The following is a 288,358-nucleotide window of genomic DNA, read 5'->3' as shown; positions in this document are numbered from 1 at the left end:
TATCATAATACTCACAAAATATTCCCAGCCAATATAGTAGGCCTGGTAAGCTATTAGCGCACCCATGGGAATCTCAATCTGGAGATGATATTGAATTCCAGTACAACTGGCAATGTTTATTATCGTTGAATATCGTTCCTCCACTTGACGATCTAGTAGTTCAAATATATTGGCCAAGGCGCGTTTCTGCCTCAAGCGCACATGGGCGTGGTCTTGATGCTATGGAGAAATATGTCATGTCACTTGTATCAAGCACGTCCTTGTCTTTCAAGACTGGCATAAATTGTCGCTTGATTTCGTGAGCTGGAGACTTTGTACTGGAAAGTGTTTTTCAATGGTTAATAACGTGTTTATAAATAAACTTTGTTTAAGCTAGATTAATTTTTCTTTTGATTGATTTTGTGTTTTTATTGTTGTTTGTGCTTTGTATACAACAGCAGCGTAAGTTCGTCATGGGATGTTTCATTCCAAGTTCTGCAAATATGAGAGAACTCTCAAGCAGGACCTCAGGTTTCCATTTTCTTCATGAAGTTTCATTATTCTGTCAAGCCGTTCGTCACAATTGACATATTTCTTCTTTCTCCCTGAAATTTCAATGGCTCAGTTCGTACTTTATAACGGCACAATTGGTCGTTATCCTCTCTCTCCTTTTAACCGTGCTGTTCTATTTACTTTTACTTGATAAATATACTGTTCGGTTCAATATGGCCTGATCACAAAGAATCTCCCATTTTTAGGAACAGTGTTCTTGATGCAATAGTCTCTAACCAGTGACTTTCAAAGTTCCTCCAAGAATATTCTTCTTCTAGTCAAATCTTTTGCATTACAATTATACAATTAGAGTCTATCCAAGTCTACAAAGAGGTTTGCATTATAAGCAGAAACATCAAGAATATGGTAGAAAGATATCATTGGCCACCTATTGGTTTTTCGTTTACATACGTATGTACCTGATAGCTGATCAACGTGTCTACAGCGCATTTGGTCGAATTATAGTCCAAAACTTATTTTTGACTTCTTATCAGCCCTGTCACTGATTTTCCCATCACGGTGGAGAGTGGTCATAACTTCAACATTCTTATTTCTGTTAAGAATACAATTGAACACTGTAATGTCATTCATGAAGTAAAATGATTTTGCATAGGCTGTGGACTGCCGTAACTGTCGTCAGATCACTCGCTTTCAGATGCATTACTGGCATGATATTCAAACTCCAAAAGTGATTCTTCTTCCAACTCATCAGTCAATGCTTTAATCACCATGATGTTACAATTCAAACTGAGCACAAACAAAAAAGCATTGAAATTGTTTAGAACTGCTACGTACAATTCCCTTTTAAGAAATAAGCAAGAAACAAGCCCATTATTGTAAAAAAAAATAGAGCTTTAGATGACTGTCGAGAGTAAGTTGGAATGACCGAAATAGTTATTCACACAGAATACAACAAAGTACAGTTCAGTATCTGCATAAGAAGGTAAATATCCGACATTACAGTAATCATACCTGTGTCGGGTCATAATCCGAACGTTACATCTATAACTATTACAGTTTAAGGCCAAACTACTTAAACTATTTTAAAACATGTTTAAACATATGTTGCTCTAGTATTTTTAGACAAAGTCACCGAGTTTCATAGACATATCTTGGTATTTAAAAATTAAGAAATGAAATTATATTCATTCCGGGTCATATAAACCCGAACATCACCACGTCCTTTATTCTAGTCTTTGGTCTTCCTAAGAGCGTGTTCAAACTGTTGTTCAGCCCTTGACAGAATCGTTAGCTGTATGGTGCCTCTTGTGACAGTTCCATATTTATTTTGCAAAGTCCGGGTTCTCCAGAATCTCCATTACCTCGCTTTCACGGTACTCCGTTGAGTGCCCTATTTTTTGTAATTTACACCAAAGTAAAAAAACAGTATCCATTTACTTGTGTTGAAGATAGTATTTTTTTAAACTACAGCCATGGTCACCATTTCATAATCCACGTTCATCGTTTCTGAATTCCAACAGCTTGACGTATTAACTGAAACATTCTAATGTACGTTTTTTCTTCTTGTTGAGCAATAGGGAAAAAACAATGGAGCTGACGTTAGTTTCATCATTCGCATGAATGCTGCGTATGTGTAAAGTATTTACTAGAGCACTTAAGGTATCATCCATGAAAACGTTTTTTTTTTCTAATTGCTTTACGTCGCACCGACACAGATAGGCCTTATGGCGACGACGGGACAGGAAAGGGCTAGGAGTGTGAAGGAAGCGGCCGTGGCCTTAATTAAGGTATAGCCCCAGTATTTGCCTGGTGTGAAAATGGGAAACCACGGAAACCATTTTCAGGGCTGCCGACAGTGGGGTTCGAACCTACTATCTCCCGAATACTGAAAAAGTTTTAAAAGGAAGGATTTTAAACTCTCTTTGCCCTTGTCACCACTGAAAACTATAACACGATCTTCTTCTCCTTCGACGCCGAGCACAAAAGAAGTTCCGGCAACCATCTTCAGCGTTTCTTCATCGAACACAACTTCTTTGCAATTGTTCAGCTCTCTGAGGTCCCATGGAGCATTTCATCTATGCCATCGTAAGGTTCTTGTAATAGACTGTTCACTCGCCATTTTATCAACGTACCCTGTAAAATATGACAATAATAATACAGTTTTAAAGGAATAGAAAATAACTTATAAACACTACTGTGAAAAACTGATGGTTCAAAAACACAGAGTTGAAACTGAATTATTTTTTCTAATATTGAAACGAAAAGACAACTAATTTTAAAACTTCTTATCGCTATGTATACTCATCCAGTTATTAGCTTATATCGAATAATCTTCTTCTTTTTCTGCCGCTTTTCCCATATCTGTGGGATCGCGGGTGCAAATTGTGTCGCACATGTGGATTTGTCCCTATCATACGGCCGTATGCCCTTCCTGACACCAACCCCATATGGAGGAATGTAATTACTATTGTGTGCTTCGGTGGTGGTTGGTAGTGTAGTATGTTGTGTGAATATGAAGAGGAAAGTGTTGAGAAAACACAAACACCCAATCCCCGGGCCAGAATAATTAATCAGAAGTGATTTTAAAATCCCCAACCCGGCCGGGAATCGAAGCCGGGACCCTGTGATCCGAAGGCCTCAACGCTGACCATTCAGTCAATGTGCCGGACAGCGTATAACGAATAATAACCAACTATAAATCTATATTTCTATACTAATATATAAACAGAGATTGTAAGTTTGTTTATATGTTACGGGTAATCTCAGAAACTACTGGTCTGAGTTTGAAATTTCTTTCACCATTTGGAAGATAATATCATTCCGGGTAACACAGGGTATGCATCATCCTAGAATATCAAAGAATTCCAGCCAGAAATGTGATTCAAGGAAAAATGGTGGCAATAATACATATCAAAGTTTGTATGTTTCCCTGTCTGTGGTTATTTTTCACGTGAAAACTATATACTTGATTAATGGAGCTCAAAATGGCAAACTTACAGCTGATACTTTCTGTTAACACACAGGATACTTACTATCCCTATAGGCCTATAGCAAAAGAAACTGTGAAGCAAGTCATAGGAAAACGTACGCTTGAGACCCTTAAAATTGATTACGTTCCCTAGGTCCTTTTGAACAATGGACCGCACCATATGTACCTGAAATTCCATTTCCCATTAAAAAATTGTATGAAGTTTCTTCGTATCTCTAATAGTTTTCGTGACAAAAATGTTTTTCTATGTTTTGGCGCATTCTTTATCCTTAGTCTCTTTGTCTCGATTTCTTTCACGTAAAACCTGCTTAGCAAGCATACAACTGGAATATTTACATATAGACTACTTACAATTATAGTGTATCTTAAGGAGACCCTGAAGGGAAATAAATAGTGAAGTGATAGGGGCAATGTACGCTTGAGACCAGTAAAAGGGAATAATCGAGTCATCGAGTGTATATGAAATTATATTTCCAAGAAAAATGTTTCTAAGTATTTCCTTCACAATTCTGTAACAGTGTTCCAGAAAAAGATACTTTTCTATGTTTTACTATCACACTACGTCTTAAGCGAGCCAAGTAGAGAAAAAACTTAAACATGAATAAGCTGCCAGAACAGTTAGTCCTATTAAACATTGGAGTAGAGAAGGTGTACTTAAAATTCGATTTGCCAGAGAAAGTTTATGTGAATTTTCTTCGTACCAGTAACTAATAATTTCCGAGAAAATAATGTTTCCGTTTTAGCGCATACTTTTGAGGGTTGGAGTATGATGTCCTTACTTTGAGCGAATAAAATAAGCAACAAACTGTCGGAGGTTGTACCATATAATTCGAGAACTGCTTCACATATTCGTATGTGATTCACGGTGCCCACTCGTCCTCGTTGCATTTTCTTTAATTTTCGCAGTAAACAAGCGGAAACCATCACACTGCCTGCGCCTCAATTTGAGGCTTATTCTGAATGCCTTTAATTGGCAGGGAACTTGAATAGATTAAACAAATGACGAAACAAAAGCAGAAACCTACTCGGTCAGCTATCACGGCATGGAGGTTCACTGCAAGATACTGATTAAATATAATATAATATAATATAATATAATATAATATAATATAATATAATATAATATAATATAATATAATATAATATAATATAATATAATATAATATAATATAATATAATATAATATTTGTTATTTAGTTGTGCATTGGAGAAGGTTATGCGTGAATGGAACAAGAAATGCCAACCAACTATCAAGATCGGTAGAAATATTAAACTCAACTGCCTTGCTTTTGCGGACGATTTAGCATTACTTGCAAATACAATAGAAGAGGCTAAATTTCAAATTGAACAAATTGAAATTATAGCTAAAAAATGGGATTAAAATTTCATTTGAAAAAACAGAAATGATGCCAACTTTTAAAGTTGATTTACCAGTTATTCAACTGAACAGTAATAAAGAGATTAAAATTGTTCAGAAATTCAAATATCTTGGGGAAATAATAGCATGGAACACAAATGAAAAAGAAGCAATAGAACACAGAACAACTAAATTTAAACAAGCACAAAGACTTACCTGGACAACCTATAAAAAAATCTATTTCGATAAACGCTAAGCTGAAACACTATAATTCCATAGTTAAACCAGAGGCAACATATGCTAGTGAAACTTTATTCAAATTAAATGTAAAATCTACAACATACAAATTACAGAAAACTGAGAGAAAAATTCTTAGAACAATTACTAATAAAAAACACCAAGTTGATGGACAGTGGAGATTGTTGCCTAACAACATTGTCTATCGTGAATGTGAATCAATAATATCTACAATGCGTAAAAGAAGAATTTCCTTTTTCTGTCACATATCAAGATTACCAGACACTAGGATATTGAAACAACTATTCGATTACTTTTTGAAGAATAAAATCAATAATAATTGGTTCAAAGATGTTCAGGATGATTTGGAAAAATTGGGTATAACTCGGCAACAAATCAAAGACAGAACAGAGAAGAAGATTTTGAAGAACAAAAGCATAAGTCTCAAACTAAAAACAGTTGAACGGAAACAATATACTATATCGGACACACAAAGGGCTTCCAGGTCGGAGAGGATGAGAAAGTTCTGGGAGAAGAAAAAGAAGAAATTAACTCAAATGTATTGATTTCAGTGCTCCAATGTGGGCGTAAAATATGTAATAATATAATATAATATAATATAATATAATATAATATAATATAATATAATATAATATAATATAATATAATATAATATAATATAATATAATATAATATAATATAAGAGAGACTGTTTTAACTCTCGCTCAGGCGCAAACTTCCTGATTCTTAACATTCTCCAATTTTAATGACATGTCTTGCAAACGTGCTGTCCTTTAAGGAGCCGTTTTACACGATATCTGTATGCAGGCCAATTATCCCATATATATTTCAATAACAAAACATCAATATTAATCATTAATAAGTTTTCCTTTGAATTTAAACTTATGAAGACACGTATTAAAAACCGTTTTATTGTGCTAATATTGGTTTTCTGTCCATTGGCGGACCATGTAGGACTTTGGAAAATCCACAGTCTATCTGAGAATGTGAAAAGGCAGGTGAAGAGAGAGTGTCTGCCATTATAATGAAAACCGCGGAACTCGATTGTGACTGGCAGTAGGCAAGGGGGCCTGTCATTATAATAGAAATTCCCTAACTCGATTGTGACTGGCAGTACTCGGTCTTCACATGAGAATCGACGTATGGCGATTTTCCCGTCCTGTTTCTGCGGTAACACTAAGAGCTATGCAACTTAATAAAATCTTACCCACAACGTGTATAGTACTTCATCTAGAATTTTGTATACAATGTAGAATTTCATAGTAAAGCACGGATACATCAGCTAGTTATTCAATAATTCCGTTTATATACAGTGCGCTTCACTAGTCCAGTTTAGGTCTCTTAGGCTTAGTCTAGTTATTCGGTAAATTTCTGTATAAATACGTGATCTAATTTTTACTTATTTTTAAGAAGTATTGTTTGATGAGTCTTATAGAATGTTAAATAAGGTAAGGTAAGGGTGTATTCTGCCTGAAGGCAGGTCCGAACCTCCGCAGAGGTGTCCTGAGCCGGAGTTTACGTGCGGTACCGGTCCCGTGGTGTAGCGGTAGCGTGCCTGTCTCTCACCCGGAGGCCCCGGGTTCGATTCCCGGCCAGGTCAGGGATTTTTACCTGGACCTGAGGGCTGGTTCGAGGTCCAGTCAGCCTACGTGATTAGAATTGAGGAGCTATCTGACGGTGAGATAGCGGCCCCGGTCTAGAAAGCCAAGAATAACGGCCGAGAGGATCCGTCGTGTTCACCACACGACCCCTCGTAATCTGCAGGCCTTAGGGCTGAGCAGCGGTCGCTTGGTAGGCCAAGGTCCTTCAAAGGCTGTAGTGCCATGGGGTTTGGTTTGGTTTGGTTTTAGGGTGGCCAGTTCCTTTCCGCTCCTCCTTTCCCTTAACCCCCACCAACAGCGCGTGGCAACCCATCCAAATCTTTACCACGCCCAATGTTGCTTAACTTCGGAGATCTCACGGGATCCGGTGTTTCAACACGGCTACGGCCGTTGGCAATGTTAAATAAGTCTGCTAATTATTTTGTCATTTTATAATTATTATTTTACTTATATGTAATATTTCCCTATAACATATATTTAAAATTACAAATGTTATTAACTGTAGTACGATACCTACTCGTAGGGTTGCATTGTGTTGTAAAATAAAATAGAATGGTGAAATCTATTGATCATTTCTGAAATCAGCTACAGAGTGAGAAATTATACTAACCTTTGCTGTGAAGATCACCCGGACCTGGGTGCGAAATAGGTTTTTCTTCTTCCCGCGCCCGGCGTCCGTTTGCGTACTTCAAGCTGCGCATCGTTCGGAACTCCACACACGTGACTGCTCCAAGGGCCACTAATAACTTTATGGCTTCTTTATTTTATAAACATACAACACTTGTACCATTGTTGCTTTATACAAATCCAAGAAATAATATTGTCCTTCGCCAGACCTTCTTTCTATATGCATGTCTCTCGAAGTGCGGACACAGTAGTACATAGCTCCATGTTTCAAATCCATTTTTTTTTTAACTCGCACAGTATGATCACTACAATCACTAGATTGTGACTGGCAGTAGGCAAAGGAGTTTACCATTATTGTCTTCACATGAGAATCTATTATGGTAACATGGTAATGAGGTCAATCTCAGACAGGTAACGTCCCCCTTTTGGAATATGCAACCGTTATATGACGCGAATACGTGACGCATACAGTTGAACGACTCGAGGAGGAATTCTTATCTTACGTTTTATATTAATTATCTGACGTGAGGTGGTATGGATTATCCTGGTGTAAATATTTGGGCATTACGGGAAAACGTTTCGCAGGTAGTTAGCAATCTAGGTGGTATGAGATGTTCAGAAAACTCAGATGGTACCGAATGTCTCTGGTATGAAATGCCCGATCAATCAGGTCATTCTATGCCATTATCAGCTGAGTGTTCCGAGTGTCCAGCTATTTTTCAGTAGTTATTTTTATAGTAGCAAAATAATTATTACCATCAAATCTAGGCTAAGTCAATTGATCATTAACCCAAGCTTCATAGAAAGCCGTTTCAACCCAAAAAGTTCCATTGTTAGAAGATCTGAAGCTCTGGGGGGTGATTTCAAGTGACGCGTCTTAAATGAATCCTAAGTATTCCACTAAGTGGAAGATGCAGGAGGTCGAGAGTATGTGAGTGATTTTTTTTCTAGGACGGGCGAGTGAAGGAAGATGTAATCTGGCCCCATTACCTGGCTGTTGTTTTCTTTTGGCACGAGCCAGAAGCCGGGTGGGAGCAAGCGTCACTTCGCGGTACGGGACGTCTATTTCAGTCGCTCCTCTCGACTGCCGGGAGTAGGTCGAACGCGTTTGTGATGACCAGCATATTGGACTCTCCTCTGCGACAGCTACTAGTCGGACCGCGAAGATAACAGCGTGCCTCCCACAAGCAGAGCATGTCAGTGAACTTCAGCATAACGTACATGTCTCTGCTGGTCGATTCACATACAATGAAAGAATCTTTGAGCCTCGAAAACATTTTATCATTGAGGTCAAAGGAGAACAATGGGAATGTGAGAAACGAGACTTCACATGTAAAGAGACACAAGACTCTGGAGTAACTTTTCAGTCTTCAACAGAAATGAGGAGCAAATTAATTCCTGGGCTCAAAGAAGGCCAGACATTCTATCTGACTGAGGTAACGATTACTGATGCCTTTACATTTCACTAATCTATGGACCCTATTGTAACTGGAATGAACCACTGGCATATGATATTTCGTTTCAAAGTTCCTACATACATTAGGCGAAAATCAAATAGTGACCACGTTAGTGAGAAATAGCGATGATATTTTGGTATCATACCCTTTGAATTTTACGGTAGATAGCTAAGAGAATAAAACATTTTTGTCCTAGATAGGAAAGTACGCAGAAATTATGATGACGTCTATTAGATAAGTATTTATTCATTGCAGGTTGTTAGTTTGTGTATTATCATCATGGACTGGTTAACTACCAAGGACCACATTTGTTGCAGGTTACCGTTCTTTACAATATTCCTAGATGGCTAGAACGCTCGTGTTATGTATTTGAGTTCTCACAGTTAACAATCACATTGCCTTCAACATGTGTCCGTCCAACAAAATTGTTTTCAATAAGATTGTATAGTTGTTTTGTATGGAAGCTGCAATAACTTCTATCCTACCATTATTTCGTAAACAATATCCATTTAATATGGAATACTGAAAGAGTCGATTATGAGAGGAAAGCTAGATCCAGAAAAAGTTTAAAATATTAAAAAAATGATGACTTAACCTTCACTAAACAATTTTCCACCCAAAATATCTGGAGATATGGAAAGAACGATTGTATTTAAACTAGTTACTAAGCTCTAAATTCTGAAAATGAAAATATCGATATTTATGTTCCTCTAATCTCTGGCAGATGACATCTTTGAGCAGACGCAGTCCTTGTGGAAAACTTTGCAATAAACTAGTATTATAATTCTCCCTTGAAAGTTAGATCAAATAAATATTTTAGTTTCTTTCACTTCTGGAATACTAGTCATGATAATTTTTATTTAATAGTAATAATAATAATAATAATAATAATAATAATAATAATAATAATAATAATAATAATAATAATAATAATAATAATAATAATAATAAACTGTTGAAATTGGAAAGCAAGAAACGAAAATTTTTTAGGAAAATATATGGTCCCACTCATGTAAATGACATATGGATTAAAAGAAGAACTACAGACATGTACACAGCAACAGATAAGTTTACCGATGCCGCACGTAGGAGACGCCTGAAAGTATATGGACAACAATAGAGTTATTAAAAATCTATTAACTATAATTAATTCAAAGAACGTCAAGGTCAACTGGTTGGAAGAAATTAAGCAGGATTTGCAAGAAATAACCGCTACAGACGACACCATAAAAAATCGTCAAGTGTTTGGAATTCTTGGTTGCAAATCACACATTCGTGGAAAAAGCTAAAAATACCACTGTAGAACAGTGAATAGAAGTACGGAAAATACACCACAGCGAATTCATGAACAGATTTTGAGAGGAGAAGAATAAGAAGGAGAGGCCGTCAAATCAAGCTAACAATTTCTCTTTAATTAGGCATAACGAAGAAAGAAAGAAAGAAAGAAAGAAAGAAAGAAAGAAAGACTAATTTATTCCGTTTCCATTTTGCATTCTTCGGATCGATCGAGTAGCCAAGCCACAATATTTGTTCCTAAAAAATGGTGTCTGTGAAAATGAGCCAACATCTCCACCAACACTAAGCTTCCCCTTTTTCGCATCTGATCCTTCCTATTCTACTCTACGGTTCGGAAACATGTACCATACTTAAATCTGGCCTGGTAAAACTCGAGTTCTTCCAAATAAGATGGCTGCACCAAATTATGCGAATCTCACTTGGGACTATGGCAGAAATGATGTCATTCGTAGTAGAACTGAACAGCAATTAATAATGGGCGAACTGATCTACACATGACAACTTCCTGGTTCGGGCATATAGGGTAAAGTAGGGTAATTTGGTGATAATTTTCGATTATAGCAACATAAAGGGGGAAAATACATGATTTATTTCCTTTAAATTCAATGTATCATACAGAACAGAACATTAGCTAAAGATTTTGATCATGAATGTATTCTTGCAATTACTTCATCTTGAACTCTTTATGATTTTATGCAACTCAATTGAGTTAGGTTATTTGGTGATACATATAGGTAATTTGGTGATAGTAGCAAGGTAATTTGGCGATAGTTATTTTAGAACAGTTTTTACTTTCAGGAGTTGTATAACTACATTTCACAGGAGTTTTCGTCTTATGATGAGTCTTCACAACACACGTGACACATTCACACGATTGTGTCATCAGTATCCTGTGATTAGCTATCTTCATGCATAGCATGTGTACAAAAGCTGCACTGAATCCACTTTTCCAAAGTTTTGCGTTTTGAATCATTAGAGTACGATTTTTTTTTTTTTTTTTTTTTTTTTTTTTTTTTTTTTTTTTTTTTTTTTTTCATATGACACATATTCAATCATCATCTAACTTTACACCTGAAGGTCCATGAATCAGTAAGTCAACATGAGCGTTGTTAGGTCATCTTTCCTACATTGTCTCTGCTCGAGAGGAGTGTGACACCTCTCGGAAGTCTCTTCTGTTTTTGTGATCACGTCCTGGTTCTCTGGGAAGCCGAAGGAAGTGCTCAACATTGGAATTTAAGTCTGCAGATTCACTTATTTCTGAGAAAGATCTCTCAGTTATGAATGATGAGGTAACAGCTACAGAAGAGCTCACATTTTGGTTAGAAGGCACTATTTCTAAATCCACCTGTTATGTTGGCATGGGAGAAATTTGAAAGAAATGCAGGATTGAACAATGAATGGAAATTAAACTGGTTTGGTTTATCGTTGGGGTGATTTCGCAGGTAATCCAAGTTTGGGTAAGATACCTTCTGCGATATCTCTTTCTTCACTGTTTTGGAGCCATCATTTGAGAGACGACCATGGAAAACCTTTGAATTTTGAGGCTCGGTGCACTGTCATTTTACCTTCAGTCACTAACCTAGCCACCTCCACTAAGTCTGCATTGTTGTACTGCTTGTACACTTAAGGATTATCATCTTGTCAGCGCTTTCATTTCTGCATTGTTGTACTGCTTGTACACTTAAGGATTATCATCATCTTGTCGGCGCTTTCGTTTCATGTTGGGTTTATTCTTCTTTTTTTTTGACATTTTACCGTAAGCTAATTTGGTGACGGTCTATTTTCTGAATATGATGGTGAAATTTGTTAATTTACACTATCTAAAACGGAAATATGTATAAAATTCTCATTCCTTCAGACATTTAATGAACCAAGCTGGAAATAGAAAATAACATTATTGTGGGTTACCATCAGCTGAGTAGAAACTGCTTAAATATTTCGGTATTTTCTTAAGGTTTGTCCCTAAAATTGTTACGGCATTAAACTTTTCTCTCAATGCAAAAAAAACCTCACTTTCTTAGGAACAGTTCGACACCAATACTAACTAAAACAAACGGTTTATTGCCACAGTTTATTTCACTTGAATAGCACACCGCATTTAATAAGTCTGCACTTGCCAAATCACTATAGCTGAGTGTTACAAAATCTCATACCTCAGTAAGTGAAAGAATCCAAGGATTATACCTGAGCGCGGGACAAAGGAAAAACCCAGGACACCCAGCTGACAATAGACAAGCACAAAAACAGAACAGGTTTTGTGGTGGCATTCGTTTAAAACATTATCACCAAATTACCTGTATCACCAAATAACCTTGCCGAATGGAGGTTACCGGACTACCTTACAGGATTCTGTGGGCAAACTGAATTACTCAGTAGGCAGTCTGGCGAACGACGTCGAAGGAAACCTGGACCAAATATTATAGATTACTTCAGAAACCACAGTTTGAACCTAAAATTTACGTATAATAATGAAGATACTTATAAAAAGATATAAAAGTTGAAAGCTAGGAAAACAGCTGGAATTGGTAAGATTTCTAGGGATATGTTAAAGATATTTGATTGGAATATAGTACGATATCTGAAGTCATTTTATTACAGTTTACAGTACATGAAGGAGCTATACCAAAAATGAATGGAAAGTTATAGCACTATAGTAGCCCCAGTGTACAAAGGAAAGGGAGATAAACATAAAGCCGAAACTTGCAGGCCAGTCAGCTTCATATGTGTCGCTTGTAAGCTCTAGGAAATCATTATTTCTGATTGTAGTAGAAAAGATTGTAAAATTACCAACTGGTTTGATAGAAGACAGTTTGGGTTTAGGAAAGGTTATCCCACTGAGGCTCAACTTGCAGGATTCCAGAAAGAGATAGCAGCCATTTTATATTCGAGCCAAATGTACCGTATCGCTATTAACCTGTCCAGTGCTTTTGATAGGGTAGACTACATTTCTATAAAAATATAACTCAGAGAATTAGAGCAGGTTTATTTATTTATCGTATTGCTTTCAGATGGCTGCACTTTGGATTTATAATAACATATATTGCTAGACGAGAAGAAGATACACAATTTTATTTTGAACTGAAGTCTAAAATTTTATTTGTATTATTAAACACTAATTTTGTAAAAGGGATTAACTTAATATGCTTTAATTATGATGGGAAGATATATATGTATTCATAATGCAGCGTATAGCATAAGAAATACAAAACTAGAACTAGTGGATCACTTCAAATATTTAGGATGTGTACTCTCCCAGGATGGTAGTACTGTTGTTTAGAAAATTAATTTTAGTTCCGGAAATAGGATTAATTTATGTTTATGAGACATAAAATCCGAATTTTTAACTACTCACCAAAAATTTCCACCGCAACCACTCAACATTTTGAAAAATCCTGAAAATATGTTTTTAATGGCTTTTCGTGTGTGTGTTTTGGGAAATAATACCAAGAAATGTGGAAAGTAGACAAATTTTCATGACATTTTGACGTAGAACGAACAGGGTGGAGTGGGGTTGGGTGGGGGAGGTCGTGCGCGCCTCGGCGCTGTGGGACTGCATGCGCTAAGTTATACAACTCCGCTTAACCACTCACGTCCTATACGTTCGCTCTCCCATCACCACCCTCCACCTTTTACTTCAAAACTCTCCCTTCCCCTTATTCCTCGTGTTTTTCAGCATCTGGAAGTCTCCGACATCCCACCTCCACCCAAAAATGACACAGGAGGATGAAGAGCACCCTCCGCGACAATGGGTATGATAACCGTGTTTTCGAAATAATAATAATAATAATAGTAATAATAATAATAATAATAATAATAATAATAATAATAATAATAATTTGATATTTTAAAGGATTTTAGACTTGATAATAAAACAATTCAAACAATTAAAGCAACATTAACAAACACAACATCCAAAGTAAATTTTTTGGGAGAACTCTCAAAACCATTTGAAATAAGATCACCGCCTGTGGGTGGGGGACGCAGACGAAGAATACACGCACGGTATCCTCTGCCTGTCGTAAGAGGCGACTAAAAGGGTCGACCAAGGGATGATCAAATTATAACCATGAGATAATTAGTACCATCACGCAGGAAACACCATGGGTCACTTTTACTTGCGCGTAGTACCACTGTGTTAGATACAAAATTGGTTTGTGATTAGTAGCGACAGAGTATGGCTCAGGATGCATTTTACATTACCTGTGATTCGTACCACTATATGAGCAACACCATGGTTCTGCCTTGCCTATGCTTAGAACACCACGGGATAGTGCGAGTCCATGTGCATAGTCCACTTATGTGAGGAACGCCATAGGTTTGCGTTGCCTGTATAGGTTTGCGTTGCCTGTAAATGGCGCCGCAATGTGCGAAACACCACACGTCTGTGTTACATGTGCACATTACATTACCTGTAAATAGTACCACAATGTCTGGAATACCGCAAGTCTACGCTACTTTTGATTAGTACCGCAAATAGCACGGTTCTTCTTTCCTAGCGATAAGTACCATTTTGAGGGGCCGATAACCTGTATTTTGGACCCGTTTCAACTACAAGCATCATAGATTCAGTATTGTGCTGTAGAAGCAGTCCCTTCGTCAGTAATACTATTGTTTAACGCTAGTTTCTGGGAATGTGGGGCATTGCGGGTCGGATCCACTGATTGTTTTAACTTCATATCCATCCATTCATTCTTCGTCCTCAAGTTTTCGAATTCTGGTCAATGGAGGATTATAGATTTTTAAATTTTCATAACATTTCGTACCACTAGGGGCCTATGACTTAGATGTTAGGCCCCTTCTAACAACAAGCATTATCATCATCGAAATAAGGTCAGGTGTACGACAGGGAGATGGTTTGTCACCTCTACTCTTCAATTGTGCATTAGAGAAGGTAGTTCGAGAATGGAGGAAAGCCATCAATACTAAAGGTATTCAACTAGAAAGAAATCCAAATAAAATCACTATAGATTGTTTAGCTTTCGCAGATGACATGGCTTTAATTACAGACTCATTAGACAATACTCAAGAACAAATACGAGAATTACAGAAACAAGCGGCCAAAATAGGGTTGCAAATATCATTTGAAAAAACAAAAGTTCATTACAAACATCATTATTACCCTTCAAAATATCACAATTAACAAGTGCATATCACAGAGAGATTGGTATGAAAGTAAACAAAATGAAAAGGATGTTTCATATGGCAAGAAATGCAATAAGAAATGTCTATCCTGGAACTTGAAATTAAGACATTATCAAAAACCTATAAGAAACAACAATGCCGATTTTAGACTACGATCAACGAGAGAGCTATTTTTAAAAGTTGAAAAACTGACAACTATAATGAGGAAAAGAAGATTCCAGTTTTTGGACACATTTATAGAATGAATAACAATAGACTATCTAAACATATCCTCAACTTATTGAACAGTTACAAATCCTAGCCAACTTGGTTTATTCAAATTGAAAAGAGTATGAAAAAACGCTGGAATTAAAATAGGATAGAAAGAAGAACACGTTTCACAGAAGTAACACGAAAAGCAGGATTTCAGGAGAGAAATAAATTAACAACTGGAAGGAAATGGACTCAAGAGGAAAAGGAACATCACTGTCAGAAAATGACGGAAGTTCGGAAACGAAGAAAGTTAAATGCAAAGAAAAGTAACCAAAGTTGGTTTATCGTACCCTAAAAAGGGTAATTCTAAGAAGAAGGAGAAGAAAATAATAATAATAATAATAATAATAATAATAATAATAATAATAATAATAATAATAACCCATATTACAGCAGAAGCTACTTCTCCTTCTTCGTGTCAGACTGTGATTCTCAATATAATTTCATAGATGTAGATAAATTTGAACTATTCAATGTGAACCTTGTAAATCACATTTGTCAATTATTCTAAGTGAGACAAAATCCACAAGGGATAGATGGCCTAGAGAAAGGGGTACCATACGGAAACAGCATCAAAGTGGATAATGTATTATAATGCCCTTCGAATTTGCATATAGTAGTTATAGGATAAAATTATCTTATATATTTTTAATTCTGACATTCCCCTGTTGTACAGTTTTCCCCGACGAGAATATAGTATTGACAGTGAACTACCTAAAATATATTGTTAAAATAATTGTTTAATAATAATAATAGTTCATGGTGTGGGTTACTGTAGTCACGTCCTTGTTCGTGAACCACGGGTAATGGCTGAGTGGCCTAGTACGTGGTCCTGAGAGTCGGGATACCATTTGGAACGAAATGCGAGTGGGCATCTCGGACATATTCTGAGTCATGACCCCCCTTGTACTCAGGCAGCTAGGACTATACAATTCACCGCTGGTCCCTAGCCCGTTAGAGGAGAGATCCTCACTTGAACTATGTGTAAGTAGCGTAGAATCCCGCTTCATGAATTTACAGAGCTTAGAACACTGTAAGCAAGCCTCGGACCTATGGGAGTAACGGAGTCCCACTCTCATTTGACAGGCGAGGGACTCCTTGGAAACAACTTGGCGAACATAAATTATCTTTATTGTATTTTTATGTAATATTAGTTATATTTCATGCTATTTTTATCTTTCTTGTGTGTCAATGAAAAGGAATGTAAAGAATGTATTTGTATGTATGTGTGTTTAACAATTGCCATGAATGTTGTAATTGGGATTCATGACCTTTTATGCTCACAATAAGCAAATAAATAAATAAATAAATAAATAAATAAATAAATAAATAAATAAATAAATAAATAAATAAATTCAAGCCAAATTAAAGCATTAGTGTACGGTAGTCAGAATGGAGTATCACTAGGCTGCGGAATCCCTAACAACGGTGACGGATCTATTCACTGATAAAAGAGAAAGAAGTTCCAATGAAGTCACTAAAGAAGCAATTTTGCCCTTCGTTTGACACCAAATCAGGAGATTTATGAAAGAATCGAGAAAATAACAAACACTGTGAGAAAAAGGAGACCAGCTTTCTATGAATACATCAAGAGGATGAACCCGGGGAGGTTGACCCGCGAGTTATTGACCCTGCAAAAAAAATGGAAAACCTAACCTCTGCGGCTGAGTGAGGTCCACAAAGATGTTCTTCTGTTTATAACGGCACGCCAACACATATAAGGTTTTTGGTGAGGCAAGGACAGAAAATAACTAGGAATGGGAATGTAGCGGCCATGGTCTTAATTGAAGTACAGCCCCTGGTGTGGAAATGGAAACCCAGGGAATACAATTTTCAAGGCTGCCGAGGGGAGGGTTCGAAACCCGCCATCTCCCTAATGTAAGTTCACAACTACATTATTCGAAGCACGCAGCTAACTACTTGGTGACTCGGAAGAAATGGGCCTTGCCTACAGTAGTCACGAAGTATTTCTGCGGAAGAATGAGAAAAAAGAAAAAGAAGAAATAGAAACTCATAAATCTGAGGGAGAGAAGGACAGCAAGCTTGTGTAAACTTGGACCATATATGGCCATAGCGACGAATAATAATAATAATAATAATACCGAGAGAGTTTGCCGTGCAGATAGGGTCGCGCAACTTTGAGCTTTCATTCGGGAGATAGGTGGTTCGAACCCCGCCGTGGGCAGCCATGAAGATGGTTTTCTGTGGTTTCCCATTTTCATACCAGGCAAATGCTGGGTCTGTACCTTAATTAAGGGCACGGCCGCTTCCTTCCCACCCCTAGCCCTTTTCTTTCCCATAAGACTTACCTGTGTTGGTGCAACACAAAGCAAAATTGTAAATTAATAATAATAATAATAATAATAATAATAATAATAATAATAATACAAGAATAATTTCAAAGGAAAATAATACCCTTGGCACCAAGGACGGAGATGGGGAATGTTGAAGATGAATGGAAAAGATTTAAGGAAGCACTGGATGTGCAGAAAAGGTATGTGGTAGAACATCAGGAAATGTGAAAGACAAAGAGACACACTGGTGGAATGAAAGGGAAAGAGTAAAGTGAAAGAAAAGAAAATGGCATGGAAAACGTCTAAGACTGAAGGAAGTAGAAGAAAATATGTGGAGGCAAAGAATTTGGCCAAGAAAGTAGTGGAGGAAGAAAAGAGGAAAAGCTGCGCCTTATTCACACAGAAATTGAGAGATGATATGCAGGGCAGCAAGAAATTACTGTATGGTATCTGAAGAAACAAAAACAGAGATCAAGTAAACACCAGATTTGTGAAGGATGAAGACGGCATAATATTAACAAAGCCATAAGAAGTAAGAAATATATGGAGAGAGTATTTTCAGAAGTTGCTGAACATGAGAAATAATGACAGTCATTCAATGGATCACCAGGAATGGCTATCAGTTGATGAAGAAATGGACAAAGAAATTACAATGAATGAAATTGAAATGGCAGTAAGAAAGATGAAGAATGGAAAAACTGCTGGAATAGATGAAATTTCAGTGGAGATGATAAAGGCATCTGGAGCTGTAGGCCTGCAGTGGACATATCGAGTTCTCAGGTTTGTCTGGGAGAATAAGGAGGTCCCTGAGGATTGGCAAAAAGGAATAATTATCCCAGTTTTCAAGAAAGGCGATAAGAAAGTATTGAATAACTACAGGAGAACTACTCTGATATCCCATGTTGCTAAGACAATGGAGAGGATACTGAAAGTAGGGTAACGTAAAGGGTTGAAAATCGGACACGGAAAATCAGTTTGGTTTCAGAAGTGGAAGGTCAGCAATAGAGTTCATTTTCATTATGAGCCAACTAATGGAAAAGCGATGGAAAAGCGATGGGAGTATGGGAATGATATGGTGATGACATTCATTGACATCGAAAAGGCATATGATAGTATCCCCAGGACCAAAGTTTGAGGCAGTCTGATGCAAAAAAAGGAATTGGACAGGGATTAATAAAAATGATTATGGCAATGTACAAGGAATGTTGCAGTTGCGTGCAAACACAAGTTGGCAGGACAAGTTGGTTCAAAATAACTAGTGGGCTGAGATAAGGAAGTGTTCTATCACAAATCCTGTGTCCAATAGTAATGGATGACATCATGAAAACAGCAAACGCAGCATATCGATGGCTTTCTTTTAAAACCTCGTATGTCCAAATGTTCTTCCTACCTATTATATCCCTTAAGACTGGCCACGCCTCCCGGTCATATATTTGTATGCAGTCCATCAGAATAATTTTCGCTGTGTCCATTTCCCTTTGCTAATGTCTAAAGGAAAATGGACCTTAACGTACCGTATTGTAGGGATGTTGATTGCATGGCAAATTTACACACACCTACAGTATAATGTATTTAAGGTACATTTTCCTTTACAAATTGGCAGAGGAAAATGACCATAACGAAAATTATTCTTTTGGCCTGCATATAAATATGGGACAGGGAGGCGTGACCAGTCTTAAGGAATATAATGGATAGGAAGAGTATTCGGACTTACGAGGTTTTTAAGGAAAGCCATCGATATGGAGGAAGAGAAATGTACATGTTGTTATTTGCAGATGATATTGTGATTTGGGGAGAAGACGACATGAAGGTTCAAGAACAGTTGGATGTGGTGAATAGGAAGATCGAAGAATGTGGTTTGAAAATAAGTGTAGAAAAAATTAAAACTCTTGTTATGACTAGAGGGGAGAAGGAAGGGAAAGGTCAGATTAGACTTGCAGACAAGCCCTTGGAAGTAGTGGAGACGTTCAAATACTTGGGGAGTGAATAAATGGAGAATGCTCGACTGGATGCCGAGTTTAGTAAGAGGATTCAAGCTGCAAGCTGTTTCTATCATAGTGTAACAAACATGTTATGGGACAAAGATGTGCCAATGAAAGCAAAGGAAACTAGGTACAAGATGTATTACGTACCCATAACAACTTACGGAGCAGAAACTTAAACAATGACAAAGAAGGATGAGAGTCGAATACAGGCAGCCGAAATGAAGTTCTTGAGGAGTATGATACAGAAGAGTAGAAGAGACAAAATAAGGAATCAGAAAATCCGGGAAGAAATTGGAGTGGAAGAAAATGAATGATAGAACAGAGAAGAGCCGATTAAAATGGTTTGGGCACATAAAGCGAATGAGTGATGAAAGAATGCCAAGAAATGTGATAGAAATGCAAATGCAAGGAAGGCAATGCCGCGGAAGACCACGATTGAGATGGAAGGACACAATCCAACGCATTATTAGAGAAAGAAACCTGGACTGGGACACAGTGTTGGAGGAGGAGTGGTGGAAAGACCGAAGAAAGTGGAGAGGAGCGATATTTGCCCCTATCCGACTACAGCTGTATAATGGGAAATAATAATAATAATAATAATAATAATAATAATAATAATAATAATAATAATAATAATAATAATTTCGTGTGGCTATTCGTAGCTTAGTGCAGCCGTTGTAAGGCAAACCCGCCAATGATGGTGGGCGACATCTCCCGTGTATGAGAACTACGTCTTTTTATAGTCGAGGATAGTGTTGTGTGTAGTGTGAGAGTTGCTAGAATGTTGGTGACACTACAAACACCCAGGGCCAGAACCAGGGGAAATAAACATTTAAGATTAAAATCTTCGACCCGGCAGGGGATATAACCCGGGTCTCTCTGAACCAAACGCGACTATGCTGATCAATCAGCCCAGGAGCCGGGCAGCAGTAATAATAACAACAACAATTATTATTATTATTATTATTATTATTATTATTATTATTATTATTATTATTATTATTATTATTATTATTATTATTATTAATAATATTATTATTTAATCATACCTCACCAGACGTAAAAGTAAAAGCATTTCACAAGATCTTTTGGAAAGAAATGGAAGCAATAGTTAGAAGCAGCACACTAAATTATTGTGTTAAAAGTATTTATTTAATGGTCAATATTGCGCAAGATGCTGCACACATGCACCGCTGCCCCCTATAGTACAATTACATGTCTGTTACAGTTCTCATTGGAAAGTGCTCCTCTTCGAATAATGAATCGCAGAAGAAGGAAATTATTTTAATACTAAAGAAGGAAACTGTTATTAAACGAAAGCTAGGAAGTACAAGTAGAATTGAATAAAAATTGAAGTTCGTAGTAATGAAAACCTTGTTAAATGTACGTAGTAGTACGTTTATCGTGGGTCCACCATTGCCCTCTTCTGTGCCATGTTTTCGCCGGCTGGTAAACTTCGGCGGAAATGTAATTTAACTTGAAGGTGAAATGCAAGTTATTGATTTCCTAAAATGCGGGTTTCTAAGAATAGAATGCAATGTATACAATGGAGAAACGGTAGAATAACTGACGGTGCTGAGAAAATCGATTCTTTCCTTTTCACACTGTACAAGTAGTGTCGTCGAAAATATTTTACAGTATACGCAAAATCAAATGCCAAATATATTAATCCAGTAAGTTATATATTTAGTTATTTATCTTTAGTAGTGGTGAAGTTAGGAAGCATAGTCCTCTCTTACACTAAATAATAATAATAATAATAATAATAATAATAATAATAATAATAATAATAATAATAATAATAATAATAATAATAATAATAATGAGAATTCAAAGTCCCAGATTGTAACCCAAACGAGAACACTCAACTCCCTTGGAAATCTTGTGATATGGTGTCTGACATCTCAGCAGGCATTTATTTGACCCAAATCCTTTAGTACTGGGGACAAGTGTTTAAGTAATTGTGCAAATACATTAATTAATTAAAACATTATATCTATTAATTAATAATAATTAAATAAAACTACAAACGTATTATTGATGAAATAAATACCTTAATTATTTATCTTATTAATTTATCAAATAAATAAATCGATGTATGTATGTTGAGTGCTCAGGCCGGAGGCTGGTTTGAAAATTAACAGCTCCACCCTCAGCCATCATAGGTGGCCCAGGCGTCACTGAAGAGGAGTGTACTAGGGAAGTGAGGAGAGAGGTAGTTTCCCGTTGCTTTCCTCACTGAGCCAGAAGTTGCTATTGCATTTCTCTCCACCAATCCCACTGAAATGCACGCACCAACCGACTCTATGAGCGACATTTTCACACCATACATAACAGGAACTGGCTGACTGTTGACTGTTGTTCAAAGGGGCCTAACATCTAGGTCGTCGACCCTGACAGGGACTGGCTTCATAAAGAATGGCATTATTAGCATCACTTATATCTCGGTCACTTTCATGTTATCAAATCCAAGGATGAGAGTGAGACAGGACAAGGAAAGTAAGAAATTTGTTCTAGCCAACACCAGAATACATAGTGCACTGTAAACACTTGGTCTTGCCAGCAATGGCATAAAAAATAAATTAATTAATGAAATAAATGAATAAAATCTTCTGAAACTAAGGCATCTGGACCGAAATAAAGTCATCACTTCTCAGTTGTAAAGTGTTGCGGAACACTCAGCTGAAAACCTCGGCTCTAAACAATTTACATGTTCTCTCCTGTCCTAGGATCGATTACATTGTAGTAGAGAGCAACGCCCTTCTACTCCTGGCTAAATACGTCATTAAGACTACGATCATCTCTTTGCTAACAGCACATAACTTCATAAATCAATTCAGAAAACTCCATCTCCATTGAAACTTTGCCAGCTTTATAGTCTACTTTCGTTTGGTGCATGTTAAAGCGTTGTGTAATATCTTACTGCGTCAAGTAACGTCATATAAACAAGAAAAGCCTTTTGCGAAAATAATTCAAATTATGGGAAGTCTTCAGCACGTGTTAAATATAACGCAAAAGATTAATCTTCTCTCACATGGCTGCGAAGTCATAACACAAGCCTCAAGCTTGTAAACTGGACAACTAATTAAGGGCAGGGCTGTCCAAAGTGCCTTGGAGACTGGGCTCTGTCAAAAAATATGCAATATTTAAAGTATGTAAGGATCCGAAAGTTCAGACTTGGAGTCAATTACCCTGCCGTGAATACTTTAAAACACATTGAATCGATGCGAAAAATTCACCATCACCACCATTCTGAATAATACAGTCTATTTTCGCAGTAATTCATATAACGACAAATTATCATCACTGTCATCGACATCATCTTCAGATTCGGTGGCATTTTTTCCTGAGTTGATAAAATTCCCTCATGTCGGAAATCCCAGTTGTAACTGATATTTGAAATGGCTTTAAGATGAGATAGACGCATGTACGTTTGTCGTATTAAGCAAGGCTAAAAAAACACTGTATTTATGAGGAATGTGTTGGTACACACCTGACGTTATAGAAAAGGTGTCGCAGGAGCCGATGTAGCAATAACAAAGTTTATTTATTTATTTATTTATTTATTTATTTATTTATTTATTTATTTATTTATTTATTTATTTATTTATTTATTTATTTATTTATTTATTTATTTATTTATTTATTATTCTTGACTTAAATTTGTGGCGAAGGTAGGGCTCACGGTCCTCTTCTACACTTAACCACTTTCAATAATAATCCTGGATTATATCAAAATTTAAAATTTTAAAAATAAAATTAAGACAGAGTAATTCAACAAAAACTAAATACTAGAGACAGATACGCAATACTGTTTATACAATGCAAATAAAATTAAAATGAAATAATACAGATAATATTATCTAAATACCTGCACCAAATGGTCAAATGAAATGAATTTATAATATTGTTGTAATAGATAGCAGGAAATGTAAACTACTAAACTATGGCGACAAACTCAGGAATTAGAGGGCATGGATTTTATCACAGAATATGTGACTAGAGAGGATATCAGTACGCCTCAGCTCAATGTGCCTATACACTCTGCGGATAACACTAGCAACGTATCATATTCTGGAGATAATGGGTTCGAATCCCACCGTCAACAGCCTTGAAGATGATTTTCCGTGGTTTCCCATTTTCACTTCAAGCAAACGCAGGAGCTGTAGATTACGTTAAGGCCAAGACCGCTATCTTCCAAATCATAGTCCTTTCCCATCCTACCGTCACCGAGAAACCTTTGATATGTTAAACAAGTAGCGAACAAAAAAGGATATTCTTAGCTGTCAAAGTATTACAAATTCCTTAACTACTTACACAGATAATAAAAACTTCGTATGACACGCCGTGAAAATTATCTGTACTGGTACATGTACACTGTGTGTTTAAAAATCCCTATATATATAAGATAATTAGCCCGCCTGGTAGCCATGATCGTTAAGGCGTCAAGGCTATATGACCTGACACCATGGTTAGTCGGTTCGAGTCCCGTTGGCATCAAATCTTTCACCATCACAATGTTGGCCGGCAGGGTAGGAGAGGGGGTGGAATATAATTTCTAACCACTAGATTGCTTCCCAAAATCCTGGATTAAATTCCAAACCTCTCCGCAATGTTCATATGGAATGAGGACATATGACGCTGTGGACGGTGATCCATCTGTCGGATGGCGACGTTAAGCGTTGAGCAAACCCCTTGATGATATTCGACGGTAGTAGGCCATATGCCGGCACCGAGTTTTACCCTCTCCCTTCCTAGTATCGCATATCGTGTAATTTCTTTCATCTCATTAACTGCTCCAGTCTTAAAAACTCGCTGCGAAGATCATCTCACTTCATACCCCACCCGACAGAGAAACGGGGCAAGGGTTGGATATTCCACGTAAGAAAATGTGGTGCTGAGTTATGATTAGGGCCAGAATTTTTATGTAACACCAAAGTACGAAATATGTACAGTACATTAAAAATGTGGTAAATATCGGTGAAATATGTAATATTCACAAATTTATCTCATTAAATATGTGATATTCCTAAATACGTAATAGTGTGTATGCACTAAATTTACAAAAACCGGGCGAGTTGGCCGTGTGGTTAGGTCTGTGAGCTTGCATCCGGGAGATAGTGGGTTCGAACCCCACTGTCGGCAGCCCTGAAAATTATTTTCCGCGGTTTCCCATTTTCACACCAGGAAAATGCTGGGGCTGTACCGTAATTAAAACCACGGCCGCTTCCTTCCCACTCCTAGACCTTTCCTATTCCATCGTCGCCATAAGACCTATCTGTGTCGATGTGACGAGAAACAGATTCTAAAAATAAAATTGACAAGAAGTTCGTATATTCCTTTTGTTATGACGTATGGTTATGATATGAGGCATTCAAATTATTATAAGTACCTGCATATTTTATGACAAAGGCATCGTTGTTGCTTTAGATAACTTGCATAGTCTGCTGTTTTCTAATTTTGACAGTATTAAGTAATCAAATAAAAGGCATAATCAAAATACTTCAAATATTTAAACCGGGCGAGTTGGCCGTGCAGTTAGGGCCGCGCAGCTGTGAGCTTGCATCCGGGAGATAGTGGGTTCGATCCCACTGTCGGCAGCCCTGAAGATGGTTTTTCGTGGTTTCCCATTTTCAGACCACGCAAATGCTGGGGTTCTACCTTAATTAAAGCCACGGCAGCCTCCTTTCAACTCCCAGGCCTTTCCTCTCCCATCGTCGCCATAAGACCAATCTGTGTCAGAGCAATCTAAAGGCAATTGTAAAAAAAAAAAAAACGTCAAATATTAAAAAATAATAATATGCACTGTAAATCATAGAGTATTAAAAACACAATCTATTTTTATCGCTGATTTTCTGTTGCCTGCATGCCCTGAAAGTGAAACAAATAAATGTTACTAAATACAGTTAATATAGAATCTGTCTTTACACACCTTTCAAGCAGTAGCGGCGCTAAGAAGTTTCTTCCCCCCCCCCCCCCCCCGCAATAATTAAAGAAGAGCCCCTCGTTTTTTGATAAGGAAAGTTACAAGTTTATTTCGTAATAATAATAATTGTTACGGAGATATTGTGATTTATAGAGGTGAAAGAAGGTGCGGTCATGAATGGGTTGATAGAGAAGAGTCAGAAGATTAATTTAAAATTTGAGCTATATTTCTTCCTGATATCTTCTGTTTTTCTTTTCAAATTTTGAACTTTACTCTTGGCTAAGCAAATAGCACATCAGGTACGAAATAATGTTAGGACAATCAGAATAATCAATTAATATCCAATTAACAACCTGAGCTTGAATCTCCCTAGTTACAAATTTTACATGAGCACTCTTGCTCCATTTAACCAATAGTCAAGGAGACGGATCTCCCAAATTTCACATCAGTGGAGGAGCGTCTTTACTCTACAAGTCTACACTTCAGAAGGTTATTCTCGAAATTTACAAGTTCCAGGCCTATCAAAGGCACAACCTACATTTACCAAAACAAACAGTATTGACTGTCTTAACAGCTCAACAGTCTAATTGCCTAAAAATGAAATGAATGATGTTAACTGTAACAGGGTTAACGAGTACCAAATCTACCTGGTCTTTGGTAAAAACAAAATGATAAAATTACTGGCCGAAAATCAAAATGGTGAGGAGGCGAACATTTGCGTTCCATGAAATACATAAAACCCTATTTGGGCTTATGGCCCGACGTTACAGAGGCTAAGCCTATACTACGGAGGTGACTAGATGGAGAAAATGTTTAAGTTACAGAATTTACAAGATAGATTTTAAAGGTTACAAAATCATAGTCACGTGAAGATCAAGTTGAGAAGGAATACAAGAGGGTACCTCACTCTCTATTCCCTGATTTCGTTTAAATTCTTTCGACTTGTTTGACATTTACATTTAAAGTTTGAAATTTACATTTGAGAAAATAAAAGTTACATTACTAAAGATGTGAAACCTTCCCCTCGAGCTAGCTTTTAATGACTATCACGTAGTAAAGCCGAAACTGCCATTACCTTGAGCTGGTGGACCTCCCGAAGATGGACGAGGGAGCCTTTCCCCCTAGCTCCGTTACGCACACACTTTATACTGGAGCGATCACTAAGACAATATGGCTCGCCAGCCCTCGGCTTTCATAGCGGAGAGTAAAGTTCCAGAAAACTTTGGGCCAAAGCCCTGACACACCCCCAATTCTTACTGGTTAATTTAATAAATTTCAGACAATTTTTGATTGGTACATAAATCAATTGGCCCACGCCTTAAGTTGGCGGGAAGACATAGAAGTGTTGATAACTTTTGAACATCATAAACAAACACTAAGCATTCCAGTGTTTAGGAGACTTAACACACAAAATTTATCTTGAATTTTAATAGTTCATCTTCACCCCAGAGGGCACAACATAAGTTGACAGTAGCTACATCTGTTGAGAAATGTTCACACTATTTCCGAAATGAGTTTCAGATATCCTGACCTAGAGGGCCCTCTACAAGGCGCTAGTTTTAAATGCACGGGGTGGGTATACCTCCGGTACAATAACAATAACTTACACAATTTAGTTTTCAAATCCAAAGGGAATAAAAATAATACACGTGTATGGTACTAACACACACACACACACACACACACACACACACACACACACACACACACACACACACACACACACACACACACACACACACACACACACACACACAAGAAATGTTTATTCCAATTATAGTAACCAAAACACACTCACCGCCATAAAACTAAGAAATAATCTCGTTTCTAGGACCAAATAATTTGCTGCTATTTACAACAACAACTCAATCGTGCATCGTAGGCCTACTTAGCTACACTGCACTGACTTCCGAAAGTTAAAAATAGGCTCGAAACTAGTATTTAGAATTTAGATAAGGAGGCTGTCCTTGTTATCGCATATTCGCTGACTACTGGGTTCGCAGAACTAGCTAATTACTTCAGAAGCCTTGTTGATTGTTGCGAGTGGCAGCAAGGGATGGTTATTATTGGTGACACTGCGCATCACGATAAAATTATAAATAAATAGATAAATAAATAAATAAATAAATAAATAAATAAATAAATAAAATTATTGGAACAGATCGGGAAACCCACATTCTTCCACAAATAACTACCGTACTCCTATTGACGAAAGACGCTCTGCACTACGACGGCCTATGTTCGGAATAACCTTCTGAAATAAAATAATACTGTGTTGTGTGTTGTAGCTTTATCAATATGTAAAATCACTCTTCAGCTACTGAATTAAGAAACAGTCATGGGCCCTCACAAGCCATTCCCCCCACCCCACCCCACCCCCCCATCCACCCGTCCCGCGAGGTCTGCGGGGTCCTTATCGCCACCACTCCTATCAAGTTAACACAAATAGTACGGTAACATTTTTATCGTAATGCGCATTGTGTCACCAAATACTTCTCCATGTTTTCCATTGTGATGTTTCGGCGCTGATCCGATAAAATTTTCTTGTAGGCTAAAAAGGACCGTTCAACATCGCACGAAGTCACCGGTACATATTTTCAAAGATAAAACTAGCTGGGTGAAATATCCTCCAGAGGCTCTTCTTGCTTGCCAGTAATGATCTTGCAAACAGACAGAAAGCTTGAATAACCTAGATTTCGTTTCAAGACTGAAAAGAGTTTGTTAAAACTCTGGCCAGTGAAAGGCACCTAGCTATCCCAGATTCTAAGAAAGGATTATTTCGAACATTTTGAGTTTCTCTACTTGTAGAACCAAACCGCTAATTATTATCTTTATTACTTCTCAACATATTTTTTTTAATATACACTCAAGCTACTCAATTTACCGAGCTCGATAGCTGCAGTCGCTTAAGTGCGGCCAGTATCCAGTATTCGGGAGATAGTAGGTTCGAACCCCACTGTCGGCAACCCTGAAAATGGTTTCCCATTTTCACACCAGGCAAATGCTGGGGCTGTACCTTAATTAAAGCCACGGCCGCTTCCTTCCCACTTTTAGGCCTTTCCCGTCCCATCGTCTCCATAAGACCTATCTGTGTCGGTGCGACGTAAAGCATCTAGCAAAAAAAGGCCACTCAATTTAATATGCAAAAATCTGCAATATTACTAAGAATATGTAAAAATAAATAAAAAGAAACACAGGTATAAGCATATCAGAACCACAATTCGCCGATATTTGTCATTTACAGTTGTCCACAAGTGAAGGAATGGAATATGTAATTACATAAGAATTCGGGCCCTAATTATGAAACTCAGGTCATATCGAATGACTCAATGTCTTAAAAGGTGCCACTCATAGCCGTGGTTCAATAACATTACTGTCTGGTCGTCGAGGTCCAAAATGTGTTTTAAAAATTGACCAGTTTCCTGGTTGAGGAAAGAGAAGAAACTAGCACGGATAAAAGAGATCAATGCCAGACCTGGGCAGGGGCGCCGTTGTCACACATCTCACTCTCTCAACTCCCGAGAGCCCATTGTAGCTGCCTTTTATGATGACAGGCAGCGGACAACGTGAATGTATCTATTTCACACCCGTTAGTGGTTATATGACTTCACCTAATCGGACGACATTGTACAGAAGAAGTACAGGGAGAGACGGCGAAAAGTTACCGCAGTATGAAGGGGACGACAGGGGAACAGACTGCCCACAATCCATTGCTACACTCACCCGTAAACTGTAGCAGCGTGGACGGACGTTCATTTTCCTTCTGGTAGGCCTAAATTTAGTGAAGAGTTAAAATGAACGCAAAGTGGGAGGTTCGTGAGGAAGTACACTGCCTTTCAGAAGATGGATCGCCATCAATCATAAGGAAAATAAATGCCTCCTATTGGACCGCATCATACGCTTTTGCGGTCAAACATGGAGCAGGCATTGGTGGTGAAATGAAATGAAATGAAATGGCGTATGGCTTTTAGTGCCGGGAGTGTCCGAGGACAAGTTCGGCTCGCCAGATGCAGGTCTTTTGATTTGACTCCCGTAGGCGACCTGCGCGTCGTGATGAGGATGAAATGATGAAGACGACACATACACCTGTGCCAGCGAAATTAACCAATTAAGGTTAACATTCCCGACCCTGCCGCGAATCGAACCAGGGATCCCTGTGACCAAAGGCCAGCATGCCAACCATTTAGCCATGGAGCCGGACATTGGTGGTGAAAAGAGAGCCATATACTGCCCATGCGTCCCTCACTTAAGTGAGAGCTATAACACAGTTGGTTACGCGTGGGAAATAAGGGGACTTCTCTTTGGACCAGAAGAACTTCGTTTCCTATCTAAAGAAACTGGGCCTTGCGTTGACAGACGTACGCCATCTTTCATTAAATATATTGATGGATTCGTCAACAATACTAAACCATCATTTATATTCTTGTCATTACATAATAATGATCCATTATATTAAATTTCAATTATACACTTAAAAAGTTGCATTGTTTTTCGGATTCTTGCGGTCACCCGAAATTGCGGCCGGATGTCTCTTATGTTTAGAATAAATCTAGCATGCTCGGGCAAAAGAGTATAAGTCAAAATATGTAACTTTTCAGTAGAAGCATTTTTTTCTTTATTCAAGTACTATACCTACTACAAATCATGTAAATGTTTAAAAATGTTAGTTTCTTAGTCTAAATGCTGTAAAATAAATGAAAATTAATTTCAATTAAATATTTTAGAAAACTGTTGACTTATACTAGTTTTACTACCTACAGTTTTGCACTTATACTATTTGGACCATTCATGTTTTCAGGTTCAGAATAGCTAAAAGTACATAGAATTTTATATGTAAACATAATAAAATTGCACTATTTCAAGCAAGAGATATAAAAAGTGTCACGAAATTAAAAGCACTAAAATGATGCCCTAAAATGCTGTCAGTAATCGTTCTGAGGCATTCGGTGAACTCGATGTATAAATTGGCTTTCCTTCATCAGCTATCACTGTATTACTGCATAAAGTTTGTTTCTAGCTCAGTCTTCATCCTCGTTTCCTTCTCCATCTGGATACATGTCTGCAATATTGGATGTTTGCATATCTTTATAGAACTGATGGAAAGTACTTGGAATAAGAGGAAGCAAGTCTAAAATGTCCTTTTTCTTCTCCTTAGAAATGGGAAGTTTACCGTTGTAGCAACTGCTTGGCCTAAGCACTTCTTCTATGTGGCCTCTTCTTTTAAGGTCCAAGGTTCTAAACGAGTCCTCTTTTTCCAGTGTAGTTTTGAAGTACATTACACCCCAATCCCTGGTATAACGTATCCACTTTACATTACGCCAGCTGAAAGGGTTACCATCAGTATCCTTTTTACGGTGCATAAAGAAAGTTCTGTACAGGCCTCCAAAATCCAGAAAGTCTTTGTGGGAAAGTTCGTTGACCTGAAACTTCTTTTTCTTTCCCACAGAACGTATCAGCTGGTTCCAGTCATGGGGATGATAGATAGGAAATTGCAGTCCCTTCTTCCGCTTCTCTATGAGCCCGTGGTCAACATCACAATCTAAGTGGCTATGGCCGCTAACCATGAATTTATGATCTATCAATTCTAAGTTTTTGTTATCGTTCAGTGCACAGAAAAACATAGCGGAAACATGGGAGTTCTTATTTTGCCCCCCGCATGTGTCCGAGTACATGGTAATCTTCTTAACTTCTGGTGGAAGGCCTGTGAATTGTTTATAAATGCAGGTTGCGACCTGATTTGCCCCACGTCCTCCCTCAGTCTCATTCCACAAGTAGCATGTTACATCTTTCTTGCTTGTTTCATGCATAGTGAGATTAAAGGTCCACAACTGTCGTTTGTAAAAAGGAACAGATGTCTGAAGGAATGGTGTTGGTAAACACTGTTGCATATCGAACGAGTAGCACCGGGCTGTAAGGTCCTCTTTGCACAGCTGTTTGTCTTCGTCCTTTGCTAAATAAGCTGCATCTGCTTCTTTATGATAAAGTGCATCTTCCAGTTTTAACTTCTCTTCTTGATCTTCCTCAAGTCTTTTTCTTGTGTGTAAAACATCACATTGTGACATATGTCTACTTTGGGTTTCTTAAAAGAAATGTTCATTTTATGGAACTCTTTTTCGTATATTGGACGGGATACAGGGTCGCATGTGTTCTCACAATACAACTTGTACATTATTTGCAAATTTAGGTGGGGTGGTAGATACAGACTGCTGCTTTTCCGCCTCGTGTAGTGCGATTCGTACGCTGGGAAAGATGAGATGTGCTGCCTAACTTCTTGTAATTTGCTGTCACTGTGTTTGTTAACTGATGGATGTCGCCCCCTCCGATCTGGTTGGATTGCACCGGACACATTAGCACTTTGATTTGCGATAACAACACTAATGAACATTTGTGACCCATCAAGTTGCCGCATGAAACAGTCTCTACAAACCCTAAATCTCTCACCATCAACTCTGAAATGAAACAGGTGAGTCGCTTTCCTAGTTTTTTGTCTATCTGGATCAGTTGTGCGTTTCCGCGATGTAGCTGGCTGTTTCGTTTCTACGAGTTGAGCAATGTAATTAGCTCTTTTGTTTCTGTCACCCAAAGACCAAAATTCATCAAACAACTCTTCCCTGATCAGTTTCTCCCTGTGGATTGCCTCTAGAATCCTCTTACACTTCATCCGACAGTCCTTAAGTGGCTTTGACCTCTTAGCTCTTATAGCATTACCCTTTGCGGTTACATATTCCTTTCCTGTATTTCCACTCAATTTCCGCTCAGCTCTAAGTTTTCTGGAAAACACTGCAACACGATTTCTCACTTTTCTTGTATGAATTTGCGAGCTGGAGGTGCCTTCGTTTTGCGGACTGCCTGAATCACTGCTTTCGGGTATATAGGTCTTGTCACGATCAGAATCGTCGAAGTCGGATATTTCACTGTGGTTTTCATTAGAATTTTTAACCTGTTCTGTACAAATGTTGCTGGCATTTTTAGGAGTGGTCGAAGTCAGTGAACTGAATTCTGTAGCACACTCTTCGTCACTGTCACTGTTCAGGAGCTTCTCAACTTCTGCTATTTCCATCTGTTCATCGTTAAGTTCCGAGGAAGACCATGAACTGTCTTCTCTGTGTTCAGGTGTGAAAACTCCACTGGATTCATGCTGATCTGAAATGACATGAACAACCACCATCCTGTCACTAAAAATATTATAATGTAAGGGGAAGAATTTGTAAAATTAAAAAGAAAGGAACAGATCATTATACCTTCTGTATCGGAGATGTCCTCTTCCTGAGCCAGAACTAACTCTATTATCTTCTTAGCCCTTGATATCATGTTGCATCACAAAACATTCACTCATACAGCAGGAAAAACTATTTTATTAGCAGCAGCAAGTCGCAGCTGAACTAATCCTTCTGATATTATTATACACTGTAATGAACAACAATAACCGAAATTGTTATTTGGTATTGTTAATGCATCAATCTGTGCACAGAATTGTATCCAACAATCGTAATCAAGGAGAGAAATGACTTGTACTCTTTTACTCAGTATGTCTTGTAGGAAGGTGCAGTGGTATAAACAGTACATGTTGACATATACTGTTCTGACCAAGCAAATAAATTCCTTTCTCAGTTATACTATTTCTACCATGTGCTCTTACAGCTCATTGCTTCTCTTCAGACTTATATCATTTTTACCATAGTTGTGTGATGACTCTACCTCACAGAATCTGGACTTAACTCATTTTGGCCATTTTTTGACTTATACTCTTTTGCCCGAGAATGCTAGAAATGTTTTTTTTTAATCAAAGCAGCTGTTGAAAATGCCTTCCATCGTTCTCGATATGAACGTTGCATCGGCGTAAAAATAAGTCTGAAAAACTCGTATCTTCGCCTCTGAAATTTCACGAATCAGCCATCCGATTTCATTCACCAGGGTTTATAGAGTGCACCCCGTGCATGGATTGTTCTTGTAAAGTTTCTGTTTTAAATTCTCCAAAAATAAAATTCGCAGACACTCAATTCTGGGAAGGTGGTGGTGGTTTACACTCGTAAATACGTATAATTACCGTAATACTCAACTAAAATGAGTACCATAAACATTGTTTACAGATTAGTTTTCCGTCTTACTCAATACACTTTCCTATAAAACGATTGAGTTGGCTGTGCGATAGAAATTGTAAGCTTGCATTCAGAAGTTAGAGTACCGTCGTTAGTGCCCCTGTAAACAATTTCCCGCGGGTTTTTCATTTCACTTCGGGCAAATACTGAGGCTGCATTCTAAGTTGATGGCCGCTGGCTTGCCAATCCTAACTTTTACCTATCCCATCGTCGCTAAAATCCTGAAAACTTGAGTACATCAGTGCAACGTTTAGTGGTTAAAGGAAAGAATATACCAAATACCTGACTGACACTTCGCGAACGTTCCTCGTTGGAGACTAAAATAATCTGTGTTTTGAATAATCTGCTGCACAAGGACTGAATTACTGGAATTGGACGTCGATGAGCGAGTCCGTGATCGTAGTAATAACTTCTCCTGACGCATTATATTCTCCACAAGGAGTCGGTTTACACATCCGTCTAGTAAGTGGGAACTAGATTTAGAATGTTCTTACAGGTCTCCGGTTTAAGGCAAGAACCGGTGGCCTGATCACCTGAATTAAGACGTGGAACTCCTCAGAGTTGTAACCAGTGACGTTCCTGTTCATTAGAAGTGGAAATTGGCCAGCAGGAAAGCAGACCTCCACGCCTAAGTGGGCAAACTCTAAGGGGAAGAAAATGAGGAGACGGCTGCTTTGAAAAAATGTTACCCTCTAAATCCGTTTCTAAGATGCAGTTTCATAGGTTCAAATTTCCAGCTCCTTGGCAGAATTGTTAGCACGCTGGCTTTCGGTCCAAGGAGTCGCGGGTTCGATTCCCGGTCCAGTCGGGGGTTTTTAATTTTCATTAGTCAATTCCTATGACTCTGGGGCTGGGTGTTTGTGACGTTTCCAGCATTAGATTTCGTCATAGTTAGGGCTCCATCCACATTGACGCGAAGGTCACTTATACGGCATCAACACGAAGGACTTGCACCAGGCGTCTTCGGAGGCCACTCGCCATTATAATAATAATAATAATTATTATTATTATTATTATTATTATTATTATTATTATTATTATTATTATTATTATTATTATTATTTTATGATAGTTACAAATATGTTGAATATTTTCAAACAATATTGGTGCATGACATATTCTTACACATTCAGTATTTAAATATGATGTTAATGTAATGTTTGCTGAGACAAAATTCCCCTAAAGACAATTGTTATAACCTATTAATTTGTCATCATCAAATATTCGTTTTTATTTTAAGTATAACCTTGCAAATTTCAAGTCTACATCTACAAGAAGCTAGGTAGATATATAGCAATGGCACACTCATAAACAACTGGACTTGCACTTTGTGACCGGCTATGTATAGTCTATCAAAGCATCCCAATGCATGCCCCAGCGGTTATTATCGTCCCGCTGTCTGGAGCTATTGTGACAGGAGTTCGAGTTGTTTGTTTGTCAGCCCACTTTAAGCACCCACCTCTTTGATGAGAAAGAAATGTTTACGAAATATGAAGAGCGAATGATAAATTATCCTAGAACTTATAATAGACTGGCTCCTCAGAAAGAAATCCAAGGCTGACAAGCTGCACAGCATAGTTATTCTCAATCTGATGGTGGATATCGCTGTGTTAAGTGGAAAACAACAGGATTATCAGCCTCTATAAACACAAGTGTTAATTCCGTCATTTTGAAGAGTGAATGTATGGGTTAAATAAATGGAAGAGCTTTCGACAGCATCTTCAGTGGTTTTTTTTTGTTTTTTGTTTTTTTGCTAGTTGCTTTACATCGCACCGACACAGATAGGTCTTATGGCGACGATGGCACAGGGAAGGGCTAGGAGTTGGAAGGAAGCGGCCGTGGCCTTAATTAAGGTACAGCCCCAGCATTTGCCTGGTGTGAAAATGGGAAACCACGGAAAACCATTTTCAGGGCTGCCGACAGTGGGGTTCGAACCTACTATCTCCAGTGTTGAAAGATAAGTAAAGACGCATAGGAAACACAGTAGAAAGGAAGCTGGTATAAGTAAATGGAAGCAGTGTCAGAATCAGAAGGTTGAAAATGTGATTTTTTTTTTTTTTTGCTAGTTGTTTAACGTCGCACCGACACAGATAGGTCTTACGGCGACGATGGGACAGGAAAGGGCTAGGAGTGGGAAGGAAGCGGCCGTGGCCTTAATTAAGGTTCAGCCCTAGCATTTGCCTGGTGTGAAAATGGGAAACCACGGAAAACCATTTTCAGGGCTGCCGACAGTGGGGTTCGAACCTACTATCTCCAGTGTTGAAAGATAAGTAAAGACGCATAGGAAACACAGTAGAAAGGAAGCAGTGTCAGAATCAGAAGGTTGAAAATGGGATTTTAACTCACTGAAATGTCTAACTCCATGGCTGAGTGGTCAGCAAATATTTTAGAAAAAATATGATGAATGACGTCATCTCGAATTTATATAAGATCATAGCCAGACCGATCCTAAGATATAGCAATGGGATTGGACGGAATAAATCAAAGTGGTAGAAATGAAGTGAAATTCAGCCATTTGTCCAAATAAGACACCATTCTCCGGTCCCATCTTTCGAAAATAGCAGTATAGGTCAGCAGCTAGAAATCACATAACCGGGAGAGTAGACCGTGTGGTCAGAGTCACGCAGCTGTGAACTTGCATCCGGGAGATAGTGGGTTCGAATCCCACCGTCGGCAGCCCTGAAGATGGTTTTCCGTGGTTTCCCATTTTCACATCAGGCAAATGCTGGGCCTGACCTTAATTAAGGCCACGGCCGCTTCCTTCCCAGTCCTAGGCCTTCCGTACCCTATCGTCGCTATAAGACCTATCTGTGTCGGTGCGACGTAAAGCAAATAGCAAAAAAAAAAAAAAAATCACGTAGACAATTCGCTACTGACACTATAGTCAAACGGTCCAGTGCTGCGTTGCGCTAGTACGTGTAGCATTGTGCTCAATCTCTCTATGTATGTTTATCGTTGATTCCTTTATCACTTGTTAAGTGTAGCGGATAACTTTCAGTATGCGTTCCTTACGATTAACTCATCCCGAACCGAACTCGATAGCTGCAGTCGCTTAAGTGCGGCCAGTATCCAGTATTCGGGAGATAGTAGGTTCGAACCCCACTGTCGGCAGCCCTGAAGATGGTTTTCCGTGGTTTCCCATTTTCACACCAGGCAAATGCTGGGGCTGTACCTTAATTAAGGCCACGGCCGCTTCCTTCCCACTGCTAGCCCTACCCATCCCATCGTCGCCATAAGACTTACCTGTGTCGGTGCGACGTAAAGCAACTAGCAAAAAAAGAACTCATTCCGGAGGAAACCAGATAAGTCAATTTTTTTCGTAACCTACTAAGGTTGATGGTGTCTATCCTTTGACAATAACAAGATAAGACATTTCGTCATAATACTGAAGTAATAACATTTACTTCCAGATTATTCAAGAATACAAAACATTCCCCGATAAGAACCTGGTAGGTTCAGTTCAAACAGATAAGTCAGTTTGTCTTATTTGCAATACATTTTTATTGGTTATTGTGGACGTGGACATCTTGTAAATGAATCATTGAAAGTGTATTTCCACAGTTGCTTCTGTTGAAGAGAACTATTAAATCGTACTAGTTAAAAATGCACAAATGTAGTTTAAACACTTTGGTTTTTACTTTTCCTTCTTCTTCTTCTTCTTCTTTATCTGTTTACCCTCCAGGTTCGGTTTTTCCCTCGGACTCAGCGAGGGATCCCACCTCTACCGCCTCAAGGGCAGTGTCCTGGAGCTTCACACTCTGGGTCGGAGGATACAACTTGGGAGGATGACCAGTACCTCGCCCAGGCGGTCTCACCTGCTATGCTGAGCAGGGGCTTTGCGGGGAGATGGGAAGATTGGAGGGGATAGACAAGGAAGAGGGAAGGAAGTGGCCGTTGCCTTAAGTTAGGTACCATCCCGGCATTTGCCTGGAGGAGAAGTAGAAAACTACGGAAAACCACTTCGAGGATAGCTGAGGTGGGAATCGAACCCACCTCTACTCAGTTGACCTCCCGGGGCTAAGTTGACCCCGTTCCAGACCACGTACCACTTTTCAAATTTCGTGGCAGAGCCGGGAATCGAACCCGGTCCTCCGGGGGTAGCAGCTAATCACACTAACCACTTCACGACAGAGACGGACTTTTACTGGTCCACATAAGAAAATAATGTCTGGTCAATATAGGACAAGTCAGTTTCATTCATTTTTTGAATTAAACAAAATCTAACAAAAACATTAATTAAAAGGCTGTCTCACATAAAGCAGAATAATTTGACAACATTTGGTGAATCGCTGATTTCGTGTTGTTTAAAAACAAAAATTGATTGCCTGAGAACTTCATTTTTTTTACTTATCTTGTTATTCCCTGAGATGAGTTAATTAGTGAACAGTATATTAAGTGCCTGAAATGGTCCACCTGGTCCAGTTTCCCCACTTAGCATTAATCCTGGCATTACCAAGGCTGGGCAAAAAGTTGTCCAGTTTTCCATACAAAAATGTATACAGGGTGAAGCGAAATTCGCGCACTCGGGCGTCGCAGTGCGACTCTTCACATGCCAGCAATAAAAAAATGTATCTCACGAAAGTTCGTCCTCCGAGTATATCAGGCAGAAAAAGGACGTTGAAGAGTGGCAATCTGGCAACACTGTAACCACATGTCCGGTAAGTACCTCTGTCAGCAAGTATCATGCCTGCTGGACAGTTTGTGCAGTGGGTAGAGTTTTGGGTTGGCATGCAGGAGGTCGAGGGTTCGATCCTGGGTTGAGACGCATTCTTTTATTTGCCAACTAGCTGATGTACCCGTGCTTCGCTACGGAATTCTACATTGTATACAAAATTCTAGGTTGGGTAGTGTACACGTTGTGAGCAAGACTGTATTAAATTGCATAGCTCTTAACATTACCCTGGAAACACGACGGAGAAATCACCAAACGTCTTTTTTCTCATAAATGAAGACTGCGTTAGGGAATGTTCATTGTAATGGTAGGCCCGCTTGCCTACCATCTGTCACAATCAGGTTGGAAATTGCATTATAATGGCAGAAAGTCACTCTCAACCTGCCTTTTTACATCCTCAGAAAGACTGTCTTAGTGGTTTTCCCAACTGAAATGAACATAGGTCATTACAATGACGTCAGTAGGAATGGCGCGAGTAAAAGCAATGATTTCACATGAAATAATCAAATGAAAAACCACACAGTTTCTCACTTTTAATGAACAGTACTACGCTGCCGATCTAACAGTCCAAAGTTCCAGAGCTGGAATGACCAGGCTGCAGACAGCCGTGATCCGTGAACACTATTAGTCTTTTTCCGGAAAGGGTGGGGTCGAATAGTGGCGAGTCCCAAGGCAACAACTATGCCCTTTTGCCAATCAGTTTCCTAGGAGTACCCGATATGTCGGAAAATCTCAATTCACTACACTGGCGGCGGAAGAATCTATCTGACTTGGAGGCAATTTTTCCCTCCAAGCCAGAGGAGAAACCTCTTCTTCACTGCTAATTTTGAATAAAATGAATGTAAAATTTAATAAAAGTGAAGAGGAAGAAGCTCTTTTTAAGAAACGGCTCCTTTCAGGGTTGAATTTTAAGTTATTTAGTGAATTGTGGTGCTATAATTTGGAATATGCTTAAATTGTAATTCTAGACCAGGTCATACTACCACTACTACTACTACTTTTTTTGCTATGGGCTTTACGTCGCACCGACACAGATAGGTCTTATGGCGACGATGGGATGGGAAAGGCCTAGGAGTTGGAAGGAGCGGCCGTGGCCTTAATTAAGGTACATCCCCAGCATTTGCCTGGTGTGAAAATGGGAAACCACGGAAAACCATCTTCAGGGCTGCCGATAGTGGGATTCGAACCTACTATCTACCGGATGCAAGCTCACAGCCGCGCGCCTCTACGCGCACGGCCAACTCGCCCGGTACTACTACTACTACTACTACTACTACTACTACTACTTCTACTACTACTACCGAGCCTCTGCCTTGAGTGCACACTGCTCATTCAAAACAGCGCGTCGGAGTAAGGATCGAATAGCTGGAATACTATGATTAACCAGTGAGTTACGTACCAGCAGTACGGTATCAGAAAATGTATGAACCAGAGGAATTGCATGCTAAAGAAGGAAGTTTTCTAACTCCCCAGCTATTTCCCGCCAATATTCAGTCAGGCTGTTATACTCGATACGCAGCAGTAATCCCATCTATCGGAGTTGAGCGGCAGCATAAGAGACAAAGAACATCACCACAAACAATGGTCAATGTAATGTTATTGTTGATCGATGTTAAGCGCTTTCAATATTGTAGGCCTTCATATTTAGTATTCTTCCGACTCTAAAATACCACTCTTATCATAGTCGGTACGGTAAAATTGAATAAAAGATAAATGGTCGAAAATTGTATTCTCTATAACTTTTGTTATGTAGTACTTTTCGATAGGACCAATAACATAGGTATTTAAAATTAGGCGCCTTCCCCTAAACTACAATTTTATACAGGGCGAATAAAATTGTTTATAACTTAGACTGTAGTTTCTTATTCCCAGACTCTATATACTGACTTTCATTAAATTCTGTTAACCCATTTTCTCGTGGCTCGACGTTGATATGGACTTGGCAACAAAAATACAAATTCATGAATATCTGTGTTATCAAATCCGGTACAGTAACAATGTATGAAGTAAGTGATCGGAAATTTAATTCTGTATAACTTGTTATGTAATATTTATCGATACGACTGCTAATAATATAAATATCTCAGAATTCCATTTTAGGCCTTCCCCTAAACTACCATTTCACTGAGCGTGATTAAAATAATTTATAGCCTAGATTGTAGCGGTTCATCACCCAACTTTACATTCCGATTTTCATTAAATTCTCTTCAGCTGTTTTCTATTGATGCGTGTACATACATACAGACAGTCAGACAGACAGACAGACAGACAGACAGACAGAAATTACGGAAAAGTAAAAAAAATGCATTTTCTTGTTACTGTGGACATGACCGATACAGAAATACCATTCTTTTCGAATTCTGAGCAATGTACAGACAAAACTCTTATTTTATATATATAGATTTCCATCGGACATTACATACTGTAATGCAGTAAGACACCGTACCTTAGGTCACATGTATCCTACGTCTATAACATTTTGTAACACTGAACACAACAAATACTTTGCTAGGCCTACTGGTAACGTAAGGCCCTAACGAAATGTAATGGACCTGAACGAGGCAAGAATAATAGTTGGTACTAATCTATGAGGTCCGCCTCTGTGGTGTAGTGGTTAGCGTGATTAGCTGCCACCCCCGGAGGTTCGGGTTCGATTCCCGGCTCTGCCACGAAATTTGAAAAGTGGTACGAGGGCTGGAACGGGGTACACTCAGCCTCGGGAGGTCAAGTGAGTAGAGGTGGGTTCGATTCCCATCTCAGCCATCCTAGAAGTGGTTTTCCGTGGTTTCCCACTTCCCCTCCAGGTAAATGCCGGGATGGTACCTAACTTAAGGCCACGGCCGCTTCCTTCCCTCTTCCTTGTCTGTCCCATCCAATCTTCCCATCCCTCCACAAGGCCCCTCTTCAGCATAGCAGGTGAGGCCGCCTGGGCGAGGTACTGGTCATTCTCCCCAGTTGTATCCCCCGACCAAGAGTCTGAAGCTCCAGGACACTGCCCTTGAGGCGGTAGAGGTGGGATCCCTCGCTGAGTTCGAGGGAAAAGCCGAACCTGGAGGGTAAACAGATGATGATGATGATGATGATGATGATGATGATATGAAGTGGTGCGAATAAATTCACGCCCACGACGTGGAAAGGGTGTCTTTCAAAGCTGACCAATGAAAACGATTGTTCGTCCATTTCTAGGATCGTAGTATGTAAGTGCAAATGGTTTCCAGAGAACCCGCTTAAGATGCCAGTGATTGTATACATGTGCTAGGGAAGGTAAACCGAAATTCACGCACTCGGGCGGCGTAGCGCGATACCAGATACCATACCACCTGGACTACATTTACGAAATAAAAAAACATACGCTTCTACCCAGGATCGACCCCTCGATCTCCTGCATGCTAACCCACAACTCTATCCACTGCACCAACTGTACAGCAGGAAAAACATGTGCTGAAAGAGGTAGTTACCCTACACGTGGTTCCAGTGTTGCCAGATTGCCACTCTTCAACGTCCTTTTTCTGCCGGATAGTCTATACTCGAAGGACGAACTTCTGTGAGATATTTTTTTTTTTTATATAGCTGCCATGTGAGGAGTCGCGCTACGCCGCCCGAGTGCGTGAATTTCGCTTCACCCTGTATATTATAGTGGAAGTGGACGGTTTACCTTCCCTAGTACATGTATACAATCACTGAAATGATCAGTGAAAGCTTACCATGAAATGAATAAAACACATCCCCTAGTGAAGGTGTACTATCACTGGCTCCGGTTAGTGGATGTGTACAGTAGCAGATTATTAATGAACGAGACCGCCTGTTAGCGTCCAACAATGGTACCAGGCATCGTCATGAATGTAATTGTCGTCACTTGGTTATTGTTATGTTATTCAGCAGTGCAGCTCTGGTCGAATCAGTAAGTTCGACGAACATCTTAGAGTGGAACGGGGAAACCCCAATTATAATTGTCTTCACGTGCAGAGAAAAGTACTAAGCACTTATCAGGAAGGCTAAATCACTCAAATCTGGACGAAAGAGGGACGGCAACGACTGCACAATTTTGAAGAGATATGAAGTGCTCGAGGTGAATGGAATAACGAAATTAATACAACCTGTTACTGAAAAAGGCAAGATTAATTGCTGTAATAAATGAATGTTCAATTTTGTTCTATTCTTTTCATAAACTAAAATGCACAATCCAGTACAACAAATTAGTTTTTTCTGTTCATATTTTATACTATTCATGCTGTGTTATATAATATGACTCTGTTTTCAAATTTGTGTGTATGTTCAGTCCTTAGCTCTAAGGCTGGTTGGATCCGCGATAGCTTCTGCCATCAGCTGTAATAGACGGCCTAGGCATCACTGAGGAGGTGTACTAGGGAAATGAGGAGTGATTTAGTTTCCCGCTGCTTTCCTCACCGAGCCAGAAGTTGCTATTACATATCAGTCTGCCACGCCCACTGTAATGCATACACCAACCGACCCTATGAGCAACATTTTTACACCATTCATAGCAGGGACTGGCTGCATAAGGAATGGCATTAGTAGCATCGCTCATACCTCAGTCACTTTCACATTGTCAAAGCCAAGGATAAGACTGAGAAAGATCAATGAAAGTAACAAAATTGCTCTAGCCTATACCAGAAGACATAGTGCACCGTAAACACCAGGTCTCGCCAGCAAAATTGCAGCTCATAAAACGCAACTTTCGAAATATGACTGCGTTTGGTTATTGAAGAGCCATGGTTCACATTCCTTACCTCTTGGGAGTGCAGGTAGCCGATGGTGCACTATCCCTAGTGAATGTGTATTGTTTTTATCATTCCTTCCATTTGTTAACTTTGTAATAAGGTGTATATCAGCTCTATTCTTGTCTATTTTCATTATTACATTAAAAACTTACTGTTGGGCACATTTTGTCCACCTTGGAAATATCTGTTCCCTAAAGTTTAAAATGTTCTGGTGTTTGAATTTTGTAATTTGTGTCCATTGTTGCCCTAGATTGTTGTCAGAGTCGTTGTATATCTTCAAATAGGTTTTCTGCTATTACGTAGGTCGTGTCGAGTAGATTTGGGGCCTATTACGTACCAAGTAGATGATAACCAAAGAGCAAAAATAGCCAACCACACGTCACTTCACATGCTCTACTTATTGAATTATGGTAGCCGTTTCAATTTTTCTCGGCCTATATTGCGATGTGGAACAATCTTACCAACTCTGGTTCACTTAATGTTCGCTTCCTTCACTCGTTTTCAGTCTGTATCTTGTTCCTTCCCTTGAGATTCTCCGCTTTTTCCCTTATAAATATCTTATGTGGAGATAAGTGGAATAATGAGCACGTATCAATCGAATGTATAGGATTTTAAGTATTAAAGTTGTGTGTGCTTGCAAATTTTATTTCCAAAGTGGCGACGAATAAATCTCACGTACAAAATGTACGAGCATTTCATAAGTTACTGCATCCATTCCTATTGTAAAAATGTAGTTGAAAACGATGTCAGAAACATAATAAATAACTGTTCAGTTCTACAAAATTATTTTTGGTAAATTAAGAGTTTGTTTTAGAAATGTAATTAGTTTGGCATTTCTTGTCCAGTCTTGTCACAAGAAATATATTGGTACATCTAGGGTAAATTTTAAATTTCACTACCGTCAGTCAACACTTTAGTTTAGAAATGCTAGTTATACATATCACGTTCACTGCATTCCTTTTCATACTCCAAGTAATTAAATCATAAGTTTCGCAGTCTGCTTCACAGACCAAGTCGATGGATCAACCAAACTACTTATACATTTTCACCTATCTGAATCCCACCTCACTATTTTATAGCTTTCGCAAATAACTTTGGTAATCTTTACCTGGAATGTTCTTCCTAAAAAGAGTAGGCTACAGCTAAAGAATTCTCATAACATTAAGAATTAAAGGATCTTTTGATGAGAAGAAAATCATTTGAAGAGACCACATGTTAGCAGAAGAAAAGTTTTGTGAGACTGATGCTGATGCTTGGGTAATACAATCGCCTCACTTAGCGATAATATTCTACTAATTTAGGTCTCTTAGTTTAGGCCTACTGCTGTTACCTATATCACATATTTTTTATTCTTGTTTCCCTTGCTCTTTCAATCCATCAATCAATACTGATCTGCATTTAGGGCAGTCGCCTAGGTGGCAGATTCCCTATCTGTTGTTTTCCTAGCCTTTTCCTAAATGATTTCAAAGAAACTGGATATTTATTGAACATCTCCCTTGGTAAGTTATTCCAATCCCTAACTCCCCTTCCTATAAATGAATATTTGCCCCAGTTTGTCCTCTTGAATTCCAAATTTATCTTCATACTGTGATCTTTCCTACTTTTATAAACGCCACAAACTTATTCGTCTACTAATATCATTCCACGCCATCTCTCCGCTGACAGCTCGGAACATACCACTTAGTCGAGCAGCTCTTTTTCTTTCTCCCAAGTCTTAACAGCCCAAACTTTGCAACATTCTTTTTACGCTACACTTTTGTCGGAAATCACCCAGAACAAATCGAGCTGCTTTTCTTTGGATTTTTTCCAGTTCTTGAATCAGGTAATCCTGGTGAGGGTCCCTTACCTTCATTTGTTGTACTTGATATTTTCTGGTTGTTTTATTTTGGTTCTTGTTAAATACATTTTATTTATGTTTAGAAAATCAGAGTGTGGTCTTCGACGCGAAATTGTAAAATCTGTGCGTTGGGGGTGGATTGGGAGAGCGTCAGAAGCAAATGATAGTACTGTACTCAGAGATGCAATCCAATTCCTTTCAATACAAAGAATAAAAGGGAGTTGTCTCTTCTGCCAGACCACACTGGCTCTTAATATAAATAACTGAAGCAGGGGCTAATTGGCAGGAAGATGGATATACGAATGTGTTCCGTTGATAATTCCCCACAGATTACTTCCAGTATTCATCATCCCTCTCCTTCTTCCGTACCTTACAGCCAACATGGCGCAGATATTAGTCAACAGGAATGTGTTGTGACAGACTGGCATCTTAACGAGACACGAAGAGGAACAAAACGATCCACTATATGTAAGAATACAGTGACAGTATTTATTATGTCAATTCAAGGGAACTCTTGTGTATAACACTGAATAAAAAAACAGCGCGGAAAAATAACAATGCTAACTCGAGACAGAAGTTTAAAATACAGACGGCCTTGTATAATCTGGACCCAGACCAAAACAGCTCACTATTTACTTTCCTGAGTATGCATAGATGTTGGCCTCGTATTTCGCCTGCTGACCACGTATTCGCTAACACTTCAAACTCTACAAATTACAATATTACAGTCAGGGTGACTCCAGGTTCACCTTTTCATACAATCTTCTCTTGCCCTTTAGGCATTTGAGAATATGTCGAAATGTACGGAATTTTATAATACATAATACTGAATGCCGAACTTATTTCTTGATCTTCACAGGGGTAAAGTCACTTTATATATTTAAGTGGGTACTCTTGCAGATGGTGTTATTCTGTACAGAGTAATAAATAAGTTACAACATTGTGAGCAACTGCAAAATGACCTCGATAATGTTGGGAGATGGACAGTAGGCAATGGTATGATGATGATGGGTTATCAGGTTGTGAGTTTCATAAATAGGAAAAGTCCTCTCAGTTTTAATTACTGCGCTCTTGGGTTAAAGTTCACTTTGGGGATCATTGTAAGTACCTAGGTCTTAATATAAGGAAAGATCTTCATTGGAGTAATCACATAAATATGATTGTAAATAAAGGGTACAGATCTCTGCACATAGTTATGAGAGTATTTATGGGTTGTAGTAAGGATGTAAAGGAGAGGGTGTATAAGTCTCTGGTAAGACCCCAGGGTTACCAGGATTACTTGATTCAAGAACTGGAAAAAATCCAAAGAAAAGCAGCCCGATTTGTTCTGGGCGATTTCCGACAAAAAAAAAAGTAGGGCTATAGAAATGTTGCGATTTTGGGCTGGGAAGACTTGGGAGAAAGGAGACGAGCTGCTCGAATAAGTGGTATGTTCTGAGCTGTCAGTGGAGAGATGGCGTGGAATGACATCAGTAGACGAATAAGTTTGAGTGGTGTCTTTAAAAGTAGGAAAGATCACAATATATAAAGTTAGAATTCAAGAGGACAAATTGGAGCAAATATTCGTTTAAAGGAAGGGGAGTTAGGGATTGGAATAATTTACCAAGGGAGATGTTCAATAAATTTCCAATTTCTTTGCAATCATTTAAGAAAAGGCTAGGAAAACTACAGATAGGGAATCTGCCACCTGGGCTACTGCCCTAAATGCAGATCAGTAGTGACTGATGATGACTGATAACCCGACATAGGCTTTTATTTGTCCTGTCCGGTATAGAACGAAGTATTGGGTTAATATTTTTTTAAATACAGGCAGAAAGGCGATTTTATGTACTATACAGGATGTATCAGAACTATAACTTTAAAAATCAGGGATGCCCTTAGCATTATGTTAAGAATGTTGGTGCAATCGGATTGGCAAAGAACATTTTTCTTTTCGAGAAAATAAGGTTACTATGTCACTTCCGGGAGCGCATTCAAATGGACGAACTCGCAGTGTTTGCTATGCCAGAGCACAAGCCTCTGCCATGCTTCGGGGAAGAAAAGGGGAGGGAGGGGAAGTGGGGGTGTATGATGGAGACAGAGTTAATGCTCCGCGCGTATATACAAGTGTCCTCGTTCGACTCGCACACAATTGTCCTTGTCTCTTACAGGCAATATCCACAGTTCGTTTATTAAACAGCCGTAAGTGCACACACAGTACAAGAACACACTGTAATTACGACACACTTGGCAGTCAAGGAATGCACCAGATTATTTCCCCTCTCGTCTGTTGGTCGCAGTAACGTTCTTTATTATTTAACATACTCGAAAATGCAATGCTGTCGCCCCACGATTGTGTCTCCCTTCACTCACACCATTACAAATGGAATGAAATGCTGAACGAAGGAAACAACACGCCCAATTGTTTGATTACAGTAGATGTTCATTCCCTCCTAATTCGATCCACAGTTCATAACGGTGCAGTAGTGACCTTTGGATTGTTCACGATGTGTAGTGTGTCGCGAACGACTTGGAAAGCTGTCTGTATTCTTCGTACAAGTTCATCTTCTCTTTCTACGGGGTTCGCACATAGTAGTCAATTTGTGCAGAATAAACTGTACAGTACCTACTGGAGCTGGGAAGCGACTATGCGAAACGAACGATAAATTTGTACATTCGCACCGAGTATTACTTCTGTCCCCACTTTCCCTCCCTTCCCATCACTCCTCTGACGCACAGCCAGGCAGCGGCTGGCTCTCTGGCATAGCACTTTCTTCGCCAATCGGAGAGCATCCCTGATTTGTTGTCAGTATAGTTCTGATACACTCTGTATCTATCATATTAGTGTATACGAATAGATATTTAATGTATGTTGTGTATATGAACTTATTTCATCGGATCAGCATCACCGGAAAACAGTAATATATTGGCGTATGGCCTCCGGAGAGGCGCAGTGCAGGTCTTTTCCTAGTAGACAGCCTATAAGCAATCTGTATATCTGTAAACATAGGGCCTTACCTAAGATGATTTCTAATTATGAAAACGGCACACACACACACACACACTCAGCCCCCCCCCCCCCTCCCCAGAGCAATCCGAATTAACCAATGAAGGTTTAAATTCCCCACCCGACCGGGAATCGAATCCGGGATCTCTTGGACCAAGGGCCACGCTAAACTCTTAAACCATGAAGCCGGATACCGAAAAAACATTCATAGACTTCGAAGCAATATTTTCGAGCACCAAGCAGTGTTGTTACATGTAGAGGTTGTGGAATTAACCGCAGTCCTCTTTTTTTTTTTTTTTTTTTTTTTTTTTTTTTTTTTTTTTTTTTTTTTTTGTAAAATGTCCTCCTTTCTTCATCATTTTGCCCTCGAAAGGCTTTTTTATCCTCTAGTCACCGTTATTTTAACTGTTATATTTAAATTTATTTTACTAGAATTCTATGTCTATTAAGTCTAAAATTAAAAAAAGAAATATGTTTGGAATAACTAACTGAATTATCTGCATATCTATCCAATAATTTAGTAACTCTCCCGACCTAATTCATTAGTGTAATTTACAAATGAAAAGTGAAAATAATAATGAATGTATGAATTATCTTCTCTGTTACTGTTTTAATGTTTGTTACCAATACAAAGTATCAGAGTTACAGGTTGCCTCTCTACAGTGTATTTTGAAGCTCCTTGAAACAACAAGCATGATCATCATAGCGTATTTTAGTATCTGAAAACTTCAACCTCAACTGGATATCGTACTTGTCTTGGACAGGTCAGCATCACAGGTGGTTCAGGCCAATGGAGAAAAGCAATCTGATTCGCTGCTGGAGCGTAAATCTGAAAGTAGCGCTCTCTCTGTAAAACTATTAAGAGTAGTGTAGGTGGTGTGAAATACGAACGTTGTGGGTGCTACAGTAGAAGTCCGATAGTCCGGCACGTTCGTGACCGGCCCGGTGCCGGATTACCGAAAATGCCGGACTATCGGGCGGTACCTCTTACTACGATATAGGTTAAGGCGTACAGCGAAGACAGCTGTAACACGACGTTTTGAAGTAAAATGCTGATCAGCAGAATCATTAGTTTAATAACTTTAGCTCAAAATTAGGGCAGCACCAAATTTTCATTAACACATTCAGTTTACATACATGTACTGTACAATATTTTTGTGTGACTTAAAAATTCTCGAATATCTTTTTGTTTGCGAGATTGTTGTCGCTTGGCATAAAAGTTATTTCTGATGATATGTAAGACAATAATTTCAGTGGCATTATAATTAGTACTACACTCGGCAAATGTGATGAATTTATTTAGGGACTCTGCGGCTTCTGGCCATATGATTCTCTCCTTTCCTTCCCGCACTTTGATTCGTATGTTCACGACACTACTGCACTACTGTAATACGGATCTTACATCGCAAGAAAAAATACTATAGCTAAATGTGCTCGCAATCAAAACAATGAACTGAACCTATGTGTGGTGATTGTGTCTAACAATAGCAGACGCGTAGTGGACACTTCCGGGTGGTTTCGAAACGCACCGTGCGCTTTAACTGCCACAAACGTAAAAAAATAACATTAAAAGATCCTAGTAATGTGCCGGACCATCGGGCGTTCCGAGCTGTTGGATGCCGGACTAATGGAATTCTACTGTACTACTACGGTCGACTTGATGCGCCGCTATAGTTAGCTTCTTTACCAGCAGTGGCAAACGGATCCGCGCTCTGCAATTAGATTAGCTTCATATCTCGACATGTGGCGCTGTCCGCCTAGGATTGTGCGATGAAAAAGAATACTTCCCTGTGGAAGTGGTGTTGACTTTGATGGCTGATTTATTTTAGTTTAGAGTTATGGAGATTATTATAAAGGTTAATCTTTTTAAAATTATTAATCCTAGTTGGTATTTGCCAAAATAATCTCATGTCAAATTGCTAATAGAACGGAACTAAGCAGACTAGCTGACATTCCTAAACTGTAAGTAATAACAATAATTACTTTATTTATTTTATTTACAAGACTCCCCCAAATACTGAGGCTGCCCTGATGGACAGAGTATATTTACAGAATAGCGGTACATATAATGAAATACAGTTTTAAAATCAATTAAACCTACAGACGTATCACAAAAATCGCCCTTATTAATATATATCAAAATGGTTGTATGATAACTGAATTATTCATGAACACTTGTCCAAATCAATTAATTTATTTATAGCAGTTACTTATTTATATAAATAGTAGAACTTAACCACAAACATATTTAATTTTTAATATCATTTGCTGGATGCTACAGGATGTTTTCCCAGTTACAGCAGCAGTCATTCTGATACAGAGTGAAATTAAAAATTATTTTTTAATCTTACCCAGCAATGCAGTTTAATCTAAATTAATCTAATCTAACATGTATCTATGGGCTTGGGCTTACAATAAATTGTCCCAAAATAGTCTGTTTTTAAACACGGTGTTGCGTCATAAATTGTATCTTTCAATGATAGCCGCGAATTCCTTTTAGAATAATCACATGTTTGATGCACTGTTATGGATACTGCATTGTCTGTTAAGCGATGGATTTTGATGGGCAGCTGTTTTGACTTTTTAATCTATAAATGTTGAGTTGAGTTTTGGATTTGGATGTGGAACATGGAAAATTAGGAGGGACAGAAACTCAGGATTATCAATTATTGAATTTATTAGTTTGTAAATGAACTTTACGTATTGTTCAATACGTTTGCCTTCTGAGGTTTGGAAAGTCTTGATCCTGAAATTAAATATTATGGTTCTATCAGAGTTTTAAAATTCGTGAAGTGCTCCAGTTAATTAAAAGTTTCCAGATTATTTTCTTTTAATTCGGTCCAAAAAACCTGGATAAGTACTGTAGGCCTACACGCACAATGACACACCGCTTTAGGACTATAGTTAGTTATAACAACTCGTCTTTGGATCAGTGGTAGAGTGCAGAACCCTGGATTTCAAGATCGAGAGATAATACCGGGCAGTAGTAGTCTGGTTTTGTACGACGGGAAAAAGTCTCTTCGATACTCCATAACTTACGATGTCGGCATGTTAAAAATATTTGGTGAAGCATTTGATGTTCACCCGACTAAATTAACGTCGAAATTGACGAGCAGGCAGCCTATTTGGCGTCATATCAAATTACCTGCACACGTAGATGAGGTCATAGATTATTATTATTATTATTATTATTATTATTATTATTATTATTATTATTATTATTATTATTATTATTATTATTATTATTATTATTATTATTCCGGGGTATTTGTGGAACGCAGAGATGGTGAAAGAAGCTATGGGCTTGAATGGGTCTAACTACAACATCAAGAATTGAATTTAAACTTTAACAAAGGTTATATTTCTTTAGAATTTCAAAAATTAACAAGAAACAACATAACAGGTACAATCAGCGATCTTGAAACAAGACTTGGAAAAATCCAAGATTCAGAACTTTAACAATTTTGGGCTTCAAGCCCCTAGTTTTACACTTTCTGAGCTACGAGCGCAACTTTCAGTTCAAAATGAGGAACAATTTAGTCAAGGGCAGAAATCCCCCTAATTCAAGAGCGCTTGCTCCCTAAGTTACAATATCTAGCCTTCCAGAGGCACTCTTTACTGTTACAAAACTTTGAAAAGAGCTTACAGGCTCTCAGTTTCTTCCAGCCTACTCAAGGCAACATTACATGAAAATCTGATAATCTCTGGCCTCTCAAGGCACTATTTACGAACTGAAGAATGTTTCTTTACACAGGGATATCTAGTACCCAACCTACTGGGCCCGAGCACAAATGAATGGAGGCGAACACTGCGCTCCAGATAATGAAATATTAAAACCTATAGGGCTCTGGGCCGATGAAACTGGGGCTATTTCCAAACTACTGAGGTGGCTCGCATGGAATTACTTTAACACATTACAGGAGGAAAACAGTTTCAAAAAAGTAGTCACCTCAAACCAAGATGAATGGGAGCTCGAGAGGGTAACTCACTCTCTATCCCCGATTTACAATTAAAGATTTTATGGATTTTTTTTACATTAGCCGAAGGAAGATTTACATTTTAGAAAAGTTTGTTACATAATAAAGACTCGGACCTTCCCTTCGGATTAATTGGCGGATACAGCGAGAAAGATAGACTTTATGTGGCCATTGCCTTGTAGATGTTCTGCTGGCCTCCTGCCTTAACTCACACACTAAGAAAGACGGTGATCAATTGACAAGGAATTATGAAAAGCCGCAGTTTATATACCCTCAGGGAAGGTTCGAGAGGATTCTGGGCTAATCCGTACACACCCTCTCAATTTTATTGATCAATCTCGAAAGTGACACTCAATTCGAACAAGAAGCCTGTGATAGGTTGAAAATTAATTACAGAAATTCCTGATTGGCTAGATTCTAAACTGGCGGAAGGAAAAAGAAGTGTTGAAAACCCAAAAATAAATTAACATTGAGTGATTTATAGACAACCTAGAAATACAAAACTTCTTTAAGTTATACGTTCTTTCACCCTGCACCAGAGTGCATGATCAGAGTTTTTGGTAGTGTCATCTGTGGAAAAAATGTCCAAACTTCTTGATGTGTAGCAAAACAAAACAAGGAGAAATTCAATCATTTTAGGAAACTTCACAATAAAAAAAATTACTTAATATTTCAGTAATGACATCTTCTGATTAAAGTTCCAACTTCATATAGTATCAGTTTCACCTTTTGATCCATAGAGGAGTTTATTAAGGCGCTGATTTTGAATGAGCGGAGTTGAGGTGTACCTCCCGGTACAATTATTAGAAGAAGAAAGACACGATTGGTCAAAAATTAATTACAGAAATAATTGATTGGCTAACTTCAAAACTGGCGGAAAGAAAGATTAATATTGCCAGACCACAAATGAAAAAATGAAATTTAGTAAAGAGAAAACTTATGAATCCAAAATTTCTTCAAAAAAGTTCCTTCACTTCGCACCAGGGTGCATGATCATAGTGTGTTAGTAGAGACATCTATGAGACAATGTCCAAACTTCTTGATAAATAGTAAACAAAAACACGACGAAATTAACACAGTGACATCTTCAGAGCAAAAGTTTAAGTAGATCCAGTTTTAAGTTCACAGGTTCTCCTGTAGAGGAGTACTTTAAGGCGGAAAATTCAAATGTGCGGCGTAGAGGTGTACCAGCCGGTACAATTATTATTATTATTATTATTATTATTATTATTATTATTATTATTATTATTATTATTATTTATGCCTGTGTTGTGTAGTTTGCTACCATCCCCGGAAGCCCGGGTTCGATTCCCGGCTCTACAACGAAATTTGAAAAATTGGTATAAGGGCTGGAACGAGGTCCACTCAGTCTCTGATGATCAACTGAGTAGAGGAGGTTCGATTCCCACCTCAGCCATCCTCGAAGTGGTTTTCCGTGGTTTCTCACTTCACCACCAGGTGAATGGCAGGATGGTACCTAACTTAAGGTCACGGCCACTTCATTCCCTCTTCCTCGTCTATCCCCTCGAATCTCCCATACCCCTCCCCATGGCAAGGCCCCTGCTCAGCATAGCAGGTGAGGTCGCCTGGGCGAGGTACTGGTCCTCCTTACCAGTTTTGTCCCCCGACCCAAAGTCTCGCGCTCTAGGACACTACCCTGCAGGCGGTAGAGGTAGGATCCCTCACTGATTCCGAGGGATAAGCCAACCCTGGAGGATAAATGGACTGAGAAAGAAAGATTATTATTGTCATTATTATTATTACTATTATTACGGGCGAGTTGGCCGTGCGATCAGGGGCGCACAGCTGTGAGCTTGCATCCGGAAGATAGTGGGTTTGAACCCCACTGTTGGCAGCCCTGAAGATGGTTTACCGTGGTTTCCCATTTTCACACCAGGAAAATGCTGGGGCTGTACCTCAATTAAGGCCATGGCCGCTTCCTTTCCGTTCCTAGCTCTTTCCTGTCCCATCATCCGCCACAAGACCTATCTGTGTCGGTGCGACGTAGAGCAAATTGTAAAATTATTATTATTAATGAAAGAATTTTTCTCCGCAAAACACGAGTTTTCCTCCCAAGTGTTTTCAACGAAATATATGTTGGTTCAACTAACTTTTCGGTCACAGTTTCTGCCATATTGTTAAATAGCGGTCTGACAGGTTTCTGAGCAATAATACTAGTAAGACGCTCCTATCTGAATTTGCTACAAATTGGGCACTGCTGAAGTGGGCATTTACTGTTACAAATGTAAGTCCGGGATAACACAGACTTCCTGCGCAAGTAACATACAAATGGTCCTGCGAAAATCATCCTGAATTCCCAAGCTTCTCTAGCGGAAATAAGTCGCAAGGCCAAAGGTTCACAAAAATTAGTGAACATTTGTCCTTGTGGCTTATTCATAGACATGGCAAAGCAGCCACTTATGAGGAAATGAAGTCGCTTAAATTAGGGGGAATAAGTGGTAAAAATACAGTTTCACCCCTTCCAGTACGTGTCAATATATTGGCATCAATGATATTCCTGTGTAACGTCCTTGCTTCCTGGGTGAGTAAAGTTGCACAATTCGGTGTGTTAGTTACATATAACAGCGAAGACTGCTCTGCTGTGTTCACTCAGTGTGAAAACTTACCATTCCTACCAGCAACTCCATAGCTCGGATCGGAGAGATTGAATGGACTAGTGTGTCCAAGTGCCTGCAGTTATCATAATATGTATGATCCGGTGGAACGACAAGATTTAAAATGTTACAGTATCTAACTCGCCAGCTCTTCTGCGCTGTTTCACAGAGTGGGGTGGTAATAATGGCGTATGGCCTCCAGAGAGGCCGTGTGCAGGTTTTAAAACTGACGGCTACAGGCGTCATAACATAAATTTGAAATAATTGATTATAAAATTTAACACGATAAACCGACTCTCTAGCTGTAATCATTAGTGCACAAATTCAAAATCTTAATAAAATTAGTCCATAAGATAAAAAATAAATAAAAAGAAAATATACTTATGCTTCTAAAAGTACAGTATAATAACTTGGTTTTAATTTTGGCACACACAGAATTCTAATGTTGAAGATAGCATACATGCCCAGTCCCCAAGCATGAGTAATAAACCAATGAATGTTAAAATCCACGATCCGGCCGGAAGCCGTACCTGCGTCCCGTACACCAAAGGCCAGCACGCTAAACACTTAGCCATGAAGTCGGACACTCAGCGATGTAACACCCCTCACGTCCGCTCACGGCCCGCATTGGGACAAACAATATATTCAAGTATCAGACCCGGTAACCAGCTTTCTACGATAAAAAGTGTGTGAGGCGTGGAATATCAGAATTTACTATTCCTCCTCTCTTTGCTGCAAAGGATTCTTCGGTAAGATAAATATTAACAATGGTAGGACGCAGAAAACAAATAAAGAGAAAAAAATATTTAAATTTTCATTGTTATTCGCCGAAGAATCACTTTCTACTTCGCACAAGACCTGAAGTTTAATTTTCGGTAGTTTTGTTATGTAGCACATACATACAGACTGACTAATATACATAGCAGAAATTTCTTATTCTCGACATGACTGACACAAAAATTCACAACTTCAAAAGTCCTGACCAAAATACAGGCCAGATTCTTATTTTATGAAGTAGATATTAGACTACCTCTATTTCATATTATCGGGGTTAGAGGGTTATTGAAGAGAACATCTCACCGAGCGCGTTAGCCGTGCGGTTAGGGGCGCGCAGCTATGAGCTTGCATTCGGGAGATAGTGGGTTAGAACAATGTCGACACCCCTGAAGATGGTTTTCCATGGTTTCCCATTTTCACACCAGGTAAATGAGGCTGAACCTTAATCAAGGCTACTGCCGCTTCCTTCCCTTTTCCTGTCCCTTCGTCGCCATAAGACCTATCTGTGCCGGTGCGACGTAAAGCAACTTGTAAAAAATAAATCCCACTGTCAGCAGCCCTGAATATGGCTTTTTCATGGTTTCCCATTTTCACACCAGGCAAATGCTGAGGCTGAACCTTAATCAAGGCCACGGCCGCTTCCTTCCCTTTTCTTGCCCCATCGTCGCCATAAGACCTATCCGTGTCGGTGCGACGTAAAGCTCCTTGTAAAAATGAAGAGAGCATCTCAATTGTATATTACCACTCCCATGATGTAGATTTTGTCTCTGGCTCTTGCCCGAAGACCTGTTTTCGATTCCCTGCGCGTGCAAGAAGGTCAACTGAGGAGCTTTGGATATGAGAGGCACCAAATCCGTCGAAGATATCTACCAGTGGGTCTGAGGAAGCAGTCTTATCGACCACGTGACACTCCAATATCTTTAGTCCATATTGGGCAGTAGTCAACCCCATTCTCACCCTCATTGGATATGGTAGAAATTGTATTACAGTGAATAGCTGAGGTTTGATCTAAATCGTATCTTTGTCAGCTATGATATTTCGTCATGAATCTAGAGAGTAATAATTTATAACTGGTATATGAAGTACATTGAAAAACACTAGAGTAGAAGCTCGTATACTCTTGACAAGCTATTAAAGACCAGTAGCATGTGAGTGTTCCACTTTATTGACTCAAATCGTTGAGAGATTACAGTGTCGGAAATGAAATCCATGTTCATTTCCGCGTTGCCAGGTTATGACTAACATCTCGACAGATGAATTCATCATGTAAAATGTCAGCGAGCAATTAGTTCACATCCATCATGATAATTAATGCGTACCTGATTTGACAGAATGTCTACAATGATAATTTATCTTGTAATCGAGCAATGTTCAAATTCAATGTCTAGTTTGTGACAATCAGTACTCGCAGTTGAAATAATGCAGTTTGTAGCAAACACAGGGCTCTAGGTGTGTCTGACATTGCTTTCCCTTTCTCAAAGAGTCTCCTTGCCTTCACCGTTCCTAGCTGCCCTCATTTGATCAACTCTTGCTTTTACCAATATAAATTATATTGGATTTTAATAGTGCGGAAATATTTCACGTTCCTACCTTTTATGGTTCTCGGATTTCTATAGCCGATATCCCCATTCTTTGAATATGAATTTAATTAACTAGTGAGTGTGTTGTATACAAGGAACTTGGTATACAAGGCACAACATAAAAGTTTATTGCTTCAATACATTTATACAATATGTACATGAAATAGAATGAAACTTTCCTTGAAGCTTGTTGAGTTGCACACGTTTACTGTTAATATAAGGTAGTAGGCTGAGGGCCTGAATAATATTTACATACGTAAGAATTGAGATTCCTATATACATTCAATCTTGTCTTGATGAGACAGTCTGTTCAAATGAGTGAATGTTCTTGATAGTCGAAAACTATCGGTCATATATAATAACAAGCGGAACTTGTAGAGAGAGTTCGTATTAGCAGAATGCTAACAGGAGGAGTATAACTTGCAAGGAACTTGCGTCTAGTGTTCATATATAGCAGAATGCGATGATTGGAGTCGGAGCACTGTAGGGGACTTGAGTGAGTAGCAGAATGCTTGAATGGGTGCTCGACGTGGCTACGGGATGCAGGATGAATGAGGCAATGTCCAGAGGTGAAACCTCACGGCCAGGAATCAGTCCACCTATTCAGAACACATTTTTAAGAGAGTACCTCCGTGTCTGCCTTGCGGTGTAGTCTGATCGTTGGACATTGTAGGAGTCCTGGAGAGGCGAGAAACGTTGCTCTTTTTATAGAGCTCGCTGACGTCGCCGACGATCACGTCAGCGCACTGCAGTCTACCTCGTGGTCTCTGGAAACATCCATGTGTCGGGCGGGCTGCGGAGATTGTACGCGCGGAGGACACACACATCAGAGTGAATGTTCTGAATTAATTAATGAGTTCATGAATAATGTTCTGATCTTTCAAGAACATAAATATAGAGGCGGATACTTTTGTTATTGAAAACGATGTTTTAAAAATAGACCGAGCGAAGTGGCTATAGAGCCAAGCTCTGCATTCGGGAAAGGAGTGGGTTCGAACCCCACCGTCGGCAGTCCTGAGAATGATTTCTATGGTTTTGCATTTTTGACTTCCAGGCAAATACCAGGGCATTTCCTACACTTAAGCCACAGATTATTGCCTCCACCTGCTTATTCAATTCCATACACCATCATTTATTTCATCTTCATTAGCTCCTCGGTCGAGGTTGGCGACAGGAAGGACATCCAGCCGTAAAAGTATGCCATGTAATCTCATTTCACCTCATCCCCGACCCCGTATCAGGACATTCGACTAAAGGCGTAGACATAAATACATGTACATACAAACATAGGTTAGATCTAGCTGTGAAACTTATAGGTGTGCAGTGATATTTAACCCTAATAAGCCTGTAACTTTATTTCCGCGGAATATTTTACATTCAACAATAGAGTTGCCAAAATAGGATTCTGGAAGTCCTTGTAGTGAAATAATGTTCTACACATTGGACGGTAGATTTTACGAGTAAACATTTTAACACAATATATGAGATGCCTTGGCCTACCAAGCGACCGCTGCTCATCCCGAAGGCCTGCAGATTACGAAGTATTGTGTGGTCAGCACAACGAATCCTCTCGGCCGTTATTCTTGGCTTTCTAGACCGGGGCCGCTATCTCATCGTCAGATACCTCCTCAATTCTAATCACGTAGGCTGAGTGGACATCGAACAAGCTCTCAGGTCCAGGTAAAAATTCCTGACCTGGCCGGGAATCGAGCCCGGGGCCTCAGTGTAAGAGGCAGGCACGCTACCCCTATACCACGGATATAAGATGCCAGGAACTACGAAATATCCATCGTGCTCCATTTATAACAATAAAACGTGCATTAATACAAGTTGAAATTCTATTTATTGGCAAACTATTAACATTTACAAGAGAAATAAGTGTTATCGAGCACTGTACCTATTTCTTTGTAAGATACTCTATAACTGGTATGCAAATAAATTTTGCATTTCCTACACCATATAGTCACCATCTGGTGACATATCATCATCTTATTCGAGATTATTGAAGGGAAACCAAATGGCCTAGCCCACCATACCTTCGTAGAATCACTGTGTTCCATTCACGATGATATTTCTGGTCCCCACTTAGATGTCCACTTATTTGTTTATATTAACAACACGTCATCTGAATCCCAGATAGTCAAACCTCCCACCACATTGCCTGCGAAGAAGCCACGCATTCTGCTCTGCCACATCGATGCAGAAAAAAATAAGTTGTGAGCAACTGCAAAAGGACCTCGAAGATGATGTAAGATGGACAGCAGGCACTGGTATGATGACAAACGGGGTTAAATGTCAGGTTGTGAGTTTCATTAATAGCTTAAGTCCTCGGGGTTTTTATTACTGCGTTGATGGGATGAAAGTTTCGTATGGGGATCACTAGAAGTTCCTGGGTGTTACGAAGTAATATAACGAAAGATCTTCATTGGGATAATCACATAAACGGGATTGTAAATAAAGGGTACAGATCTCTGCACATGGTTTTGGGTGTAAGTAGGAGTTGTAATAAGTATGTAAAGGAAAGGGCATATAAGTCTCTGGTAAGACCCCAACTAGAGTATGAGGCCTTCACCAGGACTGCTAGATTCGAACTGGGAAAAATCCAAAGAAAAGCATCTCGATTTGTTCTGGGTGATTTCCGACAAAACAGTTCATTACAAAAATGTTGCAAAGTTTGGGCTGGGAAGACGTGGGAGAAAGGAGACGAGCTGCTCGACTATGTGGTATGTTCCGAGCTGTCACTGGTGATATGGCATGAAATGACATTAGTAGACGAATAAGTCTGAGTGGTGTTTTCAAAAGTACGAAAACCGGGCGAGTTCGCCGTGCGCATAGAGGCGCGCGGCTGTGAGCTTGCATCCGGGAGAGAGTAGGTTCGAATCCCACTATCGGCAGCCCTGAAGATGGTTTTCCGTGGTTTCCCATTTTCACACCAGGCAAATGCTGGGGCTGTACCTTAATTAAGGCCACGGCCGCTTCCTTCCAACTCCTAGGCCTTTCCTATCCCATCGTCGCCATAAGACCTATCTGTGTCGGTGCGACGTAAAGCCCCTAGCAAAAAAAAAGTATGAAAGGTAGAAGATGAAATTCAAGAGGACAAATCAGGGCAAAGATTCGTTTATAGGAAGAGGAGTTAGGGTTTGGAATAATTTGCCAAGAGAGACGTTCAATAAATTTCTAAATTCTTTGCAATTATTTAAGAAAAGACTAGGTAAACAACAGATAGGGAATCTGCCACCTGGGCGACTGCCCTAAATGCAGATGATTGATTGATTGATTGATTGATTGATTGATTGATTGATTGATTGATTGATTGATTGATTGATTGATTGATTGATTGATTGATTGATTGATTGATTGATTGATTGATTGATTGATTGATTGATTGATTGATTGATTGATTGATTGATTGATTGATTGATTGATTGATTGATTGATTGATTCTCTTAAGTTCGCGAGGCAAAAGGGGGTATGGAATGTACCACTATTGCTTTATTTTCAGTAAGCCATAAGGGGTAAAGTGTTAGAAAATTTATCGCCACTGGTTTATTTTTTAGCCTATATGTCGAGCGAAGCGAGGCGTTAACAGAAATCCTCAACGCTCCACCATCAGTTGTCATAGTTGACCTGGGCGTCGCTAAAGAGAAATGTGGAGTGGGTACTTCTCCGCTGCTTTCCTCACCGAGCCAGGAGAAGATATTACACATCATTCTTCCAAGCACACTGAAATGTACGCACTAGCCGACCCTGCGAGTGACATTTCACACCATTTATAACAGGGACTGGCTGCATAAGGAATGGCATTACTAGCATAAGTCATACCTCGGTTACTTTCATGTATTTTTTTTACGTCGCACCGACACAGATAGGTCTTATGGTTTTCATGTTGTTAAAACCAAGGATTAGAATGAGACAGGTCAATGAAAGTAACATTTGTTCTAGCTCATGCCAGAAGACATAGTGCACTGTAAACATTAGGTCTCGCCAGCAAAGACGCTCCAGGCTCGTAAACCATAATAAAGGTTATTAAAATAACAGCAAGAAAATTATCACCTGGCAGAGAATTGCTCAACTAGATTAGTATGACTACCGTTTACCCTGTTTGTTGATTTAATTTTATGAGGGAACCATGGGTATATTTAGCCAGGTATTTAGTATTTCCATATAAAATATACCGTTTGACTTGTATGAAAGGACGTTTCTTATTTTTAGTTAGCTTTACGCCGCAACGACACAGATAGGTCGTATGGCGACAAAATGAAATTAATGGCGTATGGCTTTTAGTGCCGGGAGTGTCCGAGGACATGTTCGGGTCGCCAGGTGCAGGTCTTTTGATTTGACTCCCGTAGGCGACCTGCGCGTCAGGGTGAGGATGAAATGATGATGAAGACGACACATACACCCACCCCCGTGTCAGCGAAATAAACCAATGATGGTTAAAATTCCCGACCCTGCCGGGAATCGAACCCGGGACCCCTGTGACCAAAGGCCAGCACGCTAACCATTTAGCCATGAAGCCGGACCGTATGGCGACGATGGGATACGAAAGGGCCAAGAGTACAGCCTGGGATGAAAATTAGAAACCACTGAAAACCATCATCAGGGCTGCCGACAGTGGAGTTCGAACCCACTATATCCCGAATGCAAGTTGACAGTTATGTGACCCAAAGCACGCAGCCACTGCTCAGTGGAAAGAAAATCGATTCACTTGTGAGTTATAACGTGTGAACATGTACTTTGTCAGATAGTAACTCGAGAGTTTTATGGAACAGGCCCCTGGTCAGGAGAACGATGAGTCAAGATCAAAGTTTCCCTTCTTCCCACACTAACACAGCAGACGCTACGGAAATAACCGTGTAGAAAAGAGTTTTAGAACTTAACGTCAATAGTTTACCGACACGTCCCTCATTAACAAGGCAGTGTTTATCATGACTCTAAACATGTAAAAGGGTTTTAAGGAGAATTACATTTAACTTGTCATCCTTTTATTCAGGTTAATGTAATCATGAGATGATTTTTAAATCTTTATCCAAGTCCGAAACACTATAGCGAAAACACAATTCTTACAAAAAGTCCCCCCTCCGGGTCAGTGTTAGAGTGCCGGATCCCAAGATCATAGGTTTAAGCCCAGCATATGTTGTCGGATGTCTGAAGGGTGAAGAAAAGTCGATTCTATACACCATGTCTTTCGATGTCGGCAAATAAATGATCTCTGGGGATCCACTTGGTGTCTAACCGAAAAAATAATTAAAAATTCAGCTATAGATTGCCCAAAAGGGATCCGTTCCTTTGCTACTCGATAGAGAAAAATGGAACGCAGAAATTGGCATGCAGGCAGCCTATATGGCATCCAATCAAAATGCCTGTAACAGGTCATTATTATTATTAGCTCGCCTGGTGGTCATGATCGTTAAGGCATTGAAGTCTAAACGGTCTGACACCGAGGTTAGCCGGTTCGAGTCCCGTTGATCGAAAAAAATTCATCATCAGAATGTTGGTCGGCAGGGTGGTAGTAAACAATTTGTAATCACTAGATTGTATGCCAAACATCTGGATTAAATTCCAAACCTCTCCATAGTGCTCATATGGAGGGAGGGCATACGACGCTGTTGATGGTGATTCGTCCGTCGGATCGGGACGTTAAGCCTTGAGCAGACCCCTTGGTGCTATTCGACAGGAGTAGGCTATGTGCCGGCACCGCGTTTCACCCTCTCCCTTCTTACTATCATATATCATGTCATTCATTTCATCTCATTAATTCCTCTGATGAGGTTGACGTCAGGAAGGGCATCCGGTCATAGAAACCTGCCACTACAGATTCATCTCCCCTCATGCCCGTAGAGAAAAGGGACAAGTGTTGGACACAACAATTATTATTATTATTATTATTATTATTATTATTATTATTATTATTATTATTATTATTATTATTACTAGCAAATGTACCCGTGCTTCGCTACGGTATTCTACACAGTATACGGATATCGAAGTAAATTACTGTGGCATGTCTCTTAGCGTTGTCCAGAAATAGCAGGGGTAGTTTCCCATGCGTTGTTTCCAATGTAAAGTGCGAGTTGTGGAGTTGTGTTGATGACGGCAGGCTCATTTGCCTACTGCCATTCACAATCAAGTAGGTAAGTTTTCATTATAATTGGGAAGCCCCATTACCTACTGCGCGGTCACAATCGATCTGGGGAGTTTTCGTTAAAATGGCATGCGCCCTTTCCTACTTCCATACAGATTACAGTTGAGGAGTTTTTATTATAATAGCTGCCATCTTCCCTACTGCCAGTCAAAATTGAGTTGTGCTGTTATCCTTATAATGACAGGCCCCTTTTCTTAATGACCACATCGAGTTGGTAAGTTTCCGTTATAATAGCAAGGCCACTATGCCTAATGTGAGTCACATTTTAGATGGGTAAATTTGTTTATAATGGCGGGCAGACTTGCTTGCTCCCAAACACAATCGGTTAGGGGGGTTTTGAACAAAATTGCATGCTCCCTTGACTTCTGGCAGTCAAATCGAGAAGGAAACTATTAATTACAATGGTAGTCCCTCTTTACTAATGCTAGTTACAAAGGAGTTGGAGATGAATCCCATTCCTACTGCCAGTCAAAGTCGATGTGGAGAGTAATGATTACAATAGCAGACGACCTCCTGCTGAGAGTCATTATCGATGTAAAATATTAATTATAATGGCAAACACAACCTTACATCGCTACAAATCGACTTCAATAAATATATATAGATCAACATACGAAGTATATGCATGTTTACAATATTGCAAACCTTCATTTACAGATTAACTGCTGCTAAACGATACATCATATCGACAAAGGGATTGTACCATAAGACGCCTCATTTAGCGATCTAAATGGCTGGTCTTAAGATATGTTCTCCTGTCTCATCTATTTATGGGTAAAATTGAGTTAGAAACGTTGAATTGGGTGAAATTTGAGTAAGGTTTCCTCACAGAGCATTATTTTGGGTACTAATATGACAGCTACAATCATAGAATTTGGCTCACGTATCGATACTGAGTGGGCCAATGTTCGTATAGAATTAGATGATTTTACCTTTCGTATAAGTGATTCGAACTACGAATAATACGTCCATAAAGAACAAAATGTAGGTATAATCGAGAAATGGAAACAAATCTAACATATAAGGAACACAGATATGAAGAAACGTCATAGGACTAAAGCTGTAGATCACTCCAAATTGAACTGGGATTGTTCCATCCGTTTAGTGATACGACTTACCACTTAGCCACGAAGTACCTCGAAACTAAGAGTTCCACGGACATTAAAATTGGCTCAATATTCCGAAATTGTTGAGGGTAAAAAAAAATGAAATATTTAAAGATCTTGGAAGCTTTCCGTCGATTACAGGCTAAGACATATAATTTTGCCAAAATCCAATTTTCTAGCTCGTCTGGCAGACTGTGCCTCAATGTTGCTTTAGGGGAGGGGTTAAAAATGAGGACTTTCTGGAAAATAAAGCTAACAAATATGCAGATGGTCATTATTACACTTGAAACGGGTAACTGTACGAAAATTTCGCCAAAAATAGTCAATGTACAGACACAAGATCGTTACGATTTTATTTATATATATAAAAATCTGCTCTACGTACAACACCTTTTGGGCTATGTCCGTTGTACATAGCCTGAAAAACCAACCGTTCATGATATCTCCATTATTAATCCTCCTATCGAAGAAATGCTCATGAGAAAAGAGTTTTAGAAATAGATATCCATCAAGGTTGGTCGATTTCCAGTCAGGTTAGTCTTGTATATATTGTGGGAGAGTAAAATCACTTCTTCTGTCCCAATAAACCCCCAGTTCATTTTGAGAATTTGAAATGGTATGGACCTTAAAAACTATCTTTGGACAGGTGGATGCCAAATATGAAATTTGGTTGACATATCTCCAGTAGTTTTCAAGTTATAAGAAATGCGCTTTACACGCACCCGCCCTTGAGTTAAGTCCAGTGGGACTTGTACCGAAAACCGGTCCGTTAATGATATCTCCCTCATTAATCCTCGTATCGAAATGATGCATACGAGAAAAAGATCTAGAAATTGATTTTCATTAAGGCAGGTAGATTTCCATTAAGTTTGGTTGTGTATATTTTTTGGGAGTGCAAAATCACGGTTTCTTTTTCGTATAAATCTCCAGTTAATTCAGTGATTTAGAAATAATATTGGCCCTAAAACCTACCCAAGGACAGGTGGATACTACATATCAAGTTTGGTAAAAATATATCCAGTAGTGTTCAAGTTATAGACAAACAGACAAACAGACACACACCAAAGCAAAAAATATGCAGATGGTCATTATTACACTTGAAACGGATAACTGTGCGGAAATTTACCCAAAATAGTCAATGTACAGATACACGGTCGTTACGATTTTAATTATATAGATTATTATTTTTATTATTATTATTATTTATTTATTTATTTATTTATTTATTTATTTATTTATTTATTTATTTATTTATTTATTTATTTATTTATTTATTTATTATAGACAATTAAAGAGCGCGTTTGAACTTGTTAGCTTGGTCTGACGGCTTTCCTTTCTTATTCTTATCTTTATTACATTTTTCTTCTTCTTCCTCACCTCTTCCAAAAATGTCTTCATGAATTCGTTGTGGTGGGGGTGTTTTTGTTCTGTGCACTGTTTTTCAGTGGTATTTTTAGCTTTTTCCACGAATGTGTGATTTTCAGCCAGAATTCCAAAGACTTGACTCGTTTGTAGCGTTTATTTCTGGTAAATATTGCTTAATTTCTTCCAACGAGTTGGGCTTTACGTTCTTTGAATTGATTATAGTTAATAGATTATTATTAGTAGTGGTGTTGTTATTATTATTACTAGCGAAGTGACCACTTATTTTTCTTTGTGTGGAGTTTCCTGTGTCCAATACTACTTCATGCGTTCGCTAGCCTACTTCCGTTGATTTCCTGTTCGGGCTTTTCCTATCTTGATTCTTCCTTCGCCTTGAAACACTTATGAAGTTTTTACTGTATTACTGAATAAATTTCTGTCTAACATTTCAACCTCTAAGATGTTTAACCTTTCCTTATCTTTACACATTTCCTTAATCCATGTCGTGGTGGTCTTTCTTTTTTTTTTTTCAAAAATAATCAAACATCTGTTTGGTAAGTCTATTTGCGTTCATTCAGTACAAAAAGTCTGATAGATCTTTACTACAATCTCTCTATAGGGGGACTCAATATATTGGCCTAATTTTGTAATAATTAAAAGTTTAGTATCTAAATAAATAAAATAAAAGTCGCTTCTGAGTGAGCATTCAGATGATTAAACAAAAACCTGACGTGACTTCACTAGTGACAATGCCACCTCTGAGGCTCGTAGGTGGTCCATAATCGTGGTGAAACTTCTCGAATGTCTACAGAATTGCGTCACACGCACCAATACGGAGGCCGGTTACACTTATATCTCACTTCCCAGATGGTACTTCTCGTAAATGGGTGGGGATATTTTGGGGCATGCCTTCTTTACATCGTTGATACCGCCGCTTGTTCAGTGTGTTTTTCAAGCCTGATTGTAGGATCGATTATTAGCTCACACCTGAGAGTTCGTCTATATGTTTAAAAATCTGCGCTCCACTTTTCTGTTGTTCAGCTGTCTGACTAGCCTTGTGATTTGTTTGAAAGGAATCTTTCATATTTTGAGGCTCCAGAAAGTTTTTACAGTCAACAGGCGCTGTGCCTGCGTCTCTTTCTGCGGTCACATTCTTCGTCGTCACTTCTTTCAGTTCGTTTTGCGCCAGTTTTCTTCAGTTCACAAACTATTGAGAGATTTATATGCCCTAAATTGAAAATTGTAACCTTCTGTTAGCTTTTCCTTTGTCATCCTGTACACTTCAGGCGATATACTTCTTCATGGTTCACTGTGTCGAACTTTACTAGTATGCGAGAAGCTCTTCCTTGATGGTAACGAATGAAGTCCAAATATCGGATGCCATGGATCTATTTCTCACCTGTTTTTCTCAAGCTCTACTTCCACCTTTCTTCTCACATATGAGGGTGCTATGGCCATAAAAGGGAAGTTTGTATTGGCAGCTGTCGGTCATAGATATCCAGTAACAATGCATCCTGTCTCGTTAAGGACTACAGCGAATTGGCTAACATGGACTAGTTCCTCCAGACTGATGAAGCATACTCAGCTGCAGAGAAGTATAGAGCAAGAGGAAGTTGTACAGAGGACGTTTGACTGAGCTCATCTAGGATGTTTGTATCCATATAATATTATTTCTGGTGTCCACGATATTAAACATATCATGAAATAATGCTCAGCAGAGATGTATGTGAAACGTAATCTGATAAAGGTAATCTTAATTTCCAGCCAGTTCCGAGATATTTTGTTAGCTCTCATTTTGTATTATCATTTAATGTAAAATTGGTTAAATTCTCAGAAGCCTCCCAGGGACAGAAATAAACCACAAGGTCTCAGCTGAGTTTGGTACTTTCGATTTATCTCATAGCCGTTTTATTTTTTATCCTCGCTCGTCAAGGGATAAGAACTCTTTTTCTTGCTTGTTGCTTTACGTCGCACCGACACAGATAGGTCTTATGGCGACGATGGGACAAGGAAGGGCTAGGAGTGGGAAGGAAGCGGCCGTGGCCTTGATTAAGGTACAGCCCCAGCATTTGCCTGGTGTGAAAATGGGAAACCACGGAAAACCATTTTCAGGGCTGCCGACAGTGGGGTTCGAACCTACTATCTCCCGAATACTGGATACTGGCCGCACTTAAGCGACTGCAGCTATCGAGCTCGGTGCACATAGGTCTTACGGCGACGATGGGATAGGAAAGGCCTAGGAGTTGGAAAGGAAGCGACCGTGGCCTTAATTAAGGTACAGCCCCAGTGTTTACCTGGTGTGAAAATGTGAAATCACGGAAAACCATCTTCAGGGCTCCGACAGTGAGATTCGAACCCACTATCTCCCGAATGCAAGCTCACAGCTGTGCACCCCAAACCGCACGGCCGATTCACCCGGTGTATAAGAACTCCTCCTCCTTTTTAATAATATTACGAGTACCTTACAATCCCATTCTCTTTTTCTTAAAACATTAGCATCACTACCTCCATCATCAGTATGTCATATATGCGAGTTCGAAACCTAGAGATCCCAATTGATTTGTAGAATGGGCATGTTTTATTTTGTTCCCAGTCAGTTTGGGGTGGGTCATTTCTGAGTTTATTGCCATTTATTATTACTGTGTATAAATATAGTTATTCAATCTAAGCCCTATTCAGTTTAGTGTAATTAATTTCCTTGTGGGCTTCCTAGCCCTCTTCATACTCAATTTCCTTCCATTCTTCTTTTCCGTATGAATATGTTTCGAACCTCTTGACCTCTCTGTTCTTATATTCGGTCTATTTTCGTCTGCCTCCCTAGGCCCTAAATCTTTTTCAGATCTAGTCTGATTATATTAAAAGAGATGGTTATTCCATTGTGTTTCACTTTAAAACATAATGAGCACGAGCAACACTTTAATATTTACTGTCCAGCACTCGTCAATGCGCTTATGTGCCATAGCCTTTTCTTTGTATCAGTCAGGTGCCCCCTCCCCCATGCTGATACAGCCCTGATGGACATCCGTCTACCGGGCGAGTTGGCCGTGCGCGTAGAGGCGCGCGGCTGTGAGCTTGCATCCGGGAGATAGTAGGTTCGAATCCCACTATCGGCAGCCCTGAAGATGGTTTTCCGTGGTTTCCCATGTTCACACCAGGCAAATGCTGGGGCTGTACCTTAATTAAGGCCACGGCCGCTTCCTTCCAACTCCTAGGCCTTTCCCATCCCATCGTCGCCATAAGACCTATCTGTGTCGGTGCGACGTAAAGCCCCTAGCAGAGAGAGGACATCCGTCTACCAAGCGTCCAACACTCATCTTGCAGGATTCAGATGAAAATCCCTGACGTGGCCTGGAATCGAGCAGGAGGCCTTCGGATAGGAGGCAGGCTCACTATCCCTAGACCACGCGGCCGTAAAAAGTGTCCCTTAATACAATATTTAGATGATAGCTTAATACATTCTCAAACAGTCTAAGTTATTATGAGCCATAGAATTTTCTGCTATTCACACGACATCTGAATTTATTCCATTGCCATCATGTCCAGTATTTGACGACTAATATATGTACAACCGGGATGAGTAGCTCGGAAGGTAGAGCGCTAGTCTTCTGTGCCCAATGTGGGAGGTTCGATCCTGGTTCAGTCCAATGGTATTTGAGGGTGCTCGAATACGTCAGCCTCGTGTCGGTGAAATGAAATGGCGTATGGCTTTCAGTGCCGGGAATGTCCGAGGACATGTTCGGCTCTCCAGGTGCAGGTCTTTTGATTTGACACCCGTAGGTGACCTGCAAGTCGTGATGAAGATGAAATGATGATGAAGGCGACACATACACCCAGCCCCCGTGCCAGCGAACCCGGGACCCCAGTAACCAAAGGCCAACACGCTAACCATTTAGCCATGGAGCCGGACAGCCTCGTATCGTTAGACTTACCGGTATGTAAAAGACTGACAGGTTTTGTTTCATTTGGCAACTTCGCCATTATTTATTTGTTACCTGGTTTTGTCGTTCATTCCTTATAATTTAGAGTCAAAAGGGAGTAAACTCTGAAATAATAAAATGAATAAATAAATAAAAAATAAGAAATAAATAAATAAATAAATAAATAAATAAATAAATAAATAAATAAATAAATAAATGCAAAAGACCTCCTGCAGCACAAAATTCCGGCACCTTGAAGTTTCCAAAAACCATTAAAATGTAGTTAGTGGGACGTAAAACAAGGATTATTATTATTATTATTATTATTATTATTATTATTATTATTATTATTATTATTATTATTATTATTATTATTATACCGGGCGAGTTGGCCGTGCGCGTAGAGGCGCACGGCTGTGAGCTTGCATCCGGGGGATAGTAGGTTCGAATCCCACTATCGACAGCCCTGAAGATGGTTTTCCGTGGTTTCCCATTTTCACACCAGGCAAATGCTGGGGCTGTACCTTAATTAAGGCCACGGCCGCTTCCTTCCAACTCCTAGGCCTTTCCTATCCCATCGTCGCCATAAGACCTATCTGTGTCGGTGCGACGTAAAGTTCCTAACAAAAAATATTATTATTATTATTATTATTATTATTATTATTATTATTATTATTATTATTATTATTATTATTATTATTATTGATTGTACATTCCACTATCCACTTTTACGCTTTTCGGAGACGCCGAGATGCCAGAATTTTGTTCCGTGGGAGTTCTTTTGCGTCAGAATGAATGGGATCAAGCGACAAAGTGCTCACTAACAAAATAAGGCCTTTAGAATGGTGGAAGATAAAGGTTTCCACTAACCGTAACCTTGGCGCTTGATGGTATAGAGTGGTTAGCTCTAGGCCCGGCCACCTTTGCTCCCAGAAATTAATCTGGTACTCATTTTTGGTGTAGGCTCAGCGAACCTCAGGACCATATGCACGTCCGGAAGTAGAAATCACGTTTCTTAAATTATTCGACTTCCTGAAAGGGGATCGAAGCCACGTCCTTCCACGACTTTCCCGCCTCGACCAGGCAGCCCCTAAGTTCTCATCTCTCAATTTTTTAATGAAAAAAATTTTTCGGAATGTTGATACAACATTCACTAATTTCACTACCTATGTATATATGTATGTATGTATGAAGTCGTGCGCGTGGACATAGGGACAGTGCGACCTTCCTCTATTGTTGCTGTGCTCTGTGCCAGGAGGAGGCGTGCGCCAGACGCTCACTCCACTCTTCTCCCCTCCCTCACGGACGTCGAAATGGACGCTCTCCGTCCTCCGCGAGAATCTGTTTACAGTCCCGGTGTCCACGACGAACGGTTCTTGCTTAGCTTTGCTTTGCTAGCTTCTCATTTTCAAACATGTCATTTCTGTTCCAGTGTTGCCCTTACTATCACAACGGGGTGATTAAGTCGACGGAAGATACTGAGAGAGGAAGAGATTCGCAGATAGACTGACAGAAAGAGGGCATGAAGAAGAATAAATAAAAAGAGAGAAAAAGTATTGTAATGTTTTGGCAGTGGTTCGTACGGCTTTGAACTTGAGCTCTGGACGTGTGCCCAGTAGCAATAGAATTCCTACACCCAGCTAACTGAAAGCAAGCGTGATGGGAGCAAAAGGGGAGGTGACTTTGTCCCAGCCTGTGGACAGAACAACAATAGCCAATAGCAGAAGGCTAGTCAAATAGCTGTCCCGGCCAGCCGGATGTCTAGCTGACCACAGTGCCTACAATGTTGGAATGAAACAGGTGGCAGACTTCTTCCTTCCTATTGAACCAATCAGCCGTTAATTTCAGTGCTACACTTCCTAAAATCTCTATGACTTAGTGATATTTATCAGTGAAAATTGTTCAAAATTTCTATGGATAGTATCTTGTTTCTTTTAATCACTCAAGGAGTTTTAGTGAAGTGAGTTGGTGATCTTGGGATATCGTCTCGACAACGTGTGTGTCGTGTGTATCAATAGGGAAAACCTTTGAGTACTTTCCTTGCTCACTAACAATCGTGTGTTGATTTAAAAGTGAGAACTTTTAGTGATCTTTAAAAGCGTTTATGTGAACATTGTTAGTACTGATCCTCTAGGAAGAGAATTTTTTTTCATGGTTTTGTTCAATATCGAAATTCCTGTTCATTGCTATTTTTAATTCATTCGTTATCCGTTGAGTCCAAAAGGTATACAAAAATCAGCTCTCTCTTAAGAAATGAACTATGCATTCATTAATTTAATAGTGGCATAGCTTTGTTTCTGACACAACATGAGCAAAAATATTGTTTAGCATAACTATGTTTGTGAGAATTTCATCGGAGACCTTCAACTTCTGTTTCACTTTTAAAAATATTTTTAGACTCATAGAAAAGCAACCATTTAATTTTTTATCCCAGTGAAATTTAACTATTTTTAAGCATCTGTCACATACTTATCTAAGTTGTATCCGAGTAATTTAGACTCAATGCGATGGAAAGAAACATAATTTTACGACACATTATTCATTTTTGAAAATATTCTGTTGATTCTTAAATTTTAAGCAAAAATCTTTCCTCAATAGCTTGTATGTTATAGCATCTGCACCATACTTCCGACGATCGAAATCTCTAGTGCAGTCTATACAATTGTGAACACAAACTCAACACGATGGGTAATCGAATTCAAGAGTTATACAACCAGGTGATGTTCGAGAGAAGGATTTTGTTTGGTTGCACTGTGTTGGTGGGATTATCAGTGATCCTGTGGATTATCGCTATCTCTACAGATCATTGGTTCTACGTCAGTGGAGGACCTAATGGGATTTACGTCAACGAGACGAAACGATTCTTCATGCACAGTAATTCTGGACTCTGGCGAATCTGTCGAACGTCAGTAGGAAACGCTACTGGAGCTCAAGCGGCTGCAGCCAGTGATCCCAACATGAATGTGACAGTCAGCGGGAGAATGGCACTCTTCCGTGAGTATTGTTACTTTTCTTATTCCTGCACTTTCTATAAGTTACTAATGTTTGTACTTCAAATATTCTTCTTCTTCTTCTTCATCATCATCCTAGACTTTCCACAATTACTCAGAGTCTGCATTAATGTGGCTCAAGCCAACTTTTACGGCTGAAGCCAATCCTAAGAGGTGGTGGTAGTGGTGATTATTGGTTCTTTTTTTGTTATTTGCTTTACGTCGCACCGACACAGACAGGTCTTATGGAGACGATGGGATAGGGAAGGCCTAGGAGTGGGAAGGAAGCGTTCGTGGCCTCAATTAAGGTACAGCCCCAGGATTTGCCTAGTGTGAAAATGGGAAACCACGGAAAACCATCTTCAGGGCTGCCGACAGTGGAATTCGAACCCACTATCTCACAGCAAGCACGCTACGGTGGTATTGGCTGAAACACTGGGTGTGTTAGTGTTTGATGCTCATTTCTCGACATGGCTCTCAAGCCCAACTAAGCCACGTGCAGATTTAGCAACACCGCCTCGCAAAGCCCACCTGAAATCGCCCGCGGAGCGATCTGGTTGGCTAATTTTAGCAGCTGATAAAATGACAGCGGCGTGAGATATCGAGATATTGTTTTCAAATTACGTATCAGTATGGCCAACGCTCTAACACTGGTATACCCGGTTCACGTTATTTTCGATCACCCTGTACATGAGGAGGTGTATGGACATCGTCCATGCAACATATTTTCTTCTTTTGCGTGTGAGGGATGTGTCCTGAAATTTGGGCGTACCTTACTGTATTGTTACACCCTGTATTGAGACCATCACAAACACCTTCCATCCTCGGAGACAAATACAGGTCGTACCAAAAGTTTAAGGTCACGTGCATATTTCATGAACATGATTCCTATTCTTAAACTTTTGGTCAGAGGCATCCGATTTTCTACAGGGAACTAGTACATATTTAGAGGAACATTTGCTGAAATTTTCGTTAAAATATTACTCTTTGTTTTGTAGTTATTAATTTGATTGTTTGTGATAGTTCGAAAGAAAATAGCTATTTTTTTAGTACTTGAGGAGATCTGGACAGTACAATATCGGGATTACATTAATAAGTTTTGTTATGGAGAAAGACGAATACTTATAGAATATTTATAATTGTAATAGAGAAACAGAATATGTTTCCGTTAAAAGAATTCCCCCGTTTTATAGCTCGAAATAGAACAACAGTGACCACGAAGATCAACATAGATATTGAAATGCAAATCAATTGAGTTAGAATTATTCTCACAATATACTTTCCGCACATCTCAATTATCACTTGTAAAATGAGTGATACCATTAATATTCCTTGAAATATAGGCCTACTTCACAATATTTCTACACTTCGGTCACTGTTTGGGCCATCATCAAGAACTACGATTAAATTTCACGTACCAAATAATTAGTGCCTCGTGAATGTATCATTATGAATCATTGTGATAGTATTTAAAAAAAAAGAATACTATAATGTAATGCTTAGATTCGCAGCATTCAGTGGATTGACATTGAAGGTGAAAAGTAATTACAGTTTAAAAAGTGGAAATAGAATGATAATGAGGTAATTGCCAGTGTAACTGGCCATTTTGCCATCCGACCAAGGGTCCGGTCCCGAACAGGCCGGCTAAGAGAGCGCCCCGGTACTTCCCCTTCTTTGGTCAATACCGCCATTATTCTAAAAGGCGAATCTCTTTCCACTTCTTTTATACAGTAGTTAGCTGCCGATAATTATCTTATCTTTCCTCAAAACAATAAGTTACTTAAGAAAGGTAAAGCTATCTCCACACAGGCCATGAAGGCGCTTAGAGGAGTGGAAGTTCAAGGCATCCACTGCCCGTAATCTTAGAAGTGGAACAGAGTGCTTAGTTCTACGCCCAACTGTCTTTGCCCCCAAGAATTAATCCGCTTCTCATTTTTGAAGCAAGCTGAGTGAGTCTTAGGCCATGTGCCCAACAGAAATGAAAATTTCGTTTCTGAATTCTTTGACTTAAAGGGTGACTTGTATTGACACCGGTATGTTGTTCTTTATTATTATTATTATTATTATTATTATTATTATTATCATCATCATCATCTGTTTACCCTCCAGGTTCGGTTTTTCCCTCGGACTTAGCGAGGGATCCCACATCTACCGCCTCAAGGGCAGTGTCCTGGAGATTCAGACTCTCGGTCGGGGGATACAACTGGGGAGTAGGACCAGTACCTCGCCCAGGCGGCCTCACCTGCTATTCTAAACAGGGGCCTTGTGGAGGGATGGGAAGATTGGAAGGGATAGGCAAGGAAGAGGGAAGGAAGCGGCCGTGGCCTTAAGTTAAGTACCATCCCGGCATTCGCCTGGAGGAGAATTGGGAAACCACGGAAAACCACCTCCAGGATGGCTGAGGTGGGAATCGAACCCACCTCTACTCAGTTGACCTCCCGAGGCTGAGTGGACCCCGTTCCAGCCCTCGTACCACTTTTCAAATTTCGTGGCAGAGCCGGGAATCGAACCCGGGCCTCCGGGGGTGGCAGCTAATCACGCTAACCACTACACCACAGAGGCGGTCATTATTATTATTATTATTATTATTTGCTTTACGTTGCACCGACACAGATAGGTCTTACGGCGACGATGAGATAGGAAAGCCCTAGGATTGGGAAGAAAGCGGACGTGGCCTTAATTAAGGTACAGTCGCAGCATTTGCCTGATGTGAAAATGGGGAAACAACGGAAAACCATTTTTAGGGCACCGATATGTCATACTCATTGAATCGGAGTGGTAGGAAAGTTGTCTGTTCGGCACATTAAAACTTGGAGGTGATTGAAAAATTCAACTGATTAGAAGAGTGGAGCAAATCTACTCCATTGTTGAGTCATAGAGCAGGAAACGACATCTGAACGTATTGTTCATACAGAAGTAGATACTTGGACAAATCTATTTAGTGACCGCTGACAGTTATGTAACGATGCTACAAAGGCATCGCGTCACAAAGGAGGACGACCAAAACGAGAAAGAAGCAATAAATAACGAGAAGTCAAGATTAGACTTTTATTTGAACAGTCGTCTCTCCGAATCAACAAACAATCAAATAAACACTGGGTTCCACTCAAAGTGAACAGTACCAACGGTGGCCGGAAGGATTTTTTTTTTTGCTAGGGGCTTTACGTCGCACCGACACAGATAGGTCTTATGGCGACGGTGGGATAGGAAAGGCCTAGGAATTGGATGGAAGCGGCCGTGGCCTTAATTAAGGTACAGCCCCAGCATTTGCTTGGTGTGAAAATGGGAAACCACGGAAAACCATTTTCAGGGCTGCCGACAGTGGGATTCGAACCCACTATCTCCCGGATGCAAGCTCACAGCCGCGCGCCTCTACGCGCACGGCCAACTCGCCCGGTGGAAGGATTTTTATGAAGTGTGTTTATTGTTCGGAAAGTACGATAAACTAAATATATGAAATGATCATACTTATTTTCTTATCCATATGGAGATATGAACATGATTGATCTGGAAAAGGCATTCGATAATGTTGATTGGACCAAGTACGAAGTTTGGAACTTAAATAGTGGCAACTCTTTATTTTCAACAGATACAAAAGAGTTACATGTTAGCAACCTTTACTGTCCTTCAATGTAGTCACCAGCGTTGTGTATAACCTGTTGCCAGCGATGCGGAAGTCGTAGTATACCTTTAGCAGAGTCTGTTCTGTCGATAGTGCGAATGGAGCGGTCTACTGCCTGTCAAATCTCTGCAATAGTTCTGAAGCGAATGCTCACGAATCGTCTGGTTTCGTTCACTGTCCAGTAACGCGGCAAGAGCATGCACTTCCTCTTCACTCGTAGGACGACCTGCCCGACGAATGTCCGCCACAGTTTGCCGACCATCGTTGAGGCTTTTACCCAACGTGCCACTGTTCTGTAAGGCAATGCAGATTCCCCGCAAGCCTCTTGAAGACCTTGATGACACTGTCGTGCTGTACGACCTCTGGCACATTCAATCTTGATCCAACTCCGTTGTTCCTGTTTGGAAAACATAGTGACAACGTTACGTTAGACCGCTAGTTCACACGTGGCTGTGTTTCTCTCGCTTGTGCGCACGCAGGTGATGTGGGAAGAAAGAGTCCATTTGCTCTGAGGTAAGGTAGGTACGTAACCAACGTGTGCTACCAGCGGCAATATAGGTTCCGTTGCATAGAGTCTCCAACAGCAGTGTTGCCACTATTTAAGTTCCAACCCTCATATTTGAGATTCTGAAGGTGTTCGCGATCAAATACTGAGAAATAAGAATTATCTACAGTCTATACAAAAATCACCCTGCAGTGATAAGAATCGAAGGCTATGAAAAAGAGGCAGGAATTTGGAAAGAAGTGAGGCAAGGCTGAAGTTGGTTCCCATTTATTGTTATAAAGAACGGGTGGTAAAGGAAATCAAAGAGGAATTTGGAAACAGAATCGCAATCCAAAGTGAGGAAGTCAAAATTCTGAGATTTGCCCATGATATTGTTATTTTATCTGAGTCTGCAGAAGATCTGCGGAAATTGCTGAATGGTATGGAGACAGTGTTTCAAATATCAGTCATCAATCATCAGTCATCAATGATCTGCATTTAGAGCGATTGCCCAGGTGGCAGATTCCTTAACAATTGTTTACATCGTATTTACAGTTATTTATAATTATTTACCTAGCTTTTCCTTTTTCAACGAAGTTGGAAATTTATCGAACATTTCCCTTGATAATTTATTTCAGTCCCTTACTCCTCGTCCTATAAAAGGTCTTCCGTACAGGCCATGAAGCCCTTGGGGGAGTGGAAGGTAAAGACTTCCACCATTGTTAATCTCGGCACGTGATGGGGTAGAGTGGTTAGCTCTACGCCCGACCGCCTTTGCCCCCAGGAATTAACCTGGTACACATTTTTGGTGTAGTTTGAGTGAACCTCAGGGCCATATGCACCTCCGGAAGTAGAAATCTCGTTTCTTAACGGGGATTCGAACACACGTCCTTCCGGGCGAACCGAGCACGCTTTTACCGCCTCGGCCAGGCAGCCCTTAAAATAATATTTGAATAAATGATATCCGAGAGAACGAGAAAAGTCTTCGAGAAGGAGTACAAAAGGAACAAAAGTGGAGTGCAGTCGAACGAAGTCAGGTGATGCAGGAAATATTAGATTAGGAAATGAAGTCTTCAGGGAAGTAGATGAATATTGTTGCTTGGGTAACAGATTAACTAATGATGGCAGAAGTAAGAAGGACATAAAATGCGGACTAGCACAAGCAAGGGAGGCCTTTCTTAAGTAATTTGCTCACTTCGGACATTTACGCCTCCGTAGCGTAACGGTTAGTGTTATTAGCTGCCGTTCTTGGGGGCCCGGGTTCGATTCCGATACTGCCAAAAATGTAAGAATGGCAGGAGGGCTGGTATGTGGTTGAAATGGTACATGCAGCTCACCTCCAATAGGGGTGTGCCTGAAAAGAGCTGCACCACATCGGGATGAGGACACGAGTTCACGTTTTTACTTCGAACATATGATTATAGGAATTAGAAAGACGTTTTTGAAGACTTTCGTCTGGAGCGTGCCATTGTATGTAAGTATGGACGATAACTAACTCAGAAAGAAAGAGTTTAGGAGCTTTTGAAATGTGGTGTTACAGAAGAATGCAGAAGGTGAGATGGATGGTTCGAATTTCGAATGAAGAGTTACTAAATCGAATTGGTGAGAGGAGATCGATTTGGCAAAATTTGACCAGTAGAACATACAGAATGATAGGACACATCTTAGGACAAACAGGTCTTGTTCAGTTTGCTTTTGAGGGAAGTGTCGGCGGCAAAAACGGTCGAGGTAGACCAAGGTATGAATATTACAAACAGAGTAGAGTAGATGTAGGGTGCAGTAGTTACGTAGAAATGAAAAGGCTAGCACAAGATAGGGTGGCATGGAGAGCTGGATCAGTCTATGAACTGTTCACCCAAACAACAACATGGAGATATCCGATGTTGTACCTAAAGTTGTTTTAAATTTGTTAGCAGTTGACTAATTTGCAACAGTTGCTCAAGCATGGAGAAATTCGCCTTTCTTAGAATTTACTTGCCCCTGGGTATTACTTTTTAGTAACTGTGCTAACTTAAAAGGCTCAATCGTAAAGTTCACGACTCTGTACATTTATTTTTTGTCAGCGAAACTTCTTGATTATTTTTCGTTTCGTACGCAATACTGGTCATCTCATGATTTTCTACTTTTGATGTCTGTCTATTGTGTGTCTGTCTGTTTCTATGTGCTCCTAAAATAGGAAAAAGGCTGAACAAAATTATGTCAGTGGTTACGACACACATTACTGTTTGTAAAATTCTGTGCTTATCTGTGTCTTAAGCAGAAGACCACAATGGTTTAAGGTAAAAGAGGAGCCATTTCGATGAGCCATTTGTGAATATATACATCGAACCAAAACTAAACCACATGGAGCAACAGCCCCTAATAGCCATGGCCTACCAACTGACCGCTGCTCAGCCAGAAGGCCTGCAGATTATGAGGTGTCGTGTGGTCAGCATGATGAGTCCTCTCGACAGTCCTTCTTGGCTTCCTAGACCGGGGTCGTCAGATAGCTCCTCCATTCTAATCACGCTTGCACAGTGGAACTCGAACCAGCCCTCAGATCCAGGAAATTATCCCTCGCCTGGCCGGGAATCGAACCCGTGGCCTCGGGCACGGTACCTCTACACCGCGGGGCCGGCTGAATATGTAGCGCCTACATCGCCAAGCCATATTTTGTTTATTACTCGTACAAATGGTCCACGGTATTTTTAATTATAGTTAAATGTTTTTGCAGCTTTTAATTTAAATTTTTAGTTGTTTTTCAGAATTGTTTAAATTTGTAGATCTAACTTCACACCAGGCAAATGGTGTACCTTAATTAAGACCACAGCCGCTTCGTTTCCACTTCTAGCCCTTTCCTGTCCCATCGTCGCCACAGGACCTGCCTGTGTCGGTGCGACGTAAAGCAACTTGTAAAACCGAAAAAACTCTAACTTCATAATATTTTTAATTTTTTATTTCTTTATAAAACTATTTCATGTTTAATCCATATGCACTGTATTGTGTATTCTTTGTCTTCGGACAGTATCTAGGTGGAGGTAGAATTTATAATTTTAAAATGTGCGGTATTTAAACACCTGTGTTACTTACGATATCTCTCTGAAATCCGAATCACTAAGCTTTCGAAGGCGTTTTACATTGTTTTACAAACAATTCGAGCCACGTGAATTGGTCGATGTGTTCAGGGAGAAATTTCGAGAATTGATAGCACATTACTCCCATCCTCCTCGCATAGTGTTTAAACCTTGACCAGTGGCCGTCCTCTTGGTTGGTGCAGGCATTAGTAATCGGATCGATGAAACGTCTGCTGTGGCTTACGGTTTTATATGTGAATGGTGAAACTCCCACCCAAAGTAGACAGATTTTTATAACCCCGCCAACCGTTGGGGTTATATAACACTAGAAGATCATAAAAGTTTGAAGCTAAAGCAATAGTAACTGGACAAAGGTATTCAGAATTCACAGACATAATACAGTACTCCACATTCGTATGTGTTAGCCCTGAACTTCTACAGGTAACAGAAAACGACACATTAAAGCGCAGTGCCAGTTCAGAAATCCATGGGTATGTACATACATATTTTAAAGGGTTAATAATATTTACAAATTGTTCCCCAAATTACTCTTGTTTTAGCTTAAAACCATTATGATCTATTTAAGACGCAAATAAGCATGATATTTTGCCAAAGCTAGTGTGTGCCGTAACTACGAAAACTTCTATATAACAAAATTTGTAGGAATTGTAATTTCCAAGCATGAATGCAATATATATATATCGTACGAATAATAACGGAAATATTTCAGAAAGTTTGATTTTTAGTCGAAGTCCCATGTGACGACAGTTTGTAACTGAGAAGCATTAGACAAATACGCACAAGTTTGGACAAGAAACTGTACCGTGGTATACATTCGGAAATCGTCCTCATACAGTGTCGATTTAGTTCAGTTTTACCATACTCCCTACTGCCACAAGTAAGGTTGTTATATTAAGACGGTCAAAATCTGGGACATTAAAAATATTTTTGTTTAAATCTGTAAAACGATGCGTAAATGAATTTGCTATATCGCGTCCAACAGGGTATTTTTTTTCAATTTGCTTTACTTAGCACCGACACACATAGGTCTTACGGCGACGATGTGATAGGAATGGGAAGAAAGCGGCCGCTGCCTAAATTTAGGTACAGTCCCATAATTTGCCTGGTGTGAAATTGGGAAACCACGGAACTTTATATTCAGGGCTGCCGACATTGGGGTTCGAACCCACTATCTCCCGAATACAAGCTACGTGACCCTAACCGCACGGCCTAAACGCCCGGTGATCGTTCTTTTAAAGGGAATTACATGGAGAAAACAACATCATCATCTCCAATCAGCAGAAATAAAGGAACTGGTTCGATCCTTCCAAGAATAGAGGAAACAAAATGAACGTCAACATGAAAATCCTCGCGAACGTAACACTGTCAGCGATCAGAAGAAGACATGAATAACCTAAGGGAGGTCAAATAGGAAATATATAAGTGAGGAGCATGCTACATGTCAGTTTTTTTCTTTTTTTTTTCTTTTTCTTTGCAAGAGGCTTTACGTCGCACCGACACAGATAGGTCTCATGCGACGATGGGAGAGGAAAGGGCTAGGAGTGGAAAGGAAGAGGCCGTAGCCTTAATTAAGGTACAGCCCCAGCATTCGCTTGGTGTGAAAATGGGAAACCACGGAAAATCATCTTCAGGGCTGCCGACAGTGGGGTTCGAACCCACTATCTCCCGAATACTGGATACTGACCGCACTTAAGCGACTGCAGCTATCGATCTCGGTATGCATGTCAGTGGAAGCAATTTCCCGTGGTCACAAATTCATCCACCCCAAGGAGACATCCCTTTTAGTTTAAAACAGGAAAGGATACCTTGGATGTTATCTCACAGGAATCCTTCGTATTTCTACCAAGATTGGCAACACTGTTGAAGGACTACATACGCACTAGCGTACTCAAACCACACACACGTGTTCTTTTATGCGTCAGTAAATTTCCAAACATGTTGGATGATTCAAGCACCTTCAGATACCACCAGACTGAGCGGGGATTGAACCCGCCAGCTTGAGTTCAGAAGGCCAGCGATCTACGCTGTAAGCTACTCAGCCCGGCACAATTCATTACGATCGAACATATTTCTAAGTTATTTTATTGCACTGTCACAAGTTACCAGACAGTTCATACAAACACAGACTCAACTACATGACACTAATAACTTAAGGTGTCGTAATCCATGGCGCAACAGCTCTGAAGGGCCTTGGCGTACCAAGAGACCACTGCTCAGCCGAAAGGCCTGCAGATTTCAAGGTGTAGTGTGGTCAGCATGACGAACCCTCTCGGCCGTTATTCTTGGCTTTCTAGACCGGGGCCGCTATCTCACCGTCAGATAGCTCCTCAATTTTAATCACGTAGGCTGAGCGGACCTCGAACCAGTCTTCAGAACCAGGTAAAAATCCCTGAGCCGGCCGGGAATCGAATCAGGGGCCTCCGGGTAAGAAGCAGGCACGCTACCCCTATTTTCTGGCGTGAAGATGTGAAACCACGGAAAACCATCTTTAGGGGTGCCGGATTCGAACCCACTATCTCCCGAATGCAAGCTCACAGTTGCGCGCAGCATAGGCAACACGCTCGGTGAGCCACTACTGTTACAATGTGCAAATGTTACTTTTGATTTTGAGTAGATTGAACTGCTTCGTAAATTATTTCGCAAAAAAAGCTAACAAAACCATACGAGAAAAAACGGCCCCTAAAACGGCATCTGACGTTGTTGATGGTGATTCGTCCGTCGGATGGAGGTGTTAAGCCTTGAGCAGAATCTTTGGCGGCATTCGACAAGAGTAGGCTATGCGCCGACATAGGTTTCCACCCTCTCGCTACCTCATTGTCATCATCATCCCTCATCCACACGCGCATGGGAGTCAAATAGAAAGACTGCACCAGACGACTCGAACACGTTCTCGGTCACTCCCGGCACTAAAAGCCATATGCTAAATAAAATAAAATAAATAAATAAATAAATAAATAAATAAATAAATAAATAAAAATGAATAAATAAAAATCTAGTTTAGGTTATTTTTATGCTATTTGTTCGGGGCGTCGACTTAGAAAGTTCTTTTGCCCCTACTTGCACCATATGTTACGAACCTGCGTGTATTTGGAAATTGCGGAAGTGTAAATTCTTAAGGACTTTAAGGACGAGACAAACATCCAGTCCCCAGGTCAGGGATATTAATCACTTACTACTTAATTTAACTTCGTTAATACTCTTGATTGATTTTTTGAAGCAGAGCAAAAACAGTTTTCAAACAAGCATTTTTCTCTCTGTACAGTACAATCAACGCTAAATGCTTTACTTCCCCAGACTCATAACTAATATCAATTGATTTCCTTTCTACATTGTGTCACACACGCGATTTATTAATAAAGCATTTAATATGATTGTATTTTATTTTTATCCTCTAAGAATTGAGTCCGCCTCTGTGGTGGTGTACTGGTTAGTGTGATTAGCTGCCACCTCCCCCCCCCCCCCAAAGAAAAGCACCCCACCCCGAGGCCCGGACTCGATTTCCGGCTCTGTCACGAAATTTGAAAAGTGGTACGAGGACTAGAGCGGGCTCCACTCAGCCTCGGGAGGTCAGATTAGTTGCTGGGGCTTCGATTCCTACTTCAGCCATCCTCAAAGTGGTTTCCCTGGCTTCCCACTTCTTCTCCAAGGAAATGCCGGGATGGCACGTAACTTAAGGTCACGGCCACTTCCTTCCCTCTTCCTAGTCTATCCCTTCCAAACTTCCCATCCCTAACAAGGCTCCCGTTCAGCATAGCGGATGAGGCCACCTGGGCGAGGTACTGGTCCCCATCCCCAGTTTTATCCCTGACCAAATATTAATATATAAAAGCGTATGAAAGTTTTACATAACGCTGAACTTATACATTAATACCTGTCTAAAATTAAACTATACCGGAATGAGCGCCTCAGGCGTTTGAGGCGCTGGCCTTCTGATCCCAACGTGGCAGGTTTGATCCTGGCTCAGTCCGGTGGTATTTGAAGGTGCTCAAATACGTCAGCCTCGTGTCGGTAGATTTACTGGCATGTAAAACAACTCCTGCGGGACTAAATTCCGGCACCTCGGCGTCTCCGAAACGTAGTTAGTGGGACGTAAAGCAAATAACATTATTATTAAAATTAAACTTCGCTGTAGTCCACAATTAATTTTCCCCTCTTTTCGCAGTCAGTTATAGCATTTATCACAGTATTTGTTACATAGCATACATACACATTCACAATTATTATTATCATTATTATTATTATTATTATTATTATTATTATTATTATTATTATTATTATTATTATTATTAAAATTCTCTGTAATCCACAATTAATTTTCCCCTCTTTTCGCAGTGAGTTATAGCATTTACCACAGTATATTTGTTACATAACATACATACACATTCACAATTTGGCTCGTGGAATTTCTTATTATTGCATACTTCGTTATGGTATCTATGAACTGCAAGTCTTGTTCGTACCGATCTCAGATGGTGATTCTCCTCAGTCACCTTCTGCCGATAGTGGCGTCGGTGGCATAGAAGTCTTCAGGAATTTCTTGTCATTTTTGTTTGTTTCCAATTCTCCTAAATGAAACAACAAAACTATCTTGTGGCGTAGTTTAGTCTCCTGTAATTTTTGTGAATTTCTAATGTCTCTACCAAAATAGAAGGGAAACTATTACCTGTTACTGATATTCTGCAATTTATCCATCTATAAAGCGTGCAAATATATCCTGAGATCTTACACAAAAATCACAGAATAAGTTTTTATCACAAGTTAATTATTTATTACTACAGATAGTGGAATAAAAATCGATATGAGGATTAATTATTATTAATAACTAGGAATTTGCATAAAATCATCGTCATTACAGACCATTACGCCACCGGTGCTGACTGGATCAGGCAGTAGAGTACTAGCTTTCTAAGCCCATATTGGCAGGCTCGATCCCAGTTCAGGCCAGTGTATTTGAAGGTGTTCAAATACGGCCGCCTGGCACGGAAAAGAACTCTTTATGAAAAAAAATTCCGGCACCTCGGCGTTTTAAAAGAACCTTAGTTAGCGGGCGGGTGTAAAGCCAGTAACGTTAATACTGTATTAGACTAACCTTTCAACTTAAGCTGGCTCATACGCTTAGCTTCACCTATAGGATCCATTCCTTACATAAGCTTTACCTCTCCATTGCAAAAACCTTCCTCCCACTTTTCTAACGTACTTCTATTAGCAATCACTCTCGCCACTTTCATGTCTGTTTCTTCCAGTTTGTGAATGAAATATCTTGAGTTCACTCAGTTTTCACTTCTGTACAGCCAAGGTCAGCCAGTAATCAAAAGAATTTAGGGACAATTTTGTATGGAAACTCATATCTCTCGAATAGAATATTGATCAAAACTGTGAGCTGTGTTTAGAAATTAAGAAGAAAATCGAAATATGGACTGATGATTATGAATTAATTAATTAATTAATTAATTAATTAATCAATAAAGCGTCTGATTCCTTGGCTGAATGGTCAGTGTAGTCACCTTCGGTTCAGGGGGTCGCGGGTTAGATTCCCGGTCGGGTCGAAGATTTTAACTGTAAATGATTAATTCCCCTCGCTCGGGGAGTGAACGTTTACACTGTCCCCAATATCTCTGTAACTCACGCACCATATAACACTATCCTTCACTACACTAACATGCAGTATCCTATACATGGCAGATGCCGCCCACCCTCGTCAAAAATGAGTTATCCGTCACTCACCATTGATCTGTATTTATGTCTGTCTCCCAGGTGGCAGATTCGCTAGTGTGTTAAATTATTTCAAAGAAGCTGGAAGTTTATAAAACTTCTCCTTTGATAAATTATTTCAATCCCATATTCCTCTTCCTATAAATGAATATTTGGCCCAATATGTCCTCTTGAATTCCGACTTTATCTTCATTTAAACATCTTTCCTACTTTTAAATCTCCACTGAAGCTTATTCGTCTAGGTACTAATGTCATTCCAAGCCATCTCTTCACTGACAGCTCGAAACATTCCGCTTAGTCGAGCAGCTCGTATCCTTACTTCCAAGTCTTCCTATCCCAAAGTACATAGCATTTTCGTAACACTATTCATTTGTCGGAAATCATCCAGAACAAATCATGCTGTTTTCTTTTGAATCTTATCCAGTTCTCGTATCAAGTAATCCTGGTGAGGATCCTATACTCTACCAGTCACTTACAGGCCCTCTCCTTTACATCATTACTACAAGCCCTAAATACACTCATAACCATATGAAGAGATCTGAAACATTTACGATAGGAGATTATTTACAAGGAAAGAGAGAGAAGCGAATTACGTATATATCGATAAATGGCTAATATCTTCAAGCTCGAAATCTTGGTCAATTAATCAAAATGAGTACTTAGAAAATTAAACTGACCTTTAAAAAGTATATTTACCATACGCGTTAATGTAAGAAATAGGTCCGACCTTCTTGGATTCTTATGAACAACTAAGAGGGATAATTGTTATTGCTATTTTTACGATTGGCTTTACGTCGCACCGACACAGATAGGTCTTATGGCGACGATGGTACTGGAAAGGGTTAGGAGTGGGAATAAAACGGCCGTGGCCTTAATTAAGGTACAGCCCCAGCATTTTCCTGGTGTGAAAATGGAAAACTACGGAAAACCATCTTCAGGGCTGTCGTCAGTGGAGTTCGAACCCATCTCCCGAGTGCAAGCTCACAGCTGCGCGCCCCTAACCGCACGGCCAACTCGCTCGGTATATTGTTGTTTCGTGAAAGTAGCTTGGAATATCTTGGTTGGCAGTCACATGTATTTACAGTAACATGTGTGAAATTTGCCAAACAGGTATATTACCTTTGGTGATGAATGTTTTATTAATTCATCGGATCATTGTTTGGCCTGCGTATTAGGTGCTGAAATAGGAAATGACGTAATATTGTTTCCAAGGTGCCTGAGACTGTGATTTTGGTGGTTAGTCATAACAGTCTTAAAGCGCAAACCAGCAAAAGTGAAAAACTCCGTAGGTTTCTCCAGCCAAATACCGTCGGGGTCGGAAGGAAAAGAACAATTCACCAAATATGGCGGAAAGAAAATATTAAACTTACTTCCGCTCATCCCAGACATTTCTGGGGTCGCTGGAGTCACGCAGGTTCGCTGGGTTTTTTTTCTTTTGACCGGGGATTTAAGGCCAGATGCCTTTCCTGGCGCCTAGTGATTTTTGAGGTTAAAAAGAGGAACTCTTGAATACACAAACTGAAGCAATGTGACACTCATGTGATGTCCAGAAATTGCCACTGTACCCTCACATCATGAATACCTCTGGGGAAAACGTGGAATTTAATCTGAGCCTTGGTATTTACCTTCGTGGAAGAGCTGAGAATTGAAGGAAGGCCAATCGGGTGAGGAAATTCTGTGCAATATTTTGCGAAGTATTTGTTATTTATGAAATTCAAGTATTATACAACTGAATGCAAGTAGTATGCAACTGATTATAAATGTATTATAAAACAAACACTTCTCAGTCATCAGTCTTTCAGTTCATTTTATCTCTGGCTCACAGAATGTCAGTGGCGCTCGTATGAAAAAGAATGAATTACAGTATCATCTGCAATTTGTCCATGACTTTCATTTTATAATTTGTTGCCACTATTTCACTGACACAACTGTACATTGCAACTTCCCACTCTAAAATAATACACTTACTGTGGACATTTTTCCAAATTAGTTTCCAGTTCTCCACAGGGTATTTGTCCTGCGTAAGTGGGGCGAAGCGGTTTTGCTATAGTAGCTTTGTATAAATAATATTCTATTATGTTGACCGTACTGGTGTGGAAAGTACCTTTGACTATTTGAATTATAGCTTGTGCTCTATGGAAGACAAGTTTTACTTGGCTGTTGTTAATTAAGTTCGTTGATTCACAAAATTTGGTAAAAGCATCTCCTCTTAACCTTTTTTTTTTTTTTAGTGGAGGATATGATTCACAAAGTGGACCACGCATCTTTGTTCCACTGAAGTCTATTGCAGTTCTCCACTCTTTTCCGGTAGACGAAGTTATTCCCTGCGTGTCCTATACCGGTATTCTTTCCAGAGGAAGTATTTTATAGGCATTTCAATACATTGACATACAACTATTTGGCAGGCAGAACTTGCAATATTCGAGACTATGACAACAAACTCTAAATTTCAGCAAACTGTATTTAATGATTCCTTCGTTTTTGTTTCTTTTTCTTTTCGTGTGTTGAGTTGCTAAAACGCCTAGAGTGTTGGCGTGTTCGATACCGACTCAATCCGATGGTATTTTGAAGGTGCTGAAGTAAGCTAGCCTAGTGTCGGCAGATCCGTCGACGCGTAAAAGGAAGTCTTGCAGGAAGAAATTCCAACACCTCAGCATCTCTTGAAATCGTAAAAGTAGGAAAGTGATGGTGTGGAACATAATTTTAAAAGAAAGTACGACTGGGCAACCACTAACACTAATCAGGTCCATTTTTGTGAGGTCCGAACTTTCGAAGAATGAGGGTATAGGCAAAACGAAACAAAAAAGAAACATAAAATGAACATGAAGAGCGTGAAAATGAAAGACGTCCAAGGGGTCGCAAAGTTAATAACGTCGGAGTCGGAAGTTAACTATAGTTGACCACAAGAGGTTAGTAAAAATAAAAGTCAGGAGCCTTGAACAAGTAAATGTAAAAAAAAAAACCTACACTCTGCAAATTACCCCATGGAGGCCAAACCATGCTCCTAAGTTGAGACAAACTGGGAATTATCCCTTTAAGTTGCATCCAATCACCAGAGAGATTGAGTAGAGAGGGGTTGGATTCCCACCTCAGCCATCCTCGAAGTGGTTTTTTTTCGTGGTTTCCCGCTTCTCCTCCAGGCAAATGCCGGGATAGTACCTAACTGAAGGCCACGGCCGCTTCTCTCACTCTTCCTTGTCTATCCTTCACCATATTCCATCCTTCCCCCCACCCCACCCCGATGAGGCAACTATTTATTCAGCATAGCAGGTGACGCAACCTGGGCTAGGTACCCGTCCTCCTTCCCAGTTGTATCCCTCGACTCAAAGTCTCACGCTCCAGAACACTGCCCTTGAGACTGAGTACGAAGGAAAAACCAACTCTGGGCATTAAACAGATTAGGAAAGAATTATTATTATTATTATTATTATTATTATTATTATTATTATTATTATTATTATTATTATTATTATTATTATTATTATTAATCTAGTGCTTGATAAAATCATCAAGAACTGGGAATGTACACTGAGGAATCTAGAAATCAAACCAGTTGCCATTGGAGCCGGGACTCGAAAGATTGAGATCAGGTGCCTAGCATTCGCAGATGACATTGCAATCCTAACCAACAACTCTAAGGATGCTGTCATTGCTATTGAAGCCCTGCATGAGATAGCGGTGAAGGCTGGATTACACATATCGTATGACAAAACTAAGTACTTTGAGACTCGGCATCCCGGTAACCCCCCTTTGACGGCCATACATGGAACGATTGGGAAAGTCAATCGCTTCCGCTATCTTGGTGAATGGGTCCACCCCAATGGTAGAGACGGTACATCCATCCATCAACCAACTCAATGCAGCGTACCAACTAACCCACAACTGTTATAATAAGAGGTGCATTTCGAAAAATGCTAAGATCTGTCATTACAAAACTGTTGTCAGACCACAGTTTTTGTACGCCTCAGAGACCCTCCTGATGAACAAAAAAGGCACCATGGATGATCTAGAGAAAGCCGAAAGACGTATCCTCAGGAAAATTCATGGACCGAGATTGCTCCCAGATGGAACCTACAGACTTAAATCGAACACTGAGCTGTATCGACAGTTAGAATCAGCCAATACCAGCATGCGACGTAGGAGGCTTAAGTTCTATGGACACCTTCAACGAATGGACAGCAACAGGCTTACCAAGAAGATCTTTTCTTTGGTTAAAAGCTACAAGACTGGAAGCTTGTGGCTTAATGAAGTACAGAAGGACTTGGATTCGGCTGGGATTTCAGATATTGATATAGAATATCGTTCCAAATTTTGTGCTATGGTACAGTCTTGGACCCCACCACCTAGAGTTCCTAGAAGTCGGAAGCCCCTTTCACAGGAGAGAAAGGAGAAATTATCAGCAGGGCTCAAGAGATATTGGGAACAAAGAAGAGCATCGAGGAAGAACTAGTCACCAGCGCTCCTTAGTGGGCTTAAATCAATTATTATTATTATTATTATTATTATTATTATTATTATTATTATTATTATTATTGAGCAAGTTGCGTAACGTCGCACCGACACAGATAGGTCTTATGGCGACTATGGGATAGGAAAGAGCTAGGAGTGGGAAGGAAGCGGTCGTGGCCCTAATTAATTAAGGTAGGCCCCTACATTTGCCTGGTGTAAAAATGGGAAACGACGAAAAAAACATTTTCAGGGCTGCCGACAGTGGGGTTCCTCTCTTGAGGATTTTGGTTTCGATGGCAGTGCTCCTCCTCGTGATTATTCAGTTATCATAAACTCCACGTGTGGAGTACAATAGGACTTTTCTCTGTCCCTGTTGACAAGAACTAATTGGCTGTCTACCTGAGTCACTAATTCCATTGTGATACTGTTATACTGTTATACAGCGGAACACGTGTCACTACAATTAAGAAGAGAAGTCTTGTAACTTGAGAGGAAGTTTAACGTCAGACTTCATACAAGGTCCGCGCGTGTCTTCACCCAGTACTTCACCTGAGATTCTATTTTCAAGATATATGACCACTGGGCGGTCCACAGAGGCGTATTTCTGGCCCCCGTCCGATTGTTCCCTTCCCTTGGACTATTTTCGGTCATTACCAAACAGCAAGAAGTCCGGCGAGGTACTTTAGGCTAGTACATTGGCCCATATTCGTGGTCACTCGACATAGGGGGGTCTCTTAAGACAGTGTGATTTATACAGATCAGCTGACAGGAACATCGCACAGAGTTGAATAAACTCATAACCTGTCCATTCCACTCCGTTTACGATGAGTTAAAATGTTATTTATCGCTCACAAGCGATGAGTTACAACTTCGCTCATAAGCAATTTTCTACCAACTGGAGAGGCGAATTTTAGAACATGTGTACTTATTCTTCGGAAGATAAGTGCACAAATACAAAATTTTAAAGATATTTGCTGTCGAAACGTTCATATTGAATTAACGGAATTTAGAAGTTTTACTTTCAAGAGAAAATATTATCACAGAATGCATAAGAAAACCTCTGTTGTGTTGTTTAAAATGTTTCTGATATTCTAACACAAACATTCCTGAAGTTTTAAGAATACTATTTACATTGGACCACTATTCGATCTTATTGGACAATATCCTCCGTGATGAATAGTACTGCTTATCTGTGATCGCTCTCTCGAGCGCAAGGTTGCCAGATCGAATCCTGGCATAGTCATAGCCATCGTAATACTGGGTAACGTGGATAGACCTCAAGAGGAAAGTTACTCGTAGGATATATGTCCATTTTAAGACCACATTTCGTATGACCGGCTTAGTAATCGGAAGGATGTGTAACACACGATATTATTATTATTATTATTATTATTATTATTATTATTATTATTATTATTATTATTATTATTATTATTATTATTATTATATTGAGCGCCTTGTTTGACATCACACTAACACATCAAATGTTTTCGGGGACGGAAAGATGGGAAAGGGCTAGGATTGGGAAAGTAGTGGCCGTGGTTTTAAGTAAGGTACAGCCCCAGCATTTGCCTGGTGTGAAAATGCAAGACCACGGAAAACCATCTTCGGAGCTGCCAACGATTGGATCGAACCCACTACCTCCCGAATGCAATCTCACAGTTGTGCGACTCTAACCGCACGGCCAATTCAATCGGACAAATTATTACATTGATAAATTAGTTATTTATTTTCATGCCTGGAAACCAATTTCTAAACAATTCAAATTCAAATAAAACATTCTACTTCAACTTCAGGCAAGGTACAAACCAACCGGAAAACATTGACTTTTGCTATTGTTGAGTAATATCTTACCATACGATAAAAATCAATTAAAATACAATTATTAATACAGAATTCTGAATAAAAATGAGTGTCTTCCTAATAATCAGAATGAGTCATTATCATAATTTTGACAAGCTGTGATTTCTTTGTGATTTTTACCGACTTAAAAACTCTTTATAAATGATATTAAAGTCATTGAACTTACATTTTAATATAATTACCATCATCATTATCATCTTCATAAAATAGATTTTGAAATATCAAGCTGTAAAATGTTGCAAAACAAATTTACTATATAAACTCCTTTGACGGAAAAGCGTTTTCCAGATTTCATAAGTATCCCTCGAAAGAACGAACCCACTCACTATCTCGCACTTAAACGTCATTCATATATTTCCCTTACTAAAGCTTACTTTCGAAGTTCAAATATAAGATGTAATCAGCTTTAGCATTTTGTAGTAAGCCTGCCGTGTATAGTATTGCTTCTTACACCGGGCCGGTGCCGTAGTGTAGAGTGCCTGCATCTTACCCGGAGTATCCGGGTTCGATTCCCGACCAGGTTAGGGATTTTTACCTGGATCTGAAGGCTGGTTCGAGGTCCACTCAGCTTACGTGGTTACAATTTAATATAATTATCATCATCATTATCATCTTCATAAAATAGATTCTGAAATATCAAGCTGTAAAATGTTGTATAACAAATTTACTATATAAACTCCTGACGGGGAGATGGCAGCCCCGTTCTAGAAAGCCAAGAATAATGGCCGAGAGGATTCGTCGTGCTGGCCACACGTCACCGCGTAATCTACAGGCCTTAAGGCTGAGCAGTGGTCACTTGGTAAGGCAAAGCCCCTCGGGGCTGTTGCGCCATGCGGTTGTGTTTGTTTTTTTACAGTGAGGAATTGTACGCAGGCAGAATTATTCATACTTTTGATAATAGCCGAATGAAATACCTTTTAACTTCTAACTTCCCTGGGATCATTTGCATTCTCTTTTGAGAATGAGTATACAGTAGGCCCATTAAATGGCCCAGTTGGTTGGATGCCCACTTCTAATGCTCAAGCTCCAGCATAGTCGGTCGGCGTTAAACAATATTAAACCGAGCTCGATAGCTGCACTCGCTTTAGTGCGGCCAGTATCCAGTAATCGGCAGAAAGTGTGTTCGAACCCCACTGTTGGCAGCCCTGAAGATGGTTTTCCGTGGTTTCCCGTTTTCACACCAGGCCACGGCTGCTTCCTTCCCATTCCTAGGCCTTTCCTAGCCCACCGTCGCCATAAGACAAATCTGTGTCGGTGCGACGTAAAGCAAATAACAAAGATAGCAAAAAACAATATTAAATTGCGAGATACCTTTGTATTCTGACTTATCGGCGCATTAAATCAGTTAAACTTGACACTCTGCACAAAGACCACTTCACATTTGAATTTCTTCTGGACAGCATTTTAGATAGTGCTTTGAAACTTTTCACTTTCATCAGTTCATATTAATTAGCAGAAGCGTTATAAATGAGCAGTATGTTCTTCATTATTTCTACACCAGAAGCAAATTGAACCTACGTTATTGCAACAGGTGTTGCAATTATTAATGTAATTATCTTCATAAATACATTTTGAAATGTCAAACAGTTAATTAATATGCCTTGTTAATAACCCCTAACAGTAATTTCCTGAGAAAGGTTTTATCCTACTTAAAGCAACAGTTAAAGACCAAATGTACTGCATCAGACGTAATTATCAAACGAATGACAAAGTAAAACAACACTGTTCATATGAGTCGAAAATGATCAAGTAGAGGATTTTTTCTGAATATACAGAGTGTATTTAAACTCAACGGCAAAACTTCAGGTGGTGGTGATTACTGTTTTGAGAGGAAGTACAATTGGACAACCATACTCCATTAATACTTTTTTCTTTTTTTTTCTTGATATACAGGGTGTATTAAAATTAAATGGCAAAACTTCAGAAATGGATGCTTCTTATAGAAAGAATTAAACAAGGGTGCGGTGGTGGTGGTGGTTACTGTTTTGGGAGGAAGTACAACTGCACAACCACCCCATTAACACTAATCAGAGAAAAAATAGGAGAGGTCAGACACTTAGACCAGGGCCTCTCAGAGTGCACGGTGCAAAAGACGACTTCGCTTGGTTGACCAGAGTGCAGACCCCCACTCCTCGATTTGAAGCAATAGCGCTGTCTCTCTCTTTCCCCAACCCTGTCTCGCTCGCCACCCCTTCCCCTCCTCCATCTTCCTCACTTGCTCCGTAGTGCTCCAAATCCGAGCCGAGTTGAGCCGAGCTTAGCCGAGTAGCCCAGAGACGAAGCGTTAGTCCGAGCCGAGCCGAGCCGAATGGGACCGATGCACTGTGCACAGGAATTCTGCGCCTCAATTTGCACGCGTAAGGAAGGAAAGTGCCACGAAAGGGGTGGAAAATAATAATAATAATAATAATAATACTGGCTAATGTAGGGCAGCAATTACAAAATTTGGTTTCACAAACAGATGTATAGATGGAATAGTTGGATGAGAACCTCCAGAAGTCACTTACCAGGTTTGAAGTCTCGTCCTCCCTACCTTCATTTCGTCACCGGCTGAACTCATAAAGCATACGGGCAATGGAATGTTCGAGAAAGAAAAATAGGCACTACATAAAATATAACGAAAGTAGGATTCTATAATGTGAGAGGAATACACTAATATTATTAAATGAGAAGAATCTTCGTTGAAATATTATTTGCTAAACATTTTATTATACTGATAAAATTACACGAGATGGTGCCATACTACAACACATGAACAAGAAACAGTCAAGAATAATGCAAAAATTATGTATATATATATAGTATGCTTTCGTGTCCTTGTAGTTTATTCATAGCTGTAGTTGGTCCTCGGCATACCTCAGATCATATGGTTAATTATCATGGTTGTAGATAGTATATATTCCCATAAGTACGTTTCCTTTAAAACACGAGATTGCATCGCCATATATCAAACACATGGTCCATTTGACCACGACAATTATATATTTACACTGAACACATACGTGTATCCTGGGTTTACCTAACAAATTATATTCAAAGAAAAATCAGCCAACGCTGGAATCGAACCCATCACCATACAACACTTTGGGAAATAATAAAACACATAAACACATTACATAAAAAATATTAAACATGTATCACACAATACGTCTCGAAGATTATGGCTTAACCAAGCCATAGTATCTGGTTAAATTCTTCGCTCCAACATGGGTCGAACTCAAGTACTCCAGCTTCCAAGGTAAAATATTTAAAACTCCAATCAAGAGCTAATTTAATGCATAAACATGGGAAGAGATCTCTCCTTCGCAAAATCAGAAAATTATCCGCATTACTCATAACGTATCATTAGAATGAAGAGGATCTCGCAAGTAAACCTTAAGCTTTGCTGGGAACTACGGAATCTTCCTCGACCCTAAGTCGCACGTAGTAAAACTGTCAATCATGACAACAGCTGTTTGTTTAGCTCCGTGGCTACAAAAACACATTGAACTCGTCATTTCTTTCTTTCTTTCTTTTATATATCATCTCTGCAGTCGCTTAAGTGCGGCCAGTATCCAGTATTCGGGAGATAGTAGGTTCGAACCCCACTGTCGGCAGCCCTGAAAATGGTTTTCCGTGGTTTCCCATTTTCACACCAGGCAAATGCTGGGGCTGTACCTTAATTAAGGCCACGGCCGCTTCCTTCCCACTCCCAGACTTTTCCTGTCCCATCGTCGCCATAAGACCTATCTGTGTCGGTGCGACGTAAAGCAACTAGCAATAAATAATATATCATCTCGGCTTGTTCTCAAGTACGCATTCATTTGAGAACCATTACTTCTTACTATTCATTATTTGGCTATATATTCAGCCCAATTCAATAAATCACAACAGCCATAATTATTATTATCCCTTATCATTCCAACAACATAACATGTTACAGCTTCACCCTTCCATATCATACCACCGCATCTCAAATTCGTTCCATTAATTTACAGAGAAGACTCCATTCTTACAGGTTATTTAATTCTTCTCGCATATCTATATAATTCGCAAAATACCTCGGTTTGGGACATCTTCAATGATCATCTATTATCATACGGGATTTATAATACCTGAATCACCTTAAAGCAAACATATAGTTTATATTCAAACTACTATGAAAATCTTTACCAGATAATAACATTACGAACAAATTATAAGTTTAGCTAAATTGCTATTCTTCCCAAATATGTGCTTCATATACTCTATGAATTTATGGGATCTATATAATAATTCATGCAAATAAGCCTGCTAAATATTAACTATTATTCTTAAATCACTTGAAAATCCTAACTAAAATAATAAATCTTTTCCCAGTCACACGCGTATAGTGTTCCCTACATTCAATATAATTAATCATACATTTTAATATTTACAAAAGAAAAATTGCTACTGGCATGCAAATCTCGTGGTTTAATATATTCAAGTGGATTGTACTTACCGAATACTGGGTATGGTTTGCCGTCATCTCGAGGTACACCTTAGGTTTTTACTCCGTCATGATGAGCGGTCTTCTCTTTGATAGTCCTTGGTCCCTCCTCGTACTACCACGATCCATGTTTCGAACTGTGGTCTTCTTCGTTAAGTCTCTGGGCGTTTCCTGTAGAAATAGCTGCAGGCACTTAGGCGCGATTCTTGTAGGCTCCAAATCTTGGGGTTCGACGACCACTCACGAACATACAGGCAAAATGGGAAATCAGTTATTAAACACTGTTTATGTACGTTCAAAGGGATCTACTGCTGATAAGATACACTGATAACTTTAAATAGATCAATGCAAATCGTGGTAAGTTTCTAGAAATCACTGTTCATTTCCCCATTAATCACACAGTCTATCACCACGAGTGTCCCTGGAGTATGCAAACGCTAATTTTATCAGGAATAATTCTTTAATTTTACTGAACGTCACTCACTCGTAAAATGCTTTGGATCGGTTATTGCTAATTACTGAACTAATTAACTGCCTCACTACTCTAAACAACCTGACGCGTTTGCCCTTTCACTGATGATTGCACCATGAGCTGTAACTGACTGTTGTTCTTATTTAAATATAAAATGTTCAGATAAGACTTCTATTCATCCATACTGTACATTACCTGGTACCACACGGCTTATTTCGCGATATTTTACATCGCACTGATGTGTTTTTTCTTCTATGACACAACATTTCATAAAATGATATCCATGTTCACTCCTAACGTGTTAGTACTGCAGCTACACAAATGACAATGAGATACTGTATCTAGGTCCTGGCTCTACTTATAGCCTCCGGACAAAATGATCAGGGGGGAGGTAAATTATGCCCCTGCTGAATTTGAAGGTCCGGTAATCGGAATCTTTCAGCGACGTGAAAACACTCGAATTATAGCTTGTGACCTCTACTTTCTACTGATCGCATACAAAACTAAAGCGATCAGTGGGTCATTCACAATCTCAAAAGCGTCCTTTTAGAAAATCACGCATCATGGTTCAACACGCAAGATCTCCCACTTTTTTCCACACGTTGTCAGATTTCAGCAGTCATCTTTACTCTGCGTACCATTGTATGACAAGCGTCATTACCTATCCACCATTAAAGTATTGCATTTATATGCATCAACAATTAGCATTAAATACATCGGTTCGAATGAGACCTGACTCATAAATTTCCAAAAATTATTTCTGATGAAGGTGTTCTTCTTCTTCCTCTTTTTAATAAATTATGGTGAAGTGGCACCAATGAATGCGGTGTTGAATTAGTAGAGGACATTTATTTCTCAGGAGTTAACACACCGTAACTCAGCCCACTCTCCGACAACCTGCATTTCAACGCGTAGCGTCATCCTTCCATCTCGCTCACACGAAAAGAGAGCGCGATTTCAAAGTTCAGCAGTACTACGCTATCCCTTTCTCGTTACAGCGCAGAAAACTGCTCCCTTCGGGCTGGGATATCGCAAATCACATCCCGGTTCGGCATGTAGACTGCTAATTACTACATTATATGTCACAGAATGTTGACTAGACCTCCTAATATGCCTACGGCATGGTGATGAACGGTTACAGTACGTCTCGGAAACCTAACACCGTCGGGTCAGAAAAGAGCAAGTGTTGACCAAGGGAGGTCGGACCGGAAAGATTAAGGTGAGGAGCCTTACACGAGTAAGTGGAAGCAAGGGAAAGCTAGGGAAATAGTGGTCGCCAACCCACGCTCCGAATTTAAGGGTACTCGGACCCCAAAAATGATGAAATTTTGGATTTTCAGTTTTTTATGAAATAAATTACTTGAGGTATAGGAAGGTCCGGGTCCCCTTAGGAGCCCTGGTCCCCCTTTTAGTTGCCCCTAACAATAGGCAAGGGATACTGTATGTCGTTCTACCACCCATACCCATAGGGAAAATCCAGGGCAGTGTTTATGTAATATTTTGTTTTGCTACATATATACCATATAGCATAGTTAAAAAATATGCAGACTGAAAAACAAATAAGAAATGTAATGAAAATAGCGTTAGGGTAATAACCAAAATTTAACACTTGTAAGTGATTAGAAGATGAATGGCTTGGAAGGAGTGTTAAAAGCACTATTGTAAAGATATCAAACTTCTCTGAGATCTTCCCACGGATATCCCGGAAACGTGGAGGTCACCACAGCAGTTATCCTCAGTCGATCCATACCAGGTCCGCCACCTCAAGTGAATATCAGTATTAAACTGTCAAGAAACGTGCAAGCTAATTAGAATACGACAGTGATTTAATTAAATGCTATAACAATAATCTACGTAACTAATGTAGTTGCTCTCGATTTCAACAAAGTTACATCGTTTAGGTTGCCTTAGGTACATTTCTGATTCTAGCTAGGATGTATCAATTACTTTCTTCCATCAATTTACTTCCCCGCCTTCCCTTAACAATGTTGAGCAATTATTTTCCGGGTGCATTCACTCTCAGTTCAATAACTTTACAATCGTGCATAACTGAGTTCCGTTTTCAATTTTCCTCATATCATCCTCATCCATGTTATTTTTCTAAAGCCTTGTCTCTAAGCAGTCTTTTAAAGATGTGCCAACCCCATTTATTTAGAACGTAGTAAACATTTATTTTCATCTACAGGCTGTCCGACTCGTTCGCTGAATGGTCAGCGTACTGGCCTTCGGTTCAGAGGGTCCCGGGTTCGATTCCCGGCCGGGTCGGGGATTTTAATCTTCATTGGTTAATTCCAGTGGCTCGGGGGCTGGGTATTTCTGCTGTCCCCAACATCCCTGCAACTCACACAGCACACATGATACTATCCTCCACCACAATAACACGCAGTTACCTACACATGGCAGATGCCGCCCACCCTCATCGGAGGGTCTGCCTTACAAGGGCTGCACTCGGCTAGAAATAGCCACACGAAATTATTATTATTATTATTATTATTATTATTATTATTATTTTCTGTAGGCTTTATTTTTGGCACCCCCATTAACCGCCATATTGTACTCATTTCTCTTTTTAACTTATTATCTACGTTTATCCTCATTCTCCCAATTACAACTGCAAAATCCTCCCAATGTCCTCTTTTCTTCTTCTGCATTGTAAAGCATTTTGTTTGTTTTTCAATGCCATTAACTCGAGACTACTTCTTTTTAAATATTCTTCGATGTTCAATGCAATCGCTTTCCCTGCAGTATCCCATTCATACCGTTTCCAGAATGTTTCGTATGCGATCCACCAAGTACCCTTGATTCTGATATTTCATTTGGTGTTAGAAAGCTATGTTTAACATTTCTCCAGCTGATCCCATCTTCAGTCTTAGCAAATACTTACTTACCTTTTTAACAATATCTCGCTGTAGACTTACACCATTGTACATAATTCTTGCTCCACAGTTTGCTATTCAGCTGGGTAATCCCGTGATTTTTTAGAAAATTTACTAATAATTACAGTACATCAAGTGTGGAAACGTTTTAATCAGCTCACCAGATCTCTGTTCCGTACAACACTCCACCTTTACCTAACGCATTAAATACTTGTTTATATATTCTGTAATCAGTGCTTGGCATGCTTTTTTACTAAAATGTTAATAGCTAGCAATGCACTCATACCCTTTAGTTTTGCTTTTTTATTTGTTCTGACCATTTTTCCATTTCCATTTAATATCATGCCCAAGTAGGTACTCTATTTTCTTGACGACCTCTAACTTTGTCTCGCGTATAAACATTTTTTCATTTTTTTTTACAAGTTGCTTTACGTCGCACCGACACAGATAGGTCTTATGACGACGATGGGACGGGAAGGGGTTAGGAGTGGGAAGGAAGCGGCAGTGGCCTTAATTAAGGTACAGCCCCAGCATTTGTCTGGTGTTAAAATGGGAAACCAAGGGAAACCATCTTCAGGGCTGACGACAGTGGGGCTCGAACCCACTATCTCCCGAATACTGGATACTGGCCGCACTTAAGCTATCGAAATATATGTTTTCAATCGCTCAGATAATATTATGAGACACTCCATCTTTGCCACGAAATTTCCCCTGCTCGCCGAATCAAGTACTTTCTCCACGTCAATAGCAGTGATATATAATTTTCTTCCCTTCTATTTTTTACATATTTTTCCATAATTGTTCTCACCAAAAATATATTGTCAATTGTTCTCATCCTTTCTCTGGAGCTTGACTGGAGTCTCTCCAGAATCGAACATCCCTCCGCCCACTTTATTATCAGTTCCGCCAGCCTGTGCATATTGTACTTAAAGTATCTAGCAACGATCTGCCTTTACAACTATTTGGGTTTGATTTACCTCCTTTCCTTTTGTAGCGTGAGCAGATCACTCTCTATTGCCAAGATTTTGGAAGTTCACTCCCCCCCCCCCCCTTCCTTTATTAAATAATTTGACAATACTTTCTAGGATATACTGCACCTATTCTTCGCCATTTGCCTCCAACATTCGTTGGTAGCCCCCGAAATAGCATCTGTTTACCCTTTCCTAGATTTGCCTAAGACTTCTTCTATCGATATTTCTTTATACAATGTAGGCACAATATATCCCAGTCTTCCCGATACTCCACTCCTTTCCATTTTAGGTCGCCTGTCACTCAATAATTTCTTATGTTAGTCCACCTAGTCTGCATTACTTAGGTTATTTGGTCTGACGAGTAGCTTTCAGCTCTCAGCATATCCGCTTAATTGTACTCTACACTTTCCTATTTCCATTAAGCTTAGAATTTCTATCTAGTTCACCAACCCTTTGTCTCCGCCATTCATATTTTGTTGTTTACAACAGTTCTCTGTATTCTTCCATTTTAGTGCAGAATTCTATTCTTTGAATGTCACCTGCATGTTTCCTGTATGTTCTCAATGCCCTCATTATTTCCCACCTTTTATGTCTGCAATCATCATTGTACCATCCCTTCCCTATTTTCCTCTTCATCTCCTTTACCCGCATCCTCTCTTCTGCCATCTTAATAGTGCTGTCTAATAGTTTTACTGCCCCATCCGTTTAGTTATTATCAATCACTGAGTTTATTCCAACTGTCACTAATTGGGCCGTTTCTGTTTCATAATAATTTATAACAAATATCTCTAGCTCCTCTTTTCCCGTGTATTTAGTAACTGACATCTCCTTAAATTTTCTCGTGCGTTTTATTTTGTTGTTGTTGTTGTTGTTGAGGCACTACTCTCTCTCTCTCTCTCTCTCTCTCTCTCTCTCTCTCTCTCTGCATTATATTCGAATGATAATTGGAAAATGATGTGACTCTCCACAGTCCTCTACCTTTATTCCTTTAATCATTGGGCAACGCATTCCTTGAACATAGCACAAAGTCTACATTAACCCCTACCTCTGTTATGTATGTCAGATTCCTCATTTCATCCCCATATCACCCGTTCAAACTATATACTTTTTCAGTATCGCACAACTCTAACCGTTGTTTGGTAAAACTTTTTATAACCCTCACCAGGATAGATAGCATAATAAGCATGGCTGGCGGTGGGGCGAATGGACTCTGCCATTGGTTGAAGATTTTTTTTTTTTTTTTTTTTTTTTTGCTAGGGGCTTTACGTCGCACCGACACAGATAGGTCTTACGGCGACGATGGGATAGGAAAGGCCTAGGAGTTGGAAGGAAGCGGCCGTGGCCTTAATTAAGGTACAGCCCCAGCATTTGCCTGGTATGAAAATGGGAAACCACGGAAAACCATCTTCAGGGCTGCCGATAGTGGGATTCGAACCTACTATCTCCCGGATGCAAGCTCACAGCCGCGTGCCTCTACGCGCACGGCCAACTCGCCCGGTTGGTTGAAGATTACTCCAATGAAACGTCATTCCCATAATTCAAGACAGCGAGAAGTTATCACTAACTTAGGCGGTATAAAAAGACCTAAAACAATGAGGCAATGTTACCTACAAGATAATCATCCTTGTAATCAGGAGTAAGAATGTAAAGAATAAGCATAAATTAAAAAGAATAATGACATCTCGCTGTTTTGAATTATGGAAGTGACGTTTCATAGGGCAAATCTTCAGTCAATGGCAAAGTCCATTCGTGCCACTGCCAGCCATGATTTAATATAGCAAAGACAAATAATATGTTTAAATAGTTGAGAGGTAGCAATATAATAATTACGGATCTCAACACTGCAAAGCATAGATTGCGCCACTTATGATTTAATATGAATAAGAAATACTTATAATGACATGTTGAAATGGACCAGAGCTAGCGGTACAATAATTACAGATCTCGTCATTGTAAAGCATAGATTACGCTGTCACTCTTGGAATTCATAAGACCCTAATAATGGAAACAGAATTATGGATCTGGACTTATTTTAGATAAAAATGATAAGATTACCTGTTTATTAAATACACAAATTACTACTTAAGACAACATATGCAATGTACATAAAAATAACTTCCGTCCTGAAGTTGTAAAAAATAACATCTCACACATGCATCATATTTACGTACAAAGCAAGGTTTCTGAACACAATATCATTTTCAAAAACAAGAAGTGTTCATAATACAAATACTAACGCGTACAACAACAGGAGTAAGTTTCCGCTCCACTTCAAAATAACACCAACGCCATTGGTCGCGCGATGAGAGAAACTCTCACACAGTGCGCACGGTCATATAGGAACCTTTGTTCTGACAAGGGGAGGGGGTGCTTACCCTTCAAATGTGAATCGCTCTACTCACCACAGTTATAAACTCAGCTAGAAGAGGGAACAGTCACCTCCCTTCCATCACTGTGATGTAATATCAAAATAAAAAATAATGTGAGAGAAAATCTCATATAGCGACCACTCGCGGGTTAAGAACATCAGCAGTAGCCCTCCGTTATTCAGCAGCAGAATACGCCTGCCCTGTCTGGTGTAGATCTAGTCATGCTAATCAAGTGGATGTCGCCTTAAATGAAACCTGCAGACTCAAATGTCAAAGGTCCGGGTAGTGACAAAACAACAAAGTCACTGGAGTAGTTTTTGTTGACTTGACATCAGCCTACGATACAGTTAATCACCATATACTGCTTCGTAAAGTGCACAGTATAACTAAGGACTATAAACTCACCCAAATGATTGAGTGCTTTCTACAGAACATAAGGTTTTTTGTTGAATTCCAAGGCCAGAGGAGTAGATGGAGGAACTTAAAGAATATCCTTCTACAAGAGAGTGTGCTAGGACCTATACTTTTCAACATCTACACCAATGATCAGCCTCGCCCACAAGGGACAAAGAGCTTTATATATGCAGACTATATCGCTCTGGCAGTTCAAGAGGAAACGTTTGAACTAGCTGAAGATAAGCTCTCCCATGCTCTACAAATTCTAAGTGGTTATTACCAAGAGAACCAACTAAAACCAAACCCATCAAAAACACAAGTCTGTGCCTTCCACCTGAAAAGTCGACAGACAGCGAGAAAATTGCAAGTGATTTGGGAAGGTAAAATATTAGAACACTGCTTCACTCCCAAATATCTAGGAGTAACTCTTGACCGAGCACTAACCTATAGAACACACTGTCTGAATACCAAAAGGAAGGTATTTGCAAGGAACAACATTATCACATTATCCGGAAATTATCGGGTTCATGGTTAGCGTGCTGGCCTTTGGTCACAGGGGTCCCAGGTTCGATTCCCGGCAGAGACGGGAATTTTAACCTTAATATGTTAATTTCGCTGGTGCGGGGGCTGGGTGTATGTGTCGTCTTCACCATCATTTCATCCTCATCACGACACACAGGTCGCCTATGGGTGTCAAATCAAAAGACCTGCATCTGGCGAGCCGAACATGTCCTCGGACGCTCCCTGCACTAAAAGCCATGCGCCATTTCGTTTCACTTATCTAAAATATATAAGGTAGAACTTGCGTTACATTTCAGTAGTAAATTTCAGCCTTACGCCCCCCAAAATTGTGAAAAATATCATATTTATTTTAATGTGAGAGAAAGTCTCACGCGCGATCACTCACGTTACATTTCGGCTAGCGACCACTCGCGGGTTAAAAGGATAGGATGCGTCCACCAGGTTGAACCCGATAATTTCCGGATAATGTGATAATGTTGTTCCTTGCAAATACCTTCCTTTTGATATTCAGACAGTGTGTTCTATAGGTTAGTGCTCGGTCAAGAGTTACTCCTAGATATTTGGGAGTGAAGCAGTGTTCTAATATTTTACCTTCCCAAATCACTTGCAATTTTCTCGCTGTCTGTCGACTTTTCAGGTGGAAGGCACAGACTTGTGTTTTTGATGGGTTTGGTTTTAGTTGGTTCTCTTGGTAATAACCACTTAGAATTTGTAGAGCATGGGAGAGCTTATCTTCAGCTAGTTCAAACGTTTCCTCTTGAACTGCCAGAGTGATATCGTCTGCATATATAAAGCTCTTTGTCCCTTGTGGACGAGGCTGATCATTGGTGTAGATGTTGAAAAGTATTGGTCCTAGCACACTCTCTAGTAGAAGGACATTCTTTAAGTTCCTCCATCTACTCCTCTGGCCTTGGAATTCAACAAAAAACCTTATGTTCTGTAGAAAGCACTCAATCATTTGGGTGAGTTTATAGTCCTTAGTTATACTGTGCACTTTACGAAGCAGTATATGGTGATTAACTGTATCGTAGGCTGATGTCAAGTCAACAAAAACTACTCCAGTGACTTTGTTGTTTTGTCACTACCCGGACCTAACGCATCCATACCAATGGTTTTGTCACTAACCGGACTTAACCTATCCAGTCAAATGATTTTCTGACTAGCCGAGTCTCTGAAAAGTAACACTAATGATCCAGGGTAGACGAATGCTGAAAAATTATTTCATACACACATAAAATTTAATGTACCTAGGAGAAGGGAATGAAGGAAAAAGTATATCAAAATTAACCTACCTTATTGGGAAGCATCTGAAGAATAATTCTTTCCCTCGACAATCAGTATTTCTGACATATCAACCTCCGTACGGAACAACATACATGTTTAACAGTATCTTGTTGATTACCATAGCAACGAAGAATTAATTTATGACTGTAGCAACTAACCACGAATAAATTATACATTCCGACCAAAGTTAGTAGGGGCCTACTAGGAACTAGCACTAATGTGAAGTTGGTACCAGGAACTAATTACGTCTCATCAGTTGGTACCAGTCGCCAAGAACTTACTTATATCCCCAATGACAAATGAACATTAAACAGCAGTTCCTGCGCTGGTGAGGGTTAGAAAAAGTTGTAACCAGTTTTTCACCACTTTTGTTACATCCATTTTCTTGACATACTCTCTTTTGAATATATATTTCTTCTGCATTTTTGTCATGCACGGTCTCTGGTCTGCAACCCTCGCATTGAAGTTCCCATCAGCACAATGCCTACGTCCTAAAAAGACTGTTTATCCAATTAATTTCTTGTGATAACTCATCGAAAATGTATTTCGTTTTTCTTTCGTAAATGGAGAGATGTCGGGAGGCCTCGCTCATGTCAAAGACCGATCACCGCCCAGTATTACTCAATAGCGATCCCCATGTCAGCACTCGCTTACTACACAACCTTCCTCTTCGCTTGCACGATTACAGCTGCCCATGACAACTGAATAACATTTTTAAGCCAGCGATACTTTCCTGGTGTACTTGGTAATAAAGTATTAATTCGTGAATGTTCTAATTACCATAGCTCATGGGGAAAACTATCAGATACAAAATATTAGGAATCATTGAAGATTGAATTTTCACGACCGCATTGTAATCGAAACCGACTTTCAACCTATTAGGTCGTGTTACGTACATGTAGTACGTGTTGAAGAGATGTTAAGTACAGAACAAAAATGGCCAACCAGACACCAGTGGGATCCGAACCCACAACCTCCCGATTTCGCGTCGGTTGATTATTAGGAATCATATTTTCTATATGTTTCCGTTTAACAAAGGAATCAGCCACCTGTATTTACAGGCTGCCATCAAAATAAGGTAATATATATCAAATTGTAGCTATAGAGTTGTACTAATTAATGAAACCTCTGAAATATACATAGAAACTAAAATTAAGAAAAGGTTTATGACTTCTGCACTATACAAGTGGTGTCTCAGGATCTCAATGAAGCCTCAAAGGATGCAAGTCACGATTTCACGGATGGACTTCCACATGGCGCCAAATAAGGAGGCATGGAACCATGAGATCTGACCATTAACCCTATTGCCGTACTTCAATTCCGAAAGGTGACATTTAGATTTGTAATAAGGGATGGTAGGCTCATATTTGTCCTTTTCTAGAATGACCTCCTCTGGCAGGCCGCTATAGTGCTTAAACCTAACAGTTGGATCTAAAATGAATCCCTGAGAACTACTTTCTTTAAAGGCTATCATATCGATTATCTGCGAATTTCCGTTTATTACCAATCCATGTACCTCTTTATGTACACTGAATCCCTGGTTTATCATTTCTTCGGCGATAAAGGAACTAAGTTTATGATGCAGTGACTTCCTTAGTAGTCCAGCGCATCTGCAGAATCCCAGGACATGGCCAAGAATTCCTACCCCTCCGTTGCAATGCCAACAAAGGTTGTTTGTTATCCGGGCCTCGCACGGAACGCTTACTGCTATGTACTGCTGTGATAAAGATATTGTCAAGGGGTAATAATTGTAGGATTGCTTTGAAAGTTGCTTGTATGAGTTCAGAATTCAATGTTGAAGGTAGTCTATGAATATTGAAATTTCACTACCGCATTGTAATCGAAACCGACTTTCAACCTATTAGGTCGTTTTACGTACATTTAGTACGTGTTGAAGAGATGTTAAGTACAGAACAAAAATGGCCAACCAGACACCAGTGGGATCCGAACCCACAACCTCCCGATTTCGCGAACTTAACATCTCTTCAACACGTACTAAATGTACGTAACACGACCTAATAGGTTGAAAGTCGGTTTCGATTGAAGGAAGTCTGGTTGCAATCGGTTGATTTATTCATTTACAAATGACAAATTACGAAAATATGATGCGCATAACCATGCTTTTCTTCCATTCCCAGTAGTTATGATTAAATGCCATACGCCCTGCACCAACAAACATTTTAGCCCGGTTCCTCTTAATCTCTATGAAGTTTAGTCATGGTGCCTGGGTGTCAAAGATGATATACGAAGGTGTGAACAAAATACTCCCTGCACCAACAAACACTTTATCGCTAAGTCAAGAAAATACGTAATAAAAGAATCGTTTTAAAATTAAGAAACAAAGATGAATGCAAAACGATGGTACATACGATTGAAGCAAGTACAATAATCCAGTCTATGACTAACACGAAGTCTATATAGGTTGGAACAAATAAAGAAAGGCATCGTTTTAGAATGTGGAAAGGAAGACGAATACAAAACTTTGGACATACGATTAAAGAGTCAAAACACTGAGTGTCTATAGTAGAGAATAATAAACAACAATAGCGATATTTTCAGTGTTAATACCATGTTTAATGGAATATACTTATTGTATACTACTTACGGCCATTCGGCTGCAATGAATTATTATTTATTATACGATTAAAGCAAGTAATACTCGCCTACAAGAAATCACTCGGTACTCATTCCAATTAATAAATTTATGTTTTATCGTAGCAAAATCCGCCGCCTGCAAGCAATCATTTGATACTCGTTCATGGAATTAAGGTTGATTTTCCGGAGAACAAATCGTTAGATTGTATTATACATAAATAATAATAGATTTATTGCAGCCACTAATCCAAATAAATTATAGTGAAAAAGAAAGGGTCATTCGCTACATTAGTCCTTAAGAGACCCTGTATCCTGTTACATCACTCGGCGTGATATCGTTCGCATTTCTGTCCACATAGTTCACAGATGTGCTCTAAGGATGGCTCATGGAATGCATTGGTTTTACACACTCGAAAGTGGAGTCCGTGCACTGAGAAACGAGTTACCGTATGTCGAAGATCATAGCGGGCGCTTTCCAGTCTTAAGATATCATGGCTTCAGTCACATAGAATTCAGACCATATTTGTTTCTTCTTAGCTTGTAGCTTTGTTAGCAAGTCTTGGGTAGGTGGCTGTGGGTGGTAGGCGCATATGTAGTCTTATATCCTCATATATAAGGATCCCCTGGCTAATTCATTAGTCTGGACGGGGCGTATCGCAACAAACACGAAATCTTCCTCAGTAAAGTTTCCTTTTTTTTTTTTCAGTTTCTTTTAGGTTGTTCTTGCTGAGATATGGCCAAAAGAGGTGTATCCCATAAGTAGCGATAGGACTTATTTTGCTAAAGAATATCTCCATAGCCGTGGCAATTGATAGTCTTCGTATCAGTTTGATGTCGCTATTCGTTTGTGGAGTCTATCCGTTAAGAGTTTTGATATCAAAAGTGGTGCCAATACATAAAACCTTCTACCAGCATATCACATATTATGACCAGTTTTAAGTTCGCTTCCGTAGCGTAACGGTTAGTGTTATTAGCTGCCGTCCTCGGTTCGATTCCCGGTACTGCCAGAAATTTAAGAATGGCAGGAGGGTTGGTATGTAGTTGAAATGGTGCATGCAGCTCACCTCCATTGGGGGTGTGCTTTAAACAGCTGCACTACCTCGGGATGTGGACGGGAGTTAAGTTTTACCAGTTTTATGAAATCTTCGATATAACTACCTCTACGACCCGTCCGACTCATTTATGGGATTGAGATTAACTGTCTAGAGAATAAATCGCTAAATTGTATCATAGAGCAAAATTTATGGAAGTAGTCCTACCAACGAAGTGTTTAGTATGAGGTTTTCCATATTCCTTGTTATACCCCAAGTTCCATACTTTTCGTGTGTCCAGTCTATTCCTTTGAGAGCTTTGGTGTCAAAAAAGGCGCCATTTTTTAAACTTTTCTACCGGTATAATACATTTTATGACCTATTTTATTTTATTAAATATTTGACTATATTACCACCGCTACGATCCGTCCGAGTGCCTTATGAGTCTCGTGCAAATTTTGGTACTGATCAGTGAAGCCTTGTAGATTTTTATAACGAAAAAAACCAATTTACTTTTGATTTTATAGATATACAAGATTTCAGAGAAGTAGGAAGTGTGTGTTAATGGTATACTAAGTTTGATTATATACTGTGGTTGTTAAAAAATAAAAGTGCAGTTATAACAAAAAGAAAGTTGACCCGGAGTCGGTTCTAAATGAGATGTCGTGCGTGGGGGTGGTGATTATTGTTTTAAGAGGAAGTACACCTGGGCAACCATCCTTTATTAACACTAATCAGAGGGAAATTTGGAAGAACGAAGATATCGGCAAAAGAAAGGCAAGAGCCATGAAGGGCGTGAAAATGAAATGCTCCGTAAGCCTCGCAAACCTAATAGCGCCAGTGTCGAAAAATAACAAGATTTGACCAAGAAGCGAGAAGTCTAACACAAGTAAGTGGGGGTAAAAACCAAACCCCAGAGCGCCGAAGAGCCATGGCCTACCAAGCGACCGCTGATCATTCCGAAGGCCTGCAGATTACGAGGTGACGTGTGGACAGCACGACAAATCCTCTCGGCCGTTATTATTGGCTTCTAGACCGGGGCCGCTATCTCGCCGTCAGATAGCTCCTCAATTGTAATCACGTAAGCTGAGTAAACCTCGAACCGGCCATCAGATCCCGATAAAAATCCCTGAACTGGCCGGGATCGAACCCGTGGCCTACGGATAAGAGGCAGACCCATTAACCCTACACCGTGGGGCCGGCACAAGTAAGTGAAAGCAATGCCTAAGTTGCGAGGCAGACGACTTCAAGCTTCATCCCATATTCATTATTATTGCAGTTTACTTTGCGTCGCTCAGACAGAAAGGTCTTATGGCGACGATGTGATATGAAAGGTATAGAAGAGATAAGGACACCATTATGGCCTAATTAAGGTACAGCCCCAGAATTTGACTGGTATGAAAAGGGAAACCACGCAAAACCATCTTCAGGGCTCCCGAATACAAGCTGATAGCTGCGTGACCCAAACCATGCTCGGTAGTAATATATTCAATGGCGGTCTCATTTATCGAATAGTACTAAAGCTCAGTATAAAGATACCCGTTTGTTGGCCATGATCGTTCAGGTGTAAAATCTTTAAGGTCTGACGCCTTGGTTAACCGGTTCGAGTCCCGTTAGTGGGGGAAAAATCACCATTAGGATGTTTGCCCGCAGGGTAGTGGAGGTGGCGGTATACAATTCCTAATCACTAGATTGCGTTCCAAAAGCTTGGATTTAATTCCAAAGCTCTCCACAGTGTTCATATGGATAGAGCCCTGCACGGATGCGGATATCTGAGGATAAATCCGCGTATATTCGCGAAGTTAGGGCCTTGGCGGATACAAACTGAATGGCAGTGCGGATAATTTTCCTGATAATTTCTAAATAATTAAGTTTATTAATTTTCACTCAGATATACTCTTATTTCTGCTTGTAGTTAGGCGACCCTTGACAGTGTATGGAAGAATGGTGATGTATAAAGAACTTCGAGTCCATAGAGCTGTAATTCTGAACGTAGCCTAGCTGGCTCCTGCCCGCAATTAATGGAAGGAAGGAACAAAGGTGAATACGTCGGTAGTTGTCGCAAGAGAAAATCCCTCATAAACCTGTGATTGTTTGGGGTCTGGGGCCAGGTATCAGGCCTGCTGTATTATGTTAACAGATCTATCCGTTCCAGTACCTTGGGTGTAATATATTTTAGTTAAATATTTACAATATCCGCGGACAGCCATTCGCGGATGAGGATGCGGGTGCGGAGCGGACGCGGATAATATCTTATTTATATAAAAATTGGATGTTGGTTTGAAGCTAATAGACTCAAAAACTACTGGACCGATTTCGCTGAAATTTTCACAGTTTGTTCTTATTACATCTGAGAGGGATTATCAAGTGGTTTCAACGAAATCGGATTGGTAGTTCGGCACTAAGGGGTGAACAATAAAATAGGGGAAGAAGCAAACCGCAAGACAAGTCTGATCAGTGGGTTGCCTGTCCGACTCGTTGGCCGAATGGTCAGTGTACTGGTCTTCGGTTCAGAGGGTCCCGGGTTCGATTCCCGGCCGGGTCGGGGAATTTAACCTTCATTGGTTAATTCAAATGGTTCGAGGGTTGGGTGTTTGTGCTGTCCCCAACATCCCTGCAACTCACACACCACACATAACACTATCCTCCACCACAATAACACGCAGTTACCTACACATGGCAGATGCCGCCCACCCTCATTAATGGAAGGAAGGCACAAAGGTCAATACTGTCTGCCTTACAAGGGCTGCACTCGGCTAGAAATAGCCACACGAAATTATTTTTAGCGGATTGCCTACCCAACAGTATGTGAAGATTATGATGTGTTCCTTAAAACTTGTTTCTGCTTTTATCTGGACAAATTACTCTAAGGGCAAGAAACCCCTAGCGCCGCTAAAGGAAGGGGGTGAAACTTAAACATCCGAAAATGACGATATTAGTGACGAATTCATATTCTTTGGGGTAGCTGAGATGAACTGTGACACTCTGAATGCCGTTTAAGTCAAAGTTCGTTCCCAATCGGTATGGTAAACATATTATGACTTACTGTTTGGGAAAGAAAACTGTAGGGTAAGACACGCATACGGGCGGGATCGTAAAACTGAAGATGTTACAGACGTTAAAATTGGTATTTAGAATCTTCTTTAAAAATAAACACATTTTTTTTTAATTTTTGGAAAGTCCATAAACTATATTATCAGTATTAAATGTTCATAAAATTATTGAAAAGGGCAGAAAAAGCAATATGACTACGACAGGCATATCAAGATGAGTTATCTGACCTATTTATAAGGAATGCTGTGGAGCAGTCCGCCTCTGTGGTGTAGTGGTTAGTGTGATTAGCTGCCACCCCCGGAGGCCCGGGTTCGATTCCCGGCTCTGCCACGAAATTTGAAAAGTGGTATGAGGGCTGGAACGGGGTCCACTCAGCCTCGGGAGGTCAACTGAGTAGAGGTGGGTTCGATTCCCACCTCAGCCATCCTGGAAGTGGTTTTCCGTGGTTTCCCACTTCTCCTCCAGGCGAATGCCGGGATGGTACCTAACATAAGGCCACGGCTGCTTCCTTCCCTCTTCCTTGCCTATCCCTTCCAATCTTCCCATCCCTCCACAAGGCCCCTGTTCAGCATAGCAGGTGAGGCCGCCTGGACGAGGTACTGGTCATTCTCCCCAGTTGTATCCCCCGACCAAAAGTCTGAATCTCCAGGACACTGCCCTTGAGGTGGTAGAGGTGGGATCCCTCGCCGAGTCCGAGGGAAAAGCCGAACCTGGAGGGTAAACAGATGATGATGATGATGATGATAAATGCTATGAAATGATCATGGAGAATGTTGCTGGAATGAAAGATAACAGGAAAAACCGGAGTACCCGGAGAAAAACCTGTCCCGCCTCCACTTTGTCCAGCATAAATCTCACATGAAGTGACCGGGATTTGAACAACGGTATCCAGCGGTGAGAGGCCGACGCGCTGCCGTCTGAGCCACGGAGGCTATACGCTTAATAAAGAAACAAATCAATATAAAGGCTCATTTAGAACTCTTACTATTTACACAAGAGACACTATAGAACTGCCGTGCGTATTAATGAACCCTAACAACAGATAAATATGAGTTCGAACGAACTCTGCAGCGCATAGATATTTGCTATCATCTCCTCCAGCGGTATAAATATCTGTCTTCTTCTGAAAACTTCACTTCAGAGATTCACGGTCCATCCTGTTGTTTTAGTTGTTAATTCTAGGAGTTCCCAGGTAGAGCAAATTTTCTTCTGTATTTGTCAGCATGACTCACATACAGAACAGTCCCTGGCCCGCAGCCCATCGACTTGTCATTAACAGAGGTTATAACTTGCTCCTTTACAACCGACCTATTACGTGAAATGGTATTAAAAGTAGCAAAGATCACAGGTTCATCTATACGGAGAAAATGGAAACTATCTTACCTCACCAATCTACTTGTAACTTTTCAAAAAACCGGGCTGAGCGGCTCAGATGGTTGAGGCGCTGGCCTTCTGATCCCAACTTGGCAGTTTCGATCCTGGCTCAGTCCGGTGGTATTTGAAAGTGCTCAAATACGTTAGCCTCGTATCGGTAGATTTACTGGCACCTAAAAGAACTCCTTCATGACTAAAGTCCGGCATCTCGGCGTTTCCGAAAACCATAAAAAGAAGTTAGTGCGACGTAGAGCAAATAACATTATTATTTAACTTTTCAAATAGATTTAAGTTGGATAGATTATGAAGTAAAATTAGAACTTTCTCTCTGACTCTATTGAAGAATAATGCCCCTGGGAATGGTGGTAATAAATAATGGGCAATGGTGTATGGCTTCCGGAGAAGTCTGGTCTCCAATTGATGACCATGGGCAACCTGGATGTCTGTGAGCAGGACCCTACTTAGGATGAAATCTATTATTGAGGGTGGTGCGCGTTCCCCAGTCCCTGAGCCCGACGAATTAACGAATGAAGGATAAAATCTATGTCCCAGCCGGGAATCAAACCAAGGATCAAAGGCCAGCATGCTGACCAGTTAGCCACGGAGCTGGACAAAATAAATACGTATCCTTGCCCCGAGGTGGTGCAGCTGTTTTCAGGCATACCCCAATAGGTGGTGAGCTGCATCTAGGCCTACCTTCCAACCACGCACCACCCCTCCTGCTAGTCTTAAATATCTGGCAGTACCGAGAATCGAACCTGGGCTTCCGAAACGTCAACCCCTACACTATGGGGGTGGACGGTATTGGTAGTGATTATTGTTTTGAGATGAAGTAGAGTTTTTTTAAATATAAATTTTGTTTTACGTCGCACCGACATAGACAAGTCTACGGAGACGATGGGATAGGAAAAGGCCGGGGTGGGAAGGAAATGGCCGTGGCCTTAATCCAGCAGTTCCCTCGTATGAAAACGGGAAACCACGGAAAGCCATCTTCAGAGCTGCCGACATTGGGGTTCGAACTCACAATCTCCTGAATGCAAGTTCACATCTGCGCGACCCTAACCGCACCAACCCACCCGGTAACAAGTTAGCCATTCCTCCATTTTCCACAACAAGAGTTGCACAGCTATCAATATTTGAGACAGCGTTGCCTCAATAAAAGGCGAGAATCGATTGCCCCGTTTGTTTGTGTGTTGTCCGTCGCGACCTCCAGATTACTGAGCTTCTAATTGCTCGCCGCTAGAACTGTGGGTGGTGGTGCTGGGTGACAATATTGACCAACATCTATTTATAGGTTCCTGCTTTCGAACAGCCAAGTGTTTTTATAAATCGTCCAGCTTATCACCCTGTTGATGGTACCGTACCGAATGACAGCTCCTAACGCAGAAGAGCAGTGACGTGGTACAGTAATTATTCATTGCTGGCCAAAAAGTTCAGAAATTATGTTTCTTTTAATTTTAAATGTTCGTTTAATAAAACAGTAGTGCTAACAAGTTAAATTCTACCGAGTGAGTTTACTACGTGGTACGCAACGCGTAGATGTAAGTTTGATTTTGAGGGATAGTAGGTTCGAATCCTACCACTGACAGCCCTGTGGATTGTTTTTTTTTCACATCGTGTGAATACTTGGGCTGTATCTTAATTACCTGATTACAGAGCGGGTGACTGCGCGGTTTGCGTCACATAGCTGTCAACTTACATTCAGGGATAGTGGGTTCGAATCCCACTATCGGAAGTCCTGAAATTGATTTTCTGTGGTTTCCCATTTTCACACCAGGCAAATGTTGTGGCTGTACCATAAGTAAGACCACGGTCGACTCCTTTCCACTCCTAGCCCTTTCCTATCACATGGTCGCCATGACCCATCTGTGTCGGTGCGTCGTGAAGCAAATTGTAATAAGAAAGATACCTGATCACGAAAGCCGAGCAATAAGGCTAAGAATGTCGTTACGCTGCTTACATTGTACCCCAAATTCTGCAGGCTATCTGGCTGGGTAGCAGCCGTCCTGGCTTCCCTCCCAGTCCAAGCTGTTCCATCCCATCGCCACCAAAGCCTATCACTGTTTACTGGAGCGTGATGTTAAAGTGGCTATTAGTAATGTATTAGTAGTAGTATTCCCGACTCCTTCGCTGAATGGTCAGAGTAATACCCTTCCGATCAGAGGGTCCCGTGTTCGATTCCCGGCCGGGTTGGAGATTTTAACGTTAAATACAAAGGGCACCAGGAAAGTTTTGCAATACGCAAAAACGGTTGGCTGTACACCCCTGTTATGGTGAGGGATGAAAAGAGAGGTGAAAACCGGTCTAGAAGACAGCAAGGCGCAACCTTCACACCAGTTATTACCAAGCAGTGGGACTGAAAGCAAGTTAAGATGTCAGTGTTGTCTAAAGGTGAATATAGCGCAATAATCCGCTACAATTTTGCTCGTGGATTAACTGTTGACCAGTGCCTGGAGGAAATGACTCCTGTGCTGGGGAAAGACTGTCCACATCGGACAATGATTTTCCGCTGGTACAAAGAGTTCCAGAGGGGAAATTTTGGGGTTGAAGACGATCCTCGTTCTGGGCGACCGTCTGAATCAGTGACTGAGGAAAACATTGAAGCTGTGAGGAAAATGTAGCAGCAAGGGAGGCGGTTGACATATCGGGAGGTGGAAGAGACCCTCCATATCCCTGCACCAGCTATTCATTCAGTTCTACAGACCATCTCCATGTTAGAAAGGTTTGTTCCCTTTGGGTGCCCCATTCACTTTCAGAGGAACAAAGGGCACATCGAGTGAAATGGTGCCGAAAAATGTTAAAACAGTTTGAAAATGGGACTTTGCGTAACGTCAATAGCATCATTACAGGTGACGAAACTTTGCTTCATTATTACGATGTCCAAAAAAAATCCCAGAACAAGGTGTGGCTGTTTGAAGATGAGGATACTCCTGTGACTGTGCGAAAGTCAAGGTCAGTGAAGAAAAGGATGATTGCTGTATTCTTCACTAAACGGGGCATCCTGACTCGGGTTGTGCTAGAAACACAAAGGACAGTTACTGCGAAGTGGTACAGTGAGACTTGTCTGCCTCAGGTCATCCAGGCTCTCAAGCAGCTCCGTCCAAGGTCACGGCTCAACACTTGGCTCTTGCATCACGACAATGCTCCAGCACATCGTGCTAATGTAACAATGGATTTTCTTGCCAGATCAGGGTTGACTCTGCTTGTTTACCCTCCATACAGTCCTGATCTTGCCCCATGTGACTTCGCACTCTTCCTAGAAGTGAAAATGAAGCTGAAATGGCGGCGTTTTGCATCCGAAGAGGAGCTTCTGGCAGCATGGGATCAAGAGTGTGAAAATGTAACCGAAGAAAAGTGGCAGAGTTGGTTCAGTGACTGGTTTCGACGTATGGAGAAGTGTATTGAGTGTATTCCATCAAGATGTTCGCTTTCTCCCATCTTTACACACAGTTGTCCCTAGGCATTCCCTTTCTGTTTCTACTACAGCATCTCTGTATGCCATCCATTCTTTTTCTTTATCCTGAACCTGCTTAGTGTCCACTGTTTGGAACTTCTCACTAATCATATCCATGTACTTCTGTCTAATTTCCTTATCCTGGAGATTTTCTACCCTTATTCAACTGCAGACAGACTTCCCTTTCTCTATCCTAGGCCTAGAGATACTTAGTTCACTACAGATCAGATAGTGGTCTGTATCATCGAAAAATCTCCGGAAAACCCGCACATTTCTAATATATTTCCTGAATTCAGATTCGGTTGAAATATAATATATTATGAATCTTATGCCCCTACCCTCCCATGTGTAGAGATGAATAGCCTTATGCTTAAATAATGTACTCATTACTGCTAAACCCATGCTAGCACAGAAGTCCAGCAAATGCTTCCCATTCCTATTAGCTTCCATATCTTCCCCACATTTACCAATCACCCTTTCGTATCCTTCACTTCTATTTCCAAATCTCGCATTGAAATCGCCCATTAGCACTATCCTATCCTTGCTGTTGACCCTGACTACAATGTCACTCAATACTTCATAAAACTTGTCAACTTCTTCCTCATCTGCACCCTCTCATGGTGAGTACAATGAGACAATTCTCGTCCTAATTCCTCCAACTGGCAAATCTACCCACATCATTCGCTCATGTACGTGCCTAACATAAACTATGTTGTGTGCAGTATTATTCGTGATGAACAGTCCTACCCCCACTCCTAGCACATCCAGATGCACCCTCGTTGCTGACTCAGCCAGTTCTACTTTATTTATTTAATAAGCCCCATTCATATTGATAGTTCCCCATCGAATTCCATTTCATTCGCCAAACTGTTTCCAAGGAGTCCCTCGCCTCTCAAATGGGAGTGGGACTCCGTTACTTCCATAGGTCGGAGACTTGCTTAAAATGTTCTGAGCTCGGTAAATTTGTGAAGCAGGACGCTACCCTACGTACACATAGTCCAAGTGAGGATCTCTCCTCTAACGGGTTAGGGACCAGCGGTGGATCGTATAGTCCTAGCCGCCTGAGCACAAGGAGGGCCATGACTAAGAATATGTCCGAGATGCCCACTCCCACTCCATAGCAACTGGTATCCGGACTCTCAGGACCACTTACTAGGCCACTCAGCCGTTGCTCATGATTCACGAACTAGGACTCAACTACAGTAACCCACACCATGAATTATTATTATTATTATTATTATTATTATTATTATTATTATTATTATTATTATTATTATTATTATTATTATTATTATTATTATTATTACTACTATTCCTTTGTCTTTGTTTCTTTACACATGGTCCGCTGTTCTAGTACGTCTCTTCCATAAGATCTGCGTCTCTAGTTCTATTAATTTATTTAATTTGGTCGAAGATTGCGGTAAAGAAAAATCAGGCGACAAATGAACAAGGCAGAGATAATTGTGGAGCCTTGGTATCAGCGCCTTCAGAAGGCCAAAAGTACCGTGCGATTTGGTTACGCGGCTTGGGGCACGTGATTGTGAACTTGCGTTGGGGAGGTGGTGTTGGAACCCTATTGCCGGCATCCCTGAAGATGACTTTCCGTTGTTTCCCATCTTCACACAAGGCAAATGCTGGGGTTGTACCTTAAGGCCACGGTCACTTCCTATCCCTATTCTATCCCATCGTTGTCATAAAATCTGGGTAGATCAGGTGGTAGAGCGCTGGCCTTTTGAGCTCAAGTTGGCGAGTTCGATTCCAGCTCAGTCCGGTGATAAAGGTGCTCAAACACCTCAGCCTCGTGTTTGTAGACGTATTGGCAAGTAAGAGAACTCCTCTTTGAAAACCGTAAAGGTAATTATCGGGAGGTATAAACAATAGCAGTATTATTATTTGACCTGTCTGTGTCGGTGCAACTTGAAACAAATAGTAGCAAAAACAAGGGAGGGGAGGGTAAAAAGTGTCGCCTTTGTGAAGAATATAAAAGGCGAACTCCTAGAACACCAAGAAAATTCTGTCATCACAGCTTTTTTTTTTTAATACCTGAAGCCATCTCTTTTCAGTTTCTACTTAGCTATCAAAAATTCAGTTTTGTTACAAGGTGTAAGTTCTGGCTCTTCAACGCAAATACCAATTACGAAAATGATCTGCAGCATGTGGTTTATTTTATCGTCGACGTGCTCTTGGCGCTTGTTGTACTCCAAGACATATGTATTCAAACAGAACTATGCACACTCTCGTTATGAAAGCACCAAATTAACTTGTGCATTACAGATGATGGAGGACGCTGCACTTGTTCCGTGACGTGTAATGTCACTGTTACAGCTTTAAGTTCATCCCTTTGCTGCATCCTCGATGCAACGATACCGACATTTTTGGACAAATAATGAGTATATCTTTCTTTTCTTTTCTTTTCTTTACTTTTTCTGTTCTTTTTTTGACAATTACTGTTTTTATATAAAAATAAGTATCATAAAATACGTAACACTGTCACCAATGTTCTTCAGCAAAACGATTGAGAGATACGATACAAGAACAGGTCCACTGCAATTCCGAATATGATTTACACAAGCGAGCAGATATGGGAGTAATTTGAAGGAAACATCAAGTGTTCTTCTTCCTGGCCTTTTTCTCAATTTATTTGGGGGTCGGCACTTGATGTAGCCTACGTTTTTCAGTTTCTTTTGGATCGTCAGAGGTAATCTAACAAACATTCGTATAAAATATATTGTCTTCCTATAAAAGTACCTGGTCGCCCTCTTTGAGTACTTCATTCGCTCGACGGTGATATAATCAACCGACTCATTGTTCGTCATTGTGTACAGTGCATCTCGTTCAGTCATTTCCTCTGGAATTTTAATTGATGCGAAATTTACTTTTAGACACGGCATTTTGTCACGTGGAGTTGGTCAAAATAAATAGTTCTGCTGTACTGACACCGGTTGTTTCATGAATGTGGTTTCTGTACATTAGAAGATAGCCATTTAGCTGAAAACTTCAGTCAAGATGAAAAGCGTTATATTTAATCGTCTTGTAATACCGGGATTTAGTATTTCTACTCCTAGATTGAGGTTAAAGTGGCATATTTTTTATGAATAGCTCCCCAGTCAGATAAAATAATATACCATTTCTCTGCGAACACAATTGTGAGCATTACCTGTCATCAGAACTTCTGGATATCCAAACCGACAAAAAAAATTGTGTCGGTTTCCTTCTATCAGTCGCAATTCCTATTTATAGGCCATAACCGATTTCGTCCATCTTCTTACCCAATTTAATTCACCATCATTCATCTTCATTAGCTCCTCAACAGAGGTTGGCATCAGGAAGGGCATCCATTCGTAAAAACATCTCATATAAATTCATCTCACTTCATCCCCAACTCCGTATTACGAAACGCGACTAAGCGGTGGACAAACAAAACGCGGGGCATTAAGGAAATATGTACAAGAAGGTGGCACATAAACGAACACAGTTCTGGCTCTTCAACGCAAATACCAATTACGAGAATGATCTGCAGCATGCGGTTTATTTTATCGTCGACGTGCTCATGGCGCTTGTTGTACTCCAAGACATATGTATTCAAACAGAACTATGCACACTCTCATTATGAAAGCACTAAATTAACTTGTGCATTACAGATGATGGAGGACGCTGCACTTGTTCCGTCTATAAACACTGATGCGGCTTAATACGCCTAACGATGTAGCTATGTAAATGGTTAAGAAGATATTTTGATCCAGATTTTACAGTAAGCAATGCATACTAAACAAAGTTACTCAATTATAGCTCCCTGAGAATTATTGCTAAGAATTGGAGGCCGGGACACTGTAATAGTGAATACAGTGAACTTACGTGTATGTGAAACCTGCCTGGTAGCCTTATCCGTACATAAAATGTAATTAGTTTGAATTTATCTCGTCATCCCAGCAAAGTAAATAACATACCATCCTGGAGCTATGGAAACAAACGGAGGATTCCGAAGTTAATTATAAGAACCGTTAATTTCCCTTTAGTTCAGTCAAATACTGTATAAAAATCTACAGATTTCTAAAAGACTCCAGGGTGTGAGAATTTTTCCTACAGCAGTTCGGAATTGTCGCATTTAAACACCCTCAAATGCCGCCTGCCTCAGGTAGGCGAGATTGCACTGTATTGGGAACAGAAGGACAACGATTAACTGACTGTGTCGCTGTTACCTTCCTTTTAGAGGTTCTAAAATTCAACAAGGTGGTGAAGCCGGTGCAGATTGGGTGATTGTTGTTATGTTAAGAAATAAAAATGGTAAAATGGCACACAATAATCAGGATAATGCTAACATTCTTGCAGAATACTTTAAAGAGTTACTTAATTGTGAGGATCCTGTGGAACATTTAGAATTTGATCCTAACCCAAAAAATAAAACTCCATTACAAAAGATTATACCACCAGTTTACAATGAAGTGAAAACGGCAATTAATGCACTTAAAAACTACAAAGCAGCAGGAGAGAATCAAATAGTAGCAGAAATATGGAAGAATGCTAATGATCAGACTATTCAAAACCTACATAAATACATCATTGATATTTGGAACACGGAGAAGCTTCCTGAGGAATGGAATACAGCGATAATCCACCCGCTGCACAAGAAAGGTGATCGCTCCGATCCAAATAATTATCGGGGGATATCCTTACTTGATATTACATACAAGATTTTATCCAAGATTATATACACAAGAATCCAAGAACAACTCGACCAAGAACTTGGAGAATATCAGGGAGGATTTCGACCAGGTAGAAGCTGTCCAGATCAAATCATTAGTTTAAAATGGATAATGAAGCACCAAAGAGTTCGAAGTAAGGGTCTGGTCATCACGTTTGTAGATTTTAAAAAAGCATACGACAGTATTCATCGTGAGTCATTATTAAAAAGCCTTAAAGAATTTGGCTTACATCAAAAACTTGTTAACCTCATTAATATGACTTTTAAAAATACGAAGGCAAAAGTTAAATTTAGAGGTGAATTATCAGAATCATTCACTATAAGAACTGGACTTCGACAAGGAGACGGACTTTCACCATTGTTATTTAATTGTGCATTGGAGAAGGTTATGCGTGAATGGAACAAGAAATGCCAACCAACTATCAAGATCGGTAGAAATATTAAACTCAACTGCCTTGCTTTTGCGGACGATTTAGCATTACTTGCAAATACAATAGAAGAGGCTAAATTTCAAATTGAACAACTAGAAATTATAGCTAAAAAAATGGGATTACAAATTTCATTTGAAAAAACAGAAATGATGCCAACTTTTAAAGTTGATTTACCAGTTATTCAGCTGAACAGTAATAAAGAGATTAAAATTGTTCAGAAATTCAAATATCTTGGGGAAATAATAACATGGAACACAAATGAAAAAGAAGCAATAGAACACAGAACAACTAAATTTAAACAAGCACAAAGACTTACCTGGCCAACCTATAAAAAAAAATCTCTTTCGATAAACGCTAAGCTGAAACACTATAATTCCATAGTTAAACCAGAGGCAACCTATGCTAGTGAAACTTTATTCAAATTAAATGTAAAATCTACAACAGACAAATTACAGAAAACTGAGAGAAGAATTCTTAGAACAATTATTAATAAAAAACACCAAGTTGATGGACAGTGGAGATTGTTGCCTAACAACATTGTCTATCGTGAATGTGAATCAATAATATCTACAATGCGTAAAAGAAGAATTTCCTTTTTCTGTCACATATCAAGATTAGCAGACACCAGGATATTGAAACAACTATTCGATTACTTTTTGAAGAATAAAATCAATAATAATTGGTTCAAAGAAGTTCAGGACGATTTGGAAGAATTGGGTATAACTCGGCAACAAATCAAAGACAGAAAAGAGAAGAGGATTTTGAAGAACAAAAGCATAAGTCTCAAACTAAAAGCAGTTGAACGGAAACAATATACTATATCGGACACACAAAGGGCTTCCAGGTCGGAGAGGATGAAAAAGTTCTGGGAGAAGAAGAAGAAGAAATTAACTCAAATGTATTGATTTCAGTGCTCCAATGTGGGCGTAAAATATGTAAATAAATAAATAAAAATAATAATAATAAAAATAATAATAGCTGATGAGTTGGCCGTGTGGTTAGGGGCGCGCAGCTGTGAGCTTGCAACCAGGAGATAGTGGATTCCAATCCCACTGTCGGCAGCGCTGAAGATGGTTTTCCGTGGTTTCCCATTTTCACACCAAGCAAATGCTGGGGCTGGACTTTAATTAAGACCACGGCCGCTTCCTTCCCACTCGTAACCCTTTCCTATCCCATCGTCGCCATAAGACCTATCTGTGTCGGTGCGACGTAAAGCCAGTAGCAAAAAAGTGATGATGATCATAATAATAATAATAATAATAGTAATAATAATAATAGTAATAATAATAATAATAATAATAATAATAATAACAACAATGTTATTTCCTTTACGTCCCACTAACTACTTTTACGGTTTTCGGAGACGCCGGAGTGCCGGAATTTAGTCCCACATGAGTTATTTTACGACACGAGGTTGACGTATTTGTGCACCTTCAAATACCATCGGACTGAGCCAGGGTCAAGCCTGCCAAGTTGGGGTCAGAAGACCATTGCCCCAACAGTCTGAGCCACTGAGACCGGCGATTGTTATTTTGAGGGGAATTACAAGTACAGTATATAATTATCCCCAATTAATTCAATTTAGAAGAGAAAAAAGAGCTGCAGTACCTCGGGATAAGGATACCTACTTTATCAGAGGATGCTATGGGTGCATTTTATCCCCCTCCCCAGCAAACTGTCAGTTGAACATGTTCATCGTTCTAACATCCATTGCTGTCTCGCAATACATATGGTGCAGCACAAACAATTGTTTAAGCTCTTTTCGAATCAAAGATCGTATGGTGTTGTATGTCCAATAACAGACTCGTTATTCTACAAAGTCGTTTAGTACGACAAAGTAATCAGGTTATTCATTTAACTTGGCTTAGCTAAAAATATGGGGGCTACCTTGGCAGGGGCGGTAAAGACATGCTAAGTTCATTTGTAGGGGCGTGGATTCGTTTCCCTGTCAGAAGTCGAGGAAATTCTAAACGTCTTTCACTTCTGGAGAGTTCATCCCTCGCCAAATGGTTAGCATGCTGGTCCAAAAGGTCCCAGATTTGATTCCTGGCTGGGCCGGGGAGTTTAACCTTAATTGGTTAATTCCCATGGCTCGGAGGCTGGGTATATGTGTGTGTGTGTGTTTGTTTGTTTGTTTGTTTGTTTGTTTGTTTGTTTGTTTGTTTGTTTGTTTGTTTGTTTGTTTGTTTGTTTGTTTGTTTGTTTGTTTGTTTGTTTGTTTGTGTGCGTCCAGTTTTCAGCATTACAATTCATCACATGCTACTATTATTTATTACTTCTGGAGAGGCATAGTCGGCCCTGCCTCTTATCCGGAGGCCCCGGGTTCGATTCCCGGTGAAGTCAGGGATTTTACCTCGATCTAAGGGTTTTTTTCGGAAGTCCACTCAGCTTACGTGATTACAATTGGAGAGCTGTCTGACGGTGAGAAAGCGGCCTTGGTCTAGAACGCCAAGAATAAGGATCGAGAAAATTCGTCGTGCCGACCACACGACACCTCGTAATGTGCAGGCCTTCGGGCTGAGCAGCGGTTGGTAGGCCAAGACCCTTCGGAGCTGTTGCGCCATGGGGTTTGGTTTGGTTCGCAGAGGCACATGACTCTGGGTTCGCTATACCTATACCAAAGATGAGTAGAAATTTAATTCCTGGAAGCAAAAGCGGCCGACATTAAGGACAGTGGACGCTATTCGTATTCACTTCTCCACTGCTGTAGCTACCTCAAACATCTGTCTCATTCAAAGAAATTTCTGAAACATGTGTGGTGCTGAATAATGGCATTCTTGGCATGGCCAGTTCCAGGGGAGCTGTGAATGGTGGTGACATTATTTTATCAGTGGTACTGCAACAGTAGTTTATGGCTCAAGGACGGAAATCAATTGCAAATTACCCCTCTCTTCATACTGCTTCATTATTTCACACCTAAGAATTTATGAGCTTTCCCTACCAATCACGTAATTTCTCAGTTGTGTTTTTGGTAAACTCAACCAGCACCCATCCATTAAGAGTGAGAGCGGTTGAATATATTCACATTCCCTGTTGGTTGTAAGCAGTGTCTAAACAGGGTAAACACCTAGGAATTCTCATCCTGAAAACATGGGTTCTAGCTGTGCCTGACTTCGCTTCCCTTTACTTTTGTCACTCAAATTCAGCTCTCCTATCCGACCTCACTTGGTCAACTATGCATCTCTCCCAACCCCTGCGGTAGTATGCTTGTCAGGAGGGAGTTTTGTATTTTCTCGCTCTTCATGGCCCCTTTCTTTTGCACATGACTTCACTTCTCGACGCTCTTGCATATTTTCCTCTGTTTAGTGTTAAGAGGGCATGGTTGATGAGTTATACCTCCCTTTAAAACAATAAGCACTACCATTGCATTGCTCCCTGTATGGATCATTGATATTGTGTCAGTTTTCGGGGGTTAAAACCCAGCAGAGGTGTCGGATTTTTGAACGGTTGAGAAAAGTAGTGCATTCGGCACTCCATGTCGAATAAAATCGGCTAATAAAAGATGCCAGCTGACAAATTTGGTGTTTGCCCGGTGAAACGAATTAAAATTCAATCATAGATCGCCCATCAGACATCCGTTCCTCTGGCATATAGTACTGTAAAACCAAATCGCGAAATTGAAACGCAGGCAGCCTAAATGACATCAAATCAACATGCCTGTACACGATAGCTAAGACGTAGTAGTAGTAGTAGTAGTAGTAGTAGTATTAGTTTTTTACAATTGGCTTTACGACGCACCTATACAGATAGGGAAGGAAGCGGCCGTGGCCTTAATTAAGGTAGCATTTGACTGGTGTGAAAATGGAAAATCACGGAAAACCATCTTCAGGGCTGCCGACAGTGGGGTTCGAACTCACTATTTCCTGAATGCAAGCTCACAGCTGCGAATAGTAGTAGTATTTATTTATTTATTTTTTTAATTTATTTATTTATTTATTTATTTATTTATTTATTTATTTATTTATTTATTTATTTATTTATTTATTTATTTATTTATTTATTTATTTATTTATTTATTTATATTTAGGTCTGACACCGTGGAAGCTCGTTCGAGTCCCGTGAGTCGAAAAAAATGTTCACCATGAGAATGTTGGCCGGCAGGAGGAGACCTGATGGTAAACACATTTCTAATCAGTAGATTACGTGAAAAAGCCTGGATTCAATTCCAAAGTTATCCGCAGAGAGTGAGGGAATATGACGCTGTTGATGGCGATTCGTCCGTCGGATGGAGACGTTAAGCCTTGATCAAACCCCCTGGTGCAATTGGATAGGAGTAGGCTAGGTGCCGGCACCGGGTTTCACCTTCTCCCTTCCTACCATAATATATATCACGTCACTCATCTCATTAACTCCACTGATGAGGTTGACGTCAGGAAGGGCATCTGGTCGTAAAAACGCGCTATGAAAATGAATTTCACTTCATACCCAACCCCATAAAGAAACAGGACAAAGGTTGGAAAGAGATAGGGCCTATTTACGTTTAAAAATCCTTATAAATAAAGCCATTCAACACTGCAAAACAAAATTTACACATCCTGTAACGCTTGCCGACAGTTAAATAATTAATTGTAGCATTTATTTTAAAAATTCCTATTGCAAGAAACTACACTTCAAGGTAGCTAATGAGGAGGTTCAGTAATTGGGAGGAAGAGTGCCAGACGAGCCTCTATGTGTGTTCCTGAAAGGTCATTGAGGGTAAAGGTGTTGGACTGAGACCTGCGTTTCACAAGATACACATCTAAATTACATCCTGACACACCTGTTGCAGCAGATGGAATGCAATGTCATTAATAACAGCACTCAGTCACGTTCAAGTTCTTTTTTTTTTTTTTTTTTTTTTTGTACGTCGCACCGACACAGATAGGTTTTATGGCGACGATGGGACAGGCAAGGCCTAGGAATGGGAAGGAAGCGGCCGTGGCTTTAATTAAGGTACAGCCCCAGCATTTGACTAGTGTGAAAATGGGAAACTACGGAAAACCATGTTCAGGGCTGCCGACAGTGGGATTCGAACCCACTATCTCCCGGATGCGAGCTCATAGCTGCGTGCTCCTAACCGCACGGCCAACGCATCCGGTCGTTCAAGTAGATGACAAACCATCTATTGTTCTTAATTATGCTATCAAGAAACAAACGTACACATTTAATCAGACTTTTAATGCTTATTTCTACGTATTCATTTCCTTCTTGGGTAAAAACTAGGGGCGTAACTTTAGTGCCTGTAGCGCCTGCAATGCAGGCGGTCCCGGGCGTTTAAGGGGCCTTGCAGACTCCTCTAAATGCCACTCTGCACGGAAATGATGAGGGCGGTTTTGTAGAGTCAATAGAAAGAGTTGTTAGCTTTTTACAATGTGTACGCAGAAAAATTGCCACTTGGTTGCAACTAGCAGCAGTTTATTGTGTTGAGTGTCCCACAGCACAGTTGTAAACGATGCTTACCCTCTCGCAACACTGCGACACACTTTTTGAGAAATAATTACAACGATGAAAACTGATACCAAACTATCATATTTCAGTTAGAAAATGATACTTTGTTGATGTGTAGTGCACCTGAGTACGTATTTTTCAAAAATTTTGCTGAACATTTAACTTTTGATACACATTTATTAGACAAGAATGTACGTATAATGCCAATAAAAAGTTGGTGTAGTAGCAATCTGTCAACTCAGTTTCGAACGCTTTCTCTCTACCTGAAGTTAATAACAGACTAGGCTTATCAGTTGTGCGGTTTGATATTTTTCAAACTTTATTTAACAATTTGATTTAATTTTGTTTTTCATCATCATCATCATCATCTGTTTACCCTCTAGGTTCGGCTTTTCCCTCGGACTCAGCGAGGGATCCCACCTCTACCGCCTCAAGGGCAGTGTCCTAGAGCTTCAGACTGTTGGTCGGGGATACAACTGGGGAGAATTACCAGTACCTCGCCCAGGCGGCCTCACCTGCTATGCTGAACAGGGGCCTTGTGGAGGAATGGGAAGAGTGGAAGGGATAGGCAAGGAAGAGGGAAGGAAGCGGCCGTGGCCTTAAGTTAGATACCATCCCGGCATTCGCCTGGAGGAGAAGTGGGAAACCACGGAAAGCCACTTCCAGGATGGCTGAGGTGGGAATCGAACCCACCTCTACTCAGTTGACCTCCCGAGGCTAAGTGGACCCCGTTCCAGCCCTCGTACCACTTTTCAAATTTCGTGGCAGAGCCGGGAATCGAACCCGGACCTCCGGGGGTGGCAGCTAATCACACTAACCACTACACCACAGAGGCGGACTAATTTTGTTTTTAATCGAATAAATTATTATAATCGAGACTTCGGTACTGATTACAGAGTATAGTGCTGTAGTTAGTGCAAGATGAAATAAATTAAACATAAGTACATAAGTGGTCCATGGTTGGCAGCTCAGCAGCTTAGTCGTTTAAACGACGCAGGCAGTCAAATAAAACGTATTATACATTACTCTTCTTCTTTTTCTACCGCTTTTCCCACACCTGTGGGGTTCCTGGTGCGAATTGCGTCGCACAGGTGGATTTGGCCCTGTTTTATGGCCGGATGTCCTTCCTGTCGCCAACCCTATATGGAGGGATATAATCACTATTGCGTGTTTCTGTGGTGGTTGGTAGTGTAGTGTGTTGTGTGAATATGAAGAGGAGAGTGTTGGGACGGACACAAACACCCAGTCCCCGAGCCAGCAGAATTAATCAGAAGCGATTAAAATCCCAGACCCGGCCTGGAATCGAACCCGGCACCCTCTGAACCCAAGGCCAGTACGCTGACCATTCAGCCAACGAGTCGGACAAAACATATTAAACATTAATTTGTAATAATCTTGGGATAATGAATAATCCCCTTGTTTATATAAGTTGACAATATATTGCATTAATTCCACCCGCCGTAATAACAGTTATATTAGTTACGCATAGGTATTTAATGTCCAAAACTTCATAATTGGTCCGTATTGAAAAAAGGATTTACATTCAAAGATAAAGGGTAGGATTCTCTACCTGTTCAATACTACATTAAAATCATATTATATTATATCATATCATATCATATTATATCATTATATCATATTTTAATGTAGTATTGAACAGGTAGAGAATCCTACCCTTTATCTTTGATAGGTATTTATGTTTTATTTGAGGGGGACCCGAATTTTTATTTTGGCAGGCGGGCCCTATCGCATCCGTTACGCTCCTGGTAACAACCTAGGGATTCTCAGCCTGTAAGTATAGGCTTCAGCTGTGCCTGACATCGCTTCCCTTTACTTTCATCAGACACCTCTCTTTCAGCTCTCCTATCCGACCTCCCTTGGCCAACCATAGATCTCTTCCGACCCCGAACGTCCACTGTGACGAGGAGGAGTAGTAGTAAGAAGTAAAGCAATGGCATGAAGGCTCCTCTATCAGTGGAAGGTAGATGCTCCCACAATTATTCATTCACAACCTAGACACTGTTCAGTACCACGACCAGTCACCAAGAAAATTCAATTTCAAACGGGACCATTTAATTCCACCTAAAAAGAAGCATAGATAAAAGTTGACAAATGAATAATATCCTGCCCGGCACCGTTCAAAATATTGAAATACTGTTAATACTACGCACTTCTTACTTCATCGTTAACGGTAACGGCTTTTGACAGCACATTAGTTACGAACTTTTCCGTGAATCACAAACTCAATGAAAATAATCCAGAGTGGGCTAGATCAGTTAGATCTATGCCCGGCTGTCCAAGAAATTAAACTGGTATAGTATTCATTTTTTGGTGTAACCTGAGTGAAACCCAGGGCCATGTACCTTTCCTGAAGGAAAAGCTTCGTTTTTCTGTTTTTTTTTTTTTTTTTTTTTTTTTTTTTTTTTTTTTTTTTTTGTTTTTTTTTTTTTTTTTTGTAAGTTGTTTCACGTCGCACCGACACAGATAGGTCTTATGGCGACGATGGGAGAGGAAAGGGCTAGGAGTGGGAAGGAAGTGCCCGTGGCCTTAATAAAGGTACAACCCAAGAATTTGCTTAGTGTGAAAATGGAGAAACCACGGAAAACCCTCTTCAGGGCTGCCGACAGTGGGGTTCGAACCCACTAACTCCCGAATACTGGATACTGGCCGCACTTAAGCGACTCCAGCTATCGAGCTCAGTAAAGCTTCGCTTCCAAATGTTTTGACTTCCAGATGGGGAATTGAATATCCCCCTGTCTGGCAGAACTGAGCACACCTTTACCACGTTCGTTAGGCCACCACTAATACTTAAATAATAATAATAATAATAATAATAATAATAATAATAATAATAATAATAATAATAATAATAATAATAATAATAATGAGTGAATTGGACGTGCGGTTAGGGTCGCACTAGAATGAACTTGCATTCGGGAGATAGTGGGTTGGAATCGCACCATCGCCAGCCCTAAAGATGCTTTTTCGTGGTTTCCCATTTTCACACCAGGCAAATGCTTGGGCTGTACCTTAATTAAGGCGGCGTCCGCTTCCTTCTCAATCCTAGCCCTTTCCCATCGCTCCGTCGCCGAAAACCTTCATTGTGTTAGAGCGGTATTAAACAAATAGCAATAATAATATAAAATCGTTAGCGTCAGTGCTGACAGTCTTCACAGACTTCTAGGTACCGGTATTGAGATTTTTCCTCCAGTTTTATGTGGCATCCGAACCACAGGGACGTGACTTTTTATACTGAAAATCCCAAATGCAATTAACCGGGATTCGAATCACGGTTGCCTTGGTGAGAATCCGGCGACATTGTCACTCGGCTATCACGCCCCTGTATCTATTAAAATATTCTATATAAATGCCGAACCCTCATCCCGAAGACTGATTCGGACCTCTACCAATTCCATCACCAGCTATCACAGAAAGCCAAGGTGTCATTGAAAAGGCGTACTAGGGACATGAGGAGCAATGTACTTTCCCGTCACTTTCTTCACTCAGCCAGACATTTACCAATCCCACTGAAATGTCCTGTTTGGCTTCAGCGTCTTGGCCTTCTGTCCTCGGGGCCCCGGGTTTGATTCTCTGCTAGGTCGAGGGATCTTTTATCTTAAAGCAATTAATTCCCTTGACTGAGGAACAGGGTATTTGTGACATGAAGTTTCTGTACAAAAGTGAAAATTCTATTATTGACAGCCTTGACCTTTATTTCTTTTTTTTTTTTTTTTTTTTTTTTTTTGTCTCTTGAGCTTCCACGTGCTCCGCTTTAATGCGAGGAAAAATGTAACTTTTCGTAATAAAAAATTCATAACAAACGCTCACAAAAATTCCTCTCTACAGACCATCTCCGTGAACACTCTATAAATAACCTGTAATGCTGATTTGAACCACAAAATGTATTTTAAACATTCTACATTAAGCCCTATCCCATAAATGTAATTTTAAGTGTTAGAACTAGAAGAAAATAATAGTTTAGATATGAAATTACGTGTTTTATTTTTATATTTTACTCTTCCTTGTAAAGAAAAAATTAGATTAGATATGAAATACTGCTCCCTTCTCATTGTAAATATAATATTAGAATAGTTTAGATATTAGATTATTAGAGTAATTCGAAACATTGAAAACTAAACGCATGTAAACAATTGCCACTGTAATTGGGATTAGAAATCCTGTAGTTCACAATAAATAAATAAATAAATAAATAAATAAATAAATAAATAAATAAATAAATAAATACATCAACTCGCAGAGCACACACAATACTATCCTCCACCAGATAAACACGCGGGTTCCTATACACGTCAGAAGCCAATCAGTCACATCGGAAGATCTGCCTTTACTTCGGTCCTTTAGTAGATCAGGAAATAAATGGTGAAACTCTCCGTTCGTTTCCCTTTTCTCATAAATGTTGTGGGCCCAAACTTTTCTTTCGCGTTTTTCTTCTTCCTCATTTGCAAGTATCGCAACCGCAATATTTATCCTCCTCGGAACTGGAACTCATATTTCTGTGTGAGCTGCACTTCCCCAACTGGAGAGAGGCGGCGCGGCGCGGTGAGGTGTGCTGTATGGGCGAAGTCTCGGAAAATGGCCCGTGGAATGTTCCACAAGCTTGTTCCGCGCGGCGCGGCGCGGTTCCCTCCAGTGGGCGATTACCTTTACAAGGGCTGCACCTTGCTAGCAATAACCACACGAAAAAAGAGAATTGAAATGTACTGACTAGCAAACTTTAAAAGCGATACTTTCACACCATTAACTAAAGGGTTTGTTTGTACAAGGATCATATCTCAATCTCGTCCACATTCCAAAGCCAAGGATTACATTAAGACAGTGATAAAAGTAATAAACTTGGCCTAGCCCATTCCAGCTGACAAATTGTTTCGTACAACGAGCTCTTATTAAATTTAGAAATGGAAAGTTTAGAGGATCAAAGGGAGAAGATGCGGTAAAGTTCACTTGTCTATCTGTTAGGTCATCAGCCCTGAGGCTGGTTGGATCACGGTTATACGCAACAACCGATGACGGTGCCAAAATGAGGCGTACTAGGCAAGATGAGGAGTGGGGTATTTTGTCATTGATTTCCTTGCCGGGCCAGAAAGCGCTATTGCAGCACGACTGACCCTATGAGCAACAGCTTTCATAATAAACACACGCACTGGTCGTGCTCTCTGAATGTCATTACGCAGCACCACCCATACTCCAGCAGCTTCCATACTGTCACAGCCATGAATGAGACTGGGACTTTGGTATAAGCTACACTTTGCTCTGGCCTGTGCCAAGAGACAAATACAAAAGTACTGCATCCATCAAGAAATGGCAGTAGGTGGAAAGTTCATTTATAAACTAATAAATTCGCAAATTGATAATCCTGAGTTTCTTCCCCCTCTCGGATTTCCACGTGCCGCACACAAATTTAAGATTTTATTTAACATTTTCAAATAAAAAATGTAGAACATTTGCCCATCAAAATTCACCACTATGTGGTATGTATAACAGTGCATCTCAGAAAAATTATGTTCCGAATTTCAGTACAAACATGACAATAATTAACTGCATTAACAGGTAACAATTATGATAAAACACTGTATGCACAGTATATTAAACTATATTGGAACAATGACTTGTCAGATTAAATTAATTATATTAGATTAGTTTAGATTAGATTTAATTATGTTAGCCTAGGTAATATTAGGAAAAATTATTTGTAATTTTACTTTGTATCACAAAGAATGCTGCTGAAAATTGGGATGAAAATCCTGTGGCAAGCAATAAATTAAATCATATCTCTGATGGATAGTAGATGGCTCTTTGGCTGAATGGTTAGCGGCAAGAGCTTCCATTCTGAGGATTCCGGGTTCTATTCCAGGCCAAATCGGAAATGTTAATCGTGTGTAGTTATTTCCCCTGACTCGAGGACTGGGTGTTTGTGTCTGTCCCAACACACTCTTCTTCATATGCACACAACGCATCCCACTACGAACTACCACAAAAACAGGCAATAATAAATAGATAGTCCGCCTCTGTGGTGTAGTAGTTAGTGTGATTAGCTGCCACCCCCGGAGGCCCGGGTTCGATTCTCGGCTCTGCCACGAAATTTGAAAAGTGGTACGAGGGCTGGAACAGGGTCCACTCAGCCTCGGGAGGTCAACTGAGTAGAGGTGGGTTCGATTCCCACCTCAGCCATCCTTGAAGTGGTTTTCCGTGGTTTCCCACTTCTCCTCCAGGCAAATGCCGGGATGGTACGTAACTTAAGATCACGTCCGCTTCCTTCCCTCTTCCTTTTCTATCCCTTCCAATCTTACCTGTTCAGTATAGCAGGTGAGGCCGCCTGCGCGAGGTACTGGTCATTCTCCCCAGTTGTATACCCCGACCCAATGTCTCACGCTCCAGGACACTGTCCTTGAGGTGGTAGAGGTGGGATCCCTCGCTGAGTCCGAGGGAGAAACCAATCCTGGACGGTAAGCATATTAAAAACGAAAGAATAAATATATCCTTTGGCATACGGTTGGCATCATGAGGGCCATCTGTCCGTAAAATAGAGCCAAGTCCATATGTGCAACACAGTACACACACGCAACCCCTCCAGTGTGTCAGGGCAGCGATGGAAGAAGAAGAATACGATTTTCTTTTTTCCACTACTTTTCTCCCCTTGAGTTTTGCGAGAATATCCCATCGCTTCACTGTTTCTTCACCGATCCCCCTTTGGGTAGATAGAATCACACCCACGGTATTCCTGCCTGTCTTCAGAGTCGATTAAATGGGGCTCCAGGGGCTCTTGACTTGGGAGCGGGGATTGGCGACCACATGGCCCTTAGCTAAGTCCTGGCATTGCTTCCACCTACTTGTGCCAGGCTACTCACTTTCATCTATCTATTGGACCTCCCTTGGTCAACACTTGTTCTTTTCAAACCCCGACGACATTACGTATGGAGGTCTAGGGAGGCTTTAATTTTCACGTCTTTCGTAGCCCTTGTCTTTCTTCGGCGAATACCTTTATTTTTCGAAGTGTCGGGTCCATTCCATTTTTTCCCCTCTTATTAGTGTTTTCTTTTTTTCTTTTTTGCTTTACGTTGCACCGACACAGATAGGTCTTTGGCGACGATGGGATAGGAAAGGCCTAGGAATGGGAAGGAAGCGGCCGTGACCTTAATTAAGGTACAGCCTGGTGCAAAAATGGGAAACCACGGAAAACCATCTTCAGGGCTGCCGACAGTGAGTTTCGAGCCCACTATCTCCCGATTACTGGATACTGTCCGCACTTAAGCGACTGCAGCTACGTATTAGTGTTAACATACGCCATCGTCTCTTACTCTTTTTACACTTTGCTAAGTAATAACAAAGAGTCAGGTACAAAAGTTTGACTCATGAGCTCGAGAAAAGTCTACAACAGACAGCTTGAAGCTCCCCAGTTACAACTTCAACAAGAAAACTTCAACAACTGCTCCCTTCAATAACACCTCAAAGAGACTGAACTCTAAATTTTACAGCAGTAGGAAGAGCGTGTTTGCTCTACACAGTTACTCTCTAGGAGACTATTCTCCAAATTTTACAAGTTCAGGCCTCTTAAAGGCACAATGTACATTGTACCAAAACCGAACAATATTCACTGCCTTATTTGCTCAGCAGTTACATTTAAAAGGAAATGAATAATGGAAGTCAACTTTAACACGGGTAACAAGTGCCCATTCTACATAGCCTTAGTTACAAAAAAAAAGAAAAGGTTAAGGTTACTGGGAGAAAATCAAAATTTTAGGAGGCTAACTCTTACACTCCTCTGAAATACTCTTGGAAAAATACACAAAACCCTAATTGGGCTGATGGCCCTAAGTTACAGAGGCTAAGCCTATATTACGAAGGTGACTAGATGGAGAGAAAGTTTAAATTACAAGGAAAAGATATATTTAAAATTTACGAAATCATAGTCACCTCAAGACTAAGTTGAAGAGGATTTCCACTCTTTATTTCCTAATTTAAATCAAGATCCTAAACCAGACGTAGAATTTGCATGGCCGGATTACCTTAGGAAAGAATTTTGAAACCTTCCCCTCGAGTTAACTTTCTGAGATTATTACATGATTAAAATATGTCTGCCATTTCCTTGAGCTGGTGGACCTTCCGGAGATGGACGAGCCAAGCCCTCCCCTGCCTCCTCCACTAACACACTCTACTGCTGGAATGGAGTGATCGAAAGACAACATGGCCCAAACGGTCCCAGCTTTTATAGCCGAGAGGAAGGTTCCAGATTTCTCTGGGCCGAAGCCCTGACACACCCACAATTTCCATTGGACAATCAATTAAATATCAAAAACACTGATTGGTTACTTAAATAAAGGTACAAAATTTCCTATTGGCTACAATTTTAAGCTGGCGGGAAAAGATAGAAGTGCTGATAACCTTAGAACACAAAAAGCAATCTACAAACAACACAGTTTAGTAAACCAATGTTTACATAATTTCTTTTGAAAGTTAATTGTCCGTCCTCTCATCAGGTGGAGCACATAAGTTGATAGTAGGAACATCTGTTGATGAATGTTCAAACTTCTTCCGAAATTAGTTTCATTGTTCATGTTATAGATGGCCTTCTAAAAGGCGCTTAATTTAAATGCACGGAGCAGGTGTACCTCCGGTACAAGTACTATCACTTCAAAGGATATCATTAAACAAGGAAAGAATCTTCACAGCCCTTAATTTATGAAGAAAAATGAGTAATATACTGATAATCAACTTTTTGTTTAATTTCTAGTTCCTCGGCGTCCTTAATAGCATGAGTCATGAAGGCTTTCCACTGTTTATCTTCTGCGATGATCTGTATAGATGCCGTTTAGATCTGACTTTATAAAAGGTAGGTGGATAATTACTGCCAAGCATTTCGTGCAGCTTATCTTAAAAGTTTTCTGTTCGTGACCGTGTTCTCTGATTTAAGTGGGTGAGGTCAGCGCGAGGGTGGAGTCTTATTGCCCTATTTCCATTAGCACCAACTGCTGTGTAAACTTCCATTATCAATAAGGGTGGGGTATTCGTCTGATTTTACAAGATTACTATCAAACTGAATCTACTGAATGGAAACCAGTCCAAGTTAAATGATACCACTACTACACTAATTAATTAGAATACTTGGGTGGTAAAACTGACTTAACGCGAAATTTATAAATGAAATTACTCACTAACAGAGTGTTCAAGGACAGCATAGCCAAAACAGTAGAACCGTGCTCGGTTAACCCGGAATGGAATGCCCGGAATGCTCGAGTTGGTTCCGAAGCCGAACTACCGGAGCTCAGGTTGGTTCCCGTTAATTTTGGGACTTGAATTCAACCTTACCCGATTTGGTTTCCGTAATTTCTGGGCTTCCAATTATAGCAATATCGAGAACTGATAATAATCATTATATTAGATACCAGTGATATTTCCCTATCTTACTGATATGGGTGTAGCCCTTTCCCGTCCTCCATCACCGAAAACATTTGATATGTTAGTGCGACGTTAAACAAGTAGCCAAAAAATGACAACCAACATCCAACTGTAATTTTGGCGAAATTTTCACGTTCTTCAGAAGGTACCACTAACTGCTGTGAATTTTTTCACAGTGCATTGAATATACAGTTTTACACTCCGCACCCTAATATATTCTAAGTGACCAGATTCCTCAAGGAAATTCGGTGTGAAACCTACATCACATTAAGGAACAGTGATAAAACCAGGCCTAAAAGCCAATTGTAAAAGAGTAATGTGTGCGGAAGTGCACTGAGAAGTTAAAATAATGCAGTATAACTAAATATTTATTCATAAATATTCATTCTTTTGACACGTCTGTTTTAAATGTCCACTACTGACGATTTAATGGATTGATTGATTGATTGATTGATTGATTGATTGATTGATTGATTGATTGATTGATTGATTGATTGATTGATTGATTGATTGATTGATTGATTGATTGATTGATTGATTGATTGATTGATTGATTGATTGATTGATTGATTGATTGATTGATTGATTGATTGATTGATTGATTGATTGATTGATTGATTGATTGATTGATTGATTGATTGATTGATTGATTGATTGATTGATTGATTGATTGATTGTCCTTCGAAACTGGGAAATTCATTTCGACATTGCATGACATATTTATAACCATATCTACTCTATTTATAACCATATCTACTCATCCTATCAAAAATTGACAGGAAAGTATTATTTACTGGCAAAATAACTCCTGTACAGACTTTTAAACAGTTTGGGAAATAATATGAGTGTCTCCGGGGCCAACTACGATAATATATGTGGGAACCAACTCCAGTTCATCTCAGTACACCATCAGGAATTCGAAAATGTAGAATTAAGATTTCTGGAGAAGCGCATTGGCCTGAGATTCACTCAGTCTACACCAAAAATGAGTACCAAGTTAATTCCGGGTGCTAACCACTCTATCCCAATTAATAACAATAATAATAATGTTATTTGCTTTACGTCCCACTAACTACTTTTTTACGGTTTTTGGAGAGGTCATGGTGCCGGAATGCAGTCCCACAGGAATACTTTTACGTGCCAGTAAATCTACCGACACGAGGCTAACGTATTTGAGTACCTTCAAATACCACCGGACAGAGCCAGGATCTAACCTGCCAAGTTGGGGTCAGAAAGCCAGCGCCTCAACCGTCTGAGCCACTCAGCCCGGCACTCTATCCCAATTAGTGCCGGGAATACGCATAGTAGAACGCTTTGCCTTCCACTTTTTAAAGTGTCTCCATGACCTGTACAAGCCCGCCTAGTGGCCGTGATCGTTAGGGCGTCAATTCTTACAGTGTATGACACCATGGTTAATCGGTTCGAGTCCCATTGGTGATAAAAGGTTTCACCATCAGAATGTTGGCCGGCAGGTTAGGAGAGGTGGTTGTACACAATTTATAATTACTGGGTTGCGTGCCAAAAGCCTGAATTAAATTCTAATCCTCTCCTCAGTGTTCATATAGAGTGAGCGCATATGACGTTGGTGATGGTGATTCGTCCATCGGATGGCGACGTTAAGCCTTTGAGCGGGCCCCTTGGTGTTACTCGAAAGCAATAGCCTATGTGCCGATATCGGATATCACGTCAACATCCCACAAGCAGACGCGCAGGTCACCCACGGGAGTCAAGTAGAAAGAACTGCATGAGGCGAATCGAACATGTCTTCAGACACTCCCGTCACTAAAAGCTGTACGATGAATAAATTTTGAGTCTAGAGGGTTTTTTTTTTTTTTTTTTTTTTTTTTTTTTTACGTCCGTCAGACTTGCATGAGAAATGGCATTACTAACTTCACTCATATCTCAGTCACTTTCGTATTGTCAAAGCCAAGGATAAGACTGAGACAGGTCAATAAAAGAAACGGTAATAAATTTGTTCTAACCCATAACAGAAGACGCTGTAAACACCAGATCTCGCCAGCAAACGCATAGTGGAACTTTTCAAATGGATAAATACTTTCGTTACTCGTTTGGTAAGCTTATAGCAACCGATGCTAATCGATGCTTCTCAAAAAAAAAAAAAAAGAAATACTGGTGATGGTGGTGAAGACTACTGTTTTAAGAGGAAGAACAACTTCTTAATGCTAATTAGAAGTAAAAAAGGAGGATTTCTAAAAATTCAAAGAATGAAGGAATCTTAAAAGAAACAGCAAGTCTGTCGGACGTAAAAATAAATCCCTCTAGCCTCAAACTCCCCTATACCCACTTCCATAAATTTCTGAGGAAGTCACTTTTCCTTGTACAAATTATTAATTAAACTGTATTGTACGAGGTACATGATAAGAATATGCATGGAGGATCCAGAAGCAATTATAAGTAATACGATATACGTAAGGATAATATAGTAAAATCCATGTTAAATATGCACAATGGTCTTTAGAGGATTTTGAATCTAATGACAGACTCTCTAGGACTCACAAACCTGGTACAATAAACCGAGCGGCGAATCGACCAAGGGATATCAGATAAGGAAGATGAAAGTGACGAGTGGAAGGAATGCCACACTCAGCTAGAGGCCCATGGTCACTAATAAGAGAATATGATGATACAAAATGTGCCAGCAGGAAAGATCTGCCATACATCTGTAGGACAGGACAAAATATTATTTATTTATTTATTTATTTATTTATTTATTTATTTATTTATTTATTTATTTATTTATTTATTTATTTATTTATTTATTTATTTATTTATTTATTTATTTATTTATTTATTTATTTATTTATTTATTTATTTATTTTATAAAGTGGTGAAATTAGAGCTCTTAGTCCTCTCTTACATTTAACCACATACAATTTCTAGACTTGTACACCATTAATTTAAAATATCATGGTAATCAATTACAGTTTATGAGATAAGATGTATAAATCAGATAAGGAGTAACAATAATACAATTAATTAAGATTACTATCGATGAAAAATTATGGGATAAATAGAGAGTGGATAATAACAGAAAGATGTCAAATTAATACCTAAAAATATATCTTCTAACAAGCTCAAAGAAAAACTAGTTCTAATAGGAGGCAAAAAGAAATTAACTAAATATTACTATGTTACAATCTGAGTTCACTAAAAACGATGTAACACCAGGCAAAAGCTGGGGCTGTACCTTAATTAAGGCCATGGCTGTTACCTTCCCAATACTAGCCCTTTCCCGTCCTCCATCGCCGAAAACATTTGATATGTTAGTGCAACGTTAAACAAGTAGCCAAAAAAATATATCCCATTCCTGATCACTGCCTCCATAACCTCGAAGCTTGTAGGTATTTGCTCGATGCAGTGCTATTTCAAGTAGTGATCCGGAACGAGTGTAAATTTCGTGGAATGAAGAAGGAAGTCTAAAACTGAACGATAGACAGGTGGAGCTGTTTGTAGAAAGCAACTGATAGACGAGGATCATTTGGTGGGTTTTTCTACGGTCGTTTAAACGTAACCATCCCAACATTTTTAATATGGCGTTTTATGAGCATCGTGTCGGAACTGGAAGGCTTATGGAATGCAAGAGTTCTCTAGACGTTGTCGTTTCTCTGCTTGTTCACAAGTTAGGTCAATCAGTATACTGTCACAGTAGTCAAAGATTGGAAATAAAAGTGTTTGTATGAGTTTTAATTTAAGGTCCAATCGGAGAACATTAATTTGAGGAGAATTATGATGATTATTATTATTATTATTATTATTATTATTATTATTATTATTATTATTATTATTATTATTATTATTATTATTATTATTATTAATATTTAGAGCACATAGTAATTTTTTGTGGTAATTATTACGCTTTGGGTCTTTCGTGGGTTGATGAGTAAGGCGTTGTTTCTGAAATAAAACTGACAGGAAAAAATAGAAGGTATCCTAGAAGTCCCTCATTTGTTAATTCTAACATAAATAGCTGGGCTGGGTAGCTCAGGCGGTAGAGCGCTGGCTTTCTGAGCGGGTCAGCCGACTCAGCCCGGTTGTATTTGAAGGTGCTCAAATACGTCAGCCTCGTGTGTGGCACATTAAAGAATTCCAGCTGGACAAAAATCCGGCACCTCGGCGTCTCCGAAAATCGTCAGAGTACCTAGTTAGTGGGACGTAAACCAGTATTATTATTATTATTATTATTATTATTATTATTATTATTATTATTATTATTATTATTATTATTATTATTATTATTATGTGCGTATGGACCCAATGGATCACGCAAAGCTCTAACGATTCTGTTTTCTGAGTTGCCAAACAGCTCTCATCCTTTCTCCGTGGATCCTTTTTCGTTCTTCTGTCCACTTTGCTCCAGTCTTCTTTTTCACTTCGTTCTCTGGTTGCACTTTCCATCCATTAATTTTTTTCCTATAAAGGTTATTATTATTATTATTATTATTATTATTATTATCTCGTTGGGTGAATGGTCAGCGCACTGGCCTTGTGTTCAGAGGGTCACGGGTTTGATCCCCAGCTGGGTCGCGGATTTTAACTTTCATTGGTTAATTCCAATGTCCCGGGGGGCTGGTTGTTTGTGATGTCCCCAACATCCCTGCAACTCACACACCACACATAACACTATCCTCCACCACAACAACACGCAGTTACCTACACATGGCAGATGCCCCCCACCCTCATCGGAGGGTCTGCCTTACAAGGGCTGCACTCGGCTAGAAATAGCCACACGAAATTATATTATTATTATTATTATTATTATTATTATTATTATTATTATTATTATTATTATTATTATTATTATTATTCGATCGCAAATATTACCTAGGGTCCGACTCCAGGACTAACTGCTTAGCATTCTGGTCTCTGTCCCAAGAAGTCCCGGATTCGATTCCCATACGTGTCGAGGATTTTAACTTTCCCTGGTTAATTCCATTGGACAAGTAAATGTGTGTGCCCTTTGGAGTCGGAAGGGAGGAATAATAGTAAAGATACTGACAGAACTAAGCAGAGGCAGTGTCATACTCGGGTAGGAGCATCGTAGTCAACATTCCAAGCTCACACATTTATAAGTCCTACGGGAATTGCCAGCTATTGTCATCCAGCATTGGACTTTGCATTCTTATTTACCAGAAGTGATATTTTCCTTGTGAGATTTATTGAGACAAGTTGACACATTTTCAACTATACTCAATATACGACACACTTCCCACACACAGTAAACGCAGCAAGCCTCTTCAAGAATCTTATCCCAGCACGAGCAAAAATCCACTGTAAACAATGAGATAAAAATAACACAGACTTCGTGAGCTGGCTATCAGACTTCTCCGTGCAACTGTGCTGTAAACGACAAGTTCATCTTAGTACCTCTCAATGTACTGGTTTTGATGGTCACACGTAACAAGAAGATAAATGGTTCCATAAATATGTCTATGTGTGTGTGTCAGCAGAGGGAATCGATTTTTTTAAGGGCGCGAAAAGGTCCATTCAACTCTATGCTGTACAATGTCGGCATATATATGAAGTGAGTTGTTTGCTCGAAGAAATTGATTAAAATTCAGTCATAGATCGGACAACGGACATCAATTTATCTGACACTTGATATAGTAAAACGGAAGTTGTAAATGGCACGCAGGCATCCTAGAGGACGTCATATCAAAATGCCTACGTACGGTAGCTGAGGCCGTAAAATTATTATTATTATTATTATTATTATTATTATTATTATTATTATTATTATTATTATTATTATTATTATTACCCTATGTTTTATCTCATCTTTAAAATCCACTTAATAATGTCCAGCTTCATAGCTGTGTGTCCAGTGACTACTCATCGGGTATTGGGTTCGATTCCGGGCTGGATTAAAGGATTTTAATCGTAAACTGCCAATGTCTCTAGCTCGGGGACTGGCTATGCCTCTAGCTCAGGGACTGGCTGTTCGTACTGTTCTCAACATTTCTGCAACAATACAACACACACAACACTACTCGACACCACAGTAGCAGGTAGTGTCACATACACAACACACAGCCCACCCTCATCACAGGGTCTGTCTTACAAGGGCTGGATACGGCTATAATAGCCACACGTACAGTGGCGTGCGGTGAACACATTCTTTATCCCAGCTGGAAAAAAAGTTTTTTTTTAAGTATAAACAATCGTAGCTCCACCATACTCTCTAAAGTCAACATTACCATTTTATAAGGCTGCATTTTTCGTGGAAAGGTCTACCTGCGAAAGATCTATCAAGAATATTTTCAACCATACGCTCGCACACAGGCAACGGATGTCTCAAGATTCCCAGTCTATATAAAAAACTAAACTTCTAAAATTGAAATCGTAACGTGTCCACAGTTAAAGAATTACAACCAGTTAACAGTCGAAGGCAAGATAATTTCTGTAGTCTCCAGCCTTGAAGATGGTTTTCGTTGTTTCCCATTTTCACTCCAGGAAAATGCTGGGGCTGCACCTTAATTAAGACCACAGTCGCTTCTTTTCCACTCCTAGCCCTTTCCTATCCCATCGTCACCGTGAGACCTATCTGTGTCGGTGCGACGTAAAGCAAAATTATAAAAAACACCATTTTAAAAAACGTTTTGCTCTACCAAAATGGCAAAGAAACCAAAATTTTGTTGGGCCAATTATGACTAAGTTTTAAATAATTTTGTCGGACTGACATTAAATATGCCATCAGAGGTCTTTATCACACCGACATCGTACGACATGAAGCTTTGGGTTCACTTTTCTCCCCGCTTCAAAAATACCTTTGCTAAGTTTGAACCCGCGAGTTTATAATCCGGAGGCTGACACACTACCACTGATACGCAGAAGGCGGAGACCCAATGGAATTACAGTAATTAACTTTTCACAAAAAATATTCTAACTACTTTCGGGCCCCGCGAAATTTAACATTTGTTTAAGATAGGCCTTACGGTGTTGGAAACTATTGTCTTAAAGGACCCACTCTCCTACGAAACAGTACCATAAATTCATTAAGCGCCGATGAATTCTGTTTCTGGGATATTTTCTGTATGTTTATCTAGTTTTCACATCAGATGCTTAAAAATTATTTTAAGAATAACCGTTGATGTGTTGAGATGTAGAAAAATCGCATAGTCATCACACAGGATCTTTTCTAGTTTATGAATAATAAAAATAAATGTCCTCTTCGTGGGAAGTGAAACTAAAATAGCGGAACACAGGCTGTTGAATGTGTTAATAACGTGATAGCATCTCGATCTTAAGACATTTCTTTGATGTGTGAATTTATAGCCGTAGCTTTATGGGTTTAGTAGCTAATTCCTTCTGTTCCTTTTCACATTTTCTATATAAACCTGGCACCAACTTCTACCATGTTTCACAATAGATAACAGATCATTCTAGTTCGCTAAAATTATCAGCTCGTTATCTTTTACAAATCACTCCATTGTTCTTTGGTTTTCTTGGACTTGAATCAAACTCTTCTCGGACATTGCCCAAGTAGAAAAGTTATTTTATATACTGGAAAGGTTTATTAATTAGTACTGTTTGATAACTTTGCATTATAAGATCATTAAACAAGGAAATTACATCGATGAATCGTATTTGTGAGGTTTCTTTTTAATTCGTGAGCTATCTCCATAACTATAGGATAACGCATCTTGAAGTGTTTATTGTCAATCAACAAAGCTGGTGATGGTGATTATTATTTTAAAGAAGAACAATTATACAGCCACCCCGTTTGAACTCTAGTCAAAAGTGAAATAGGAAGAGATCCGACCCTTCACAGAATGGAGGTATCGGCAAAAACCGGGAAAGGGTCGCGAAGGGTGTCGAAAGGGAAGAGTCCTAATACCGTCAGCATCGGAAGTGAACAAGAGTTGAGCAACGGACCAGAGATAGGAAAAGTGAAGATGAGAAGCCAGAGAGAGCATGTGGAACCATGGGTTACGTGGTCGCCAATCAACGCTTCCTAGTCCGGCTTCATGGCTAAATAGTTAGCGTGCTGGCCTTTAGTCCAAGAGGTCTCGAGTTTGATTCCCGGCCGGGTCGTGATTAATTTATCTAGCTCGGATATCTCTCTCTCTGTGTGTGTGTGTGTGTGTGTGTGTGTGTGTGTGTGTGTGTGTGTGTGTGTGTGTGTGTGTGTGTGTGTGTGTGTGTGTGTGTGCATTATTCAACATTAGAATGGTTAGCGTATTGGTCCGTGATCCGGCAGGTACCGAGTTCGATTCCCGGTCGGGTCCGGGATTTTAACTTTCATTGGTTAATTCCGATGGCTCGGGGGCAGTGTGTGTGTGTCATCTCCGTCATTACAATTCATCACAGATAGTACTCCATCCTCACAGACGCGCAGGTCGCCTATAGACGTCAAATCGGAAGATCTGCACTAGACCTCTCCGGAGGCCATTGGCAATTATTATAGCAGTGATACCGTAGATTTATGCCTTTGCTGGAAGGATGTAGTGTTTACGGTGCACTATGTCTTCTGGTATTGGCTAGAATAAATTTGTTACTTTCATTGACTTGTCTCAGTCTCATCCTTGGCTTTGACAATATGAAAGTGACCGAGGTATGAGCGATGCCAGTAATGCCATTCCTTATGCAGCCAGTCCCTGTTATGAATTGTGTGAAAATATCGCTCATAGGGTCGGTTGGTGCATGCATTTCAGTGGGCTTGGCAGACTGATATGCAATAGCAACTTCTGGCTCAGTGAGGAAAGCAACGGGAAACTATCTCACTCCTCACTTCCCTAGTATGCCTCTTCAGTGACACCTAGGCTATCTATGACAGCTGTTGGTGGAGCTGTAGAGGATCAAACCAGCCTTCGGGCTGAATACCTAACATACAACATACACCGTAGATTTATTTTGAATCCTCATCAATAGGAAGAATATTGTCCGAATCCTTGACTGAATGGTCAGCATACTATCCTTCAGTTCAGAGAGTTCCGGGTTAGCTTCCCGGCCGAGTCGGGGATTATAATCGCTTCTGATTTATTCTTCTAGGTCGGAATTAGGTGTTTGTGTCTGTCCCAACACTCTCCTCTTCATATTCAGACAACACAGCATACTACCAGTCACCACAGAAACACACAATAGTGATTACATCCCTCCATTTACGGCTGGCGATCCCACAGTTGTGGGAAAAAATCGATAGAAGAAGATCCACAGGAAGAGTCTTCAAAACAAATACTGAATTGACATCAAATACGCCCAAATATGGTGTATCCGAAGTAAATAGTGGTGACTATGGTTTAAAGAGAATATATAATTGGCTATCCATCCTCTTTTAACAATAATTGGAAGAGAAAAATGAAGAGGTCCAGCATTTCGAAGAATGAAGGTATCGGCATAGAAAAGAGAAGGGTCACGAAGAGCGTGAAAATGAAAGACTCCCTAGCGTTGGAAGAGAACAAGAGCTGGCCAAGTGAGGTCGAGTATGAAGAGCCCGACAAGCTCAATTAGCGGCCCGCATTCATTTCTCCATGCTGCGAAATCAAGAGCCCCTTAGGATAAAGTAAACGCTCCTGACACAAGTAAAGTGAAGCAATGTCAGTCTAAGCTAGGGAAGAGAAGGTTCGCCAAGTCGCTACTCCACGCTCCCAATATGAAATCCCCTGGGGATAATAGTGAACGAACCTGACACAAGTAAAGTGAAGAAATGCCGATCTAAGCTAGGGGGCGCGAACTGAGAGTCCCTGCTGAGTCACCCTTTTCAGTCACCTCTTGCGACAGGCAGGGGATATCGTGGAAGTATTCTACGTCCCCAATCAGAGGGAAAACAGGAAAGACATGGAATTCAATTTCCGTTAAGAAAGACAATATACAGGGCGAGTTGACCGTGCGGTTAGGGGCACGCAGCTGTGAGCTTGCATCCGGGAGATAGTGGGTCCGAACCCCACTGTCGGCATCCTTGAATATGGTTTTCCGTGGTTTTCCATTTTCACACCAGGAAAATGCTGGGGCTGTACCTTAATTAAGGCCACGGCCGTTTCCTTCCCACTCCTAGTCGTTTCCTATCCCATCGTCGCCATAAGACCTATCTGTGTCGGCGCGACATAAAGCAACTAGCAAAAAAAATAGAAAGATATTATGAAAACAATAAGGGAATGTGAAAAATATGCATGACATACGAAAGTGTAAATGTGACTACGAGGCTTTATGGTTATGATAATCATTTTCATTACTTTTACCCGTTACCCTCTGAACTGAAGGGTAGTATGCAGACCATTCAGAGTGTTTTGGAGATAAGTACAAATATTTTGTCAGTGGATACTGGTAGGGCCCTAAATACATATTACGTTAAAATAACGTCCTATTTCAAAGATTTCAACAAATGAAGTTGAAAATATTTGTATCTCAGGTAATATTTAATGATGAACTACTTAGTGCTTTGCTGACACACATTACGTTTCCTTCAGTATGAAAACGTTCGCTTCTTTTACGTAGAATTTTTTCATGCATACGTCCTAAAGCAGTGCAATGATGTACTTCGAATAGCTTCTTACACATTACGCATGCATAATGTCTGAAACATGGTACAGCGGGTGGTATACGCCGAGGGGCAAACGAATCTACTACCTATCTCACAAACATCGCACTCTACTTCAAGGTCTTCCCTCGGACAAATCATTCCCTACATTTTAATATTTTTCGAACCACGGACATTCATCCCTGCCTTCCATAAATGTGTTTGTACTTATTAGACAAACACCCTGAATACAACTGGTAATGACCTTTAAAACGTCGTGTAATGGTCCATTCATTGACGAGAGAGGTGCCGCTTCAGCATTTCAGAATATGGGGACTACTGGCCATTGCTTCCGTTACGAATAGGGGAAGCCAGTATCTCCACTCTTCCAGGCATCTGAATATGAAGAGGAGAGTGTTGGGACAGACACAAACACATAGTTTCCGAGATAGAAGAATAAATCAGAAGCGATTATAATCCACGACCAGGCCGAGAATCGAACCCGGAACCCTCTGAACGGAAGGGTAGTATGCTGTCTATTCAGCCAATGATTCGGACAAGATTCTTCCTGTTGATGAGGGTTCGAAATACATCTACCGCATGGAATATGACTTTACTCGCTATCGAGAGATCTGAATCCTACACAAGAGAATTATGAAGCAAAACGTCTAGGATTACAGTAATTTCCTATTTGTCCTTTAGCTTCCAGAAAATATAGTTTTAGTATCCCCGTGCTTTATTTAATGAATTTCGAATTTACTGTCTGTAACAAATATGAAAATACACATTCCTTATAAAACATATTCCATGAAAGAGATATTACCAGTTAGCACATTGGGGGTGGCACTACTACGCACTACACTTAATAAAAACAATTTTTTCACAGAAAATTTCGAACATGGATCACCTTTATCCATAAGATTATCTGCTGAGTTATATTTCAAATGGACAGTGTCATATATTATACTATTGACACATTGTTCTTTCATATCCAGAATTGGGGACAATTACCGTGATTAGAAACATCAAGTCCGCCTCTGTGGCTTAGTAGTTAGTGTGATTAGCTGCCACCCCCGGAGACCCGGGTTCGATTCCCAGCTCTGCCACGAAATTTGAAAAGTGGTACGATGGCTGGAACGGGGTCCACTCAGCCTCAGGAGGTCAACTGAGTAGAAGTGGGTTCAATTCCCACCTCAGCCATCCTGGAAGTGGTTTTCCGTGGTTTCTCACTTCTCGTCCAGGCAAATGCTGGGATGGTTCCTAACATAAGGCCACGGCCGCTTCCTTCCCTCTTCATTATCTATCCCTTCCAATCTTCCCATCCCCCACCCAGGCTCCCTATTCAGCATAGCAGGTGAGGCCGCCTGGGCGACGTACCGGTCATTCTCCCCAGTTGTATCCCCCGACCCAATGTATCACGCTCCAGGACACTGCCCTTGAGGTGGTAGAGGTGGAATCCCTCGCCGAGTCCGAGGAAAAAACCAACCCTGGAGGGTAAGCTGATTAAGAAAGAAAGAAAAGAAACATCAAACGTCATATCAGGAACACCCGAACTTCATGTTGATACCAAATAATATCAGTGTGCGCTAATGGGTTAACTTGAGTACAAGCAAGTAATAGTTTCTCTTCATCTTTACTCGTGCATCAATGAAAATTGAAATAAATTACGAGATCGATTTAGTAGAGACCAGTTGTCACTGCAGATCATTAAAAGCAAGAGATCTGGTTCGGTAGGAGTAGATTTTATTGATATTTATTAATAATTTTAAAGAACTCCATTTCAGAGGGAAATTATTATTATCACTATCGTTAGACCGTAAGGCCGATTATTATTATTATTATTATTATTATTATTATTATTATTATTATTATTATTATTATTATTATTATTTTATAGGTCCAGCTTCAGAACATTTCGTATTACGCTAAAATTTTTATCATTCAAAAACGTCTTATTTCACCGCAAAGTGAAAATCGCCTTGAAATCCCTGCTATTTCGATTGAGTTAATTCGTTCGTTCGTCTAATTCCTTTAAAAGGTGGAACTTCACCCCGTGAGTATATCAGAATATCAGTGGAGAATTTGCTTTACCAAAAGAACGTAAAAATGAGAGGCCTTTTAGTCCGTGCAAGGATTGAATCAGGGACTACATGAAGGAAATGTGTATGGCTAAAACCTAGAAGAATAAAATGCACCATGGGTACCATTTATCTGCAAGTAGGAGTGTAATGTAAGCTATTGAGATCTTCCAAAATAGAAAATATTGGCAGGCATTGCTGTCTTCGGTAGTGATTATTGCTTTAAGGCACGAAGCGATGAGGTTTTGAGGTAATAAAGATGGGGAATATTTTCCGACTCCTCGAAGAATGTGATTATTGGATAAAAGAAGAAAATGGTCATGAACTTGTTGGACAACATTTTAACTAACTGCTGATTTCATCTGTCACTGACAATATTGGACGGTGATGGTTATTATTTGAACGAGTGAAGCTACGAAATTGCAAAAATCCTCTTAGTACTAATCGAAGGTAAATGAGAAAACACACACAAGAAAATAATTCAATACATCTTTGTGTATATACCGTGATAGACTCGACAAAATTCCATAACATTTACACATTAAGATATTATGAGGAACTCTGTTAACGCTGGAAGAAAGAATGGTGTTGCATTCATCACGTAAACATATGAATAAAGCGTAGTGAACCTATCAGACTATACTTGTCCATCTCCTTGGCTGAGTCCTCATCATAGCGGCCTGTGTTTCAGAGGATTACGAGTTCGATTCCCGATCGGATCGGGATTTTAGCCGCTATGGCTAATTCCTCTGACCAGGGAACTAGGTGGTTGTGTTCGCCTTAATACACTACTCTTCATACGCACACATCACATCACACTACTAACCAACTCAGGGACAATCAATAGCGAATATTTCCCTCCATACAGGGTTAGCGTCAGGAAGTGGTGGTGTTTTAAGAGAGTGTACAGCTGGACAACCATCCTCTCTTTAACACCAATCCGAGGGAAAATAGAATAGGTCCGATCCTTTGAAAAATGAGGGCAAAGGCAAAAGAAAATAGGGGGCAACAAATGGCATGAAAATGAAAGAATGATGGTGATGATGCTTGTTGTTTTAAGGGGCCTAACATCTAGGTCATCGGTCCAAATGAAAGACCCACTAGGCCTCGCAAATTGAATACCGTCGGAGTCGGGAGAGACTAAAGGAGGTCGGACAGGAAAGGTGAAAGTTACGAGCCTGGTACTAGAAGTAGAAGTTCAGCTAGGGGCCCTGTGGTCATCAAACAACACGGACAATTTGAGAGTCCCTGGGGTTACCTCTTTTAGTTGCATTTTATAACAGGCAAAACTTCGTGTTATTCGATAGAAGGAGGCTATGTGCCGACACCGGGTTTCATCATCATCATCCCACACCCAGACGTGCAGGTCGCCCTTGGTCCTCAAATGAAAAGATCTGCACCAGGCAAGCCGAATATGTCCTTGGACGCTCCCGGTACTAAAAGCCAAACGCTAGATATATAAACAGGCAAAAGATTTCGGGGTTGCATTCTACCACCCCCACCCATAGGGAGACTGGCATCAGGAAGGGCACTGAGCCGTTAAACTGGGCCAAATCCATATCCAGTGCCGATTCCAAATAAGTGAGAAAGGGCAATGAAGGAATCAATCAGACTATACAGTACGTGTATGTGCTTTATCACGGTTATCCATTTGCTATCGTACTTCGGTTCCATTTCGTTAATGGATATTCGATAGTTATTATTACCACTTGGACAAGCGGACTTGTAATTGAGTGGTCCTCTAAATGTGATAAGACCAAGATATGCCCTTGGTACATTTTCGTCCAAAGCATTGCCAATCCTAAAGTATACATACGAGCAGATTTTACTTCCGTCATCGCTGAAAATAGTACGGAAAATAAAAGAGGCACGAATAAATTGTCATAATGGACGTCATTGAATAAAGTATACAGATCACCAAGGACGATCGAAATGGCTTTGTCATCATCAAGTCTTTATTAGTTCCATGTGCAGATACTAAATGGAATGGAAAATGCGCCATGGATCTGGGCATAATGTCAAAGTTCTGTTCGAGTATTTGTTGATGGAGACCTAAACTACACATGTTATTGTCCAGAAGAATGCCAACATCGATAAATATACCGTGTTCGCTCATTAGAAACAGAGAGCGTTTCCACTCCGGCATATTTTACGGTTGTATGGTTGGCTAAAAACATTTTCAGCTTACAAATGTATACTATCATATAGCAAGCAAATTCACTTTGCCTCTAAGTCGTGAGCAGAAGATTACTTAATAATAATAATCCGAAAAAGATTTGAAACTACTCAGCATTAAAAAGAACAAATTGCAAAAGAGAAAATTATTTAGAAAAGCAATATTTGACGGTAAATATTTATAGAAAGCCAAGAAACATTCATGCACTAAATGAACGGAAGAAAGGAAAAACAACGCAAAGAAAGGATTAAGAAGTTTTGGGAAGACAAGAAGAAGAAAACTGTTTCTTGTGGTCCTAAGATGACTTAATCAAATATAATAATAATAATAATAATAATAATAATAATAATAATAATAATAATAAATAATTAATAATATCGACGCAAAAATAGAAAGTATTTTTCGCTACAAATCAATGATCTTATCTCTTTTCGCATTATTGGAAAACCTAATACAAAATAAAAGGTTAACTGGTTCAGTGGTTCAGTGGAGAGCTGATGATGGTAGTGATAAAATTATTATTGTCTTAAGATTGCTGTCTTGAGGATAATTCTGTGGACGTGGGATAAAACTGCATAAGACTCAAACCATTTTTTTTTTGTCAGGAGAGAGAGTCAAACGTTCAAATACTTCAAAAAATCAAGAATTTACGTTGTGAAGATGCTTGATGCATGTGAATAGAAATGGATATACAACAATAACATGACGGAATATAATATTCTTATTATCTTATATGAAATACAAGTAATTTTGATCTAACAGATTAATAGAAGTAAAAATCAAAGTGCACAAAAGTATGTAGTTTTTCTTCACTTTTGTTTTTTAAAACATAAGTTATACTTTCTATCTTAATCTGTTTATCCTCCAGGGTTGGTTTTTCCCTCAGATTCAGCGAGGGATCCCAGCTCTACCGCATCAAGGGCAGTATCCTAAAGTGTAAAACTTTGGGTTAGGGGTACAACTGAGGAGGAGGACCAGTACTTCGCTCAGGGGCCTTGTGGAGGGATGGGAAGATCGGAAGGGATAGACAAGGAAGAGGGAAGGAAGCGGCCATGGCCTTAAGTTAGGTACCACCCCGCATGTGGCTGGAGGAGAAGTGGAAAACCACCTCGAGAATGGCTGAGGTGGGAATCGAACTCCTCCCCCTCTACTCAATTGACCTCGGCAGAGCCGGGAGGGAAACGAACCCGGGCCTCCGGGGGTGGCAGCTAATCACGCTAACCACTACACCACAGAGGTGGACCAAACATAAGTTATTACATGTTCAAAATATGATTGCCAGGCTGAGTGGCTCAGACAGTTGAGGAACTGGCCTTCTGACCCCAACTTGCCACAACTTGCCAGTCCGGTGGTATTTGAAGGTGCTCAAATACGTCAGCCTCGTGTCGGTAGATATACTAGCACGTAAAAGAACTCCTGTGGGACAACATTCCAGCACCTTGGTGTCTCCGAAAACCATAAAAGTTGTTAGTGGGACGTAAGGCAAATAACATTATTATTACAAAATATGATTGCACTAGGCCAACCACTAAATCTGTGACTGCACAGTTAGTCGGTCCTTGGTGATACATGGGTCTTTTTGCTATGTCCTGAGCGATCAACACACACATTCCTATTGTTTTTTGCATTTTTAGCATTCGCCAATTCTTGTCTGAAATGCATACTGCCCTGCCATAATACGAGACTCATGTGACTCATGTGATGACACTACTCGATCCACTGATGTGCCCACTGCTCTACCAACTGCAATAAACAAATACTAGCACCGTTTCACCGGAGTGCAATCGTACTTTGAACATATAATAACATGTTGCTATTGTTTCTGGTTGTTCCAATTAATTTTAATCAATAATACTCAGACGGGCAGTTATATACTATGTTCCCGTCACGAGAAGTCGCGGCAGTTTATAGGTGTGGCACGAGGAATAAATACTTCACGCCGCTAAAACATTAGTCGTGATGAACTGTGCAATCTCGCGGTGAATCAGAGGCAAGCTCGTTTTAAAACTGTTCCGTTTTCTGCGTTTCTGAACTGATGTTCTTGATGTCGTGATGTCAACCGCTCTAAAGGTATACTTATAGTTATACTTACATTATCATTCGAAACAAGAATAATTTTGAATAATGTAGGGAAACGCCATTTCTGAACTAAATGATGATGAGTAGATTAAGTTTTCTTTATCTTTTCCCTTTTTTTTCTTGTTTAACGTCGCACCAATACATCGAAGGTTTTCGGCAACTGAAGAATGGGAAAGGGCTAGGGCTGCTAAAGTAGGGACCGTGGCCTTAATTAAGGTACAGCAGTCAGATTTGTTACAATGATATCAAAGTGTTTCTATGTGGCTTCCTCGTCACAGCGTTTGACATTTGGTTCTATTAAATTTCTCTCGCCACTATGAATTGTCTTTCCTCGTTTTCATTTTGTCACCATTGCCATTACCCTTATTCTACAAAGGAAACTAACAGAACTACCGTCAACTACTACTCACAATCACAACATTCCTACAGACGAACTCGTGCAAGGTACTCTATGTTTCCCGCTCAGGAATAACCAAGGCGTAGCGCACATGCGCAGGAGCTCACCGCGACCCACACTTCTCAGAACATTTTCTGCCCTCTGATTTGGAAAGACATTTACAATATCATCTGTTAGGCCTCTCCCCCCCCCCCTAAGCACTTGTAGAAAAAGGAACAGTTCCTTCCCAAAAAAAATTCCAAACTTTCTGCATCAACAGAAAATTCCGAAGGAAATACGCGAGCCGTGAGGCGAGATTGTAAAAATGTTCTACAATTGCTAATAAACAAATGATCTTGATAACCTTTCTCCTGAAGGCCAAATTAACTATCAATTACGCCAAAATAAATACAACTTGCCCTTGAAGTGTAAATTAACAAGTGTAATGGTCCAAAATAAAGAATTCAAAGAATTTAAAAACCAACACAAAATTGACAGAATGGGAGAAAAATTTAAAAACTATGATGTTTTTCAAAATTTCAAAACTAAAGAGAAAGTGTACAAATTTGTCACATGAAGGTGTAGCTAAAACTGTGGATCTCCAACAAAACTTTGTTTTATGTTATGAAAACTCTAAAATACCTAACTCCGCCTGTGATTTTGGATATCAGTTTTAACCTACTAAAGGACCAAGCAAATATTATGAGTAATAATTAACAAGATGTAGTAATGAGCTGTGACGAGATGAAAGTTAAATCTGAGATATCGTCGTTGCGCCTTGAAATACCGCTATGAGACAATGTTGAGGGAAGAAATACTGACCCGCAGCACATGTACCATTTAGAACGAAAATTCCTTGACATATTTGCTATACAGAACCTTAGATGACAGAAATTTCATGGTCAGAATTCTAAGTTGAAATATCATCATATAGCGGTGTTTTTATGAGCAACGACGATATGTTATGATAGTGTCGAAGAAGTATTTAAAGGACCGCATGTACATGTGCAGGTTATTATAATAAAAAGTCTAAGTGGTAAATGGAAACAGCTGAATTACTATCATTTCTACCAGACCGACACTGCTGATTTATTTTATTAAACAGTAAAACTTGTTAAGGAAACGGCATTTCGCCTTTTTTTCAGTGATATGGGTGCTTCCAACTGCAAGCTAAGCGGTGATCTAGGAATAAGTCTATAGAAGTCCTCCATAATAAATCTATGTAGGCCTGCTAATAAGTGCGTGATTTGGGAATATTGTGACGTCCTTCATATCCTTAAGTGAAGCCATCTATTACACCAAGGATACAGGCTTGCATGTGGCAAAACTGTTACAAAATACATCTTTGTAGACTTAGTACAGCGCCAGAAAGTTGGGAACTTAAAATTTACTCACAAAATAATAGAACAGCATTTGCTAGTAACTGGTAGTGAACGGCGAAACGAAAGAAAAGCGACTGAACTTCTCTCTAGCATTGTGGCTAAGGCTACATCGTACATTTCTCCTCGCAGTGAACATGCAGTACAGTTTGGTGAGACTGTTAATAATGGATTATGATGTTTTGAATAACAGAACTCGCCAGATCCAACAAACTAGTTCAAAAGAACACGTTTAGAGGAACAGGGTGTCATCCTAAATAAAATGTTCAACCTGTTTGCATCAGCAAGAGTTATTTGAAAGACTGACTTATATAATGAGGATAAGGACCTGCCGAACATGTTGACAGTGTATATTCCATACCGAGTTACAAAAAACGGAATCATCATTACTTCTACAGAGGAAACTGGAAAGTGCGTTAGTGTTAGAAATTTTGTCTCAATCAATCTCGGATTTATTTAGAGGAGACCTAATGAATTTATCTCCCCAGTGATTCAACATTGTTTGAACTCTAGAAAAAGATTTGCATAGGCTCCACGGAAATGGTTTAAAGAAGTGTCCAACAGTGATGAAGTAACTGATAGATATCATCAGACCTAAGTATGGTGAAGTCAAGAACTTTGCTGCTATACTTTGTGAGAATTCGTTAATTTAGTATAATGAAAGAACTGAATAAAAATAGAACACTCAAGAGATCAGTAAATGAAAGCTGGACTACGGGTACGGATGCTGACGCTGTACGGAAAAAGTCAAGGAATGTGAACAAAATTAAGTAAGTCCAGAAAGGTAGACCTAAATTAATGGTAATGCGATTTATATATTGTGGAGTTTTTGTTATTAATGAGTTGAAACAAACAATTGCTAATGTTATTACTAATTACATCGAAAAAAGTAACAATGTGTAGTATTTAATCTTGTGTAGTTCATTGGGTTTAAGGTTTTTATTTATACTTTATCGGTTAATATTATTTCTTAATTGCTGTCCGATTCCTTGGCTGAATTATCAGCGTTGAGGCCTTCAGTTCAGAGGGCCCCGGCTTCAATTCCCGGCAGGGTCGTGGATTTTGATGGCATCAGATTAATTCTTCTGGTTCGGGGACTGGATGGTTCTGTCTGTTCCAACACTCTTCTCTTCATATTCAGACAACACATCACACCACCAACCACCACAGGAACACGCAATAGTGAATACATCCCTCCACATAGAATTGGCGTCAGGAAGAGCATCCGTTCGTAAAACAAGGCAAAAATCCACATGAGACGCACAGGTGTGGCCGCACTGGTGTGAAAAGAAGCTATAGCAGAAGAAAAAGGAGATTATTTCTTAATTGTTAAGTTTCGATTTACTTAATTTATACGTGTGTAGAGCACTCATTTTAAATTATTTCAAGCAATTCACAGTTTTAAATAACTAATATTTCCTACATATTGGAACGCCTACACTTTTAAAACATTCTAGCAAAAATTTCACTATTCTGACTTTCAAAGTAGTTCTAAAATATTAACAAAAGCACACAAGAAAGAATAATGTTTCAGGCAATATTTTAGTGGTTTTTATGCGAAAATATTAAATTGCAACGTCAACGTACTTGCCATAATGAAGATAAAGAGGGTGCGCGGCGCTCAGCAAACTGCTTTACAATACAGCATCCGGAAGACTTGGAACTTGTGACGTCACATGATGCGCGTGATGCCTACCGCCGTCTCATGTGACCTCCTCAGACGGGCATAGCAGTATTGTGAATAATACAAAATAATTATTGCGCAATTTTCATCATATTTTAATTCATGGCTTTTGCTTAGTTTTACTCCATAGAACGTATAAGAATTGCTTTTAAATGTACTCATAAATTAAAGAATAAAGTTTATATGCAGCTATAAGGCACTTAATAGCATAATAATACTATTAAATCAATACACCCTGTGGTTGTTTTATAATATATTTTATATCCATTTTATAGAAACAGTCGGGGTAACTAGCACTGGTGGCCTCATGTAGATTCCCGCAATGAAATACGAGCATCAAACCAATTAGCATACATGCAGTATATATACATTTGAGTATACATGCACAAATTAACCTGATAAATTTACTACAAGTGAAATATTCCCAAATTTCTAGACATTGCGTACATAAAGTTATTTACTAATACGCAAACAAATTAATGTGAATGCATAAATGGATATGTGTCCCTTCCCGACTTGAAGGGACTTGTTGCTGAACATAATATACCATGAGGAGAAGATAATTTTTCAATGACCATATACTTTGTTTTCTTAATATTTATTTTCAATCCACATTTTTATGATAATTTTATTAGTTTTACGCTTCACTGACTACCTTTAAGGATTTCGGAGACGCCGAGGTGCTGAAATTTTGGTCCCATTGGAGTTGTTTTACTCGCCAGAAAATCTACCGATACGAGTCTGGCGCATCTGAGTCCCTTCAAATATCGCTGTAGTGAACTGCAATCGAACCCACGAAATTCTTATTAATGTTATAATTCATGATACTATGTTTCGTATCCACCCCAATGGTAGAGACGAAACCTCCATCTTAGATGTGTCAAACTCAACGCTGCGTACCAACTGTCACAAAACAGTCACTACAAGAAGTGCATTTGGAAGAACACTAAAATTTTCCATTACAAAACTGTTGTAAGACCCCAGTTCTTATATGCTGCGGAGACCTTACTGATCAACAGGAACGGCACCATAGACAACCTAGAAAAGTCGAAAGACGTATCCTCTGAAAAATTCATGGGCCAAGAGTGCTCCTGGATGGAACCTACCGACTGAAAGCGAACTCTGAACTGTACCAACAGTTGGAAACGGCTAACACTAGCAATGCGACGTAGACGGGTGAAGTTTTACGGGCACCTCCTGGAAATGGGCAACGGCGGGCGTACGAAGAAGATCTTCTCATTCATCAAAAGTTACAAGACTGAAAGCATGTGGCTCAATGAAGTAATTTTTTTTTTTCAAAAGACTTAGCTTCCGCTGATACTGATGTCTTTCAGATCTCCCCAAATTTTATAAAATGGTGAACTCATGGTCTCCTCTACCAAATGTTGTCAAATTTTGCGGATTTCTTTCACAGAAATGGAAGGAAAAACTAATAACAGTGCTCAAGAGGTATTGAGAACAGAAGCGAGCATCCAAAAAGAACTAGTCATAAGCGCTCGCTATTGGGCTTAAACCACTAATAATGTTTCGTTGTTTCAGTGGATACCGTTTATCACGAATTTCAGTTATTGTAGTTCAGCATTTCTAGCCCCCTTCTTTTTAAATTGGTCTACTTTGTCAGAACTAAAATACATCTTCCTTTACACTGCTCAGTAACGTGCCAACTTATAACCCATCCGATAAAATGTTTTTAAGGTATATAACTTTAATTAAAATTCTTGCGGCTTCTATTAACTAGTTCTAATATTAAAAGTGACCAAGCTATTCAGAAGATTTAACTCAAAATACACACATACGAACGGTAACGGAAGTCAATTTTCCTAAGGCATCTTTCCATGTGATAAAAATATTCTAGAGAAGAAGCAAAATTTACAAAAATATAAAACACGAATGTTAGGTTACACTGATGAGGGGATCCATTTCGTATAAATTCTTGGCTTTCAGTACTTTGTCACATAAATGACGTCACTCTCGAACTTGGCATCAGGAACTTTAACATCATCATAGCTCTCACTTCCACGTGCAACTATGTACAGGTCTCTGGGAACCTTGCCAGCGAATATTATTGTGGCACTGGAGTGAATAATCGATTACAACATTTGCATCCTCCCACCAAATCAGTGCGGTGTGTAAAGTGCCGTTTGGATGCAGAGAACCGAACCAAACCCCATGGCACTACAGCCCTTGAAGGGCCTTGGCCTACCAAGCGACCGCAGCTCAGCCCGAAGGCCTACAGATTACGAGGTGTCGTGTGATCAGCACGACGGATCCTCTTGACTGTTATTCTCGGCTTTCTAGACCGGGCCGCAATCTCACCGTCAGATACCTCCTCAATTCTAATCACGTAGGCTGAGTGGACCTCGAACCAGTTCTCAGGTCCAGGTAAAAATCCCTGACCTGGCCGGGAATTTAACCCGCTACCCCTACACCACGGGGCCGTGGCTGCAGGGAATAAACAGCGAAATCGCATTGCTGAGACTATTGCCATGTGTTTCTTGTCGAAGAATATTCTATCTAGAAATTAAAATTAATTTATATCCCCCATTTTGGATATAGTTGAGTTTGTGCTACATCATTTTGGTAAAGCAGAATCATTTTAACCCAAACGGAAGGGAACTACATTTGAACTTTGGCTCACAACACTGTCTCAACGGAGGTAAATCTATTCTTCAGTACATAACAATATTGCTGAATACAGATTACGCATATTATATGCCAAAAATGTAAGAGAAAGAAGACAAATACGTACAGAAGTCACAAAAATCTTCTATAACAACTATAGAATTTATTAACATGGTCCTTTAGGTTTCCCCTTGTGGGAGGGGTGGTATAATACATCCACGGTATCCCCTGTCTGTCCTAAGACATGACTGAAATGGACAGCAGGGGCTCCCAAGTTGAGAGCGTAGGTTGGTGACCACGGTACCCTAGCTGAGTCTGGCATTGCTCCCACTTACTTGTGCCAGTCTCCTCACTTTCATCTTTCGTATCTGACCTCCTTTGGCCAATTCTTGACCCTGACGGTATTAGGTTTGTGAGGCCTAAAGAGTCTCATTTTCAAGCTCTTCCCTTTCTTTTCCCGATACCCACACCAGGCAAATGCTGGGGCTGTACCTTATTAAGGCCACGGCCACTTCCTTCCCATTCCTAGGCCTTTACTATCCCATCGTCGCCATAAGACCTATCGGTGTCGATGCGACGTAAAGCAAATAGCAAAAAAAAATCCCGATACCGCCATTCTTCGAAGGTTCGGAACTCTTCCTTTTCTTCCTTGTGATCAGTGTTAAGAGGTGATGGTTGCCCAGTTGTACTTCCTCTTAAAACAATAACCATCACCACCACCACCACCGTCGCCATAGAAACACGCAATAGGGAATACATCCTTCCACAGAGGGTTGGCGTCAGGAAAGTCATCCAGCCGAGAAAATAGCCTAAATCAATACAAAGTTCCGAACCCAGGCAGACTAATCGCGAAATGGCCAGGAAGAAGACTCCTTTAGATTGATGGTGATTATTGTTTGGAGGTACAAGGACGAAGCCATCCCATCTTTAACTCTAATAAGAGTTAAAGAAAATTATCATTCTAAAGAAATAATCTTACGACGGCGGTATACAAACTGAAAACAAAATCAAGTTGAATATAACGTGATTCCTATGAAATGACTAAAACACCGCCAAATTCTTTGATTTCAAGAACATTTCCACCACGAACTTCTATCATATGGAAGGGCATACGACGCTGTTGATGGTGATTCGTTCGTCGGATGGGGACGTTAAGACTTGAGCAGGCCCTTTGGTGCTAATCGACAGGAGTAGGCTACGTACCAGCCCCGGGTTTCACTCTCTTCCTTCCTGCTATCACATATCACTTCATACATTTCATCGCATTAACTCCTCTGATGAAGTTGACTTCAGGAAAGGCATCCGGTCGTTAAAACTTTCTATGGAGATTCATCTAATTTCATACCCGAACCCGTAGAGAAACGGGTTGTACATACAGTAGTTTTAATTGTTTAAAGGGTAAAAAGTTGAATTATAATCTCCTCTTCATATCACTAAACGAAGATGAAGAAGTGACCCCCTAAAATTAAGAGCATTCCTTAAAAAGGAGAAGATGCATGGAAGGCACGAAAGTTAAAAATGTCCTAGGCCACATAAAACCTAATACCGTGAGGTTCAAAAGAGAGAAAATAGTTGATCAAGCGAGGTATGATAAAAATGTAAGAGAGAAACCTGACACAAATAAATGGGAACAATATCAGACTTAGCTAGTTGCTTTACGTCGCACCGACACAGATAGGTTTTATGGCAACGATGGGACAGGAAAGGCCTAGGAATGGGAAGGAAGCGGCCGTGGCCTTAATTAAGGTACAACCCCAGTATTTGTCTGGTGTGAAAATGGTAAACCACGGAAAACCATCTTCAGGGCTGCCGACAGTGAGGTTCGAACCCACTATCTCCCGGATGCAAGCTCACAGCTGCGCGCTCCTAACCGCACGGCCAACTCGCCCGGTATAACAGACTTAGCAAGGACTATGTCATTCCCACATATGCCCACTACTACTACTAAATGTTTTCATTCCTCCCCTGAAGGGGGAGGCGGGCCTCCTAGACGGTGACGCCGCCTCTCAGGCCAGGAGATTTGTATCGGAGAAGGAGATGTGTGGGGAAGGTGAAAGGGTTCGCGGCCATGGCCTATACTAGAAACTATCCCGGTATTCGCCTTAGTGCAGGAGAATGGAAAACCACGGGAAACCATTCTCAGCATAGCCGACGGTGGGGACCAGCCCCTCTCCGTCTCCCGAATACAGAGGCGTAGAGCCGTGGCCACCCCTCTTCTGCTCAGTTGGTCGGTCGGAGTGCGGAGCTGTCGGACCATGGACCAACTGTGTCCACTTGTGGGCCGAGAACCACTCTGCAACCGTCGACCTGCCCCACAAGACATGAGTTCTTAATGAGAAAAGGCTTCACCGTACCTATCGTGAAAATGTCATATAACTAACTCATCGAAATGAAAGCCGAAACACGAAAATGCATACAATATTTTGAAAAACAGTCATAACTCAACCGTTGTATTTCTGTAGTAGACGCTGCACACGAACTTTCCTACCGATTCGACGTGCGGACTTGCTGCCATCTGGTGCTACGGAAAAGAAGTTGGTCAGTATTTAACGGCCGACGGATCTCTTGCTTACACTCGTTCAGTACCACCCTCAGTTGACAGCAATACATGCTTGTTTTTCCCACTACTACGTATTTGTTGTTAATCAATCAATCAGTCAATCAGTCAATCAATCAATCAATCAATCAATCAATCAATCAATCAATCATCAATGAACAGCTTAAGGGCTGTCGCTCAGGTGCAGAATCCCTATCAGTCGTATACCTAGTCGTTAGTGCTAATTTCCACAATGATATTACACAGTAATAAACTGTCGTAGAACTGTGTGTTTGCCTATCAAAGTTGCGGCCAAGATTATTATGCTCCAAGGGATAAGCCCGAATGAATGTCTTCCGATGAAATTTATTCTAAAATGTTACTGAATATATACGAAATGCTCATCTACTGTACTACACTATTTTGCATTTTACCCTACCTTAAAAAAGGTGCCCAGCAACCAGGGTTCCCCAAGGTTTAGTTAAATATATCTTGGTTATCCGAAAGAAAAAGTTGAGAAACACTGTTCCATTATGAGAACCAGCCATGAACAAACGTTAGTCAATACGCCTCCTTGAATACAAAATGCAATTGAATTTTCCGGGTAGTATTCTAATGATTCGTGTCTAATTCCAGATTTCTTTTGTTGACTGCAATGAGGCAGTTCAGATTCAATCTCCTCTCTTACAGTAGTCATGCGATGACCTCCATTTACATTTACGAGCTGATCACCACTGGTAGTACTGAAATAGCCAGAAAGACAATAACTCATTCTAGTGTGACGATGAGTATTTGTAGGAGGCTCTGTTTAGCTTGGCACGACCCTCTGCATTAGCTCACGCCACACAGGTATCGCAAAGCACATGTTACCGTAATGGGGGCTTTCTCAGTACCAGAGTCTATTTGGCAAGAGATCATCTATCGATTTTAGTTTGCCATTATTATCGTAGATTCTAAATTACATATGTGTGGTTTGTGTTGATTTTATGACCCTGTCCAACTATAGAGTACTACAAGAGGTTTGTAATGTCTATTACCAGTAAAAAAAGAAATAACATATAATTTTGTATGTACACTTCACAATTTTCCAACATAGTCTACTTTGCTTTCATCTTTGATTACGTAAACAAAAGTAGAAAATAGGTTCAGCTCAACGTTTTTATGTCTGCCTGTTTGTTAGGTTTCTTTGTACGTTATGGGATATTAAGGGGAAATAGCTTAACAGAATTGTTTGAACTCTGTATTTAAGTTCAGAAATAACCTGGTTGTGATTCAGTGGCGAAGCAATCTGGAGGGGTCAAAACAGAAAAATCACATTTCTCCTTGAATATTTGTTATATCTAACAGATATAGGCCTGCATAATAAAAGTTGTACAAAATATAATTATATTATGTTTCATGCTTTTTTATGTGCAAGAAATAATAACGGATATATTCGTGCTTATTACTAAATTTATCACGTATGTATGTATGTGTCCGCCTCTGTGGTGTAGTGGTTAGTGTGATTAGCTGCCACCCCCGGAGGCCCGGGTTCGATTCCCAGCTCTGCCACGAAATTTAAAAGTGGTACGAGGGTTGGAACGGGGTCCACTCAGCCTCGGGAGGTAAACTGAGTAGAGGTGGGTTCGATTCCCACCTCAGCCACCTGGAAGTGGTTTTCCGTGGTTTCCCACTTCTCCAGACAAATGCCCGGATGGTACTAATTAGGCCACGGCCGTTTCCTTCCCTCTTCCTTGTCTATCCCTTCCAATCTTCCCATCCCCCGACAAGGCCCCTGTTCAGCATAGCAAGTGAGGCTGCCTGGGCGAGGTACTGGTCATTCTCCCCAGTTGTATCCCCGACTCAATGTTCATGCTCCAGGACACTGCCCTTGAGGCGGTTGAGGTAGGATCCCTCGCTGAGTCCGAGGGCAAAACCAACCCTGGAGGGTAAGCAGATTAAGAAAGAAAGAATGTATGTAGTGTATGTTCAGTCCTCAGCCCAAAGGTTGGTTGGATCCTCAACAGCTCCACTATTAGGTGTCATAGATGGCCTAAGCAACACTGAAGGGAAATGAGGAGTGAGATAGTTTCCCGTTGCTTTCCTCTCTGAGCCAGAAGTTGCTATTACATATCAAGTCTGCCAACCTTACTGAAATGCATGCACTAACCGCCCCTATGAGCAACATTTTTATACCACTCATATCAGGAACTGGCTGCATAAGGAATGGCACTACTAGCTTCGCTCATACCTCAGTCACTTTCATATTGTAAATGCCAAGGATAAGACTATGACAGGTCAATAAAAGTAACAAAATTGTTCTAAACGAGCTCGATAGCTGCAGTCGCTTAAGTGTGGCCAGTATCCAGTATTCGGGAGACAGTGGGTTCGAATTCCACTGTCGGCAACCCTGCAGATGGTTTTCCGTGTTTTCCCATTTTCACACCAGCCAAATGCTGGGATTATACCTTAATAAAGGCCACGGCCACTTCCTTCCCACTCCTATCCCTTTCCTGTCCCATCGTCGCCATAAGGTCTGACTCCATGGCTAAATAGTTAACGTGCTGGCCTTTGGTCACAGGGGTCCCGGGTCGATTCCCGGTAGGATCGGGAATTTTAACCATCATTGGTTAATTTCGCTGGCACGGGGGCTGGGTGTATGTTTCGTTCCCATCATCATTTTATCCTCATCACGACGCGTAAGTCGCCTACCAGCATCAAATCAAAAGACCTGCACCAGGCGAGCCGAACATGTCCTCGGACACTCCCGGCACTAAAAGCCATACGTCATTTCTTTTTTTTTTGCCGGCTCCATGGTGTAGGGGTAGCGTGCCTGCCTCTTACCTGGAGGCCCCGGGTTCGATTCCCGGCCAGGTCAGGGATTTTTACCTGGACCTGAGGGCTGGTTCGAGGTCCACTCAGCCTACGTGATTAGAATTGAGGAGCTATCTGACGGTGAGATTGCGGCCCGGTCTAGAAAGCCAAGAATCTGGAGGCCTTCGGGCTGAGCAGCGGTCGCTTGGTAGACCAAGGCCCTTCAAGGGCTGTAGTGCCATAGGGTTTTTTTTTTTTTTTTTTTTTTTTTTTTTGTCGCCATAAGACCTATCTGTCTCGGTGCGACGTAAAGCAACTTGTAAAAAATAGTTGTTGTAGCTCATATCAAAAGACATAGAGCACTGTAAACACTAGGTCTCGCCAGCAAAGGTATAAACTTCTCACAAAATTTTGAATATTATCACGGCAAAATAGAGGGAAAATCCATAAGGGATAGCTGCCCTAGAACAAGGGTATCGTACGATAACAGCATCGGATAATAATTTTCGCACTATGTAAGGTTAAAATGAGCTTACATATTTTTTAATTTTGAAATTCCCCTGTTGTACAGCTATCCCCGATAAGGAAAACATTTTTCTTTGCATATACCGTATAAATGGTTATTTAACATTGACAATGAATTACGTAAAACATCTAAACAAGTATCTTCTTAAAACGAAACTGGAATATGAAAACGAAGGAAGAAATTAGTTGAAAATTTTGTGACAGATCCTCGCGCACCGAAGAGTTACCCAGTTACCTCCCAGCAACTGGCGGCTATGTGATATTTATCTTCAAAGTACTTAAAACAGGGATCGTAATGTCTCTTCTTTTCAGAATCAACTTCTTTGGCCTCTGAACTGTTGCTCTCAACCTTTAGGCTGATGACACACGGAGCGGTTTTCGCCGAGTCGGCAGCCGAGTCAGCAGCCGCGTCGGCCGCCGCCTGTGAATGATACACAGAGCGGTTTTTGCCGACTGTGACGAAACCACTGCCTGCTCAATCTGCACCTAAAATGACTGCTTATAAGCAGTCATCGGGTGCATATCGAGCTGGCAGTGGACAAAACACATTAGCGAGCGCGACATTAGGTGAGGAAGTTAGCTAACATTATATAAAAATAAATTATTGGTCTTATTCCAACAGTCTCCTTACTCTATATGTCCTTTTACGTGTATATTATTGAATTTCAAAGATACTTCATGATATCTAATACAGGAATACCTACCAATGATGCAATCGCCGCGTAAATTCAGCCACGGCCGACTGGATCTATCGCTAGAGCGACTCATCAAGTTGGCCGTGATTCAGCTGAATGTATTAAATCAATGGCGCTAGAGCGCGCCCAAAGTCTTCAAACCGCTCGCTGCACCGTCAGCTAAACGACAGGCCGAGTCGGCAAATCTGCCGCCTGTCGGCGAGCACCGCTGTGTCTGTTTCATCCCATCTGATACAATAGAAACATGCGCCGACTCGGCTGCCGACTCGGCGAAAACCGCTCCGTGTGTCATCAGCCTTATTGTTGGAGCAATAACAACGCCGATGTTTCTCTTCCTATCAATCGCGACAATGTCTGCACGTTTACTGGATCCATCGCTAGAGATACAGTGCACTTCTTCAAAGACTTCATATCTGCCAGATTTTTTGAGAAGTTCTGCAATACTTCTCCTGACCCTATGGTGAATTGTATCGCGATTGACCTCTCTAAAGCATTTGATAGGGTGGATCATGGAAGACTACTGGTAAAAATGAGTGCAATTGGACTAGACAAAAGAGTGACTGAATGGGTTGCTATATTTCTTGAAAATAGATCTCAGAGAATTAAAGTAGGCAAAGCTTTATCTGAGCCCGTAATAATTATTAAGAGGGGAATTCCTCAAGGCAGTATTATTGAACCTTTATGTTTTCTTATATATATCAATAATATGAGTAAAGGAGTGGAATCAGAGGAAAAGCTTCTTGCGAGTGATGTTATTCTGTATAGAGTAATAAATAAGTTATAAGATTATGACCAACTGCAAAATGACCTCGATAATGTTGTGAGATGGACAGTAGGCAATGGTATGATGATAAACGGGGTTAAAAGTCAGGTTGTGAGTTTCACAAATAGGAAAAGTCCTCTCAGTTTTAATTACTGCGTTGATGGGGTGATAGTTCCTTTTGGAGATCATTGTAATTATCCAGGTCTCAATATAAGGAAAGATCTTCATTGGGATAATCATATAAATGGGATTTAAATAAAGTGTACAGATCTCTGCACATGGTTATGAGGGTATTTAGGGGTTATAGTAAGGATGTAAAGGAGATGGCATATAGGCAACAATAATACGAAATTAATACCAAAGATTCTCTAAATGTCTACACACACATATACACTGACTGACAGAGCAAATGCAACACCAAGAAGGAGTGGTCAGAACTTTATCCCAATTGCAGGGTAGACTGACGTCACTGAGGTATGCTCATGATGTGAAATGCGCCGCTGTGCTGCGCACGTAGCGAACGATAAATGGGACACGGCGTTGGCGAATGGCCCACTTCGTACCGTGATTTCTCAGCCGACAGTCATTGTAGAACGTGTTGTCGTGTGCCACAGGACACGTGTATAGCTAAGAATGCCAGGCCGCCGTCAACGGAGGCATTTCCAGCAGACAGACGACTTTACGAGGGGTATGGTGATCGGGCTGAGAAGGGCAGGTTGGTCGCTTCGTCAAATCGCAGCCGATACCCATAGGGATGTGTCCACGGTGCAGCGCCTGTGGCGAAGATGGTTGACGCAGGGACATGTGGCACGTGCGAGGGGTCCAGGCGCAGCCCGAGTGACGTCAGCACGCGAGGATCGGCGCATCCGCCGCCAAGCGGTGGCAGCCCCGCACGCCACGTCAACCGCCATTCTTCAGCATGTGCAAGATACCCTGGCTGTTCCAATATCGACCAGAACAATTTCCCGTCGATTGGTTGAAGGAGGCCTGCACTCCCGGCGCCCGCTCAGAAGACTACCATTGACTCCACAGCATAGACGTGCACGCCTGGCATGGTGCCGGGCTAGAGCGACTTGGATGAGGGAATGGCGGAACGTCGTGTTCTCCGATGAGTCACGCTTCTGTTCTGTCAGTGATAGTCACCGCAGACGAGTGTGGCGTCGGCGTGGAGAAAGGTCAAATCCGGCAGTAACTGTGGAGCGCCCTACCGCTAGACAACGCGGCATCATGGTTTGGGGCGCTATTGCGTATGATTCCACGTCACCTCTAGTGCGTATTCAAGGCACGTTAAATGCCCACCGCTACGTGCAGCATGTGCTGCGGCCGGTGGCACTCCCGTACCTTCAGGGGCTGCCCAATGCTCTGTTTCAGCAGGATAATGCCCGCCCACATACTGCTCGCATCTCCCAACAGGCTCTACGAGGTGTACAGATGCTTCCGTGGCCAGCGTACTCTCCGGATCTCTCACCAATCGAACACGTGTGGGATCTCATTGGACGCCGTTTGCAAACTCTGCCCCAGCCTCGTACGGACGACCAACTGTGACAAATGGTTGACAGAGAATGGAGAACCATCCCTCAGGACACCATCCGCACTCTTATTGACTCTGTACCTCGACGTGTTTCTGCGTGCATCGCCGCTCGCGGTGGTCCTACATCCTACTGAGTCGATGCCGTGCGCATTGTGTAACCTGCATATGGGTTTGAAATAAACATCAATTATTCGTCCGTGCCGTCTCTGTTTTTTCCCCAACTTTCATCCCTTTCGAACCACTCCTTCTTGGTGTTGCATTTGCTCTGTCAGTCAGTGTATAATCACAATGAAAACGGAATTAAAAGTACATAAATTGACACTCACACCTATAGACCAATATCTTGATATGTGTGGTAATTCCGAGATATGGTCTCGGTAATTTTCTTTCTTTCTTTCTTTCTTTCTTTCTTTCTTTCTTAATCCGTTTACCCTCCAGGGTTGGTTTTCCCTCGAACTCAGCGAGGGATCCCACCTCGACTGCCTCAAGGGCAGTATCCTGGAGCGTGAGAAATGGGGTTGGGGGATATAATTGTGGAGGAGGACCAATACCTCTCCCAGCCGACCTCACCTGCTATGCCGTGAGGGAATGAGAAGATTGGAAGGGATAGACAAGGAAGAGGGAAGGAAGTGGCCGTGGCCTTAGGTACCATCCCGGCATTTGCCTGGAGGAAAAGTGGGAAACCACGGAAAACCACTTCGAGGGTGGCTGAGGTGGGAATTGACCCTACCCCCCCCCCCCAACTCCCCTCTACTCAGTTGTCCTCCCGAGGCTGAGTGGACCCCGTTCCAACACTCACACCACTTTTCAAATTTCGTAGCAAAACCGGGAATCGAACCTGGTCCTCCTGGGGTGGCAGCTAATAACCTAACCACTACACCACAGAGGCAGACTGGTCTCAGTAATGCCATGATCAATTTGAAATTCTTTAAATGTACACATAATTCAATAATCAAAAGAAAACGTTTTATAATAATGTAATGAAAACGCTGTATCAAAAATAATTCAATTACATACACGACTTATAGTTTTTAAATCATCATCCCAGATCATAACATTCTCACATTTCCTACACAGGAATTGTGGAGATTCATTCACTTCCAAAGCAATTTTCGTGAAACCATTCGCAACAAAACTGCACTGAATCCATTCTGCCCCATTTTAAGAGCAATTTCATTGGCATACAGTCCGGCTCCATAGCTCAATGGTTAGCGTGCTGGCCTTTGGTCACAGGGGTCCCGGGTTCGATTCCCGGCAGGGTCGGGAATTTTAACCATGATTGGTTAATTTCACTGGCACTGGGGCTGGGTGTATGTGTCGTCTTCATCATCATTTCATCATCACGACGCGCAGGTCACCTACGGGTTTCAAATCAAAAGACCTGCACCTGGCGAGCCGAACATGTCCTCGGACACTCCCGGCACTAAAAGCCATACGCCATTTCATTGGCATACAGTATGAACAAGCTCACACATTACGTTCTGGTGCCGATCAAGATGACCCTGTGGTTAGGGTCGCACAGCTGTGAGCTTGCATTCAGGAGATAGTAGGTTTGAACCCCACTGTCGGCAGCCCTGAAGATGGTTTTCTGTGGTTTCCCATTTTCACACACGGCAAATGCTGGAGCTGTACCATAATTAAGGCCACGGCCACTTCCTTCACACTTCTAGTCCTTCTCTATCCCATCGTCGCCATAAGACCTACCTGTGTCGGTGCGACGTAAAACAAGTTGTAAAAAAAAGGGCTAGGAGTAGAAAGGAAGCGGCCGTGGCCTTAATTAAGGTACAGCACCAGCATTTGCCTGGTATGAAAATGGGAAACCACGGAAAACCATCTTCAGGGCTGCTGACAGTGGGGTTCGAACCCACTATCTCCCGAATACTGGATACTGGCCGCACTTAAGCGACTGCAGCTATCGAGCTCGGTCGGCAATCTTCGAGATTCGTATTGGCAACCTTTGGCACACAAACTATGAATCGCCATGAGACATCTGGCGTATTTACGTACTAGTACTGTTGTTTACACAGCAAGGCCAAAATATAAAATTCATGCTAGGAACAAGGTTCGCATCGAAAAAATGTTATATATTGTTATGTAATGTGTGTGTGTGACACAGTTGTTGGCTTAAGATAATAAAGGTTTAGAAAATTCCTATTGATCGATCATACAATTGATTCAATTAAGATTTCATTTCCATTCAATTGACAGTATTACCGGAACCGGGCTAGCTCCCTCCTTACTCCTCACCCACCGTACTAAGAAGTATCACTAAAAGTTCCGCGAGTAATATATAGACCTTGCTCTCTTCTAGGTTCGCGCCTTTAAACGTGATTACTTAGTGAGTTTGTTGTGAATGTGTGTATTCTTATCATGCTAGGCACTTGCAGTTCCAGTCACGGCTTATTGCTGTAATCCTTATTGTTATTCACGAGAAATTAAAGGTAGTGGAACTTCATTTCACAACATTTCATTTCGAAACATTATGCGGAGGAAGCATTATGCATGAGATACGACATCCAGCTGTTCCTAAGTTTTGATCCCAGTTACATCATAAAAATCGTGCGATTCTAAATTTGTCACTAGACTTTCTTTTAAACAATGTTACCGTGACAGGCGATCATTTGAGAGGTCTTTTCAAACTTCAGAAACCTTCAATTATGCAGCCAGTAAGGAATTTAACCAGAAAAGTAATTTGCCCGATAAATTTGGGGAAAATTAATGCAGCAAGAATGAAACAATCTCTGGTTTGAAAATTATGGAGGTTGTTTGTCCCGAGAGCATTAAAGACAGAAACAGTTTAAAATAAATCATTTGTTTTATGGAGCATTTTATGAAATTGTTCGATGCGCATGCCGTCTGCAACACCTCACATGGGACATATTCCAGGAATGAGAACAAACTGGCATTTTTCAACCTTGTAGATGAACGCCTCAGTTGGTTAATTAATGATTTCCTGGCATATATTAAGAAAATTCAAATGCATCTAGAGAAAAAGAAAAGATTCAGGAGGGAAACGTATCAGGCATTGGTCTTGACTACCCAATCCACGGTGGCCTCCGTAAAATACCTCATAAGTACATATTTGCAATATGTTTTGACGAGGAACCTAACAAGCGATGACATCGAGCTCTTCTTCAGCCACCTACGGCGCAAAGGGGAATACAATGACACGATGGGCTCAAGCTCATGCCTTTACGCAGTCGAAACAACGCTCCATGCTGAGATTATTGCGGCACCAAAATATGGCAATGTTGAGCTGAGGGATGAAGAGAAGACCCACACTGTACGAACCAGTTTACTACAGTCAAGAGAGTCCCGGATGGATGAAAAAGATAGAAGGCATGAAAGTCGTGAGGATGTGCAAATTGCGCAGCTTTCTGAGCACATACAAAACTCTTGCAAGGTAAATTACATCAAATCTGTTTATAGGATTAATTAGTTTCAGGACCAACAGCTACAATGCCTGGTATCCCTATAGCTGTGGTAGCAGGATTATTAGTGCGTGTGGCAGAAGAACAAACAGACTGTGAAGGCTATTTAGAACATACCTCTTCTCCAGCTAGTGAAAGTCCAACATTCTGTCTTATTCGCTTTCAAGATTGAGGAGCCCTCAAATACCCGAAATCATCGTTTGTGTGCTTCTGCAGTGCATGACGGAATTTGTCACCTCTGCTGTGCAGTACTTGCCCCGCAGACAGTTACTAAAACTGTGTACTTTTTTTTTCTGAAAGACATGTTCATCAGTGAAATTAAGAGTAGAAAGTGTAAGGACGACAAACTACCTCTTTTTCTAGTCCGAACATTTCTGTGACCTCTATTTGACAACATTGCTTCGAGCCACTCAAGTAGAAGAGAGAAAGTTTTGAAACTTGATAAGAGCACGTTAATAGAAAAGTTATCCAAGCCAGTTAAGCACCGCTCTATAAATAAGGTACTCTAAGTACTGGCTAAAATATTCAGCTCTTTCTATTTAGGATATAATTTACTTATTGACGTATACGGCCATGCGAACACAAGGGGGGCAAGAACGCGATCTTAGTGAGTGAATGGTAAACTAAGATGCCGCCCATTTTTATGCGTGCATTTCAAGGAAGGCCTTGTATTTATAACGTAGGCAACTGTATAGATCCATCAGCGCTGCAAGACCACGCAAGACGCGAAGAAATTGGTCACCTCAATAATATATCCAACAACACATCAGTGACGAACTGTTGGAAGTAACGCACGATACGTTCAGTACAAAATACAGGCAAAGGTATGAACACAACCAAATCAAAATTAACTTAAACTTCCCTAGACTAAAGAAGTATTCGTTTCGTTGTTACAGTTCTTAGTCGGTGATTGCCATTGTTCCACCGCTAACAATAAGTAGTAGTTTCTTTTTTGATTTTTACGCTGTCAGCCTTGAGCATCACCCATCAAGGAACGTGGATCTCTCAGGTGTTGATTTTTTAAAAAAAATTCTGGCGTTAGGTACTACTTTTATGACCAATTATTGTGAAACTTTTAAAGGTTGTCTTTCTTCTGGTTCCGTTTGAGAAGGCAAGAACCTCCTTTTAGTTATTTCTCAGCTGAAAAAATATATTCCGCAACAGTAAGACCTTGTGAACAGCTGATCGAACATCTGACTCAACACCGAGCAAGTGGTCGCGTGGCTTGGTTCACGTAGCTAACAGCTTGCATTCGGAAGATAGTGGGTTCAAACCCCACTGTCGGCAGCCCTGAAGATGGTTTACCGTGGTTTCCCATTTTAACACCAGGAAAATGCTGGGGCTGTACCTTAATTAAGGCCACTGTTGCTTCCCTCCCACCTCTTCCGTATCCCATCGGGACCACAAGAGCTATCTGTGCCGGTGCGACGAAAAAGCAAATTGAAATTGTTTTGACTCAAGATGGTGTTCCCAACTGAGGACATAGTCAAAACTTATCGTATGATAATAATAGTATGAAAAACGGTTTGAATGTCAATGCATAACAATATTTCACTTTTACAAAAAAGCATCAAACATATTTTTAGATTTCCCTTGGATCGCAAGAAGTTATGACACGAGTTTGATGCCACAATGATCTGTTAGCAAAGTTCTTCAAACGATCCTTTCCTTAAATTGCTCATGATTCATCCGACACACCTAAAATCATGATTGTATGATTTCTAGATCCGTATAATCACCTGAACATTGATATTAAATCCCTTCCTAAGAATGTAACCGAACATAATGTATTTTTCTTTCTTTTCAGGTAAATGCAAATACCACGAGATGTGGCCAACAGACGCTAAAGTGAAGTCTGATCCTTTCATTGACAAGACTATTCTGAGTAAGTATATTCACTGTTATTATCTTGCCGCATATTATGGAAATACTCAATACTTTCACAAATCAATAAGAATCTTCAGTTTTGAACTAACAGGGGGAAAATTATTATTATTATTATTATTATTATTATTATTATTATTATTATTATTATTATTATTATTATTATTATTATTATTATTATTATTAAGCCTCCATGGCTCAGGCGGCAGCCGCCGGCCTCTCACCGCTAGATACCGTGGTTCAAATCCCGGTCTCTCCATGTGAGATTTGTGCTGGACAAAGCGGAGGCAGGACAGGTTTCTCTCCGGGTACTCTCCATTAACATTTCATTTCATTTGTCATTCATTTATCATTGCCCCAGAGGAGTGCGACAGGCTTCGGCAGCCGGCACATTTCCTATCCTCGCCGCTAGATGGGGGCTCCATTCATTCCATTCCTGACCCCGTCCAATGACTGGAAACAGGTTGTGGGGTTTTATTATTATTATTATTATTATTATTATTATTATTATTATTATTATTATTATTATTATTATTATACCGCTCTTCCCACACCTGTGGGGTCGCGAGTGCGAACTGTGTCGAACAGTGGGTTTGGCCCTGTTTTACGACTGGATGCCCTTCCTGACGCCAACCGTGTGGGGTTTTTATATATATATATAATATGGAAGGATGTAATCATTATTGAGTGTTTCGGTGGTGGTTGGTAGTGTAGTGTGTTGTCTGAATATGAAGAAGAAGTGTTGGAACAAACACAAACACTCAGTTGTTTTTTTTGCTTTACGTCGCACCGACACAGATAGGTCTTATGGCGACGATGGGACAGGGTAGGGCAAGGAGTGGGAAGGAAGCGGTCGTGGCCTTAATTAAGGTACAGCCCCAGCATTTGCCTGGTGTGAAAATGGGAAACCACGGAAAATCATCTTCAGGGCTGCCGACAGTGGGGTTCGAACCTACTATCTCCCGAATACTGGATACCGGCCGCACTTAAGCGACTGCAGCTATCGAGCTTGGTCAAACACTCAGTCCCCGAGCCAGAAGAATTAATCAAACACGATTAAAGTTCCCGACCCAGCCTGAAATCGAACACGGGACCCTCTGAACCGAAGCCCTCAACGCTGACCATTCAGCCAATGAGTCTGATTATTATTATTATTATTATTATTATTATTATTATTATTATTATTATTTATCTATAAGTAATGGAACGCCTACTGCCATTTTTTGATGGATGCGGTACTTTTGCATCTGTCTCTTGACACAGGCCAGAGCAAAATGTAGCTTCCACCTAAATCCCAGCCTTGTCCGTGGCTGTGATAATATATAAGCTGCTGGGGCATGGGTGGTGCGGCATAATGACATTCGCAGCACGACCAGTGCGTCTGTTTGTTATGAGATGTCTTGCTCATGGGGTCAACCATGCTGCAATAGCACTTTCTGGCCCAGTGGGGAAAGCAATGGCAAACTAACCCACTCCTCATCTTGACTATTACATCTCATTTTGGCGCCGTCATTGGTTTTTGCGGTTTCCCTATAACCACAAAACCTTCGGTGGTGCTATTTAAGGATTCAATCAGCCTCTAGGATGATGACCTGACTGACAGAGAGAAGCAAGGGAATAATAAGGACTATAACAACTAACAACTAACTACTTTTGATTAGTATGCAAGGCAAGATCTTCACAGACATGGTAGAAAAGAAAGTGCGATCAATGGTGGAGAGTCAATGCAATTTCTGACCACAAAGGGGCTGTCTGAATCAGATGTTCATATGCGTCACATAATTGAAAAATGCTATGAGAGGAATAGAGAGCTGAGCTTATGCTCCGTAGATCTAGAGGAGACATATGACAGAGTAACAGGGGAAAAAATGCTGTCAATACTGAAGGATTATGGGATCAGAGGTAAGTTATTATAGGTCTATTACCTACAAGTTATAAAACTTTATATTTGGTCCGTATCGTCAACCTTAATGGCCTTGTTAAATTACAGAAAAGTCCCACCTATACAAAACATGTTTACAATGTTTATAATGCATCCGGGAGATAGTGGGTTCGAACTCCACAATCGGCAGCCCTGAAGATGGTTTTCCGTGGTTTCCCACTTTCACACTAGGCAAATGCAATGGCAATTACGGCCACGGCCGCTTCCTTCCCATGCCTAGGCCTTTCCTATCCTACAGTCACCAAAAACCCTATCTGTGTCGGTGCAACTTAAAACAAATTGAAAAAAAATACAATATTTATTTTATATATTACTAGCTGTAGTAACCGGCAATGCCCAGTCAGTTTTTGAACGTTTACCTTTAACATTTGTATTGTCGTTAATTATGTGTGAAGTGAATGTTTGTAGAATTCCTTATTGAGACGATGATTGACATTTTCCGATTTATTATGAAGTTTTAGAGTTATTTATATGTGTTTGATTTCAAGTTTTAGATTACTTCATTTTCGAGTAAAACTTTGTCCTCGTGGAAGCCCAAATCGACTGGGAAATATTTGATCCATTGGAAAAAAAAGGATGTATGTATTTACTCGTCGCGCTATAGATATGGTGTACACGATACCAACTGTCTGTAAGACTGTCACCAACCAGCGTTGCGACCCCAAAAACTGTGGATTCAACATTAATATTGCTCATTTTAAAGGGCCGATTGCAGGAACAACGTCTAAATCGAGCACGATCTTCCATTGCATAAACAATGTTCAGTTGATGTTTAACTAGACATCGCTTGAAGTTTCAAGTTTGGTTTGAAAATGGAGACAGAAGTATCTTTCATGCAACTCTTTGCTTGTCGCAACCAATGAAATTCGTCGGAGCGCGCTGAACGCCAGTCAGCTGTTTGTCTTCCTAGACATTACTCAAATATGGCTGAGCATGACTTGCCCACAGATAAGAGTATCGATCGCTTTCGGTGGAAATTAAATCTCATAATATTATCGACACTATAGCGACACGCCACCGTACGGGGAAGTGTAGCTTTCATTACAGCGTTGTTACAGCGAGTGTAATCTACTCATAAATACGGTAGCTTCGACGAAGGGAAGATGAAACAATAGTAATGTCAATGTGTAACCGAGTGTGTTGTACGGGCCATACAGATGTAGCTTGCATTCTGGAGATCGTAGGTTCGAAAATCATCATCGGCAGCCGTGAAAATTGTTTTCCGTAGTTTCCCTATTTTTCCACCACGCAAATACTAGAGCTGTTATTATGGCCACGGCTCTTCTTCCCCAGTCCTCTTTAAACAATAATCACCCCCACTTGCCTTTTCCTATATGATATGTCCCGAAAACTTATACGATTATATATCATCATCATTAGTCGTTGTGCTCATTACTGAGCGTCGTGACCTCATAACTCCATCATTTCCTTGTTGCAACCTTGACAAGATGTCTCCATCCTGAGCGGTTTTCACATTTCGTTAATATGACCTGAAGTGGTAGCCCAGTGATCTTCTTCGCCTGATCTATCCATCTGCTTGCTGTTCTTCCTCGTGGTCTACTGCCTTCAATTTTGCCTTGTAAAATTACCTTTTCCAAGTTCTCTCCATCTCGTCTTAAAATGTGGCCAAGGAACTGGAAGTAACGTTCACTCACACCGGAAGATAGGCGTTTCTTGATGCATAGTTCGTCCAGAATGGAAACATTAGTTCTTTTTTCTGTCCAGGATACACGTAGCATTCTCCGCCAACACCACATCTCAAAGGCACCAATGCGCTTTTTGTCTTTAGCATTCACGGTCCAGGTCTCACAGCCGTACAAAAAGACGGAGAACACTAGTGATTCTACCAAGCGCATCTTCGTGGCTTTTGATATTGCCTGGTTCTGCCAGATCTTAGTAAGTTTAACCATTGCAGCACGACCTAAGACAATACGTCTTTTTACCTCTTTATCACAGCTTCCCGTGTCATTGATGACAGACCCCAAGTATACAAATTCCTTAACTATATCCAGGTCCTTTAGGTATCCCGTAAGTTGGATTTCACCTTGCCGATCAACTACCATCAGTTTGGTCTTTTTGATGTTTATCTCTAGACCATGCTGAAGACTAGTGTTCTTCACCCTTGTAAGCAAGTCATGAAGTTCCTCTTCACTACCAGCGATGAGGGAAGTGTCATCTGTAAAGCGCAGGTTATTAATATTTCTGCCACCAATCGAAATTCCACCATTCCAGCCATTGAGAGCTCTTTTGATGACACACTCTGCATAGATGTTGTAGAGTTGAGGTGATAATATACAACCTTGCCTTACTCCATTTGTCACATTGAAAATGCCTGAGAGATCACCATCCACTTTTATGGTTGCTGCGTGGTTTTTATACAGGCTTTTCTGTAACGATATTAAGTGCAGTGGAACCCCAAATTCCTTTAGTACCTGCCACAACTTGCCCCACATAACACAATCAAAGACCTTTTTTGTAGTCCAGGAAGCAAATAAAGGCAGGGACACAAAACTCGCGACATTTCTCAATTATCTGTCTCATGTTCAGGATAGACTCTCGTGTTCCTTTACCTGCAACAAAGCCTGCTTGTTCTGCGGATATATATATAAAACCCACACAACCTGTTTTTTTTTTTTTTTTTTTTTTTAACTATTATGTGTGTTTACTTGGCAGTAAATATAAGTGAATCCCTCCCGGTTGATGTATGTGACAGCCCTCTGACGATCGGGACACGTAATTCTGATATGTATGTAGTCGAAGTGACCATGGAAATTACCCCATGTACTGTATATAATAAAATATGTCGGTTGCCAAGAATTGTATTGGAGTTGACAGTTACCGGGCTGTTACTTTCTCAGTCTCAAGAAACAAGTCTCTCGAAAAGCGAAACCTTATTTTAAGATATATCTCCCCGTGCATGTCAAACGAATTGCTGCGATTTAGCAGCAGGCGACCCACAGAGAGGCCGTCGGACTAACCTTTCTTCCTGGAATCGTCTCAACATGATAATACAAATTACATGTTTCATGGTACATAACCTTTGATTGTGATTCACTCCTCTCATTTGAGGTTAAACGGTGCTCTCGGCAGTGTTTAAACATGACCGGTTGAACATCGGTTTTAGACAGTGTCTAAGTGATAAATAACGTCTCGGCAATGCGGCAGCCATACTTAGGCATTGTTTAACCGTAGACATCGTCTAAATACCGTTTCTGCAATCGGCCCAAACTATTTACTTTTCACCTTATCTCAGCACCCCGTCCCAATGGAGGCTGAACATGGGCTTAAACGGCATCTACAGCGTCGCGATTAATCTCAGCGACACATAAACAAGGGCTTCGATAATAGTATCGGTTTTTTCATTATTTTTTACAAGCCATCCCCTCCCATTCCTCACCACTAGCGGGGGTAGGAATTTCTCACCTCCACAGTATTTTTTTTTCTTTATTCCAGATAGTAAGTCATATGTGTACCAAGTTTGGTTGAGAGCTATGCTGGAACATACTATATCCATAATCTTAGTAATTTTGGGTGTTTTCTGTCTCATCACTTCTCAGTGCTCATGCCGATGGGATTGTACTCGGACTTAGACAACGTCCGGAATGTCAGTGTTCAACCCAACGACAGCGAAATATATGGATTTGAAAATAATATCGATGACGATGATGATGTTTGTTGTTTAAAGGGGCCTAACAGCTAGGTCATCGGCCCCGAAATAATATTGGTCGTTTTCGATTATTCGTACATGTCATCCCCTTCCAATCCCCGCACGTACGAGTGGTAGGGGCGTCTCACATCTACAGTAATTTTTTCTGGATAATAAGTCAAATGAGTTCCAAGTTAGGTTGAGAGCTGTGCCGGAACACGCACACATACATCCATAACCTCGTCCATTCTGGACATTATTTTTCTTCTCAACCCCCATGCCTATGGGGCTGAACTTTGACTTAAATGGTAACTGGAGTGTCTCTATTCATCTCAGCAACCCCGATAACTATGGATTCGTCTGGCAGATTATGCCGCAATATGGATTTTGAGCGAGGAGGGTAGAAATTAGGACTTTTAGGAAACTAAACCAAAAAAAAATATGCAGATGGTCATTATTGTGTGCGAAAATTCCGCCAAAACAGTCAATGTACAGGCACACAGTCGTTACGATTTTATATTTTATATAGATAGATAAGGAATCTGCTGCACGTACAACACCTTTTGGGCTATACGTATGTCCGCTGGACTTAACCTGCAAAACTGACCATTCATGATGTCTCCCTTATTAATCCTCCTGACGAAAAAATGCACATGAAAATAAAGTTTTGGAGATTGAATTCTATCATGTTTGGTCGATTTCCAGTCAGGTTGGTCTTGTACTGTATATATTGTGGAAGAGTAAAAATCACCATTTTGGTTCCCTGTAAACCGCCAGTCCATTCCGGGAACATGAAATGTTATTGACCTTTAAAACCTACCTTTAGACAGGTGGATGTTAAATATAAAGTTTGGTCCGAAAATTTTCAGTAGTTTTCAAGTTGTAAGAAATACGCTTTACACGCACCCGCTCTTGAGTTAAGTCCGATGGGACTTGTATCGAAAAACGGTCCGTTAATGATATCTCCCTTATTAATCCTCGTATCGAAATGATGTACATGAGAAAAAAGGTTTAGAAATTAATTTCCATTAAGGCAGGCAGATTTCCATTAAGTTTGGTTGTGTATATTTTGTGGGAGTGCGAAATCACGGTTTCGGTTTCGTATAAACCCCCAGTCAGTTCAGGGATTTAGAAACAATATTTGCCCTAAAACCTACCCAAGGACAGGTGGATTCTAAATATGAAGTTTGGTGGAAATAAATCCAGTAGATTCTAGCACTCGCGTACATACGGAGTAATTAAGGAAGAAAATAATACAGTTTGAAATTTATAGAAAATGGATTATAACTGAGGACAGCCGGATAACGACAAATACGTAAATGCCAAGTGAATGTATTGGAAAATCAAATGCCCCTCAATAAATTATGCTGGTGTGAGTTATGGATATAAGAAAGCCGTAACAGAGGAGAAATTTAGGCGCAGTGATTCTTAGGTAAACAGATAAGAAGATGACTAATGGTGTTATTACTTAATCTATTCGAGGAAGGTTATAACCTCAAACGAAATTCCGCCAATATCCCGCGGATAGGCCGATTGACGCCTCCCTTGCCTTCTACCCAAGGAACAACCACGAATTTAAAAGCATGATGAGGAAAATGGCAATACGTTACTTCCCTGCTGGCAAGCAGTCAGACCCGTTGCCTTGGTAACCTGTAGGTTTGTTGTCGGTCTGTCAGTCACAATGCAGAGCATGATACCCGCATAAAGTAGTAAATGTCTCCGTCATGTGAAGAGTAAGGTAAATTATGAACATAACGAAAGTTGTTTATAATGAAGAGACGTTTCACGTACGGTCCACAGAGTTTACAGAAAATCAACAGTTAAGAGAAAATGGAGGAAAACCGTTCTGGGTTTTCTATAAACCCCCTGTCTATTCAAAGATTTTAAAATGACATGCATATCGAAACCTTCCCAGGGATGAGTATACTCCAAATATGAAGTTTTCGATTAGTTTTACATTGAACTCCCACCCCTCTCGGTTACTTTTACAGTCATTTTCACCCCTTCCCAACCTCCATTCCCAGTGCGGCTGAAGTAGGGGAAGGTGGAGGAAAAACGGGGTATTTAATGTTTGAACCTGGTTATTTGTCATCAAATAATCTAAAAGTATTATTTCTATTGCTTATATGCATTTATTACACTGTCATGAAGTACAAAATATGTCTAGAACGAACATCTAGTCCTTCCAACTCTTAAAACAAATACATTATCAAAAAAGTGTTTTTTGTCCCGTTCTGCCCCATGTGTGGGGCTAAATGGAGAACATTTATCTTTTATGAGTTCAATATCAAATATACCTTACAAGAAAATGTAAAATGAATACTCAGTTCTATTCACATAATGCACAAATGTGTGTGGCATCCTCGCCGTCTGAATCAACACTTGCACTTGAATTATGGGTCCATTTCTTACAAAACACGCATCTAATCCATTCACAACAGCCTGAACGGCTTCTTCCATGGATACACTGCACCACTGTTGCCTTTCCGTCTTCTTTTTATATATTCTTACCATTCCGAAACATAGAACCGAAAGAGGAATCCATAAGACTAAATAAAATGTGATCAAAGACGATCAAAGACCCTGTTTTGCCCCACAAGCACATTTTTACAGTTATGAGATCTAAACAGCAAAAGTAATTCAAATATTTTAAGTAATATAATGGAATAAGAAGCTCATAAGGCACACTTCCCAATAATAATATAACATGTTATCTGAATGTATATCATTTCTACTTACTCGAGATGAAAGAATGCTGACCGGTTGCAAAGCAATGGCAGAATACTAGACAGTGGCCAAAATAACACAGACACACGCAAGGAATGTCGGTGAACTGCCGTGTGGTAGCAGGTAGCCACGTAATGTCAATGTTCTGAAAGATTCCGACAGATTGCACCACTTACCGCGGTGATAAGAGCTATACCCCGTTCTGCCCCGCTACCCCGTCTTGCCCCACCTTCCCCCATGTCTTATCCGGCAGTAACAGTTCAACTCAGCGACGTCGAAAACTATAGATTCGATAATAATATCAGTCACTTTCGATTATATTTTTATATTTCGTCCGTCCTTTAGGGGTGCTAACGGTGTCTTAGCCCCCACAGTTTTTTTTTTTTTTTTTTCATATAGTAAGTCATATTATATGTGCTAAGTTTGTTTGAAGCTAATGCTGGAACATACACACACTAAGTCCATAATCTCGGTGGGCATTTTCTTTTTAACCCCTTCTCACCCCCTATGCCGATTGGGCTGGACATTGACTTAAACGGCATCCAGAGTGTCACAGTTCATCTCGGTGATCCCAAAAAACTATGGATTCAACACAACCATCGGTCGTTTTCGATTCTTTTTACATTTTCCCCCTCTCCTAGAGGTGCTAGGGGTGTCAGGCCCCCACAGAACTTTTTTTTTTCACATAGTAAGTCACATTTGTACCAGTTCTGGTTGAGAGCTATGCTGCAAAATACACACATATATATGTCCATAATCTCGGTCATTTTTGGACATTTTTTCACCCCTTCTGACCCCCCTATGCCGATGGGGAATGAACTTAAACGACATCCGGAGTGTCACTGTTCGTCTGAGAGACCCTTAGAACTATAGATTCGATTACTTTTTTGAATGGGCTCGACCTTTTGTAGAAAGGAAAACTGAAATGGCGTATGGCTTTTAGTGCCGGGAGTGTCCGAGGACAAGTTCGGCTCGCCAGATGCAGGTCTTTTGATTTGACTCCCGTAAGCGACCTGCGCTTCGTGATGAGGATGAAATGATGAAGACGACACGTACACCCAGCCCCCGTGCCAGCGAACTTAACCAATTAAGGTTAAAAGTCCCGACCCTGCCTGGAATCGAACCCGGGACCCCTGTGACCAAAGTCCAGCACGCTAACCATTTACCCACGGAGCCGGACTGAAGAAAGGAGATATCGACGAAAGAAAGGGAAGAGCTAAGAAACGAAAAAAAATGATGAAGTGTCTAGGCCCCACAAACCTCATGCCTTCGAGATCGGAAAAGAACATTTGACCAAGAGAGGTCAGAAAGAGGAAAAAAAATAAAGTGAGGAGCCTGATACGTAAGTGAAAGCAAAGTAATATTCAGTTAGATGTCCTGGGATTGCCACTTCTTGCTCTAACGAGGGAAGGGTGCGTACCGGGGAATCATGGATCTTACGTAAATTTTGCACACACGTTAAATGACCCAAAAATAACACAACGGCCAAAATATTTCTTTCGGAAATTAACTCATGTGACCTACAGAAAGCGTTAAAGTTCGCATGTTTGAATTAGCGCGCTTGGCTACTCAGGACTGCGGCGCGTGTTGGGTTCTTTCGTCGAGGGACCGTACCACTGATCTTTTTTATTCCGTTAGTAATTGCGTAGCACGTCCTGAAAATGATGTAGCAGCATTTAGTGAAATAATTCAATTCCTGCATTGATTGCGGGTCAATAAAGGCAATAGAATAAGATTGTTATAGTGAAAATAAAAGTTAATCAGTAAAACAAGGGACGTTACACACGAAAGCAAGTTACTCCTTATAGATTTTTGCAACAATGATGCTCATGGCAAAAATGTTAAAAGCACACAGCGGTTTTACACCAACCCAAATACAGTAGAGACAATACGCGACACTTCCGGATTTAGCCTTGTTAAAATGGGAGACAATTAGCAAGTGGCCCTCCTAGTGGCGTGACCTGAAAATTCGCGCTAAATTCAAATATCAATGGAAATGTACATACGGATATGGATAAATAAATTACGTCCAGACAGAAAGTGTTGCTAAAATATTAACTTCAAAGTTGCTAAGGAAATTCTAGATACATGAATGAAGAATTATTTAACAGTTTATTATTTAAAGACTTTTATTAGACATAATTATAATCAAGATATGAAATGGACTGCTGTGAAAGGGCTTGATCATTCATTTATGCATTACGTTTTTAGCTTTAGCATACCTGCCTGAACTTTCATGGCTAGATTTGTCTTTTTTTTTCTCATTTAAAAGCATTGTACATCACAGTAGGACACTTGTCAATAAAAATATCGGCACATTCTTTACACACATGATTCAATGAATTTACATTTAAGAGCTGAACAATTTTCCTTTTAACTTGAAGCCTACTAACAGAAAGAAAATCTATAAATTTAGCCGCAAAAACATTCAAAATTTCCCTATAAACAATACTTGCCATTACATTAGGGTAAAGCAAATTTGCATCATCATCATCATCACATTTCTTAAATCAACCGTATTTTCTTCAGTGCTTGACAACGCATTACGGCATTCCAAATGGGGTAACTTGGAACACAACCAGCCACACACATATGCATATGCATTTTCCTGAATTAAATCAAAACCCACAGATCACACCTACAACAACACATCGGTATTGAAGGTTAACTGCTCCACTAATGCAATAAAATAAGCTTATTATATTTTAAGCCAGTTAAAATATGGGTCCCGCAGGTCAGAAATTTAGGAAGTAGGCCTTCTATAAAAATATCTTTGTAACTGGATGAATATATGTGCAAACACAGTATTTACTTACATTTTCTTGTCACGAGGGAAACGGAAGAAAGACCGCGAATCCTTCTGCACTTCATAGTTATTGCAGCCAAACGCAGCACATATCTTTTCACTCATATTGACAGGAGATATAAAGGAATGACACATGCTTATGTCAACTTAATGGAAACGCATAAATAACCCCAAAAACTTCACAAACAAATACAAGTGCTCTTATAACAGAATCAGTAACTCTCAGGTCACTCCGCTAGACAGAGCTCTAATCGTTGTCCCTCGATATCTCGCAGAGTGTCGCGTATTGTCTCTACTGTATTTGACCAACTTCACCTAACGGAGTAAGAATAAGGACTTAATATCACAGGTTTCATGTTTTTCTTCCAACGCAAAAATAACTTTTCCTATATATTTACTATTATACTAACAAATACTTGTCCTATACAACGACTATAAAGCGTATTGTCAGCAAGGCCTCAAATCAACTGTTGGACAGTGCGAGTTGTGGGTAGGCATGGAGTAGCGGCCTGCATAGCCGAGTGCGGTAATTCAAACATACTACTAACTTTAACGCTTTCTGTAGGTCGCACGAGTTAATTCCCGAAAGAAGTATTTTGGCCATTGTGTTATTCTTGACTCATTTAACGTGTGTGCAAAATTTATGTAAGACTGGCGATTCGCCGGTACGCGCCCTTCTTTTGTAAGTCATTGGCTACTGAAAGAGGGACACAAAATGGACAGTACACATCCACTCTCTTCACAACATTCAGTTGACTGTTGGCCACTAAGAAAACAAATTGATTCATTCATACTCATGTCGTTCTTTGCGTAGCAGGACGCTAGAAACAAATTCATGAAATAATTTTAATTGTATAACCATTATCACACATCCCACAAAATATGTACAGTTGACAGTAGGTCTGTGTGTCTTTGTTGTAATTCATATTTCATTTTACTGTTACAGACTACACGCGCAGTGAAACCTCTTTCTCCATCATCAGTCTCCTGCTGATGTCTATGGGGTTCTTCTTCTCAATATATACATTCAGAAATCCTCGGTATATGTTCAAAAGACTAGCTGGAGGTATTCATTTCCTTGCATGTAAGTATCAAAATGCATTAAAAATTTAAGTTTAAGTATCACATATTGCTATACGTATTATTATTTTGACTTAACTGGCTAAAATTTGCTAGCCCTTACCCCTGATCAAAATAGCTAAATACTTTATCATATCCTGTAATCATAGGAGAAAATGAAGGGGTTCGACGTTTTGAAGAAAGAAGGTATCGGCAAAAGAAATAATAATATATCATCTTTGCGGCGTAGAATTGATACTGGTGATAACGAAGCTTAATGAAGGAAGCTCGCGATTAAAAATCAAATCAGTAATTCTGTAACCGTAGGCCTAATTAACTTCATCGCAGCGTAGATGACAGGTGGTGGTGGTGATTATTGTTTTAAGAGGAAGTACAACTGGGCAACCATCCTCTATATAACACTAATCAGAGAGAAAAAATGGAAGGTGTCCGACACTTCGAAAAATGAAAGTATCGGCCAAAGGAAGACAAGGGCCACGAAGGGCGTGAAAATGAAAGACTCTCTAGCCCTCGCATGGGATCGGAAAAGAACAAGAGTTGACCAAGGGAGGTCGGATAGGATAGATGAAAGTGAGGAGCCTGGCACAAGTAAGTGGAAGGAATGCCAGGACTCAGCTAAGGGCCCCGTGGTCGCCAACCCACGCGTCATAGTTCAGAGCCCTTGGGGCCCCTATTAGTCGCTTCTTACGACATGCAGGGGATACCGTGTGTGTTATTATACCGCCCCCACCCACAGGAGGAGCGTAGATGACACTAATAAACAACAAAAAATAAAAACATAATGGTTCAGGAAATAAAAGGGAACATTCAAATCGAGATTGTCTCCTAGAACAAATTATTATTATTATTATTATTATTATTATTATTATTATTATTATTATTATCCGAATTTGGTTATCTATGGACCGCATAGAACTCAAAGCTTCTTGGCCTTTCTTCTCTTCTCTTCCCAAAACCTCTTTATTCTTTCGCTTCCCATCTTTCTCTCCTCTTCGGAAATGATCCGTTCGGGCCTCCGTTTTAGTGGTTTCTCTTCAAATGATATTAGACTGTTGACTATTCTTCTGAACTCCCTTCTATTGTGGATCATCTGTAGTTATCCAACTTCTTTCACATCCTTCTTGACCTCTTCTATCCACTTGGAGGTGGCCTTTAACCCCATGATGTATTTGAAGATCCTTTTGGTCAGCCATTTGTCATCCATTCTTACTACTGTAGATGTAGAATTTCAGCCTTCGTTTCGGCATTGTGTCCGTGATCTTTTCAATGTACTTGTAGAGCTCATCGTTTCTCCTTTTCTTCAAATCAAATCAAATCAAATCAAAATCTCTTTATTTGCAAATGAGGTGTCTACCTCGGTGGCAAATGGTACACTAAAATACATTATTGTCGAGCACTAAATTTTAAATTAACAGGAGACGAAGAAAATTTTTCCTAGAATACAATATTATACAATTTACGCTAATAATTTTTTCTATTAAACACACACATCTTCCTTAATAAATTTATATTGTTTACAAAATTCTACTTATAATATCTTACAAACATAGTCAACTCATATACAGTACGGTATGTGAAATTACTTCTAATAATACTATACAACTGGTATAAGATTAAAATTTACACTGAATTTATTTACATATTTATATTTTACCCATTTTGGAACCTAAGTAGCATAATGACCTGCTGCGTCTTAACCAGAGCCCCTTTTGCCACCACTTTTCAGAGTTCCTGAAGGGCCTTCACAGCTACCGTAGCGGTCCCAGGGCCCTCGAAGTCCCCACTGTACTTCACCCCTACAGGCAGTCCCCTACTTGGGCTGTCCAAACTCCTTAGACCAAGGGATGGAATTATTTTAATCACACACATTTATTATTTACAATATCCTGCACTGGTCGAATGCCCTCTAACATTTAATTTATTATCTCTGTTGTTGTTTATTCTCTTCTTGAATATCTGTACAGATTTTGGAAAAGGATCAAACACTACCCCTGGTAAACTGTTCCACTCCTTCACACCCTTCCCAATGAAAGAAAATTTATCCCAATCGCTTCTGCCAAAATTCCTTCTAATTTTGTACTTGTGGTCAGTTCTACCAATATAATTATTTTCCAACCGAAGCCTCTCACGGACATCTCCCCATGTTTCTTCTCCTGTATAGGCTCTATATAATCCTATAAGTCTAGTTTTCTCCCTTCTCTTACTTAAAGTTTCCCACCCAAGTTCCTTTAACATTTCTGATACACTACTCTTTCTCCTGAAATCCCCTGTTACAAACCTTGCTGCTTTCCTCTGCACACCATCTAGTTCTTTTATTAGGTATTCTTGGTGAGGATCCCAAACACTGTTTGCATATTCCAATAATGGACGAACCATACTTAAGTAACTTTTTTCTTTTAATTCTTTGTTGCATCCTTTAAGTAGTCTCATTATGACATGTAACGATCTGTATGCTTTCCCAACAATGTCATCAACATGACCCTTCCAGTGCAAATTACTTTCAAATCTCACACCTAAGTATTTGCACTTGCCATCTTTTAGGATAACTACCTCATCCAAAGTATATTCAAATTCAGTTTTAAAGCTCCTGTTTGTAAATGTTGTAACAGTTGATTTGCATCCATTAATCTTCATATTATTTTCTTCAACCCATTCTTGGATACTGTCAAGGTCCCTTTGTAATTCTGAACAATCCTCAATGTTATTTATTTCCCTATAAACGATTATGTCATCTGCATACAATCTTATTTTCGATGTTATATTGTTCCCTAAATCATTTGCGTATAATAAGAAAAGTAACGGACCGATTATACTACCCTGTGCAATTCCCTTCCAGACTTTCTCTTCCTGTGATATATTATTTCCTACTTTGACTTTCTGAACCCTTGAATTTAGAAATGTTCTTATCCAACGTATAACCCTTACATCCAATCCTATTCCCTCCAATTTCTTTAATAATATTCCATGTTCCACTCTATCAAAGGCTTTGGAAAGATCTATGGCTATGCAATCTAACTGGCCTCCTGAATCTAACTGATCTGATATGTCCTGCTGAAATCCCACAAGTTGTGCCTCGCAAGAAAATTTCTTTCTAAATCCATACTGGCTCCTCATGAACCAATTTTTATCATCACATATCCCTCTGATGTACTTTGCTATTAAACTCTCCAGTATTTTACAAACTATACTGGTCAGGCTGATTGGTCTGTAATTCTCTGGTTTCCTTTTATCACCCTTTCCTTTATAAATTGGTATTATTATAGATTCCTTCCATTCCTTTGGTATCACACTATTATTTATGACATAGTCAAAGAGAAATTTTAAATAAGGCACTATATACCACCCCATTGTCTTTAATACCTCCCCAGTAATTTGATCACTTCCTGCTGCTTTTCCTTGCTGAAGCAGTTGGATTTCTCTGAAAATATCTTCATTTGTGAATGAGAAGCTTCTTGTTTCCCTCTGTGTCTCTCCCTCTCTATCTTCTGTTACGGTTTCCAAGTCCTGACAATCTTCTACTGAATCTCGGAATTCCCTACTAAAGAGGTTTGCTTTCTCAGTATCTGTTAAATAGTGTTCACCCCCTTCTCCCACCATTGTAGGAATTTGGATTCCTTTTCCTTTTTGATTCCTAATATATGAGTACAGCTTTTTCCATTTCCCTTTGTGGTCATTACCCTCTTGAAGAATGCCATTCATATAATTCTCTTTTGCTTCCTTTTTCACTCTATTCAGTTCCCTCATTAGCTGTTTTCTACTTTCTCTACTCTCCCTACCTTCTTTGATTTTCCTGTTTACTATTCTACATTTTCTTTTTAATTTTCTTATTTCCCTTGTGTAATAAACAGGGTCTGAGGTCATTTTACCCTTCTTAACAGGTACAAATCTCTTCTCTCCTTCCCAAATGATTCCTTTAAATTTAGCCCAAAGTGTATCCACATTATTCCCTTCATTTTTACAACAACTGAATTGTGATTTAAGGTAAGTCCCAAATTCATCAACTTTAGTTTTTCTGTACAATTTCTTGTCTTTTGTGACCCTCTTATTAAGCATTTTTGGTACAAGTCCTACATCCATTATTACAGCCTTATGGTCACCTATTCCTTCAATTACCTCAGTTTTATCAACAATTTCCCATGGTTTAACCAAGAATACATCTAGCAAGTTATTGAGATGAGTTGGTTCTTGTACTACTTGTGTAAATCCTCCCTCCCAAATTAACTTATTTGCCAGTTTCTGTTCATGGGCTTCACTTGCAGCTCCATTCCATTCAACTTCAGGCAAGTTTAGATCTCCCCCAATTATTACCATACTCCCTTTTGCTTTCTTTTTCACTCTATTCAGTTCCCTCTGTTCTCTATTCAGTCTTCTGTGGTCCCAGAATTTTCCTCAGAATCTTCCTTTCCTCATTTTCGAGTTCTCGCAGCTCCCCTTTTTTTTATTCAAAATCAGACACACTGAAGCATACAATCCTTCCAGTTTCATTACTGAGTTATAATGTCGGATTTTGGGCTTGTAGGATATTGCCTGTTTGTTATAGCCTACCTGTTTTGTGTTTGCTTGTAAGACAGATCTAATTTTCTGACTCTTGCCTTGTTTGCCTCTTTTATTATTATTATTATTATTATTATTATTATTATTATTATTATTATTATTATTATTATTATTATTATTATTATTATTATTGTACCGGTTGGTACACTTATACACCGCATATTTGAATGTTCCGCCTTAAATTACCTCTCTACTGGAGAAACCCTGAACTTTAACAACTGAACTAAATCTACTGTTTATCAGAAGATGTCACTGTGGGTTTTTGATTTGATTTTGTTTTTCATTGATCAAGAAGTGTGGACATTCTCTAACAGATGTCTCTATCAAAAAGTATGATAATGCGCTCTGGTGTGAAGGAATGAACTTTCTTGGAGAAATTTTGTATTCATAAGTTTTCTCTTTACTAAATTTTGTTCTGTCATTTGTGGGTTGGCAATATTAATCCTTTCTTTCTGCCTGTTTTGAATGTAGCCAATCAGGAATTTCTGTAATTAATTTTCGGCCAATCGGGGCTTTCTTCTTCAATTTTGTATGTAACTGTGTACTGTAACCAATAAAAGTTTGAGGGCGGGTTGTTATCATTCATGAAAGGTCTCGAACTTTCCATGAGGGTATAAAAACTGCTGCTTTACTTGTCTCCGGGCCACTCGTATTACATCTTTCTCAGTGTGTGAATATGTAGCAGGGGGCGGGAAGCGCCTCGTTCTTCAGGCAGCAGCTCTTCAACAAGGTAATGGCCTTTTAACATCTTTATTTCTTGCTAGCTCAGCAGTTTAACTTGCGGGGAAGGTTCGAAACCTTTAATATGTAACCTATATCTTTAAATATGTAAGCCTTTTCAATCCTTGAGCCGGCCCCGTGGTGTAGGGGTAGCGTGCCTGCCTCTTACCCGAAGGCCCCGGGTTCGATTCCCGGCCAGGTCAGGGATTTTTACTTGTACCTGAGGGCTGGTTCGAGGTCCACTCAGCCTACGTGATTAGAATTGAGGAGCTATCTGACGGTGAGATGGCGGCCCCGGTCTAGAAAGCCAAGAATAACGGTCGAGAGGATTCGTCGTGCTGACCACACGACCCCTCGTAATCTGCAGGCCTTCGGGCTGAGCAGCGGTCGCTTGGTAGGCCAAGGCCCTTCAAGGGCTGTAGTGCCATGGGGTTTGGTTTTGGTTTGGTTTCAATCCTTGTAAAAACTTCACACAACTTGAACTGTAATTCGGGGTAGAGAGTGCTTTACCCTCTCGAGCTCCCCTTCATTTTGAAATTGAGGTGACTACGTTTTCGTGACCATTTCTACTCTTTCTTAATGTGTTAAAGTTTTCTCATACGAGTTACCTCCCTAGCTTGGGATTAGCCCCTGTGTATTCGGCCTAGCGCCAATTAGGTTTTAAAGGTGTCTTTAGGAGTGCATGTAAACGCCTCCAGTCCTCACTGTATTTTGGGCTAGTAACTTAACCTGTTGTTTTCCTTCATGCGAAGGCCCTGTAGGTTGGGTACAAGATACCCCTGTTCCTTTGTAAGTGGTGCCTTGATGGCATTTAAGTGTAAAAAGCTGTCATTGCCTAGGCTTGGGCGATTGAGAGCGGGTCAACTCTTTCTGGTATTTTGAAAGGTGCCTCTAGGAGGCTTGACATTACGAGATGGGAGCAGATGCTCCATGTATTTAAGGGTTTTCTGCCCTTTGGTAATTTGTGGTTATGAGCTGAGGGCTCAGGAATTGTAACTTGGGGCACGAAGCCCAGAACTTGTTAATACCCAAAACTCTTGTTCATTTGTAAAATAATTATTGTACCTGAATTTTTTTATTGTTATTTCACTTAGTGAAAATTGTTAAATGTTGTTGTCTGTTGAAAATATAACCTTTATTTAAATTTTAATTTCATCTTTAAGACTTGTAGTTAGACCCATTCTAGCCCGCACCTTCTTTTCGCCTCTGCCTTCCACGGATATCTCCGTAACAATTATTATTATTATTATTATTACTATTATTATTATTATCGTACATCAGCGGCTATGTCCAGATATTTTAAAATGACTCCTTTTAGGCTGTCGAAACGTCTATTTCGACGTTTTATTTTACTCTACTTGGGTCTCCGTTGGGCATTTATGGCTAAGTATTAATTCATTTTGTCAAGTAAACGCCAAATTTGTCACTAGAGATCTTTTATTTTTACGGCTTGTTTTAAGTCGCACCGTCACAGACAGGTCTTACGGTGACGATGGGATATGAAAAGGCTCGGAGTAGGAAGGAATCGACCATGGCCTTGATTAAGGTGCAGCCCCAGCATTTGCCTGGTGTGAAAATGGGAAACCACGGAAAACTATCTTCAGGGCTGCCGACAGTGGGGTTTGAACCCACTATCTGCTGAATGCAAAATGACAGCTACGGGACCCAAACTACTTGGCCACTTGCTCGGGTGTGTTGTTTGTAAGCACTGGGAAGGCATTTTTTCTGATTATATTAAACACGTTTGCAAAATTACTAACTGGTTTGATAGAAGGCAATTCAGATTTAGGAAAGGTGAGGCTCAACTTGTAAGATTCCAGCAAGATATAGCCGATAGTTTAAATTCAGGTCAAATGGACTGTATCACTGTTGACCCTCCAAGGCTTCGATAGGGTAGATTGTGGGAGATTACTGATGAAAATGAGGTCTATTGGACTAGACAAAATAGGTGACTAATTTTTTTTTTAACAAGTTGCTTTACGTCACACCGACACAGATAGGTCTTATGGTGACAATGGGACAGGAAAGGGCTAGAAGTGGGAAGGAAGTGGCCATGGCCTTAATTAAGGTACAGCTCGGGTGAGAAAACGGGAAACCATGGAAAAACCATCTTCAGGGCTGCCAACAGTGGGGTTCAAACCCACTATCTCCCGAATACTGGATATTGGCCGCATTTAAGCGACTGCAGCTATCGAGCTTGGTGACTAAATTTTTAGAAAATTGAACTCTGAGAATTACAGTACCAGTAGGTGCAGTGTTATCTGATCCTGTAATGATTAAGAGGGCGGTGGGGAGGAGTTCCTGCAGGGCAGTATTATTGGACCTTTATGTTTTCTTATCTATACAAATTATATGAGTAAAGAACTGGAATCACAGATGAGGAAGTTACAGGATTGTGAGCGACCACATAGACAGTGTTGTGAGATGGACAGCAGACAGTGGTATGATGGTAAACGGGATGAAAAGCTGGGTTGTAAGTTTCACCAAGAGGAAAAGTCCTCTCAGTTTTAATTATTGTGGTCATGGGGTGTTAAGTACCTCATGGGGATCACTGTAAGTACCTAGGTGTTAATATAAGAAATTATCTTCATTGCAGTAATCACAATGACATGGTTGTAAAAAAGAAAAAAAAAAAAAAAAAAAAAAAAAAGAAAAAAAAGGTGACAGATCTCTTCACATGGTTATGAAGGTATTTAGAGGTAAAAGGAGAAAAGGGTAAGGATGTAAAGGAGAAGGTGTATATGTTTCTGGTAAGACCCAAGTTAGAGTATGGTTCTAGTGTATGGAATTCACACCAGGACTACTTGATATGAGAAATGGAAAAGACCCAAAGGAAAGCAGCACAATATTTTCTCCCTCTTCATTTTTTGCATTCTTGTATTTTCATTGTTTATCTGTCAGGTCTAGTATCTCCTGAGTTATCCATTGATTCTTAGGTGATCTTTCCTTTTTTCCTAACATTTCTTCAGCAGCCCTACTGATCTCATTCTTCACAACTGTCCATTCTTCCTCTATTGCATTTCCTTCAACCTTTTCATTTACCAGTAGTCCTTGTGCAACATATTTCTTGAAACAATTTCTCACACTCTTTTCTTTCAACTTGTCTAGATCCCATCTCCTTGCAATCCTTCCTTATCATAATCAATTGGATTGCCAACCTTTGTAGGGAGATGGTATCCTAAGAAGAATTAAGAGGAACATTATGAAATGTCAAATATTTTCTTGCAAGTATACATTAAGTAAAATATGATTTATGTTATTGATGTACCAGGTATAGTCAACATAATTCCAGTTACTCTATTGAACTTGTTTCTCTCCTCCCACAAAAATGTGAAAATGATCTATTATTATTCATGTGCATTCAGGGGGAAATCATTTATGAAATAAGGATGTTAATTATCACAGTTTGTCAATAATACCCTTTTGTGAAATATATTCTATGAACATATTACTTTTAATTTTACATACAATATGAATATGAATTTATAGGAAGGGGAGTTAGGGATTGGAATAACTTACCAAGGGAGACGTTCAATAAATTTCCAATTTCTTTGCAATCATTTAAGAAAAGGCTAGGAAAACAACAGATAGGGAATCTGCCACCTGGGTGACTGCCCTAAATGCAGTTCAGTAGTTAATGATTGATATATATTGCATCTTATTTGTGGAATGTAATTAAATTCTCCCATTGCGTAGTTTATATTCATATGATCTTGAAGATTTTCTTGATAATGGTTCATACATTTTGCCATTTGATAAACCGTAACATTTTTTAAAAATTAATAAATATAACAATGTTAAATGTGAGTTATCCCTTGAAGATAAACATGTGCTGCTGCGAACATTTCTTTTTCTTAGATTTCAGTAAGAGTTACGAATGTTACCCATATAATTTTGATGAATCTATAACAGTTTAGACAGAGTATTCACTGGATATGCAATTTTATTATCTGCTCCAATTTTTATTTAAATACCTTGCTCTCCAGATAAGCTGGCAATATTAATCTGGAAGAAGTAAATTCTCTATTGGTGAAAGAATTACTGAAATCAGTTCAGTGATTTCTGAGATTACCCTCAATATAGGAAACTTCTTTATATTGGAATAGATTATGAAATCATTACCAGGTGTGTTTGTGTTGCTGTTCGTTTTAATACAATACAACCCTTTCTTTTACTCTTTTCAGGTTTTTCAGTCTTGGCTGTGATTGAAGTGCTGATAAACTCAATAGCTTATGAGCAGAAACACTTGATGGTCACATTTCCTAAAGGTGCAACGTATAGTTATGGTTACTCCATAGTTCTCGCTTGGTTGGTATTCATCTTTATACTCGCATCAGGTTGTGCCTTTATGTTATTCTCTCGTAAACGGAAAGGTAACAAAGCCCCAACGGAAGAAATGGCTATGGCTGATGAACCAACAATAATAGGTCGGTAGGGAAGCTGGTAAAAGACATGTGAGCTGTATTCTTTTATCATGAACATGTGATAACTCCAGTATCAATGTAAAATTTTTGTGATAAAGTATTTGCTTCATTAAGTAACAACCTATTTATACAATTCAGCACAAAATGTCTGAATAATGTCTGACTTAAAAGACAACACATCATATTTCATTTATGTAGACTTGCTAGTGCTTCATTAAAATAATACATTATATTGATGTGTTTTATATGTGACTGTTTCAAGATGTTTAGCATTTACAAGTCTCTAATGAACTAGCAACACTCTAATCTCTCTTTTTACAACTTCTGATACAGTACATTTTCTCCTAAGCCAAACTGCAATAAGCAGAGAAGAATGCAGAATGGATATTAACTGTGGGAGCAAAATTTGATGCACAATAAGCCCTTTAGAAGATAAGCCTAAATAAGATACAAATTTATGATCTATCTTATAATTGTTTTCTACAGCTAATCAAAGGGGGCCACTTATACTTTCATAGGCAATAAAATACTATATAATCCTGCTTTTCACAGTGCCATTGTTAACCACTATAGCTTCATTAATTAAAATCTTTAGTTTGATAAATACTAGTTTGCCATGAATGATCATCACCATCATCCAGTTATCAATTTGACAGTTGGTTTGCAGCAGCAGGAGCAAACGTAGCCATCCTCCATGTATTTCTATCTTGAGGAAGTCATTTCATATCTTTATATCTCATGCATCCAACATCATTTTGGTCTTTCTCTATTTCTTACCTCATATTTCCTTCTAGTATGGACAGTAATATCCTACAATGCCAAGGCTGCATCTTCATTTTTACAATGTTTTTTCACAGACTCTCTTCTTGTATTTTCATCAGGACTTGTTTGTTTGTTGTCTTTTCTATCCAGTTAATTATGAACATTCACCTGTAGCAGCATAGCTCATAACTTTTCATAATTTCCTCACCGCCCAAATCTTGCATCCATAAAAAGCTAAGGTCCAGATATACGTTTTAAGGAACTTTTTCCTAGCCTCAATACTTAATTGTTATGAGATTTTTGTTTCTGAAGAATGTATTTTTGGCCTGCAAGATGCTATTAGTGAAATCAGAGCATAATGGTTAGTGTTATTAACTGCCATCCTTGGAGGCCGGGTTTGACTCCCGCTACTGTCAGGAATTTAAGAATGGCAGGAAGGCTGGTATGTGGTTGAAACGGTACATGCAGCTCACTTCCAGTGAAGGTGTACCTGAAAAGAACTGCATCACCTCAGGATAAGATCACAAATTTACTTCAGCCTTGCTTCTTCCATCAGATGTAAATTTGCTGCCAAGGCAACAAAAGTTGTTCATCTCTTCAAGATCTTGGTTTCTTAATGTAAAATATATTGCTGGCATCTCATTTCTACCACAGACCATTTACCTTGGTTTTACTGGCATGAATACTGTTGTAAATTCTTAGTGGCATGCAATTTTTCAGTTACTATTGAACACTTTCTTTTTTTTTTTTTAAATTCTCAAGTACAGTACTTAGTCATGCCATTGTACTTAAATTCAACCTTGTTTACCGTGGGCACAATGTATTGGTTCCATTATCTTCTATCTGTAATTGGGAATTTTTCTAGCCCATATAGCACCTTGTCAGAATGACAATGAATTTGAACTCAGATGTATACTTGCACACCATTCTCTCCAATATCCTGATTTGCTCTGTGAACTGTCCAGCCAAATATTAGGTGTTACCCTGCCTGTGGAGAAAAGACTGGCAAAGGTTTATTGATCAAACATTTTACCTCATCTTCTGGATCAGAAAGAGAAAGCTTTCAAGGCATTTCCAGATCACTAGAGATGTAAGGAATGATATACCAGTGATTAGGTATAGAGAAATTTGTAACAATTTCTATTAAAATAATCTTTTTTGGAGGTAAAGATGACCTACAGTTCCTGGCAGATAGCTGTGCATTTGCTCATTAAGAATTTATCCTCCTATTTTGTCTTCATGCAGGTATCAGTGGTGCTTACAAATAAAATAAATGACAAACCTTCTCTACCTTTTCGTGTTGAAGACTTTTGTATGCAGCCATGTAGGAGGCTACATTGTCTAATATCAGCTGTTTAGATTTCTGTAATATTATTATGTAGGTATTCCATTCTTACATTAAATATACCTAATACAAATTACTGTTTCAAAAAATGTGTTACTAATAAAGCAGAGGATAAGTATCTTATTCTTCCTAGCTACCAAATGCATTAATATCCTTACTTAATTAGCTGATATGTTTCAAGGAATAATTGAAATCCTTCTGTTCTTGATCCAACTGTAAAAAAATACATGAATTTCTGTCTAATCGTATATCAGTTAGAATATTGAAACTAAGCTTTGAGTGATGACAGTCCTGTTTCATCACACATGCGTAGGTTAGGATCCCCATAAAGAATACCGTATTAAAGTACCGTACTAATGGAGATCTCAGAATATTTTGTAACCCTACACAGTTAATTGTGCCTTGTTCTCTCAAATAGCTTGCATTTCTGGATACCAGTAACCATGTTTCACAACTCTATGGTTTATTTTAAGAACATCCCACCTCATGAAACTACAGTACATAAACATTATCATAACACCACCATCATCACCATCATCATTTTGAAATCTCAAAATAATACACCTATATAGTTGCTAAAATACTGTGATATTTGTTACAAATTACATCCATTCACTCACTCGTTCATTCCTCATTCAACTCACCAGCTGCATGCATCCAATCTTTGGCAACCTTGTTAAGAGAAGTCATGTCCTCGATGATAGTAGGGATGGAATTTTATGAACCTAGCATCATGGACTCCAAAAATGGTTTTAAGCAGCAGTGAAATATACAGGTGTAATTTGGAAGGAATAGATATGATCTTGCACAGTGCATAACGGAAGTCCATCTGCAGTGAAATGAGGACAGCATCCAGCCCATCAAATGGTTTGAAGTTGGCAGCTCTTTATAATTTTAGCTGTGAAACGTACCTTGCAATAATTAAGAACCTAATATAACTCTAAATTACAGTAATGATGACAATCAACAATTATAAATGAAATAACAGTTAAAATACACAATCAATGACAATGAAAATAAAAATAACGTGTTATAGCTCATCACATTACAGTAGCTGCTGGACGTACTTTCCTCCATATTGAAGACAGAGTTAATCTTGTTTACACTTGCTAGCAAACACTTACTGTAAACTATGCTGGCAAATATTTTGAATACATTTTGTTACTTCTCCCTTTAGTTCACCAACACTCTTAGGACTGAGTACATACAGCACAAATGTTGCTGTATCCTGGACTAAATAGTCCAGTGGTAATGAAATGGTGTATGGCTTTTAGTGCCGGGATATCCCAGGACGTGTTCGGCTTGCCAGGTGCAGGTCTTTCTATTTGACTCCCGTAGGCAACCTGCGCGTCATGATGAGAATGAAATGATGATGAAGACAGTATATACACCCAGCCCCCGTGCCATTGGAATTAACCAATTAAGGTTAAAATCCCTGACCCGGTCGGGAATCGAACCCGGGACCCTCTGAACCGAAGGCCAGTACGCTGACCGTTCAGCCAGCAAGTCGGACAGTCCAGTGGTGAAACGTCAGAAGCCTTCAGAAATAATTATTTCCCTGAAAAGTTCTAATTAAGTCCCATCATAAGTTATTGTCAGGAATGGCAGGTTCTCATGTGTTAGTGCTCTACAGCACACTGATGATTTTGTGAATAAATTGCTCTCTTAAATAAAATTATTGCTATCATTTGTAATTATAATAATGCACAATATCTGTATTCCGTAATATAAATCTACAATAAGTCGCAGTCTTAAAGACAGTTCACCTCGCACAGTGACTCTGCGCCACTTGTGCTACATGCTATTGAATGTTATAGCCATCTGTAGCCCTAAGAAGTGATCAGTTGAGTGTGAAACAAGGTTCTGTGTGTGCACCACCCTCCTACTCCTAAGCGCAAGTCAGGTTCCAAAAGGCACTCTTAGAGCTATCTCAATGTATAGCCGCACAACTGTCGAGGCTCTATTATTCTGTGAGCTGAGGCTCTTGCGTAGCAAGGAAGTGTACTCTGTTTACATTTGTTATGCTTGTGTAATGTTTCTGAATATTACAGTAACATGAATTCAGTAAAAGAAAATTGAAAAAGAAAAAAAAAAAAAAAGAGAGAGAGAGACTTGAAGTGAAACAATTAAGAAGACCAACACCTGATATAGTTCTAAACCAAATGGCTAAGAGCAGCAAAAATTGTGTTTACAACAGAAAATTTAATTGGAAAATATACAACAGCTGGATATGTGGTTGTGAAGTACAGATTGCTCCTTTCTGCCCTGCTTCCTCTTCAGAAGTTGATAAGAATAGGTATGCACTTTCCAAAATTATCGACTGCACTGGAGTTTGTGGGGCTTTTTTGCTGTCACTGAGAGGTCATGATGAGATGGAGATGTAGCACAGTCACAGTTTTTGTCATTAGCCACCACTGGTCATTGCATCATCCTACCGAATGAAACTGTGGTCAGTGAGGTGGAAAATGAATGTACCGTAATATTAAAATAATAGAATCAACAGAAGTGGCTTTTTTTTATTGGTCCTACTGTTCATGTTTTTGACTGTCATCATTACTGTCATTCAGAGAGTACAATATATAAGATTCTTAGTTACAGAATGGTACATTTCAAAGCAAGAGGCACAATGTGCTGCCAACTCACAGGCCCTCCCTTCACTTCAGAGGAACTTTCTTTACACACTGTACTATGATATACAATAGATAGGAAATGAGGTAACAAATGGTTGAAATTAAGTATGTTTAAGTTCAATAGAGGTCAATATAACTAACACAGCTAAAAGAAGTCACCATAAATGGTAATAAAATCAAAATAGTAACTCAGTTTAAATATCTTGGAGAAGTAATAACACATAACTTAAATGAAAAAATCTCAATCCAAGTAAGAACAAATAGATTAGCTAAAGCACAAAAATTAACATGGGATATCTACAAAAAGAAATGTCTATCAATAAATACAAAAATAAAACACTACAACACAGTTATAAAACCGGAAGCTACATATGCAGCAGAAACACTCTTTTACCTGAATAAACAATCAAAGACTGACAGACTTCAGAAAATTGAAAGGAGGATTGGAAGAACCTGTATCAACAAAAAATATCAGAAAGATGGACAGTGGCGGTTAATACCTAACAAAGTCATGTACAAAGAGCTAGAACCCATTACAGATACTATGCGTAAGAGGAGACTGGGATTCTTTGGACATATCATGAGGATGCAGGACTCGAGACTTCTGAAACAACTAGTACAACACAATCTCATCTCAAAAAATACCACAACAGGATGTAAATGGATCAGAGAAGTAAGAGAGGATCTGAAGGAAATAGGCCTTACAACAGAAGACACCAAAAATAAGATAAAATTGAATACAAAACTCAAGAATACAAACCTCCGCTTTACCCTTACACAAAACAAACCAACAACACGCACATTTTCAACTGAGGAAAGGGCACGAAGATCGGAGCGTCTGAAGAAGTACTGGGAGGACCGCAAAGCCCGAACAATCCCTTCAAAGAGACCTGAACGACGGACTGACTAAAGTGATCCTATGTGGTCATAAAAGAAGAAGAAGAAGAGGTCAATATTCACATTGGATACTATGTTGTATCACCATGGTCAAATATACAATCATCACTTCTTGAATCAAAACTTCAAACTCTTACTTGGTATTGGTACATAAAAATACTGATGGTGGATTTTCAGGAGGAAACTTGATGCTTAGACCATCAGCAGAATTCGTTTAGATAATTAGAGACCAGATGTTAGGTAAAATGCTTACAGTATGCTTTATTTTTACAAGTATCATGCAAATGATTTAATATAAGTTCATTTCGAGGTCTTAGGGTTGTATACAACAAAGATAATTTTACCTATATTTTTCCTGTTTTAATGTAAGTTATCATCATCATCTTCCTTCCAAGTATTGGGCCATGTGTCCCGTTATGGTCTTGCATTTTTCTTTTTGCAAGACTTGAAAGCAATCAAATGTCCTTCTGACGGGTTGCTAGCCTGAAGGAAGGAATGTAAGTTATAATATCTGTAAATGCCTACTTACCAGTTCAAGGGGTTTCTTTTACAAAATTAACATTGTATTGCACAGAAAATAGCTAAAATGAGCTTTACATTTTTCAAAATAACATGATCCACCCTCCCTGCAAAAATGGAACTGCTCTATTTTTGAAAGTGGGGTTACACCATTACCATTAGAAGGGATGATCAGGTGTTGTTGATCTATAATCCCTCTATGAGAAAGAAGACTGCCTCTTTTCCTAATTACTGTCAGAAAGAACAGAAAGGGTTTCAAAAAAACTTATACCATATTCTTAACAATTTTGACAAGTAGAGGTAAAAATATGTTCACTTCCTACTCAAGGACAGCAATAAAATGCCAATCTTTTTTCTTAATGCTTTTAGTTCACTTTCTTTATGCATTGAAAGCTAATATTTCTGCAAGTAGTGTGACAGTGTTCAGTAGTTTCTTTTTGATATTTACAGGGTAGTTATTTCATCACATGTAAAGAACTGGCAATAGTAAAAGCCAAAGAATATAGGTACATTTGTCAGAGAATTTGGTGGTGATGAATATTCAGTGCTGTTTATAAAGTGTGCAAAAACTATTTTTAATGCCTGTTTCACAAATTTTTAGTGCCTAATGTCTGGTCTCTAATAATACATTTTGAAAAGTCTGCTATAATCCATTATAAACCTATACATGTTGACCACATGCCCACTGATGTTAGTAATTTGATAAAAGTTATCTACATTGCTCTTGTCTTAAACCAACTATTAAAATGTGTTAAATTCCTGGAATTTGTCCTGAAAGGAAGGAAAAAATAATGTTTTGATTTTTTTATGTCTCTCATCTTGGCTATCTTGGCTCTACATTTAATACTGATCTTTCAAAGCAGTAAAATTAAAGTTTGCATCATAAGCATAAGTGATACAAGCTTTTACAAACATAAAGTTGGGGTCATCCTTTTTCATTTAAAAAAAATATAAACATTTTCATTGAACAGAAGGAACATGAAAATTAAAACTAAAAAATTAACCAAAGTATTTCCTTTGGCACACATAATGAGAAAGAATTTTTGCCTCATTTAATAAATGTTCCCTATTCCCTTCAAAATCTGAATAATGCAAATTGAATCTATAAAAAAAGCAGGTGTTTGTACAATATTTTGTAAATATTTGTGTACATTTATGTGTTAATTAAACAAGAACACATGAAACTACAAAATATCATTGTTGCACCTGCAAAAACAACTATGTAATAATATTTTTGGAGAAATTCTGACCCGCAGCACATGCGTTATGAAGAGCGAGAATTCCCTGACAATATTCACATAATATTGAACCTTAGATGACAGAATCTTACCCGCCAAAGTTCTAAGCTGAAATATTTCACATAGTTGTTTTTGTAGGTGCAACGATGATATACAGTTGTGTTATTTGTACTGCTACCAAACTTCCATTCTTACATTAATAGCTATAGTTGTTCAAAGATTACAATTGCTAAAATTGGAAACATTTAAATGAATATTTCCTTTAGCCCACATGTTGAGAATTTCTGCCTTACTTTAATAAATATTTCCTATTCCTTCCTTAATCTGAACAATGCAAATTGAATCCATTTAAAAACGATGCTTGTACAATATTTTGTAAATAGGCTACTCATGTTCAGTTTTTTATTTAAAAATATGCTGATTATTAAGCCTATTATTAAGGGTCCAAATATAGAGGTCTTCAGCCCCAGTTGCTGATGACTAGTGTTAAGAAGTTTATGCACAGAAATACTTTAAATGTGCAGCATGTGCTTAAAAGAAATATGTTTTTCCTACAGAGAGAAACACAATATATCCAAATAGATTTTGTATATCTGCATACTTTATTGCACAGAATGTCACAAGAATTTTGCTAAGATTTTCAACCATTAGGGACTGTCTCCCATCAGACAGTGTGATCTAGAGGCATGATTTTCTTCGCATTAACAATAAACGTGACCAAAAAAACGTATTTCGAAGCGATTTTTGAAATATCTTAATGAATCATATGATTCTGGTTAAGAAATTAGTGACTTTGTTTTTGCAAATTACAGCAAATTAAAGCAACAAGGACAGTTTAAAGCAGAATTTACTTATTTTGCAATAAGTGCAAAAATGCAACAAAATTCATGGAAAATAACAATCTTGATATTGTATTCCAGTATCATGTGTGTGAAGGGAAACAGAAGATAAAGTAAGGATTTCTCATTTTGACAGAAGTATCTCTTCATATTAATATTCTATAAAATCCCTTAACCCTCAAACACGCGCATATGGGGTGGAATCCACCCCAAGCCATTTTATTTCCTTGTGAAATGTACAAATAACTTTTCTGCGCACTCTCCGCCCTTTGTACCTCTCTGGCTGGTTCTCCACCATGTTTTCACTCAAGGTCAAGCAGTTCCTGTGAGACAGTCGAACAGTGCACATCGTAAATCACTGACTGGGGTGGATTCCACCCCGCGCGTGTGTTGGTGTTCATGAAAGTAGCAGTCACTCCAAGGTGAAGTGCAGGCATTCTCTTCGCGTTCTTGTCTTTGTTGCGGTAAGTAAATAACCACCATTCTGTTTTCTCTGCAGTTTATTTAGGCACGGTGTGGTAGTGTTACTGTTGTAAAAATGTGGACTTCAATTCTGAGTAGAAATTTCCTTTTATTTTCAGTATGAACAATATTTTACAAGCAGAAACTAGTACAGAATTGGATAGCTTTGAGCAGGTCCCAGAGCGAATAAGGAATCTATTTGACTAAATAGATAGTGATGAAGATTTTAATTCCAGATGACATTAGTGATGAAGAAGAGGATTTTCTAAATGAAAGTGAGCATGTATCAGAAACTGAGCGAGAGTGTGAAATCAAAGATTTAGCCAGTGAAAGCGAGGGAGATGATGATTTACTTCTGCTTCAGAGGATGGATTTTTACAAAGAAAAGGATGGTTCTGTGTGGAAGAAACATCTCCCACCACAAAATGTTAGAACGAGGGCCGCAAATATTGTCATTACACGTCTACCAACAGTGAAAACCGCAGCTAAGGTGGCAAAAAAACCATTGATGCCTGGTCATGTATGATAGATGATTATAATCTTGACACCGTTGTCACATGCACCAATATCTACATAAACTCTGTCAGCGGAAAGTACGCACGAGTTCAAGATGCAAATCTCGCCAACAGAGACGAATTGAAAGCCTTAATGGGACTGCTCTATTTTGCTGGTGTGATGAGATCAAATAATTTGAACACCAAAGAACTGTGGAGTAATGACGGCAGTGGAGTTGAATTGTTTCCTGCAACTATGGGAATAAATAGATTTCACTTCCTACTAAGGTGCTAGCGATTTGACAATATCAACACTCATGAAGAACGAAGAAAGGTGGATAAACTAGCTCCCATAAGAGATGTTTTTGAAATGATCATCAAGTATTTTCAGAATGGATTCTCCCCTTCAGAATATGTAACGTGTGATGAAAAGTTAGAACCTTTTCGAGGAAAATGTCCATTCCAACAGTACATAAAGAGTAAGCCTGCAATATGTGTTATCAATATTTTTGGACTGGCAGACTCTCAGTGGTTCTACACTTGTAATATGGAAGTGTATGTTGGCGTACAGCCAGAAGGACCATATTGCGTATCAAATTCTGCAGCTAATGTAATGAAACAGTTAATTGCCCCTATCAATGGCGGTGGACAGAACATATTTTTAGACAACTGGTTTATGAGAGTTCCTCTCGCTAAGGACTTGCTGACAGAACACAGTCTCACTTGCACTGGAACTATGCACCTCAATAAGTGGGAACTGCCTAGGGAACTAACATTACAAAAATACAAATATGCACCCCCACACATCATGTGATGCGGAAAGGTCTGTCTTGATGATAATTAGAGGCATGATTTTTTCTAAAATTAAGAAAGAATCATAGAATTCTATGAAAGTGGAACACCTCTACCTCCCAAGAGTTCACCAACTGTCTGTAATGTATGAAGTCCTAGATTCTTACCAAAACCTTCATTTACTTTCTTTCTTTCTAATTGTCTCACCCATCTCATCCTTCTTACCCATCTCACCTGATGCTGTCACTAATACACTGCAAATGATTGTTCAAGGTAAGTGCTGAACACTTGGCTATGGTATGAGAGAGTTGATAACTCTTTGCAAAGCTTAAAAATGTTCACAAAGTTGACTGATGCTGTCTTCATAACAGAGCCAATTGCTTGCCAAATGAGGCCACACAGCAACCACTCAGCTTCATGTACCTAGGCAGTGCACAAGGGTTGAAGAATAACTGAGTGTGCACCTGCTACATGCTTCTCTCCCTCCCTCTGCTACAGTTGCCCATCAATTCCCGATCATGGATACCGTGTGGTGTCAAGTGTTAGTGTGCCATTACAGCTTTACGAGTGATCTCAGTTATTGCACTCACTGCTCGGCCTAGTTTTGAAGTTTTGGTGGACGGGGAATGTTTCTCAACAAGAAGACGACATCCGTGCAGAACCGCCAATGTATGGTCTATGTTCCAGAAAAAAAGGGAGTTAGTAAAGTACATAAAACAAAATGCCCAGGCAAAGATCCTATCCAATTAATGGATCATGGTAATGAAAACTGACTGGAGTACAACTAGCATGGGTTGGACTAAATCCAGAGAAGTGTTTGAGGAAAATTCTAACAAATACATGGGTTTTGACCAATGTTTTACATGTTCTCTTATAAAAATATTCAAGAAAGTTCAAGCCCCACATGGCTGTCAAAATGCCAGTGCATAAGTTAAAAGAGAGAGGCACGCATACATGTAACACAAGTTAGCCTACCTCTGAAATGAAGGCCAAAATTTGCTTAACTAGTGGCATTTAAAGATAAAAATTTTATAATGTTCCGTATTAAAATATATCACAATGAAATTGAAATAATAAATAAGGTAGTTCAACCTATTCAACTGAATTGAATTGTATTAAATAAGTTGAACTACCTTATTTATTATTTCAATTTCATTGTAACTAGTGGCAATCAAAGGTAACTGTTATTTCTTTGCAAACTGCAACTTAAGCTTTAGAAATGTAATGCATTTTACACCAATGATTTGATTACATAGAAACATCGGTGATGAACTTGTCCTGCAAAATCCAGCCACAGTTGCTCCATCTGAAAGCGTTTTCAGCATGAGTGGACATTTAATTTCACCATCAAATGTACACATCATTTTTCTTAACAGTTACCAACAGAATATCACTAAAAGCAAAAAATACTCTTGAATGAAAGTAACTGGTAAACACCATAGTTTGCTTCAGTTTGATTTTGCTTGTTATTAAATGACATATATTTGCCACCATTGGGTCAAAGATTATTATTATGTTAATCAATCTGCTTTGTTCCACTTGACATATACACAGCTAATGAGTAGCTACACATATACAGTACAAACAACTCTTTCCAAATACTTATTTATACAGTTTTTAAATTAGTATAGCTACAGTAATAAGCATTATTTCACTTCTTATAAATGTTTCAAATTTAATAATCAATTTAATATGCATAATATTCTCTCCTTCCTCCCTGCTACAGTTTTTCATGATGCATGAGCACATTCACTCCCTGTCCTAATATCTGGAAAATTTACTGAACGCAACATATGCGTCCTCCATGGAGACAATGTAAATCACCCGACACTGAAAACGAGTCTCAATTCGAAGTGCATTTTTGCTGGCGGGACCTAGTGTTTACAGTGCACTATGTCTTCTGGTATACGCTAGAGCAATTTTGTTACTTTCATTGATCTGTCTCAGTCTTATCCTTGGCTTTGACAAAATGGAAGTGACTGAGGTATGAGTGATGCTAGTAATGCCATTCCTTATGCAGCCAGTCCCTGCTACGAATGGTGTGAAAATGTTGCTCATCAGGTAGGTTGGTGCATGCATTTCAGTGGGCTTGGCAGACTGATATGTAATAGCAACTTCTGGCTCAGTGAGGAAAGCAACAGGAAACTACCTCACTCCTCATTTCCCTGGTACGCCTCTTCAGTGATGCCTAGGACATCTATGACAGCTGATGGTGGAGCTGTTGAGGATCCAACCAGCCTTCGGGCTGAGGACTAAACATACATACATACATACATACATACATACATACATACATACATACATACATACATACATACATACATACATGCATACATACATACCACCCATGACAGGCCCACCAGTGCTTGCTGATCAACAGCCAGCCATGATGTAATTCTTCCTCAGCCACGTGAAAGGGCCATGTGCCTGTAGCACCACAATTGGTGATTGCTCACCAAGTGATCACGAGTGAGGCCACTTGAAGCTGTATCTGAGTGGATGGTGAGTGATGGGGTCAAGTATAGTGCATACAGCTTTGCAAGGTATTTGCAGTATTCTAGCTGCCACAAACTTATCGCTTCCATCTTGAACATTTGTAAGTGCATCCACTAATGTTCCACTTGAGCTCTCCATCTTCTTTAATGAGTTTGGAAGGAAACTGCAGTGTGCCTCAATGAATATGAGTACCGGTACCCACCGGAGACGTCTACTGCACTACACATCCTTGACTTTCCTTATAGAAGAAGCCTCATCCTCACCCAGCTTGTTAACTATCTAAAGATAAAATCTATATGTATATAAAATAACATGTCCTGACTGACTGACTGACTGACTGACTGACTGACTGACTGACTGACTGACTGACTGACTGACTGACTGACTGACTGACTGACTGATTCATCATCGCCGAGCCAAAACTACTGGACATAAAGAAATGAAATTTTGGGGATATATTTATATTAGGGTGTAGGTGCTCACTAAGGGAGTATATTTGGATATTCCGTCACTAAGGGGGTGAAAAGGGGGGGTGAATTTTTAAAATGAGGATATCTATATATCAAAAACTTAAAAGTTTACAGACGTAAACATTGGTATTTGGAATCTCCTATAAAAATAAAGAGATGCATACTTTTTTGTTTTTGGAAAATTCCATCAACGGGGGTGAAAAAAGGGGGAAAATAGGTTGAACACCTTTTATGAGGAGACTTATATCTCAAAAACTGAAGATGTTACCGACATGAAAATTGTTATTTGGAATCTCCTTTGAAAATACAGAAACACGTATTTTTGTGTTTTTGGATAATCCGATGATAGGGGGTGAACAGGAGTGACAAACAGGTTAAATTTTTAAAAAGACGATATCTGCAAATTATCTCAGATACGTAACATATTACATTTAAAAACTGGTATTTGGAATTTCCTGTAAAAGTGAAGACACATAAATACCTTTTTTTTGGAAAATCCACTTAAGGGGAACTGAGAAAGGTGGTGAATTTTTAAAATTATCATATCTACAGTATATCTAAAAAACTTATCATATTGCAGACATGAAAATTGGTATTTCAATCTCCTTTAAAAATAAGAAAACACATATTCTTTGGTTTTTGGAAGAAACCCTTAATGGGGATATGGAAGAATTGAAAAATTAGTTGAATAATTTGTATGAGAATACATATAGCATATATACCAAAATATCTAAAGATGTTACAAACGTGAAAACTGGTATTTGGAATTCCTTTTAAAAATAAGCAGGCATTGGAGGGAATCAACTTGGTAGCGGGGGATGAAAACGGAGATGAATTCCTTTTACGAGGTTACATATATCTCAAAAACTGCAGAAGTTACAGTCATGATAATTGGTATTTGGAAGCTCTTTTAAAGAAATGGGTACTGTTTGTTTTTGGAAAATTCACTTGAGTGGGGAGTGTGAAAGGAAGTGAACAAGTTGAATTCCTTTTCTGGACAAACTTATATCTCAAAACTGAAGGTTACAGGTGAAAAAGGAGTTGAATTACTTTTAGGAGGATACTTAGGTATATCTCAAAACCGAAGATGTTACACACGTGAAAATTAGTATTTGGAATCTCCTTTAAAGAAACACGCATTTGTTTTTTTAGGAAAATCGACATAATGGGTGTGGAGTTGAAAATAAGTAAATAAGGAGTTGAAATATGTTTATGAGGATACTTTATCTTAAACTGAATCTGTTATAGATGTGAAAGTTGGTATTTTGAATTTCCTTTCAAAATAAAGAAAAACGTACTTTTGTCCTACTCCTGTCGAAGGAGCCTGCACAAGGCTTAACGCCGCCATCCGACAGATGAATCACCATCAACATCTTGTACCCGCAACCATTCTCGCTACTTCAGGAGATAGCGGGTTCGAACCCCTACTGTCGGCGGCTCTGAAGATAGTAAATGCTAGGCGGGGTAGCTAGCCGCTGCTAGCCCTTTCCTGCGCGATCGTCAGTCTTCCTGACAACGTATATAAGGATCTGGCCGGATGCCCTTCCTGACGGCGTAAGTTGCCACGATTTGAATCGCGGTATTCATCATCGTGCCTGACTTGCGTGTATGCAAGGACAAGGTCATGCGTATTTTTTGCTGAGATAACATGCCACTTCCGTTCGCCAGCCATAGCAGAAACTCACAGTACTGCGTCCATTTCGTCTTACAACTTGGAGGAGATAACATGCATACGAATAATTTATGATTTTTCATCCCCCCATTTTTTTAAACATGTAAGTATGTAGTATCTCGCAACATTATTATCCGTGTGTGTGTTTCGAGTAACGTGTATCAGTGTTCTAGTCGTGTTGTGATGTGTTTGCAGTGTGACCGAGCGAGTTGGCTACGCAGTATGCTTTCTTGATTTTCGCATGACATATATCAGTGTATTTGCAATTACTAAGCGTCTTGGCAGTGCGGTGAGGGAGTTAGCTACGCAGTATGGTTTTTTATTTTTGCATTAGGCAAATCATTGAAGTTATATCGTTTACTGAGCGAGTTAGCTACGCGATATGTGTACAGTGTGTTTCTTATTTTCGTACTAGGCAAATCATTGAAGTGTTGCTATATCGTTTACTCAGCAAGTTAGCTACGCGATATGGTTTTTTTAATTCTCGTACTAGGCAAATCATTGAAGTGTTGCTATATCGTTTACTGAGCGAGTTAGCTACACAGTATGTGCATAGTGTGTTTTATTTTTTCGCACTAGGCAAATCATTGAAGTGTTGCTATATCGTTCACTGGGCGAGTTAGCTACGCGATATGGTTTTTTATTTTCGTACTAGGCAAATCATTGAAGTGTTGCTATATCGTTTACTAAGAGAGTTAGCTACACAGTATGTGCACAGCGTGTTTTTGATTTTCGCACTAGGCAAATCATTGAAGTGTTGCTATATCGTCCACTGAGCGAGTTAGCTACGTGATATGCATAAGATCGCGTTGTATGTTCGATAAAGCTATGCCTTGACAGAGCAAGAAGAGGAAAAGGAGGTTATAACAATCGCTATCTTCAAAGCCCTACACCGTTGCCTGCGCAGTAGCGTGTGACTGGGGAAGAGCTGTTCATGCGCGTATCGCCATGTTGCGGGCACCTCACAGCTCGCCGAGGAGATCGTAGTATGGAATTGATGCATTAACTTCAATTACGCGCGAATGAAAACACCCCTCGACAGGTTATTTTTATTCCTGCGATACAAGATGTCACGGTAAGAAAAGATGTTCATTAGATACATCCAAAATAAAATGTTAAAAAGGTGCCGCTTTAGAAAACAGAAGATCCGTACGGAAATGTTGCATTCCAAGCATCAGGGAAACTTAGCTATACCCAGGTCCTAATTCAATAATAATATGTGTAACAGCCTACACCGACTAACCTGAATATACGCAATAAATATATAAGAATCAAGACGGTAATAACACGGAAAAGATACTTATGAATACAAACTGAACACATTTGCATTGTTATTGAACAAATCTCTACAAATCCTTTGGATAGCTGACCTTATAAGTAACAGACGTAATAAACGAATAGTAAACTGGATAAGAAGACTTCAAACTACACTAGTAATGATAGTAAATATATACCTACGTAGATAAACACATGTCTTAAATTTAGAGAACACTCTCCAAAAACAGAAAAACATTGTATACCAGTACATTAAATTAATAATCTTCAAGAAATAATATGTAGCTCACATTAGGCCTGCTATAATGACCATGTTTTTAACTGATTTGTTTGCATATTCGGAATAGACACATGCAATTAAATCCTAGATTCGGCAATTAAGCTATCATGAAAATACCAAGACATTTTCAAATCACAGCAGTTTACAACTTCAGTATGATTTACAGATCATGAGGAGAAAAACAATCTTTTACCTGTGACTTAGGAGACAGGAGAACACCAATAATCCATCAATTCTTTCAATATTTACAGTATTTACAAACAGTTGTATCAAAAGCAAGAATCTGTAATATTGGCAAAAAAAACTTGTGAAATAGAATGTGTTCTATGAAAGTTACATGGCAGATCTTTTCTTTCTGATGAGTAATCAGAGCAGGTATTATTCAGTACTATGAACAGATTGTTGAAAAGGTACATGACTGCAGAAATCTGTACAAAAAAAAAATAATAAAGCTATGCCCAGTGTTCACCACAAGACGTAACTTTACTTACTTTACTAATTCCCATCTGAATGAATTTTTTCTTTTTTATTATTCCAGGATATGAAATAGTATATCAGGATGAGTATACCTTCAATTATAATTTCTATATGGTTTGGAAAATAACTATCTAAAATCTACTGAGATTTTTATATGTTTTTGGGGCTTTCTGCACTAAAATAATTGTGCTCAGATGAAATGCACTGTGTAACAGCACTGACTGAATTGCTACATGGACTGGGATCTATGGTGTTATTCTGTTGATTTGTCCCTCCAAAATCTAACTTACTTACAGCATTGACTGAATTGCTACATGGACTGGGATCTATAGTGTTATTCTGTTGATTTGTCCCTCCAAAATCTTACTTTTTAAAATCCTACGGGGAGTCTTGTCAGTCTGAAAAAATAAAAATATATAGGCCTATTGGGTCTATCATAAGCAAAACCCTATCACTGATAAAAAATAAAAATAAAGTAATACAATATCTAATCCAAATTACTTGACCAACAAGTACCTTTTTTAGGTGATTTAGAAAGTCAGTTTTGGCACTGCATTATCTTTCAGAATTTTGTTGCCTTCAAATTGCCAAAAACTTGCTTCTGTGAAGTGAATTGGACATAGTCTATGGGAATAACTTGGGACAAACTTGTCTCTTTTAACAGCAACAAGCCACTTCGACAGAAGTTTAGGCTTATTCAATGGAAAACTGTAAGCAACATGTCTAAAAATATTAGCCATATATTCAAAATCAAAGAAATGTATATATTTTTATCTCCTCCTTTTTTTCTCAACCATTCCTGGTACAATGACAGAACATTCTCCCATTGATTTATCACAAAATATTCTTCTGCTTCATAAATAGAACCTCATGTGATATATTACAGGACAGAGTGGTGGAGCCAGCAATCATTTACATTTCACTAAATTATTCTACATTTTGAAAATATTCTTCCTGAAATAACTCATTACACTAGTGCTACTCTACCTAATAATTCTAAATGTTTCTAACAATTAAAAGAATACCTAGCTTAGTTTAAGTTCTCTGAATTAAATATATTTTTACCAGTTGGTTAAATTTAAGAGAGGAAAAATATATCATTTAGGATGCAAAATTCCCTCTCATACTATTCTCAACTTGAATACCGATATTAGGCCTACTGATTTTACCAACTCGAACTGAAAGGAGATTTTCTGAGCACAAATAAAAATTGAAAATTTGTTCTAACTTTTCTATTACAGGAACATTATGATTCACAAAAGGAAGAAGATAAAGGAGCTTGAATATTAAGCACATATGAATATAACAGTTAAGCAGGTTGATTGATTAGTGTTTCCTAGTGCAAAGTAGGAGTCAGCCTAGTCAAACTTCTCTGGAACAGCATATTTAACAATTCTTTTAATATAAAGGAGATTTGAAAATATGGATAATGGCATCAATAAATCATTTTTCTGATAATTGTTAATAATCTGAAGTCGTAATTTGACCTAAAATAGATGGGTTTACCAAGCTTTATCAATGATATTTTTCGGATTCTAGGCCCGTTTTTATCGAAATTTTAATACGGATACACAGTCTGTAAGAACAAAATGTGCGCTTTTTCAGAATAGCTGACTAGTTCTTAAGAATTGTACCTAATGAAATGAAAAACGCCGAGAAGGAGAAGCCTAAATATTAAGAATGCCACGTCCCTACGTCCCTGCATCCACCAATCTGTATCCCATTCTCGATTATGGTAATTTTATAACATTTCAATTTCTACTCACTTGTGAAAAGAAATACCAGATCCTTTCCGATACCGACTGTGCAATTGAAAACTGCACAAGAGGTCACCATCGTGATTAGTTCTCCACTCCGCACTTATGGCTTAACTTAGGCCTAATCTCCCTTAATATCGCCGATCAATGTAAGCTCGCATTTATCACTAAAATAGTTGCCAATACTATAAAATATCACTTTATCACATAACACAACCACAGATGCGCTAACCGATAGGAATCACCATGAAAAACACACAAGAAACTGTAAACAATACGTGTTAACTATGCATTCGAAAGTGTTCCCGCAACATGGCGATGCGCGAAGATATTCAATTTTCCGCATAGCACCAGCGCGCTCTGTGAGTCTAGATAAGTAATATTAAAGTCTTTGGCTATCTTACGCAAGCTGTTCAGAACTCTAGTCTTTTTTTCTCTTAGAACAAAGGTATACCCCAGACATGTTGTAAACACATCAATCGATGTTCTGATCATATGTTGTATCGAGTACAGTGTTCGATTCTAGTCTTGCTAAGTTTCAATCTGATCTTCTTAGAACAAAGGTATCCCCTGACATGTTCTAAACACATGTTGTATCGAGTACAGTGTTCGATTCTAGTCTTGATCACTTATTTAGTGTTTTGAACACATCAATTAATGCTCTGATCACATGTTGAGGTTAACAACATCGAGTGCAGTGTTCGATTCTAGTCTTGTTATGTTTCAATCTGATTTAATGTTCTAATCACATGTTGACATTAACAACATCGAGTGCAGTGTTCGATTCTAGTCTTGTTATGTTTCAATCTGATTTTCTTAGAACAAAGGTATCCCATGGCATGTTCTAAACACATGTTGTACAGTGTTCGGTTCTAGTCTTGATCACTTATTTAGTGATCTGAACACATCAATCAATGTTCTGATCACATGTTAAAGTTAACAGCATCGATTCTAGTCTTGTTATGTTTCAATCTGATCTTCTTAGCACAAAGGTATCCCCTGACATGTTTTAAACACATGTTGTACAGTGTTCGGTTCTAGTCTTGATCACTTGTTTAGTGATCTGAACACATCAATCAATGTTCTGATCACATGTTAAAGTTAACAGCATCGATTCTAGTCTTGTTATGTTTCAATCTGATCTTCTTAGAACAAATGTATCCCCGGACATGTTCTAAACACATGTTGTACAGTGTCCGGTTCTAGTCTTGATCGCTTGTTTAGTGATCTGAACACATCAGTCAATGTTCTAATCACATGTTGAAGTTAACAACATCGATTTTAGTCTTGTTATGTTTCTTTTGTAATCAGCAAGTCTAAACATGCACAATAATGTTATCGCTGCACACTCTTGCCTTCGCGATGTGTGTTCGATAAAGCTATGCCTTGACAGAGGAGGACAAGGCAGAGGAAGAGGAGGTAGAGGAGGTAGCCATAACAGACACCACCATCTTGTGTAGTAACCTCTCAGTAATAATTAGCGTCGGGAGGGGCATCTTGTTGTATGGTCTCCTTCAAGATGGTAGATGAGAGGTTAGGTTCGCAAATGCATTTGGGCCACACCCTCCCCATCTATCACTACATAAATCAGTGATCCAAGCAATACCTTAGTGAAATATTCATGGGGAACAATATTTGAGGCCCGGATCGTGTCGACTGGGCAAGGCACATACATAACCCTGAGCTGAAAACCCCCCTTGTAATCAGGCAACAAGGGCAAGACTACATCTATTTGAAATAAAAGAAGAAATTGTTTAAACCAGGGGATTTATTAAATAAATATGAGAGAAAAAGTTTAAACCAAGAAAAGAAAATCACACAAAATAAATAGGGAAATTAATCGTAATACTCATGGACATACCTTGTTCTTTTTCACATAGTTGAAACATGGTATGAACTCAAGCTAACACTCTTCAAAAAAAATATTGATACGTAATTTAAAATGCTCACTGCCTCTCAACACATCACTCTTACATTACCAGCAGCTTCCTTTCTATCGTTAACAATTCAACCAGGTCGCCCGTTTTACCAGGATACACATATCCAAAGGCACTGCACCACATATTACATCAGGCAACTAACAATGAGAAACGTTAGCACAACAATAAGCCGTGCCGGAGAACAAAGGGCAGATAAGAATAACGACAGATGAGACTGAGCACAGCCTCTATGGACCAATCAAAGCCAAGACAGATCCAAAGAATACAATAGGTACGCCCATGCGCAAATATGAAACCAACATGGCGGGTACTCAAGCTGAGCATCAGCCATGAATAATAAATAAATATAGCTCTGCGCTGAAAACCAAACAAGGCGCAGAATTTGAAAGACAAATACAACAGGTCGATCGGCATATCACCCTTTTCTCCCCCACACACCCGAACTCACATGCATACCACATTCACGCACACACAATGAGGGTATCGGGAAAATAAAACACGAACGGCCGTTCAGATTTCGTAGTCAAATACAAACCATAAATTATGACTCCACGCTCATTATCAGCGGGTCTCACGTACTCAAATGTTTGCGTGCGGCGTGCAATTACACATAAGGTCAGAATTGAACATTACTTTATTCACATCACTGGCATGTTGCGTCTTGTACAACCTGGATTGGTATCTCCTGCGGTCGAGACAAGGGGCACATCACGAGGATCACGCAGTATTAAAGCACGCAGTGCACCAAATCATAACCACAGAGACCCTTTTTCAATTATAATAACAAGACCACAAACACATTCATTCAAAGCACATCGTACGACGGAGCGGAAAGATGTATGCCATCGACCGTAACACACGGGAATAACTCGTCACCAAATTTAAATATAAACCAAATTACCACATACCTGTGATTATCAATGGTAAAATCGAATAGCAGTTAGCGTGAAAGGTCCAGGCTTGAACACATTGAATGAATATTTAAAGCATAAAAAGGCCACCAAACATAGCGGCAGCCATTGTTAGTATCCGCCACACATAGAACAGCAGAAGAACTCCACAGAGTAAAAAATTATCGCTCGGCAAAACGAACGACCTCACAGATGAAAACATAGCGTGTGCTGCTCCCTACTGGACGTCATTAGACTGACACACAAAACTGAAGGAAGCTATTTACATAATTAAATGTCAAATCGTGGAACATGCGATAAGCATGGTTCACAGTAAAGTTGATGATAGCTAACGGAATTTCAAATTATCCGTCACCACAATTCAAAGGTAGTGGCTAAAGATAGCAGCACGGTGCTCTGTTGATTAAAGATGGCATCTGGATAGAATTTCAAATTGCCGCCACCACATGTTAAATGTATGTAGCTAAAGATAGCAGCACGATGCTCTGTTGATTAAAGATGGCGGATGATAGCTAACGGAAGTTTTTTCAAATTATCCACCACCACATGTTAAAGGTATATAGCTAAAGATAGCAGCACGATGCTTGGTTGATTAAAGATGGCGAATGACAGTGGATGGAATTACCCGCAAGATAGCAGCATGGTGCTCTCATAATTAAAGATGGCGGATGACAGCTGTCAAAAAAGCATATAGATTTTAAATTTCACACCACCACCACGATAAGGTTTAATACTGTAAAGATAGCAGCACTGAGGTAAGCGATGCAAGATGGCGGATGACAGCTGACGGAATTGCCCGCTACTACGATACAGATAGCAGCACGGTGCTCTGTTGATTAAATATGGCGGATGACAGCTGTCAAAAAAGCACGTAGGTTTGTTTCCAAACAAGAGCACGTGGAATTTTTCAAACTGAAGCCACCACATTTCGAAGGTAAGTAGCTAAAGAGGGCAGCACTAAGGTTAGCGATGCAAGATGGCGGATGACAGCTGTTACGAAGAAATTACCCACTACTACGATAAAAATAGCATCACGGTGCTCTGTTGATTAAAGATGGCAGCTTGTCAAATAGAATTTTTAAAAATTGCCGCCTCAAAGCTAAGTAGCTAAAGAGGGCAGCATGATGCTCTGTTGATTAAAGATGGCTGATTGTCAAAAAAACACTTGGGTTTGTTTCCAAACAAGAGAGCTAAAGAGGGCAGCACGATGCTCTCTTGATTAAAGATGGCTGCTGTCAAAAAACGTGGGTTTGTAAAGCACGTTGAAATTACCGCCACCACTTTTCACAGGTAAGTAGGTAAAGAGTGCAGCACTGAGGTTTGCGATACAAGATGGTAGATGACAGCTGACACATTTTTTAAATTACCAGCAGTGTCGTAAAGAGTGCAGCACTAAGGTTTGCGATGCAAGATGGCGGATGACATTTGCCAAAAAAGCACGTGGAATTTAAATTACCCACCACCACATTTCAAAGCTATGTAGCTAAAGAGGGCAGCACGGTGCTCTGTTGGTTAAAGATGGCTGCTGTCAAATAGAAATTTTCAAATTGCCCTCCACCACATTTCAAAGGTAAGTAGCTAAAGAGTGCAGCACTGAGGTTTGCGATGCAAGATGGAGGATGACAGCTGTCAAAAAAGCACGTGGCTTTGTTTACTGATTCAAATCTCGCGCTAGTAAGGTTTAGTTGGTAGCACTGAGGTTTAGGCCCGTCAAGATGGCAACACTGAGGTTAGCGATGCGTTGTTGTTGTTGTTGATGACAGCTGTCAAAAAGCACGTGGTTGTCAAAAAACTACGGGGCTTTGTTTACCCATTCAAATCTCGCGCTAGTGAGGTTACGTTGGCAGCACTGAGGTTTAGGCCCGTCAAGATGGCAGCAGTGAGGTTAGCGATGCGTTGTTGTTGTTGTTGTTGATGGCAGCTGTCAAAAAGCACGTGCTTTGTTTACCCATTCAAATCTCGCGCTAGTGAGGTTAAGTTGGCAACACTGAGGTTTAGGCCCGTCAAGATGGCAGCAGTGAGGTTAGCGATGCGTTGTTGTCGATGACAGCTGTCAAAAAGCACGTGGCTTTGTTTATAAATTCAAATCTCCCACCAAAATTCAAATTTCCCGCGGAAGGAAGAGCGGGCTCCTCGGAGGCGGAGGCGGCGGCCGAACTGCCCATTATATTTACTATTTCTGTATTTTATACGGATTTTTATTTGAAAGCGAGTGAGCGATATGCACTCAAGCGTGTTCAACAATTTGAGCAATGGGTTGTCTAGGAAGCGGGCAAACCACGTTGCCTGAGCTCCCTTTCAGGATAAGATAACAAGCAGGTGAATCTTGGTATTTCCAGACTTATTTTTAGTGTAGTCATTTGCATTCACCTGGGCTTTCAGTATAACTGGCTGTATTGCTCAGTTAGGACAGAGTTAAAAATGCCTCGCAGGTCATATCTTACGGAAGGAGAAATACGAACGATTGTAAGTGCAATTTGATTTTCCACACTTGAGGCAGAAAGGACACGTGAATACCGATTTCCTTTGTGCCAACGAGTGGCAGATTATCTTGGTATTTCGCTCTGATCAGTGCATAAAGTTAAAGCGAAAACTTCTTGTGCTGATTTATCGACCCCGTCTAAGAGGAAGACGATATCGAGTTGACGACCGAGTATTCAAGTGGATCAATTCACTATTGGAGTGATTCACAGGTCTATTCACGAATTATTTGTGGCGAAACTGTTTCAACTATTAAAAAATTAAAGGATAAACTTGAAAAAAATATGCTGGACTTCCCAATTATGTCATGTACAAAGCTTCGTCAACTGATTAAATGCATGGGTTTTAGGTTTAAAAAATTAAAGAAAAAGCCTTTCCTTATTGAATCAGTGTCTGTTGCTGCTTCACGGCATGCATTTTTATGAAAACTACGATGATTCAGAGAAAGTGGGTATAAAGTGTATTACACAGATGAGACTTGGTGTGGTCAAAATCACATGGTTAAATATGCCCGGCAGGAAAACCTTTTTGGGTACGGTATACAACGATTTGGAGGGGGTCTTTAGAACTCCATCTGGTGCCGGAAAACGTGTAATTATACTACATATATAAGTAGTGGAGACGGATTTTTGGAAGGGGCGAAATTCTGTAGGAAAGAAAGGGATTGGAGGCTATCACAAGGAGATGAATTCTCGGCATTTTGAGGAAAGTGTTCGCAAGATTTTAATGAAACGCTCACCGAAGTCGGCTATTGTGATTGATCAGGCACCTTACCATACGATGCTTGATCCGGAAACATAACCTCAACGATGGCTTGCCTGAAGACTAATATTATTTCCTGGGTAGAGAAAAAGAACATTTCTCTGCCTCCTGATGCCTCTAACTTCAATATCTTAACAAAAGCCGCCCTGATTGATCATGCTAAGCCTTATTTTGGAATTCCGCAAAAGAGACCTGACCAAATTACGACAGAATTGCGCCAAGATGTTGAATTGGTGTGGTTGCCTGTCACGCATTACGAGTTAAATGCCATAGAACTCATTTGGGCTTACGTGAAAAATAAAATAGCAAGTGTTAATACGGTAAACGTCCAAAAAGAAAGGAACCGTGAAAATGTAATCAGAGATCTATGTGAGGAAACTTTACATTCCGTGAAACACACGATCTTTGGAAACAGTGTGTAATGCACGTACAGAAAATTGAGAATTATTATTGGGAGAAAGATCATCCATCTCTCAGAAAATACGTTAATGACGCAGCCTCCAATTACTGACCTTGAGGACTCGGATTCCGAAAGTACCGATTATAATTTCTACTCCAGTGATGAGACATCAGATGTAGATAATATATGACTCATGAAAATATATCCTCACATTGTAAATAGCCTAGTAACCATTATACAGTACTGTGTATACATTGTACATAATATTCTAAATATACAAAATACGAAACAAATCAATTACAATAAAATAAACATATTTTTAAAGCTGCCGTTGGAGGTCCAAAGCCCTCACGTGAAAAGCTGATGGGAAATGTAAAAACTGTAAATATGCGACAAGTCAGTTAGAAACTTTCGCTAATGTAACTCGTGAGCGCCAGTACCGGTAAACACGTTCAGGCTTGTGCTAACTGGCCTTATCTGTTAGTTGTACTACCCCTGGCGAAAGCAAGCTGATTTCACAACGGAACGCTTATCGCTCGCTTTCAAATAAAAATCGGTATAAAATACAGAAATCATTGTACGTTTTCGGTATACAACGATTTGAAACGGAAAACGTCAGACCTTTCTGATGAACTCAATCTGGATTCCGGAAGACTACCCAGTATCAAACGGACAGCCTTTCACAAAAATAATAACATTTTTCCAAAGTGTTTAAAGTAATTACATTTCAGAAATATATTTATAATAATGCATTCCATAATCCACCTAAATTTCATGAACATCGGACAGTGTGTTTTCATTTAATGGTGCTACAAATTGTTGTTTACAAAAAAAAGGGGCAAGAAAATCGGTACTTTTTGCATTCCGCCTAATATAACTTTCACAAGAAACATAATAAAAAATATGCAAATGCCATAAGAGAACACAGAATAAAACAAGCTTTACGACGGTGTGATTATAATTTAGACTGGGGGACTGGTTCAAATTTTATTTGCGTTTAAACTCGACCGCACATACTTTCTGCGTCGACAGTATACTCGAGTATCCAGATCATCTGCGGAGTCATGATCTTTGTACAGAACTGCAGAAGAACTTTCCACGAATAAAACCTTCGATGATACCTATACCAAATACATTACAGTGTACATATTCCGATTTCGGTTTAATCTATTCTGTAGGATAGCCGCACACACGCCAATACCAAAAACAAAACAAAAAGAGCTGGGGGGAAAAAAAAATGAAAACACGAGCGTGAGCTCGGGATAATTCGGTTTCTTTCGGTTGCTATGTTTACCCGTTGCTCTAAGCGCTCTATTCCAAGTTCCTTGAGCGCTCTATTTGCTGGTAACAATAGGCTGCAATAAATCGCTTCAACAAAACTCCATTGTTGCTCATTGCGTGAGGCTTATTTGGTGAGGCTCACGTCGGTTATAGATAGTTCGTTGTCCACTATTGTTGCACGTGGATTGCAAAACTTGTTCTCACTTTTTGTTTTCATTCAGCCAGTGGTATATAAACTTGTGAAGCAAGAAGTGTTCGAGTGCATAATTTTGGTTCTTCACTCAGTGAAATCTACGGGGTAGATTTGATTATCACATTACTAAATTTAAGAGTACCTCTTTTCAAATGGCTGAGGAAGAGGAAAATACCGGATATCGGTGGGAGTCTGGCTACGAGAAAACTTGGTAAGTATCGGCGAACATAAAAGAAAATGAAACAGACACGACACGTATTGTGGCAGTAATACACCTAACACACACTCTGAACGTGGAGAATATGTATTAAGTACTTGTAGGGGTGAAATATCTTGCTGTACCTTTACTGATCTGCAACCTAACCTATCTGTTGATTGACACCCTTCCCATTTTTCTCCCGTTGACATTCGTCGTAAGCTATGTTCACATATCATGTCACCTAGTTGTCATTCAGCAAAGAGAGAAACAATTAATTATCCGAGTTGGCTATGTAGTACGGGTAGTGTAGGCCCTATCTGTATTCTTGTTCAGGAGATGGTGGGTTTGAATCCCACCATCAGCAGTCCTAAAAAAAATTGGTCTTCTGTGACCTCCCATTTTTATATAGGGCAGTACCAGGACTGTACCTAAGGGCATGGCTGTTTCCACCAAAATCCTAACCTTTTTCCATCCTTGCATTGAAAACCTGTGTGTAAGTGCAACGTTGAACTACAAGGGGAAAATAATGTGTGTGTTGATAGATAACTTGATAGATAAATCTATGTTTATTGCAGGCTTTGGCATCTTGAAAAAGTGCTTACCATATTTAAACTTAACATGAAGTTGGACTGAATAACATACATCTTTATTACAGACTCTTGTGCCTTTCATTACTCAAACTGCACGCCTCTGTGAATTAACTAAGCACCTCCACTATCTTCACATGACCTCACCACTCAAGCTGATTTATAAGTGCAGCTTCATCCAGGTTATTCCTTAGCGTAATATCTCTCCATTCTGAGTATACTCCTGCAATTTTTCTCACCTGTTGGATACCAGTACCGGTAACCCTCCTCACTACTTTGTTTACTAGGCCTACTTCCAACTTACCAGTAAGATATCTTGAGTACACTCAGCTTTCACTCCTGTATTTCAAAGTTGGTATTAAAACCGATTAATGAAAAGATAGTTTAGTCTGGAAGCTGACTTTTTTTCTTTAGAATACTTGCAATTGCGAGCTCACTGCTTTGGCTTTGCTGCGCCTTGATTCAATTTCACTTAGTTTACTACCATCCTGGGAGAATACACACTAGGCCTACTTGAAGAGACCACCTGTTCATGTTTTATATTCCCTGCCTGGCATTCCATCTTAGGTTTCTTCCATAAGACATAACTGTATTCCTCTCAAAGTGTTTTTCAGTTACTTGATGCATACTGAAAATCTGGGTTTGTCAGCCCCTCTGTTGTCTGAAACCACACTGGTTTTCATCCAGCTTACTTTCCACCCATTGATCATATCCTCCTTTCCAAAATGCCTGTGAACCTTGTGTGGTGTACTGATCAATGAAATGCTTCGATAACTGCTGCAGTCCGGTTTGTTCCCTTGCTTACAGATAGATGCAATTACTGCTTTCATCCAAGCAGAAGATATCTTACGTTCCATGTTAATCTCATTCTGGTAAAACTTTAGGAGATTCCCTTAGCACCCAGCAAGTGGTCGTGTGGTTAGGAGTGCACAGCTGTGAGCTTGCATTCGGGAGATAGTGGGTTCGAATCCCACTGTTGGCAGCCCTGAAGATGGTTTTGCATGGTTTCCCATTTTCACACCAGGCAAATGCTGGGCTGTACCTTAATTAAGGCCATGGCCACTTCCTTCCCACTCCTAGCCCTTTCCTATCCCATCATCACCATAAGACCTGCCTGTGTCGGTGCGACGTAAACCAGTTGTAAAAAGCTTAGCTAAAAATACATGTAGTTGTGACTGCTGGGAACCCACTAACCCGTTCTAAAAAGTATTTTTTGCATTTACGATAAAACATCATAAACAGGTCATTATATTCCAAAATAGTTGGCAGGAGAAACCCTTCTATTGGCTGAATACATTCAGTATGGTATCACTCTCATGATTCACTGCAGATTGGTCGACTTACCTAGAGAAAGGTGTCATTATCTACTATGGCACAACAAAAACTCCTAAACCAGTGGTGATTAATTTAATATACTTTAATTCCTAAACAAAGTCTAACCCCTTTTATCTTCACCTCGCTATCTGTGTTTACAGTAACAGTTGGTAGCCTTGTCTAGAGACTTTAGTAATCTGCTAAGAACAACAGAGGATCTTCCTCCATTCCCGTTGCAGCACTGTCTCACGGATCTAGTTCAGGGCACCTTCCGAAGCAACTACCCTGCCGCTTCGTAACAGTGTAGTTTATTACTATATTTTCAACTTCTTTGAGCAAAATTTTACTGCCATCATTGTTCCTCCTCCTCATGAACTCCATTGTTTGGGACTTTAACAACAAGATTTCCTTTTTCATTGAGAAGATTTTCAAAATATTCCTTCCATTTATCCAGTATGCCCTAATTCTCTAGGTTCTATAGTAAGTTTATATGAATTATCCTGTGGGTACACATAATTCCCTTTTCCCTCTCTTTCTAAGATTCTTTCTTACAGTCCAGTAAGGTTTCCCTACAGCCTGTCTGTCCTAAAGGGGGTCGTGCAGCTGTGTGCTTGCATTCAGGAGATAGTGGGTTCGAACCACACTGTCAGCATCCCTGAAGATGGTTTTTCATGGTTTCCCATTTTCACGCCAGGCAAATGCTGGGACTCTACCTTAATTATGGCCACAGCCACTTCCTTCCCAGTCCTAGCACTTTCTTATCCTTGCATTGCTGAAAACCTTTAATGTGTTAGTGAGATGTTGAACCACAAAAAAGAAAAAAAACACTTCCTTTTTCTCTTATTATGCTAACAGAGAGTGGTTGCCCCTTAAAACAATAATCACCTCTACAGTGATTTGTTTGATTCTGTTTCTTTCATCTATGTACAATTTTCTATCTATATCAGTTCTAGTTTGGAGCCATTTTTGTTGTGCCTTCTTTTTACATTTACAGCCTCTCTTGATTGGATTGTTTCACCAAGATGTTTGCTTTTTTCCATCTTTACTCACAGTTGCTCCTAGGCATTCTCTTGCTGTTTTTACCAGAGCATCCCTGTATGCCACCCATTCTCTTCTGTATCCCGACTATCTATGCTTTGGAAATTCTCACTAATATTATCCATATACCCTGTTCGATCCTGGCTCAGCCCGGTAGTATTTGAAGGTAGTCATGTACGTCAGTCTTGTGTAGATAGATTGACTGGCACGTTAAAGAACTCCTGCAGTACTAAATTCCAGCACCTTGGCATCTCCGAAAACCGTAAATGTAGTTAGTGGGACGTAAAGCCAATAACATTATTACCATATACTTCTAATTTCCTTATCGCAGAGATTATTTTTAACCCTTATCCATCTGCAGACAAACCTAACTTTCTCTATCCTAGCTCATTCCATGTTAAGAAAACAGTATTGCTCTTATGACAGCAGGGTTGTCATATCGAATGGCTCTGCTCAACACCATGACCGGAAAACGGCGGTACATAAATGTGTGAAATTCAGTATTTAAGTTCAAGACAAAAAGTGGAAGAAACTAAGCTACAAATTATTTTTATGAACTACAGGGGATGGGGGGTTTATAGGGTCTGTTTTTGGTTTGTACAGAATTAGAGGTAAACTACAGCAAATACAAACCCTCAGCATTGAAGAGTAAGGCAAATCGTGGGAGAAAATAGACAACGTTTATGGGCTCAAGAGGTGAGGGATGCATTTAATAAATTTCTCCAGGCAATAAAGCCTAGAAAACCGATGCGACAAATAAATACTGTAGACGACTTTATAAAAAATCACAATATTAATGTTAAAGAAAGAAATCACACACATAGGCTTATCGCATAACTCTTACTCGACACAAGACAATTACACACTGATTTAAAGCCTAAAACACACACGCAACAAACAAATATTGTAGATGACTTCACTACAGAAGTGAGCTACTGGCAGTTCACAGAGTGAGAGGCTACACGAGCCTTGTACCAGAGCAATACAGTAGGACAATGAAGGAAGGCAACGAAGCGATGGCTGTTCCCGCCATTGTACTTTTTCTCTATAAATATATTTATGAAAAAGAAAATGTTATGTAATTATTTCAATAACATACGTGAAAAAATGCCTCATCCTTTTTATCTTTGTTTCATAATACATTACAAAGTATAGTATAATATCCGTTAATCTCAAAGAATTATGGGTGTCTCAGAGGGGATGTGTTCAATCTTTGTAGGTCCATAAGAGCAATACTGTTTTCTTAATGTGGAATGAGCTATAGGCCTTGTGGTACTTAGTTAAGTGCAGATCAGAAAGTGGTCTGTGTCGTCGAAAAATCCCCAGAACATTGTACTACGGCAGGTGGTTATCAGTATTGTAGTTTTAATTTCAGTAAACACACAGTCTTTACTATTCAAACTGTTATGTGAAAACTGAAGAACAAAACAGAGCAGACTTTTTAAAATAGAAGATCTTCAGCCATTTGATAGAATAAATAATAGGCCTCAGCTACCATTGCAGACATTTCAATTTGACGCCATCCAGCTGCCTGATTTCTATAAAATACTTTCCCGCCTTGTCAATACTTGTAATACATGTAAGGTATTGACAAGGCGGGAAAGTATTTTATAGAAATTTGAATATAAGTCAATATGAACAGGAATAACCAACATGGTGAAAATAATCAAATCTGGCTGCTCGTCAATTTCAACGTTCTGTTTTACTCTAGGCCTACTAGTTGTGTAGGGGTAGCGTGCCTGCCTCTTACCCGGAGGCCCCGATTCGATTCCCGGCCAGGTCAGGTATTTTTACCTGGACCTGAGGGCTAGTTCGAGGTCCACTCAGCCTACGTGATTAGAATTGAGGAGCTATCTGACGGTGAGATGGCGGCCCCAGTCTCGAAAGCCGAGAATAACTGCTGTGAGGATTCATCGTGCTGACCACACGACACCTCGTAATCTGCAGGCCTTCGGGCTGAGCAGTGGTCGCTTGGTAGGCCAAGGCCCTTCAAGGGCTGTTGTGCAATGGGGTTTAGTTTGGTTTGGTTTACTGTATGTTAACGAATGTTTATTTTACAGCGCCTCTGTAGCGTAACGGGTAGTGTTATTAACTCCCATCCTTGGAAGCCTGGGTTCGATTCCCTGTACCACCAGAAATTTTAGAATGTCAGGAAGGCTGGTATGTGATTGAAATGGTACATGCAGCTCACCTGCAATGAGGGTTTTCCCGAAAGGAGCTACACCACCTCGGGATGATGATATGAGTTTGCATATTTTTTAATCATTTAGGAAAAGGCTAGGAAAGCATCAGATAGGGAATCTGCTACCTGGGCGACTGCCCTAAATGCAGATCAGTATTGATTGATTGATTGATGGAGTAAACCGAAACTCTCTTGGGTGTCTGTGGCTGAGATTTAATGAATTGTGTCGGATAAACACCAAATGTGTCACCAGAGATCTTTTACATGCCGACATCGTATGACATGGAGTGTCGAATGGACTTTTTTCTGCCCTTCAAAAATCCGACTACCTCTGCCGGGTTTGAACCCACTATCTTGGGATCCGGAGACCGACACTCTACCACTGATCCACAGAGGCAGCTATTTAACAGAATGAAAATTTACTTTTATGTCCTTTTTCCAGCCAGCATTGCAGTCCAGAGGGTTCTTGCCCAGAGGCCCTGGGTTTGATACCCAGCCAGGTCAGAGATTTTTACTTGGATCTGACGGGTGTAATGTCATCGAGGTGGGGGAACCCATTTTTAAATACAGTCAAGCCATGGATTGCGAGCATAATTAGTTATTCAAATGTACTGATAATCCAAAGCACTCATATATTGAAGTGAATTTTCCCATAAGAAATAATTAAACACTGATGATGTTTTCCATTACCCAAAAAAATATAAAATGATCCTCACAAGAAGCAACTTCTCTAGGCCTACATCCAGAACACGTGGCCATTGCTTTGATACTTTCATTTTTTCCTTTTGCTGTATCCATATCGTTCAGTTCTTCTTGTTTAATATTGTGTAGATAGTTGATGTAGACTTGGTGTAAAATATTGCGATATCAGGCACACAAACACCTTATTTGTACTTCTCAACTATTTTTCCAACTTTCGCCGTATTCATCTCCTCCTTCTTACTGCCTTCCTCTTCAGCTTCTTTCTTCACAGCGCCCATTGCCATTGTAAAGTTACTAAATGGCGATCACTACACTTGGACACTAAATAGAAAATACTTTATTTAAGCACACACATGATTACAATGCTATAGTGTACAGTTCATATGGATCTTGACTACATGAGCGACTGGGCGAGTTGGCCGTGCGGTTAGGAGCGTACAGCTGTGAGCTTGCTTCCAGGAGATAATGGGTTCGAACCCCACTTTCGGCAGCCCTGAAGATAGTTTCTGTGGTTTCCCATTTTCACATCAGGCAAATGCTGGGGCTGTACCTTAATTAAGGCCACGGCCGCTTCCTTCCCATTCCTAGGCCTTTCCTCTCCCATCATCGCCCTAAGACCTATCTGTGTTGGTGCGACGTTAACCAAGTAGAGGGAAAAACCTACATGAGCGAGGCACACTAACTGAACTCGACTATGGGAGACGATTACCCACAGCCTACTGCATGAGGGAAACGAGTGACAAAACTTCAGTTGTTGATCATGTTATAATTCATTTAAAATTTGTGCTCGTCTTGCAGAACACTCGCAAACCAAGTTGCTCGCAATCCAAGGTTTTACTATTTCCAAAGATTTGAACAAATTCCATTTTGGAAGTACTCAGTCATATATGTGGTGTTGGTGGTGATTATTGTTTTAAGAGCAAGTACAACTAGACAACCATCCTCTATATATCATTCAGAGAGAAAAAATGGAAGGTATCCGACACTTCGAAAAATGAAGATATTGGCCAAAGAAAGACAAGTGCCAGGCTCTCACCACTAACTAGATAAGTAATCAACTGTAACCCTTCCTCTCTCATTTCTGTTCCTCAAGAACATTGACGGTGGTTTTAGGTTCAAATGACGATGTACTGTCAACAGTTCTACATTTTAGTGTTCGTGAAATTTTGGGTACTTGTAGCAAAGTCTTTGTAAATGAAAAACTCTATAAATAGTTCGCTTGTATATCACATTAACACATGTTACCAGACAGGTTAAATACTTACAAATGTATGTGGACTGATAGACAGAAGTATCCCATTCAAATGATAAGCCTACCAAAGTAAAGTAAAAGTAAACTCATGTTATCATCCCAAGGTGGTGCTCTTTTTAGGCACACCCCCAATGGAGGTGAGCTGCATATACCATTTCAACCACATACTAGTCCTCCTACCATTCTTAAATTTCTGGCAGTACCGGGAATCGAACCCGGGCATCCAAGGACGGCAGCTAATAGTGCTAACCGTTACGCTATGGAGGCAGACAGCCTACCAAAGTGAATCGATATATACAGTAACCCATGTTCGTACTGTAATTGCTTCTCGCCCATTTGCATCACGTAGTCTCACTATATTAGGGCAATGTCAATATGTTTCTTTCCTACTTGATTGTCACTGGCTACTCATCAGGCAGCCTCAGTTTGGATCCTAGCTGTTACACTTGGGACTTTTTAAACATGCAAAGTCATGTTCCAGTGGTGTGAATTCCGCCTAAAACTGGGCATCCATGACTATAACAGTAGCAACAGTCATGTATAACTGTAAGCTTACTTTCATTTTTGATAGCCTGCCTGCTGACCATGATCGTTAAGGTGTCAAGTCTATATGGTCGTGACACCATGGTTAGCCGGTTCAAGTCCCGTTGGTGGAAAAAATAAGTCACCATTAGTATGTTGGTTGGTAGGGTAGGAGAGGTGGTGCTATACAATTTCTAATCACTAAATTGCATGCCAGAAGCTTGGATTCAGTTCCAAACTTCTCCACAGAGTTTGTTTGGAGCGAGGGCATATGACACTGTTGATGGTGAATTATCCATCAGATGGCGATGTTAAGCCTTGAGCAGACCCGTTGGTGTTATTGGACGTGAGTATGCTATGTGCAAACACCACATTTTACTGTCTCCCTACATCATCATTATCATCGCACATCCAGACGTGCAGGTCGCCCGGGTGTCAAATAGAAAGACCTGCACCAGGTGAGCCGAACATGTCCTCAGACACTCCTGGCACTGTAAGCCACTAAAAGCCATACAATAAATAAATAAATAAAGAGGACATCTGTGGTCAAGATGCAAATTAAAAATGAAATTTATTTATTTTTAATTTGCATCTTGACCACAGATGTCCTCTTATAGCTGTTTACACATTCTTGCAGTGGTTGTCTTCACATGGAAACGAGCCAAAGGAGGTGGGGGTTTGATGTAGTTTATGGTAAATGAGAATGTTTTTGAAATTTAATATAAATATAACTATAAGGCTTTTAGGGAGAACACTATTAATGTGGGTTGAGCTTGAAAGAAAATTGATTGCTTACTTCAAAACTCAATTGATTTTGTGAAGATCAGGATGAAAAAGTGGTTATGAAGGGTTCGGAGTTTGCTTTTACAGGAAGCCTGGACCGTGAACTTCCAGGACTGGACAGTCTGATGGTTGAAGATCTTCCGTAGGTTAAAAAAAAGAAAAATCCTGCAAAACGTTCCTAATTAAATGTTCAGTATACTTGTAAAATGGGCTGATCTGCGACATTACCAACACACAGTGGTTCCAATGTTGGCAACTATGTTAGCTGTGAAGGTATGCATCAGATGAAGGAAGAAGAGAAACAGATATGGCTCTTCCGTGGTTTCCCATTTTCACACCAGGCAAATGCTGGGGCTGTACCTTAATTAAGGCCACGGCCGATTCCTTCCAACTCCTCGGCCTTTCCTATCCCATCGTCGCCATAAGACCTATCTGTGTCGGTGCGACGTAAAGCCCCTAGCAAAAAAAAAAAGATATGGCTCTTCTAGCTGACATATGTCTGAAAGAAAGCTCAGTGATGTTTCATCAGCTTTAATTTGAATGCACAAGTCTGCTGGTAAATGTATTTCAAACTGTAACATGTTCAATGTGACTTCCACAGCTACCTAAATTTTAATAAAATTGCAAACTTTTCTTGAGATGGTTCCTATTGATATTGTTATAGGTCAGTTTTTATTTGTAACACGTTCTCCCAGATAGATTGAAATGTCTTTCATTGTTCAAGCTGATCTTCAATATTTTAGATACCACCATTAGAATTCTGTATACTAATAAAAGATTGGAATGTAGAACATTGAAAATAATTTCTAACCTCTTGAAATATATTTTAGGGAAGAAATTAAAGAAAATGAAGAAGGATTGCTTGAAGCATCTATCAATGATATTATTCAGAGAGAGAAACGTAAACGTCGCCTGGATCATACTGGGCGTTCTCGGTTGGGCATGATGCGTCACTTGTACATTATAGTTGACTCTTCAGAAGCCATGAGTGTTCAAGATTTGAAGCCAACACGCCAACTGTGCACCATCAAGGTATGTTAATGAGGTATCAAGAAACATGAGTTTCATTAACTTTTAGTGAGTATTTTAAATAACCCTCTTCTTTTTAATTATTTTTTGTCCTGATAATCTAATCATTTTACTCATGAAAACATCATACCCACCACCAACATTCATTTCTTTATCTTTATTTACCTTTACAATTTGTTGTGTTGGGCTCCATTACTCTGGCTACTGTGATTTGGGAATCTCCAGTGGCAAAATTTATGTGAATAGAATGTCAAGCATAGAGTACTTGAACTTCTTGGAATATTCTGATGTATACAACAAAAGCTGTCATTTATGGACATCGAAGGGATGTAAAAAATTTGAATGCATCTGGGAGGGAAGTTGCACTGTCTAACTTCAAATTTATAACATGCATTATGTATACTGGCACTCTTTACATGAAATTGGTTTAAATATAGCATTAATGCTTTAAAACTTTGAATTAGAAAGGATCAAAAGAGAAAAATATAATTCCATTTTATGAAAGGGGACCCAAAATTAACCGGATGTAATTTGCTCCACGCGTTGATCTTTAATTAGGCCCTATGGGTTTTTTCCTCCGGGTGGGTGTAAAGTAACCCTTCCTGAGTCATTCAGGCGGTTGTAGTGAGCTCCTATGACAGTTCTCTTGTAATGTGATTATGACCTCTTTGATGAACGTGATTTTGTGAAATGGCTAATATTGGAGAACACTGTGCAGTGTTGAAATCTTGTTTTCTGCTCAGTAAAAGTGCCTCGGACGCGGTTGATATGTTGATTACAGCTTTTAAAGAACACTCCTTGAAAAGAACTCAAGTGTTTGATAGATATTTGCGATTCAAACGTGGCAACATGTCGATCGGAGTTCTCCAGAACTGCTAAAAACGTGGGGAAAATTTGTGCGCTTGTGCATGAAAATAAAAGGCATACTATTGATGAACTTTCTGAACTATCTGGTCTTTTGTGGAGCTCAGTGCAACGCACTGTAACCGAAGATTTGCAAATGAGATGAATTGCGGCGAAATTCACCCCCCACTTGTGGACTCATGATCAAAAGGCGGCTCATGTCACTGCTTGCCGTGACTTGTTGGACCCCTTGGAAGCAGACGAGAACTTTTTCGATAAAATCAACTTCTAATGTTCTCCTGCTCGTACATGATCATGTAACACTGGGGCTCACCACTCGGTTGCAGAGGAGTGTCATACGGGTTTGTGACGTCATGTGGAATTGAGTGTCAAATGCGATTACACATTAATCCAGACACCACCTCACTCACTACACTGTGTGAGTCAAGCTAAATATTTAACCTCCGCTGTAATTGAGGCAAATATGCTGATAACAGTGAAGATTTATCATTTAAATAAACAGTTTTACAGTATGTGCATTTTAATTTGGAGCACCCAGTGATTCAAATATGTATGAATATTATGTAACTAGCACTTATCTAGGTTATGTTCACCGGGTGGCCTGTAAAAACGGCAGAGCGGTTCGCCCATCAAAAAGGTCCGAAGGAGAAATCGTTTTCCTCACTGTTTTTATTTGCACCCATACGTACATCAAATATTGGAGCCTATGTATGATAGGAGACTGAGAGTCATTGTTCCTGTCTGGATTACTATTCATCCTTCCAGCACTTACATTGCGCACATAATCACGCTCACTTTCGGTATCTGAAGCTATCAGCTCACTTGAATCGTCATTGTGCAAAATATCACATTTTCTTCTTCCGGAATCACTCTATTACTACAACATTAGTTGCCTCTGTGGATCAGTGGTAGAGTGTTGGCTTCTGGATCCCAAGATAGCGGGTTCAAACCCGGCAGAAGCAGTCGGATTTTTGAAGGGCGGAAGAAAGTCCATTCGACACTCCATGTCGTACGATGTTGGCATGTAAAAGATCTATGGTGACATATTTGGTGTTTACCCAACAAAGTCAATTAAAATCTCAGCCATAGACACCCAAGAGAGTTTTGGCAGGCCTAGAGTAAAGTGGAACGTTGAAATTGACGAGCAGACAGCCAGATGGCGTCAAATTGAAATGTCTGCAAACAATAGCTGAGGCCATACGATTATTATTATTATTATTATTATTATTATTATTATTATTATTATTATTATTATTATTGTTGTTGTTGTTGTTGTTGTTGTTGTTGTTGTTGTTGTTGTTATTATTATTATTATTATTATTATTATTATTATTATTATTATTATTATTATTATTATTATTATTATTATTGTTATGCTACTACAAAATTTTTCTCATGTTTGAAGTTTTGTCTACTACACAACTATTGTCACTTGCTATTTCACTCAGTTTGAGAAGTGCCAAAATTGGCTTAAAGGAACGCAAAGGGAGGGTTTGTACATTCTCAAGAAAATAGGACACTCGAGTCATCTACTGGAAGGAAAAGAAACTTGTAGTAGGTAGGACTCTTCTGGTCTCCGAAAACACAAGCACATTGAAGCGTGCTACACTAAACGAGCGCTAAACGACTTTACTCCTCTACGGGCCACAGAAGACTGCGTGCTTAAACAACCATACTCCTCTACAGGAATGAAGGTGTTAATTCAATTCCGCACTTTTATTTCATCAAAATTATCTTACATTTACTCCCTAATACACAAAAATACATTATAACATGATGAATCAGCACTTCCCCTCACCTCTCCACTGAACAGAGTCACTGTCACAGTAGTTGCCCTCACCCCCTCCTTGCCCCACTCTCCATTGAACAGGGTTATTCCCAGTGATGGCTAGAGTACAGGAAAGAAAAGTAATTGGACTGAATTACAGTTACCTGAGAAATCATCATCATCATTTTCCAGCTCCAGTTTCCCAGGTATGGTGTACAAGCTCTCGCCGTTTTTTCCTGTTAAAGTATAGTGTCTGTTCCTCTATGTCCTCCAGCTTGGCATTCCTCTTGCTGACGTCCGATTTCAAAATACAAAAGTTTTCAAGAAAAATATATTACTTCATTTTGTGTGGGTTTTTTTGAGCATAGAGACATGTAAGTGGCTATCATCAATACACGAGAATAAACAGGATAGCTTGGTTGGAATGATCTTTTCCATCATTTTTGTTTTAGTTAATGATTTTGAAGCATTTCAAATAATTTACCATTTACTTTACAAATAAAATCATTGGTTTGTAAATTTCCCACCGCTAAGCCTCAATCTCTTTTGGGAATGTACATCTTTGCATTTACTGAAACAATGTCCTTTAGAAACACTTGAAGGAATACCTGTGTTTAATTTTAAGAACATTATTGGGATAGATATGATGTCTTTGGAAATGTTGGAGAAGTAAGAAAGTACCTCATCCAGAATTAGTCAAGCTGTAATAGAAGTGAAAAAGTCATCCTTTTACCCATTTCTGCTTCCAAACAGTGTATATCAATTACTAGAAAGTAATGATTGCCAGAATGTAACGATTACAAATTTTTTTCAAGAAGTTAATTTTTCTCCTCCTTTCTCTTCAGCGTTTGTCCCTCCTGCTGGTGAGATCTGCTACATGGATTCGTTGTCTCCATTTAGTTCTGTCGTGGGCCATGTCAGGGTGGAGATTGATGCTTTTCAGATCTTTTGAAGGGTATCGGCCCATCGCTGTTTTAGTCTCCTATCGGTGACTTCTTACATGTAACCCGTCTTCGCAGTAGTGTGTCAGTGTCTGCCCTTAGTACATGTCCAAATCATCGTAGACGACTCTCACACATAATCTCCATGACGCCCATTCGACGCTCTGTCTCACTCGTAGTCTGCCAACATTCTCAATCATACAGTGCAACAGATTGGATGACAGTACGATAGATTTTTGATTTGAGATTATATTTCATCCTCCGGTCGCAGGTGAAGCTGGTGGTTGTTCTCCATTTCATCCAGGCTGCAGATATCTTTACATTGATCTCTTTGACAAGTCGGTCATCATCAGTAATCGCTAAGCCCAAATACTTGAATCTTGTCACTTGTGGCAGGTCCTCACCATGTACCTGAATGGTTCCAATTGCTAATGGATCTCATGTCATATATTTAGTCTTCTTTTCATGTAAGCGCAGGCTGTATTGCGCCAGCTGATCACTCCATTCTTGGGTTTGGCATTGCAGATCAGTCTGGGTCTCAGAGGCCAACATGACGTCTGAGTAGAGAAGCGTCCGTGGCAAAGAATGGTATAGGTCTGCTGTTACAGTATCCATCACTAGAATGAGCAAAAGCGGTGAACCTTGGTGAACGCCGACATTGATGGAAAAGTCGCTGGATGCTACTGTGGCGCCCTGAAAATAGCTCCGTGGGTTTGCATAAAGCAGCTGAACCTAGTTGTCAAGGTATTCTGGTATGCCATGCTCTCACAGTACTAGCCATATGAGATCACGCGGTACGTGATCAAAGGCCTTCTCAAGGTCCAGGAAAGCTAGATGGATTGGCTTGCTCTTCTCACGATGCTTTTCAAACAAGAGCCGTGCAGCATGGATTGCATTGGTTGTGCCACAATTCTTCAAGAATCCAGCCTGGTTTCTGGAAATCTCAACGATCTCACATATCTTTTTATCAAGGACCCGTTCGAATACCTTCATCAGGTGATACAAAAATCGGATAAGCTGGTAATCAGCACATTCAGCTAGGCTTCGCTTGTTTTTGAAGATGGGTACGGTGATGCTCCATTGCCAGTCGCTCAGTGTTAAACCCTCTTTAATGATCTGCTTTAAGAGTAGTGCTAACCATTCTGCTGCATCCTACTGTTGAGAATACCAGAGTTCTGCTGGAAGATCATCTGAGCCAGTAGCTTTCCCTGGCTTCATTTCTTTCAAAGCTGCCTTAGCCTCTTCGATATCAATGTCTCTGACAGGTCCTTCCACAAGAGCAGTGACTGGGATGTTTCTAGTTTTGTACAAAGATCCGCAAAATGTGCTGTTTTTGTTGTAGCTATGATCATCTTTGTCAATTTTTTGCCCTCCTGGGTTTGTTGATCCAAGAAGAGTATATGCAGTGTCATGAGCAGCCTGTTTCAGTTTGATCCAACTCTCTTCGACGGTAGTAATCGGTGGTAATGTTATTCGTGTGACAACATCGGCCTCTTTTTCTGTGAAGCGCCTCCATTTGATTCTCGCTGGTCCTGTATGAAAGACATGTTCAGAATTCGGCAATTTGATACGCAACTTGCAGATTACTGGTCAATGTTGCGTAGCGACAGTTTCATATGGCACAACCTTTGTATCTAACACGTCTTTAAGGTCTCGATGCCTGACGAGGATGTATGAATGTAATCCCAAAAATAAGGTCTCCTATTTTTTTTAATGAATACATAGACCTGTTTATTTCTACAATGGTTTACATCATTTTACAGCTTGAATATTTAGCTATTTTTCTACATAATCACCATTTCGGTCAATGCATTTTTGTAGACGTTGTGACAGTTTTTGTATGCGCAAGTTACACCAGCTTGCCGCCATACTGTTCAGGAAGTTGTGAACCTCATCTTTCACCTCGTCATTGGTGCTGAATTGCTTTCCAGCCAAATGTTCTTTCAACTTAGGGAACAAGTGATAGTCACTGGGCACCAAGTCGGGACTATTGGGTGGGTGGGTGGGTGGGTGGGTGGGTGGGTGGGTGGGTGGGTGACGATGTTCCACTGAAACTGTTCCAGGAGAGCAGCCGTTTGCTGGGCGACGTGCGGGCGAGCGTTTTCATGGAGAATGTTTACGCCCTTGCTCAACATTCCTCTTCTCCGGTTCTGAATTGCCCGTCTGTGTTTTTTCAGGGTCTCACGGTACCTGTCAGCATTAATCGTGGTCCTAGGGGGCGTAAAGTCGACCTACAAGACCCCTTTTCGATCCCAAAACACAATTGTCGTAACTTTACCGTCAGGCTGTGTTTGCTTGAATTTCCGCAGCTTTGGCGAAGAGGGATGCTGCCACTGGAGTGATTGTTGCTTGGTCTCAGGTGTAAAGTGGAATGCCCAAAAAGTCCAAAAGTTGTCCTGTTCGGCTGCAAAGCATTGAAGAAATGCACAGGAAGAATCAACTCATTGCCACATGTGGTCTTCAGTCAGCATGCGTGGCACCCATCTTGCGCACACCTTCCGGTATTTCAACTTTTCCGTTAAAATTCTGTGAGTGGCGATTTGGGAAACTTCAGGAACCAAAGTGCAGAGATCATCCAGAGTGATCCGCCGATCTTCGCGCACGATTTGACGGTCTCCCGCTTCTTCGTACATCATGAATTTCAGTCCGACCGGCTGCAAACACTCTACACCACTTACGAGCATTTTTTACATCCATGCACGACTCACCATACACTTCCATCAATTGGTGATGGATTTCAATTGGTTCAGTAACTTTTGCGTTCAAAAACCAAATAACTGCGTGCACTTCGCACTTATTACCAATATAAATGGTCTGTTATTGGACATTATAAATTTTCCAGCTAAATCCTGGTTGCCAGCGTTTCGCCCCAGTGTGCTAAGTTGGGCTCATCAGATTGTAAATACACTATGTGATCAAAAGTATCCGGACACCCACAAAAACATACGTTTTTCATCTTGGGTGCATTGTGCTGCCACCTACTGCCAGGTACTCCATAGCAGCGACCTCAGTAGTCATTAGACATCGTGAGAGAGCAGAATGGGGCGCTCCGCGGAACTCATGGACTTCGAACGTGGTCAGGTGATTGGGTGTCACTTTGTGTAAGAAGTCTGTACACGAGATTTCCACACTCCTAAACATCCCTAGGTCAACGGTTTCTGATGTGATAGTGAAGTGGAAACGTGAAGGGACACGTACAGCATGAAAGTGTACAGGCCGACCTCAGCTGTTGACTGACAGAGACCACTGACAGTTGAAGAGGGTCGTAAAGTGTAATAGGCAGGCATCTATCCAGACCATCACACAGGAATTCCAAACTGCATCAGGATCCACTCCAAGTACTATGACAGTTCGGCAGGAGGTGAGAAAACTTGTGCCCATAAACCACACATCACGCAGGTCAATGTCAAACGACGCATTGCTTGGTGTAAGGAGCGTAAATATTGGACGATTGAACAGTGGAAAAACGTTGTGTGGAGTGATGAATTACGGTACACAATGTGGCAATCTGATGGCAGGGTGTGGGTATAGCGAATGCCCAGTGAACGTCATCTGCCAGCGTGTGTAGTGCCAACAGTAAAATTCGGAGACGGTGGTGTTATGGTGTGGTCGTGCTTTTCATGGAGGGGGCTTGCACCCAGGGGTAGAAGAAAATAAAAATAATTCAGTAGCCAGCTCCTTTTTATCAGGAGCCAGCACATTTTTTTTTTTTTTTTTTTTTTTTTTTTGCAAATATACATTATGAAAACCACAGGTTAGACTAAGATAAAGCTACGTATTGGTTTTGAAGTTAAGTAGTATAGTCTCAGTTCACGTAAGAATGGAAATTTATATTTTAAGAGATACTAACCCAAATAATCACCAGTCACCTTCAAGGTCAGCATCTTTTAAAATTACACTACATGTGCCTGTTTGATTTCCCACCAAAACACCAACGATCAATACATTTTGTTGTATCAAAGTTCTTTAAAGATGGTCCATTCAAAGATATCATGAGATCACTTAAGTTCTTGTCGACAAGCTTGTTTTGTAGTTTGTGTTTAATAATATTCATCGTGCTGAACCCTCGCTCACATGATGAGTCGATACAGGAATTGTTGCCACTATATACTAAGGAGCTTCCCAAAAATCGGAAATCGTCCTTTCACAGACAGCGATTTTTCAAGTAGATCATTCATTGGAAGACCTTTCCCGACTACGTTGAACGTGTACCACCCGCTCAGTACGTCTTCTACGTTGTTCACCTCAATTTGAAGGTTTTTTGAAAAATGAGTGGCAAGAAGCTGTGTTTCACTATTGCCATAATTTTCCCGTTGTTTTCCTGATGGCCAGAAATATGTGTCAATAACACCAGTGGCACTTTGAATGTCCTTATTTTGAAGAAATGTGTCTTTCAGAAAGGTAATCCCACTTGCCAAAGTTCCTTGTCGCCCGTGAAATTCTTATTCGACACACCTGATAACTGTATTCTACTGAAAACTCCGGAAAGTGCTATAGCAGAAAAAAACTTTTCTACCATTGGGCCCTTGGTGTTGTGAAGTTGCTGCAATGAATTAATTGCATCATTTACATGCACTCTTATCTGACTTAAAATCAGAACATGCCTCAGAAATACAAGTGAAAGTCTTTTGAATATACTCAGAAGTTATACAAGAAGGGAAATGATGACAAATTTGAAGTCGTTGATCTTCTTTAGAAGACCTTTAGCTGTGATTCCGTCTTCACCTTTCCTTTCAGAAATATATAAATGCACCACTAGGCATTCCCAGTCTTTGACAACTGCTTGCGAAGCATTTCATTTGCTTGCTACCCATCTAACTTGGTGTAAGTACTCCAATTTGGATATTACACATTCCACCAACTCCGAAATTTTCTTCACTTCGCGAAGTCGTTTTGGCGAATGTAGATAAAACATATATAGTTTCCCGAGTACAGAATCAATTTTATCAATGATTTTTAAGTCTCACATTTTTCAGTGAGTGAAGAACAAAGAGTTGGAGTTGATGTGCAACACAGTGAACGTTTTACCAAGTTCTCAGTTTTTTCAGATATTTTTGTAACCATACCATTAAGGACACCAATCACACATGGTGTTCCAATCAATCCCTATAGCTAATAGTTTTGTACCGTAAAGAGTTCTCCAACCTCTAAACGAGGCAGTTCTGTTTTTAGAGCCTCCATATAGCTATCACTTGTTGCATCCTCCAATAACACGATTGAAAGTCAGCTTATTTAAAAAAATGAATGTAAAGTATCAGCTCCTCATCATCAGATTTCTGTTGATCCATCGAGTAAGATACTGACATGAACTTTCCTTAATGCCACATATAAAATCTTCATGAAGATCTGAGGCAATGTATGAAAGAAATTCTCTGCATTGTGTATCGTTTACATACTTCTCTGAATCAGTAACATTCAACTTGCGTAACAATGCAAACAAACCTTCAAAATAGTTTTTTTTTTTTGCAGTATGATAAGATGCCATGAACAATGCATTCATATGCTGTAACATATTAGCATTCATTTTCTTTACGCACTTCGCTAAAAGTGCTGAAATTTCCCTTTGCCTGAAAATTGAAATTTCGACGGATTTTTAATGTTTGACATATTGTCTTGAACACCATAAATGTCACGCTGGTCATTGTCGTCCCGAACACTACAGTCGGCACTTCCATCAAGTGTTTTCTCACATACACTCGCTACTGTATCACTTTGTGTTACTTACGAAGAAATCTGAAAGAATACACTGTTTTTTACTTGCATCAGTCAATTTGTGGAGTTTTGTTCGTTTCATTTTGCCGATTTCCTCAAGTATGCCACAGAATCGTAAAATACACCAGCGTTAAATGGCTTTCGAGTTCGCAGGCTTCGATGTCTGAAGCTACGTTGCCAATTTTCCATAAACGTACAGGAATAAAAACAACCGTATTTATAAAGTGCAAACCACTCAATACCGAGGTGCTGTAATTAAATTAAAAGTATAAATATTGTTCGTTGAAAATACAAGAATTGATAAACATGTCATTCCGTATGTTCTAAGTGCAAAGAATGAATTCCACGGGAATTTATCAGCACTGCTTTGGCGGCAATAGTTGAGAAACGGCTAGTCACGGGAGGGAAGGCGGTAATGTAGTGTTTGTGGAATTATTTAACGTAGTAGTTCTCTCCATTTTCCACAACTGTGGTCTGATTTTTGTACTCTGCTACCGATAATTTGAAATGGAACTCGATGTGTTACGATATGTCCACATGAAAGGATACTTGTTTGATGGGTTACAACGATATCTCCCATGATCGCTAGGCAGCTCCCGCGCAGAACTGAAACGTCCAGTTCCAAGGTACGAGGAGCAATTACAGAATTCAAGACTCTGCCCAAAGCAATGAAAATGTTTATTGCGAATATTAGAATACATGAGCTACAGAAAGAAACGTGAAACATCACACGACTTGTTACTTTGTAAAGTGGTGGGAACGTACATGTAAGGGAAATTCAGATTTCAGAAATTAAATTTTCAAAACCGAATTTGAAAATTCGGGCGCCAGGTAAAAATTTTCAGGCGCCATGGCGACTGGGCGCCCGGTATTTTTGACCCCTGCTTGCACCCCTTGTTGTTTTGCATGGCTTTATCACAGCACAGGCCTACATTGATGTTTTTAAGCACCTTCTTGCTTCCCACTGTTGAAGAGCACTTCGGGGATGGCGGTTGCATCTTTCAACACGATCGAGCACCTGTTCATAATGCACGGCCTGTGGCAGAGTGGTTACACGACAATAACATCCCTGTAATAGACTGGCCTGCACAGAGTCCCAACCTGAATCCTATAGAACGCCGACTTCGTGCCAGGCCTCACCGACCGACATCGCTAGCTCTCCTCAGTAATAAGATAGAGTTTGAGGGATGTTCCACCTTTCAACACATTGTAAAATATATTAATTTATAAGAAGACCAGTTTCGACTACCTTGAAGTCATCATCAGGTCTTGTTGAAAATCAAATCAAGGGCAGTCTGATAACAATCATCATAATAAAAATGTATATATATATATATATAAATATATAAATTATATATAAAAGTTGAACAGATCGCAACCCACTCTTCTAACGGCAGGACAGCGCGAGCGGGAACAGAGTAAACACCCACCTTCAATGCACGTTTCCATAAGCCAAGGCCATACCATCACCATTTTACATCAACAATAGTTGATGACAGTTACAACTGCATAAGCAAGTATTCTATAATGAAGGATGTTCCCCCAGCTCTTCAACCAATTTAAATCTACTAATAAGTTTATTCCATACTATCCTAAAACACTGCAAAATTACGTAAACTAAAACCAGCAAGTTCTAAATGTTTTCATTGTCAAACGTATTTTCATTTCAACTATGTTATATATTCAAATTGATTGAAACAGGACCGACAATTATGTTCCGTGTTCCACAAACACACGGTAATAACTTTAAATTAGATCCAAGAACTTTCTTAAAATACAAAGCATTTCAAGCCAATGTATAATTTCAGCTGATTCATGTATCCATGTAGATAAAGGTCCAACAAGTCTATTTCGCATCTTCAAACACACGTGCAGTGTTTTATTATAATAATAATAATAATAATAATAATAATAATAATAATAATGTTATTGGCTTTACGTCCCACTAACTACTTTTACAGTTTTCGGAGACACCGAGGTGCCGAAATTTAGTCCCGCAGGAGTTCTTTTACATGCCAGTAAATCTACCAACATGAGGCTGACGTATTTGAGCACCTTGAGATACCACCGGACTCAGCCAGGATCGAACCTGCCAAGTTGGGGTCAGAAGGCCAGCGCCTCAACCGTCTGAGCCACTCAACCTAACTGCAGTGTTTTAGCTCAGATCCAAGAACTTTCATAAATTACCAAATGTTTCATGTGATTGTGTGGTATAATAGTCATCAAGTTTTGTTTCAAAAGGTTGACATATTCCAGATAATTGTGGCAAGACCGACTGATAAGTCTATGCTGAGTTGTACAAACATACGACAGCATTTTTACTCATATCCAAGAACATTAAAGTGCCATGTGTTTCATATCAGTGTATAAATTTTCAGTCAATGTGTATATTCTCAACTACGATAGTGCTTTTATTTCCAATAGATTGAAACAAGACCAACAGGTCTATTCTGTGTTCCATGAACACATGACAATTTTTAAACCAAAACCAAGAACTTTTTAAATGCCAAGTAGTTTATGTTTTTGTACATTTCATTTCAATGTATATACATTTTATCCAGTTTAATCAGATAGAAACAAGACTATCAAACCCAAGAACATTCTTGAAGCCCCATGTGTTTCATATCATTATAAGTGTTTCATGTCGTATTTGTGTATGTTTTCAACTAGTGCATATGTTTCCACTGTTCCGTGTTCCATGAACACACGACAGTTTAAGCCAGAACTATGTCTTTGTACATTTCATTTCAGTGTATATATATTTCATCCAGTTTATTCAGATAGAAACAAGACTATCAAGTCCAAGAACACTCTTAAAGCGCTATGTGTTTCATATCATTATAAATGTTAATTTCGTACAGTATTTTTGTATGTTTTCAACCAGTGCATATACTGTATTTCCAGTGTTCCGTGTTCCTTGAACACACGACAGTTTAAGCCAGAACTAAGAACTTTTTAAGTTCCGTGTACTGCTTACCATGTGTACGTTACATTTCATGGTAATGTTTTGCAACCCATTGATGTGTTTTCAAGCAATCGCCTTTAGGTATATAATTTTTTTATTATGATGATTGTTATCAGATTCTTCTTGATTTGATTTTCAACAAGAACTGATGATGACTCCAAGGGAGTTGAAAACGGTCTTCTTATAAATGAATATATTTTACAATGTGTTGAATGGTGGAACATCCCTCAAACTCTATCTTATTAGTTAAACGTCAACACGGAAATGAAGATTATAACCTACCTCTCCTCAGTGCAGCACTCCGTGAAGAATGGGCTGCCATTGCCCAAGCAACCTTCCAGCACCTGATTGAACGTTGCCTGCAAGAGTGGAAGCTGTCATCAAGGTTAAGGGTGGGCCAACACCATATTGAATTCCAGCATTACCGATGGAGGGCGCCACGAACTTGTACGTCATGTTCAGCCAGGTGTCCGGATACTTTTGATCACATAGTGTAGCACACTCACCAAGACACATGGCTAGTGCATACCGTGGAGGCCACTGCGTAGGCTACTTGGAGCCACCGGCAGTGCCAATGCACTATGAGAGACTTTGTCTCATTACCAAAAATTGATGCCTGCCTGGCCATCGAATGATAAAGATGATGATAAAGATGATGATTCCCATAGGGAAGCAGTATAAATTTACTCATTCGGGATAAATATTTCAGGTTCCGTATGGGAATCAACATCTATATCACATCGCACTTCACGGTAACATCCAACGGGAGCTCCATTCTCAACGGCTGCTAAGCCAAAACTGAGTGCCTCAGTGCGGCGAGCACGGGAAATACTCTTCACAATATTGTGATCAACAGCCACATGAATAGAGTTCTGTATTTATAAAAAATAGGAGACCTTATTTTTGGGATTACCCTCATAATCGATCTGCATTGCCCCTGTGCCGCTGTAATATGTAATTAAATGTGAATCACACTTTTTAAACCAAAGTGTTCGTGATGACCAAGTCATGGGCTTCTGCATAATCGAGGATTCATTGGCGATCATTGTTCTTTTTCCTGAAACAATGTTCACCGTGGGCTGCTTGATCTTCTTTTCTGTGATCAGCGTGGCTGTTTACATCATCAGTAATAATGAAGTAGTCTTCTAGGGTACTTCGGCTGTCTTCTCTTTAAGCATCTCCCAGAAGACATCCTTTGTTGCTCCAGGCAAACGTGTCTGTGGGGCTTATGTGCTGAAAAAGTGTACTTTTCTTCATTCTGCGATGTAGATAAACTTCATCAGACGGTAATCATACCTCTGCACATCAGAGATACAGCTGTCGAACTTTGCTGACACAACAATACCAACCCCACTGGCTGTTCCACGGATACCATTGTATATCAGCTTGTACCCCCATCCGATGTATGACTTTTGCCCACTCTATCATGCTTCCTGCACCGCAGAGGCATCAATCTGTCTCTCCTTTTGAGAGCCTTTGACAGTTCGCTGTACCAACCAGACATAGTGCCACTGTGAGTGAAGCAAGACTGGTTGTATGGGATAGCTTGTTTAGCTGTCGCCGCCCGTGTGACGGTAATCCTTGCATACTTCTCACGTTGACCGGGTCTTGCCAGCGTGCGTCGCCTAGGGGGGAGCCCTAGCCTTGGTACTAAATCCGAAAGACATCATTCCATTAGATTGTGACTGAGAGTTTTTATGGTCGGCTTGACACACAGCCTGTCGCCAAGCATTTTAGAGCTGCTGCCAGCATCTCCCTAGGTGTTTAGGGTTGAGGGCAGGCATTTCCTCCTACCTCAAATTGGTATGGTTTTTCTGCCAATACTCGGGTGGCTGATTGCAGTGGTTTCCCACTGGGCAATGGGGTCGTCACATCCCGACGCCATATTTCAAGTTAATTTCAAGTGCGTAGTATGCAAAATTCAGAGACACGGGCTGCATCTGTAAGTGAAAGTCGACTGTCCGTCCTTCGACCGGGGAAGACAGTGGAACGTGTTTGCGACAGTTTCATGCAGAGTCCGCAGAAGTCTACCTACTGGGCAGCAAGGCAATTTGAACTTCCACAGGCAAATGTTTGGCGCATTCTGCGGAAACGTTTACGAATAAAACCCTACCACTTGCAACTGGCGCAGGCCTTAAAAGACACTAATTATGCTGCTCGAGCGTCCTTCTGTGCTGATTTTCTCACATTAATGAAGAGGATGGGTTCTCCGAAAGGGTAATTTTCAGTGATAAAGCGACTTTTCACCTTTCCGGGACTGTGAATAGACACAATGTAAGGATCTTCCACTAAAATTGGACGCCCTTCATGCCTGCATCACAGCAGCCATCGCAGAGATTGACCGCGACACACTACACAAGGTTTGACAGAAGATAGACTATCGGCTTGATGTATGTCGTATCACGCGAGGTGCTCACATAGAACACTTGTGATATGACTGAAAAAAAACTTTGAGAGTTTACCGTTCTTAGCACATGTCTCACATTACAATATGTATATTAGATTTCACAGAATAAATTTATGAAATTTGGTCCATCATTTTGAATTGCCCTGTATATTGTTCAATTTTCTACTTAATCCTGTTCTTAATTACATTAAGCAGTATTTTGGATGCGTGCGTTAGCAGTGTTAGTGTTCTATAGTCTCTGGGAATTTTGCCATTGTAATAGCATCTTGCAATGATATTATACAGTTGTTGTTTCATTCTTTCTCCTATTCTCTTGAGAAGTTCTGCTGGTATGTCATCCGGTCCGGTTGCTTTCTTGTCCTTTGTTTTAGTGCTAAGTTAAATTCTTCCCATGTGATTACTGGGCCTATGTTGTCTTCTTCCACCATCTGTTCAGGTTCAAGATAGCTTGGAATTGCCATTACTTCTTCATCCCAGTACAGGTCTTCAAAATACTCCTTCCTGCGTTCTGCGATATCTTCACTATCAATAAGTAGTTGCCCATTCTTTTCCTTTATAACTGAACTTCTTGTTTTGGGTTTATATTGGAGTGATTTGATCATGCCATATGCTCTATCTGTTCTTCCCCCTAATATATCATTCTCTATAGTCTGCATAATTTCCTTCATCCATATTTCTTTTGCCTCCCAAAAATTTGTCACTATGAGATTCTTTGTTTTTCTGTACTGATCTTGGCTTAATGCTGTGTGTATCTTCTTATACTGGTTTCGTTTCTGAATAAGATCTAATATCTCTTCAGTAATACATGGTTTTCTTGGCTCTAGTCTTCTATTCCCTAAAGTTCTATGTGCTATCTCAGAGATTCCTTGTTTCATTTCCCAGTCCATCTCACAATTATTATATTCCATGAGTGCATTTGTATCCTCTGCATATTTCTGTTTAATTTGTTCGTTTTGCAATCTGTTTAGATCCCATCTGACTTTCTTCGTTCTGATTATCTTTTTAAGTCTGAAATTGCACAAACACGTTCCACTGTCTTCCCCGGTCGAAGGACGGACAGTCGACTTTCACTTACAGATGCAGCCCGTGTCTCTGAATTTTGCATACTACGCACGAATGGCTTTTCCATGCCTGGTACAGAAATGCCGTTGAACACTAATCACCGACTTGTTTACATGGTAATGAAGTGCACAGAACGACTTCTGCTCACCAGCCGCAGCCATTTTCTTTACTCGCTTCCTGCGCGCTCGTAACAGCTGAAAATGAAACCACGTGGGATGAAATCTAAACTGAACTAAACTTTGAGAGTTTGCCTTTCTTTGTGCATATCTCACAGTATGATATGTTCATGAGATTTCATAGAATAAATTTATGAAATCGGGTCCATCATTTTGAATTGCCCTATACATCGCAGGATCAGTTCGGTTTTACAACAGGGAACGGAACAAGAGAAGTTCTTCTAGCATTAAGAACTATTCTAGAAAGAAGACTTGAGTGTTAACAGGAAAACATACATTGCATTAGTGAATATAGAGAAAGCCTTTGACAAAGTAAACTGGAAACAACTCTTTAGGAACATGAAGAATATAGGACTGGACTGGAGGGACAGAAGACTCATTTTACTCCTGTACAAAAATCGAAGCACAACAATAGAAATTAATGGTAATGTTAAGACAGCATCCATTAGAAGGGGAGTGAGACAAGATTGTGCGCTATCACCATTTTTGTTCAACATGTTCATTGAGGAGGCCATATCAAAACTTAAGCAGAAAACAAAAGGAATTAAAATTAACGGACAACAAATCCGCTGTATAAGGTTTACCGATGACATTGCATTAACTGCAGATTCAGAGAGGGAAATAAGTAAAATGCTATGAGTTTTAACATCAACACTACAAGAATTAAAATTGAAACTGAACACCTCGAAAACAAAAGTATTAGTTGTCAAGAAATCAACTGAGGAAATACCAATAAACATTAAGGTAGGTGATTGAAAATGTACAACAAGTAAGTCAATTTTGCTTCTTGGGAAGCATTATCATTCAGGACAACAGGTGCACCACAGAAATCAGGAGGGGGATTGCTCTAGCCAAACAAGCCGTCAGTAACAAGAAACAGCTTCTGACAAGCAGGAACATTAACATTAAAAGTACGAAAGAATTTGCCAAAATGTTTGTGTGGAGAGTTTTGTTATATAGTTGCAAAACATGGGTTTTAGCAAAACACGATATAAAACACCTGGAAGCAATGGAAGTGTGGATATGGAGGAGGATGCTGAAAATTAGTTGGACAGAGAAAAAATCAAACAATAGGGTCCTTAAAGAAATAGACAAAACAAGGGAATTGATTAACACTGTAGAAAAGAGGAAAATCAAAATCCTTGGCCACACACTTCGACATAACACATTCCTCACGACTATGCTGGAAGGAAAAGTTCTGGGTAAGAAGGGAAGAGGAAGGCCGAGGAAGAAGTATCTGGATTCCATGATGAACAGGCATAATTTGAAAAAATATGTTACTTGAAATGCTCAGCAGAGGAGAGACAAATGTGGTTGCAGAGACAAGGCCTTGTCTTTAGGATATGAATGAATGAATGGTTATTGCCTACAGCATCCCCATCACCCTCCTACATAGCAACCACAACCATACCAGGGGAACCGGCTTCAGTTCAAACGTAGTTGCTGGCGTAACAGATGATCAGCAGCTTAAGTTAAATACAGAAAACTTTCTGAAAGTTTACTAAGATGACAGTGGAGGACTTCTAAAATCATAATTTGCTTCACTTGTTCATAACATCACCAATTCATAATTCATCGTCAGCTTCACAAAACGTAAACAATATTGTACATATATACACATGAATTTAAGTGATTTGATAGAATCTGAGGATGTTCTTATAGAATGAAACATGTCATTCTTTGTTTATTAGTGTGTGTTATTTTACAGGCATGTTATAATGTTACATTGGAGGATTACTAAAAATCATAATTTGCCTCACTTGTTCAAAACATCACCAATTAACAATTCATCATCACGTTTACACAACGTAAATTATATTGAGTCATTCCACGTTCACACTCTCTTTGAAGGTTGTACTGCTTGGTTCTTGTGATCTGCCCAGTACTTTTTCATTCGTTCCGATCATAATTTTCTCAGTTTGTCTGAAATCGCTCTAGCCCTTCTATGTGTCATTTCTGCCAAAAATTTGTGAATCTTGAATGGTGCTAATTTTATTTTTGTTCTTTGCTCAAGTCCAGCTGCTTTGCGATCTTGCTGAACTTCGTGGAATCATTGCTCTCCTGTCTTCTTTCCAAGATTTCTCATCACTAGTTGTCATAAAAGCAGATTTCCTTGCAGTCATAAGATGTAAAAGAAATAAGAGATTCTTTTCTTCTTCATTGTGCTGGTGATTGGGTCAATCTCTTGATAGTTTCATTAGGAAAGATTCTCCCGACTCCTTCAACCTGTTTCTTTTTTTTATTTTAATTTATGCAAGTTCTGATGGTTCTTCTTTCAGTTTTGAGGAGCTGCTCAGTTCTTCCTTCGTTTTTAATTTTGGAACAGAGTTTCACCAGCGAAGTTATATGTATTATAATTATGTATTTTTGACATACTGATAAGCTTTAAAGTTACAATTGTAGCTCTGTAATTTAACTATGCAGCATGTCAGGTAAAGAGCAAAACTGTTTCTGGATATCTTCTTGTATTTTAAAGAAAGAAAGCATTTTGGTGCCGAGCTAATGCCTTGTCTGTTATTTGTCATCCATTTATTTTATTCTTGGTTTCCTTTCCTGACAGTTCATATAAAAACGTGTTATATTTTAATGCATGATCTACAACTTAATTTTTCTCATTTTCATTATTTCTCATAGCTTCCTCCTTTCCTCCACTTCCTTTAAGCTGTATTAGTTCCCTGTTCTGTCCATTTCATTCCTCCATATCCATATTTCTATTCCTAGTTGCTTTCTTCACCATTTTCTTATTGTCCCATACAAACATTTTAGCAGACAATTTCATAATTCAAATGTCTACTCATTATATATTGTTTGTATTATTCTTCTTACTTCATGTGTACTTCTGTTGTCTTCTGTGTTCAGGCTTCCCAGATAACAAAAGTTTCTTTACCTGATTTATCCTTCATGTTCCTGTTATAATTACCATTTTTCCTCCTTACTCACAAAAAGATGTTTGGAATGATATGTTTTGCTATGGTCTGCTAATTGTACAGTATTACCTTCTTGCAGCTCCTTGAAGGTTTTGTTGAAGAATTCTTTGATCAGAATCCTATTAGTCAACTGGGTATCATAATAACTCGTAATATGAGAGCTGAGAAAATTAGTGAGCTGGCTGGAAATCCAAGGAAACATACACAGGTAAATAAATATTTGATATCTAAAACTCATTTCCCAGAAGGAAACAATTTAATTTCATTGAGTGCAAATGTTACAAACATTTAAGCTCTTTAGGCATTTTCAATAGTGAAATTACCAGCGTTTCACCCCAGTGTAGCTTACCCTAGTGTGCCACCACTGCTTTGTCTTACATAGGAGACTTGTAGTCGTGTCTCAACAGCACACTGGCCGCCAGTGTCTTGGAAAGGTGTAGTAATCCAACTGATGAGCCCACTGCGTCACTAGGGCGAAACGCTGATAATCTCACAATTGAAAAGCCCTAAAGAGCTTAAGTGTTTTAAAATATTTTTATACTTAAATGTAACACAGCCTTTATTTGTATATTCCTTTCAGAATGCTTTATTTTCTTACTTTTCAGTTGATGTAAAAATTTTGAAATCACTAAGGAAATATTAACATCTTACTTTAAAATTAATGTAAGTTTATTTTAGGAGGCATACCATAATTTCACCAATTTTTGTTATATATTATTTTACTGCAACTCGGATAAAAAAACAGAAAGTTAAAAACTCTTAAAAACTCTAAATTAGCACTCCAGTTTATCTAGTATACTAGAAGCCTAGGAAATTTTCACCACCATATTATTTTTCTTTTGCTGTTGGTTATTACTAATTTTCCTCATTTTTAGGCTATCCAGCAGTTAAAGGAGATGGCTTGCAGTGGTGAACCATCCCTCCAAAATGCTCTGGAATTAGCACTAAACTCTCTTCGCTTGTTACCATCACATGCTAGCCGTGAAATACTGGTGATCCTTGGTAGTCTTACAACCTGTGACCCGGGAGATATTCTAGTTACCATTCAGGTACTGATCCTTCAGTGTTAATACTTTTGACAGAACTACCTAAGAATGAAATAATAAGTTAAGAAAGCAGTAACTTATCAGGAAAGATAAGAACATAGCATTAGTTGTAATACTTTTGTTTAAAATTTTTGCTATAACCTTTGCTTCAGTGGGGGAGGGGATGATTAACACATTGGTTTAGCTGTTGGCTTTCCAACCAGATAACCAAGGTTCAAATCCTGGTGGATCCTAGGTTAGATTTTGGACCTTAAAAATCATATGACAAAAGAAAGGGCACCCAGCTTTTAATCAGTGGCTAAAACTCATAGCAATCCAAGGTAGCTCCAGTAACTCCAAAAGTAGTGGTTATAAGCTGAAGAAATTATAAGGAGAGAGCAAAAATGGCCTTCCAGATGGCTGTTTATCTTGACATTGCTTGTAAGTACCATAGTGATAGTGTTGATGACTCCTTTTAGAGGTGAGGAGCATCAGCTTTCAACCTCTATTAACACATTGAACATGGTGCCCAAGCAACTAGGGCTTGGTTTTCTTGATGATTAAATCATCATTTGCTAGAAATACTTCCATGTCTCTTCTAGTATACAAAATAACAGCATTACAGTTCTTTATACTGCTGCTGGGTGGGACCATTAATCATTGCTGGATAGAATATGAACGGTTGTTTTTGAAGTCCAAGCATATGTTCTGCATGCTTTGTTTTCCAGCCTATTCCTACAACTGCCTCACAGCATCTTGCTTCTCTGGGCCATAGTGCTCTAGGACCCTGCTAAGCTGTAATTCAAGATTGAAAATGATGATAGTAATTATGAATGTTCCCTACCTTACATCAATAATGCACGTTAAGATACATATCAAGTTTTGATGACAATAACAAAATATAAGCATAAATCCATCAATAGAGTATTTCAGCTAGTTGTAACTTGAATTATTCTTCTTTTTTTTTTGCTAGTTGCTTTACGTCGCACCGACACAGATAGGTCTTATGGCGACGATGGGACAGGAAAGGGCTAGGAGTGGGAAGGAAGTGGCCGTGGCCTTAATTAAGGTACTGCCCCAGCATTTGCCTGGTGTGAAAATGGGAAACCACGGAAAACCATTTTCAGGGCTGCCGACAGTGGGATTCGAACCTACTATCTCCCGAATACTGGATACTGGCCGCACTTAAGCGACTGCAGCTATCGAGCTCGGTAACTTGAATTCTGACTCATACATTTCGTATATTTGGTGTACCGGTTATATTTCAAGTAATGTGAGTTTGAGCATGTAACTAAAGAGTTTGTCTCATTTCTCTGAGACGACAGTTTGCACTTGCTTACAACTGGACAATGGACAGCAGGGTATCTCTTACCGCTTTTCAAGCGTAGAGAGGCGTGAACGCTAATACAAATACACTGCTCGAAGAAATTTTGGTAACATCTTAGATGTTCCTAACTACATTGTACGAATGCATAGTGGAATGAGGATTGTAGTATTACGGCAATAACATGTTCTGTTTACATGACCGAGGGCTTCACTGTCATCTGGACGTTTGAGAGGTGTTGGTGTCATTTGAAAAAGGCATGGGTATCTCAGTTCAAAGTGTGTGCAAAGGTTTCGTCAAATGAAGCCACTCGTGCATTACACTGCCTCAAGAAGGCTACTCGCAGAGGTATGTTGCTAGAATGCTAGAGGTTACTCGGAATACAATTTGTTATCTGTGGAAATGTTTCCAGGAGATTGGAAGTGTTGCCAGGCGTCCTCGCATGAGCTGCCAAAGGAAAATAATCCCACAGCAGGGTTGTTTTGTGAGTCCACAAGCTCTCCAAAACTTCCAAGTTAAAGCATAAGCACTACAGGTGAACCTCCTGCAGAATTCTGGAGTACGAGTTAGTGACCAAAGAGTCAGAAATAGGTTTTGGAAGATCAATTTAAAATCCTGACTACCCACTCAAGTACCTGCATTGTACAGACAACATCGTGGTAGGAGACTGCAGTTTGCTAGAGATAATCTGTAATGGTAGCTAAGACACTGGCATCCTGTACTGTTCTCAGATGAATCCCATTTGGGGTTGTTATATTGTTCCGATGGTCACCTGGAAGTCTGGAGAAGATGTGGGGAAAAATTTCTTCCACAGGTATACAATCTGCCTTTGCTTATGGAGGTGGATCTGTTATGGTTTGGCAGGCAAAAGTCTTATATGACTGAAAATATGAATACAGAAACGCAATGAAGTTTATTTTGTGAAGATGAAGAGTCAGGTGAAGAAATGGCAGCCTTAGGTGATAAAGATGAGAGGTGTAATCTTTTGCCTTCTTCTTCCTGGCATTTTTCTAATTACCTGGGTTAATTTTTACAGCAAGAATCCTTTCCTGACACCACCCCTGTGTAGAAGGATGCATTCACTATTGTGTGTTTTTGTGGTGGTTTGTAGTGTGATGTGTAATATGCAAATGAAGATGTGTATTACAGTAGAACCTCGATTATACGTTCCCGGAAACTACGTTTTCCCGTATTATTCTTTCAAATTATGTGGTCCCACGAGCATGCTAATTAAATCACGTTGTAAAATTCCTGCATTATCCGTTCCTCGAAGAAACGATTTCCCGGATCAACCATCCAGAAATTTCAGTCCCATTAACGCTAAATCCTCAATCAAATTTCTATAAAATAATTTTCCGCCTTGTCAATGCTTTATACACTTTATTCTATTTAATTACCGTACATGTACATGTTCCGAGAGCCTCTGCTGTCTTCCTCAGCGGTGCCAAATACTAATTATCTTAGGACTATGGTTCATTGGTATCATATTTTAATTATATATTAAAATATCAAACCAAACCAAACCCCATGGCACTACAGCCCATGAAGGGCCTTGGCCTACCAAGCGACCGCTGCTCAGCCCGAAGGCCTGCAGATTGCGAGGTGTCATGTGGTCAGCACGATGAATCCTCTCGGCCGTTATTCTTGGCTTCCTATACCGGGGCGGCCATCTCACCGTCAGATAGCTCCTCAATTCTAATCATGTAGGCTGAGTGGACCTCGAACCAGCCCTCAGGTCCAGGTAAAAATCCCTGACCTGGCCGGGAATCGAACCCGGAGCCTCCGGGTAAGAGGCGGACACGCTACCCCTACACCACAGGGCCGGCGATATTAAAATATATGAATTTTAAATTAGTTACAATATTACTCTTAAGTTTTTCTTTCTTTTTTTTTTCTTTTGCCTATTGACATTGTCATTTGTCACATATTTTTTACCAGAATTTTACCAATCATAAATGATAAAATCTAATTAAATTAATCTCTATGTTAATTTATGTCCTTATTAATATCTGAAAATAGTAACCCTTTCTTCATCTTCTATAAAATCTATAAAATTAGTCTCTATCCTGAATTATAAAATAACAATAATAAATCGCCACTTTGTAAATTAAATTAATAAACTACATTTATGAAGTTAATAATTTTTTAAAAATATTTCTTCTCTCTTCTTTCTTAACGCCTGCTTTAATTTTCTAGACTTCTTATGAATCAGAATTTTCTCCTCATTCTCTTCCAATTCTTCATTCCTTTAATTTATCCGCAAATTGAAATGATGTGATGTTTGTCTGAACCCAAACAATATGTCCTCTTTCCCTCCTTGTTGCTACTTTGCTATTGGTTCTACACGTTTGTTTTCAAACTAGCACAAGTATATATTGAGAGCAAGGTTAAAATTTGACAAGAAGACGAACTGAATTTGTTTACTTAAAGGAATTTGACGGTTAGAAACAACGAGCAGATCATCGCGCAACCAATAGCAAAGTAGCAACAAGAAGGGAAGGAGGACATTTTGTTTGGGTTCAGACAAACATCACATCATTTCAATTTGCGCATAAATTAAAGGAATGAAGAATTGGAAGAGAATAAGAGGAGAAAATTCTGATTCATAAGAAGTCTAGAAAATTAAAGCAGACGTTAAGAAAGAAGAGAGAAGAAATATTTTTTTTAAAATGACTAACTTCAAAAATGTAGTTTATTAATTTAATTTACAAAGTGGTGATTTATTATTGTTATTTTATAATTCAGGACAGAGACTAATTTATTAGATTTTATAGAAGATGAAGAAAGGGTTACTATTTTCAGTTATTAATAAGGACATAAATTAACATAGAGAGATTAATTTAATTAGATTTTATCATTTATGATTAGTAAAATTCTGGTAAAATATGTGACAAATGACAAAAGAAAAAAAAAAGAAAGAAAACTTAGAGTAATATTGTAACTAATTTAAAATTCATATATTTTAATATATAATTGAAATATGATACCAATGAACCATAGTCCTAAGATAATTAGTATTTGGCACTGCTGAGGAAGAGAGCGGAGGCTCTCGAAACATGTACATGTACGGTAAATAAATAGAATAAAGTGTATAAAGTATTGACAAGGCGGAAAATTATTTTATAGAAATTCGTATATAAGTCAATACGGACCAAAATGGTGAAAATAGTCAAATCCTCAATCACGCATTTTTCAAGAAACTGTATCTCACGAAAGGACAGCTATAGCATACTTACAGATCTTGGTGTTAACGTCTCGTCATTGTGGTAATTTGAAGAAGTACTGTACTGGAAAAGCGATCGGCAGTGAACTTGCATAAGGGACCATTTTAGCATCGCATTCGGGTGGTACTGTTTAGAGAATCCGTGGAAATCATAAAGCAGAGAGTGTGCACACAATTGGAAGGAGACAGAGCGCATTTCGACAGCTCTACTTGAAGACGGAACGAATTTCGTCAAATGTTTGCACTTGCAAAACGTCTACATTATGTCCAGGGTTAGATGTTTATTTTTTACTTTTTTCGAGTGTATCGCCGAACAGGTTTTCGGCATTTCCCTCAGGGCACTGTATAGTCACTGGGCTTTCAGGCAGGAATCGAAACTGCTCCTTCTTAAGTAACACAAATTTACAGTAGTATTTTAATATTATCGTACGGTATACGATTATGTTATCGAGACCAGAACAGATGTTGCACCTTACATACTGTACATAAAGCCATGGGAGGTTTTGGGATTGCCTATTACTGTTTTCGTCCTAATATAAGACTGGGAATTTCAGGTTTTTGTGTTAAAATATTGTAAAAACTGCAGACGTTTTATTTGCACATAGTTTTCAGTGCAAAAGTGACGAAGTTTCCCCGGTAAAACTGAATGTAAAGTTTCTAGATTTTTAAGTCGCGTACCAGTAATTAATGTTTGAAGCCAGCCCAGTGGTCTAACTTGCCTGCCTCTCACCCGGACGGACCGGGTTCGATTACTGGCTAGGTCAGGCATTCTTACCTCGATATGAGGGTTGGTTCCAAGTTCACTCATTCTACGACTACCTTTAATTGAGGAGCTATTGAATTTTGAAATGGCGACCCCAGTCTAGAGAGCCTGGAATAACGGCTGAGAGGATTCATCACACTGACCATGCCTCACCGCGTAATCTGCAGGCCTTCGGACCGAGGGCGGTCGCTTGGTAGGCAGAAGGCCCATTGGGGCTGTAGTTTGGTTTGATTTAGGGGTCTTAGTAAGATTATAAGTATACATATTTCATTTTTGTGATGTTGAGCCAAATTGTTGATGATTCATTCATTTCCGGATTTTCCACTTTCCCGTGGTTTTTTATTTTTTTAAATTTTTTAATTTTACTGTACTTTACTTATTGCCTTTTGCTCCCTTTGGAGCATAGGGCCGTGGTAAAATTTCCCCACATAGTACGGTTCCTGGCCATTCTCTTAACTTCACTCCAGGTCTTGTCCATTCTGCGATTTCCTTTTCGATCATCCTCTTCCAGGTCTTCTTGGGTTGACCTCGCTTTCTGGTACCTTGACTGTTCCAGTCTAGCTTTGCCCTCTCAACAGCTCCATCCGGCTTCCTTAGTGTGTGCCTTATCCAGCGCCATTTCCTCTCCTTGATCTGGATGTCAATCGGCTGCTGATTTGGGATTATGTCCAGCCACCTCATATTTGTTATGCGACACAGACATCTATTAATGAACACCTGCAGCTGGTTGTTGATCTATTTTGTAATTTTCCATGTTTCACAGCCGTATAGAAGAATCAACTTTACATTGCTGTTAAAGATGCGGAGCTTTTCCTGGAAATGTTTTTATTCTTCCACATGGGGTAGAGCTGGACAAATGCACCATTTGCCTTCCAGGTAGAGCTATGAACATTTTCCTCTACTCCCCCATCAGTTGAAACTATACTTCCAAGATAGAGGAAGGACTCAACTCGCTCAATTTCCTTTCCATTGACTGTCAAGCAGGTCATGATATCAGAATTAATCCTCATCTCTTTGGTCTTGTTTGTGTTGACCATGAGACCTGCATGTTCCGCTTCCTTCTGCAACCTGTCCAGTTTGTCCCATTACCGCAGTGCCACATGGCAAATGTCGTCTGTGAAGTCTAGATCTTCAAGCCTGTCTTTCATCCCCCATTGAACGCCCCTCTTCCATCCTCCCATTACCCTCTTCAATACGCTGTCCAGAACCAACAGGAACAGAGCGGGGGAAAGAACACACCCCTGTCTCACTCCAAACCTGACACTCATACCCCTCGTACATCTCTTTCATGAACTTGATTGTCTTTGTTGGAATTCTGTATTCCTCGAGGGTCTTCCACATGATTCTTTGATTTACAGAATCAAAGGCTTTCTCAAAATCCACAAACCTGAGGTAGAGTGAATTCTGCCATTCCACACTCTGCTGTAGAATGATTCAGAGTATATTGATGAGATCCACACAGCTGTGATGTTGCCAAAATCCCGCCTGTTCCTTTCGAAGACTTCTTTCTACAGAATCCTTTATGTGATTCAGGATGATTTGTGACAGCATTTTGCTTGGAATGGAGAGCAAGATGATATACCCTTCCAGTTGTTGCTGTTTGTTGTATCCCCTTTTTTCGGTAACTTGACTATCAGCCCCTTCTTCCAGTTGGTCGGTATTTCCTCCTCTTTCCATATCTTCTCCAGCAGCGGGTGCAGCAGAATTGATTGTAGTATTGTATATTAAGACAAGCAAAAACATCCACTGCCTGAGCGAGAGGATTTAACCACACAGAGTTAAAATCCACAACCCAGCTGGAATAAAATCTGGGCCTCTCTGAACTGACTGACCATTCAGCCAAGGAGCTAGACAGAAATGAGAGGTGGAATGTGTTTATTAATTGTTTGCTTGTTTATCTATCTACCCCTTAGTCCCATTTATTGATACAGGATTGAGGATGAGGTGAGATGAATTTATACAGCATGTTTTTTTGGCCAAATACCCTTCCAGACACCAGCCTCAGTTGAATAGCTAATGAGGATGAAATGAGTGATGGTGAACGAGATTGGAGGTGGAAGGAATCAGCTGTGGCCCATGAATTGGAACTGTTCTGGCATTTACCTGGAAGTGAAAATTTTCTCTGCCTTAGTGTTCATGCTGCAATCTCATAAAAACACAACATTCCTTTTCCATACCTGCCAACCTTTCCAATTTGCCCGGAAACTTTCCGGTTTTTAACTCGTCTTCCGATTTTCCGATTTATTTTTACTTCTTCCGATTTTTTACTAATATAACCTCTAGTACGGCCAATACTCTTCCCTTAGAATAAAGGATAAATTCTTATGTGCTTGTGTAATTTACGAAACCTAATTTTCAAGCATATTTGATGCTTTATTTCGTGAGTGTTTCGTCCGTCGCCTTCGTGTATCGTTTTTCCCGCTCACCACAGCAGCGTGTGCACTTTATACAGCTGGGGATTCGGGGCGGTACCGGTAATCGTCCTGCAAGCGAGAGGCTAGCGCGCGCTAACGACTCATTTAATCGGGACGAAAGAATGAGTTTGTTATTGTGTTGTTCGCGCGCTGTTAACATCGTTTCTGTGCGTAGTTTCGTCGGAGTTGTAGGCCACCTGTTTTTCCTTGCATTTCTATGCTTCCCCCCCGTGTGAAAGTCGTATGTTAATAATGTATGGGACATATTACATTGTTTTGTATGTGGTAGTTTCGCGTAATTGAGTGCATAATTTTAATGTGTTGAATGTTTTTAAGGGGGTTGTGTCGATGACAGTTTCTGGTATTTTATTTTCTCGTTATGGCCAAAAAATATGACAAACGTTATCTCCAAGTGTTCAGATATGCCTATAAATTTCCGTTCATTTTACCGGCTATTAAAGGAAACTACCGTATTTTCTCGTGTACCGTAATCGACGCCCTTGCATAATTTACACATCCCAATATTTTTGGGTCCAAAGTGGAATTTGACGCACCCACAACTTCGAACATCCATCACTCAGCTCCGGGTGCGTTTCGAAATAAAGATGCCAACTAGTCAGGTAGCAGGCTTCCTATTGCGAAAGCGGGCATTCCAAATACAGGGCAACGTGCTGTATTAGCCGGCAAGAAATCCCACTGCACTAGTTTTACAAGTGTTTCGCGTACAGAACATTCTGTGATCTCAAAATTGTTTGTTAGTCCACAGTACTCGATTAATACTGCATCATACGAACTTGCGATGATCAGTTACGCCGCAACATACGGGAATAGAGCAGCGGGCAGCAAGTTTTCAGTGTCCAAATGAAACATGCGCTACTGCGGTAACAGAAGTGCACTTCAAGCGGCCGACAAGTCTTGCAAAACATTTCGCGGACCAAAAAGCGGCAAGTTTCCGCAAGTAAAGGATTGTCTGCTTAACTATATGATTTTGGTACGCAATGTTGGATAAGCCGTTTCTCACAAAATGCTGCATTTTAAAGAACGAGAAATAGCCGCGGCACGTGGAATCATTGTCTCGTATTTGAAGATTAGCCAAGGCTGAATTAATTTTATGAAGAGAAATGGACTTCCTCTTCGACGAAGAACAACATTATGCCAAAAAGTGACGAATGATTTCAACCAATTTCATCGCTTTGTGATTGAGAAACGTAAAGTGAAGGTATATTTGACCTCCCTTATGGGAACCGCAGGTCAGACGCCAATCAGTTTCCATATACCACAAAGTCGAACAACCGATAAGAAAGGAACATAGTGTTATCGCACGTGCTACCGGAAGCAAAAAAAGCAACGATGTACTGCAACGCTTGCTGTAACAGTTGATGGCAGAAAGCTTGCACCTTACATTGTTCTAAAACGAAAAACAATGCCTAAAGCAAAATTTCCGCGAGTGATCCACGTTCGTATTCAAGGAAAAAGGTGGATGGACACGTCACTCGTACAAGATTGGATGCGAACGGTTTGGGGTAATGTAACAGGGTCCCTCCTTCGATGCCCGGCCCTTCTCGTGTTGGACAGTATTTTTTTTTGCCGGTATGTCATTCAGGTTGTATTGTCTGCTCGTAATGGGAAGAATATTTCCCAGTGTCGGTACTTCAAACCCACGTGTCTAATTTATCTGATGTTCCCTATTTGACTTTTCAGAAAAAATCTCACGGTGGAATTTTACGCCAAATGACTATAACTGCAAATGAGTTGAACCAATTGTGTTTGCATTATATTTTATGTATCTTTTAAATGTAAATGAATTGTAAATAATTTGTAAATATCCGAATTCCTTGATTCGCATGCGAAGTTTTCGCCTGTATTTTTCGTCAAAAAAGTGCGTTAATTACGCGAGAAAATACGGTATTATGCATTTTGTTGCGTGTTTCGGTGTGACAAATATTATTCGTATGTAAATGTCATAAATGAGAGTGATTACGTACATTTTCTTGTAACCATTTTTATGTTTTCTTAGTTTAAGATTTTAAATTTAATGGTCAATTCGCATTGTAACTGTAAATATGTATGCCTTTTATCCTGACCTTTCTTCACGTAGACCGTGGTGGAATATATGTGATGAAATCCAGGTATGCTTTTCTTATGACTTCTGATTCACTGACTAGGCTGTGGGGAACTAGCTAAGAAAATCTCTTGTCCTCTAAAACATCACAGAATTCAATATGAATATGAGTGAACCAAAACTATACTGTTTTGAACCCAAGGACTCTACACAGTGAAATAGCAATGAGGAATTGCCATTCCCTAAAGAAATTTTTATATTAGGCTAGGGTGACCAGATTTTGAAAATTAAAAAGAAAGGAACACTGAGGCATGTCGTGTTGATTGTATGTTGAGAAAGTGATCCCATATTTGGGCAGTCGTGCAATATTTATGCTATTTAATTTCAATATCATTATTTTATTCACTAAAATATTATTTGTTATATTACAATTCTTAAATTGCATCACTATAGTCACTCTCAAACATATTCTAAAAATTATACAACTTAATAAATAATTTTTTTTAAAAAATATCACTTCTACTTTGAATACTTGCCTAAGAAAACCTATTCACATCCAGTATTGGGTCAGTCTTTCTTTGATACTTTAAAAAGTTATGAATTTCCTTCAAAAGGTTTGGTTATTTTGACAAAAAACCATAGCAACTTGTGCAGGATACATCATGGAAATGTGTCTTGGTCATGATCATAGCCTATACAGTTTCAGCATTGTGAGCCTGTTCTTTTCATGTGACTGCATTCTAAGGACTACGAATCTAATTTTAACATTCTATTACCTTCCAGTTTACAACATTTTGACTCATTTCTCACTATGTTTGTTAATACAGAACATCCCACCATTTCTTTAGACAGACAAAATAAAATCTCTCTTTAATCTTCCTGTCACCATAATCTTCAAAGAATTTTCCCTTTTCTTTTCACAATATGTCTCATTCGATTGCAATTCAGATTGTCAACATAAATTTCCTCCTTGATGCCATTCAAAACATGCTGCCGTCTTAATATATGCCTGGATTTAGTCTTCATTTTCTTAAGAAAAACTGATGTCAGTCCATGGTCAGGTATCACTGCGGTCATTTCCCTTCTTCAACTTTGATAGTCGATACACCAGAATTTTGAGATGAGGAAGGTCAAGTGCAAACTTGACCATGGTGATCAGGAACGGTGTACTCAGCCATCAGAATAATTTTGTTGTCTTCACTTATAGATAGATAGATCGATTGCATTTTCTTTTATGCTCAGGAACTTGTTTTTGGTAATGATGGAAGTGCATTCCTGATTCTAATTGGTTCAACAGAAGTTAACATTGCCAATTTTGTTGATAAGCACTCATCATTATTGGTAAACTCATATAAAATATAGTGTTGAGATTTTTTTTTTACAATTTGTTTTACGTCGCACCGACACAGATAGCTCTTATGGCGACAAAGGAAAGACCTAGGAGTGGGAAGAAAGCGGCCGTGGCCTTAATTAAGGTACAGCCGCAGCATTTGCCTGGTGTGAAAATGGAAAGCCATCTTCAGGGCTGCCGACAGTGGGACTCGAACCCACTATCTTCCGTATGCAAGCTCACAGCTGTGCGCCTCTAACCGCCCAGTGTGTTAAGATTTATATAGTAGCATATATATTGTACCCGACAGGACTAGGGATTTAGTGAATACACATTTCTTTGTCTGGGAACGAGTTTGCGGGAACTCGAACGCCAAGCGCGAGGCTAGGAAGTATTTCCCCTAAGCAGAACTAGGGAACCCCTGGGTGGAAAGAAGGGAAGGGTTATACTGACCACCAGTTGTTTTTGAGTGGGAGAGGTAAACTTTTTAGCATCGTAATCTCAGAACCATCTTTAAAACAGCTTGGCCAACTTCGTTTTCTATATCAAAGGAATTAACGATTTTAATAATACAGCACTGTACAAGGATCCAAAAGAGCTGTTCGTCATCTGTTAATTTATTTAGGGTTTGCGACATCCTTTGTGGCGACAATCTCCTGTTAAAAGGAGGAATATATGACTATATGACAGTAGAAAGTTACCAAGGCCCTGTATTAAATGTCTCGACATCCAATTGACAGGAGAAGTCCATTGAGTGAGCTGAAAAATGAGGACAGATATTTATTCATTACTCCGGATTCTGCGATCAGATTTCGTCCGGGCGAGTTTTCGCTGTATTATAAGATAACTGGTCACCTGATTGTCGCACTATTGCGCCTCTAATACACCGAGAGTAGGATGTATGGGAACTTTGAGAGGGGGAAACTTCCTAGCTGTTATGAGGTGTGGGAAGCGTTTTATCTCGCATGGGACAGATATGTGACAGTCTCGATCAACAGTTTCTTTTGTATGTGAACTTTTATTTTGAAGAATAATGGTAATGTCTTAAAAACAATTGGTGTATGAGAAGAAATGATATCGGTGATATATTAGATTGCATGTTCGGGTTATTTGATCGTAATTTAGAGCACGAACTTGAACCGATATTATTATTATTATTATTATTATTATTATTATTATTATTATTATTATTATTATTACTGCAACCAAGTAAAACAAAGAAGGGACTAGTGGAACCCACATAATAATTCATATTGTGAGCAGAAACATAAAGTTTGACATTAAAACATGTCGCTACTAAACTAACTGTGGGTGTTTAATTAATAACCCTGTATTAGTATTTCTGATTTCGGGACATTGGATCAAAAGTCGGACCGTAAAGTGCGTGTTTGAAGCAGACGTACGTAACGGGTTTAACTGTGTGTTGTGTGCCATAGTTACCCAGGAGATTCCAGTGCCAAGGATTATGGAGTTTCATCCTAGGAATTCCGGTTCGGACCTGGTCATCATAGCAGTCTACCTGTAGGACATAACGGAACAAACAGACCAATGGACGTCCCTAGTTATCCGAGGTGTCTTTGAGGATAAGGCTGAGTACATCCATTTTACTAGCATGACTCATATCATAGCAAAATATCCATTTAAAATTAATTAATTTGTAAATAATAATTGATAGAGTTTCTTTTTTTTAATGTAAATGTGCTAATTAAGGGTACAGTGTTCAATTAGTAACAAATCTGAGTGAATTAGATTTTGTAAATATGGGTAGATCTGGTTTTTATTTTAATATATTCTTCATTCTTATTTTGGGAATTTTCTCGGATTTGTTTCATGTAGTAGAATGGTTAGTACCAGTAGTGTCCATTGGAATGTTCTTTTAAGTTGATTGGTACTGACCAGTTATATTATCATGCGTGCGAGTATTATTTTGATGTAGTTTAGTCATCACAGATGGAAGCAGTGCTGGAGTGACTCGCCAGAGATCCGAACTGCCGTCCTCCAGTGGATAATAGCTAGACCTTATTTATTTGGATTTTAGAGGTGACCACACATTCGTGTGCATTTTTAAAGTAATATTTGATTCCGTACTTGTGTTGAATTAATTGTAAAGAGTAGGAGTAATATCATGATGGCCGATAGTGTAGATGTTAGACCCCTTTTAAAATAACGAATATCATGATGGGATGTGCTACAGTCTATTTTGGATACTTCGTTGCCATGTTACAAGAGAGTGGAAGAGAAAGTACCATCTCGTCAGTTTGAAATGTATTAGTTCATGATGGCAGAAAGCATTGAAGCCGGGACTCCTGGTAGGAAATATAAACCCATGGGATGGGTCGAGATACTGAGGGCCTTATTAATGAGATGAAATGGTTGATGAATTGATTAATGAATTATGTGTTGCCACATTGAAATAAGTGAGCGAATTGAATTATGTGAAGTAAGTCTTGAAAGTGTCATTTGAGATTTAAAGAGACGGCATGCTTTTAGATGGGAATGGTCAGACTCCCCTAAGAAGCTGTGAATTATGTGGCCAGAAATGCCCCTTTTGACCCATGCGTGGTTTTTTTCCTAGAAGGAACAGAGGCTGACTGAGTCTGTCATATGGCGAGAACATTGTGTCATTTATTGAGTAACGTGGGACCACCCATCTATTTCATCTGAAGTTACTTACCGACAGAGGCCAGTATACCTTTTTAGAAATGTATTTGTATTATTATTAGGTGTAGTTAGGGATTTCAGTCCTATCTTCGATCGTCGCAGGAAGTGAGTTTGAATCTCGTTGCCATCTGCCAAGAGTATACGTGGGGTATTCCACGGCAACCAGATATCTTCAGTGTATTATTATTTTTCTTTGTGTATGAGTTGTGTCATGTATTTTACTTGTTGATTATGTTCTGGAATGATGTTTATTTTGACCCAACGGTCCATTTATATTATGTGTCCAGAGTTATGGATTTATTTTGACTCATACTATTCTGATGGCGATGTTTGTTCTTATATGATAGTGTATATTATTATTCCATAGGGTAACAAGTTAAATCTAGGTTAGAATTGACTCAGACTTGTAAGTTATGTAAATATACCCCAGTGTTAATGGGGATAGTTTCAGTGATTTTATTTGTTTATTATTCCATATGTGCGAGATCATGATAAAGACATTATATCACGGTTGTACTTAGTCTCGTCCTCAAAACATATGTAAACAATCTTCAACATGTTAGCTGCGAAATTTGTAATTATTCATGTATATTCAATATGGTTATTTTGCACCAGATTCCGCAATCATCAGGAGTATAATAAACCCTTTTATTTTTAAATTTTAAATATTGTTTTCATTTGTTTAGTTGTATGACACCCATATTCTCCTACCCTTTAAGCCTCTAAGTTATTTATATATTTATTATGCCCACTTGATTTATAACCCAGTTAACGACCCTGTAGATTTATCGCCGGAGACCCAATGGGCAGGGGACGGGTGCAATGTATAATATTTGTTATTGATTTGATGTTGCAGAATTTGAAAGACAAAGGTGTGGTGTGCTCGGTAGTAGCACTTGCTGCAGAGGTTCATGTGTGTCGTCTTTTAAGTCGAGAAACAGGAGGAACATTCAATGTAGTACTAGACGACAGTCACTTCCGAGATCTACTTCTATGTCATGTTGATCCGCCTGCTGCTGCCTCTTGCCTAGAGTCATCCCTTATCAAAATGGGCTTTCCGATGACAAAAAGCAAGGAACCCTCCTTCACAATGTGCATGTGGTATGTACTTACATATACACTCAAAGTCATAACTTCAAAGTCATAAAAATGCATACAAGGTTTTAAAAATTATAGGTACAACCTGCAGGGGCTAGTAAAGGACAATGAAACAAGGGGGGGGGAAGTCTTAACAAGCATAGGTCTAGAAACAGATTGTTTCCGAGATATAATGTAATCACATTTGCACCCGTTACTCTGTTGTTTGTGCTTTATGTTCCAAGTACCAGGCTTACCAGGCTCCACATTGGATGTTAACACCTTCTTGCATTTGTAGTGGTATTTAAAGTAGCTGTCATGATACCTCACTCATTTTCTATCTAAGAGATAGCTGACATATTTCATGAATGGACGTGCCAATGCATGAGGTGTCCATAAAACTGCTTCAAATGTTGCTACAAACATAAGATACTGTTGACATCCGATATGGAGAATGAACGTTATAATATGATGTGTCATATCTCAGAAACGTTGATTTCCAGACCTGTGTCTATTAGGACCTTTTCCTCATTTCTTTGCCCTGTACACACTTCTGCAGTTTGTACATATACATATAAGGAATTTTGGGAGTCAAGCAGCATGTTATTAATATGATATGTATGGACAAATGAGAGAAGTAAAAGTGTCATTGAACCAGAACAATGCTCCAACCACATGCAGCATAGAATAAGGTCACACTCTTCCTCATCGGATCATCTCATGCCTGGATATATCCATTGAAATCATCAGACAGATGCTCTATGTTATCTGCAGCAGTTTTGCCCATAGCTTTTGCCAGTTATGCTCCACATCACTTGGTGAACTTGGAAGGAACTTGGTGTCACAGCTGCTCCTGCAAATGTTTGATGGACAACAAATCAGTTGACCAGGTGGGCCAAAGAAATGTTTAAACAGGGTGTAAACACTTCTGAGAAACTTGAGCCATATACGGACAATTGTTGTCTTTAGGGAAAATAAGCTTGTGGACACTCAGAAAGAAAGATTATACATGAGGCTGCAGGATTCCTTTACTGTACTGCTGTGCTGTCAGTGACCCTTATGTTACTCCCAGTGACAATAAGCAGTCTTATGCAATTGCTCCCCATACCATCATATCAGTAGTAAGAGACATAATATGCTGCTGTAAAGTGAAGCAGAGATTGTGGCACTCGCATGCATTCATCCTAACTGGCACAGTGATCTTTTGTTCCAAAAGAAAAGTGTACATAGTTGCTAAATAAATGTTTCTCTTTGCTGGCACTTTTGCAATAATGGTGAAATGTTAATGACTGCAAACATGAAAGTTGTTGAGATCGCAAATTTGTCTGTGCTAGGCGTGTGGAAAAGCTTCCAATAAAGATAAGGTGCCCTAGTGAAGCTGCCACATGTCTGTGTATGATAGATAGTGTGGTTATTGAAACTGTTCATCCCTGTCAAATGGTCTTTCCTCGTGGTGATTTGGTCAGGGTTGTTCAGAACCACTCCAATGTGTACGGGTACTTATCACATGTCCATTGCTCTCATCAAGATCTGTGAAGTCTGAACAGCCTAAGTGCTGAGCAACATGGTGTGCTGTACACCCTCTTCCTCATAGCCTGATTATGTAGCCTCTCTCAAATAATAATAATTTTGTGTGGCTATTTCTAGCCGGGTGCAGCCCTTGTAAGGCAGACCCTCCGATGAGTGTGGGCGACATCTGCCATGTGTAGGCAACTGCATGTTATTGTGGTGGAGGATAGTGTTATGTGTGGTGTATGAGTTGCAGGGATGTTGGGGACAGCACAAACACCCATCCCCCGAGCCACTGGAATTAACCAATGAAGGTTAAAATCACCGACCCGGCCGGGAATCGAACCCGGGACTCTCTGAACCGAAGGCCAGTATGCTGACCATTCAGCCAATGAGTCGGACGCCTCTCTCAAATACTTGTCAGTCATATTAATGCCTCCTGCAGATACGACGTAACTTTCGTGCCAGTACCATTCTACAAAACTTTTATTTGTTTAGCATATCTTCCGTCAATTTTGCCATTTTTCAACTTTTGATCTTATTGAGTGCATGTGTATATCACTCTTGAATCAAGTCTCGCAAGCGTAGTGCACATCACATCATGTTCTTTCCTGAGGTAGTGCTTCTAAATGAAGAGCAATTGAAACAGATACGACGTAACTTTCGTGCCAGTACCATTCTACAAAACTTTTATTTGTTTAGCATATCTTCCGTCAATTTTGCCATTTTTCAACTTTTGATCTTATTGAGTGCTTTTTACGTCTGTTTGTGTAATATTGGCTCTTCTTTATACTACCTGTACCTGTCCTCAGCTGGTATTGCTAGGTATGTAGCTTTCATATTGGGCCCTGCAGTTTTGTGGTAGTAAGCCCGCCTCTTACCAGCAGGCCCCGGGACTTTTACTGGGATTTGAGAGCTTGTGTAAGTTTTACTCAACCAAAGTGAAAACAATTGAGGAGCTATTTAATGGTGAGATAGTGACCCCAGTGTAGAAAGCCAAGAGTAATGACTGAGAGGATTTGTCACATTGTATGTCATTTTGTGTTATACATAATCATGTGCAGTGTACAGCTTATTTCATAACATGAGTTCTAGGCTACATGTTACATTGCTGTTTTCCTTGTTTGTGGATGATGTACCATCCAAAGTTGCTAATAGGCTAATTTGAAGATTACTACAATATATTGAGAGAGATTAGGAATCCAGTGATTTCTGCTCCTCTGCAGTCTTCACTTTTCTTGTGAAATGCTGTCATTCTTGGAAACTAACACCAAATACATAACAAGGCTACACTATAGTTTAACCTGTGTAACTCCGCCACCAACACCATATTTTCTATTCAACAGGCCTATTCCGGCACTTGCACAATAGTCACATTTGATAGCAAGTTCCAATTTAAAAGTCGCAGAGTCATATACATCCTGGTTTAGGCATTTTCTTCTGCTTCCTGTTAATTTCTGACCCCACAGCCCATTGTCTGTTCTTTTGATTATTCAGGTAAAACAGTGTTCCCTGATTTCATCAGTAGCTTCTTCCACTAATATAAAACAATGGGACAAAGTTATATCCTTGTAAGAAACAGAAACCCACAACTCGGAGTTCTCTCTACTTAGGAGGACTGGCAGGTATTAAAAGTCCTGAATATATTAACACTTAACTTCAGACAACAGGTAATTGATTTACAATTCCTCTACGGGACTTTTAAATGGTTCCTTTCACTCAGATTACCTAGTGTCAGTCTTCTCATTTTGTGTTCTTCCCAACATCAGTAGATCACAAGACCTGTTCCACATTTCTTCTGCACAGCACAAAGTGGACCAGGAATCCTTTCAGATTTTTTTTCATAAAACTTTTTGATTCTCCTTGCTTCAGGTACATTGACAGCATTTCAATTCCTTTTTTTCACAGAAGTTGATCATGACTTTGATATTATGACATATTATCATATCTAGCCAGAATGAAACGTGTTCTGGTATGGCAACAAACTTTCCAAAATTGTAGTCTGCTTTCTCTACAGCAAAATCATTAAATCTGTGAAGAAAACAAAAAATGCTTCAAATGTACCCAAAGCAAGTGGAATTGGAAAATTTTGCACAGTTTGCTAACATTATTGTTTTAAATAAAAGAATAAGCTCAAAATAGTCTGATCCCACGTGAACATACAATTGGAAGAACTTGGAACATGTATGGAAAGTTTTTGCTTGTTTGCTGTAAGGGCTTTCAATGAGTTCTGAAAACAATAAACCTTTATTAGTAGATGAAGGTTTCTCATGTAATGTGTGGTTCCCTGTGTGTGTATTTTTGGTTCACAATTGAAAATTATTTTTTAAAGAACACCTGACTTCTTGGATACACTCCAAGTTTTATTTTTAAAGAGTTTTTGTACTGTGTTTAACTTTTATCAATACAGTCTGCTAGCAGCACCACATAACCTTTAGTTATAACATCATTAATTATGTTACAGCCATTTAGATTCTCCAGATGGTGAAGGGAGTGGTTTGAAAACAAAGGGTTACTACTGCCCACAGTGCTATAGTAGGTACTGTGAATTACCTGTGGAGTGTCGTGCTTGTGGCTTGACGTTGGTAGCAGCACCACATTTAGCACGCTCATATCACCACCTTTTTCCTGTTGCCAGCTTTACTGAGTTGGAACTGAAGAATATGATAGAACCACCAGCATATTGCTATGCTTGTCAAAAGGAATATAGTGACAGTGACAAACATGTAAGTATTCTAACTTATTCTTGTTCACTTAATGATTTTTGAAAGTTACACAAATGGGAAATTGAAATTTTTTGCTTTTCTTTTGGGTATGAGAAATGGTTTTATACAGGTTTAAGGTCTGCTGCTGCTCATCATCAGCTTGCACACCTGTAAGTACTACATATTCTTTCTTTGTTGCCTTCATAACCACCTGCCATCCTGGTTACCACAGAATCAGTGTTATTTTGAAATAAACCATCAACCTTCTCCCAGTTTTTCATCACCTTCCTGGTTGCACATTTGTCTAGATGACTATCAAACCTTACTTCTCAGGAACTCACATACCCATCACATACCTTTTACCTTTGTGAACACAACTGTTATCTGTATGTATCCACTATAATATATATCAGCAATACTGCCAACAAAGTTTGAAACCAACATCATCATCAATCTACTGCAGTGCAGAATATATTCCATTCCTCTACATTGACTTAGCTGTACAGTCAAAATATTTTGCAGCAATCAGAGTATCTGGAAATCACATTCTATTGTTTTGGGGATATTAGGTTGTGTTATAATTACTGCTGACACGTATCAATCCTGCAACCAAGATCATCTTCAGAGCAACGACAATGTAGAATTAAAACTGTTTAATGGCAGTTATCACTCGGTAATAAGTGGACTCAATATAGAAAGACCCTGTTAGAAATGTAATTCATTCCAGATCCTCCAGAGAGAAGGAGAAAGATTTTAAGACTTAACTGTGGAGGGGTAGCCATGATCTACTCAGCACAGTAGAACCTCGATAATTTAAAATCGGTTAATTCAAAATCCTGCCTAATTCGAAGAAGCGCCCATTCCCTGGGGGTACGGTTTTGCATGTTATTTAAACATTTTAAAAAGCAGTATTTTACAGAGTAATTTAAATTCAAAATATATTCGCGTCGTGATAAAACGCGTCTTCTGGAACGTGCAGAGGTAGCTTTCCACATTTTCACTCACTTTGGTGTGTCTACAGTGTACTTCATATTTGCTAAGTTTGAGTGAAATCATAATTCTTAGGTATTCAGCGTTTTAAGGAATGCCACAATATCATGTAGAAGGCAATGTGCAGAGAAACAAAATCCGTGAACACTGGCGATGCCGAATTGTTCCACTGTATGTGAACAAATGGATGGTGTTGCCGTGGGTTTGTCATTTCTGTATGCAAGATTTTGAAGAGCTCTATCTTCATTCTTACACTCCCGAGTCTTTCATCTGATTGAGGTATGTTGAGCACAAACTATCCATTTTTTTGGATCATTTGAACAGCTTACATCCAAACATTACATTTTACCGTACAGACTAAGAATGGAGGATGACTCATGTTGGCTGAATGGTCAGCGTTGAGGCCTCCAGTTCAGAGGGTCCCGGGTTCGAATCTTGGCCGGGTCGGGAATTTTAATCGCTTCTGATTAATTTTTCTGGTTCAGGGACTGGGTGTTTGTGTTTGTCCCAACATTTTCCTCTTCCTATTCAGACATCAACACGCAATAGTGATTACGTCCCTCCATATAGGGTTTGCGCCAGGAAGGACATCTGGCTGTAAAACCGGACTAAATCCACATGTGCGACACAGTTCGCACCTGTGACCCTAAAGGTGTGGGAAAAGCAGTAAAAGAAGAAGAAGAAACTAAGCTTTGAGGATGTCTGCCATTCTTAGATGTTTTGGTTTCTAGGAAATATGGTGGAACTTTAGGTCATTAGGATTAACGTAAACCCACCCATACTAATAGATATCTTCATGGGTCCTCTCACCACCATCGTTGCTGAAAGCGTACTGTGTTAACACCCTTGTCAACTGACCAAGGGAGGTTTGTGAGTAGGATAAGTAAAACGGTAAACTTGAATTCATAACTAGAATATTCCTAAACAGTGTTTATTCAATGAAATAGATTGATGAAGTGCTAAATCCTAAGCCAGAAGACAGATTGTCACATGATTCTCCTCCTTTGAGCCTGGCCTTCGTGCCAGACGTACAATCTCTGACAGATAGGATTGGCTTTCTGAGAGAAGGCACAATATTAAGATCCTCTTTAAGCCTAATATCATCATACGCAATTGCTTGTTAAAGATCCTATTGGTTTAAACTGTGCTGAAATATATATATGATTCCTTGTTCCTGTGGATCAGTTTATGTTTGGCAAACATCTAGGAAGATAGCAATGAGGGTTAAGGGACATCGCAGGCACTTACGTCTTTACTAGCCAAAAAAGTATGCTGTGGTGGAGCAGGCAATACCTAATGACCATCAAATCATTTCTGATGCAATATCTGTCATTTGTAAGTAGAATCAGTCGTGAGGCAATAGAAATTGCTAAACACCCGAATAATTTTAACAAAGAGGACATCTATATACAGTGAAACCTCGATTCTCCGTTTTTCGAGGGACCATGAAAATAAAACGTACAATACGGGAAAACGGAAAATCTGGGAATGAATGAAAACCATCAACAATTTGGCTAAACATCACAAAAATGAAATACGGTAGGCCTATGTATAATTATAATCTTACAAAACTCCTAAACCAAACCAAACTACAGCCCCAGTGGGACTTTGCCTGCCAAGCGACCGCTGCTCAGCCCGAAGGACTCCAGATTACGAGGTGCGCATGGTCAGTGCGACGAATCCTCTCGGCCGATATTCCTGGCTCTGTAGATCGGGGTCGCCATCTCACCATTAGATAGCTCCACAATTAAAGGTAATCACGTAGGCTGAGTGGACCTGGAACCAGACTTATATCCAGGTAAGAATGTCTGACCTGGTCGCAATCGAACCCGGGCCTCTGGATGAGAGGCGGGCATGTTAGACCACGAAACCGCATTAATTACCGGTAGATTCACAATTAAGTATTTATTTTCCACCTAGTCGATACAATGATTGCTTAAGGCAATTTTTAATGGTCAAAAGTGGTACATGTTTCGTATATTATCAACATCTTCAGCCACATAACACTGTTTAGATGAAAAATGTATAAAATTGACAAAGTAATGCTTTAGAGGAAGTGTCCTTAAAATTAACATAAGATTGTTTTAATCTTGTCAATCTTATGTTAATTTTAAGGACACTTCCTCTAAAGCATTACTTTGTCAATTTTATACATTTTTCATCTAAACAGTGTTATGTGGCTGAAGATGTTGATAATATACGAAACATGTACCACTTTTGACCATTAAAAATTGCCTTAAGCAATCATTGTATCGACTAGGTGGAAAATAAATACTTAATTGTGAATCTATTGAAGTGCGATACGGACCATGAAGCTGATTTTATGTAATTAATTACCGGTACGCGAGTTCAAAATCTCGATACTTTATATTCAGTTTTACAGGGGAATCTTCGTCAGTTTCCCGTGAAAACTTCTTTCAGTTCAGCGACTTTGATTAGGCTAGCCAAACTCTTCGAAAAATCTAATAACGCCAAGCCAAACGACAATCGACCACAAGTAGTTTTTAATTCTCTCATCTAATAAAATAAAGCACATTAGATACGAAAGCACTCAAAATGAATGCGAAATCCGTTCATTTCTTAATCTTTCATTGTAATTTGGTCTACGGTATACTGTTCGTAGTCAGTTTCTGTAAATCTCGTACCGCGCAAATTAGGCCTACGTCGACTTTTAAAGGTTATGTTGAACTCGAAAACATGGTTTCGAATGTAAGTATCGATTCTTAAAAGTTCTCGAATGCATTATATTCAATTCTGCGCGTCACAAATCCAATCAAATTGGAAAGATAAAAGAAATATCAAAACTTCAGAAATTACGGTTATTCGTGACCTTGAAAACGTAAAATTCCCAGTCTTACATTAGGAACTAAACAGTAATAGTCAATTCCAAGACCTCCCATGCCTTTCTTTTTTTAAAAATTACATTTAGGTTCAACATGTGTTTTGGTCTCGCTAACATAATCATGTAGGCCCTACGATAATATCAAAAATACTGAATTTGTGTTAAGAAGCAGTTTCGATTCCTGCCTGAAAACCCAGTTACTCTGCAGTGCCCTGAGCAAAGTGCCAAAAACCTCTTCGGCAGTACGATCAAAAAAAGTAAAAATATAAACATCTAACCCTGGACATAATATGGACGTTTTTATAAGTGCGAACATTTGACGAAACTCGTTCCGTCTTCAAGCAGAGCTGTCGAAATGCGCCGTGTCTCCTTGCAATTGTTGTCGCCACTCTCTGCTTTATGATTTTCCGAGATTCTCTAAACAATACCACCCGAATGCGATGCTAAGATGGTCCCTTATGAAAGTTCACCGCCGATCGCTTTTCCAGTACCGGTACAGTACTTGCTTTAATTATCGCAGTGACGGGGCGTTAACGCCAAGATCCATAAATATGCCATAGCCGTCCTTTTGTGAGATACAGTTTATTAAAAAACGATTGATCGAGGATTTAGCGTTGATGGGACTGGAATTTCTGGACGGTTGATCCGGGAAATCGTTTCTTCGAGGAACGGATAATGCGGGACTTTTACAACGTGATTTAATTACGATGCTCGCGGGACCGCATAATTTGAACGCATATTCCGGGAAAACGTATTTTCCGGGAACGGATAATCGAGGTTCCACTGTACTAAGATCATGGCTACCCTTCATAGTTAAAGCCTTAATATCTTTCTGCTAAACTCTGAAGGCCCGGGAATGAATTACATTTCTAACAGAGTCTATCTTGAGTCCACTTGCTATGGAGTGACAATTGCCAATAACAGTTTTCATTCTACAATTGTCATTGCTCTGAAGACAGTCTTGATTGCAAGATTGAAATGCATCAGCATACAATAATTTTAACACAATCTAATATCACCAAAGCAATATAATGTCATTTAGTGGTCGTGAAAATCTACATTTTAAGATTATCTGGAAATCCTTCAACTTAACTCTTCTGATGTCCACTCATACCCAGGTCTTCAACACCTTGTTCGACGATTTTATTTTATTAGGGGTGGTGGTGGTGGTGGTAGTTTTAAGAGGAAGTACAGCTAGGCAACCATTCTCTCTTAACATGAATCAAATGGAGGCGAACTGACCCTTCAAAGAATGAAGGTATCAGAAGAAGAAAGGGAAGGGCCGCGAAGGGCACGAAAATGAAAGACTTCGTAAGCCTTGCAAAACTAATAGCGTTGGGGTTGGAAGAGGACAAGACTTGACCCAGGGTGGTTGGATAGGAAAGGTGAAAGGGAGAAGCCTAGCACGAGTAAGTGGAAGCACTGTTAGACTAAGCTTAGGGCCTTGCAGTTGCCAACCCACAGGGATTAAAATGTTCTCTCTTGTTCTCCCTTGCTCTTGTCATGTGGCATTCCAAGAAAAGACCAAGACTTACCATATATTATTGTAATTTTAATGCTTTTCAGTCTGTTGAACAGATTATAACATTCCTGTAAAAGAAAAAAACACACTTAAACAAAGAATGATATGTTTCATATTGAAAGCATCATCAGATTCTATTCAAATCACACTTTTTTAATATCATAAATTGATGAAAATTGTTTAGAAATTTAGGAACATATTGTTTAAATTCTGTTTGTATCCTGTAATATTTGAGAATTATAACTTATCTTAGTGAAGTGCTCAGTGGTGCATCCTCTCTCCTTATCCGTCTAACGAGGAGTTGGCCTCTTCTTTCAAGAACGAAACATGTCATTCTTTGCATAACCGTATTTTTTTACAGGTTGTAAGTGTTATAATTAGTTTTGAACAGATTGTGAAAAGCATTTAAAGTTACATTAACTGAGTTGACACTGGAAAATATGGCTTCATTATTAACAAACTACCCTATACAGTATTACTTCTTGTTGTCTCTTCGGGGACTGCTTTCATGACACTTGGCTCTTTTCATATATCATGTCCATCCTTCAGCACACCAGATACAAAACTATCTGAAGCTTAAGTTATAGGCCTAGTAACTGAACTTGAAATTTTCTTTTACAGGTTTACCAGTGTAAAACTTGCAACCGAATATTCTGCTTAGACTGTGATCTCTTCATTCATGACACATTACATTCTTGTCCTGGTTGCATATCAAGTAAGGATGCTGTAAAATGAATTCCTGAAGAAGTTCTGGAAAGAAGTCCAAAGGGTTCGCCAATGAGTGCACTCCTCCTCAATTATTTACAGCAGTCCTAAATTGAGGAAGATTATGGAAAATAGCTTGTGGTATGAAGGAGCTCAAGACCATATCAATGATCACAAAGAAGCTGATGGCTCCACCAACCATTCTTTTATGCAATGCCATTGTATTCTTTGTTATGTGGATGAATTTGTTGCTGCTCCATTGAATATCATCAAATTCATAAATAACTAGGTAATGGAAAGGTACAAACAAGTGCAATTCAAGTCATATATAAAAAGTCAGTAACAATGAAAGGAACACATAACAGGAAAAGCACAATGTCAAGTCAGTGTGAGAAAAGGGAGAAGCACAAAAAAAACAAGGATTCTCCACATCTTCATATACTGCCATCTACAATACATTAGCTCTCTCCTCATCAATCCTAGTTCTTTTATATCCATATCTTCTCAGCCCCTAATGTGCTCCCAGCTTCTTCAACTTTCATTGAGGGGCCATCTTGACAGTGTATGAAGATATGGAGATGACAGATGTTGCTCTCATTGTTCCTGTGTATACATGACTCAAATACAGTAGAACCTCGATAATTCGAAATCGGTTCATTCAAAATCCTGCCTAATTCAAAGAAGCTCTCGGTCCCAGAAACATGAGATACAGTTTTACATGCTATTTAAATTGTTTAATTCGAAATACGGATAATTCGTAATTCGAAGTACAATGTCGGCCCCATTACCGAAATTCGGACTTGTGATTCAAAACTGCATTTACATTTTAAAACAATAGTATGTTACAGAGTAATTTCAACTCAGAATTTATCCGCATATTAATAGAACGCGTGTTCCGGAACGTGGAGGGGTAGCTTTCCGCACTTACACTCACTTCGGTGGGTATACAGTGCGCTTCATGATTGCTAAGTTGAATGAAATCTGAAATCTTTTGTATTCAACCTTTTAAGGAACGCCGTAATATCACGCAACGGGCAGTGTGTGGAAAAACAGAATTCGCGAACACTGGCGATGCCGACAGTTGACGAAAAAGCGTGGCTCATATAATCAATTCATAGGCACCAAACAATATTGTCATTGCCGATGAAACTGCAATGTTTTATTTTAATGCGAGCCCAAATGGTCTTATGGTTTTAAAGGAGAAAGTGCCATCCGGGCAATCATACAAGGGTGGGGGTCATTGTAGTGTATTGAAATGCACATGGAAGTGAGAAACTTTATCCCCTCATCATAGGAAAGTTCGATAAGCCACAATCTTTTAAGGGTGTCAGGCACTTTCCATGCCAGTACAAAGCATCTAAAAATGCTAGCAGTACAGAAATCCAAAAAAAATAATGCATTTGCACAGGGAAACCAGCATAATTTATCCTCGTCTTTGAATTTTGTGATTTTTTTCTTTCGTTGCGTGAGGTTATGTTTGTCAGTGATTTATCCAAGTGCATTATTTGAACATTGTAAATGCACTTTGTTGGATACATTTTGGAAATAGTTTTTTCCATTGCATTTGAAAGGTTTAAACTGTGAATCAAGATGATTGCCTGTATTAATGGGTCTTAGAATACTTTGTGATGCGGCAAGTGTTATCATTTCTGAAGTACGAGAGAAGTGCCATGGTGGGAAATTGTACAAGGATAGAGTCAAGAGTCATAGGGAAGTTTGATTTTAAGGGCATCAGGTACTTTCTGTGTAAATACAAAGCATCTAAAATGCATACAGTATAGTAATCCAATGAATAAAGCAGTTGTACATGGGAGCCAGCATAGATTTCTCCTCGTCTTTGAATCATGCTTTTTTTTTTTTTTTCATTGTGTGAGGTTATGTTTGCCAGTGGGATATCCAAGTGCATTATTCGAATACTGTAAATGCACCTTCTTGGATACATTTTGGAAATAGTTCTTTTTTCATGGCATTTGAAAGATATAAACTGTGAATCAAAGTTAACTGCATGCAGTAATGGGCCTTAGAATATTTTGTAACACGGCAAGGGTTGGTACTTCTGAATTGTGAATTGGCTGTTAATTCAAAATCACGTAATTCGAAGTCCGATTTTTTAGTCCCAACGACTTTGAATTAACGAGGTTTTACTGTACGTAAGTACAGTAGGTTGAGATAAAAATTTAAGCCAAACACACATACGATAGAGACCATTGGTGAAAAATCTCTTGAGGTTAAAAAAAGGAGGATATTACAAAATAGAGTACTAGCAACATCATAAAAATTACACAAGAAAAGAGAAAGAGAATGAGTTACAAAGATTTTGATAAAAACAATCTTTTACAGACACACATACCAGGAGTGCTGGTATCTGGATCTAGAAAACAATACATGTACTATCTTAATGGAATGATCATTAAAGGTTGTTCATTAACAATATAAGAGTACAAATAATTGTATACCTATGTTCAAACTGTATGTTTCTAAAATATATGCTTTAAATTGTACCAAATATTAATCATCACCTTTTATCTGAACATGTTTGCAATTTATTAAAAAACACAAACCCCATGGCACTACAGCCCTTGAAGGGCCTTGGCCTACCAAGCGACCGCTCCTCAGCCCGAAGGCCTGCAGATTGCGAGGTGTCGTGTGGTCAGCACGACGATTCCACTCCGCTGTTTGCAATTTATAATACTATTTTTTAATATAAGTCTTCTGCAGAAAGATGGAAACATGAATAGAGACGTATAATAGGATGAACACAATGACAGGTGAGCATCGGAAGAGCAAACAATAGAAAAGGAGACTGGGATAAACATGATAATATAAATGAACAACGACATTATCCAACCTTCAGACACTGCCGTCTTTAAATAATAGGTTCCCTTCTTAACAATCCTGATAGTCTTTTACATCCATTCTTCCCAGCTTCATTATGGCCCATAATCTATGGGTATGAACACTTTGGGGGACCACCTTGACAAATCTTGTCATGATGAGAGAAGTATTAGCATATATTCATCCTTATCTTTCCCTCTATTTATCTTAGTGATGGGCAACGCTCTCTCTCTCAACTCTCAAGACTGACGTCACACATCTCAAGACTCTCGCGAGAATCTCAAGACCAATCGTCCTGTAATGCAAGCCGTACGACGTACCAGTAACTAAGACTGTAAACTTGATAGTATATCACTGGCAGTTTTTGCGTGAAATAAAGTTCTCATATGAAAACGTGTGAGCCAATAAATTTTGTCAAAAGCCAGGAAAAGTACTGCATGTTTAACTATGAACCCCTTTAATACCATTAACAAAGGTGAAAGCAGAATGTCAGTATCTTAAATTGTTCACGACTTATTTGGAGTGGACATCTTAGCTGAATAACCATGCATTATTTGTGAATAACTGTAGATAGGATGTACACCTACTTGGATACTAAAGGCGTGCATTATTCAAACCTGAGACGGGGAAGATGTGCTTTGCTACATATGCAACCCCCATTACACATGAGTGGAACGTTTAATCTAAAATGCCCGACTTTGCTCCAATTCTTTCAGCAGGGGTGATGGGGCAACGCTCTCGAGACCGATTCTCGTGTGCTGCGAGCTGTGCGACGTCTCGGTAACTAAGAGTGTAAGCTTGATAGTTATCATCAGCAGTTTTCATATGAAAATGTGTGTGATGATAAATTTTGTCAAAAGCCTAGGAAAGCACTGCATGTTGAACATGAGCTCCTTAATACCATTAACGAAAGTGAATACAGAATGCCAGTATCTTAAACTGTTCGCGAGTTATGTCAGGTGGACTTCTTAGCTGAATAACCTGTATAATTTATTAATTGTTATTAGGATGTAAACGTACCTGGATGCCTTACAATCGTTGTCGGCAGGGTAGCTTCTTGTGATTCAGACCGGGCCGGAGGTGTTCTGTGACGATTCCTCTTCATTGATAGGCCTATGTGTTTGTGAGTGACGGATCATCCCAGAAGTATTTCCGCCGATGTATTTTACTTCTTTTGAATAAGCAACACAGTGGGCTGTGCTATGTGACATCTCTTAAAAATAACCGACATCCATGACCTACGTTGCGTTTCGGACATCGTCTTCAAGTTGCCGCGTACAACTAGACACAATTTCCCATGGCACTGTCATATATCAAAGTACCTAATTATGATGCGAATACTCTGTAACATTATAAGGAATTATTTCCTTCGTCACCAAGATATCTGTAAACACAAGCAGTGGTCTTATGTTATTGAATGCGGGGTCTGATAACGATGTACACCTACCTATTACAAGTTGTCCATTTCATGACCGTATCGATGTTTAATCAAGAAGTAAGTATAAATAACCACCTAATCGATACTTTATTAATGCCTATTAATACACTAAGTGGTCGAAACATGTCCTGTAAGTTTTAATTTTATTCAATTTTGCCTGAGGCATTAATAAAGTATCGATTAGGTGGTTATTTATACTTACTTCTTGTACACCTACCTGTCAAAACAATTGGAGCAAATTGAAGCATGTTAGATTACACATTCCACTCATGCGTAATGGTCGTAGCATGTGCAGCAAGGCGCATCTTGCCTCATCTCGAGTTCGAATAACGCACGCCTCTAGTATCCAGGTACGTGCACCTACAGTAACTGTTAGGTTCTGTACTTAAACCACTCATTCGTGTACCTCCCAGTGCATACAATGTCAGAATGCGTATCCTTTATAATTATGTTATACTGCGTCATAATAGACCTCGGTAGAAGTGAACGCCCTAGTTGCTTGTTGACACACATTTACGAAATTGAGAAGACCCGTGGTTGGCTATTTGCATACTCGACACAAACAACATTCAGCTCCGACTACCTGTAGGCCAATATAAATGGTCCGTTATTGGACATTATAAATTTTCCAGCTAGCTCATTCTTGGTTGCCAGCGTTTCGCCCTCGTGTGCTAGGGTGGGCTCGTCAGTTGGTACCTAGCACACCTACCAATACGCTGGCTAGTGCATACCGTGGAGGCCACTGCGTAGGCTAACTGGAGCCACCGGCAGTGCCAATGCACTAAGAGACTTTGTCTCATCACTAAAAATTGATGCCTGCTTGGCCATCAGATGATATAGATGTTGATTCCCATAGGGAATCTGAAATATTTGTCCTGAATGAGCAAATTTATAATACCAATATAAATGGTCCGTTATTGGACATTATAAATTTTCCAGCTAGCTCATTCTTGGTTGCCAGCGTTTCGCCCTCGTGTGCTAGGGTGGGCTCGTCAGTTGGTACCTAGCACACCTACCAATACGCTGGCTAGTGCATACCGTGGAGGCCACTGCGTAGGCTAACTGGAGCCACCGGCAGTGCCAATGCACTAAGAGACTTTGTCTCATCACTAAAAATTGATGCCTGCTTGGCCATCAGATGATATAGATGTTGATTCCCATAGGGAATCTGAAATATTTGTCCTGAATGAGCAAATTTATAATACCAATATAAATGGTCCGTTATTGGACATTATAAATTTTCCAGCTAGCTCATTCTTGGTTGCCAGCGTTTCGCCCTCGTGTGCTAGGGTGGGCTCGTCAGTTGGTACCTAGCACACCTACCAATACGCTGGCTAGTGCATACCGTGGAGGCCACTGCGTAGGCTAACTGGAGCCACCGGCAGTGCCAATGCACTAAGAGACTTTGTCTCATCACTAAAAATTGATGCCTGCTTGGCCATCAGATGATATAGATGTTGATTCCCATAGGGAATCTGAAATATTTGTCCTGAATGAGCAAATTTATAATACCAATATAAATGGTCCGTTATTGGACATTATAAATTTTCCAGCTAGCTCATTCTTGGTTGCCAGCGTTTCGCCCTCGTGTGCTAGGGTGGGCTCGTCAGTTGGTACCTAGCACACCTACCAATACGCTGGCTAGTGCATACCGTGGAGGCCACTGCGTAGGCTAACTGGAGCCACCGGCAGTGCCAATGCACTAAGAGACTTTGTCTCATCACTAAAAATTGATGCCTGCTTGGCCATCAGATGATACAGATGTTGATTCCCATAGGGAATCTGAAATATTTGTCCTGAATGAGCAAATTTATAATACCAATATAAATGGTCCGTTATTGGACATTATAAATTTTCCAGCTAGCTCATTCTTGGTTGCCAGCGTTTCGCCCTCGTGTGCTAGGGTGGGCTCGTCAGTTGGTACCTAGCACCTAGCACAGGACAAATATTTCAGATTCCCTATGGGAATCAACATCTATATCATCTGATGGCCAAGCAGGCATCAATTTTTAGTGATGAGACAAAGTCTCTTAGTGCATTGGCACTGCCGGTGGCTCCAGTTAGCCTACGCAGTGGCCTCCACGGTATGCACTAGCCAGCGTATTGGTAGGTGTGCTAGGTACCAACTGACGAGCCCACCCTAGCACACGAGGGCGAAACGCTGGCAACCAAGAATGAGCTAGCTGGAAAATTTATAATGTCCAATAACGGACCATTTATATTGGTATTATAAATTTGCTCATTCAGGACAAATATTTCAGATTCCCTATGGGAATCAACATCTATATCATCTGATGGCCAAGCAGGCATCAATTTTTAGTGATGAGACAAAGTCTCTTAGTGCATTGGCACTGCCGGTGGCTCCAGTTAGCCTACGCAGTGGCCTCCACGGTATGCACTAGCCAGCGTATTGGTAGGTGTGCTAGGTACCAACTGACGAGCCCACCCTAGCACACGAGGGCGAAACGCTGGCAACCAAGAATGAGCTAGCTGGAAAATTTATAATGTCCAATAACGGACCATTTATATTGGTATTATAAATTTGCTCATTCAGGACAAATATTTCAGATTCCCTATGGGAATCAACATCTATATCATCTGATGGCCAAGCAGGCATCAATTTTTAGTGATGAGACAAAGTCTCTTAGTGCATTGGCACTGCCGGTGGCTCCAGTTAGCCTACGCAGTGGCCTCCACGGTATGCACTAGCCAGCGTATTGGTAGGTGTGCTAGGTACCAACTGACGAGCCCACCCTAGCACACGAGGGCGAAACGCTGGCAACCAAGAATGAGCTAGCTGGAAAATTTATAATGTCCAATAACGGACCATTTATATTGGTATTATAAATTTGCTCATTCAGGACAAATATTTCAGATTCCCTATGGGAATCAACATCTATATTACCTGTAGGCCTACGACACACTGCTCACCGCACAATGCGGGGCAACGCTCTCGAGATATCTTGAAATTTCTCGCGAGAAATAGTGCCTGGGGTGATCTCGAGAAATCTCGAGACCTCGTCTCAGACTGCCCATCACTAATTTATCTGCCTTTCTTCTTATCCCATCACTTGTTTGTTCCATTCCATTTCTGATTTTTAGAAATGCAGTTTAACTCAGTCTTATGAAATGAAAATACATTTATTTGGAGCAAAATAACAAAGAAAGTTTGTATACTCTATTCCTAGATCTATTTTGCACAGTACTTTTCCGTATTACAGTTTATCATAAATCAGTTGTGGCATTCAGATAAGGGTTCTTGTGTTGTACTGTCAGATGTTGCATTTCCATGACTGGATGCCATGGAAGGGAATTCTTGCTCAAAAGTTTGAAAAGAAGCAGCATGGTTACTGTGATAGATGCCAGTGGTGTTGATTACTGTTAGGCCGCAAATACAAGACGACCCTTGCTTTTTCACATGAGATTCTGAGAATAAAACGTCGTCTTGGATTCAGAGAAATACGGTATCACTCCAGAGGCTTCTGTGAGAAACATTTCAGTATTCTTCTTCACACGGCGTCACCTAACCTAACTGTATATGTATCATGAAAACATATTTCAAACGCCGAATGTAGAGAAATGATAACCTCCTCGCTAAAATTTTACATGGGAATAGCCTTTCCGAAATTTAACCAAACGCTAGAAAATACATTATATACACATTCATTACGAAAAGGTGTTATCCGCTTTCTTTTCAAATTTTCATTAGAGAACAGCAGTCGACGGGTATTACTAATCGACTCCAACATCATCTTCGAATGTCGATGAGAGCTCGCAAATGCACATAACGAGAAAACTATACCGTACTGAAGATGATCGATCGCATTTTGTGGCAAACGTTTCAGTTTTCTTATTCAAACAGCGTCACCTATCCTAACATAACTGTATTATATGTATGATGAAAACATACGTCAAGCGCCAGCAGAAGCTATAAATTTACGTGATAATAGCCTTTCCGTAATTTAACTGACGCGGGAAAATACAAACTAATCTCTGAAATCAATGATGCCCTTGGCCATATCTTGAGGTGTATCCCATCCTTACTTCATTGCAGTATTTAGCATTAAAATTACCAGTAAGCAATCCTTTATTCAGCCTTTATTTTTAACGAGTTAACAACTGTTTGGAAATTCTAAGTTCCCATGGAGGGAATTAGATATTTTTCCACCAATAGAGCATATAAAAAATCAGATAAAATTAGATGTTGGCTTTTCAGGCGTTTGCTCTATTAACCAGCATTTTGTCTTAGGTCTGACACTAGACTCATCAGAATGGGATGTGTCAGACCCTACCCACTGACTCTGGGGTGTATGCAGATGAACTTATCAGAAGCCCTTATAAGAGGCACAGTCTGATAACTGCATACGGGAGATAAAACTCCTCAATGGAATTAATGCCCGCCTAGCAATTACGAATGGAAATTCTAAGTTCCCATGGAGGGAATTAGATATTTTTCCACCAATAGAGCTTATAAAAAATCAGATAAAAAATTAGATGTTGGTTTTTCAGGCGTTTGCGTTTGTAGAATTTTTGGAACAGTTGACGTGAAAGAACAATTTTACAGGATCACAATTACTTATTCAATTATATTGAATTATATTACTTACATTCCCGCAACCGAAGCAAATACTGGATCATTAAGCTATTCTTCATTTTTCGTTGGCGTTTGAAACCACAGTGCCTGATGAATATATCGCGCTGATCACCGGGAGCTGGCAAGTTACTTCAATTGATCTACTCATCTTCAGCTTCAGCACGATTAATGGATCTTCATATATGTTCGAGTGTGTTATGACTTTGTGCCTGACAGTGTATACAAACTAGCTCATTTAACCGTTCTTCGCTTTTCATAAACATTATAAGACTTTGCCTAACACTGCGTGTGCCATACTGCCGTTCAGAAAATTACACACTGTTTCTTTTAAGTGACTTACATTTTACTTCTTCTGAATTTTACAGTGTCTACCCCCGTCATTTTTATATCGCCTCTTCTACTGATCCGGAGTGAACTTTCTTTTATTTTATTTTTCCTATGCATTGTTTTTCATGTTTTAATCGGCTGATGATGACCTGGACTAGGGTCGAAACTGGTACCACTTCTACTTATTATTAAATAAGAATGTAATCACTGCATTTCTTATTCTTTTGTATTGAATAGGTTGAACCTCTTTATCTATTATTTAAATTTTAACTGTGATACTTTTCAATACGGAACAATGAAATTTTTATCTTTAAACACCGGTTGAGGTTTAAGAGGTTCAAAAAGACGGGACCTCAACGCACTCAATGGCAGTGCATGGCTGACAAGATGGCAGTGAAGATGACATTACTTGGAATGACGACACGCTGGTAGCAGGGAAATTGGCAGCGCAAGACAATAATTGAAATGAAAGTAGTGATCAGGTTTACATAGGTTTACTGTGTGGTAGGCGTACAGGCGTACTGCTCAACTGACAGAGACAAATGACTGGCCATTAAGTTATTTTGTACCAATATTGCATAATATGATAATACAATACCCTTATCCCTTTCCTGTATGGGGTCGAGTATGAAGAGATACAAATCTCTGTAGCAAGTTTTTACAACCGTATGCCCTTCCTGACGTGAACCTCATCAGAGAAATTAATGAGATAAAACTAATGACGTGATATGAATAACTAAAACTGACTATATTTATTTTATCTTTAGGCCTAAACGTCATGTTCACCATTGTCTTTTTACATCTAGAAATACTGCCTTCCAATGAAAATAGCCAGTATAACTCAAATACATTCAGAAGTTTCTTAAAGAATAGTGTAGAATGTTTACATGTACAATAATTTATAGCTCTTTATAGCCTAAAAGTCATGTATTCACTGCACAAAATGTTATTGCATATAGGACCCCCCTTTACTTTTTTTGGCTGTAAAAGAGGAGAAAAAAAGGGTCTAATGCGCAAGTAAATATGGTATGTGTTTTAAACATTCCTCTCACTGTACCAGACTCAAGCTGTCTTGGCGTTTGCAATGATCTGGAAGTAAATGCAGGAAAGCCGCCTGTGCTGGTTTGGCCATGTGTTGCCTGCAGAGAACAATACATTGGCAAAGTCAGCATGTAACATTGGAAATCGCTGGAAAGAGGCACAAGGGACGATCGAGATAGCAATGGGCCGATACAGTGCACGACTTGAAAGCTGCAAGACTACATCCAGATATGGCCCAAGATTGAATTAAATGGAGACAACTAATCCACACAGTGGACCCTGCCATCAGGTAGGACAAATGCTAAAGAAGAAGGAGAATTTAAGATTAATCTGACGTAATGTGCAAAATCTTTTTTAGAATTTATTTCCTTCAGTTAACATATATTGGATCATTTACAAAAAGAAATGATATAAAACAAAATCCAGTTTAGGAACTCTTCAGAAATGGAATTATTATTATTGGCAATTCAAATTTGAAGTAAGAGCAGCTTGTAAAAGTAAAAAGAAGGCTCATCGGAAATGGCTCCAAACAAGGACTGATGTAGACAGGGAATTGTATGTAGGTGAAATAAAGAGAGCAAAACAAATAGTTGTTGAATCCAAGAAGAAGTCGTGGGAAGATTTTGGTAAACCCGGAAAGGCTAGGTCAAGCAGCAGGGAATTCTTTCTGGACAATAATAAAGAATCTTAAAAAGGGAAATGAATAGTGCTTTGGGTAAATCAGGTGCACTCATAATAGATCCCAGGGAATCACTGGATAGATGGAAGGAATATTTTGAAAATTTTCTGAACGTAAAAGGAAATCTTCCTGGTGATGTCACGAACAACCAAGCTCGTGGAGAGGAAGACGATGTTGATGAAATTACACTTGAGGAAGTGGAAAGTATGGTAAATAAACTCCATTGTCATAAAGCAGGAGGAATAGATGAAATTAGACCTGAAATGGTGAAATACACAGTGAAAGAATGGCGTATGGCTTTTAGTGCCGGGAGTGTCCGAGGACAAGTTTGGCTCGCCAGATGCAGGTCTTTTGAGTTGACGTCCGTGGGCGACCTGTGTGTCGTGAAATACACAGTAATGGGAAGGCAGGGATGAAATGGTTTCATAGAGTAATCAGATTAGCATGGAGTGTTATAAAGGTACCTACTGATTGGAGAAAAAGAATTACACCTATCTATAAGCAAGGGAAGGTGCACATGGCCCTAAGGGTCACTCAGCCTACAATAGAAATGAGTACCAGGTTAATTCCTGGGGGCAAAGGCGGCCGGGCAGAGAGCTAACCACTACCCCATCAAGAACCAAGGTTATGGATAGTGGAAACCTTTACCTACCAACCGTCCAAGGGCCTTCATGGCCTGTACAGAGATGACTCTAGAGAAAAGATGTTTGCTGTACTGGGGGACTATGAAATTAAGGGTAGGTTATTAAAATCAATCAAAGGCATTTATGTTGACAATTGGGCTGCAGTGAGAATTGACGGTAGAATGAGTTCTTGGATCATAGTACTTACAGGGGTTAGACCACCTATGTTGTTCGTAGTTTACATGGATCATGTCCAACTCGTTGGCTGAATGGTCAGTGTACTGACCTTCGGTTCAGAGGGTCCCGAGTTCGATTCCCAGCCGGGCCGGGGATTTTAATCACTTCTGATTAATTCTTCTGGCCTGGAGAGTGGTTGTTTGTGTCCGTCCCAACACACTCTTCTTCATATTCAGACAACGCAGCACACAACCAACCAC

At 39.7% G+C, this 288,358-nt stretch overlaps 2 protein-coding genes across 4 annotated transcripts; both read left to right on the top strand.

Moving 5' to 3' along the window:
• The first annotated feature begins 70,756 nt into the window (after window positions 1–70,756).
• Window positions 70,757–202,774, top strand: LOC136876106 (transmembrane protein 114). Of its 2 annotated transcripts, none has more exons than XM_067149773.2 (6): window positions 70,757–71,712; window positions 72,101–72,482; window positions 173,454–173,531; window positions 185,598–185,735; window positions 195,190–200,292; window positions 201,115–202,774. In XM_067149773.2, the coding sequence occupies exons 2-5, from the start codon at window positions 72,173–72,175 to the stop codon at window positions 195,438–195,440; spliced, it is 777 nt and encodes a 258-aa protein (XP_067005874.1). In that variant the 5' UTR covers window positions 70,757–71,712; window positions 72,101–72,172; the 3' UTR covers window positions 195,441–200,292; window positions 201,115–202,774. The 2 variants fall into 2 exon arrangements, with proteins under 2 accessions (XP_067005874.1, XP_067005875.1); XM_067149774.2 differs by having other exon boundaries at window positions 71,274–71,288.
• An 18,865-nt stretch (window positions 202,775–221,639) lies between these two features.
• Window positions 221,640–278,891, top strand: Ssl1 (general transcription factor IIH subunit 2 Ssl1). 2 transcript variants are annotated; one of them, XM_067149775.2, is made up of 7 exons: window positions 221,640–222,013; window positions 231,212–231,413; window positions 250,312–250,440; window positions 251,108–251,281; window positions 265,891–266,135; window positions 270,085–270,346; window positions 276,301–278,891. In XM_067149775.2, exons 1-7 carry the CDS (start codon window positions 221,955–221,957, stop codon window positions 276,412–276,414), a joined length of 1,185 nt encoding a protein of 394 aa, XP_067005876.1. In that variant the 5' UTR covers window positions 221,640–221,954; the 3' UTR covers window positions 276,415–278,891. The 2 variants fall into 2 exon arrangements, with proteins under 2 accessions (XP_067005876.1, XP_067005877.1); XM_067149776.2 differs by lacking the exon at window positions 251,108–251,281.
• The last annotated feature ends 9,467 nt before the right edge of the window (window positions 278,892–288,358 follow it).

The sequence above is a fragment of the Anabrus simplex genome, chromosome 6 (assembly GCF_040414725.1).
Source record: "Anabrus simplex isolate iqAnaSimp1 chromosome 6, ASM4041472v1, whole genome shotgun sequence".
Taxonomy (NCBI): Eukaryota; Metazoa; Arthropoda; class Insecta; order Orthoptera; family Tettigoniidae; genus Anabrus; species Anabrus simplex.
Note: the sequence above shows the minus strand (reverse complement) of the source record. Positions and strands in the feature narration are given on the sequence as shown.

Coding starts and splice junctions, on each gene's coding strand:
- LOC136876106 (XM_067149773.2), top strand. CDS start 72,173: ATGGGTAATCGAATTCAAGAGTTATACAACCAGGTGATGTTCGAGAGA. Junction 173,532..185,597: donor CATTGACAAGACTATTCTGA/GTAAGTATATTC, acceptor TTACTGTTACAG/ACTACACGCGCAGTGAAACC. Junction 185,736..195,189: donor AGGTATTCATTTCCTTGCAT/GTAAGTATCAAA, acceptor TACTCTTTTCAG/GTTTTTCAGTCTTGGCTGTG.
- Ssl1 (XM_067149775.2), top strand. CDS start 221,955: ATGGCTGAGGAAGAGGAAAATACCGGATATCGGTGGGAGTCTGGCTAC. Junction 222,014..231,211: donor TCTGGCTACGAGAAAACTTG/GTAAGTATCGGC, acceptor AATATATTTTAG/GGAAGAAATTAAAGAAAATG. Junction 270,347..276,300: donor ATAGTGACAGTGACAAACAT/GTAAGTATTCTA, acceptor TTTCTTTTACAG/GTTTACCAGTGTAAAACTTG.